We start from the raw sequence: 288,358 nt of genomic DNA, 5'->3' as shown, positions 1-288,358 counted from the left end.
CTTTACAGGCAAAGTTTGTAATTGATAACTACATGGAGAGGCAAACCAGTATAAACACTGCAATGAGAGCTTTGCTTGTTGACTGGCTGGTTGAAATACAAGAGAATTTTGAGCTTAACCATGAAACATTATACCTTGCTGTTAAGCTTACAGACATATATCTATCAAAGGTTACTGTATCAAAAGAAACTTTACAATTAGTTGGTGCAGCTGCCATCTTTATTGCCAGCAAATATGATGTGAGTATTATGCACATTTCGATCTATTTCATTTGAGAAATACATGTATTTATAAGAACTTGATGCTGACAGGAACGAATGGCCCCAATGCTCGAAGAAATGTTGTACGTATGTGATGGAGCTTATGACAAGAAGGAACTCATAAGGATGGAAATAAATATCTTGAATAAAGTGGGATTTGAATTGGGCATTCCACTCTCATACAGATTTCTTAGGAGATATGCAAGGGTATGTAAGCCATTACTTAAACATCTTTTCTAATATCTGTAGAATAATGTTAGTTTGATATTAGTTATAACTATCTTAGAGGGTCAGTAATAACATTCCTGCTGAAGAAAAGTCACATGTTGGTTTGTTAAAAGCTGATTTTTTAGTGATGCCTACTGAAAATAGTCAATTTCTTTGCAAAGTCATATTGGACATCAGGTGTATTTCAAACCCAGATTGAAGTACTTATATACTTCAGCTCCAGATACAGGCTCTGTATATACATAATTTTAAGGTGAATTGTGGCAGGAACACAGAAATGATATGGTCATAAAAGTATGAAACTTGATGTGTTTACACTGATGTGAGTAGGTCTGTTAGCTTGGGAATTGCTTGGTTAATTGAAAACTGCACGTTGCTACATGTTCCTGATATTTCTCCAGAACATTAACCCTGTTTGAATACTTCAGTTGTTAATCAAGTTTGCACTCCTTGATTTTCAGAATTATAACACTAGTGTGTATTAGTGTGTTTTTGCACTATCTGTTAAAGGTTTGACTTTTCCGTAGTAATATTGCAGAAATCATGAAAAGATCAACGTTGGGTTGTAGCTGTATGTTTGTCTAAATTTTTGACACAGTATGCTTACAGGATTGCAAAAGCAGTTAAAATTTAAGTTTTTGATGCAGAAACTGTGCTTTGGTACTGGTAGTTAATGTACACACACTTGTTTATAGGCCTTTTTTTCCTTATTTATTGGTAATATAACTTGATGTATTCTTAGTAAAATATATTTATCGTAAGTGAAAAGTCCCTGACTTGCTGTAGAATTGTTAGGTCAGGTCTTCGGTGTGATGGTTGCTCTAATTTTTTCATGTGGGTGACATCAGTGGTGTAGTAAAGGGAAAGTAAATGAGGCTTTTCAGTGATTTTGTAGAATGTCATGGAGATACTATACTGGAACAGACTGGGGAAAATTGCCACCCTTCAGGCTGAATTAGACAAAGCTAGGGAAGATCTGGACAAGTTAGAGGGAGAAGAGTAAGACCAGGTGGGAAGTGGACACATGAGGAACAGGCTCGGAACTACATCAGGCAGCTTCGTGGTGATTGTGAAAAATACGTTGGACCTGTTGCTTCAGTTACAAATTCAGGAACCTCAAACAGATGCGGGTGTAGAGCACAACAAACTAAATGCAAATTGAAAAGTAAGAATTTAGGGAAGTCAGTAAAGAAAAAGTTCTTTTACATAGTTCTCATGCTAGAGGTGTTGGCCAACCTTTGCAGGACAAACTATAATCATAATACCAGGTCACAATTTTTTAAACGTGAAGCTGGTCTGTAGCAGCTGACAAGCATTTTGGCTCACTTTGCACAGACTTCACAAAGGAAGACATTGTGGGTATGGCGGGTGAATAGGGTAACAACATTCAGATATTCTACATACAGTACGTGGCGTTTTCTTTAGGCGTCTGATGACTGCTGTATTTAGCTAGTGTGACAATATTTTGACTGTTTGTAGACATATTACTCCCTGCAGCTACATCTAACACTGCTGCCTTAACATTCCATTAGATGTATAGATATTCAGCCTTGCATCTCATGATTTACCTCAGGGTCCAGCTATGCTATGTCCTGTTCTTCCTCGGCACCAAACTTTCTTCCATGCAGATTTCTAAAAGTGCCTATAAAAGAAAACATTGCCTCTACTTAGTGTAGATTGCATCCAATGAACTATGTATATTGTCACAGCCTTTCACCAAAGGCTACACATTTTGCAGGAACCAACTAAGATTACCATCTTGTTACCATTCTGTGTGAGAATAGTATATAATGACAATTGTGTATGTACATCGTATTCATCTTCCTTGGTGTAGGAAATCTTCCATGGACCAGAGCTTTTTTCTCCTTGCTTTATGGAGATTACAGATTCTCTCCAGCAGGTTCTCTGCACCTGTTGGGTAATCGTTTCCCCAGTGTGTGGCCCGATGTTAACAAACCAATTGCAATCAAGCACATCTTTAATCTAACTTCTATATTTGATGGTTGATACATGCCTGTCAACGAATGGCATGTATCACTACATATGAAGTGTTACCTGGCAAAGATTGCATTAGCAGAGACATATCAATGTTAAGTTTGTATCTTCTCTCAGGTGCCATGACAGACCTCATTTGAACTCTTCAATTGGGAAAGTTAATTTGGAGTTGGAATGGCTGCATATATCACTTACTCATGTGGTTCCTGTTTCCCCTCGGTAATATTATACATGGCCTTCACCTTAACAGGAAGCTGAAGGGTAAATGGGCTGGGCCCCCCAGGGGGCTCACCACTCTTTGGCGGGTTTGTGCTTGGCTACTACAGGCCCCAGCCTTTGCAGCACTTTTTCCCTTCTGTGGTGTCTATCGTCTTGCTATTTTTTTCCTCTCCCTTGAGAACATGTGTGGGGTATTATTAGGAATGTTCTGCATTCTGTTGCTGACCTGCGAACAGTCTCAACTTTCTTTTTGGCTCCCTTTTCCTTCTTTCGTTGCCCTTCTCTCATTCCTCCACTTCAGCGTTTGAGAATCCTCTTTCCTTCTTCCTCCCAGTGCGCTCCTGAAGGCCGGCACATGCATCTGATATGTAAAAGGTGACTAGGTAATGCGTAATTACCAGCTCCAGGACGACAGGTAAGGTTCACTCGTACCCCCTGGTGCAGGCCAGGCCCAGGGAGGGGTGATTGCCTGAGCTGTAACCTTCCCAAAATGCTTATTGGTCCCTCTGTCGGGTGTTCGGGAGGTGTGACCTGAGGTGTGAACAATCGTCTAAGGCGGGTGTGCACTCTTGTGAAGGGGTCCCCCAGTTTGAAGGACCGCGCCATTAGAGGTGCTGGCAACCATCGATTTCCTCTCGATGAGTCAATCGCCCTCTCCATTGACGTTGACAAAACATAAATGTAATGAGGCTACTGATTAGGAGACCCTTCCTGCCGCATTGTGGTTCCCTGTGGTATCACATACTGAAGACGGTCAGTCCTTTGCCATAGTCAATTCATTTATTATTCAGAAAGGTGCTTATGCCATTGCTGGCCCTGTTAAATCCTGCTCTTGTTTACGGAATGGCACTTTGCTTCAGATTGTCAAGCACAACTGCTACTTGCTGCCTCGCTTCTCCACAGCTACCCTGTTCATGTCGAGGCATATAGGACTTCGAATTCTCCCTGTGGTGTAATTTCCACCAGGCTGCTTGACTGTCTAACCAAGGCTGAAATACTCTTACCTCTCTGATCAGGGTATAATTGCCATTAATCATGTAATGGAAAAAAGTTAAATTCCTCCTTGGTGTCCACCCGTGCTCTTTTCCTCACCTTTGACAGGGTGATGCTGCCATCAATGATTAAAACAGGCTTTGATATCATCACAGTCCGACCGCACATTCCAAATCCGATGCACTGCTACCAGTGTCATCGGTTCAATCACACTAGAACATCTTGTCGACACCCAGCCAAATGCGTAACCTGTGGCAGGGATGTACACAGGGGAGAACGTCTACCACCTCCTCTCCGCTGTATCAACTGCAATGGCCGCCACACCACCTTCTCCCAGGATTGTTCTGCGTATCTAGATGAGTGGACTGTACAAGAGATTCGTGTAAAGCAAAAAATGCCTTACCCAGTAGCTCGCAAGTTACTGGCTTGTTGCAAACCCTGTGGTCTCCCCTTTGGCACCTATAGTTAAGTGCTTATTACCCCTCGCTATATGAAGGACCTGGCCTTGCAGACAAGCAACCCCAAATTCGACTGTGAGGTTGTGAAGTCGCCCAGTGTCAAGGTAGCATCGCCGCCCCACTATGCTATAAACCGTCAAACTCCCGTCTAAAGGGGTGAAGCTACCCACTACACAACCAGCAGGAGGAAAGGACAGAAAGAGAACTCCTGACAAGACTTCCTCCGTCCCTCCAGCCAAACAACATCCAAGTCTTCCTCTAACCACAAGGGCTCGAAGTTTGCTATAGACAAACAGTCCTTTCCTTCACCAACTCAAAGATCCTGCTTGACGGTGTTGCCATGTGGTCACTTAGCCTGGCTGGCCTCTGATTTGCTGGTGCGCAGCACCAATTGTCCTTCAGTGTTGGAAGCACGTCGATGCTTCTGTGGACCCCATGGAGCAGGAGCCAGGACCCTCCTGCTTCTGTGCCCTGTAATAGCGACTCTCCATCAGCTGTCCCTTTACGGTGACAGTTGATACCCCTACATTTCATCATGACTGTTCTCCAGTGGATTATTATTATTTTTTTTTTTTTTTTGCAGCCTTCGGTCCCACAGAGATTCACGCCTGTTTATAACAGCACAGCATCCCCTTGTACTCTTTCAGGAAACAAAATTATGCCCTCAGGACCAATTTGGGCTTGCACGTTACTTAACGATTCATTTTGGCCATCCCCCTGAGGTCTGCATGACATCTAATTCGGGTGTCAAGCTGCTCGTAAGGAATGACCTTTATTCAACCCATCTTACTGACTACCCGTCTACAAGCTGTTGCCGTTAACTTCTTCATTCCCCACCTGACTTTCTCCCTCTGCATCATTTGTCACTCCATCATTCGATGTCACCAGGGCAGACATCCTTCAGCTTATTGGGCAGCTACCTCCTGTTTTTGCTACTTGGTGACTTAAATGCGCATCATCCCCTTTCTGGTTCTCCCAGGACCTGCCAGAGAGGTGCCCTCCTGGCCGACCTTCTTAACTGAACCTCTGGTGACTTAACACTAGAGCACCCACTTTCCTTTCCAACTCCTCACACACTTATTCCCATTTGGACCTATCCTTTTGTACTGCCCAGCTTGCCCATAGTCTTGAGTAGTCCGTTCTGATGTCTACTCGAGTGACCATTTCCAGTGTGCTATCTGTTTGCTGACTCCTACCTCATCCACATGCATGCCCAAATGGCAGCTTACTAAGGCTGACCGGCAGCTTTACTCCTCCCTGGCGACCTTTGCAGAACAAGATTCCCTCAGTTGTGATGACCAGGTGGACTACCTTACCAACGTTATCCTTACTGCTGCAGAATGTTCTGTTCCTCGCCCTTCCTCCTTTACTACGTCAGTGTCCCAGTCCTTCGGTGGACTGAGGCAAGCTGTGATGCAATTCACAAACGGAGAAGTGCTCTCCACGTTCTTAACCATGACACTACACTGGAAAACTGCATTCATTGTAGACAGACAGTTGCAAAGTGTCGAGTTCTTTGGGATCACAAAAGAGCTAGTTGGATTTCATTCTCTTTTAACAGTTCCACACCTTTTGTCATGTGGGCCAATCTCTGACAGATCTCTAGAACAAAGATCCATTCACCATTTCCAGCCTGACAATAGGTGCCGATGTCATCGTAGATCCTTTTGCTATATCTATCACCTTGGGCTGCCATTTTGCGGAAGTTTTGAACTCTTCCCAATATCACCCTGCCTTCATCCATTGGAAACAAGTGGAGGCGGCTTGGGCGATACCCTTCTCTTCTCTGGATAGTGCTACAATGCTGCCTTCACTATTAGGGAGCTACATCATGCTCTCAGTTCATCCCGGACCACCACCCCAGGGCCAGATGCTATAAACATTCAGATGTTGCTGCACCTCTCTTGCGGGCAAGCACTTCCTGCTTAACACATACAACTGCATCTGGGCTGAGGGCTCATGTCCTGGACAATGCTGTGAAGCCAGTCACACCCATACCTAAGCCTGGTAAGGACAAAATCTTCCTTCTAGCTACTGTCCCATCTCTTACCAGTAGCATTTGCAAGATGGTGGAACGTATGATTCATGCCCAGCTGGTGTGGTGGCTAGAGTCTCGCATTTACTCACAAATTCACAGTGTGGGTTTAAAGTGCGGCATTCTGCAGTTAACCATCTTGTTACTTTTTCCACCCATGTCATGAAGGGTTTTCTTCGGAAATCCCAGACTGGCCGTGTTTTTCGATTTGGAGAAGGCCTAAGACACCTGCTGAAGAACTGGTATCCTCCGTACTTTTCACACTTGGTGCTTCTGTTTTCTTTCGGCATTTTTACGAGACTAAGTTTCCAAGGTGCATGTGGGTTCTGCCTTGTTGGACATCTTTATCCAGAATAACACTATGCCTCAGGGTTCGGTCCTGAGTGTCGTCCTCTTTGCTATCGCCATAATGGCCGGTCTCACGTTGAGCATATCCAGCTCCCTTTTTGTTGAGGATTTTGCCATCTATTGCAGTTCTCCACAGACCTGTCAGTGGTGTCGTCAGTGCGGTCTTGATAGTCTCCACTCCTGGAGCATCTCCATTGGCTTTCGCTTTTTCCACTGACAAAGCCGTCTGTGTGAATTTCTGGTGGCACTAATGGCTTCTCTCACCATCTCTACATCTTGGACCTGTTGCCCTTCAGTTCATTGACGCTAAGGAATTTCTGGGCTCATGGTTGATAGGAAACCCTCTTGGTCCTCCTGTGTCTTACCTGGCAGCCCGCTGTACAGTCCCTCAATGTCCTGTGTGTCCTCAATAGTACTTCTTGGGGTGCCGATCGAACCACTCTCCTCAATTTGTACTGGTCCCTTGTCCATTCTAAACTCTACTATGGGTACTTTGTGTGTCTGCATGCCCATCCCTCTTACACTATCTCAACACTATCCACCATTGTGGCATCCATTTGGCCATGGATGCCTTTTACACTAGCCTGGTTGTCTGTATACTGAAGCTGCTGAACTACCACTGTCCTACTGCTGTAACTTTCTCCTCAGCAGATATGCATGCCATTTGTGTGCCATGTGTAGCCACCCATCCTATGCCTCCTTTGATTCCTTCGATCACCAGTATGGGATGTCCCCCTCTTGTTACCTCCTGGAGTCTGCTTCCACTACTTGCAACTTTCCCAGTGGGTGTGAACCCTTCGCCACCTTGGCATTGTGAAGTGACAATGTTTAATCTTTACCTTCATTTTCTTCCTAAGGACACTACTCCAGCTTTGATCTATCGTTGTCAGTTTCATGACCTTCGCGTGGAACTTCATGAAAGTGCCTTTGTATACACTGATGGCTCTGACTGTGGGATTGGGTGTGCCTTCGTCATTGGAACCCGTGTTTTTCGATATCAGCTTCCAGCACATGCCTCGGTATTTACAGCTAAGCTTTTCGCCTTGTATTGGGGCCACGGAGTACATCTGGCGACACAGCCCCCAATTGTCCTCTGCTCAGACTCTGTGCTCTCCAAAGTATCTGTGTGCTGTACACTGCTCATCCCTTAGTGCAGCAGGTCCAGGAAGACTCACTTGCTCACTCTTGGTGGAGTCAGTCATGCTTCTGTGGTTCCCTGGTCATGTTAGTCTGCCAGGAAAAAAGGCTACGGTTCTCATACCACAGCCCGTGAGTATATCTATTCCTTGCGATGCTATCTGCATTGCCATCTGTAAAGAGGTGACGTCTCTTTGGTGTCGCCAATGGTTCTCCCTTCAAGGGAATAAGCTATTACTTAAGCCTCTCCTGGCGCCTTGGACAACCTCTGCCTGGAGGAGATTATTTAAACTTCGCTGCGTATTGGGCACTGCCTTTCTAGCAAGTCATTTGCTCAGTGGTGTTGCCCCACCACTTCCTGCTGGAATGCCCTTTTTTTTTACGTTCGAGCTTGGGTTTGCTATCTGATTTATCAGCCGTTTTAGCGAATGACGCACGGGCTGTCAATTGCGTTTTACTTTTTATATGCCAAAGCAATATGGTGAAGGCCATTAAATTTTAGTTTTAAACCCTCATATTTGTATGGTGGGTTTTTAAGACCTTTTTCCATGTGCTTTTTTAGCTGTCTCCTTTTCTGTCCATTGGGGCTGACATATATTTTCCCCTCATCTGTGTTCTATAGTTTTTATTTGGGCACATATGACCTCCAGTTGTTTTTGCACCCCAAAACAAGCTGCCTGGGCTAATAGTAGAAAATTAGTGATAAAATGCCAGTGGCTACAGGGTTGGTAAAATCATCTTTAGAGTGAAAGGGGGAGGGGGTGGCGGCCAGGAACACAGTTTTAAGACACGTTATGAATGAAACCTTATCGGTGTGAGGAAGAAATGAAGTGTAATTCTGCTTATTGTATCAGCACGAACAGCTGTTTGTTAAAAACTTGCAACAGAAATCGTATTTCAACTCAGTGGGGAATGTCAGTAGTCCTCACTGCATCAGAATATTCTAGGACTAAAAAGTAAAATTAATAAACTAATCTGCATTGATGAATTAGTCGTCAAACCCAGTTGACGTAACCCACCTCTCTTGAACATGTGTTAAGTGCTACATGATTTAGGTTAGCATCTCACTTTTGTAGAACAGATATGGGAATAATGGCTTGTCATAAATTTAAGAACAAATATTCATAAATATTACCTGGAGCAGCATATAGGAGCATGTGTAACAAAAGTAGAATTTCATAATAGTGTCTATTGAGCACCTACTGGTAATTCCAATCGTTTCATAAACTGTGAAACTGTTCTGACCTAATAAACATAAAAACAAAGAAATAGTGGTTACTGGTGACTTAAATGTAGTCTATCAGACCAGACAGTACAGGTAACTTCACTATTATGAATACGACCATCACTCACCAAGCAGAGGTAATCCCGTTATAAAATCTTTAACATCAAAAGATTCTAGTAAAGATAAAATATCAACAATTTAGTGTGCTTCTTAGTTTCATAACATGCTAAGCTATCTGTGTAAAAAGTCATTTATTAGTGGACCATTACCTGAATGGTTGAAATATGCTGAAATTAAGCCATTGTTTAAGAGTGTCAAATTTCCATCCCATTTCACTTTTGCCAGTAGTCACAAAGTTCTAGAAAAAGCAGTCAGCTTCTTAACCATCTGATAACAAATATATTACCAAAGTCTCAGTTCAGATTTCTAGAGTTCTAATACACATACAGTAAAAATGTACTAAATATGTTAAATTACAGTCTACTGTTGTTCTATGTCAAAGACATTTGACTGTAAATCACAATACCCTTCTAAGTAAATCAGATTATAATCGAGTAACAAGAATTGTTGCAAAATTGTCCAATTCCTGTATCTGACAGGACACAGAGGGTGTCATTAGGAAAGAAATGAATTAAGCTATCACGCATCACAGATAACTAATAAATGAGGTGAGGTGTCCCACAAGGTGTTCCATCTTAGGCCTCTTGCTCTTTTCGTGTGTATCAATGATCATTCATCAGTACCATTGCCAGATGCCGAGTTTTTGTTTGCAGCTGACATGGACATTGCAATCAGTAACAAATCAAATGTAGTCGTAGGAAGATAGGTTAATAAAATTTTCATGAGCATTAGTAAATGGTTCTTAGCTGATGTTTTGTCACTCAACTTTGGAAATGCCCTACTTGCAGTTCGGAGCTTGTGAAAGGTTATCTGCCATATTTGCCTAAGAAGACAAACAGGAGTGAAAGGAGCACACCACAGAACTGCTAAAGTGTGTAAACAAACTTATATTTGCAATGTTGAGTGTTGTCATAGATATAAAAATGAAAAGGCCCACTATCATTCCATAATGTCATATGGGATTATTTTTTGGGGTAACTCAAAGCCAAACTAAGCCTTCCCAAGTGCAAAAACCTGTATTAAGAACTGAGCATGAACTAAAACAGACTGCAGAGGCCTGTGTAAGGAAATAAGGATGCTAACTACTGCTTTTCACTAGATTTATTCCTCGATCACTTTTTAAAAATCTTCCTCACACAAACAGCTAAGGTCATGGAATTAATACTAGAAATCAGAATAATCTTCAAAAATACTTGAACATTTCAGTCCAAAAAATATCCATTATTCAGAAATACAAATTTTCAGTAGTATGCCAGCAGCCACAAAAAGTTTTACTACTAAAAAAGTTCAGTTAAAGAAGAGCCTAAATCAGTTCTTGGTGAAAAACTACTCCTATATGGGAGGCACATCAGCATACTTCTATTTCTCATTGTTTGCTTTTCATTTTAAATATTTGTGTAGTGTTCTTCTGACACATTCAACAACCTGGAGGATCTCCTCACGATGCATAAATTGGAATGAAAAGTACATCTAATTCTATCAAAAACAGTTTAAATGATTCCCACATGGGAGTTAATTTCCATTGTTAATCTGATAAAATTTGAATTCTGTTACAAAGTTCAAAAGTGATGTGAAGCATTATTCTTGGTAGTACATAAAATCAGTACATAAATTGTGGGTCTGGTAGTCTAGATTGTCATGATAATGCAGCAAGTAATTGTATGACTTGCTGTTAAGTAGTAATACATTTTTCAGTTACATATTCACAATTGTGTGCTTATTATTGCTTAAAATTTGTTGCAGTGTTCCAAAGTAACTCTACCAGTCCTCACATTGGCACGTTACATCCTTGAACTCTCCCTTATGGAATACACATTTGTGTCTGAATCGGATTCAAAGTTGGCTGCAGCTGCTTTATTACTTGCTTTAAAAATGAAAGAAATATCTGGGTGGACAAAAACTCTTCAGTATTATTCTGGTGAGTCAGTTGTACAATTAAGATACACAGATGGTTATTGAATACGGTGATAATACTGGTTTCTTTCACAGGTTATAGTCTTGAAGAAATCAAGGATCTGGTTTTGAAGTTGAATGACATGCTGAAGATGAAACCAAAGGAAGCATTGTCCACAGTAAGAAACAAATATTCCCACAAGTAAGTGTGTAATCCATTACATTAACTATTCTTCATTGAAAAACACACTGCTTAGAATCCTCTGCAGTACTGAAAAAATTACTGTATTTACCTGATTCCAAAGTAAGGTTCCTAGATTTGTTATTTGAAAGTGTCGCCATGTTTGCAGATTTAAAGCTTTGGAAACTGATATTGTGTAGATTTACCTTTAAAAAAATTCATAAGGGAGAAAAGTGATGCTATCCTTGCTGAGAATGAGTATGAATTCAGGGAGAGAAGTGATGATTGAGCAGCATATTTGGTAGTGCTGCCAACCATGAGAATGTGTACCACATATCTTAGTTTCTTATGAATATCTACCATGTTCAAACTGCAGTTTGTTGGAATCGATTGACTTCAAAACTGTTAAAATATTAAATATACATTACTGCAAGAGAGTGAAAGTATAGGGAAGAGACAGTGGCATACTTCCATGTGTCAAGCAGCTGTGTTCTCAGCTCTCACTATTAGATACAATGGAAATAAAAAGGAATAGATAAGTGGCTGGTTCTACACAGCCAGTAGACAGACAATGTTGAGAAGTAAGAGGTAAAATCTCGTGTCAGAATGGATGTGAAATCATTGTGACAACCATGTCGGAAACAATATATTCGAAAGAAACAGCCAGATATTTGTGACAACAAAGGTTATTCACATGCAGCAATTTCACATTTTTACTATTAATACTATTGTACACTAAAAAGTGAAGATAAAATTAATGTAAACCATCATAGAAGGTTTAGCCAAGAGCTAAACATAAATTTGAAAGATTACACCCCGTTGGATTTATATCCACATATGCTACAGTTACATTACCATCGTCCTCACAAGTACAAGTAGTACCACACTGTGTGCCGTGAGCTGTGGGCCATCTGGGGCAAACACAGTTGCCGAGCACTTATCTGAGCACTATGCTCAAGCCTCTGTGTCTGGGAATTATCCCCCAGTATCTTGCATCCTCAAATGGTGGATGGAAAGGAAAGCCGCCTGCTTCACTGAACATTACAGTGAACCCTGTAATGCTCCATTTACAGAGTGGGAGCTCCTCATTGTCCTTGCATATTGCCCAGACACAGCTCCTAGGCCATATTGGATCCAGTCAATGATCAAACATCTCTTGTGTGGCTAAAAGCGACATTTCCTAGTCATCTTCGACCGGATCTGATGGGATGGTCTCTTCCATAATAATGGCGAGAGCACTATCATTCCAGTGCTCAAACCTGGCAAATACCCACTTGATGTGGATAGCTATCGGCCCATTAGCCTCACCAATGTTCTTTGTAAGCTGTTAGAATGTATGGCAAGTCAACAGTTATGTTGGGTCCAGGAGTCATGTGGCCTACTCACTCCATGCCAAGACAGTTTCCGCCAGGGTCGCTCTACCACTCATAATCTAGTTTCCCTAGAGACTGCCATCCGAACAGCCTTTTCCAGACAATCTCTTTTGATTTATGACGACCTGGGGACATCAAATCCTTGCCACATTGAGTGGGGGCTCAAGGCCCACTCCTGATTTTTTTTTTTTTTTTTTTTTCCCCCAAAATTTACTATTGCTCCATACTTCTAGTGTCCGTGTTGGTGTCTCCCATATTCCCTCCTTCCCCATATTCAGGAGAATGCGGTCCCACAAGGCTCAATACAGTGTCCGTTTTTAGTGGCCATTAATGGTCTAGCAGCAGCTGTCGGGCCATCTGTCCCACTTTCTCTGTATTCAGATTATTTCTACATATCGTACTGCTCCTCCAGTACTGATGTTCCTGAGCGGCACCTACAGGAAGCCATCCACAAGTCACTGTCTTGGGCTTTAGCCCACAGCTTCAATTCTCAGCTGCGAAGTTGTCTTGCATGCACTTCTGTTAGTGGAGCACCATTCATCCGGAACCAGAGCTTTACCTTAATGATGATCCACTTACTGTAGTGGAGACATATCGATTCATAGGGCTGGTTGTCAAGTTGAAGAGGAATTGCTGACAGCACCTCAGTGCCCTCCACTGCTTGAGAAACACTAACGGGGTGCAGATTGCTCTACGCTGCTGCAGCTCCACAGAGCCCTGGTTAAATCCCACCTTGACTATGGGAGTCTGGTTTATGGCTCTGTGGTGCCCCCAGTGTTCCCCCAGGGGGCTAACGGTTCTTTCGTGAGTACGTGTGTGGCGAGCACGGGGCCCTGAGCTATTGCAGCCTTCCTTCTTTCCAGGGCTGCATTTCCTTGCCCCTGCCCTTGCCCTTCCCCCTCCTTTCCTCTCCTTGTTCCTTCCCTTTGCCCCCTCTCCTCCCCCTCTTGGTGTCCTTGTTTATGTTGGCCCTGCTATCCTCCTGGTTCTGTTGGTTTTGCAATTTGGTTTTGTTGTGTAATCACCTAATCCTTTTGGCATTCCGTGGTCCCTATTTAGGGTTTGACCTCCATTACTAAATTTCTGTTTCGTAGTGAGAGCCATGTAAGGAAGAGCAGCTTACCTAGTCTCTCAGATATTGCCCTCCTAGTCCATTCCACCTTTTCTTGCACGTTATGATGGTAGGCTGCATAGCCAGCACGCTAGCCAGCCCGTGTGGCGGGTCACTATGTACCATCCCCCTGCGGGTCCGGGGTAAGAATAGGCCCGAGGTATTCCTGCCTGTCGTACGAGGCGACTAAAAGGAGTTTCAACTGTTTCGGCATTCCATGTGATGGTCCCCCTTGGGGTTTGACCTCCATTTTTCTAAATTTCTACAGAAGTACGAGCCTTTTGGGGAAGGACACCTTACGTGGTGTACCACTGGTCCTAAGTGCACTCAGACCTTGGCACTCAGTATTGCACCGGCGTTGTAACCATACCCACTATTACTCAAATTGGGCCTAAACGCCTTTTGGGTTGTCAAAGTTACGCCCATAGTGCGTCTCCATCTGCACCAGCGATCATGATGGACTTTCCATGGCACCAGAAATCCAGCACGGTAGCCAGCCCGTTGTGGTGGGGTCGTCGTGTACCCTCTAGGTTGTAGCCCCCTGACAACACAGGGATCGTACTGCAGATACCTGAGCTGCACCCTCCCCACGTCGGCCAAGGAGTAGATGCCCGTCTCCTTGGGGCATCAGGACTCCCGGCAATGGTCATCCTGCCAGGTGGCCCTTGCTGCGGCTGGGTGGCGCCCGTGGGGAGAGCCCCTGGTCGGAGTGGGTGGTATCGGGGCGGACGTTTCGCAGATGAAACGTCACCACGTATCGGGTCGCTCTGCGGCAGAGTCTTTCAAAAGAAAAGGTACGGTTTCTAGTTCTGGTTCTCCTGCCCCTTCCCCCTTGGCCACTCCATGGGAGGAGGGACAAGCCCGCCGGCTTGGAGCGAAGTACTTCCCCCGCTATTTGGTCTGTTCTCGAACCGATGGGGGGACATTCGCCACCTCCAAGCCCATGTTCTTTGTTCAGCACATTGAGGACATCTTCGGGGAAATCGAGGCTCTCAGCAAGATGCGTTCAGGGTCTGTTCTTATCAAGACCACCTCCGCTACACAGTCGGCGGCGCTCCAGGCGTGCGACCGCCTAGGGGACATCCCAGTCTCCATTGTCCCGCATCTGGCACTCAATAGGACGCAGGGGGTTATTTTTCATCGTGACCTCCTGCTACAATCTGATGAGCTCAGGGCCAACCTGGAGCGCCGAGGCGTGCACTTCGTCCGGCGAGTCCAGCGCGGCCCCAAAGACCGTCGCATCGACACCGGGGCCTTTATCCTCGCCTTCGAGGGGGACGTTCTCCCGGAGAAGGTAAAGGTAATGTGCTACCGGTGTGATGTGCGACCCTACGTTCCGCCTCCTATGCGCTGTTTTAGGTGTTTGCGCTTTGGGCACATGTCGTCACGGTGTGAGGCTGAGCCCCTCTGTGGCGATTGTGGACGTCCTCTTCGTGAGGAACATACATGCACCCCACCACCTCGGTGCGTTAATTGTCCTGGCGTCCACTCGCCTAGATCCTCAGACTGCCCCGCATATCAGAAGGAGAAGAAGATACAAGAAATCAAAACTTTGGATCGGCTGTCTTATTCTGAGACCAGGAAGAAGTACGACCGCCTCCATCCCGTGCCATTGACCACTTCGTTTGCCTCAGTTGTGTCCACTCCTTCCGCGGTATCCTCACCCCTCTCCTGTCCCTCCTCCGCCCATCAGGGGGCTCTGCCTCCGCCTCCCAAATCCCTCCCTTCCAAATCCTCCTCCCCCGTGCCCCCCACCCCCTCTGCCCCAGGGGCCACCCGTCCTCCTCCTCCCCACACGCCACCTGAGAAGCGATCCTCTTCTCAGGCGTCCATCGGGGAAACGTTCCGGACCCCGGCTTCCAAGGTCCGGCGTTCCAAAACGGACCCCGTGCGTGAGGACCTTCTTCGGGTCCAGCCCACCATCCCTGTGCCTCCTCGGCCTTCCAAGAAGGCCTCCAAGAAGAAGTCTCTATCCCCCTCTCCCCCCCGGCGCATTTCGACTGACGCTCCATCCGTGAGTCGCTGCTCCCGGCCGTCCTCAGTTTCGCCGGGACGCTCTGCTGCCAGGCGCTCAGCTGGCCTTTCGTCGGCAAATGATGCTGCCCCTCCTACACAACCAGGGACATCGGCCGCAGCTGGCGACCAGTCGATGGAACCGGATCCGCCTCCCGTCGGTTGTAGCATTGTTCCCTCGCAACCTGGCCCTCCGCGGCCGTCGAGGTGACCAGCTCTTCCCCCGTCTCGTTCCCCCAACTTTTTGACTAGCGATGGCGTTGTTTCATTGGAACATAAGAGGTATTCGATCTCATCGGGAGGAATTACAGCTGCTCCTCCGCCTGCACTGTCCGCTCGTCCTTGGACTCCAGGAAACCAAGTTGCGCCCGACTGACCGTATTGCCTTTACCCACTATACCTCGGAGCGGTATGACCTCACCCCTGTGGACGGTGTCCCCGCTCATGGTGGGGTCATGTTGCTCATTCGGGACGACGTCTATTACCATCCCATCCCATTGACCACCCCATTCCAAGCAATAGCTGTCCGCATTACTCTTTCTGCTTTTACTTTTTCAGTTTGTACCATCTACACTCCACCGTCGTCTGCTGTTAGTCGGGCTGACATGATGCACCTGATCGTTCAGCTTCCCCCGCCATTTTTATTGTTTGGCGACTTAAATGCCCATCATCCCCTTTGGGGCTCTCCTGCATCCTGTCCAAGAGGCTCACTCTTGGCAGATGTCTTCAACCATCTCAATCTTGTCTGCCTCAATACCGGCGCCCCGACTTTCCTCTCCGACTCCACTCATACCTACTCCCACTTGGACCTCTCGATATGTTCTACCACTCTTGCCCGTCGGTTCGAGTGGTATGTCCTTTCTGACACCTGTTCGAGCGACCACTTCCCCTGTGTCGTTCGTCTCCTGCACCACACCCCATCCCCACGTCCTTCGAGCTGGAACATACTGAAAGCTGACTGGGGACTTTACTCATCCCTGGCGCCCTTTCCAGACCACGATTTTCCCAGTTGTGACAGTCAGGTTGAATACCTCACGGCTGTTATCATCCATGCTGCCGAACGTTCCATTCCTCGTACTACTTCTTCACGTCGCGTTTCCGTCCCCTGGTGGAACGAGGCTTGTAGGGACGCTATCCGTGCTCGACGACGTGCTTTACGCACCTTTCGCCGCCATCCTACGTTGGCGAATTGTATTGAATACAAACGACTCAGAGCGCAATGCCGTAGTCATCAAAGACAGCAAAAAAGCTTGTTGGGCCTCTTTCACCGGCTCCTTTAACAGTTTTACTCCCTCTTCCGTCGTTTGGGGTAGCCTGCGCCGGCTGTCGGGCATTAAGGCCCACTCCTCGGTACCTGGCCTGACCTCAGGTAATGCGGTCCTTGTTGATCCGGTGGCTGTCTCCAACGCCTTTGGCCACTTTTTCAAGGAGGTTTCAAGCTCCGCCCATTACCATCCTGCCTTCCTTCCCAGGAAAGAGGCAGAAGAGGCTCGGCGACCTTCCTTCCACTCGCTGAATCTGGAAACCTATAATGCCCCCTTTACTATGCGGGAACTCGAACGTGCGCTTGCACTGTCCCGGTCCTCTGCTCCGGGGCCAGATGCCATTCACGTTCAGATGCTGGCACACCTTTCTCTGGCGGGCAAAAGCCTCCTTCTCCGTACCTACAATCGCGTCTGGACCGAAGGTCAAGTCCCCATGCGTTGGCGTGACGCCGTTGTTGTTCCTATACCCAAACCCGGGAAGGATAGACACCTTCCTTCTAGTTACCGCCCCATTTCTCTTACAAGCTGTGTCTGTAAGGTGATGGAGCGCATGGTTAATGCTCGGTTAGTCTGGATTCTTGAATCTCGACGGCTACTTACTAATGTCCAATGCGGCTTTCGTCGCCGCCGCTCCGCTGTTGACCACCTCGTGACCTTGTCGACATTCATCATGAACAACTTTTTGCGAAGGCGCCAAACGGTAGCCGTGTTCTTCGACCTGGAGAAGGCTTATGACACCTGTTGGAGAGGAGGTATCCTCCGCACTATGCACAGGTGGGGCCTACGCGGTCGCCTGCCCCTTTTTATTGATTCCTTTTTAACGGATCGAACGTTTAGGGTATGTGTGGGCTCCGTATTGTCCGACGTCTTCCTCCAGGAGAACGGAGTGCCTCAGGGCTCCGTCTTGAGCGTAGCCCTTTTCGCCATCGCGATCAATCCAATTATGGATTGCATTCCACCTAATGTCTCAGGCTCTCTCTTTGTCGATGACTTCGCGATCTACTGCAGTGCCCAGAGAACATGCCTCCTGGAGTGCTGCCTTCAGCGTTGTCTAGACAGCCTCTACTCATGGAGCGTGGCAAATGGCTTCCGGTTCTCTGGAGAAAAGACGGTTTGTATCAACTTTTGGCGATATAAAGCGTTCCTTCCGCCATCCTTACATCTCGGTCCCGTTGTTCTCCCATTCGTGGACACAACTAAGTTTCTAGGGCTCACGTTGGACAGGAAACTGTGTTGGTCTCCACATGTCTCTTATTTGGCGGCCCGTTGTACACGTTCCCTTAATGTCCTCAGAGTTCTTAGCGGTTCATCTTGGGGAGCGGATCGCACTGTCCTGCTTCGCTTGTATCGGTCCATAGTCCGATCGAAGCTGGATTATGGGAGCTTCGTCTACTCGTCCGCTCGGCCGTCCCTCTTACGCCGGCTCAACTCCATCCACCATCGGGGGATACGTCTTGCGACCGGAGCCTTCTACACTAGTCCTGTCGAGAGTCTTTATGCTGAAGCTGCCGAGTTACCGTTGACCTACCGGCGCGACGTACTGCTGTGTCGGTATGCCTGCCGGCTGTCGTCTATGCCCGACCACCCCTCTTAAAAGTCCTTCTTCGCCGATTCTCTCGACCGTCAGTACGGGTTGTATGTGTCTGCCCTGCTACCCCCCGGAGTCAGCTTCCGACGCCTGCTTCGACAATTGGATTTTGCCCTCCCTACCACCTTCAGAGAGGGTGAGAGCCCGACACCACCTTGGCTCCAGGCTCCGGTTAATATTTATCTCGACCTCAGCTTACTCCCGAAGGATGGTACTCCGGCTGCAGTGTATTGCTCACGGTTTGCCGAACTTCGTGCTCGACTTGCCGGTCACACCTTTATTTACACCGATGGCTCCAAAACTGACGACGGTGTCGGCTGTGCCTTTGTCGTCGGGGCCGCCACATTTAAATACCGGCTCCTCGACCAATGTTCCAGCTTTACGGCCGAGCTTTTTGCTCTCCATCAGGCCGTTCAGTATGCCCGCCGCCACCACCATTCATCATATGTACTCTGCTCTGACTCACTCAGTGCTCTTCAGAGCCTTGGAGCTCCCTATCCGGTCCATCCCTTGATTCAACAGATAAAGCAGTCCCTCCATTCTTTCGCTGATAACGGTGGTTCTGTCAGCTTTCTGTGGGTTCCCGGACATGTAGGAGTGCCTGGGAATGAGGCTGCGGATGCTGCAGCCAAGGCTGCAGTCCTCCTGCCTCGGCCAGCCTCCCATTGTGTCCCGTCATCCGACGTTCGTGGGGATATATGTAAGAGGCTTGTGTCGTTGTGGTGGGATGCTTGGTCATCCCTCCAACGAAACAAGCTCCGGGCAGTAAAACCACTACCAACTGCTTGGACAACATCCTCCCGACCCTCTCGGCGCGAGGAGGTCCTTCTGACCAGGTTGCGGATTGGGCATTGCCGGTTTAGCCACCGCTACCTGCTTTCCGGTGACCCAGCCCCGCAGTGCACTTGTGGTCAGGCATTAACAGTGCGCCATGTTTTATTGTTGTGTCCCCGTTTTAGTCAATTTCGTGTTGTCCTGTCCCTGCCATCTACTTTACCGGATGTTTTAGCTGATGACGCTCGAGCAGCTGCTCGTATTCTGCGTTTTATAACTTTAACTGGCTTGTCCAAAGACATTTAATCTTTTTACTTCTTTTGTCTGCATCTTTGTCGGGTCCTTCTGGTGTCCCCTCCATCCCCTTGAGTTTTACCAGCTTCCATGTGCTCTAACAACAGTGACTGGGCGCTAATGACCTCAGCAGTTGAGCGCCCTTAAACCCAACCAAAAAAAAACTATGTACCATTCTGGTTAACCCCCCTGAACACACAGGTATCACACTTCTGATACCTGAGCTGTGACCACCTACAATTAGCCTAGGAGTGGTTGCTTGTCATCCTGGAGCATCGGAGCTCCCAGCAATGGCCGTTGCGCCATATAGCCCTTGCTGTGGCTGGGTGGTGCTAGTGGGGAGGGCCCCTGATCAGAGTGGGTGGTATCAGGGTAAACACTATGCAAATGAAACGCGTACTGGGTCCAGAACTCTGGCCATTCTTCTGTGGCTGTCTCTGTGTGGAACTGACTCTCCTAGTGCTACTTCTCCAGCCCTTTCGGCCTTCCCTTCCCTTCCATGGTTACCCCTCTGGGAGGAGGGTCAGGCCCGTTGGCTTGGGGCGAAACCTTTCCCCCCACTATATGGTTTGCACCAGGACTGATGGGGATACTTTCACCAATACCGAAGCTTTATTTTTTGTGGAACATGTTGAAGACAAGTTTGGCAAAGTAGACTCTCTGCAAGATGCGGTTGGGTTCGTTGTTGATCAAAACTGCTTCAGCTGCAGAGTCTGTGACTCTTCGTGCCTGTAACCATCTTGGCGAAATTCCTGTGTCCATTACCCCCACCAGTCTCAAAATATGGTTCAAGGCATGATTTTTCACAGGGACGTCATCCTTCAAACTGATGAGGAACTTCGGGACAATCTCGGACGGCGGGGTGTTCACATTGTACGGTGTGTTCAGAAGGGTCCGAAGGACAATCACATTGATACTGGCGCCTTTATCATGGCCTTTGAAGGGGATAACCCCCCCCCCCCCCAGAGAAAGTAAAGATTATGGTTTATCGATGTGACGTGAAGCCATACATCCGACCACCTAAGAGGTGTTTTAAGTGCTTGTGTTTTGGACACGTCTTCTCGCTGTTCCCAGGCTCCCTGTCTATGGTGACTGGACATCCTCTCCATCTCAAACAGAAAAGAAACAAGTCCTAGGACAAGGAGCCTCTGGTGTTACCAGAGGTCCCATCCCCAGTTTTCCATCCTGATTCTGACATATTGTTCATGGATGTCGCCCACTCTCAGTGAAGGGTGGTGACCTAGTGGCATGACTGGCCTTAGCCTGTTCATCCCCCATTTGAATCATTGTTCTGTGGTTATCCAATGGATTTGTAATGGATATAACCATCACCTTCCAGAGTTGAAAACCCTCATTTAGCTTACTCTGCAGCTTGTGTGGTTCTACAGGAATCTCATTTTACTGATCACTCACCGACCCTCTGTGGGTTCCGTGTCTTCTGTTGATATCGGGTCAGGCCCCCTGCCGGCCCTCTGGTGGCATTTGTACGTTGGTCCGTACAGGTGTTGCTAGCATGTGGATTCCTCTTCAAACTACATTGGAAGCGGTTGCTGTTAGTATCCACCTCGACTCTGAGGTCACAGTTAGCAATCTTCCTCCCTCCTGACAGGACTCTTACAATTGCTGCCCTAACTGCCCTTCTTCAGCAACCTCCTCCTCCTCCTCAGGAATTTTAATGCTCATCATACATTGTGGGGCACCGCATTTCCATATAGACGAGGTCTTCTCATAGAAAAGTTTCTTGCAGACCATGACTTGTGCCTATTTCATGATGGATTCCCTACTCATTTCAGTGCCAGTCATGGTACCTTTTCTTCCATTCATCTTTTTCTCCCGCCCTCCTCCCTTCATTACACTGGTCGCCACACGACGCCCTTTGTTACTGTGACCATTTCCCACTGATTCTCTCACTCCCTTTCCACTCCCCGATGGACAGGTTACCATGTTGGACTTCCCAATGTGCCGATTGGCCTCTATGTACTGCACAGGTCATTTTTTCTCCCTCTTTGTTGGGTTGTATTGATGACATCCTACGTGACGTGTCTGACATAATTGTTCACACTGCTAGCCTTGCTGTACTGTGCTCATGTGGAATATTTCGTCGCCAAAAAGTCTCGTGGTGTAGAGGCACCCATTCGTTGCCAACCTTATTACCTTTAAATGCCTTCACACTAAAGCTCCGTTATTTAATCAGAGGAAACAGTGGTGTCAGGAAAGCTTGGTTTCTTCTCAAGGTTCTACTGTCCCTGTCATGGGTATGGGCTACAGTTCGCTCTCTCCAAGGTTGCCATCGGCAGTCCACCCTCACGGGCCTTCACCTCCTGCATTGCCTTTGCATGGACTTGTTGATTCTCGCGGAACGTCTTGCAACCCATTTTGCAACATCAGCCTCCTATCTGGCTGCTTTCCTTCACCAGAAACAGCAGGCCGAAGCTTCCGCCTTATGTTTTACTTTTTGTCAGTAAGAATCTTAAAACAAACCTTTTACTGAATGGGAACTTCTTTCCACACTTTCTTATTCTCATGATACGGCCCCTGGCCCAGACTCCATTCATAACAAACTGCCTCAACATCTCAGTGATAAACAACTGCAACATCTTCACCCGGTGTTTAACCGTATTTGGCTCCAGGGTGACTTCCCTTCTCAGTGGTGGGATAGCATCATGGTTCCTGTCCTTAAGCTGGTAAGAACCCGCTATTTGTTGAAAGCTATTGGCCAATTAGTCTGACAAATGTTGTTTGCAAGTTACTTGAACGGATGGTAGCCCGTCGGCTCAATTGGGTCCTCGAATCTCGGCATCTATTGTCTCCTTACCAGTGTGGCTTCCGAGAGGGACGTTCTCCGATCGATTATTTACTTCGCTTGGATTCCGCAGTTCGGCAGGCTTTTTCCCAGCACTGCAATTTGGTTGCAGTATTTTTCGGCCTTAGCAAGGCTTAGGACATGACTTGGCGCCATCACATATTATTCCCACTTCATGAGAGGTATCTTCGCGACCCACTTCAGATTTTTATCCGCCAGTTCCTGTTCCATCGGTCATTCAGGGTTCATGTTGGTACTGTTTTCAGTTCTCCACGGACCCAGAAGAATGGCATCCCACAGGGTTCTGTATTGTGTACTTTGTTTCCTCATTGCTATCGATGGACTAGTGGCCACTGTCGGTCCTTCGGTCACCCCCTGCTCTGTATGTGGATGATTTCTGCATTTGGGTTAGTTCCTCCTCGATGGCCTGTGCAGAGTAGCAGCTCCAGGGAGCTATATTGCATGCATCTGCATGGACCCTCTCACATGGGTTTGTTGTCTCCTTTAAAATTGTGGGTGGTCCACTTCTGTTGCTGTACTACAATCTGCCTGATCTGGAGCTCTATCTCGATGCATGAAGATTACGTGTGGTCCCACAGTTTCGTTTCCGGGTCGTCTTTTTGACAAGCAGCTCTTGTGGCAGCCTAATATCAGACTTCTGAAAGTAGGGGAGGTGCGGACTGCTCCAGCCTTCTCTGCCTTTATCGGGCATTAGTGCTGTCTTGCTTGGACTATAGTTGTCAAGTTCATGGTTCAGCTGCCCCTTCCCCACTGCACCTCCTGGATCTTGTCCATCATTGTGGATCAGTTTGGCCACTGGTGCCTTCCGTACTAGCCCTGCTGATAGTCTCCTGGTTGAAGCTGGGACCCACCCACCCCCCTTTCTGTTCGGCAGTCCCAGCTTCCGGTTTCTTATGCTGTCTCTGTCCATTCCTCTCCCACTCATCCTTCCTATTCTATCCTGTTCCCAGACCATGGACATCGCCCACCTGATTCCCACTCTCGGGCGGGTTTACCAGTTGGGCTCCACCTTCCGTCTCTTCACCGTGATTTTCAGCTTCCTTCTTCGTCCTGTCTTCCATGCTCCCTCCCACCACCGGTTAGTTCCTCGGCCCCGAATTCTGATGGATCTCTGCCGAGGTTCGAAAGATTCCATTCCCTGATACTATTCTGTTGTTTCTTCTGCCAAATTTTATGGGAGTTTTGGGATGCTGTTGTTTTTTACACCGATGGCTCTAAATCTGCTTATCGAGTGGAATATGCCTTCACATCCTGTGTTGGAATGGAAACTCATTTAACATAAAATCATCTCCTGCCACCTACATGTGAGGTGTTTACTGCGGAATTGATGGCAATATCCCAGGCCCCTACCTTTATTAAACAGTCCCAACTCAACCACGTTTTGTTATGTACGGACTCAATGAGTGGCCTCCTGGCTATTGACTGGTGTTTTTTTTCCCCCACCATCCCTTGGTCTGGACCATCTCCCTGATCTTCACTGTGCTGCTTGTTCCGTTTACTTCCTTTGGGTCCCTGGCCATGAGGGTAAACCACGTAATGAGCTTGCTGATCATTTGGTTGGGGGAGCACTTTCTTACCCCCCCCCCCCCCCCCAACTGTAACCCCTCCTGCAGCAGATTTACAGCTTCACATCAAATCCCACTTCGCACAATCGTGGGCCAACTCTTGGGAGGCTATGTCCCTGTCTAATAAACTTCATGCGATTAAGGTGACACCAGTCGTGTGGCGTTTTTCCTTCCACCTCTCCCGAAAGGCTTCAGCCACCCTGTGTCGTCTCTGCATCGGCCATACCAGGCTGACCCATGGTTTTCTTTTGTGTAATGAGCCAACCCCATTTTGTTGTTGTGGAGCCTTCCCATCAGTAGCCCACATTTTGGTGGAATGCCCCTTCTTTTGGTTCTATGTACTAATTACAGACTTCGCTGCACTTTACCTTTAATGTTTGCTGATGATTCCTGGATGGTCACACTGGTTCTCAGTTTCCTCTGTTGTACCTTGAGCTTTGGTTGCATCAAGAAAAAGGGATTGATGACTCTGACCCTGTAGATTGGTCCCTTTATACCCCAGACCAAGTAATCCAAAGCTCAGACATTTGGTGGACCACACAAATTTGTTCATTAAGGCACCACCCATTTTGTGGGACTTTGAAAAGAAAAGTGTATCTTGGCCACAGGCATGCTGGTTAGCTTCAACGTGAGGTCTTTATTCACGAATGTAACAGTACAAGATGCAATGAATGTCTTAGAGAAATGTATAGCACCCGATATGTGATCTAGTGTGCCACTGTTTAACAACCACCTATTTCAGGTTGAAAGGGGAATTATATGAATAGACAGATGGTGTAGCTATGGGTACCCCTCTCTTGCCTATTGCAGCAGACATCTTTATGGAAGCAATAGAAGAAACAGCACTCCAATCTGCACCATTACACCCAGAATGTTGGCTTAGATATTTTGACGGTACATGCAACATGGAGAGGAAGGGCTATGAAATTTCCACCAACACCTTAACTAACAGCACGGCAGAATCCAATTCACTATGGTGATAGAATAGAATAGGGTGCTGTCTTTCCTTGATGTGGAAGTTCTCTGAAAGCCTGATGGTAAACTGGGCCATGGAGTCTATAGGATGCCAACCAGTATTGACAGGTACCTGCATGAATTGTCCCATCACGCTATGCAGAAGAAATTTGCCTTGCATATTTAAGCAAGAGGGCTGACAGGGTCAGTGATAAGGGACATCTAAAGAGTGAACTACTAAACCTAAAGTCCATTTTTTGTGCCAGTTGTTATGGGATGAAAGTAGCAGATAAAACTATGGTGACAAAGAATAAAGGTAAGAGGTGAGCTAAAGATAGCACAAAACATCGCTCTATTACCATATGTTAAAGGTGTCACTGAACAGGTGGGCAAAATTCTCCACCAAGCAGGCATCAAGCCAGTTTTCTGAAGCAGCAACAGAATAAAAGATGTTATTCACGCAACGAAAGACAGTTGACAAACTACATGCTGCTGGAGTTTACGAAATCAGATGCGAATGTGGATTCGTGTATGTAGGAGAGATGGAGCGACCAATCAGCACAAGGATATGTGAACACGAAAGATAAATCTGACTGGGACAGCCCACCAGTTCAGAGGTGGCAGAGCACCAGGATGTGTGTGGCAAACATTGATTTTGGTGAAGCTCGCATACTGACGAAACAGCCTCTTAGTTTCAGCAGGAAGATTAGACATTTCTATTGTCTCTCTAAACGATCGTCCATCGTGCACAGAGAATGGGTACAGATTTCTGATGACTTGGCTGCCAGCAATAACAGTGCGAAGGGGTGATAGCTCACATGAAGCAACACATACAGGCATGCGGGAGAATGCAGTGGCCGCAGGTATATAGAGTAGTGGCGCACCTCAGCAAATGCTAGACAGCAGGAAAAAGCTGTCACAGTTGCTGCCTGGTTTTCCATTCGCCAATTTCAGCCAATCACAGGCAGTAAGCAGACACCAATCAAAATGTCGGGTTAACACCAATGAAAAGCCATAATAAAAACACCAATCAAGACTTCTAACATCCCTCCCCTTCATCCTAAACAGCCTATCAGAATTAGATAACTGCTATGTCTGCAGGTTAGTTTTCTCATTCAGCAGTAAACAAAAACACCTTGAAGGAGGTCACTTGCAACAGGGACTGAAATGTTGCTTAGGTTTATATATATTGACAATGCAGTCACAAACCCAGAAAAATTTTGTTGAATGGGTTGATGGCTTTGGAAGCCTACATTTACATTTTTTATTTTATCTCCTTGTGATACCAAAATCTAAAAATTGATAAATGCCATAAATTTAAAATAGATATAACTTTCTAGAAACATTTTTATGCCAATAAAACTTAATTTTCATTAGTCAAAATGTTAAATTTTCCTCAAATACCCCTTTAAAAAAAGGGGGTTAATTTTATACTGAACTTAACACTATAAGTTGATTTACTAAGATTAAAAGTTAAACAAAGTAGTTGGTAAGGAGAAGCTTTCCTTTCCTCTCTGTGTGTGTGTGTGTGTGTGTGTGTGTGTGTGTGTGTGTGTGTGTGTGTGTGTGTGTGTCACTAATTTTTTTTCTTCTTTGCTCAGAATATTTTTTGAAGTTGCCAAAGAACCAGTATTAGCAGAAGTCAACCTGTGATGAACACAAATGCCATTCTGGAGGTGCACTGCAGTAATCATTGTTGTTCAATTCTTCATTATTTACTGTTTTTTCTGCCAGTATATTTTGTACAAAGTCTGTTATTTATAGACCTTTACTGAGGTTTTATACAATTCGAGGTTGATACTTCCAGTGTAAAAACATTTTTATATTCTTTACTATTAATCTATACATACTTTTAGATGTACATATTTAAGTGCTGTATTTTAAGTCTTTTGAAAATAAAATTTTTGACGTGAATGTGAATTGGTCATGTGTATACTTCAGTCGTTTTTGTATTGTCAGCATAGCACTGCCAACCGTCTTCCTTAAAATTACAAATCTGCTACTTTGCAGCAGTACTCAGCATCACTGCTGTTTATATTGTACAAACTTATAATTTTATGTATTTATGACAACTGACTGTAAGTCTGTAAATAGTGTAAAAAATAAATTTTCTTTTTGATAATTCATTGTCTTTGAGAATGACTTAAAAACCTAAGATGAAGGCAAAGTCCCATGTGGAAAATCACATGACCTGAGCCACAGATACTGCTGAAACAACTAATCATGCTTGCTTTATTTCCATGTTTTCCAGAAGTTAGATTCTAATTTATCAGTTGAGCCAAATTGTGAAATATCTTAGTCTTTGTCAGGTGTCTAAAAGACTGTTTAACTTCACTTTAGATGCAAACAGCTAAATCTCTGTTGTTGATGATATGCATAAACGTGAAATCATTCTTGTTAACTTTGGTTTGTATCAATAGTATCACAATTCACATGTAACTGTGATTCAGGTCACATTTGCAGGTAATGTGCTAAATCTGTCAGCTGAGTAGGGATGGGAAATGAATGCATGTCTCGCTGCTAGATAATGTCTACATGCTTTGTTACTCATGGACAGTAAAAATGCTTATGTCATGATTCTGTGAAGAAATTAATTTTGTTCAGATATCATCATTCATTTGGCTTGAATAAAACAGTTGTAATACATCCAGTACTTGTACTATGTATGGATAGTAGTGAAGAGGAAATCACAAGCTTAAATATTCCATATATTCCTGAAAATAGTGTAGTGTCAAATTTGTTCCTGTTACACTGCTTTTCAAGTACGGTATGTTAATTGTGCCTTTTTTCTATGGTGAAAGCTTTACATTAGGTATAAAAATTCAGTTGTTGGTGCAAATGTAACTTGTGCAGAAGATCAGTTTTCTGAGGTAGCCTTAAAGCAGACTAGGCTAATAAATTTAACATATCACGTGCATAACAAGATGACACATTGTTAACTGTGTGTACCACAGATTAGATGTACCTATTCAGATATTTCCTTTAATAGTTCCTGTGGTCAATCTTTGCGTTGAGATTGAATATATTTGGGAACTTCTGGCACAAAAGCAAATTAACATTGGCTATGTAGGGATGAATTATTGTAACAGTATCAATGTACCTAGAAGGCTGTAAATCTGAAACTGGCTTTTATTTACAAAAGCACAGAAAACTGAAAATAAAGCACCATTGTAAACAGATGTTTCCTGTGAATGTGCTCTGTCATTTGTTTCCTCAGCCTGTGCTTCAGCTGCTATAATTTTGCCCCAGGCTTTTTGAATTAGTTTCATCATCACTTATTTGCACTAGCACTAATTTTACAGCAGGATTCTGAGATCGCACACAAATTTTAAACATAAATCAGGATACTGGAGAGTCCCAAACAAGTGAGAACTTAGGAGCACATGAATAATTCTGCAGAGAATTTTGAGTTTGAACTTTTTGTTACACAATTCAATGATGGAGTACAGTAGTGAGAAGATGGGGTTTGTGGTTTATGAAAGACAAGGTGGTGGTTAAGTGAAAAACACGATTCTTGGAAATCTGTCAAGAGGTATTGCAGAAATATCTTAATCCCCAAGTAAATGTTATCACATCTACCATGCAGGAATTGCTATACTTGCTAAAAGAAATTCAGTGATCACAAACCTGAATGATCAGTCACCAGAAAGTGAAACTGAAGAGTCAGATGTTTATATTCCTGGGTGTGAAGTTGTTGGAGCATTGAAGGTTCGCATTTCTGTTGTAGCCCCTCTATTGTATGCCCCCTTAAATGTCCAGGGAAGATAAGCAGCACAAGAAAACAGTATGTACAAAGTGGAAGAACTTAGTTTTACACAAACTTTGTAATTTAAGTGCACTACCTGAAGTCACATGTATGCCCAATGTGATGTTTCAAAACATAAATACTATCTCAGCAGCCACCTTTACTGACACCAATACCAAATAGCTACTTCAAGCAGCAGATATCTGCTGCTTGAAATACGTACCCACTTCCTCACATCTAATTTCAAAAGCTTGTAAAATAAAGAATGCAAAAGGTATTTGGGTATGTCTAGATTCCTACTGTGTGGGTATTTGTTGAAAGATGATATTCTTAACATTGCTCTGAAATGTTACGCAAGTGATGACAGACTGAAGCAGGCAAAGTTCTAAATGGGCTGATTATCTCTTAGTGAAAAAGGTAAGAAGATAAAAGATCAGTAAGAGAAGCATATCTCCTAATGAAAAAGGAGAATCCAGATTTAAAAATTGGTTTCATAAAATTCCACTAACTATGACCAAAATGGGTAAAATGCCAACCACTGAAGGAAGTATGTACATGTATTTACTGCACTAATTTGAAACTTGTTTCATAAGTAGTGTCGCAGGGAATAAGTACACAAAGATTGATTTAATACTTTTTTTTTGTGCATGTCAAGAACTGAGAGACCAAAGTTGGTTGCAGGTGTGTGCAATGTGTCCTGGTGCTGACTGTATGACCATTAAAGAATTACACCTTCAGGATACTGACAATGATGTAACCTATACATTGTGGGAGGAAGGAGTGTTTAAGATTGGAGCAGGGGAAGTTTTACAGAGGTTAGGCATTGGGTCATGAAAGAGGTAGGTCACCGTATCCAAAGGATTCAGACAGACCATAGCAGAAATAAAATCGGCCACATCCAGAATACTGACAAATTAGTTTTTCATTTAGACTTCATTGAGAACTAGCGTGTTGCTTTGCAGAACAAAGTTCAAAGCTACCACTGGCACACATCCAAAGTGTCAATATTCAAATATGTTGCTCACTTCTGTGAAATGTTAAGTTTGCTATTTATCATCTTTCATGACAGTGCACATGCATGCTATACTGCCAGCATAATTGGTGTCGTAGCATCTAGAGGCCACACATTTCCTAAACGTTCGATGGTGCAGCATCTAATTAAAAAAAAAAAATCAGCTTTATGTGCTTGGAAGAGACTGTACAGGAATTAACAGAAAAATGGGTATTTTCAGCAACAGGTTGTGGAAATACTGAATGTGATGGGGTAGGACAGCTCTGTAAATATCTTGGAACAAGATTTAATTTCCAGATGAAGCTCTGAAGATTCTATTGGATTTCTGCAGACCATATCAAAATTACAAAATGTGGAACTCTTACTCTAAATGAAAGTACATTAGTGGCATTCTGCTTAAAAAATGAGTGGCCTGCTACGAAGCCAGTGGCAGGTATTCAATAAAGTCACAGCTGGGTTGCATTCTGGAGTGGCATATACATTGCAAGAACAGTTCTCCACGAAATGCAGCCTGTTGTTGTGTAATAAATGCTGAGACCTCAGTATTTTAGACTTAGTTGTGATCACCATTTCTTGTGTATATGACAGTGGCACGTTGGACAAATGACTCTCGTGAGCTGAGCTGCAAATTCTTTCAACTGGCCATCAGCGCGCGCGCGCACACACACACACACACACACACACACACACACACACCTGTTTTCTATATTTTTCTTATAAATTGTTTGAACAAAGTGAACAGTTGCTTTCCTACTCACTCGTGAGGCTGTAAAATAATTATTTTGACTTAATATATACCAATTTTGCATTAAATTTACTCAACATCAGCAATTAGTTTAAAGTTTCAAGTGCCCAGGATTTTTTGACCTTGAGCTACTTGCCAAATTTTGCACCACGAAATATTACCCACTGTGTACCTTCAATAAGTATAATGACCAACTAACATACCATGTAATGTACAAATGCATTCTTTTGCGGCAATATCCACTTTAATGAAATATTTTCAAGTCTCGGGCTGCATCAAGTGCTTAACTGCCCACAAGCTTTCAGCAGAGATCTATCTCCTCTGGCATGGTCAAGTGGTTCACTGTTGTCTGAACGCCACTGCTGTGCTTATATAGCAGTCACCGATGGCGACACGGGCACAGCAGCAGCATTCAGACCACAGTCAACCACTTGACAATGCCGGAGATCTCTGTTGAAAGCTCTAACCACTTGACATGGCTTGAAACCTGAGAATATTTTATTTATACCATGCAATTTTTAGAATATGCAGGGTGGGAGTCTGATTTATAAGAATCAAATTTAAGATTCTTTCTCCTTTGTATAGAAATGTTTTGATAGTTAAAGAATTTTAGGTATTCATGTCATAGCTGACAGTTGAGCCTTTCCACTTTATCATTTCTCAAGACATTTAACATACTGTGACTACTCACATTTTCAAAACATAATTCTGAATTTGCTAAAAGTAGCAAATTTTTGTAGTTTTTTTCCAAATTAAAGATGGAAAAAAAGCTCAGAAGTGTGTGTGTGTGTTAATCCTGTCTGATACTATTGTAAAAATGGCTTTTATTGAAAACAATTTCAGATTTCTATCACTTGTTTCTTATTACATTTTTAATTTTCTCTTTTGTTATGACATTTTCATGAATATTCTCATTTAGACAGGTATATACAATGTTTTAACAAATCTAAAAAACAAAATGGTTTTAGTTTTTGAGATGCGTCTTTTGGATCTTCAAAAAAAACACACACACACACACACACACACACACACACACACACACACACACACACACACACACACTCTATATATATATAATGATGGGACACATTAAATCTTTGCCCTGTACGATTTCTTTAGTCTCAACGCATCCACACGGTTGCAATATATTAAAGCTTCTGTCAGTGTGTCCGAGATGAAAGTTGAGGCATTGTTACAATCTTGTAAATTCCTGATTTTACCTTCAAAGGTCTAAGCTGTTGGTTTTGTTGCTGACTTCTATGTTATGCTATGCTATATGGTGTTTGTCTGGAAATTTATTTGAGCAACCGTCCTTCAGAGAAAATTTGCAGCTTGGTATAAGACTGTGCCTAAGAAAAGAATCCATGCAAATATTTTCTTCTCCCGTGGAGGTGGTGTATTTACTGGCGGTAGTTTTTATTTGTGGCTTATATCCGTTGTTTTAATAATAGTTATTTCTTTATCTTCAGCAGATGTGCTAAGGTTATGTAGCCAGTGTAACATGGCTCCGAAATAGGCCATTTTGTGCCATATAGGGCAGCACATCTGTGGTGGTGGGATATAAATACAAATTTTGATTTCAAACGCTTGACTTTGGGTCAACATTTTTTTATTTAGGGTAAGGTAACTGACAATCATGTCTAATGTTCAACAGCGAATGTGATATACATTGTAAATGAGCAACTCAGGCTACCTAATAAAAAAATTTCTTCGTAATTTTGAACAATTCACACAAATTAAACTTAACGTGGAAACCAACAGTCAGAAACCTAAAAAGGAGTATCCTCATTGCAATAAACTAACCCTTTCACCACATAGCCTCATAAAAACTGCTAAGAGAAGTGTAGACCTAAATCAGTACATTACTCAAACAGATGTCTTACATTTTCCAAAACTTTCTATTTTTAACATGTTGCACCTTTCACATCATTACTTTGCTTAGTTTAGTTCTTTGTTCAATAAGAGATCAACAATATCTTATGTCTTTGCTTCGGCGATGCACTTTGCTTTGTAAATACAAATGTGCCAAAGAAACTGGTATAGGTGTGTGTATTCAAATACAGATACATGTAAACTGGTAGAATACAGCACTGCAGTCGGCAATGCCTAGAAAAGCCAAGTGTCTGGTGCAGTTGTTAGATCAGTTACCGCTGCTACAATGGCAGGCTTACAAGATTTAAGCGACTTTGAACGTGCTGTTATAGTTGGCACATGAGCGATGGGACTCAGCATCTCTGAGGTAGCGATGAAATAGGGGTTCTCCCATATGACCTATTCATGAGTGTACTGTGAATATCAGGAATCCTGTAAAACATCAAATCTCCGACATCACTGCAGCCGAAAAAGGTCCTGCAAGAAGGGGACCAACGATGACTGAAAAGAATCGTCATGACGGAAGTGCAATCCTTCCGCAAATTGCTGCAGATTTCAGTGCTGGGCCATCAACAAGTGTCAGTCTGCAAAGCATTCAACAGAACATCATCGATATGGGCTTTTGGAGCGAAAGGCCCACTCGTGTACCCTGGGTAACTGCACGACACAAAGCTTTATGCCTCGCATGGGCCCGTCAGCACCAACATAGGACTGTTGATGATGACTGGAAACATTTTGCCTGGTCAGACGAGTCTCATTTCAAATTGTATTGAGCAGATGGACATGTACGGGTATGGAGACAACTTCATGAATCCAAGAACCCTGCATTTTAGCAGAGGACTTTTCAACCTGGTGGAGGCTCTGTAATGGTGCGCAGTGTTTACAGTTGGAGTGATATGGGACCCCTGATACATCCAGATACGACTCTGACAGCTGACACGTACGTAAGCATCCTGTCAGAATGCCTGCATCCCTTCATGTTCCTTATGTATTCCAAGAGACTTTGGCAATTTCAGCAGGACAATGCGACACCCCACACATCAAAAATTGCTACAGAGTGGCCCCAGGAACACATTTCTGAGTTGAAACACTTCCTCTGGCCACCAGACTCTCCAAACATAAACATTATTGAGCATATTGGGAGGCCTTGCAAATGGTTGTTCAGAAAAGATCTCTATCCCCTCGTACTCTTACGGATTTATGGACAACCCTGCAGTTTTTGAGGTGTCAGTTCCCTCCAGCAGTACTTCAGACATTAGTTGAGTCCATGCCACGTTGTGTTGTGGCACTTCTGCGTACTCACGGTGGCCCTACAAGATATTAGGCAGGTGTATCACTTTCTGTGACTCTTTAGTGTAAAAACAAAGTGTGAAGCCCAGACTGACACAATGAATATTTTGAAGTGTTTTACTTGCCACTATATGCTTAAAATAAGTGTGCCAATTACAACACAACACTTATACATTATTCTCTTTATAGAGACCGGAGAAAGACAGTCCTGTCCACAGTTGGATATGTAGCTAAGTGTGTACAAATCTTTTGCTTTAAAATAAATGCAGGCATGTTAGCATGTTTTTTTACCATTAAAGCATAAAAGTAGCCCTAAATATTCAAACGTTTTTACACAGTGCTGAAGCTGACAACACACTGCTGTTGAAAATAGTTACTGTATGTACATGGAAATATTAGCCATCTGAAGATGGGCATGAATGCCTGAAACTAGTTATTGCTCTGAAATAAAAGCATTTGTGGCTGATTACATTATTTTCCAACATTCGTTAACATCTGTGGAGTTCATGAGATCCAGCGCGGATAATATAACATAAATTGTTTCAAGGCGCAGATCACGAGCCTTGGTCTGGTTCAGATGTTACATAAAAATGGCAGTGTCTAAATGAAATTAACCATTCTTCATATGGCAACTTGTACAAATGTATATATTCTGTTTTCATAATACAGGGAGCTCTATACTGTGCATTAATTATTTAGTAATTAAAAGGTTAGAGTTAAGCAAATCATATAATAACAGGAAAGGGAAATAATAACTGTTAATCTTAAAAGATAGGTATTTGTTGCGCTTGTTCTCTGCACTTAACATGTACTTGCAGAGGTTACTTCATTAATATTAACTGTTATGTACCATGCCATTCATATTTGGAATTTTGGACCATATACAACAAAGGCAGCACAACAGCTTCCTGTATATTTACATACATGAAGTAATTCCCATAATTATCAGTGTGGAGTAAATTAGCATAAACTTTAGTTTGATTTTAGTAGCCTCCTCTGACTGTTAGATGTATAATTTGACAGGTTTCACATCCGTGAGGGCACTCTAAATTTAATCTTATTCATGCCATATTTGTTAATGTCACCAACTTATTCTCATCAAGATACTTCTCCATCCATGCAGGAGGAATGCCAAGTACAATTTTATGAGCTACACAACCAAAGTCCTTGGCAAGATCACAGAAAATGCCAACAGAGTAATGTTTTGTGTAATGTTTTGTGTTTGATTTACAACAACTGATTTCATATGGTTATATATTGCTTTCTCGGGGGAGAAGCAGAACTGAGACAATTAAAATATTACGCTCTAAGTGGTTGTTCAGTTTTCTGTTGTAAACTACCTTCTCAAATATTTTGGGTCTATAGAGCCCATTTGCTTATCTCCTCTTTATAAATGGATATTTTGCTTCAGCCTTTCATGATATGCAATTTTACTCATTGGTTACAATGGTAACTCTAAGGGGCCCATTTTAAGCCAGCACAAAATTTGAATACTTTGTTTGAAATATCATCATAGCCAAGAGTATTATTCCTTTGATTACTTCTGTGATATGTCAAACACGTTTGGTAATGCCTCAGTAAGTAATCTAGTAGATGCATTTAAAATACTCATTGTTTTCAAGTACTGTTAGGAATAATTCTTGACATTAGCTAATGATTTGAATTTAACGTAAGAAACCTCAATGCTACTGTCAGGGACAGACTAGTCAGCACATTGTGCACCATTCTGAGCCCCCAGACTTTGTCAGCACAACTTTTATACAGCCACTTGCCAGCCTGTGGCGCTGGGCTGCATCAACCTATTTTATTGCACCACACTGGGTGGGCTGCATTACTTACATCACCATGCATGTACCACCGGTATGGGCATATCATTCAACCATGAGGACGCATAAGCCTCATCGCATTATTCATTTACTATTCAGCATGTGGGTTCTGTTGTCACCTGCTCAGTTTTCATAAATAACTTTACCAAAAGGGTGACACAAGTATGAAATAAAGCCCCTGCTATTCAGTAATAATTTACATGTAAGTAGTTTTATTTCACATCAGTAAATCAAAAGTAATTTAAAAAATATATGTAAATAAAACATAAACAACAAATGCGTGCAATGAATGAAATTTTTCTCGTAAGTACAAACAAAGCAAAATTAAAACTGCTGTGCAAAAATAGTTTAAGCATTCTTTCTCACTCATTTGTCTCTGATAGTAGAGTTCCTATGAATAAGAAGAGTACCAACGTTGTCTGGGGGTAAAAGTGAATGTCTCATTGAGAGCGAAACTAGTCAAACTAAAATTTCTTTCAGAAGCTGAGCTAGCTGCTGGTTTCCACAATATTGTGAATAGTTTGAAATTTTTGCATTTCACTGGCAGCAGAATTTGATGGAAGAATATCTTCACAGCACATACATGCCTTCTTCTTTATAAAGCTTTTTATGTGACTGGAAAAGAACGGACTTCTAAATATCTGTTTCACACATTTGTGCCAAAATGAGTCGTATAGAGAACATGAAAATGCTTTCAAAAACAAAACCTAATGGTCTTTTCTTGAATATGTTTGAACTCTTTCATGGAATTTCGGGGCTCCACCAATGTCATTACCAGATTTGACCTCTTGATCTGTTAAAAGTATTCCCACATTCAGCCATTCCTTTAGGTGAAGAAACCCTCTGAGGCATACAACCACTTTTGTGACTGACTTGGTTGCAAATGACAATCAGCAGTCCCCTTTGGAACTTTTGCTCTTGAGAGGGGCCCCCATGAAAAACAAAAGATCATACGTTAATGAGATTTTGTGAAAACATTTATAACGAATAAACCATTGAAAGAAATACATTTTAATTTCCACATGATAGTGTAACATTTGGTAATTTTGTACCATCTTATATTACAGATCACAAATATTGTTCATTGTGATGACCACTGCATCAACAACAACATGGATCCACTCTACAGATCCCCACAGCCTGGAATCGCATGGGTTCAAATCTAGTGATCTTGGTGGCCATGCACTTTGGAACCATCAGCTAATGGTCTGATTTTCTCCAGATATGTTGTGGAGTAACAGAGTGACCTCTCTACTCATGAAGAACAGTACACTCAGTGTAGCAGCGGCCACTGAGCCGAGAGGATGCACAGCAGTGACGTTGGGGCACCTGTGATGAGACCCGTGACACCTTTGATGCCACTGGAATCCCCTTGTGACCTGGACATTGCTGCGGCTTCTGATACACAACATCTGACTGGTCCGTCCTCACTCCAGAGTGGGTGGCAGACAGTGATGGCATGTCATTGGGTAGAAGGCGAAATAGGGATTAGGCCATGCGGCTGGATCCCTACGTCTTAGCAAGAGGTACGAGGTGCTACCGAGTATTGATGATAACTCTGAGTCAGCACAAGATGCCTCTCCTATAGGTCCAGCTGTCGATTTTCCCACCCAGTCCAGACAAGTACAGAGTGTGCGTATGCTTATCATTGGTAATTCCAATGTTAGGCAGGTGATGGAGCCTATCACATAGATAGCAGGCAATGCGGGAAAGAATTCCAGTGTGCTTTCGGTATGTTTGCCAGGAGGTCTCATCTGTGATGTGGAGGAGGCCCTGCTGGCGGCTATCAAGCGCACTGGGTGCAACCGGTTGCATGTAGTGGCAAATGTCGGCACGAATGATGTCTGCTGCTTGGGTTCTGAGGCCATCCTCGACTCCTTTTGGCGGCTGGCTGATTTGGTGAAGACAACTAGCAATGTACGCGGGGTGCAAGCTTACCTGTCTATTTTTAGCATTGTACTCAGGATTGATCGCGGTCCTCTGGTTTAGAGCAGAGTGGAAGGTTTAAACCAGAGGCTCAGGCGATACTGTGACAGTATCAGATGCGAATTTCACGACCCCTGCTATCGGGTGCAGAATGTAGAGTTCCCCTTAATAGCAATACCTCAGAGAATCTTGGTCCTCGCAGATCAGAGACAGAAGAGATCAATGTGATTTTAGTAAACTGCAGGAACATCTAAGGAAACGTCCCAGAATTAGTATCGCTTACTGAAGGTTATAATGTACAGACAGTATTGGGAACAGAAATCTGATTGAAACAAGGTGTCAATGACGATGAAATCCTAAGTTCAGATTGGAATGTTTATTGTAAGTATAGGTTAGTCACCAATGGTGGTGACATGTTTATTGCAGTAAAAAATTCGATAAAATCTAGTGAGGTTATCACGGATTCCAAATGTGAATTAATCTGGGTGAAACTGAGTATCAAAGAATTTTCCTGATCATGCCGCTGTAAAAGGGGGCGACATCAACTTACCAGGTATAGATTGGGAGTGTTATGCCATCAAACCATCAAAATGGTGCCAGAGACAGGGATTCATGTGGCATTGTTCTGCATGTCTTGTCCGAAAATTACCTTCAGCAGATAGTTAGCGAAGCAACTCATGAAGGTAATGTCTTAGACCTCCTGGCAACAAACAGACCAGAACTTATCGAACCAGTTAATGAGTGTAGAGGAAGGTATCAGTGATCATAAGGCTGTGACCGCATCTATCACAACAGGTCCTACAAAGAATGTTAAGAAAGGTAGGAAGATATATTTGCTCTGCAAGGGTGACAGGATACAAATTTCAGAAGACCTCAGCAGCTAGCATCAAATATTTGGTGCTGGAAAAAATTCAAGGCATTGTTCAGTATGCCCTAGGCAAGTATGTCACAAGTGAGGTTTTAATGGTTAGGAAAGATCCACCATGGTTTAATAGCCATGTTAGAAAAGTGCTACGTAAACAAAAAGCAGAAAATCTGAATGAAATGAAAATGAGTGTAAGGGGAGCAATGAGAGAAGCGTTCAATGATTTTAAAAACAAGATATTGTCAACTGACCTTTCCTAAGAGATTTTGGTCATATGTAAAACCATTCTCTCAGTGACCACACTGGTACCGAAACAGAAGACAACAGAGAGAAGGCCGAAATACTGAATTCGGTCTTCCAAAGTTGTTTCACTGTGGAAGATCACAACGCTATCCATCCTTTCAACCATCATACGAACGTTGAAATGGCAGATACTGAAATAACGAATTGTGGATTTGAAAAGCAGCTACAATCGCTTAGTAGTGGAAAGGCATCTGGACCAGATGAGATATCTCTAAGATTCTATAAAGATTATTTGAAAGAACTTGCTCCCCTTCTAGCAGTAATTTATCGTAGATCGCTTGAGCAACGAAAGGTACCTAATGATTGGAAAAAACTGCAGGTCATTCCCGTTTTTAAGAAAGACCCTAAGACAGATCCACACACTTATAGACCTATATCGTTGACATCACTATGTTGTAGAATTATGGAACATGTTTTATGCTCAATGATTATGACATTTTTGGAAAATGAGCATCTCCTCTATAAAAATCAACGCAAACAGAGATCCTGCGAAACTCAACTCGCTCTGTTCCTCTATGTGATCCACAGCACAGTGGACAACAGCACCCAGGGTGATGCCATGTTCCTTGATTTCAGTAAGGCATTATACACCGTCCCACATTGCCATTTAATGAAAAAAATACGAGCTTAGAAAGAATCATAGCAGACTTGCGATTGGATTCAAGACTTCCTTGCAGATAAAACTCAGCATGTCACTCTTAACGGAACAATATCCAGAGTACCACAGGGAGTGTGATAGGACAGTTGCTGTTTGCAATATATGTAAATGATCTAGTAGAAAGCATCGGATGCTTTTTAAGGCTATTCTCAGATGATGCAGTTGTCTATACCAAAGTAGCAACGCCAGAAGATGGTAAGAATTTGCAGAACGACCTGCAGAAAATTGATGAATGGTGCAGACTCTGGCGGTTGACCCTCAACATAAATAAATGTAACATATTGTGCATACATAGGGAAAGAAATCCACTACTGTACAGCTACAGTATTGACAACAAACAGCTGGAGACAGTGTCTGCTGTAAAATATCTAGGCGTAACTATCCAGTGGGACCTTAAGTGGAATGACCACAAAAAACAGATAGTGGGAAAAGCAGATACCAGACAGATTCAAAGGAAGAATCTTAAGGAAATGTAACTCATCCATGAAAGAAATAGCTTATAAAGCACTTGTTCACCCACTTCTTGAGTACTGTTCATCTATCTGGGATCCCTATGAGGTAGGACTGATAAAGAAGATCGAACGAAGAGCGGCGCCTTTCATCACGGGATTGTTCAGCTGGTAAGAGTGTGTTATGGAGATGCTAAACAAACTCCATTGGCAGATGTTACAAGAGAGGCATTGTACATCACAGAGAGATTTACTATTGAATTTTTGGGACAGCACTTTTCAGGAGTCTGACAACATATTACTCCCCCCTCCACATACATCTCGTGTATTGACCATGAGGAGAAAATTCGAGAAATTAGAGCCAATATAGAGGCTTGTTGACAAGCATTCTTCCCATGCACTATTTGTGAGTGGTACAGTGTTGGAGGGATCTGATAGTGGTACCGAAAGTACCCTCCGCCACACACCATTAGGTGGCTTGCGGAATATGATGCAGATGTAGATGTATTGCCATTTTCGATAAAACAGCTTTACAAGTAAAGCCCTTCTCACCTTTATGAGACCAATTTTGATTGCAGCTGTAATGCACACTGAAGCTTGTTACAACCCTGTGTCACCACACCCCAATACCGACTCCTTATGGTGGTAACTCATGATATTAATACTACTAACAAAAATCTGCTGCACACAGTCTGAACATCATTCCTGTAAAGGTGTATACGAAGTGGCAAAAGCTTAGTTATAACCATCCTGTATACATATAATCTGGATTGATTTCTAGCAAATTTGGTGCATAAACAGAAAACTTCAAAAGTATCTGCACTGTGGGTTTGTAACCCCCTGTGTAGCTCCAGTAGGGGTGGAGTTACAGGCAAAGACGTGTTTTTTTCCAGCCCCTGCCATGTAAGTTGCCATTCATGACAAGTGTGTTGTGTGGGAGTAGTAGTGGCCTGCCTTATCGACCTGCTTTGCAAGGCAGCCTACACATCAAGGGCAAGAAATGGATTTTGCAGCCCCAGATGTGTGGGCTACCCTGCATGGCAGGCTTGTCATGGGAGTACTATCAGCCTGTTTTATCTTTCATTTTAGGGGCTACATGTGTGGATGGGCACAGCTGGTTGAAGGAGATGAATGGGGAGAGGTGAGGAGGTTGAGGTGGATAGAGGGGGGGGGCAGAGGCAGGAAGAGTTGGACTGGAGGAGATGGGGCAACAGAAGACGGAGGAGGAGGAGGAGATCGATTGAGAGGTAAAAATGATGAACAGAGAGAGGGGAAGGTGGAAATGGACAGAGATAGGAGAAGATTGGCAAATAGTGGGGGAAGAGGAGACGGACAGTGAGGGGGAGGTGGAAATGGACAGGGATAGGAGAGGATGGGCAAATAGTGGGGGAAGAGGAGATGGATAGTGAGGAGGAAATGAACAGAGAGAGTAGGAGGAGGAGAAGACAAAGACTTATCCTCAGATATTTCTACATGATAAAATGGCAGCTGGGGAAAAGTTGCTAGCTATGTTACCTCTGAACAATTAACTTTTCTTCTATGTATAATTTGAGACATTTACGCAAAAGTCCTATTTCAGAGACTATGCAGAAGCATCTAACTCGAGTGCTATAATAGTATCATCTTCAACTGAAACAGAAGGTTGGGCCTGCAATAATTTAAATGCTAATGTATACAGAGTACATATATTAACAGAACAGCATGCATACTGTGAGAAAAGAAATTGGTTTGTTCATCAGCATGGTATCAATTCCCTCAGTCTGACTTATTTTTCCCTTCTCAGAGAACTTTTCGCATAAGGCCAAATATTGCTTTTGTACTGGTTCTAAAATAGTCAGTCATGTATACGAATGAGAATCAATGGATAATGTTTTGCCATGAGCATCAAGAAGACCATTTTTCTTTGTGTAAGAGACAAGTTCTTCCGCAGCACTCAAAATCATGAACGACAGACTAATACTCCGCATTAAAAACATTTTGTACAACTGTATTTAGCATATGGTAGGAACAAGGCAGTCATCAATGATCACTCAATGCGGTGACATTGTTGCCATAGACATTGTTGCCACAATCAGTTACCTCAGGCATAATTATTTTAAGCATTTTCTGCCATGAGACATGACACTTGTGGGATGAGGTATAATGGCCTTTTCCATAACTGCACTCCAGTATCAAATAAGGTGTAAGATTAAACCTTCACCTCCAATAGTTTCTTGTGACTATAAGTATCACACATACATAGCCACACATTTATCAATAGCCACCTCCTGAGTAGATTCAGGAAGGTGTTTCTTGTCAGATGAAGATCGTTGTTGATTGGACAGAAATGGGTCGTAAGAAATATGCTGAGTGTCACTTAACCACTAACATGAGTTTAAATTTCACTGCAAACTGAAAAACAAACAAAACTGAAACTTTCCCCATTCCCATCAGTTATAGGCTTACACACTGCTTTTAGGATTTGTATCACACTATGTAGTTTTATATTGACTATTAATTAGTTTGTCTCTTACTCCCCATTTGCTTGACATGCTCTCCTTACTTTGCAAACCACCCTTATTTTTTCCATAATAAAAAAGAAATAAAAAAAGTCGGTGACTGAAAAATTACCCACACATTCGACTGTACCACTACACTAAGCACTGCTCTACTCACCATTCATATACTGTAGCATGCAGTTCTGGTAAGTGCTACCACCAGTCAGCAGTGCGGTGGTCACTGAGCACTGTGCTGTGTAGCCTTTGCAGTAATGTCACTTGCTCACTCTGTCTGAGACTGTTGTAGCCCAGAGTAGAGCAGTGTGGCCAGCAGCTCTGTGCACAATTCTGGTCAGGGAGTTGTACACCATTTGCCTTACCAGGTTTATTCATATTGTACCTAACAATGCTCCAAAATGGTGTTGCATTTTTCGCAGAATTGTTTACTTGGTTCAGTAATGAAATTTACAATACTGCTTGTAGTTCCACTTTAACTCCTGATTACATTGCTTTAAATAGAGGTTCCTCTTCCTGGTATATGATACTGTGAGCTTGGATTTACAAACCCTATCTCTTTTTTGGCACTGCATTTGATACTGACCAACTGTAAAGGAAAACTGGATTCATAGCGTTGTAAGAATTTCTAAGAAAATAATTGAATTTATCATTTACTGCCTCTGGTAAACTTCTTCCGATCATTTATCTTGTAAATGCTCTATGAATAACGCAAGAGAGCCACCACACAATTTTTCTACTAAATCTTATTAGTACCCTTTCCAGTTACATGCAATTTTAAGCAAGAAAATACAGATACTACAACTGATGCCAACCTTTTTTCTGTGCTGGATCACATCGCAGTCATGGGGCACAATTATTCCCATGGAATCAAACTTGATAAATATATTATGATTGTTACACCCTATGCTGTCCAAGCTGCTGTTGCAGCTGATTATTTTTATTATCATTATTATTACTGTTATTTATTTCAGCCACAGCTCACTCAAAAAATGTTGCAGTGACATGAAAAAAAATGATAAATACATCAAGTTTCTTGTTTGGGCCAACAGAGAAATAGAGATTTAAAGTAATGCATGCCCTGATACCAATAGGGCGAGTGCAGATAAAGTTGCACAAAGAAAGCAAGCCAGTGTGCTTTTATTGATAATAATGAAGATGGGTCAAACTGTGTGTTTAATAATTCATTCAACAGCAAGTTGAAGAAAAGTGAGTGTTTTCAGAGAGACACACAGTATTAAAAATAGTACAGTTTTCACTCAAAAGATTAAAGAAGTTGAAATTTGGTCAGGAGCTACTTTAGCTACCCTTGTCGTGGTCAGTTTAATTACAAACATACCAAGAGACAAAGCTTATAAATACGTCAACAATACAGTCATATAGTGGGACGGTATCACAGACAAATTACGTCTATCACAAAGTTAAATGCATTTCATCCTAAAACTGAATTCACTTTATAAACAGAGAAAAATAACAGCTTCGGTGGTGTTTTTTTTTTTTTTGTGTGTGTGGGGGGGGGGTCACCTTACAGTTCCGCGTCCACTGTTAACCCGACCTGTTCAGATGCTGTCATTAATCAGAAGTTAATGCATTCTCAAAAACATAAATGGCTGTGTTTCCAATCTATAGTACACAGTCTTCCTCTAAATCAGGACACAGAGAATCATAGATTTGATATATTAAAACAAGTAGCTGCAACTAACTGTTATAAAGTGGACTTTTACTGCTGGTATTCACTGCTGGAGAGTACTTAACCAGGGTATCAATTCCACGAATGTGATCTGTCAGAGGTATGTTCATAATTACCTTTACCATTAAATCTTCTCTTTCTGCACTCATGTTGCTCCTTCAAGTTGTGGTCCTGTTATGCAGTGCCACTCAAAGCTACACCAAACTCCTTCACCAGCTGCTTGAAAGCGTCATGATAATGATAGATGATGTTCGCTGCCTACTAGTTACAATATCATATAACCACATCTTTTCAAATTCCTTTGGCATTTAACGGTCCGCATGACATTTTCAACATATCAATTAAACACTCACATTTAAGTTCTTAATAACCAAACTCATTGACCGACAGATTGTTAGTATCCCAAAGTCAAAAAGTAAGTAACTAATTACTTAAGTAATCCATATAATCTTCTTTTGTTTTTCTTTTTGGAACAGCAGCCACTATCATCCTGACCTATTCTCCTTTTGCATCCATAGCACCCCATAAGTCACAATGACAAAGTGTAAATGTCTCCTTCCCCACCAGTAAAACACTCTCCCTCTGTCACGTCTTGTGCGTGTACTGTGCTTACATTTGTGTTTCGTATCTGCATATAAATAAAAAATGAACGCACAGTATGCAGTCTTTCCTCTGCTGTTACTACCATAAATTAAGATTTCCATGTGACCATCTACGACTGGCGCAGTAGAAAGGAAATGGTACATGTTGCTACCCTAAATAGCAACATGTATCACCACAAAAACAAAGGACATTATCTTGCACAAGAAATTAATTATGAAATAGATGACCAGTATAGATGATAAACATTAAACACAAGAAAATAAACTGCTGTAATTGTTGAGAGATAAGCACAGCTACTGCTGTACTAGTTCATACCTGTTTCCAAAGAAGCTGCCTCACAGCAGCTTGCTTGAAAATTGCACAGGCAGTATTCACGCTGCCAACTATTTCTATCTATTCTACAGCAGTTTCCACATTCACACATTACGACAAAGTTTATTTGAGACATACTGTTCAAAGAAAAATTATAGTTATGGGAGTTTTTACTGTTTTGTCTAACCAAATAACAGCTGATCTAAGATAGATGATAAGTGACACACACATATATGATTCATGAATGTTACTTTGTCATAATCTGGATGATAAGTATAATTCAGTGGAAAATATTTACTGTGTGTGATTTAGTAAGTGGCACTACTGCAGATATTGAATTCAGTTTGTATTCCCTACATAGCTGTAAAGAGAACAAAAAGTTTAAAGTACAACAAAGCAGTGCAATTAGTTATATTGTAACATGTTAATCGATGAAAAATTCCTAAACATTCTGTATAAAATATTGATTACACTTTTCTTTGTTATCCTTGATAATGTTACTGAGGGGTCATTGTGTAGGAGTTTTAGTGTGCAAACTCTTTGACTCTGAAGATGCAAGAAATATGAAGATGGATTATGTTGCTCTTCTCTTCAATAAATGAAGAAAAAGGAAAAATAATAACACAAAACAGTAATAAAAATAGAAGGCACCCAGGAAATAGAAGATAAGGACTTAATGGAAGACAGAGATCACAAAGAGGCATTTCAAAAAAATATTTAGCCATTTCATGATTTTTTACTGATGCTGGACAGTAATGTGCAGAGAGTTACTGCACTGGAAAGTAATAGGTATGTGAAAAGAGTTACATGTAACTACAAAATGTTATGCCACAGCATTCAGTAAATACATTCTAACACGTAAAGAAAACAGAGATGTTTTCAGGAGTATTTAATGTGGATAGTGATGAGAAAATGTAATACTTTCCAGTCGTACTAGTCAGCCAAAGCAATTGTTCAAAATACTATTCCATAATACGTTGTTGTGCTATAGATTCGAATTTCTGTTGGGTTTGTCGGTCATACATTGTTGTGCTACAGATCTGAAGTTCTGTTGGGTTTGGTAAACTCATTTATATTATGTTTATCCCCCCCATGAACCATGGAACTTGCCGTTGGTGGGGAGGCTTGCGTGCCTCAGCGATACAGATAGCCGTACCGAAGGTACAACCACAACGGAGGGGTATCTGTTGAGAGGCCAGACAAATGTGTGGTTCCTGAAGAGGGGCAGCTGCCTTTTCAGTAGTTGCAAGGGCAACAGTCTGGATGATTGACTGATCTGGCCTTGTAACAATAACCAAAACGGCCTTGCTGTGCTGGTACTGCGAACGGCTGAAAGCAAGGGGAAACTACGGCCGTAATTTTTCCCGAGGGCATGCAGGTTTACTGTATGATTAAATGATGATGGCGTCCTCTTGGGTAAAATATTCCGGAGCTAAAATAGTCCCCCATTCGGATCTTCGGGCGGGGACTACTCAAGAGGATGTTGTTATCAGCAGAAAGAAAACTGGCGTTCTACGGATCGGAGCGTGGAATGTCAGATCCCTTAATCGGGCAGGTAGGTTAGAAAATTTAAAAAGGGAAATGGATAGGTTAAAGTTAGATATAGTGGGAATTAGTTAAGTTCGGTGGCAGGAGGAACAAGACTTCTGGTCAGGTGACTACAGGGTTATAAACACAAAGTCAAATAGGGGTAATGCAGGAGTAGGTTTAATAATGAATAGGAAAATAGGAATGCGGGTAAGCTACTACAAACAGCATAGTGAACGCATTATTGTGGCCAAGATAGATACGAAGCCCACACCTACTACAGTAGTACAAGTTTATATGCCAACTAGCTCTGCAGATGACGAAGAAATTGAAGAAATGTATGATGAAATAAAAGAAATTATGCAGACAGTGAAGGGAGACGAAAATTTGATAGTCATTGCTGACTGGAATTCGAGTGTAGGAAAAGGGAGAGAAGTAAACGTAGTAGGTGAATATGGATTGGGGCTAAGAAATGAAAGAGGAAGCCGCCTGGTAGAATTTTGCACAGAGCACAACTTAATCATAGCTAACACTTGGTTTAAGAATCATGATAGAAGGTTATATACATGGAAGAACCCTGGAGACACTAAAAGGTATCAGATAGATTATATAATGGTAAGACAGAGATTTAGGAACCAGGTTTTAAATTGTAAGACATTTCCAGGGGTAGATGTGGACTCTGACCACAATCTATTGGTTATGACCTGTAGATTAAAACTGAAGAAACTGCAAAAAGGTGGGAACTTAAGGAGATGGGACCTGGATAAACTGAAAGAACCAGAGGTTGTACAGAGATTCAGGGAGAGCATAAGGGAACAATTGACAGGAATGGGGGAAAGAAATACAGTAGAAGAAGAATGGGTAGCTTTGAGGGATGAAGTAGTGAAGGCAGCAGAGGATCAAGTAGGTAAAAAGACGAGGGCTAGTAGAAATCCTTGGGTAACAGAAGAAATATTGAATTTAATTGATGAAAGAAGAAAATATAAAAATGCAGTAAATGAAGCAGGCAAAAAGGAATACAAACGTCTCAAAAATGAGATCGACAGGAAGTGCAAAATGGCTAAGCAGGGATGGCTAGAGGACAAATGTAAGGATGTAGAGGCATATCTCACTAGGGGTAAGATAGATACTGCCTACAGGAAAATTAAAGAGACTTTTGGAGATAAGAGAACCACTTGTATGAACATCAAGAGCTCAGATGGAAACCCAGTTCTAAGCAAAGAAGGGAAAGCAGAAAGGTGGAAGGAGTATATAGAGGGTCTATACAAGGGCGATGCACTTGAGGACAATATTATGGAAATGGAAGAGGATGTAGATGAAGATGAAATGGGAGATACGATACTGCGTGAAGAGTTTGACAGAGCACTGAAAGCCCTGAGTCGAAACAAGGCCCCCGGAGTAGACAACATTCCATTGTAACTACTGACGGCCTTGGGAGAGCCAGTCCTGACAAAACTCTACCATCTGGTGAGCAAGATGTATGAAACAGGCGAAATACCCTCAGACTTCAAGAAGAATATAATAATTCCAATCCCAAAGAAAGCAGGTGTTGACAGATGTGAAAATTACTGAACAATCAGTTTAATAAGCCACAGCTGCAAAATACTAACACGAATTCTTTACAGACGAATGGAAAAACTAGTAGAAGCCGACCTCGGGGAAGATCAGTTTGGATTCCGTAGAAATACTGGAACACGTGTGGCAATACTGACCTTACGACTTATCTTAGAAGAAAGATTAAGGAAAGGCAAACCTACGTTTCTAGCATTTGTAGACTTAGAGAAAGCTTTTGACAATGTTGACTGGAATACTCTCTTTCAAATTCTAAAGGTGGCAGGGGTAAAATACAGGGAGCGAAAGGCTATTTACAATTTGTACAGAAACCAGATGGCAGTTATAAGAGTCGAGGGACATGAAAGGGAAGCAGTGGTTGGGAAAGGAGTAAGACAGGGTTGTAGCCTCTCCCCGATGTTATTCAATCTGTATATTGAGCAAGCAGTAAAGGAAACAAAAGAAAAATTCGGGGTAGGTATTAAAATCCATGGAGAAGAAATAAAAACTTTGAGGTTCGCCGATGATATTGTAATTCTGTCAGAGACAGCAAAGGACTTGGAAGAGCAGTTGAACGGAATGGATGGTGTCTTGAATGGAGGATATAAGATGAACATCAACAAAAACAAAACGAGAATAATGGAATGTAGTCGAATTAAATTGGGTGATGTTGAGGGTATTAGATTAGGAAATGAGACACTTAACGTAGTAAAGGAGTTTTGCTATTTGGGGAGCAAAATAACTGATGATGGTCGAAGTAGAGAGGATATAAAATGTAGACTGGCAATAGCAAGGAAAGCGTTTCTGAAGAAGAGAAATTTGTTAACATCGAGTATAGATTTAAGTGTCAGGAAGTCATTTCTGAAAGTATTTGTATGGAGTGTAGCCATGTATGGAAGTGAAACATGGACGGTAAATAGTTTGGACAAGAAGAGAATAGAAGCTTTCGAAATGTGGTGCTACAGAAGAATGCTGAAGATTAGATGGGTAGATCACATAACTAATGAGGAAGTATTGAATAGGATTGGGGAGAAGAGAAGTTTGTGGCACAACTTGACCAGAAGAAGGGATCTTTTGGTAGGACATGTTCTGAGGCATCAAGGGATCACCAATTTAGTATTGGAGGGCAGCGTGGAGGGTAAAAATCGTAGGGGGAGACCCAGAGATGAAAACACTAAGCAGATTCAGAAGGATGAAGGTTGCAGTAGGTACTGGGAGATGAAGAAGCTTGCACAGGATAGAGTAGCATGGAGAGCTGCATCAAACCAGTCTCGGGACTGAAGACCACAACAACAACACAACTACAACATTATGTTTATATTTTTGTGTCAAATGTACTGCAAAAATTATATATTCAAATGTACACTAATAAGGCTGCACTGAATTAAGAATGCGCATTGCACATGTATGCACTATGCCACCCAAGTTTATGCGCCTCTGTAATTTCTATGCCAATAAAGGCAGAGGTCATTACATGTGGAACATAACCTCAATTGGAAAAGGATGAGTTAGTAAAACTGTCCATGTCCTTGAAGGAGCTATCCCACAGTCTGCCTTTATCGATTAAGAGGAATCATAGAAAACTTAAACCAGGCAGGACAGGGAGAGATTTGAATTCTCCTCCTCCCAAGGTCTTAATCTATGTGTGCTACTTTACTCACTGAAATATGGGCAACTCTAATATCATCACAAAAAGCATAATATGCATCATTTTTGTGTGTGATAAAACTGGTGTCAATGCAGCCATATAAATTAAAAACAGAGCATATAATAAAACTAATTAATATTTTATTTACGTTCTGCTCTGTCATGAGTTACTGTACATAAACACACTGGTTGCAAAAACATTTCTGATAATGTCTGAGAATTCAGTTCCTTCTTCTCTTAGTAACAGGTCCTGATTGCTTTCCTTTACGTTTGCGTTTCCATTTCTTGTTCTGCTGCATCCACATATCTCTCTTTGCCTCCCATTTCAGTTGTTTAACATCTGCAATTAAAAAATGAAAATTAGGGGAAAAGATTATGCTTTCTTAATATTAAAATACGTGCAAATGGACACACTGAAGTCCTAATTTCTATATCTAAATCTACATTTACACATTGCAAGGCATATTACAGTGTATAGCAGATAGTTCGCCATGTATCACTAACATTCTCTCACCCTGGTCACTGTTGTTTCATCTGCAAATGAGTGTTGGTAAGCTTGAATTTCTCTAAATTTACCACCAAAGACATTTTTTGATAAACATGCGGTAGGAAGTAAAATGTTGATTGAGTCTCCTTGGAACATGTATGCACAGAATTTAATTGTATGCCTTCCTATAATGAATAACACCTCTCTTACAACATATGTGACTGAAGCACGGCAACTCCATGTCACACTTGTCCTGATTAAATGTACAATGAGTAAATGCACAGTTCCTCTTTTCATTTTCTTCATTGATCTTACATGGTAAACATCTACCGTATTTACTCGAATCTAAGCCACACTCGAATCTAAGCCGCACCTGAAAAATGAGACTCGAAATCAAGGAAAAAAATTTTTCCCGAATCTAAGCCGCACCTGAAATTTGAGACTCGAAATTCAAGGGGAGAGAAAAGCTTTACGCCGCACCTCCAAATCGAAACAAAGTTGGTCCATTGTAATACGAGACACAATTTAGGTCGAATGAATGACGATACAGCTACAGTAGTTTGGTTCGAGTCGTAAGCTTAGCAGTTAAGCTTTACCAGGTAGCCATTGCTATGCGTCAGGCGCTCCGTCCGTATTTATGGGGTACCCTTCCTTTTTCACGTGCTTCGTCTGGTTTGAAATGATTGCTTATTTTCTTTGATCTGATAAGTGCCGTTCTCTTTGTTATAGATGTTTACGTCACTCTAAGCTGAAAATGCATTACTGTACTGTGTCATGCATTGTTTGTCACATTCTCATAATGTGTGTTTACAGCCTGTCGCCGCTCACGGCATGGCTTTGTTTTTGTGCGTGCTACCACCGCTTTATAAAAAAAAAAAAGGAGTCATCTCATTAGTGAAACAATGGCAAGAGACTGCTATTTGTTGTTACTTACACTGCTGCTTTCTTTTATAATGATCAACAAGAACCAAATAATAGACTGTGTATGATAGAAGATGTTCTGAACAAGAGTTTAGCAAAAATTTTTCTCCGTTTGAAAATCTCTGCAGGCGCCTCTTTAGTACATTACATTCTGCACAAAAATTAGAGTCATCTTAGATTTAAAAATCTAGGCAATTGCCGTGTCTACCAACATTTTTCAGTACTTCCGTTTTCTTTGCACTCGATTCTAAGCCGCAGGCGGTTTTTTGGATTACAAAAACTGGAAAAAAAAAAGTGTGGCTTAGATTCGAGTAAATACGGTAATACTGAGCAACATCCACAAACTGGTCAAATGAAGGTCTTCTAAACTGTTTTCTAACATATCACTCCTGGCCTCACCATAGGGTCATCCTCTCAGTTGGGACACCAAAGCCAGTTTCTGGCATATTGTGGAAGGGGGACTTTTTTCAGCCTATAGATGATTGGTCAGTATTTATGTAACCCATCTTAGTGGTTTGTAGTCAGAGTCTACTACGCTGGGTTAAGGACTAGTGACTTTTCCATGAAGGAAGGTGTTTTATAGCAGGTGTTGGAAATACACTTGGCTGGATGTCTTCCCAGATATAGGAAGCAAGTTGTATGCTCTGGAGGTGGTTCTTATACTATTTCTGAAATTGAAAGTAAGTGATCCTTCACGGTCAACAAAGTTCTTTTCCAATAAGGAAGGCTTATAAGAATTAATTTCCAGGTGTGACCATGGAATTCAGATTAGTTGCCTTTCAATCTGCTAGGCAAGTACTGTAGTTTAATGAGTGGGCATGCACTCAATAGGAAGAGACCTCATCATCAACATGTGGAGTGACTAGCTACCTGTAGGCAGCATAAATTATAAGTAACAGGCTTGGCGACGTCTAACTGAAGCCAATAAATTATATCTGCTCCTGTAGAAACTTGGAGTGCAGTTTTATGGTGTGTGGTCTGCTTCCTACTGACTTTAAACTGGTATCCTGTTTTGTTCTCAAGAAGATTATCAGCTCAAGTTGCTAGGAGCTGACTGGAAGCAGCATACTTACTGTTAGTGGTGTAGGGTTTCCAGTCCTGTAGTCACAGTCTAGATCCTGGAATTATGCTAAAAGCAGGTAAATAGCTATCCAACATTAATTATTGGTTTTGGAATAGAGACTAGTATAACTCTGTTTTCACATGGATGTGAGGGGTTTCTTTAGTACACACATTTTTTGAGCAATAGATAAGACTGTGAAGTTTTAGTACAAATCAGCACACACAAATTCCATAAATTAATGATACAATCATAATTAATGAAAATCTATGATAGAGCTCTATTCAAACTGATTATACTCGTATACTTTTCAGTCAGCACGTGTACACCCTAAGTCTGCACTACAAGTAGATGACTGATTTTGAGATGTGGATACAAGGTTGTGTTTCTGAACCTATTGAAGGTGTTCCACAACACAGAAGAGAAAACACTGTGCAGGATAATAAGTGTACATCTGACGGATCAGACAGTGAAATCGCAGGATTGCGGCATCTGGCTAAATTGCTGTTCGAGCACAAAATAAGTGAGTACATGGTCATTAGCACCTCATGGGAGTGAAATGACAGTCAGTACACAAAAATTAATGAGATAGGAACATAAACAAATAAAAGTGATACAAAAGCGAATATCAGAGAAGGAAAGTTGCTACTCACCATATAGCGGAGATGCTGAGTCGCGATAGGCACAACAAAAACACACACACAATTATAACATTCAGCCCTTAAGGCCTTTGTCAACAAGACACACACACGCATATACACACTCACGCAAATGCAACTCACACACACGTCTGCAATCTCAGGCAACTGAAACCACACTCATTTGCCTGAGACTGCAGACGTATGTGCGAGTTGCATTTGCGTGAGTGTGTGTGTATGTGTGTCTATTGTTGACAAAGGCCTGAATGGCCGAAAGCTAAATTTGTGTGAATCTTTTTGTTGTGCCTATCGTGACTCAGCATCTTCGCTATATGGTGAGTAACAACTTTTCTTCTCTAATATTGTTACATTCCATCCTAGATTTTCCATTGTTTGATACAAAAGAGAAGTACACAAAATCATTAAAAAGTCAAAATACACCCATAACAGGAGAGCTGGTTTGCTATCACTCTCAATACCGGCCCCATTATATATACAAAGCTGTAGAAACCAGACAAATTTAGCCATATTCAGATGAATGCTATTTTGTCATTCGTTAACAAATTCTAACCAATAAGGCACCACTTTAGAACTACTTTCTTCTACTTTTACATTCTTCTAAAATAATTATTTTTCAGTAAATAGGTTTCAGGATAACCACATAATCCGTACAACACCATTTTTGAAAATTTGAAAAAATTGTATATTAGAAAAAATTACACACAATGTATACCTTAAAATATAAGTAAGTTTTTCTTCACACTAATGATGTGGCTAATTACAGTTTTCATAGAGAATCATATTGTTTCTTTGTATGGTAGATCTTGACACAAGGTTCCATATACAAAGCAACACCACATTGCTCACACTGGTACCAGGCCTCTTTCTGAGAAGCTTTTCCACTTTCTTTTTTGCACCTGAAAATATATACATGGCATATACAAGCAGCATACTTCTTGCTTGTGGGTGGTATCCACTACAGCAAATACCACTGTGTTCCACTTTGCACAGCAGTATCAGTAACATGTTGCACATCATCTTCAATTAGCTCAGCTGCAAGTCTCGTGATGGAGTCAGTCATTTTCACTCCCTCCTGGTGCTCTGAATTACACAGATAAAATATTTTTCACACTCCCATGTCATACGAATGTACAACTTCCTCCATGATTTGATTGTTCCGTACTGAAACCACACCGTACTACAAGATCTGCACGATCATCACATGTCTTTTTCACAATGTAATCTAATATTGTAAGTGGTTTCATCATAAGTGTTTTATTCTTTTTGGTATGTGATACAAATGATGTTACATACACACACCTCTTTATGTTTCCATTTTATCACCTACAAATTGTTCACATTGCACCCTTTCCCTGTTTAGTTGCAGCTAAATCTTTGGACACTGTTTGTCATGTTTTGCTTACTGTACCACAGCACCAATTCCTTCCTAACCCAACTGCTCCAAGATTTCTGGGCTGGAGTAAAATTTGTCTAAGTAAGCAGTGTGGTCTGTTTTGCAATGTAAGCCTCAAAATTAATTACATAAAGATTGTTTGCTTCAGCAACAGTATATAACTTCAAACCACATTTGTGTGGTTTATTCTGAATATACACATGAACACTCACATGAACAAAAAATGAACACACTCCCTGATCTATCATAAGTTTCTCAGGCAGACAATATGCCCTAGTATAAGGCTCTTTGAGACTGTTGTATTAACGAATAACTCTGAAGACTGGATGATACTACTTCTCTTGGTCTCTGTTGCTTGGAATTGTCAACAAGATTGCAAACAGAGTAAACCTTAAGTGACTCATTACTTGCGCACAAAAATTCACCCAATCATTGGATTAGTGTTCCAATCCTGAGTCATCCTGAAACATACATATGAAAAACTATGGTCAAGAAACACCTATTTTTACTGAGTGTCAGTAGCTTCCACAAACTTAGTACTGAATGAGGTTTCAGTTCCTTTTTACTGTTTCTTTGCTACTACCTGAGATGAACATACATGTGTATGAGCTTTAGATTCTCTGGTGTCTTCATTGGTTAGAAAAACATTTGAACAATGGCTATCTCATGTAATCAATCTTCATGAGAACTTTTTGTGGTGCTGTGTTAAGAGGTAAATACAGCTGAGTGTCAGCTGTAGTCTACACACCAATGGCCACAACAGACTTTTATGCAGTGCATTCTGATGTTCACTATTTGTTTCATTCTCTTGCAATAAATGGCTTTCATTCAGTTAATCTGTTGGAATGAACAATGCACTGCTAATACAGTCAAACAGAAATGACCACAGAAAACACATTTTTTGTACATAGTAACAGCGACATATTATTATTTAACAGTCAGTCTCTTGCTTTCAAATGTGTCGCTTTCTCCAAAATCATCTTTTTCACTACTTCAATCATCTACACTCCTGGAAATTGAAATAAGAACACCGTGAATTCATTGTCCCAGGAAGGGGAAACTTTATTGACACATTCCTGGGGTCAGATACATCACATGATCACACTGACAGAACCACAGGCACATAGACACAGGCAACAGAGCATGCACAATGTCGGCACTAGTACAGTGTATATCCACCTTTCGCAGCAATGCAGGCTGCTATTCTCCCATGGAGACGATCGTAGAGATGCTGGATGTAGTCCTGTGGAACGGCTTGCCATGCCATTTCCACCTGGCGCCTCAGTTGGACCAGCGTTCGTGCTGGACGTGCAGACCGCGTGAGACGACGCTTCATCCAGTCCCAAACATGCTCAATGGGGGACAGATCCGGAGATCTTGCTGGCCAGGGTAGTTGACTTACACCTTCTAGAGCACGTTGGGTGGCACGGGATACATGCGGACGTGCATTGTCCTGTTGGAACAGCAAGTTCCCTTGCCGGTCTAGGAATGGTAGAACGATGGGTTCGATGACGGTTTGGATGTACCGTGCACTATTCAGTGTCCCCTCGACGATCACCAGTGGTGTACGGCCAGTGTAGGAGATCGCTCCCCACACCATGATGCCGGGTGTTGGCCCTGTGTGCCTCGGTCGTATGCAGTCCTGATTGTGGCGCTCACCTGCACGGCGCCAAACACGCATACGACCATCACTGGCACCAAGGCAGAAGCGACTCTCATCGCTGAAGACGACACATCTCCATTCGTTCCTCCATTCACGCCTGTCGCGACACCACTGGAGGCGGGCTGCACGATGTTGGGGCGTGAGCGGAAGACGGCCCAACGGTGTGCGGGACCGTAGCCCAGCTTCATGGAGACGGTTGCGAATGGTCCTCGCCGATACCCCAGGAGCAACAGTGTCCCTAATTTGCTGGGAAGTGGCGGTGCGGTCCCCTACGGCACTGCGTAGGATCCTACGGTCTTGGCGTGCATCCGTGCGTCGCTGCGGTCCTGTCCCAGGTCGACGGGCACGTGCACCTTCCGCCGACCACTGGCGACAACATCGATGTACTGTGGAGACCTCACGCCCCACGTGTTGAGCAATTCGGCGGTACGTCCACCCGGCTTCCCGCATGCCCACTATACGCCCTCGCTCAAAGTCCGTCAACTGCACATACGGTTCACGTCCACGCTGTCGCGGCATGCTACCAGTGTTAAAGACTGCGATGGAGCTCCGTATGCCACGGCAAACTGGCTGACACTGACGGCGGCGGTGCACAAATGCTGCGCAGCTAGCGCCATTCGACGGCCAACACCGCGGTTCCTGGTGTGTCCGCTGTGCCGTGCGTGTGATCATTGCTTGTACAGCCCTCTCGCAGTGTTCGGAGCAAGTATGGTGGGTCTGACACACCGGTGTCAATGTGTTCTTTTTTCCATTTCCAGGAGTGTAGAATATCTTCAGCAGTAAGTGGAATGGTGATTTCCTGGCCAAATAAAGTTTGACATGTTATACTGAACGAAAATTACAGCTCATAATGAGTAGCAAGCAGAAGGTGCAGACAAATCTTTCTTTTCATCTGTGAATGTAAACTGTGAGTAAGACTGCTGGATGCAACATCTAAGATATAAAATACATGAAGCCAACACTGCAATCCATAGTTTTTATGAGCTTGATGATTTTTGGACAGCATGTTGCCCACAAATTCTATGGTCTTGGCACTAAGAATGTTAAATTAACTTGGAGAACAAGTTAATTGTTACCGTGCAAACTTTTCTCAAACTGTTGTATAAGTGAAAAAATATTGTAGTAGAAGTTTCAAACTATGTTTGTTGTAACCCGAAATAGAGGGTTAGCACCCAGCAAAATTATCAACTGACCTTTTAGGTGCAGGATACAATGTGCTGCATGGCAGTGGTCAAACACAAAGCTTCTCCAACCTCAGCTTGTTGTCCTACACCCCCCGTCACTCGTCCCTCAATCACATATGACCCTGCCCGTAGTAGTCTCTAACGATGTGCAAGACTGAACAACATGCAAAACTTTTTGGTAGCTGCATCTGCCAGTTCACAGCTCCAAATTTCCATGTACCCAGTACAATATCACTGCCTTCCACTTCTTTTATCAGTAAATAAAACTGTTCTGTACTGAGTGGACTGGTTTCTCTGTTGAACACATGTACTGGGTGTCTTGCAATGTACTCTGTGAATCAGAGGAAATGGGGAATTCTGTAGCTAAAATACATCCAGCCTGGCCCAATGCCCTCAAGACTGCAAGTAACACAGCAGCACAGAAAGTAAATTTCCTATTCACGTCATGGGAACACCGCATAAACTACAGAGCAATAAAGGTAATCCCTTCCTTAGACCCATTGTTGTATATTGCCAAATAGTTGGCATATAGGTATAAAATGTTTATAGATGAATCCCAGAACACTGTACTTATATTCAAGAAGAGTCAAAATATTGTTGCGGTTTCTGTGAGTACAGAAAGGAAAGGAAGATCAAGATTTTATGTCCCTTCCATAATTAGGCCATTAGACAAAGAGCACAAGGAAGGATAGGGAAAGATTCCAAACATATTCTTTTCAAAGGAACCATCCTGGCATTTACACTGAAGAGCCAAAGAAACTGGTACACCTGCCTAACATCGCGTAGGGCCCCCGCAAGCGCACAGAAGTGCCGCAACACGATGTGGTATGGACTCGACTAATGTGTGAAGTAATGCTGAAGGGAACTGACACCATGAATCCTGCAGGTCTGTCCATAAATCCATAAGAGTACAAAGGGATGGAGATCTCTTTTGAACAGCATGCTGCAAGGAATCCCAGTATGCTCAATAATGTTCATGTTTGGGGAGTTTGGTGGCCAGCAGAAGTGTTTCAACTCAGAAGAGTGTTCCTGGAGCCACTCTGTAGCATTTCTGGATGTATGGGGTGTAGCATTGTCCTGCTGGAATTGCCAAAGGCTGTTGGAATACACAAGGGACATGAAGGGACGCAGGCAATCAGACAGGATGCTTACATAAATGTCAGATGTCGGAGTCGTATCTAGATGTATCAGGGCTCCCATTATCACGCCAACTGCACGCACACCTCACCATTACAGAGGCTCCACCAGCTTGAGCAGTCCCCTGCTGACATGCAGGGTTCTTAGATTCATGAGGTTGTCTCACGTCCGCCGCTCAATACAATTTGAAATGAGACTCGTCCGATCAGATAACATGTTTCCAGTCAAAAACAGTCCAATGTCAGTGTTGACGGGCCCAGGTGATGCGTAAAGCTTTGTGTTGTGGAGACGTCAAGGGTACACAAATGGGCCTCCGACTCCAAAAGCCCATATCGATGAAGTTTTGTTGAATGGTTGGCACGCTGACACTTGCTGGTGGCCCAGCACTGAAATCTGCAGCAATATGTGGAAGGATTGCACTTCTGTCACATTGAACAATTCTTTTCAGTTGGCATTGGTCCCGTCCTTGCAGGACCTTTTTCCGGCTGCAGCAATGTCGAAGATTTGATGTTTTACTGGATTCTTGATATTCATGGTACACTCGGTGATGCTGAGTCCCATCACTCGTGCACCTACTATAACACTACATCCAAATTCACTTAAATCTTGATAATCTGCCATTGTACCGGCAACAACCAATCTAACAACTGCGCCATACACTTGATGTCCTAAATAGGCGTTGCTGACCACAACGCTGTATTCCATGTGTTTACATTTCTCTGTATTTGAATACGCTTGCGTCTACCATTTTCTTTTGTACTTCAGTATATCTTGGGCAATTTAAGAAAACTATGAAAAACCTGTAGCTGAATGGCCAAATGTGGATTTAAAATGCCATCCACCCAAATTTGGGTCCAGTGTCTTAACCACTGTGGCATTCTGCTAGGTTCCAGTCCAGAGTGGCAGCCAGCTCCACCAATGGAAACTGATAAACATTATAAGTCACTAGGTCAGCTTCTGCACGAATCCCAAACAAAACTGTCACTTGTAGGCCATCTGAAGATGCCATTTCCACAAATGAGCACATATGCTTGTCATACTAAGGGAAGTTACACTGGCTGAATAGTTGTAGCTCACCAACCTCAGCACAGAGGCTGGCTATGGTGCTGAACTAGTAGACACCCTTGGTCATCCTTGTCCCTACATGGCAGATAGCATCTATGATGCACGGGTATCACCAATCCACACAAGTGGCCCTGTAATCCAACCAGAAATGCAAGAAAGCCTTATAAAACTGTAACAGGCATACACTGTCTGTTCCCCAGGATTTACTCTAAGTTCACAAGTACAATCTATTAATTGTAGTTTGCTACTGACCAACCACAGTTACAGGGTTGGAAAAAGAATGAAATATAGCAAAATCATCCATTGGTCTGCCTTGACACACATCATTCTACTTTACAAACAAAGCACAATGACTTCCTTAACAACATTTAACAGAAATGATAGAAGATGAAGGACAACATGAATATGGTAGAAATGCCCAGACACCCTATTAATGTGGGCTGTACTATGATATCATGCCTTCAAGTGGTGTTGTAGGCTTTCTCAATATCAAAAAGACATCAACGACATGTTGCTTGCTTGTTGAATCAGGGTTGCCACAAGTTACCCCAAGTCAAATTCCCTGATACTTCCCTGATTTCCAGACATATTTTAGCATTTTTCGCTGAAAAATTTTGAGATCGATTGATTAATTGAGTGGGTTTATGGGGCCAAATGGTGAGATTATCAGTCCTGTGATTCCTAACTTACTCACAGATGAAAGAGGGTCAGCTATGGATGGATCCAGTGTGGAGTCAAACACACACAATGGAAGATATAAAAGGTTAGACTAAATCTAAAAACTGGAAAACAGAGTGCTCTTTCCATGGGGGAGTGGTCATGGGGTCCCAGACTGAGAAAACATGAAGAGAGACCCAAACACAGCCAACCTGCCTCTGCACCAGGAGTAAAGCAAAACCTTATATCAGGAAATAACCACTTTCACAGAGGAAACTGAGGACCAATTCAACCATCCATGAATTGTCTGCTAACATTAATATTAAAGAAGACTATATTTAGCATGAAGGGGACTAGCCAAACAGTCAGTCCGTTCATTCTCTGGGTTAACCACATGACTTGGGACTCAGAGAAAGACAACTGAGCAGGCAGCACACACCAGGAAGGAGAAAAGACCATGGACACCAGAGATCAAAGGATGACAAGAGTAGCATGCTGCTCAATGAGTTGGTACACATTAAAACACTATGGAGGAAGGCCTGAGTAACAAAATGGGGGCTGTGGTAATGGCTAGCAGCTCTGTTCTGTACACACTACATGATTTCTGCAATAAATGGTGTTCTAAGCCAGTAGGAGACGTGAAAATGTATCCTGCTTTGGTGTTCCAAGCCAATAGGAGACGTGGAAATGTATCCTGCTTTATCTATCATCTTAGAACCATCAGTGTATAAGATTGTAGTACCCTGAAACACTGCAAGGATGGAATGTACAAGGGAGACCATAGGGGCAACAGAGACCTGGAATAGGTTGGTCCTAATCTGTGGTCTAGGCACCATCCAGGATGGAGGGGGGGGGGGGGGGGGGGGGGTAGAGGAAATACATGATGGAGATCCTGACAGAGGGGAGTGAGACGCATTCCAACCGACAATCCCACCCGAGGGTAGTGCTCAGGAGGGAGATGTCCCTCGTTTTCAAAGAGGACAGGGTACATGGGATGGTCAGGGAATCTGTGAATGGCAATTGCATACAAAACCAGAAATTGGCTTCGTCGTATTTGTAGAGGGGGAACCCTCACTTCTGTGAGAAGACTGTCATTGGGAGTAGTGTGATAGGCATCAACAGCCAGGCTCATCCCACAATGGTGAACAGGCTTGAGTATTTTCAGAGTGGAAGGAGCCACTGGCCCTTAAACTAGACTTCCATAATCTAGTATGGACAAGGCCAGAGCACTGGTAAGATGGAGAAGAATAGCATGGTCTGCACACCAAGATGTGTGGGCCAGGAGGCGGAGAGCATTAAGCTTCCGCATGCATATAGTCTTCAGGTGGCAAATATGGGACAGCCACGTCAGCTTTACATAAACAAAAGGTCCAAGAAACGGGACTGTGCTGTAACATCTAGGAGCTGGTCACCTAAATAAAGTTCTGGGTCAGGGTGTACTATAAATTGACAACAAAAATGCATAACCTGCATTTTGGAGAGAGGAAACTGGAAGCCATGGGAGACAGCCCACGCAGAGGTTCGCTGGGTGGCCTCTTGGAGCTGGCACTTAGCAGATGCTACCGAGTGCGAGCTGCACCAGATGCAACAATTGTCGACATACAATGCCGGGGTAACCAACAGATATTACAAGCCCACTAATGACTGTGAGGAAGAGTGTAACACTTAATACAGAATCCTGTGGGATACCATTCTCCTGAATCCAAGGAGTGCTGAGGAAGTGCCAACTGGAACCCAGAAGAGGTGGTGGGATAAAAAATTGTGAATAAAAATCGGAAGGGGGCCGTGAAAGCCCCTGTCACTGAGGCTAACTAAAATGTGAAATGTGCTGACATTTAGTTGAAGCCAGCCAGATTGCAGTTTCGAATCTGAGTAAATAGTCAGTTGGAGATCATCCTTCCTGGAAGCCACACTGATACGGGGACAAAAGGCCATGAGATTCGAGTACCCAACATAATCGGAAGCTGACCATCCTTTCAAGCAGTTTACAAAGTGTGTTCGTCAGTAGCTGTTGAGAGACGTTGGGTTCTTCCCAGGCTTAAGGACATGGATAACTATACTGTCTCGCCACTGTGAGGGGAAGGCACCCATGAGCCAAATGTCGTTCAAGACCCTGAGCAGATATTGCCTCTGTGTAATGTCCAAGTGTTGGATCCTCTGGTTGTGGATGGAATCTGGGCCTGGGGCTTACATGAAGAGGTAAGAGCCTACAAGATTTCCCATTCATTGAAGGGTTCATTATAGCTTTCAGCTTGGTGAGGGTTGAAACAGAAGGCGGGTCTGTCCAACTCTGTGTTTCTGCCGGAGACAGGTGGCAGGATAGGAAGAGGATGCCGAGGCTGTCGCAAAGTGTGTCGCGAGGTGTTCTGCAAAGACCAATGGATCAGTAGACAGAGCACCTTGGAGGATAAGCCCCTTTACAGTTGACTGTCACTGGTGGCCCAGAAGGCTGCAGAGCTTGAACCAAACGTGTGATGAAGAGCCGTACCTCCACAGGAAACACAGTGCTGCCAACATTCCTATTTACTCCACTTAATAGGGTAACGACCCCTAGCACAGAGACACTTAAAAGCGAGGAGGTTGGTCTGAGAAGGGTGTCATTTAAATTGTAGCAGTGCCCGTCAGTGGTCCTGGACAGCGACTGCTACATCCTTGGTCCACCATGGTACTGGCTGATGATGAGGGGGACCTGTGGATAGGGGGACAGCAGTACCAGCAGCATGAAGAATAGTGGCAGAAATACCCTGCATGACCGCATCAATGCAGTTTGAGAGAGAAGTGTCGAAGTGCACAGCAGACATATATAAAGTCCAGCTGGCCCTGCAGAATGCCCAACGTGGGGGCCTGTGTGCCTGGCAGTGGCAGGGGAATAACAGAAACTCTGGCAAGTGATCACTGTCACAAAGATCATCACATGGGGTGACCAATATAGGCAAGCCACGAGAGCAGGAGAGGAGACTGTGAGATAGAGAGCAGTGAAGGCTCCATGAGCAGCACTGAAGTGAGTAGGGGAACTGTCATTGAGCAGACACAAATCAAAGTCTGTAGTAAGCCGGTCAAATAGGAGACCCCTATCCAACAAAGTGGCACTCTCCCACCGGGGTGGTGTGCACTGAAGTCCTCAAGGAGGAGATACGGGGGTATGAATTGCTGTATTAAGGTATACAGTTCATTACAAGAAACTGGTCTACCTGGAAGGCGGTAGACATTACAAATGGTGATTGCTGCAGTTGCCCGCCCTCTAACTGCTATCACTTCCAAGTTGATATGAAGGAGGATCCAGTCACTAATGACATCGATGCAAACCAAAGTGCAGACCCCTCCAGACACTATCCCATGGCCAGCACAGTTCCAACAGAATGCTCAATAACAAAAAACTTTAGAATGTGGTCATCATGCAAGTGAGTTTCTTGAAGAGCAAGACAGAATGAAGAGTAGGAGGAAACAAGGTGTTGTATTTCTGGGAGGTGGCAATAATATTCGTTGCAATTCCACTGGATTATTATGTGGTGAGATGAGACATAAAGAAGCTGAGGGGAGGTCAAGTCACTTGGTTGGTGAGCTTCACCAATGAGGATGGGATGACATCCATAAAAACTGGGTCTCATTTGGGATGAGGTGGAAGGGTAAAGCCCTCCGGGATGCCGGGGAAGCTTTGTCCTTTGACTTGCGTGGCTTCTTGTTCTCCCTCAGAGGGTGGGAGGAGGTGTTCTCAGCAAGGAATTAGATGGCAATGATTACAGTATAGGACAGAGAGTGACTGGTTTTGGGACCCTTGGAGCACTGGACTCTCCCCTGGCCCAAGTGTGCATGCTTTCTGTACTGATAATGCCAGAAAGGGGTGTTCCGAAATGGAGCCCCAACCCTTGCATGAGCCAGAGAAGAGGATGTTTTCCCTGGCTGAGGAGGAGGAGGACGAGTGGTTCCTGGAGGGGAAGGGATGGGAGCCGCCAAGGGTGAGAAAATGGAAGGGGGGCAGGATGGAGGTAATGGTGAAGGGTGAGGATGGGAGGGCATAACTGAGGCATAGGTAGAGGAGAGATTTACAGGGTGAAGTCTGTCAAATTTCTTCCGGGCTTCAAAGTAGCTGAGATGGTCAAGGGTCTTTATTTCCTTCATGTAAACTGGATATTCCGATGAGTGGGGAGAATGGAGACCAGAGCATTTTACACAGTTAGGCGGTGGGGTGCAAGGGCTCCCCAAATGAAGAGGGTGGCCACAGTCACCACAGAAGGGAATGGCACCACAGTGCAAGGACATGTGGTTGAACTTGAGGCAATGGAAGCAATGCGTGGGAGGTGGAATGTATGGTTTCACATCACATCTGTACACCATTACCTTGAACTTCTCAGGCAGGGTATCCTTATCAAATGCCATGACGAAAGTGCCAGTGTCTACACAATGGTCCTTAGAGCCTTTCTGGACACACCGGACGAAATGAACGCCATGTTGTTCCAGATTAGCCCTAAGTTCATCATCAAGGAGAAGTTCCCTATGGAAAATTACATCCCATGTCATACTGTGTGACTTGTGAGGAGTCCCGGCAGGCTGTGGCCGAGTGGTTCTAGGCGCTTCAGTCTGGAACCGTGCTGCTGCTACGGTCGCAGGTTCAAATCCTGCCTCGGGCATAGATGTGTGTGATGTCATTAGGTTAGTTAGGATTAAGTAGTTCTAAGTCTAGGGGACTGAAGACCTCAGATGTTAAGTCCCATAATGCTTAGAGGCATTTGAACCATTTTTGTGAGGAGCAATAGTCATGGGAATGTCTCCTAAATGGTTGCAGGCACAGAGGGAGGCTGGCTGACTGGCGGAAGTTGTCTTTATAAGGAGAGAGCCAGAGCTCATCTTGCTTACAGACTCATTCACCGAACTTGTCCTCAGTATGCTCGTCAAAGAAAAGGGGTTTGGTTGTGGCAAAAGACTTCCTGTCAGTCCTGGTACAGACCAGGAACTGTGGAAAGTGTCTCGCCCCAAGCCGGCACATCCAGCCCTCCTCCCAGGGTGTATCCAAGGAGCGTAAGCCTGGAAAGGCAGAAACAGGAACTGAGACAGAACTACGTTAAGCAAGAGACACAGTCGCAGTAGAGCAGCCAGAGAGTTTAATATATTTCATGTGCCAAACGTACGCCCCGGTACCACCCACTCTGAACAGGGGCTCGCCTTGTAGGCACCACCCACCCACACCAATGGCCGCCTGGCAGGACGGTCGTTGCTGGGAGTACTGATGTCCCAAAACGATGGGCAACTACTCCTAGGCTTCCACAAGGCATTCACAGCACAGGTACCACCAGAGTGGTCCCTGTGGGATCAGGGTACTCAGCCAGATGGGTATGTAACAGCCCCACCACATGGACTGGCTACCGAGCTGGTGACCTAGCAAGGAGGCAAAACGGCTTTGGCGGGGAGGGAGGGAAAAGCAGAAAGGGAGAGGGAGAGGAATCCACACCAAAGACGCTAGGGAGGGAGTTCTTCCCCAACTGGTCCGCACTACAGATTTCAAATTTACAGATGGAGGTCAAACACCTGAGGGAGGACAAAAAAAGAAAAGGCAAAAAGGAGGAGGAAAAGCAACCAACCACACCTGCAAGATGAAGCAGCCGACATAAAGAAGAACACCAAGCGAAGGAATGGAAGGGGCAAAGGGAAAGGAAGAAGGAAAGGGAAAGGAAGAAGGACAGGGAAGGAGAAGGAAGGGGAGGGGAAAGCAGCCCCTGAAAAGAATAAAGGCTGCAATAGATCAGGGACCTGTCCGCACCACACATGTACCCACCAAAGAGCTGTTGGCCCCCTGGGGGGACAAATTTTGAGATCTCAAGGGTAAGTAAAGACATAAATTGACAAAAAATGTAAGGACTTCTGTATTTCTAAACATGTGAGTAAAAATCTTAAGTACTACCATCAATATCTTTTGCAATGAACTGTTTTTAGATGGACAAAGCAAGTCAAATGTTATATATAGTTTCATCAAGACCACAGATTTCATTTTATTTCAATAAAACGAAACACATTTGGTGACAAAAATGTGTATTTCATTGGAATCGCAAGACAGATTTAAAATATCTTCACTGATTGCAAAAATAATCTCAGAAAACAGTAGACCTCTTAAAAGAAGTGTATTAGGCAGGGAAGAGTTGTGTGAACAGACACTATAGGCAACTGCCAATAAAATGTTGGGCCTACTATGTTTGTTATTGTCAGTTATTACCCACTGTGTTATGACTATTATTTTATGGGTATTGTGTGGTTTTTCTTTCATGAAATATGTGAGTAAACAGTGTAAAAACTGCCAGTGACTGTCACTATTTTCTTCCTCTTATCAACCATACTTTCTAATATATAAACTACTTTCAAAGTGCCAAAATGTACTAGGATAAATAAAATGTCATAAAATGCCACACTGTACAAGGTTCTTGCAGTGAGAAAATTGCAGTTCCTGAAATCCATTGCCCGTAGCCTCTGGCCTGCCGAGGAGCTCTGCAATTCTGAGTTCATGGATAAACCACAAACATCTGTTGCATTACACCACACACAAACAGACTTAGCCTGCAGGCAGATCGGTGAGACCAGATCCGATGGGCAGGGCCTGCACATTAGTGGGAAATTATGGGCTTCAGATTGGCAGGACCGATCTGTTAACCCACAAAAATGGCCTGCAGTTTTGGCCCATCATGGAAGGCCACTGGTGTGGCCAGCTATTTACATATGTCGCAGACACCACGTTGATGAAATGAGACCACGTTGAACAATCCAAGGGAAAGATAACTTGCAAGAATGCTATGAAAATCAATACTAATGACAATAGGTAGCAATTCACAGTAAAGATGATCACTGAGCTGCAGACAGGCACATAGAAAAGACAATCACACTCTCACAACTAAAGTTTTGGCCATAGCCTTTGTCAGAAAACAAGAGCACACACACATTCACACAATCATTCAGACACAACTCATGCACACATGACAGCTATCTCTGGCCGCTGCATCAACAGTTTCTGAGAATCAAATCCAAACAAACCTCTCCTGTGCCCCCCCTGCCTCTCATTGGCAGCTGCTAGGCTAACAGGAAGAAGTGGTGGCAGCACTGACTGAAAGCTGAGGGGAGCAGCAGAAAGGGGAGAAGCAATACGAATGAGGGAGTAGGGAAGCGACTCACGTACTCAGCTGCACCCAGCCAGCAACGATGCATAAGATCTCAGTAAACAAACCATTTCATCTACTGAGACAAAAACTAGATTTTTCCAGAATTTTTTCAAATTTCCCTGATATTTCCCTGACACGTTTGAAATTCTCTGATATTCCCTGATTTCCAGAACTTGTGGCAACCCTATGAACAGTCACCGTGTCCAGGTTGTCAATCATAGAATTATAGCACCCTAGCCAAAACTAAAAACTGAACTCCAGAAATAGGCAAAGTGGCTATTTAACATTTACTCCAAGCCTTTACAAGCATGTAGTGAGGGGGAGCTCTGTGATAACAACCTGGACAAGCACAGACCTTAACTTACTTCAAGAAGCATATTATAATATTATATACATCCAAGAGTTACGGAAGTCTACTGCTTCATAAATGTGGTGGAACAGGGACAGGGTAAGGACTTCTTCGGCTGCTTCTGTGAGATGCCACAACATGGTGTAATGCATTTTGTCTCATCAGTTGTGTCACGAACTCACTCCCACCTGGGGAAGTGACAATTACAAGGTTTCCAATCCTTGAAACTGTCTTGCTCAGTGATGGCTCCATGGTGATAAATTATCTTGGCTAGTGGTCGGTACACGATAATATTTTGTCAAAGGAGGTCCAGTGTCACACATAGATAGTAGGTGCTCCACTCAATTCATTTTCATGAAGAGTGAATCCATTTACATGTCACTGTAAAACTGCAGCCATTTTAGAAATGAGGTTCCTCAATGAGATCCTTTTTGTTTCCATCCAGTACTCCTCACAGTCCATACAGATAACTGTTGATCACCTTATGGTGTAACAGACAGAACCAATGTGATGTGTATTGATCAAGGGTTTTTTCCCCTTAGATTTGTGGCTTTCACCTGACTTTATCTTCCAAGGACAAAAGTGGCAACTTTCATGCCAGTCAATTTTTCCGTTTCTGTCTTTAGGGCCAATTCATTTGACTTGAAGCTACTGTTATCTAGTGTAATCATAGATGCCTGTCAAGAAACTATCAATTTTGTTGCAATTACAGTAACATTTCTAGTTACAGTTATTTTCCAATTTCTATAGATAAGACTGAAGACTACTTCATACTGACTAGTTTTTGGTGACAGATTACTATGACGACATGAATTCTAGATGTTTAATAGCTTAATATATTTTCTTTCTGTTGTGTACCAAGCAAGAGGTACACAACATATACCATGTGACACTGCCATCACACAGGCACAACCATTCACCTGATATCTCTAGCTCCAGTACAGCAGTCTGCAGGTGGCACTGACAGACACAGTGCCTCACTAATTGCTTGGAAAGGACATTGAAGAAAATGGTGAACAGCCACTTTGCCTAGGTTATGGAGTTCAGTCGATTAAGTTCTCAGTTTTGACTGGGGTGCTTCCATGCCACTTCCACCAGCACATCCTGTAAGTCCACTGATAGTGTGCTAAAGCCGATAGGGAATGCTGTCAACAGCAAACCACATTGCTTCCATCTTGTACAGCAGACTTGGATATTCTTCTGCTGACAGGTTCAAAACACAACATAGCACGGGCACTAACACAGTTATGAACCATCAGTCAGACAGTTCACTTAAGTGCCTGCAGTTAGCTCAGTACAGTACTCTGAGGACTTCCCTCTGACTTAACAGACAGTATTTACGGAGAAGCATGGCAAGTAACAGATTGTCTGCAAACATTACTATCAGCGATACTTTCCATCTCATAGACTGCCATGAGACAGTAGAGTAGTTAGATGCCATGCATCAATTTGTACCCAAGTGAAATACAATTTTGTAACATACTCTTAATAAATGTTATTTTATTATTTCTTATTGTGTTCCCACATTTCTGTTTTAGTACACCTTATCAAGCAAGTGTTAATTAGTTAGTGTACAAACCAGCTGAACCATAGCAAGGAAACAGTTTTCTGCTGTCATGGGTGTTTGGGCTGAGTTAATGATAGTATTGATTTATTATATTCATAAAGTTTTGCAGCTGGAGGATAACTTTAAGAACTGCAAACAATTTTCACCAGTCATGATTTGGGCAATGTGGAAAAACTCATCATTTGACAACATGAAAAACTGGAAATAGTTGACCACAAGACAGTGCAAACCCACAAAACTTTCATCAACATTGGATGACGAACAACACGAAACACTACTGGACAAAAGGGGAAAAATTACTAAGCAGGACAAACTTTATGCTTCAGTAATTTCATGTTTTCTGTGGCAGCAGCGCATGACTGCCAAGAGACAGTAAAGCTAGTTTGGTGACATGCATTAGATTGTATCCAAGTTAGGTAAGCCAAAGTATACATCACCCCTGAATTTCACTGTATATCAGCGCAAATTAAATATGCATTCTGGAGAATTTTTGGAAGCTACCATTGTCTTTTGCATAATTTACTAGCAATCTGTAAAAAACCAGGGTTCATGATTTCTTTAGCAAAGCAGATTTTCTAAGTGACATTTTGTGTTACATCTAGTTCTCCTTTAGAAAGCAGTATCCCTATATATTATCTGCATTTATCATAAAATAACTCAGTTTTTGAGTTTGCTGACAACTAAAATTAAAATCAAAACATTTTAGGAAATTAGTAATTTTTATCACAGGTTTTTGTATTGCCTTGATAAAAATCTCATTTTGTGTATCTGCTTCAATTCTTATAGGGAATTAGCAACTTTTTAGCTCAACAGATTAAAAGATAATCAGCAGGTTTAATTTAAAGTCCTTTGTCCGCTGCCTTGTAACACACTGCACCAGCCAAAAAGCAGCCCCACTGTGAATGCTGCTCTCAAACACGGGATGAGTTGGCTGACATTCATAAGCAATTGGAAATCGCCCTGACTACTGTCAAACGATTGACAGCTGCTCCAAATCGATGTGTCAGAAGAGCTCCTAAGAGCTGTGTACCTGTGATACCTGTACCAGAGGTACCTCAAGTACTATCCTCTCCTGTAGATCCTGTCTCCTCTGCAGAAAGTACAGGATCTGTCATTACACATACACTTGACTGTGAGTGGCATGTCAATGGTACAGCTAGGCATCCTGTACAGGGTGGATGGGGACCAGGGACAACTCAGGGTGTTGTATCAATCCCCTTAACCAATAAGTTTGAGGTGCTGTCTTTCACTGAAACTGAAACTGACCCAGTGGGACTTGCTTCACCTGTATGGGAGAAACCTGTTTTGTCTGGTGTCAGGAGGAGGCAAACACAAAAGTGAAGGGGCCCATTAATCATTGGCAGTTCAAATATATGGCAAATGATGGCACCCCCTAGGAAAATGGCAGCAAGGGACAGGAAAGGACACCAGGTGCATTCAGTGTGTATGCCTGGGGGCCTCATTCAACATGTTGAAGAGGATATTCCAGCAACCATAGAGTGAACAGGGTGTAACCAATTGCAGATTGTGGTGCACCTTGGAGCAAATGATGCCTGTTGTCTGGCTCCAAGGTCATTCTAGGGTCATTCCAGTGACTGGCAGAGTAGGGTGAGAAGACCAGCCTTGCGTGCAGAGTTTCAATGAAGCTCATAATTTGCAGCATTGTCCACGGAACTGATCATGGTCCTTTGGTACTGAGTTGAGTGGAAGGACTGAACCTGAGACTTCGAAAGTTCTGTGAAAAGCTATGCTGCAACTTACTGGACTTGTGCCATAAGGTTGAGAACTGTAGGGTCGCTCTAAATCGGTCAAGTGTGCACTACACATCAGAGGCTGCTACTCAAAATCCTAATGATAAACTGCTGAAGCATTCACAATGAAGTGCCAGAGTTTGAAGCACTCATGAAAAGCAGTAAAGCTCACATAATACTAGGTACAGAAAGCTGGTTGAAACTTGAAATTGATAACAGTGGGATTTCTGTGGAACTTTTAAGGGTATATCGAAAGGATAGACAAATGGGAAATGGGGGTGGTGTATTTGTTGGAGAAGACAAACCACTTAAATCCACCAAGATAGAAATGAAAGCTGCATGTGAGATTGTCTGGGCAAGACTGAGTATCAGGGGTGGCCATAAAATGATAATTGGATTCTCCTATCACCCACCTGACTCATGATGTAACCAAGAGCTTCAGAGAAAACCTCAGTTCATGTGTACATAAGTTCCCCAGTCATACTGTGATCATTGGTGGATACATTAATCATCCAACAATTAATTGGAAAAATTACAATTTTGTTAGTGGTGGGCATGAGAAGACATCCTGCGAAACTTTACTAAATGCCTTCTCAGAAAACTACCTAGAACAGATGGTTAGGAACCCCACTCATGATGGAAATATACTAGATCTAATGGCAACAAACAGACACGACCTCTCTGAGAAAGGCCACATCGAAACTGGTATCAGTGACCATGATGCTATTGTTGCAATAATGATTAACAAAGTACAAAGGACATCTAAAACAAGCAGAAAGATATACATGGTCAGTAAACTACATTAAAAAAATCTGCAATGTCATATCTAAACAAGAAACGTGAAACTTTTAGCACAGGTCAAGAACAAACAGAGGAACTCTGGCTAAAGTTTAAAAGAATCGTTGACCAAGCACTGGATAATTGCGTTCCCAGCAGGCTGCTGGTGGCATAAAAGTTAGTGTCCTGTCACTAGTGAATGAGACATAAACTGAAATTGAGGGTAGCAAATCAAAAGCTGAAATGCTTAACTCAGTTTTCAAATGTTCCTTTACAAAGGAAAACCCAGGAGAATTGCCCAATTTAATCCTAGTATCAGTGAAAAGATGAATGAAATAAGTATTAGTGTCAGTGGTGATGAGAAACAGCTGAAATCGTGAAAATTGAGCAAAGCTCCAGGTCCTGATCGAACCCCTGTCAGATTCTGTACTGAATTTGTGGCCAAATTAGCCTCTCTTCTAACTATAATCTATTGTAGATCCCTGTGCCCAGTTCTTGAAAAAAGGCATAGGTCACACCCATCTACTAAAAGGGTGGTAGAAATGATCCACGCAACTACTGTCCAATATCCTTGACACAGATTTGTTTTAGAATCTTAGAATACATTCTGAGTTCAAAATAAGATGAGGTATCCTGAAAAGAATGACCTCCTCAATGCCAATCAGCATGGTTTTTGAAAACATCTATCTTGCGAAATCCAATTTGTACTTTTCTCACATGACATACTGCAAGCTTTAGATCAAGGCAACCAGGCAAACGCAGTGTTTCTTGATTTCCAAAAAGCAACTAACTCAGTACGATAGATGTAGAAGTAACTTCAGGTGTGCCCCAGGGAAGTGTGTTGGGACCTTTGCTGTTCATGTTGTATACTAATGACCTTACAGACAATATTAAGAGTAAAATCAGGTTTTTTGAAGATGACGTGGTTATCTATAATAAAGTACTATATGAGAGAAGAGCTTGATAAGATTTCAGTGTGGTGCAGAGATTGGCAACTTGCTCTAAATGTTCATAAATGCAAAATCATGCACTTCACAAAACGAAATGTGTCACTGTTGGAAGCAGCCAACACTTTGTAGGGTGTAACACTTTGTAGGGCTATGAAATGGAGTGATCACCTAGGTTCAGTCATGGGTAAAGCAGGTGGTAGACTTTGTTATTGACAGAATACTGGGGAAGTGCAATCAGTCTACAAAAGATATTGTGGGACAAGTACCAGTTAGGACTAACAGGGGATACTGAACATACACTATGTGATCAAGCCCTCCATTGGTAATGCTGGAATTCAATACTGTGTTGGCCCACCCTTACCTTGACGACAGCTTCCACTGTCATGGGCATGTGTTAAGTCAGGTGCTGGAAGGTTTCTTGGGGAATCACAGCCCATTCTTCATGGAGTGTTGCACTGAGGAGAGGCATCAATGCCGGTCAGTGAGGTCTGGCACAAAGTTGGCATTCCAAAACATCCCAAAGGTGTTCTGTAGGATTCAGGTCAGGATTTTGTACAGACCAATCAATTACAGGGATGTTATTGTCGTGTAACCACTCCACCACAGGGTGTGTAATATGAACAGGTGCTCGATCGTGTTGAAAGATGCAATCACCATCCTCAAATTGCTCTTCAACAGTGGGAAGCATGAAGGTGCTTAAAACATCAATGTAGACCTGTGCAGTTATAGTGCCATGCAAAACAACAAGGGGTGCAGGCTCCCTCCATGAAAAACATGACCACACCATAACACCACCATCTCCGAATTTTACTGTTGGTACTACACACACACGCTGGCAGATCACATTCACCGGGCACTAGCCATACCCACACCCTGCCATCGGATCGCCACATTCGGTACCATGATTCATACTCTAAAAAACGTTTTTCCACTGTTCAATCACCCAATATTCACACTCCTTACACCAAGCGAGGCATCGTTTGGCATTTACCGGCGTGATGTGTGGCTTATGTGCAGCTGCTTGACCCATAAAATCCAAGTTTTCTCACCTCCCGCCTAACTGTCATAGTACTTGCAGAGGTTCTGATGCAGTTTGGAATTCCTGTGTGATAGTCTGGATAGATGTCTGTCTATTACACATTACGACCCTCTTCAACTGTCGGCAGTCTCTGTCAGTCAACAGACGAGGTCGGCCTGTACGCTTTTGTGCTGTATGTGTCCCTACGTTTCCACTTCACTATCACATAGGAAACTGTAGACCTAGGGACGTTTAGGAGTGTGGAAATCTCACATACAGACATATGACACACGTTACACCCAATTACCTGACCACATTAGAAGTCCGTGAGTTCCGCGGAGCACCCCATTCTATTCTCTCACAATGTCTAATGAGTACTGAGGTAGCTGATATGGAGTACCTGGCAGTAGATGGCAATACAATGCACCAAATATGAAAAATGTATGTTTTTGGGGGTGTCGGATACTTTTGGTCACATAATGTATGTAGAGAAGGGCGGCAAAAATGGTCACAGGTGAGTTTAATCCATGGGTGAGTGTCACAGAGATACTGCAGGAACTGAAATGGCAGATTCACGAAGACAGACATTGCAACATATTTCGGCTCACAAGTTCATGTTTCTTCTGCCAGACATTGATTTTTCATGGTTTAAGAAGTCAAAACAAAGCTATTGCTAGCTCAGAAATCACAGGACTAATTGACTGAAATTGTCAGTAAACAAGTTTAGAAAATTATAAAGAGTGGATTACTCAACTGCAGGGCCTGACTCAGGACATCAATTTCATTGTGAAAATGATCAATGTAAGAAATTTTATGCAGACTCACTATTTTGTGAATGCTTTTCCTGCACTCCCCTGACAGAAATTAGAGGAGGACTTGGAAATCTAAAAAACCCAATTTACAAGACTGTTTGCCTCTGATTTCAGCATACGAACAAACATGTGTACCTGCTGAAGCAATACAGAGCGAAAATGCTGTTCACGACATATCAACAGCCAACACAGCCAAGTAAACAGTACTGTTAGGCCCAGAAATCACAGGACTAATTGACTGAAACAGTCAGTAAACAAATTTAGAAATTCTAAATTAAGATCCTGTTCACGCTGTGGTGTAAACCACAAAATACAATGTGTGTTGTGATTATTGTAAAAAATCTGGCCATATAGCTCAGGTGCGCAAAATGAATCACAGTCGACAAAAATCACAGACACTCAAGTATATGCAATGATTAATGGTAAAAAGTTAAATATTGTTCATAATGGACATGTGCAAATTCAACAACTTTTGCGGAGACTAGATGTCGCATGAATGCTATTTTTTCGAGGAATAACAAGTTGTTAACTGTACCTCTTCGAGTTAATAAAGTGCCAATCAATTTTCAGATTGACACAGGGTTGTCAATTTCAATCACTAACCTGCAGGCATACCAAAGGTTGAGAATGCCAAACTTAATAGAGTTCCAATGTTTGCTGTTCAGTTACATCAATCAGGAAATTCGAGTGAAAGGACAATTTTTCAACATATCTTACATTTAAACAATTTAAACAGCAGGCTACACTCGCAGTTGTAAATTTAACTGAAGCAACAAATTTTGCTGGGACTGAATGTCTTCAGTGCTTTGGGCTTCACCACACATGAGAAACAAATCAAGTTCAAATTGACATTCTAAATTAAAAGTTAAATCAGCTACTGCAAAAAATATAATGATATTTTTTCCAAGGCATCTAGCAATATTAAAGGTTACGATGCATAAATTATGCTGAAGCCGAATTCGGTGCAGAAATTTTGCAAAGCACGCAATATTCCTTTTAGGCTGGAAGATAAAGTAAAGCAGGAGTTCAGCTGTCTCGAATAGCACACAGTTACCAAAGCTGTAATCAGTAGCCAATGGGCAACACAGATCTTAGTTGGACAACCAAATGGTTTTCTTCGCATCTGTGGAGATTTCAAAGTGAGAATAAATTCTCAATTTAATGATTCATATCCTATTTACAACCCAGAAGAACTGATGTCAAAATTAGCTAGTGGTGTATACTTTGCCAAGCTGTATCTTAAAGAAACATACACTCCTGGAAATGGAAAAAAGAACACATTGACACCGGTGTGTCAGACCCACCATACTTGCTCCGGACACTGCGAGAGGGCTGTACAAGCAATGATCACACGCACGGCACAGCGGACACACCAGGAACCGCGGTGTTGGCCGTCAAATGGCGCTAGCTGCGCAGCATTTGTGCACCGCCGCCGTCAGTGTCAGCCAGTTTGCCGTGGCATACGGAGCTCCATCGCAGTCTTTAACACTGGTAGCATGCCGCGACAGCGTGGACGTGAACCGTATGTGCAGTTGACGGACTTTGAGCGAGGGCGTATAGTGGGCATGCGGGAGGCCGGGTGGACGTACCGCCGAATTGCTCAACACGTGGGGCGTGAGGTCTCCACAGTACATCGATGTTGTCGCCAGTGGTCGGCGGAAGGTGCATGTGCCCGTCGACCTGGGACCGAACCGCAGCGACGCACGGATGCACACCAAGACCGTAGGATCCTACGCAGTGCCGTAGGGGACCGCACCGCCACTTCCCAGCAAATTAGGGACACTGTTGCTCCTGGGGTATCGGCGAGGACCATTCGCAACCATCTCCATGAAGCTGGGCTACAGTCCCGCACACCGTTAGGCCGTCTTCCGCTCACGCCCCAACATCGTGCAGCCCGCCTCCAGTGGTGTCGCGACAGGCGTGAATGGAGGGATGAATGGAGACGTGTCGTCTTCAGCGATGAGAGTCGCTTCTGCCTTGGTGCCAATGATGGTCGTATGCGTGTTTGGCGCCGTGCAGGTGAGCGCCACAATCAGGACTGCATACGACCGAGGCACACAGGGCCAACACCCGGCATCATGGTGTGGGGAGCGATCTCCTACACTGGCCGTACACCACTGGTGATTGTCGAGGGGACACTGAATAGTGCACGGTACATCCAAACCGTCATCGAACCCATCGTTCTACCATTCCTAGACCGGCAAGGGAACTTGCTGTTCCAACAGGACAATGCACGTCCGCATGTATCCCGTGCCACCCAACGTGCTCTAGAAGGTGTAAGTCAACTACCCTGGCCAGCAAGATCTCTGGATCTGTCCCCCATTGAGCATGTTTGGAACTGGATGAAGCGTCGTCTCACGCGGTCTGTACGTCCAGCATGAACGCTGGTCCAACTGAGGCGCCAGGTGGAAATGGCATGGGAAGCCGTTCCACAGGACTACATCCAGCATCTCTACGATCGTCTCCATGGGAGAATAGCAGCCTGCATTGCTGCGAAAGGTGGATATACACTGTACTAGTGCCGACATTGTGCATGCTCTGTTGCCTGTCTCTATGTGCCTGTGGTTCTGTCAGTGTGATCATGTGATGTATCTGACCCCAGGAATGTGTCAATAAAGTTTCCCCTTCCTGGGACAATGAATTCACGGTGTTCTTATTTCAATTTCCAGGAGTGTATCTGTAAATCCCTTTGGATTGAGACACACAAAAATTTATGGTTACAAATAATCCATTTGCTCTCTATCATTGCAAAGGCCAGTGATATTTCGAGCAATTAATTCTGAAAGCTCGGAACGCTGTGGATTACCTTGATAACATAAATGTCTCACACACAACTCTACAGGAACTCTTACAGAATTTCGAGCTGTTCTCAAAATTCTACAAGTAGCAAATATGAAATGCAACAAAGACAAGTGCATCTACTTTCAATGAAAAGTGCAATATGTAGGATACATACAGTCTGCACACACTTCAAACTGATGCCACAAGACACTGACACTATTAAGCACCCTCTGGCTCCCATGGATATCAAGCAATTACATTCTGTATTGTGACACACAAATTATTATCAGAAGTTCCTCCTTCACACAGTTTTATTCAGTGGAGGAGGAGGAGATTAGTGTTTAACGTCCCGTCGACAACGAGGTCATTAGAGACGGAGCGCAAGCTCGGGTGAGGGAAGTTTGGGGAAGGAAATCGGCCGTGCCCTTTCAGAGGAACCATCTCGGCTTTATTCAGTGAACCACTGCACAAGTTGTCACGAAAAGCAACTAAAAGAAAATGGAACAGTGAATGCCAACGTGCTTTTAACATATTAAAACAATATTTGATTGACACCAAATGTCTTAGGATGTATAATCTGAGCAAAATGCTCACAATTGCTGAAGATGCCTCCATCACATCAATATCATGGTTTCGAATGACCAACTGTGTTCGTTTCAAAGACTCTGACAGTGCACACAGAAATTGCAGTCAGAGCGAGGAGAAGGCTCTTGCAATTATATTGCTAGTCAAGAAATTTCATGATTATTTTTATGAATGTACTTTCATCTTCCTCACCAACAACAAACCTTTAGTGGCTATACTTGGACCAAACAATACCATTCCTACACGCAGAGCTCAATGTTTTCAGCACTAGGCATTTCTTCTGCTGTATTTATAATCAGGTCCACAGTACAACATGCAAATGCAGATTTCCGTTGACATTTGACACTAGGGCAACACAAAAAGACTGACTTATTAGATGATTTTTGTTTTTCAATAGTTGTCAATAGGCAAGCCCAATGGCCTTGCCACAGTGGTGTCACCAGTCCCTGTCAGATCACCGAAGTTAAGCACTGTTGCGTTGGGCTAGCCTTGGACGGGTAGCCATCCGGTCCGCCGAGCGCTGTTGGCAAGCGGGGTGCACACAGCCCTTGTGAGGCAAAACTGAGGAGCTACTTGATTGAGAAGTAGCGGCTCCGGTTTCGGAAACTGATATACAGCCGGACGAGCGGTGTGCTGACCACATGTCCCTCCATATTTGCATCCAGTGATGCCTGTGGACTGAGGATGACATGGCAGCCGGTCAGTACCATTGGGCCTTCCTGGCCTGTTCAAGAGGAGTTTAGTTTAGTTCAATAGTCAAGACACTGTGGGAAATTTTCCCAGTAAACTATAATTTAATTGCCAAATTTGTGCCTACAGATCCATTTTTGCCTAAGCTCAAACAGTATGTTCAAATGGAATGGCCTAATTATAAGAACTTAATTAATCAATGGAACATGAGGCAAGCAAGTACAAGGTAGAAAGGTGTCATTGCGGTACATTCAGAATCAAAACAAGAGTGGTTATTCCTGTGGAGCTTAAATCTAAGGTCTACAGATGCTACATTAATTTCATTGGGGCATAGTTCATATGCAGTGCATTGCTTCAGAGCACTACTTCTGGAAAAAATATTGACAAAGACAATGAAATGATGTCAGCTAAATGACTCTTATGTCAAAAATACCAGTCAGCACCACCTCGACAATATTTTCTGTGGCCACAGACAGCAGAACCCAGGTCATGTCTGCAAACTTATTTTGCAGGACCATCTCTCGGAAGCTACTGTTCCACCCTCACTGGTGCTTCCTTCAAACTTGCATTTGTGGTGCAGATGTCACTGATATCTTCCACAAAGGCTTTGTCTAAGGTCTTCTCTATTGAAGGATGGCCAAAATACATTGTCACTGACAATGTCAAATAATTTTATTCTCGGGAATTTAAATTATTTTGTGTAACCAACAGCATTTCACACTGCAGGATGTCACCATTTCATCCTGAGGCCAATTTTCAAGTACCACATGATGAAGCTCGTTTAACAGTACAATAAAGACTATCCTTAATTTATCTTCCTCCTCACGGTACAGTGCCACTTCACATGATGCACAATCTCCAGCAGAGAGACTCCATGGAAGACCCACTTAACATTAACATGAATTTTAAAGCTCCTGTGCATCCATGTGCCAGGACTCAATAACAGTCAAAACACAAAAATTTTAAGGTGAATGATCTGGTACACTTTTCAATGTACATCATCATCATCATCATCATCATCATCATTAGTGTTCTGCCAAAGGGCAGGTTTTCACATGATAGTCCTCTAGGCTGTCCGGTCTTCTGCCATCCTCTTCAGGTCCGCATGATTTCCTCTTCCCTTCATGTCATCTATCATCTTGTATCTCCTTCTTCCTCCCAGTCTTCTCCCACAAACAATGTACAAGTATGGGAAAAAGACATGTGTACCAGGAATATTCATAGATCAGCTCAGCAATGCCATGTTTATGAATAAATATTTACATGGCATCACAACACACCACAAAAATCAAATCAGGACCACTGCACTCACATACACATAGGCAGCCAGCTGTCTGAGGGACCTTCTTATGCAGTCGGCAGCAGCCTATGCCAGTGCCTCCAGCAGCATGCTCCAACTGCATCCATCACCTCACTGTGGTTCTGCATGGGTTTCCTGCAGTGGTGCAAGCGAATGCCATGGGAAGCAACATGTGCACCTACCAAATATGCACGCCAGCAAACACAGGAGGAGGACATTTACCGTGAGCGGCCGCCACCACACAGATACAACAACTCACCTGGTGTCTCTCAGCTCCATGCAGCAGCCTCCAGATGGTACTCACAAACAACATCCTCTTGCTATTTCTGCACCACTTTCAGAATGACTTGCATGTCAACTGGTAGTGTAAACAGCCAATGAAAAATCCTGTCAAACACAGGCTACATTGCTACCATCATGTATGGCCAGACAAGGATATTCTTCCACCAACAGGCTCAAGACATGATGCGTCACACTCACTCACACAGTTACAAACCAGCAGTCAAGATTGTTCACTTCAGTTAACTCAGTAGACTACTCCAAAGACCACCCTCCAACTTAGCAGTCCCTACTTACAGAGAACTACAACCATAACAGAATGTCTGCAACAATCACTATTAGCGATATCTATAGTATCATGCCAAGAAACAGCAAAATTAGTAAGATATCAGTATATTAGGTTTAGGAGATCAAATGCAGAATTTCTGTTTTAGTGCACCCTATCAAACAAGCGTCCCCTAGCAAGTGTACAAGCCAACCGTCATTATGGAACAATAAAAGGGAAACACTATTTTCTGCTACTGTTGATGTTTGGGCTGAATTAATAGTAGCAATCAGGTACTACATTCACAACGCCTAGTTCATTCTCTGCTTTGAATTTTGGGTACTTTTGACTCCATGTGGCAAGGTTAGTAGAACAGTTTATTCAGGCTAGAGGTGATGAACAGTGTCCCTGGTTCACGTGCACCTTTGCCATAAGCCACTTGGCCCTAATAGGGCACAGTAAGACACCACTACTGCTGGCATTGTAGCGTCTCATTGGTTGGATACCCAGCATTGCACTTTCAATCAAAAGAAACCACTGGTCCAGTAAGGTAAAGTTATTGCAAATATAGCTGTCATTTTAAGCTACTCATTAACCATTTTCAAGGCACATCTTACCTAAGTCACTATTTGCCTGTCCATTCCATTACATCTCTCCCATAATTATGCTAAAACTTGGGGCAGTGCAAAACTGCATTATGATGGGTTATTTCAGCACTTTGACCTTTCAAAGTGAGCCTTGCAGAGAAATTAACTGCTTCATTAAAAACTGTCGTTCTTGAGGGTCTACCCTATAAGTGTCATTGCAACAGGAGTATGCAGTTGACTGGAAAGTATCTTCTGAATAAATGATTTGAGTATTTGGAGATACTTGGCAACATAGTTCACAAATATGTCCTCCTATCAGATACAAGTCAGTACTTCAATGAAATCTATTGAAATGGAAAAACTGAATGATGTTAAACCTAATAAGTGTAACCCATATACTTGTATCTAGTTTCATGCCTTAATGTACTGCAGTTAGTCCCCTCCCCTCCCTAAACAAACGCATATAAAATTTCTTTCTCACACCGCAGTTGGTTTGTTAGTTATGATGTAGTTCAATTCCATTAGTATCAGAAAGACAGCTGTCATGTATTACACTTACCAGCATTATCTTTGGTAGACACTGCTGATATGCTTCCTACATTGTGATCAGATGTTCCAGTATCTTCCAATATTTCAGCAAACTCTTCAGCAGGGACGAAAGTCTCTTCATCAAGACCTTTCTTCTGTAGGATTCTTCCTTTCTTTTTGTTTGCCTGCCAACAGCACATAGAGCTATAGTACACATTTAGTTTATAGCATCTGATCAAAAGTTATCAGTTTAAGGAAGAAGCAACAGGACAATATCAGACAGAAAAGCAACACAAATCATAACAACGAATTAAAGGGATGAAATGAGTTTATTCCAAATTCTAATCAACAATAAACACAAAGGAAGGATTGTTTTACTGTCCATGTCATTACACCCTCCCTTCCCCCCCTCCCCCCCCCTTTCCCGTCAAACTACAAAATACACACACAAATCCAGTTCACAGGATAACTATCATTGGTTTATTAGCAACATTACAGCTGCTATTCTTGCTATGGAAGTGCTAAAAATGCTGGCTGGCAGTGAGTTTACAGAGACAGGCAAGAACGCATTATCACTTAGTTCTAGCTCTCACCTCTACACTGAGATTCTGTATATTCTCATAAACACTAAGCCAGTGACAGAAGTAATTGTGAGGCTCTAACAGAATACTGAACACATCCTGACTGAAATAACAATGGTGTTGACTCTGGCCTCTCCAGTGCTGTACCAATATAGCATATGACAGCATGTTGTTGTTGTTGTTGTTGTTGTTGTCTTCAGTCCTGAGACTGGTTTGATGCAGCTCTCCATGCTACCCTATCCTGTGCAAGCTTCTACATCTCCCAGTACTTACTGCAACCCACCTCCTTCTGAATATGCTTAGTGTATTCATCTCTTGGTCTCCCTCTACGATTTTTACTCTCCACGCTGCCCTCCAATGCTAAATTTGTAATCCCTTGATGCCTCAGAACATGTCCTACCAACCAGACCCTTCTTCTTGTCAAGTTGTGCCACAAACTCCTCTTCTCCCCAATTCTATTCAATACCTCCTCATTAGTTATGTGATCTACCCATCTAATCTTCAGCATTCTTCTGTAGCACCATATTTCGAAAGCTTCTATTCTCTTCTTGTCCAAACTATTTATCGTCCATGTTTCACTTCCATACATGGCTATACTCCATACAAATACTTTCAGAAATGACTTCCTGACTCTTAAAATCTATACTCGATGTTAACAAATTTCTCTTCTTCAGAAACGCTTTCCTTGCCACTGCCAGTCTACATTTTGTATTCTCTCTACTTCGACCATCATCAGTTATTTTGCTCCCTAAATAGCAAAACTCCTTTACTACTTTAAGTGTCTCATTTCCTAATCTAATTACCTCAGCATCACCCGACTTAATTTGACTACATTCCATTATCCTCATTTTGCTTTTGTTGATTTTCATCTTATATCCTCCTTTCAAGACACTGTCCATTGCGTTCAACTGCTCTTCCAAGTCCTTTGCTGTCTCTGACAGAATTACATTGTCATCGGCGAACCTGAAGTTTTTATTTCTTCTCCATGGATTTTATTACCTACTCCGAATTTTTCTTTTGTTTCCTTTACTGCTTGCTCAATATACAGATTGAATAACATCGGGGAGAGGCTACAACCCTGTCTCACTCCCTTCCCAACCACTGCTTCCCTTTCATGCCCCTCAACTCTTATAACTGCCATCTGGTTTCTGTACAAATTGTAAATAGCCTTTTGCTCCCTGTATTTTACCCCTAGTAAATCTACTGTGTACTAAGCATATATAGCTTATTTCATATGATGGTACATTTAAAAAATCTTGCACTCCTGTATCCAATGCTTGTGGACTTCGACAATTTGTATTCTTCTGTCTCTAAAAACTTTTATCACCACCATGACATTAAATCCTTGTCTTCTTCATATTTCTTTGTATGCCAAATAGCATGTTTACTGAGTTATAGCAATAATTCTTGGCCCCTCACAGGTACAAAGAAACACAACACAGGGTAACTTTTCATTCCGAGTCATGCAGTATAGTTATTTCAACCTATATGTCATTTACAGGCTGGCAGTGAAACACTTTACATGCACCACAACACAATAGATACTATTCTGCTTGGTGGAAATGACTATCACACTTTCTTCCTCAAAATATGGCACAGCTTCAGTCTATGGACTGCAGTTTCATTTTGATTGCAGACTCATTGCAGTGTTACCACCAACGAAGATATTATTCATGATGCTCCTGTAATCCTGTTCATCATGCTGAGCCTCTAAGGTTGAACAGTTATGCCTCTATTGACTACACACTACTCAGAAAGTATTCGAGCCCATAGCGTGGCCATCAGTATACCATTTCAATATGCCACAAGTATACATAAATACACTGAAGAGCCAAAGAAACTGGTACACTTGCCTAATATCGTATAGAGCCCCTGCGGCAACACAGAAGTGCTGCAACACGATGTGGCATGGACTTGACTAATGTCTGAAGTAGTGCTGGAGTGAGTTGACACCATGAATCCTGCAGAGCTGTCCATAAATCCGTAAGAGTACAAGGGGGTGGAGGTCTCTTCTGAACAGCATGTAGCAAGGCAACCCAGATATGCTCAATAATGTTCATGTCTGGAGAGTCTGATGGCCAGCAGAAGTGTTTAAACTCAGAAGAATGTTCCTGGAGCTACTCTGTCACAATTCTGGACATGTGGGATGTCGCATTGCCCTGTAATTGCCCAAGTACATCGGAATGCACAATGGACATTGCTGCAGTCACCACAGAAGCTTACTGCAGCGGCAACACAGCAGACAGACCAGCAATGCAGGTTGCTGACTCCACTGCAATGTCTGGGCGACGCAAGCGTTTACAAGCAAATACCACAGTCGACAACAAACACGTAATGGCAGCCAATGTCCATCACAGGGCATCAACCAGGAGCAGAGGAAGGGGGCGCAACTATCAACAAACAATTACCTGGCGATCACATGTGTTTCAAGGCCTATCATTGACTCTTACCTTATCCCGAAGGTCGATGATATACTGTCCAAGTTGGCGGGTGGATAGATCTTCACCAAGATTGATCTTAGGGAAGCATACTTCCAGCTGCCACTCAATGCTCCCTCTCAAGGGGTTCTCGTCATCAATACTCCCTTCAGACTCTTCCAGTACAACCACCTGCCCTTTGGGATCGCCAGCACTCCAGCCATCTTTCAACTCTTTCTGGAGTTGGTGACTAAAGAGGTCCCCAGCACTGCCAATTACTTAGACAACATCTTAGTTGCAGGGATCTCAGTCCCAGACTTAGCGTGGAATCTTGGCGGCTTTTCGAAGTTCTGCAGGCTGCGGGGCTGCAGTGCAACAGGATCAAATGGCAATTTTTTGTGCTGCAAATGACCTATATCTGTCATGTCTTTGAGTGCTACAGGTATTCTCCCCACGTCGCAATACCTCGAGGCTATTCAGCGACTCCTGAACCAACAAACGTCTCCCAGCTCAAATCCATCTTGGGTCAACTCAACTATTATCGGTGTTACATCCTACATGCTGCAGCTCTGGCAGAGCCTCTGCATCGCCTCCTTCGCAAGAATGTTCCCTGAATCTGGTCGCCAGAATGTGATCAGGCTTTCCAGCATCTAAAATCTACTCTTCTCGCTCCACCATGCCTCGTCCTGTATGACCCCGCCAAGACTCTTATTTTGGGCGCTGATGTGTCAGATTATGGGCTGGGGGCTGTGTTGTCTCATATTATTGACGCTGTTGAGCATCCAGTGGCTTTCGCCTTGAAAACCCTATCAGATGCACAGCGCAACTATAGCCACATCAAGAAGGAGGCCTTAGCCATTGTATTAGGATTTAAGAATTTTCACGACTTCATCTATGGCCGCCAGTTCGCACTCTACATGGACCACAAGCCCTTGGTCTCCGTCTTCAGCACCACATCAATCATCCCTACCCAAACTGCTTGCCACTTGCAGCCCTGGGTGTTGTTTCTTGCAGGATAAACCTACGACATCTGTTACCAGGACACGGCTCTCCATGCCAACACTGATCTTCTTTCTCAACTTCCAGTGGGGACAGATTCTGACTTTGATTCTGGTTGCTTGATTTTATCTGGATGGTGCGGCCTCCTCCACCATCGCTGCTTGCCACTGGATGCCCAGCACGCGACACACCACACAGCCTCGGACCCTGTTCTCTGGACGATTCTACGCCACATTCAACCTGGGTCACCCTCTGATCATCGTCAGGTGTTGGACCCGGAGGTTTGGGCTTACTGGCCTCGCCGCAATGACTTTTCTGTCCACGATGGGGTTCTTCTTCTCTTAGGGGATACTTATCATTGGCACGTCGTGATACCATCCTCCCTCTGTCAGCGTGTCCTTGCACTCCTGCATGTCATGCACTGGGGGATCGTCCTGACGAAGCACCTCGCCCTCCAACATGTATATTGGTGGGGTATGGATGGCAACATCACCCACACGGTGGGTTCCTGCACCTCCTGTCACCATCAGCAGTCGGTGCGGCCACAACACCTGCTTCTGTGGCCTCCAACCACTGCCTCACGGTCCGCAGCTCCATCTGGATTTTGCAGGTCCATTCCTAGGTCCTAGTGGCTCATTTTGGTGGATGCCGGCAGTGGTTTTCCGTACATTGCACACATGTTCTCAACAACTGCCCCTCACACCATTCAAGCCCTCTCTCACATTTTTGCCATCGAGGATCTACCGAAGGCGATTGTGATAGACAACGGCCCGCAATTCACACCGGCAGTTTACTTCCTTCTGTGGTACGTTGGGCATCCAGCTGCTCCATATGGCGCCATTCCATCCTGCATCCAATGGCTTGGCTGAAATGTTTGCCCACGCATTTAAATTGCAGATGGCCAAACTGTGTCAGTATCACACCAGGCAACTGCCCTCGACCTCTTTCGGTGTACATATTGTTCTTCTGGGCCAGCAGGGTCTTCTCCGGCAGAAAAGTTGCATGGCCACACTCATCAGAATCCCTTGTCACTCCTGTTTCCTGCTTCCCCTCATCCGACTGCTCCTGTCTCAGTGTGGCTGTGGTTCTTTCCATAGGATCCAGTGTGGGCATTGGTGTTTCCCTGTTGGGTTCCTGCCAAGGCCTCCATGCTTTTCGGCCACACCATAGCAACTGTTGTTCTCAATGCATTAGAGGGCACCCTCTGTTGGAAGCACTTCAACCAGCTACAGCACCATTGTGGGCCAAGCCTGGCGCTGCCACTGTCTCTGGCGCCACACCTTCGGTCTGGAGTCTTCCGCGAGGCTGCAGCCATTGCCGGCTTTCGCAGAGCCCCCATGGGCAGGTCCATCACCTGTGGATGTCGATGTGGCACCCCCGTCACCAGCACCTCTGTCGCCAACCCCCGTGGTCTCGTTCCATCAGTGGAACCTGGGTCCAACATCGAGATGTGCCTTCGCCTCGCCCCTGGAGGGGGGCGAAGGACTGCTGCAGTCACCACAGATGCATACTGAAGAGACAACACAGTAGACTGGCCACTGATGTAGGTCGCCGACTCCGCTGTGAAGTCTGGCCAATGCAAGAGTGTTTACAAGCAAGTACCACACTTGAGAACTAACACATAGGTGTGGCCAACATCTATTAGAGGGCATCAACCAGCAGCAGACGAAGGGGGTGCTACGGTTAATGAACTATTTCCCAGTGATCATGTGTGTGCAAATATTCCCGGCAATATCCTTTTGCCAAGGGCTAGATAAGCCGGTGTCCACCCATTCAGTGAGCAGTTCTCAACTCGCCGAGTGCGGAGAACATTGGCCGTCTAACAGTGTGGCACCTGGACCATCCTCTCTGCCCCAACGATTGTGCTACATTGCTTCCACCGTGGTATACTATCTACCAGCTGCTAACAGCAGACTTCGACATGGAACAGTTGTACAGGTACAGAATCAAAGGGCAGGAATTAGTAGTTATTTGCTTGATCCGCAGAAGGGGTCCTTATTGTTTCGATTGTTTTGAAGAGTGTGTTACTGTTGGTGGTTTATTGCAGTTTCCATAATAAATAAGTTGGCGAAACAAGTTGGTTCTTGCTCTGTAGATTTAGCAGACATGAATGGATGCAAGTGATCAGACACAATGCTTGCACCTGACAGTCGTATCTAGACATATCAGGGGCCCATATCACTCCAACTGTACATGCACAATTTGGAATGTGACTCATCCAAGCAGGCAACATATTTCCAGTCATCCAGTTTGACAGTCCCAGGCGAGGCGTAAAGCTTTGTGTCATGCTGTCATCAAGGGTAAACGAGTGGGCCTTTGGCTCCAAAAGCACACATCGATGATCTTTCGTTGAATGGTTTGCACGATGACACTCGTTGATGGCCCAGCATTGAAATCTGCAGCAATTTGCGGAAGGGTTGCACTTCTGTCATGCTGAATGATTCTCTTCAATTCTAATTATTAACTGTATTCATTTCTGTGGTGCGTTGGAACTTGCACTTAGAGGACAGGATGAGACTGAATCATCTTCCAGTCCCGGTGTTTTTCGTTCCTTGATTAATTAGAATTAGACTCGATATTAAAATTGCATTTAGAGAAAGCTACAGTTTTCAAAGGAACCTCAAAAACCAACCAGAATGAACTCCTTCAGTGCATGCTTCAAGTCTGCCAAGAGGAAATTAGAAAGGAAATTTTGGGACTTCATAGCACCAGAAAAGCCTTTGGCAACATCCATCATCGAACAGATAAATAATCATTTGGGGAATTGTCCACACAAGCCAATAGCGCAAACATATGATGGTGTAGCAGTCATGAGTGGTTCGTCACATGGGGTGCAGGCTCTCGTTAAGGAAAAGTTTCCCAATGTTTCATACATTCATTGCTATGGCCACCAGTTGAATCTCATTATGCTTAAAGCTGCTTCCATTAATAAAAATGTGTGAATATTCTTCACTAAACTTCAGGGACTTTGCAGCTTCTTTTCAGCATCTCCTCTCAAAGAACAGCAGTTCTCGACGAAATAGTACGAAAACAACTGCCACGTTCAGTGCCTACTCGTTGGAATTTTCAGTCAAGGAGCGTCAATACCATTTTAGAATGCAGGGAAGATATTATCACGTGCATGAATAATATTAGCCGGGGGAAAAACTGTGTAATGAGAACAAGATCCTGCAAGCCTGTGGCTTAGTAACAATTTTGGAGGATGAAAAGTTCATTTTTTGGCTTTTATTTTTTCATAAAATCATGATCCATGTGGATATTTTGTATAACCAGCTACAAAAAAGGCATATTGACCCAACTTACTCACACAGTCAGCTGACAGCTTTTGAGCATGACATTGCGAACATTAGGGAAGGACTGAGTGAAAATTCTACAGATTTACAGGATTACCATAAAAGAGGGAGAACTGAAGATGGCGCAGCGATGTGTAATCTACTGCGGGAGTTAAAAGAAGTATGTGACGTCGTAAGTTATGAGGCAAAAGAAAGATTCAAGTTCACTGGACACCTAGTTGCAGCGTCTCTCTTCCTACCAGAGAAATTCGCTACTTGCTCTTCCAGTTTTCCAGAAACCTATTTCAGAGCTGCTACTGAATGCTACTCTTTTTTGGAAGCAAAGAAACTTTGATCAGAACTCTCTGTTATTTATGGAAGATAGGAGTTCAAAATCATGTGTGGAGCTTTGAGCTTTCTGGATTACATAACAGACAGTAATCTTTGTGATGCACTGATTGAATCTGTGAAGCTCCTGAAAGTGATAATTACAATTCCAATGACCACATCAGAAGCAGAACATTGTTTTTCTTCACGGAAACGCATCAAAATCTTCTTGCGGAACACTAAAGACCAAGAAAGACTATCAGCACCCGCGATTGCAGACTTCAATCAAAGAGTGATTGAAAGATTTGCAAATATGACGGAAAGAAGAATAGAGTTCCTGTACAAGTGATCACCACCACATCCAAGTTCAGAGATATAATCGAATGGCGTTAACATCAGTCCTGCTGTACTATCCACTAATTGTAGCTCATATTTGTAAAACATGAACAGCAACAAACCTAATTAAAGTGCCCTGGGGCACACGAGATATCACTTCTGTGTCTAGAGATGATTATCTATTCAGGATAATATATATAGCAAACTACCTGTCATAAAATTTTCAATCCAGTCACAAATCAGTTTAGATATGCCATAGGAATATATTTTCATTAGAAAGAAATCACTGACGTACTGAATCAAAAACTTTCTGAAAGTTTTGAAACATAGAACCAACTTAGTTTGCTCTATCAATGTCACTGAGGATACCATGTGAGAAGATGGACAGTTGAGTTTCACATGATCAGTGTTTTCAGGGCTCATGCTGATTGCTGTGGAAAAGATTCAAGGTAGGCCATACTTTTTAAATAAGAATATGTTAGATGAGACAGAGCTGGCTCCACGGATTTTGCTGCCTAGTGCTAAAATGTCAAGTGCCAGCCAACCCCCCCACCCCTGCCCCTCCTCTCCCAGAGCTTGCATTTTCAAACATACTCAACCTTTCCAGAAAGTTATTCATCCATAAAATTTCATGTATAACTCTTACTCATATGTCATTTTGTCGTAAATACTCCTTGAAGGCTAGTGCCAGGTATGGGGGCCCAGTCAGTGGAACAGAAGTGAAACATTTACAGTGTAATACATCCTGCGTTACAAATCCAAAATTAATGATATCAACCAAAATTAAGTTATGTCACTAGCAGAGTACATAACTAAGATCTGTTCACTTTTTCTTGTTTCCTGAGGAACAGTGTGAGACCTGTAGCGATCAGAATAGCTGAGTACTGCATTGTCGGCGGTATCGCTGGAGCTTCTGCTATACAAAGCAGAAAATCATAGGATAGTGAGTGACTTACATATAAATGTTTTATTTGTTGGAAAAAGTGTATAAACAGCCAGTGCCTATTTAGTGTGTCTATAGTACATAAAGAAAAACAGCTGTGTTTTGATGCCGACAAGGTGTGTTTTCCGACATGCCATGATCACAATTTGTGCCTCAAACAAGCAGTTTTGAAAGCACTTTAATTTACTATCATAAATCCCTAAACACAGTTATTGAAATGAGAACAGTGTGAAATTTGATGAAACAGGATAAATAGTTCATGGGGTGCAGTTTAGTTGCTTTAGCTCCTAAATATGGTTTATGATACCTTTTATTCACACAAACTTAACATCTAGTGATTATGGCTCCATCACAGAGAAAGAAAAGAGAAAGAGGAAAATTTTAAAACAAGTTACAGAGAAAGTAAAAAAAAAAAAAAATTATTTAGAGGAGTGTGGCAAGAAGAAAAGGGTGTAAATAGTATTAATGGCAGATTCAACAGGGAGGGGGTTGTGGAGGAAGAACTCCATGCATTTTTCCACATGTAAATACTGCTTAATCATAATGTCTGGTTTCAAAGTGCTATGACATGTGACAAGCAGTGCATATTTTACTTATTTTTTATTTATTTACTAGCGCAGAATTCCAGCATTGCCCAGGTATTTATTTATAGCTGTGCATCCACGTGCATACCACACAGCATGTGGCCTTGTGCTTAATGTTTATAACATCATATTTCCAGACCTGTGTGTCGCACATTGTTATCATTTTGTAGGTACATTCAGTAGTATATGTGGATACTGTGTGCAATTGTGTAGCAAATGGAGTTAGCAGTAATGAAGTAATAAATTTAAATGTCAGGCACAATGTGACAGTTTTTGATGCATCTCATTGGTTTTGACATCATATCTCCTGAACTATTAGTTGTACAATGGTGTAATATTGTAGGCACATCCAGCAGAATATGTGGATACTGACCATGACATTTCCTGTGAACAGACTTAGTAGCAAATAAGTAATAAACTTAAGTGTCAAGCACGTGATGTGGCAGTTTTCACACATCTCACTTACTGTGATGTCATATCTTATGAACTTTTGTGTCATACAATGGCATAATTTTGCACTTACGTTCAGTGGTACGTGTGCATGCTGTCTCATGAATACAGAGAGAAGTAAAAAAGTAATAAATTAGAATGTTATGTCTTGGGAAGTATTTTTACTGTATGAAAAGTGGAAAAGTACTAAGCAACAAACATATTCCTTTCTTCATTTTGCAGGGGGTCGTAAATGAGAAAAAAATTCATAAAAGTTTGAAATTTTTCATGCCCATCCCGTTCCTTTTTATAGTTAGGTGGTTCTTAACCCCACAGCGATTGTCGCCTGACAGTAAGGTATATGTGTACCCTATTTGGATGAAATCAATCCAGTGGTTTAGAAGGAGATGTGGAAAATACACACACACACTCTCTCTCACACACACACACACACACAAATATATACACACTACTAAATATCATGATGGTACAACAAGAAAAATCTCATTACCCCGGGCCCCAGTCAATAGACAGGGATCGTCGAGAGCATTGGATTCCGGGGGCTCACGGACATCTTGAGAAGAATCAGAGCTTCCCTCAAGACCAAACTCAAACACTACATTGGTACACTCAACATGAACACACTGATGAAGACAGGAAAGATGAAACAACTCACAGACACTCTCAAAAAATTTCCAATCAAAATATATGCACTGCAAGAAACATGATTCAATGACAAAGACCATTTCAACACAGAGAACTTTAGAATATACAAAGGAAAACCATCAAGACAACTGATAAACCTACAGCTTTTTGGTACAGGAATTGCAGTACACAGGTCCATCACGGTCAGCATAATTGACTTTTCGTCACCAAACAAAAGAATCAGCTCCACCACAGTGAAATCAGCCAACAAATCCTACACAATAATCAACACACATGCACCGACTAATGACTAAAACAGGAAAAACCTGGACGAAATTGATGACTTCTGGACGACAGTGGAAGAAACTATCAGGAAAATTCCTGCACATAGAGTCAAAATAATACTGGGAGACTTCAACGCTAAACTCGGAAAAGAAAAATACCGTATTTACTCGAATCTAAGCCGCACTTTTTTTCTGGTTTTTGTAATCCAAAAAACCGCCTGCGGCTTAGAATCGGCTGCAAAGTACGCGGAAGTTCTGAAAAATGTTGGTAGGTGCCGCCACAACTGATTTCCGTCGTCGAATATATGTAGAGCTGCACAGGCATGCTTTGCCGGCACAAAGATAAATACTAGCGCCAAAACCTCCGCGTCAGTAAATAAATTAAAAAAAAAAAGGGTGGAAGACGAGCCTTCTTCTCCGCCCCGAGTTTCGATCACTGCATTTTATACATTATCCACGAAGTAAATACAAATTCCGTATTGTTCATCTTCGAATGTAGCAGCATTTCAATGTTGAATGTACTATGAAAATCCGACTGGCAAGACTGCGATGATTTGTCAATATGGTCAACCCTACGTTCTGAATTTTTTCCTACCTGTGAGAAGAGATGGTTGCTAATAGGAACTTTTATGAATTGTGAATCACATACAGTATTCTCTTCGCCATAAGAATAATATGAATATAAATATTTTGCCGTGTATTCTTTCGTGTTTGCTGCTATCTCATTTAAATCCTGTCTGCCTAATAAACTACGAAACTAGGGTGAGACAACAGCAAACGCGGAAGAATATACATATCATGTCATGTTTATATTCGTATTATTCTTATGCCTAATAGTGATACAGTCAGAAATGAAGCACGGCAATTGCCTAGATTTTTAAATCTAAGATGACTAATTTCTGTGCAGAATGTAATGTACTAAAGAGGCGTCTGCAAAGATTTTCAAACGGAGAAAAATTTTCGCTAAACTCTCGTTCAGAACGCCTTCTATCAAAAGCAGTCTATTATTTGGTTTTTGTTGATCATTATCAAAGAAAGCAGCAGTGTAAGTAACAACAAATAGCAGTCTCTTGCCATTATTTCGCTAATGAGACAATTCCTCTCTTTTTTTTTTTTTTTATTGTAATCGGTGTTAGCGCACACAAAAGCAAGCCATGCCGCGAGCGGCGACAGACCGTTAACACGCACTATCAGAATGCGACAAACAACTCATGATACAGTACAGTAATGTATTTTCAGCTTAGATTGACGTAAACACCTACAACAAAGAGAACGGCACTTACCAGATCAAAGCAAAATAAGCAATCAATTCAAACCAGACGAAGCACGTGAAAAAGGAAACGTACCCGTATAAATACGGACGGAGCGCGTGACGCATAGCAATGGCTACCTAGTAAAGCTTAACTGCTAAGCTTACGACTCGAACCTACTGTAGCTGTATCGTCATTCATTCGACCTAAATAGTGTCTCGTATTACAATGGACCAACTTTGTTTCGATTTGGAGGTGTGGCCTAAAACTTTTCTCTCCCCTTGAATTTTGAGTCTCAAATTTCAGGTGCGGTTTAGATTCGGGAAATTTTTTTTCTTGATTTCGAGTCTCATTTTTCAGGTGCGGCTTAGATTCGAGTGCGGCTTAGATTCGAGTAAATACGGTATACAGACATACCACAGGAAAACATATTCCACACAAGGACACAAACAAAAATAGAAAATACCTGATAGACTTTTGCAAAAGCCACAACCTCGCCATTATGTCAACAAAATTCAAGAAATCAACACGGAAACTTACCACATGGAAATTCCCCAGCGGAAAGCAAGAACTACAAATCGATCGCGTAACAGTCCAAAAAGACTCACAAAAATAAATTTTGAATATAGACAATGTGAAGGCTACTTCGACTCAGACCACCACCTACTACAGATCAGGATTTGTCTTTTGCCCAAGAAAAAGCTCCAGAAGAACAAAATTGTTAGACCAGATCCAGAATACCTTGCTTTAAACCAGACACAAATGGAAAACAACAACAAGTTGAGGTTAAGGCTAGAAAAGTTGTGGAACTGATAGATGTGTTGGAATTTTAAATTCTGCAGTACATCAGTATGCTCTGGAACTCAGCAGGCCAACAACAGTTTGGCTGTTATTCTTTGTAAAGATGCACAGTTGGCTTGTTGTCATTGCCTCATACAGATCTACACAGCAGTTACTGCAAAGCCAGTACATGACGTGGCTGCATTTATCAATGGTCCAGCATCTGATATGGTAAGATACACCCGTCATGCAACTAATTAAGCAGGAAGCTTATGGATGCACGAAATAGGGCATGCAACTGTGAACCTGGAACTTTTCCAAGAATGATATGCATGGGCCAAGCAACTGAACATATGTTCCTCACTGTAGAGAGTGATGGAGAGTATTCAAAGCCTAAGCAGAGAATGTGATTTGGTTTTTCTGGTCTAGGGTGACAGTCTGTAATAACAGTAATAGAGACTTGATTCTTTGGACTTCTTAGTGAATTTGTTTTTCTGATCATATTTTACCATAGATTCCTTGGCAAATATATGTTCCCAAGAATTGTGGAAGAAAAAAAGTTTTACTGATTCACAGAATTCCTATCATACCCGGGCTGGCTCTAGGGAGGGGTGAACCATGCCACTGTCCAGTGTGGCACGTTTTTGGGGGTAACAAAATCTTAATTTTTGATATGGTTAGAGAAGGATAAATTAAACAAGACAATGGATACTGCACAAATGAAGAATTGTGGGAATAAGGTGGAAATATAAATCATTCATAAAATCAAGTGTTTTATTGGAAATTGTCTACAATATTGTGAATCAGATGGCAAATGAAGTGCTGGAGGTGGTCATTACGGGTGCGTCTTTCAAAATAGCAAAAGTTGCTTGTGGCAATGTTGCCAACTCACTTTCTACCATGCATGTACACAACAGTTTAAAAGTACCTACATCAGCTTGCAAGCCCCTAAGAAGTGGAAATATTTATAATAAATAAATAAAGAAAAATGTCAGCATGTGGTGGCCTACACATACAGCAGTCTTGAATGTCTATAGCAGTGCTGCTTTATATATTATTATTATTATTATTATTAGTGGTGTTGTGCCCTTAAAGAGTGCAGTTGGACTAAACTACAATGCTAATTCCTTTTGCTGTCTTCCTCGCTGCCCAAACTTCCCTCATTCGCTCGCTGTGTTTCTGTTTCCGGTCCTCTGTCCATGCTTCTTGTGGGCTTTGTGTCTTCGGCTTCTTCTTGATTGCCTTTTTGGTTGCCCATATTTCTTTCATCTTCTGGCTGTGATCTTGCTTGCATTCTTCGGCCCATTTATGCCTGTTCTTTTGCCACAGTGCATCTCGTGTAGTTTACTTTTCTTAATGGTGTTTCTGAATTTTATTCTGTCATTTATTGTGTCTGCAGTGATGTTTAGTTGCTTCAGGTCGTTTTTTACCTCTGACACCCATTTGTTGTTTCTAGTGGTTACTCAGTCAAAGATCTGTTTGGTCAGTCTGTGTGATGGCATTCTGTATAGGTATCCATAGAATTTTAGTCTGCATTTTCTAATTTTTTCTGTGATTGTCTCCGTATGTTTGTGTAGTTCCTCAGTAGGTTTCTTGATCCATATTCCATTGTTGTTGGTTGTGCCCAATATTTTCCTAAGTATTTTCCATTCTACTTTTTATAGTTGTCTGATACGTGTATACCCTAGGATTAGTGAGGTCTCTGCTGCATATAGTGCCTCGGGGAGCACCACCGTGTCGTAGTGGCGTAATTTGGCTTTTTGTGAGTTAGACTTCTTGTTGTAATGATTCCACACTACTTTGTATGCCTTGTCCAGTTTAGTTTTTCTTTCTTCGTTTGAGTCTCTGTTATGTCCTTTCATTTGTAGTGTTTCACCGAGGTATTTAAAGTTTGATATTTTGTAAATTGTAACGTACTTTGTGTTCAGAGATGAGAGTTTCTTTGTGCTCATAAACTGTGTCTTATCATAAGATATCTGTAGTCCAGTTTTGGAAGCGATTTCATGTAAGTTTTTCAATAGCGTCTTTTGTTTTGTATATACCTTTTGTGACAATCGACAAATCGTCTGCAAAAGCCAGGCATTTAATCTGTAGGTTTCCTAAGGTTATCCCCTGTTGTGATATTTCCCATTCTTTTATTACCTTATATAACACTAGATTGAAAAGGAGAGGTGAGAGGCCACCGTCTTGTCGGACACATGTGCAAATTTGAAAGGGCTCTGATAGGTCACCACAGAACTTTACTTTGGAGGTCGTGTTGGTCAAGGTTTGCTCTATGATATTCCGTGTTTTGTTGTCTACTTCGTATTCAGCTAGAATTTTGAAGAGAGTTTTCCGGTTGATAGAGTCATACGCCTTTTTTAAGTCGACAAACGTAATGATCTGGTTCTGTTTATGTTGTAAAATCACTTTCAGGTTACAAATTTGTTCCACACAAGACCGCTCTTTACGGAAACCTGCTTGGTATTCTCCAATCAAATGGTCAGTCTGGCATTCTAGTCTGTCAAGTAAAGCTTTAGAGAGTATCTTGTATGTGACCGGTAGTAGGGATATTCCTCTGTAGTTGTTCGGGTCAGTCTTGTCACCTTTTTTGTGTAGTGGATGTATCAGAGCAGTTTTCCAGTCATCAGGAATTTTCATGGTCTCCCAGATATCTTCCAAGATCCTGTGGATGTGTTTGGTGAGTTCTGGGTCTTGTAACTTCCAGATTACCGCGATGATGCCGTCTTCTCCTGGTGCTCTACAATTCTTGAGTGACTTGATTATTTCTTTAACTTCTTCTAGAGTTGGAGGTACGTGCTCGTTTCTGTCATCATTTCTACCATAGGGGGGTCCATGTTGAAAAGTTTTTCGAAGTCCTTTGCCAGACTGTCACAACTGTTTTTGATATTGGTTTCTAGGGTTCCATCCAGTCTTCTGAAGCACAAGTTGGATGGTTGATATCCAGTCATATTTTCTCTGAACGTTCTGTAGAAGTTTCTTGTATTGTTCTTCGTGAAGTCCGATTCGATCTCCATCAGTTGCCATTTATCATACTGTTGTTTTTCACTGCGAATGATTTTGCTTGATTGTTTCTGTGTTTTCAGGATGTTCATCCAATTCTCTGGGGATTTATGGGTACTAAATTTTTTCCAGGCACTGATTCGTTGGTCAATAGCTTGGTCACATGTTTAGTTCCACCAACGGTGTTTCCTTGTGTGTGGTGCTTGTGCTAGTTTCATGGCCTCTCGGATTCTTCCTGAAAGTGTGTCCAGTCTTATACAACATATTTATGATTCAGTTCAGTATCCCTGTTGTTGTTATGGTCTTCAGTGCTATGACTGGTTTGATGCGACTCTCCTCACTTGTCTATCTCTTCAACATGACATAAGAATTGTACCCACCTGCTTACTACAGTTAGACCTGGAGCTCACTCTACAATTTCTCTTTTTCACAAAACTTTTTCTTCTTATCACTAGTTTGTATTTTATAATCTCCTGACCTTGGCAGTTATCAGTTATTTTGCTGCCCAAATACCAAAACTCATTTACTGCTATTAGTGTCTCATCTCCTGATCAAATTCCCTCAGCCTTGCCTGATTTGGCAGGTGTACATTACAATAACCCAGTTTTACTTTTATTGATGCCCACCTTGTGACTTCTTTTCAAGACACTGTCCATTCCATTCAACTGTTCTCCAAGTTCTTTGACATAACTACAATGTCGCTGGCAACTCTCAAAGATTTTATGTCTTATACTTTCCCTTTTCACATTTCTCCTTGATTTGATTCACTGCTTTCTCGATGTACAGATTAAATAAAATCTGGGATACATTACAACCCTTCCTTATTTCCTTCTCAACCACTGCATCCCTTTCACTTTCTTTGACTCCTATAACTACAGTCCAGTTTCTGTACAGGTTACAGACATTCTATTGGGCCTTCAACATTGTGAAATCCTAAATCTACAAATCCGATAAACGTAGATTTGCCATTCTTCACTTAGTTTTCTAAGCCACAGGGACAATATTCTACTTCTATGTTACACACATACTCCACAAGGCACCATATGTTGCATGGCTGAGGTTGTCTTGTACCACTATTAGTCATTTCCTCTCCTGTTCCACTCACAGGTGAAGTGATGGGAAGACAACTGCCTACGTGCCTCTATATGAGCCCTAATTTCTGTTGTCTTAATTTGAACTGTAAATTCCACAGTTTCTGATGATAGTCTTCTTAAACTGAATGCAACTGGTCAATAAAAAATATTGAGTGTGACTTGTGGCTGTCCTGAAAAAATTATTTTCTCAATAGTATTTTGTGAAAGGAATTTTGTCTTACCTCCAGAGATTTCCATTTGAGTTCATGGAGCATCTCCATAATACAAACGGCCTTCGAAAAAGTTTTGCACAGTTGTCTCAAATTTTTTTTTATTTTTTGCAGGAGGAGAGAGAAATTTTTTGTGAACATACTTGGAACATTTAGCTATAAGTTGGCATATAAAAGTATTTTCTTTTATTTAAAGGTGAGCCATAATGGACCATGAAGAAGACGTCAGGTTGTGACAACGGTCAGTGATGGAGTTCCTCTTCAAGACCGGCGATGACTCTGTCAATCGATTTGCATGAAGTTGCTCCCTGTTTATGGGGAGGGCACAGTGCATTGCAACAGTATCCTGCGGTGGTTGCAGAGGTTTAAAGAAGGTGATTTCTCTCTACTGGACAATCCACGATGAGGTAGACCATTGACGGCAGTGAGTGATGTGAATAAGGAGACCACTGATCAAATCACACAAAATGACAGATTGCTGAAATGACTCGTTTAGTCATTGGGTAGTGTGGTATCACTGGTACAGTCATAGGGTACAGAAAAATCTGTGCACTTTAGGTGGCTAGATTATTGACAAAAGAAATTAAAATGATGAGGAAGAATGTATGCGAGGGTCTCATGAAAACCTTTACTGAAGAGTGGAAACAGTGTTTTGATGGCATCATTACCCAGGATAAAACATGGTTGTTTTTGTCCAAAACTGAGAGCAAAACCCAATCCACTGACTGGCGTCATATGGGTTCCCCTCAAAATAAGAAACCAAGACTTTCACAAACAGCAGTCTGAAAGGTGATGGCCTTCTTCTTCTGGGATCGGTGAGGTGTCATTTTCATTGACTTTTTGGAACCTGGCTCCACAATGAATCAGGACCATTACTGTTTGTCACTGGACAACCTGTGATGTGCCATCAAGACCCACAGACCACAGCTTCAGGGTCAGCTCATCAGACTATGCCATGACAATGACAAACCCCATACAACCCTTTTGACGCAGGAGAAAATCAGTAAAATGGGTTGGAAAATTGTTCCTCATCCTCCCTACAGTCTGGACTTGGTTCTGTCTGATTTTTACCTCTTTGGTCGTCTGAAGGCCCACCTGCATGGTAAAACATTTGATAGTGAGAAAGACCTTATTTCCTGTGTCAAGTGATGGTGTAAAATCAATCCCCAGAATTTTACCTAAGTGCATTTACATCACGGAAAGACCATTGGGACAGATGCATCACAGCTGATGGATGATACATTGAATAGAGTCAATGTATAGCTAAATGTTTCAAGTATGTTCACAAAAAATTTCATTCTCCTGCAAAAAATAAAAAAATTAGAGACAGCTGTTCAAAACTTTCTGAACATCCATTGTACTTGTTTGTAGATCGAACCTGCTGGTAACGAATCTAGTAGCATGCCTCTGAACTGCTTCAAGACTCCCTTTCAGCCGACATGCTGGTGGTTCCAAACGCATGAAAAATGCTCAAGAATGTATCACGCTGGTGTTTTATACATGGTCTCCTCCACAGATGAGCTACAAATTCTTCCAATACACCAAAATCAACCATTCATCTTCTCTACTACTAACCTTACATCATCCATGCAAAAAGTTCCAAGACTTATTTTATTCCTGATGTATAAGCAATGTTAGTGTAGCAACTATGGGGACAGCTTGAACTAACGATTGTAAACACAAATGTCCATGCGACCAGTCAGTTGTGAGCACACAGTGTTAAGAAGTGTCAAAAGAGTAAAATATCCAAATCAAGTATTCAAGAAATTCTCTAGAATGTTTTGAAGAACAGAACAGTGTGTAGAAAGTTTGTCCTGCACACGTTGGCTCCTGAACAGAAACAACACACTAGGTCGCCTGCCATGACATGACTAAAATGAAAAGCACAGACAGTTCTTTCCTGGAAAAAATAATCAACGGTGACAAGACTCAGTGTTATCAATATAAACCTAGCATTAAATAACACCATGCTGAAATTCACATAAAAGGTCAACACTTTGAGAGCATAACAAATAAGCAAGTCAATGTGGTGCACGAGCTGAACAACATCCCACATAAGTATCTTTCTGACAGTTTCATATGGTTGTATGAAAGTTCTGTATGTTGCACACAAGTGACTGGGGAGTGGAGGGGGAGGGGGGGGGGGGGGGGGTGAGACTATGTAGAATTCCTGGAGCCCTATAACTGCCAGCTTAACTTTAGTCTATTTTTGATTTTTCATTAATCCAGATAGACTCAAAACTTTTTAGTGTGACAGGATATGAGTTTGTTCCATTTCATATTAGCTCAAGTGTTCATACATTTTTCTGGAATCCAAACTGACCTCCTCCCAGTTTGACTTCTACTAACTGTTCCATTCTTCTATGGCTAATTCATGTTATTCCTTTGCAAACATGATTTATTAAACTAATAGTTCAGTAATAATCACTCCTCCTTTCTTGAGGTCAATAGGTATTTCCAATGTCTAATACATTCTGCATACCACTGCCTTGTTTCAACTTAAGCCTTTCATCGGGCTGTAAAATTCTTCTCCCTTTTCTGTATTCACCATCTCATTTCGCGTTCATCCACTTTTTCTTTCCTTTCTGTAATTATGTCTTCAGGTTTCTTTGCTTTATATAGTTCTTCTACAAATTCCTTCCACATTTCAGCCTTACTTTCTTTTATTATTTGGCAAGGTGTGTTGCTCTGTACAAAATTACAGTGGTAAGTATTACAACGTATCCTGAGACATTGAAAGACTAATCAAGACCTTGTGTCTTGATCGCAGAAACTGTTTTCATGGATTTTCATGAAGAATTACACACAGCATCAATTATTGTTGCAGCTATGTACCACTGCTGATTTATCTACATTCTGAATAGCCAGTTCAGGTACACATTATAGGTAAATTGAAACTTCTCGGCAGATTAAAACCTTGTGTCAGATCGGGACAGGAACCTTGCCTTTTGCAAGCTGTGATCTTACCAACTGAGATAATAGTAAGTTGTATGGCGCAACAGCCTGGTGCTATTCTTTCAACTGGACACCACTTCAACAACTTGCTTGAACCTGAGTCAATGGTACCCAATTTTTCCATTTGGTCACCCATCAATGTACTAACTGGGCCCGACATTTGCTTAACTCCAGTGATCAAGGAAGATCCAGCGAATCAAAGGTTGTAAAGTCATTGGGACCAACTGAACAATCCAGGTACAACTCACAACTTTCCCTCACAGCTCTCTCTCTATCAGCACCCCTTTCAAGACAGCGCACACACTGCAGCAGAGTAGAAGATTCATTCTGATGACCAATCCATTTTCTGAAACTTCCTGGCAGATTAAAACTGTGGGTTCGAGTCTCGGTCCAGCACACAGTTTTAATCTGCCAGGAAGTTTCATATCAGCGCACACTCCGTTGCTGAGTGAAAATCTCATTCTGAATCCATTTTCTAATTAAAACCTTGTAAAAAAAATAGACATAATAAAACATCAATATGGTTACAGAATGAGATACTAAACATGTACATTAATATAAAAAGTAAATGTACAACAGTAATATAAAGACTATCAAAAAATCAATGTGAGGTCCCCGTATGACAACAATGACACAAAGTAAAGATTAGAACACAAATAAAAATACATTGACTATCAGACATAAACGTTTGAGATAACATCTGTTGTCACTTCAAAGTGCTATTGTTAGGAACAGTTTTGCCCGTACAGGTGACCGAGAGCTGATAAAGTTCCCTGCCACATACAGGGTTTGTATAAAAAGTAATGAGACTGATTTTTTGCTGACACGACTGTACTTCACAGTGCACGCTCCCCTGGGGGGGGTCTGGTGGTGGGGGGGTGTCTGGCCGAAAACATGTGGCATGCCAGTCACCTGCAGACTCTTGTCTCGGCAGCACCGTGCATTGAGTGGACACGTCACAAAGTTGGCGATTGTGGTGCAACATGCAGCAAACGATCGAGCAACGTTATGCCATCAAGTTTTGTGTGAAACTAGGGAAATCAGATACGGAAAGGTTGGATATATGTTGGCAAGCCTACAGTGATGATTGTCTGTCAAAAGCCCAGGTTTTTAGGTTGTGAAGAGCTTTAAAGAGGGCCAGGAAAGCACTGAGGACGAGGACTGCTCCCGATGCCCGTCAACCAGCAAAACTGCTGAAAACATCACCTGTGTGCATATTTTATTGAACACTGACTGTTGGATGAGTGTCAAGATGATAGCACATGACCTCAGATTTGATAAAATGACAGTGCATATCATCACCAAAGAATTGTCGATGAGGAAGACCTGCGCCAAGACGGTTCTGAATATTTCGTCAGATGTTCAAAAGCAAGCACATGTGAACGCCTGCCAACACAATCTCCAGAGCCTTGAAGTTGATTCTGAATTTTTAGATAACATTAGCACCAAAGATGAAACCTGCATGTTTCAGTATGACCCGGAGACGAAGGGTATGAGTGCCGAATGGCACATCACAACATCCCCACGTCCAAAAAAGGTTTGCATGAGCAAATCAAAGGTGAAAGCCAAGCTGATTGTGTTTTTCGATGTCATGGGCATGGTTCATCATGAGTTTGTGCCCCAAGGCCAAACTGTCAATGGTGCTTTTAACTGTGAAGTGATCAAGAGACTGAAAGCCAGTATCCATCACTTGAAGCCAGCCATCACCGATGATTGGAAGCTGCATCATGACAATGCGCTGAGTCACACCTCCTTCATGATGGCCAGCTACCTGGACAAGAAAGGGATTCCAACGATTCCCCAGCTCCCCTACAGTCCCAATGTGGCCCCACCAGACTCTTTTTTGTTCCCCAAACTAAAAACTTCCCTGAAAAGACACCATCATGGGACCCTGGAGGAGGTCCAAGCTGTCACGATGAGGGCTTTGAAGGCCATCCCAGACTCAGCGTTCGCGGCAGCGTTTGAAGAATGGAAATATCGCATGCAGCACATTTTTGACTCTCAAGAGTCATATGTTGAGGAGTACTAAGTGGTTGTAGCGATATCTACAATAAATTTTGATTCACACGCTCAGTATCATAACTTTTTATACAAATCCTGTACTCTCCATTGTCAAGTACAAAGGACCACAGGGATGATGATGTTATAGAGCAATCTGTACGGATAGTTTGGGTTTCAGCTTGAGTAGGGTTTGAGGTTTTGGTCATATTTTTATGAAACACTGAGGGATGACACTGGAAATAAGAAATTCTTAGAATGTTGGAAGAAGATGATTTTGGGGGAAGCAGAAGAGGGCACTTTGGGTATTTGGGTCAGAACTACCATAGACAGGGTTCGACACCCATTCTGTTGGTTGTGGGTTGAGACTGGATGGTGAAGTGATATTTCTAGTTGTATTTATGAGTGAATGAGAGGAAATCTTTTGACTAGGACAGTGTGAATGAATTTAAAGATGGGTTAGGAATTAGAAAAGAATGAATGTATCAGGATCAGAGGTTTAGTACTGAATGGTGGTCGAGATGACACAGTGTCGGTGTTTGATTATGGTTATGGCTGTGCTTGTGTGGGAGGTGTGTCATGATATGGGGCCAGGCTGGGCTTGTTGGCTAGATGTTATTGGAGATGGTGTTGTGAATGGTATTTGTGGGAGAGGTGGAGAGGGGCACCACTGTTGGGCCATAAGGTAAATGAATTTAAATAGAGATAGGAACTGTCAGAATTGGTGACTGGCAGAGGCAATGTACAGATCAAGGACATGGTGGGTAAGGGCTAAGAATGGATAGATCAAGGACATGGTGGGTAAGGGCTAAGAATGGATAAGTCTGTGATTTATGTAGGGACTGTTGGAAAGATGGATTGCAGACAGAAGTGGGAACTTCAATACCGAACGTTAAGCACAACTGGAGGAAAAATATATGGGAATTTAGTTTGGCTACAGTGAAAACATGCTTGCAAAAGGAGTGTAGGTATCAAGGTCTATGGTTAGGGGGCATGAAGATATGAGAGGGGGGGGAGGGGGGGGGAAGCAGATCTAACTTAGACTGGGGAAGGTAACATCATGAAATATACACAAGTCTAAATCAAGGTGAAGAGCTTCTGTACACAGGCAAATTGGCCACTGGGACAATGTGTAGAAAATATTAGACAGTCAAAATAACTTTACAATGAGGTATAGTCATTCAATGCTCTGTAGGGTTACTAAAAAGAAAATAAGACAGAAGAAAATCACTAAATTGAGAAAAACAGTAGCCAAGCAATAAAACTAGCGGGAAAACAATTGCCACACAAATATGGAATATTGTTCAACAATGAGAGTAGACTGCCAAACAATGAGTGATCACTACTACTGAGTAAGGAAGAATGAATACAGAGAAACGATCACCAAAAAAAGAAATGAGATCGCTAAACAGATAGAAAAGAATCACCATACAAGGAAAAATCATTGTGGAAGGAAAATGAAATGAAAAAAAATTATTGTACAGCATTTTTGACCAGGAGGCCCCATCTGTGGTTGTCAGGCTGCCTATTATAAGTCTTTTTATTTGATGTCACTTCAGTGACTTTGCTTCGATAATGACAACACAACTTCCAGTCCCTAAGTGGACAAAATCTCCAACCTGGCCAAGAATCTGACATGGTTCTCACATACGGAAGTCAGCCACACTGACCATTCAGCAACAGAGGCAGATGTAGAAGGAAAAAGGACCACTCAACATAGATCAATGTACACAGAAAGGAGATGACCAAATCACAAAAAAGAATAAAAATGCCAGAAAGAGGATTAATTGTATCAACAGAGAAGTTCACTTGAGGGAATTAAGAAAGTACAAGGATCCATAATGACTGGGCAGTACTTATCTCTAGGAGTTATAGGTCTAAATACAGCTGAGAGATACATATAACAAAGTATCCTAGGTTTCAGAGATGTTGATTCCTTCCTGGGGAAGGAAACAGGTATAGATTGGAGAAGGCTGCAGGTCACTTAAGACTCTGAGATCAGATAGACCCATCAGTTATAATGACAATTACACTGAAAAATTATTAGTTGCCACAGTATATCAATGCTAGTTTATACCTTCAACGAAAACTTTTTCCTCCTTATGTCCTCCCGAATGCTATTTATATCAACTTCTTCATCAGACATATCATCAAATACTAATTCCTCTTCATCATCATCCTCTGCATCAAAATCATCTCTTCCAGTGCTACTGCCAATATCATCATCATCATCATCATCATCATCATCATCATCAAAATTACCATCATCAATATCTTCATCAAGATCCTCATCAACATCAAGATCATCATCAAACACATCATCCATATCTTGATCAGCATCACTTCCATCAGAGTCATCGTCACTGTCTGTGTCTGTAACAATAAATTTTTTTAATGGTTGTAGCAGATTTCTGTGAACAAACAGATAAGATATCATAATTAGAATTGTGCCAGGAGCACATGTAGCTTACAGTAAATTGCTGAATGCTATATGTGCCCTGATTTATACTTGACAACAATATTAGCAAAAGGATAAGACAGCTACTCACGATAAAGATGACCTGGTGTGCAGGCAGGCACAACAAAATGACTGTTACACATTATACCTTTTGGCAAAAGCCTTCTTCAGGAAAAAAAACAGACATTAATACAAGCAAGCACACCTCATGCATATAAGACTGCTACTGCTGACAGCCATGATCAGAATGCAACTGTCACATGATTAGCAATCTAGAGTAGGATGGGGAAGTGGGAGGGGTAGTTAGGGTACAGGTGGGGGAGAGAAGAGTGCTGTCTGGTGGGGCATGAAGGAGCTAGATGGTGGCCTGATGTGAGAGCCACCCCTCCTAAAATGGTGTTCTGTCATCCACACAAACTCCCCAAAGTCCTAGTCCACATCCCTGTGGAAGACCCAGGTCTATTCCTGCCAATTCCATCTATCCAACACTTTCTATTCTAGCCCTGTCACAGGCTTATCTTACCCCATCAAAGGTAGCCATGTCAAATAACAGGTCTGTTGCAACCACTGCACAGCATTTTATATTGGTATGACTACTAACCAGCTGTCCACCAGATTGAACGGCCAGTGCCAAGCTGTGGCTAAGAGCAAAGTAGACCACCCTGTGGCATAACATGCAGCTGAATATAATATGCTTGATTTCAATGGCGGCTTCAGAACCCTGGCCATCTGGATTCTCCCCTTCACCACCAGCTTTTCTGAACTGCAGAGATGGAAGTTATCCTTAAAACACACTCACCACTCCCAAAATTAACCCGGGTTCACTCCACAGTAACCTACTGTGCCCACACCCCCCACCCAACAGTTTCTGCCCCACTGTCCCATCGCCTCCTCCATTATCATGTCCCTTCACCCGAGCTGTGTGCTGCCCTCTGCCAATGCACCCGCTTGTCCTTCTGCCTTCCCAGCTCCTCTCCTTTTCCACTTTCCATATTTTCCCACCACACTCCACCTCCCGACCCTGCAACTGGCTGTCACGTCATTCCGCCATCTAGTCCCTGCATGCCCCACCAGACAGCACTCTTCTCCCCCCACCTGTACCCTAATATTCTGCCCCCATTCCCACCCTTCTCCAAGTTGCTTTTCATGTGACAGTCACATTTTGGTCAGAGCTGTCAGGGGTAGTGGTCCTGTGTGCATGATGGGCACTTGCTTGTGTGAATGTGTGTGTGTGTGTGTGTGTGTGTGTGTGTGTTTTCTTTGATGGAGAAGGCTTTGGCCAAAAGCTATAATGTGTAACAGTTTTTTTTTTTGTCTGCAACACAACAAGCCATCTTTATGGTGAGAAGTAATCTATCCTTTCCCTAATACTGTTATTATTCCAATCTGGAGAATCCATTGTCTGGTTTATAGTTGAAGCAGATGTTGGTCCATAACATTATGCTTGATGGTGGTTAAAGGTTATCAATTATCTGATTATGATGTCACATTACGCCCAAAGAGGGTCTGTTTATGAATGAAACAGGCATAATGTGGATCGAGGGGGGGGGGGGGGGGATGCACATAAGAAATACTTACAGTACATTGTGAATACCATCTCTCTGTGAACGTGTGTGTGTGTGTGTGTGTGTGTGTGTGTGTGTGTGTGTGTGTGTGTGTGTGTGTTTTGTACATGCATGTATATATTTTTAATCCATACCATACAGCTTAAAATTAATATTTCATATACAATTTGCACCACTGATTCCCAAATTAAAGTTTTTCATTTGCAGAAATCTATAAATACTATAAATGTAATGAAAATGGATAAAAAAGATTCTACTTATAATAAAACAGAACTATTTTACTGGCCAGAATAAGTTTCAGGAGTACAGTAATAAGTACTTGCTTATTGAAAACTCTTTGCACATATATAAACAACTAGTGACCATAACAAAAATCTAAGCCCAGAGGGGGAAAGCCTCCTAGCTTACACGATGAGATTCATGTTCATTGATCCTATTGTGATGTAACTAAATATGTTCTAAATTTAGAGAAACTGTCCAAATGTAAGGAACAGGTCACATTGCCATATACAAAAATCATAGGTTATTATGACCATCAGAAACTAGGATATCAGCTAATGAATAATGATGCAACAGAAGAAAGAAATTTTATTATTTAGAGAAAAACCTGAAGACGGAAAAATAAGGAAAATGTAGAAGCAAAAATATACTACCTAGGAAAATAAATATACTGGTGTTTAACATTGACCTGTAATGAACTCAACAAATAGAGCTGTATGGAAGTGAAGTATGAAACTGAAAAACAAGGAAGTAGGAAACTGCAAGAACTTAAAGTATTTTAGAAAATGGAAAAAATGGATTTTCAGATCATGGAATGGGTTATTTTTCAGCAAATTTCATGACCTATCTTGGCACAAAATGCAGAAAGAAGCAGAGCAAATTGTCAATGTAAGTGATGAGCCAAACCATTATTAGGATTAAAACAAAAGTGATAGTAATACGAATCAATGAATGCGACAAATCTTGATACATCTGGCAGTTGTTAAGAGATGTCTGCAAAGATAAAGAAATAAAAGTACCACAGGAAGAGATGATGGGTTACAACACAGCATAACAATGAATGTGCACCCACCATGAACAACAACCCGCATCCCTATTAAAAACTAAATGAATAAGTAAATAAATTAAATCACTCAAAGTGGTGAGATTTGTCATGTTATCAGAATTTTAACAATAAACCACACCATGTTGCAAAATGCCAGTCTTGTTGCACCTGCCACTGGAGTTGAGTAAGCACCTCCATACACTTTCCCACTTACTAGATGAACATGGGACAAATGTGCTGTTCTTCTTTGATTCTTCTCTATTTCCTCTATCGGTCCCACTTGTTATGGACCCTAGACTGATGAGAACTATTCAAATATTAGCCAAATGAAGGTTTTGTACACTAACTCTCTTGTGGGTGGACTACACTTCCTGAAGACTCTTCTAATGAATCTGTCTGGCAACTAACTTACTAATTATTAATTTTACATGGTCATTCCACACATTCCATACTCGTACTCCAAGATATTTATGAACACGACTGCTTCTAGTGATTGTAAAGGGTCTGCCTGCCTATTTATGCATGACACATTGCATTTTTTTATGTTAAGGTTAAACTGCCAATGCCAGCACCAAATGTCAATGTTCTTCAGGTCTTCCTGCATTTTACTACATTATTTTAGCTTTGTGACTGCTCTAGATAAAACATTGTCATCCACAGAAAGCCTCATGGAACTCCTGACATTATTCACTAGGTCACTAATATATACTGTAATAAATACTCACTCTATAGCACACTCTTGGAGTACATCTTAAGTTACTTATATGTCTGAAGATTTCCGTTTGTCAATAATGACACACTGTGCTCTGCTATGAACTCTTCGGTTTAGTCACCCAGCTGGTTGATATTTCATATGCTCGTAGTTTATTCTTAGGCTACAGTGATTAACTGTGTTGAATACTATCTGGAAGTCAAAGCACAATGGATCAACCTGGGTGCTGGTATCTACTACCTTCTAGGTCTCATAGATGAACAGAGCGAGTGAGCTGATTATGGCTTGTGGTATACATGTTGATTACCACAGAGAATTGCAGTCCCTAAAAATGTCATAATACATGAGCATAAAATCTGTTCAATAAACCTTCTTGTAAATGGGAATGACCTGTGTGTTTTTCTTACTAATGGGAATGATTCGCTCCTCTAGTGACCTACCATTCAATGCTGCTAAAAGAGGGCAAGTTCTTTCACACAATCTATGTAGAATTGCATAGGTATCCTATCAGGCCCAACTGTCTTTCCTCTGTTGAGCAATTTTAGTTCATTTTCTATCCTGTGGGCAATTATTTCTTTATCTGTTATTTTGACATTTGTGTAATGATTTAATGGAGGAATTTTAGTATGATATTCTTCAGTAAGATAAATTAGAAAAAGGAATTTAGTATTTTGACCTTCTCTCTGTCATCCTTCAAGGACCGATGACCTAAGCAGCTTGGTCCCATAAGATCTTACCACAAATTTACAAAAATAGTCTAGTTGTTTCAAACATGAATACCTTGTCGAGATTTATGGAGTGTTTTAAGATAACATAGCACATCAATATAGACATTATGGAGAAGTAAGAGGAAGTAGATGAATACGAGCTAGGAGATAAACTGGAATTTCAAAGAGGAGTGGCAGACCTATGTCAATATAAAGCCCCTGTAGTAGACAACATTCTCTCATCAGAATTATTGAGATCCTTGGCAGAAAATACGATGGCGAAACTGTTCCACTACGTCTGCAAGACATATGAGGCACACGAAACACCTTTAACTTCATGGAGGATGAAATAATTCCAATTACAAAGAAGGATGATGCTAACAGGTGTGAACAGTACTGAACCATCAGTTTAATAAGTCATGGTTGCATAACAAACACAAATTATACAGAAGAACGGAATGACATAGATGCTAACCTTGGAGAAAATCATTTTGGCTCCCTGAGAAACATGAGAAAATACTGCCTCTGTGACTTTACAAGGTAGACTAAAGAAAGCCAAACCTGCATTCATAGCACCTGCAGATTTTGACAAAGTTTTTGACAATGTTGACTGGAATACAACCTTTGACATTCTGAAGGAAGCAGGGTGTATGATCCCTTTTTGTACTATCCCTTTTTATATTGTGTCTTTTGAATACTATAAATAATGTTTAATAATGTTATGCCAAGCATGAACAGCAAACCAGTAATAATGTATACACACAGTGATACAGCTGGGTGCCTTCTGGACTATGACAGCATTATTCTATTAAGTTATGTTACACAAAAAAGGAAAGGATAATACTTTTGTTCTAGACTTTGAGAGAATGGCTGCAAGAATTTTTTTATGTAACATTTGCCAATGTTGTAGTCACCATTAAAGGAAAGGATTTGAATGTCAAAACTATGTCCATATGTGGATGGGATTTCAACTGCAATTCACATCATGGGATAGGTAAATTATATAAATATTATTGGAGAATATAATTATAATTTCAAGATATGTTTGAGATTGTTATTCCAGTATTTATTTTCCTTGATATCATCATTTATTATTATTGGCAGTTTATGGATTGTAGGGATAGGTGTAGGACAGACAAGTAATATGAACCTGCATCATGGTCACTACCATGCTTGGGGAAATTATTATTCCACTGATTTTCAATTTCGATACAATAATAACAGCTGCCACCCACTCTCCACTTAAAGTGTTACATCAATGTAGGTGTGGACTTCCTGCTGCCCATAAACATGAGAATGATTCGACAAACAAATTTTCTAGGTCAAAGAAATAATGTTCTCTGTATAAGTCATTTCAGATACTTCGCTGAAAACGAACTGGAGTTATGTAAGATCCATGCCTACAAGAGCTACTGAAGTTTCTTCCCTCTTCTGTAAATACATACTCCTGCGACCTTTTTTTATTTTTTCTTATTTCTAGTGCAAATATCTTAAATTTTGATTAGAATACAATCATTGAAATTCTGAAGTAAGCAGGGATAAAATGTAAGGAACAAAAGATTACATCAAACTTGCAGATACCAAACTATAATCATAAGAGTTGAAGAACACCGAAGACAAGCAGCAGCTGAGAAAGTAAAGAGACACAGTTATAGCCTATAACTAATATTGTTCACTCTGTAAACTGAGCATACAATAAAGGAAACCAAGAAGAAATACAGAAAGGACATTAAAGCTAAATAAAAAGAGGTTATGTGATGAAAATCAACAAAACAAATGAAGGGTATTGGAATGTAGACAAATTAGTTCAGTCAGAGCTGAGGGAATTAGATCAGAAAATGAGACACTAAAAGTAGTACATGAGTTTTCCTACTTGGGCAGCAAAATGACTGATAATGGCCAAAACAGGGAGGATATAAAATGCAGACTAGTTATAGCAAGAAAAAAATTTTTGAAAAAGAGGAATTTGTTAGCATCTAATATAAATTTCAGTGTTAGGAAATCTGTTCTGAAGGCATTTATTTTGAGAGTAGCCTTATACAGAAGTGATACCAAGATGGTGAGTGGCATAGACAGAAAGAAAATACAAGCTTCTGAAATATGATGCTAGAGAAGAATGCTGTAGATTAGGTGGGTATGTTGGATAACTAATCAAGAGGTACCAAACGAAATTGAAGAGAAAATAGTATTATGACACATCTTGACTAAAAGAAGGGATTGGTTGATAGGACAGATTCTGAGGCACCAAGGAATTTTCAATCTAATGATGGAGAGTAGTGTAGGGAATAAAAAATGTAGAGGGAGACCAAGGCTTCAGTAATGTAAGCAGGTCCAATGGCTGGAGTTTGGAGAAGTTACAGCAGAGGAGAAGAGGCTTGCACAGTGTTCACTAGTGTGAGTTTTACATGAAACCAATCTTCATAACAGAGAACATAACAACTACACTAGAAGTCACTAATACATTTTCTCCCAATCCTGTCTTGATTATTATTTCTATTTTAGGGATCTGTGGAATGCCACAGATGTGTCAACAAAATTTTGTGGGAGACTCAAAAACATATGCAATATCCATCACAGTAAGTTTATTCTTAGAATCGAAGGAGCCTGCCTTCTGAGAGGTGATTAGGAGCATATTACTACCTTGCACATAATAAGCATGATTGTAAAATTATAGAGAAATAGGCTCATGTTGAGATCTAAATGCCACCATTCCTTTCGCTCTTAATGCCTGAAAGGTAATGATACAATAAGCATTCCCTCAACTGCAATGAGTTATACAACAGCAGATTTAAAAATATTGCAAAGCATGTCATATAAGATCATTTCATAAAACACCATTTTACAATATATGAAATAAATAAAAATCATTCCCACTAGACACTCTAAGGGCTGACAGTATAAACATTGCTGATTGGATACTAATTTGACATTACATCAGAAATAGAACTATATTCAGGACTCAGCTCTATTGTGTAATGCTACATTTGGATCCACCGAAGCAGGTTACCAACACCCCCCACATACATGGTCTCTCTGCTGCTGAACATTTCCTCAGTCAGTGCCCACCAGGTTCCAAACCTATGACATCCTTCTTGCTCACCTTAATCAAATTTATATTTACCTACTATGACTTCACTTTTGAGGGGCAGACATAAAAACAAATCTACCAACTATTTCATGGGTCACTTGGAGAGGGCTTTCCTGGGACCCATAAACCTCCAGCCAATGGTTTTGTTTCAATATATTGGTGACATCTTTGCCATATGGACTTGTAGTGAGGCTGACCTGTTAAAATTCCTGGAATCTCTAAATGCCTTCACCCACTTAAATTTCACATGGTCCTATTCTAAATCCCATGCCACTTTCTTTGATGTTAATCTCATTCTTGCCAAAGGACAGCTACACATTCCTGTCCACATTAAACCTACAAACAAACAGCAGTACTTACATTCTGACAGTTGCCATCCCTTTCATGTCAAATGTCCACTCCCACACAGCCTTGGCATTCAAGGCAAATGTATTTGTCTGGATGCAGACTTTTTACAGCAATATAGCACCACTTCACCTCAGCCTTTCTCGACATAATTACCCCATCAGCCTAGTTCAAAAGCAGATTTCCCTGGCCATCACGTCCAACCCTGGTACTGATGACCTCTCCAAAAAACAACTGCGGAGCACACCACTTATCCCTCAGTATTATCCTGGTCTTGAAATTATTAATCAGCTACTTCAACAAGACAATGGCTTCCTAAAATCATCCCCTGAAATGAGGTCCATTCTGACTGAGATTTTGCCCATCACACTAGAATAGCTTTTCATCGCCCTCCCAATCTCCACAACATCCTTGTCAGACTCTATGCTCCTTCTGCACCCGTCTCCCTACCCTATGGTTCCTACTCCCTATGCAGCCTCCTACCACAACCTACACCAACCCTGTAACTGGCAAAACATATACTATCGAGAGGAGAGCCACCTGTGAAACGACACACGTCATAGACCAGCTGTTACTTAAACACCGTTTGGTCGTTTACATCAACATGACAACCACTCAATTATCAGTCAGCATGAACGGGCATAGGCAGAGGACGTGTACCAACATCGCATGCTCTACAACATGACAGTCATGACATTGGTGCCTGTTTCATCACAAGTTCTCCATCTGGAGTTTTCCCACAGACACCAGTTTCTCAGAACTCCGCAGGTGGGAACTAGCGCTACAACATGTCCTTGGTTTTCATCACCCACCTGGTCTTAATTTACATGAATTTCTTTGTCCCAGCATTTCTTCACAGTAACTACTCTCTTCTTCACTTCATTTTAGTTTTCTACATCTTTCATTTTCTGACCAGTCTATTTTTTGCCATCTCCACCCCTCCCCAATCTCTGATACATACAATGCACTTAGTTCACTCCTAATTAACTTGTGCAAGATGTTTTAGTAGTAATCTCTGTCTTGGATATTACCCTGTCTTCCACCTTTAAGCTGTCAGGTTTTCAAATCTCATCCAGTGCAGTCCCCAACAATCAGTCTTTCCTTCTCATCCCATATGGTAAGTCTCCCCTGACGTGGGGTTCTGGATGACTTTTCAAAACTGTATCCCCTTTACCTAAACTTCTCCAGTCCTTTTCCTTCACCCGTCTTCCTTCCCCTCCAACTCTTCTGCTGGAAAGAGGAGCCACTGGCCCCAGAAGCTTGCATAAGTTAAACCTTTTTGTGTTTGTGTCTCCTGTTGCCAACTGGCAAGTAGAATTGTAAAATAAAGTTAATACATGTTGTCAACGCACCACGCTTGTAATGAGGGTGCTGCAGATTGGTATGACATATACTGAAATCTGCAGTGTTGTAACTGTCAACAGTGGCCTCTGTGTGAACTCAACTTTTGGCATGAATAGTCCAGTTGGGACTATGTGTTAACAGTGTGGTTACAAACAGTCTGAGAAACTTGTGAGGGTGTTGCAGGGTAGATTGTGGTGAGCAATAACTGTCAAAACATCCCACCACTTCAGAGTTAATTAGCACTGAAACAGCCAATCAGGCCATTATGCATGCAAATTCAAGCAGCCCACCAGAGACAGCATTCTTGACATGGGACGGTAGTAGGGATTGAGCCCGAGCCACAGGCTGAGGAGTCTCGTGTGCAATTATCCACAGTATGAGAACACTCAACACTAATTGTATCTGGCAAGCTGTTTGAACCTGTGAGTGCAACAGCCTGATTGGCTACCTTCACTGCTTATTAACTCTAAAATACCACAACATGTCAAATTTCTTTCTTTGCAATCACTTCTCAGCACAACCTACCCTGCAGCACCCTTACAAGTTTTTCAGACTGTTTCTGATCACCATGTATAAATGGTTTTAAATACTTTAACTTACATTTCCTTCTATGTATTTAAGACTGACTCACATTGAAAGCTTATACAACAGTACATTTACAGGGTGGAGTCTCATAAATATGACCACTGCCTATGTTCTACGTCAACATGCAGTGGCAGGAGGCTGCACTAGCAGTGGAGGGTACATAACGCATGTTGAGGGGGGGGGGGGGGGGGTTGAGGTACACAAACAGTGTAGTCATTGTTGTAATGTGAAAATGAAGTGATTTATCTGATGACCAAAAAGGTATGACCACTGGCTTCTGGACCAAGGGTGGAAACATTTCTGAAACAGCTAAGTTTGTGACATGTTCACATGCTACCATGATTAAAGTATATCCAAACCAGCACCGAGGCAACTGTGGTGCGCCACAGGCCATAGATGACAGACTTGAACAACGACTGTGTAGATGTGTACATGCAAATAGACATGCTACTGTTGAGCAGATGCCTGGCTCATGCACCCATGCTGACAGCTGTTCATAAGCAACAAAGACTGGAATTTGCAAGCAAATACCGCCAACTGAACATCCACTGAGTCGTGACATGTGCCCTTTCAGATGCTCCATCAAGCAGATGACCGTTGGTGTGTAGGGCATGAAAGATCCAAAAGCAAACACCTTGCTACGATCTCTGGGAGGGTCCCAGCCAGAAGAGGGAGCATTATGATCTGGGGAGTGGTTTTGTGGCATTCTCTGGGGGATCTCGTCACTCTGGAAGGCACAATGGATCAACACAAGTATGCATCTATCCGTGAGACCATGTCCACCCCCACATGCAGTTTGCTTTTCTGCAGCACAACAGCATCTACCAGTAATGTGTCAAACAACTCACAGTATATGTGCATGGTTCAAAGAGCACCAGGATGAGTTCAGCATACTCTCCTGGCCATCCAACTCCCCGGGTTTAAAACCAATTGAGAGTCTGTGGGAACACCTCTATCGGGTAGCACAGCTGGCTGCAGCACTGAGCTCAGCATGGCTCCACACCCCTGTCAGTACTTTCTAGAACCTCACTGACTCTTCCTGTGTCTCATAGTTGTGCAAAATGCAAAAAGTTGTTATTCAAACTTTGGCAGGTGGTCACATTAATGTGACTTGACAGTGTAATAAGGCATGCATATTACCTTATTGTAACTGGTTCTTTATGTCTTTTAGCACTGAAGATGGCCACACAGTGACCAAAACCTGGATATGCAATAAATGTTATTTGTAACCGATTGCTGTACCCTTTACTACTTGCGATAAACTATGTTCAAACAATGAATAATGTCCTATACGAATTGGGATGGACTGAGGGGACAGACTCATCCTTCCAGTAGAACAGATGAAAGAGTTGTACAAAAAGAGACCAGCATGATTTAAAGAAGCACCAAAAGTCCTCCAGTACTCAACATCAGTCGAAAATTTTCACAAACGATGGCAGGATTTTTTCCTACTTTTTCTTCATGGTTTTCATCTGCTGTTGCTTAATGTATAGAATTTCTTTATTCACATCAAAAATATTTTCAGATTGTTGATCATTTTCACAGGCAATTTCCATACTGTATAACACAAAATTATGATAATATTTCCACTGAAGACTGAAATTTACTGTGCTACTACTGACCTTTTTTTTCTGATGATGTAAGTTTACCAGCAATCTCATTAGCGAAGTCAATATCACCCTTCTTTACACCCATCATACCATCAATCATCTCTTCAAATTCCTCACTTGCTACACTTTCAATGTCACTTTCAGTGTCCTTGGGAACTGTATCTTTTCTTTTCTTTTTCAGGTACCTAAAAAAGTTGAAGTGTTAGACAAAAAGAAGGAGCATTATAAAGAAACAAATATTCAGTTTGTTACCATTGCAGTATGCAATACTGTAGAATGAGATTTTCACTCTGCAGCGGAGTGTGCGCTGATATGAAACTTCCTGGCAGGAGAGCTTCATTAAAGTTTGGAAGGTAGGAGACGAGGTACTGGCAGAAGTAAAGCTGTGAGTACTGGGCGTGAGATGTGCTTCGGTAGCTCAGATGGTAGAGCACTTGCCTGCGAAAGGCAAAGGTCCCGAGTTCGAGTCTCGATCGGGCACACAGTTTTAATCTGCCAGGAAGTTTCATATCAGCGCACACTCCACTGCAGAGTGAAAATCTCATTCTGGAAACATCCCCTAGGCTGTGGCTAAGCCATGTCTCCGCAATATCCTTTCTTTCAGGAGTGCTAGTTCTACAAGGTTCGCAGGAGAGCTTCTGTAAAGTTTGGAAGGTAGGAGATGACGTACTGGCAGAAGTGAAGCTGAGAGTACCGGGCGTGAGTCGTGCTTCGTAGCTCAGATGGTAGAGCACTTGCCTGCGAAAGGCAAAGGTCCCGAGTTTGAGTCTCAGTTGGGCACACAGTTTTAATCTCCCGGGAAGTTTCATGCAATATAGTAGTTTATTTTCATACAGCATAAGCAAACATGGAAATTCTGACAAAAATGAATTACTAAGGAACTGATGCACTCTGTACAGCTGAAACATAAGGAAAACAAGAAACTCAAAAGATGTATACCGGTATATCAAAAGGAGAATTCATTTGAGAAAATGATAAAATTATTAGGAGACAGTAAGGCCGGGCAATAATTACCTTCAAGAGGCAATCCCAGGATGTGAAACTGAGGAAAGAGGTCTGAGTGATGTCCCCCTTCTTCCCAGCTTCTGAAATCCATCCCATTTTCCTCCATTATGAGGGACACCTGTTTTGTAGGTTAGGGATACATTTATTCTACTGTTAATGTGTCTATGGCCAGTACTTGAATTTCATTTCTCGGAGGTAAGTAATGACCAACCATCCTGGGACACACACACACACACACACACACACACACACACACACACACACAAAATGAACTGACAACATTTACAGTCTATGATTCAAATGCCTCTTTTCATGTAAATGAGAAAGAGGGAGAGAGAATTTTTTGTTTCTCTTTGTAATATACTAAAAAATGATACTATATTACTTAGTAAAAGTAGAGCTTTGTTCCATCTGAAGGTTTGTTTGAACAACACAACATTTTACTAAGCACAGTCCTATTGTAGGTGGTATGCCTTCACCTTCCTACAACCTGACTTACCCAGCCAGTTGTATGGGAACCTACTGTTTAACATGGTAGTAGACACAAGTGTCCTAGTTGCTGCCATACACCTTGACATCTGGAATGCATTCAATACAGCTCCTCAATGTTCCCTAATGAACAAAAAAGTGTGCTTACAAATATCAGATCAGCTTTTTTATTGGATTAACGAGCTCCTTGCAAACAGAACACATACTGTCACTCCTGATGGAGAGAAATCTTTCACTGTAAAAATAATTTCACACGTAGCCCAAGGAATTGTCAGAGAAGTATTACTGTCACAGTATATATAAATCACCTAGTGGATAATATTGGAAGCTCTCTGAAACTGTTCACAGATGACAGTTTCGTATGGGGAAGCTTCAATACTAAAAATTGCAGTGAAATGCAAGAAGATCTGCAGAAAACTGACCGATGGCAGTTGAAACTCCACATACTTAAATGTAACATACCGTGTATGACCCATAAAGACTTGTTATTGTATGACTACATGATCACAGAACAGTCAATGGAAGCAGTCACATACATTAAATATCTGGAAGAAACATATACAGCGATTTAAAGTGGAACAACCACATACAAGTAATTGTAGGAAAGGCAGAGGCTAGACTGATATTCACTGAAAGAATCCTTAGGATATGTAGTTCACCCATAACAAAGGAGGCACCTTACAAATCCAAAGTTGACGTATTAGAGTACTTCTCATTAGTCTGGGACAACCATATAGCATCATATGGGCAATAGAAAAAAATCAAAAGAAGAAGATCATGTTTCATCAAATGTTTGTTTATTAAGCAGAAAAACATCACAGAGATTTTCACACATCTCCAGTGACATATGTTTCAAGAGAGGTATTGTTGACCATATGGTGGTTTGTTGTTAAAATTCTAATAGCATACAATCCTAGAAGAACCAACCAATATATTGCTTCCTCTTACATATATTTCACAAAAATACCAGAAAAGTAGGATTAGCAAGATTCAGGCTTGCACAGAGGCTATCGGGTGGAGAAATGTAGGGTCCCCCTGAATAGGTCAGGCGTGCACTACACGCCGGAAGCGGCTACAAGGGTAGCGGAGTACGTGTGGAGTGCACATGGGGGTTTTTTAGGTTAGAGAATCCCCTCCTTAGGCCCGACAAGACGCCTCCTGAGACGCGGCAAGGTAGGAGTAGGCAAAATGCAACAGGAAATAACAATATTAATGTGCTAATAGTAAACTGCAGGAGCGTCTATAGAAAGGTCCCAGAACTGCTCTCATTAATAAACGATCACAACGCCCATATAGTACTAGGGACAGAAAGTTGGCTGAAACCAGACGTAAACAGTAATGAAATCCTAAACTCAGATTGGAATGTATACCGCAGAGACAGGCTGAGCAGTGAAGGAGGAGGCGTGTTTATAGCGATAAGAAGTGCAATAGTATCGAAGGAAATTGACGGAGATCCGAAATGTGAAATGATTTGGGTGAAGGTCGCGGTTAAAGCAGGCTCAGACATGGTAATTGGATGTCTCTATAGGCCCCCTGGCTCAGCAGCTGTTGTGGCTGAGCACCTGAAGGATAATTTGGAAAATATTTCGAGTATATTTCCCCGCCATGTTATAGTTCTGGGTGGAGATTTTAATTTGCCGGATATAGACTGGGAGACACAAACGTTCATAACGGGTGGCAGGGACAAAGAATCCAGTGAAATTTTTTTAAGTGCTTTATCTGAAAACTACCTTGAGCAGTTAAACAGAGAACCGACTCGTGGCGATAACATATTAGACCTTCTGGTGACAAACAGACCCGACCTATTTGAAAAAGTTAACGCAGAACAGGGAATCAGCCGTAAATAGGAATATTAAAAAGGGTAGGAAGATTTTTCTGTTTAGCAAAAGTGACAAAAAGCAGATTTCAGAGTACCTGTTGGCTCAACACAAAAGTTTTGTCTCAAGTACAGATAGTGTTGAGGATCAGTGGACAAAGTTCAAAACCGTCGTACATTATGCGTTAGATGAGTATGTGCCAAGCAAGATCGTAAGAGAGAGAAAAGAGCCACCGTGGTACAACAACCGAGTTAGAAAACTGCTGCGGAAGCAAAGGGAACTTCACAGCAAACATAAACATAGCCAAAGCCTTGCAGACAAACAAAAATTACGCGAAGCGAAATGTAGTGTGAGGAGGGCTATGCGAGAGGCGTTCAATGAATTCAAAAGTAAAGTTCTATGTACTGACTTGGCAGAAAATCCTAAGAAATTTTGGTCTTATGTCAAAGCGGTAGGTGGAGCAAAACAAAATGTCCAGACACTCTGTGACCAAAATGGTACTGAAACAGAGGATGACAGACTAAAGGCCGAAATACTAAATGTCTTTTTCCAAAGTTGTTTCACAGAGGAAGATTGCACTGTAGTTCCTTCTCTAGATTGTCGCACAGATGACAAAATGGTAGGTATCGAAATAGACGACAGAGGGATAGAGAAACAATTAAAATCGCTCAAAAGAGGAAAGGCCTCTGGACCTGATGGGATACCAGTTCAATTTTACACAGAGTACGCGAAGGAACTTGCCCCCCTTCTTGCAGCGGTGTACCGTAGGTCTCTAGAAGAGCGTAGCGTTCCAAAGGATTGGAAAAGGGCACAGGTCATCCCCGTTTTCAAGAAGGGACGTCGAACAGATGTGCAGAACTATAGACCTATATCTCTAACGTCGATCAGTTGTAGAATTTTGGAACACGTATTGTGTTCGAGTATAATGATTTTTTTCTGGAGACGAGAAATCTACTCTGTAGGAATCAGCATGGGTTTCGAAAAAGACGGTCATGTGAAGCCCAGCTCGTGCTATTCGTCCACGAGACTCACAGGGCCATAGACACGGGTTCACAGGTAGATGCCGTGTTTCTTGACTTCCGCAAAGCGTTCGATACAGTTCCCCACAGTCGTTTAATGAACAAAGTAAGAGCATATGGACTATCAGACCAATTGTGTGATTGGATTGAAGAGTTCCTAGATAACAGGACGCAGCATGTTTTTCTCAATGGAGAGAAGTCTTCCGAAGTAAGAGTGATTTCAGGTGTGCCGCAGGGGAGTGTCATAGGACCGTTGCTATTCACAATATACATAAATGACCTGGTGGATGACATCGGAAGTTCACTGAGGCTTTTTGCAGATGATGCTGTGGTGTATCGAGAGGTTGTAAAAATTGAAAATTGTACTGAAATGCAGGAGGATCTGCAGCGAATTGACGCATGGTGCAGGGAATGGCAATTGAATCTCAATGTAGACAAGTGTAATGTGCTGCGAATACACAGAAAGATAGATCCTTTATCATTTAGCTACAAAATAGCAGGTCAGCAACTGGAAGCAGTTAATACCATAAATTATCTGGGAGTACGCATTAGGAGTGATTTAAAATGGAATGATCATATAAAGTTGATTGTCGGTAAAGCAGATGCCAGACTGAGATTCATTGGAAGAATCCTAAGGAAATGCAATCCGAAAACAAAGGAATTAGGTTACAGTACGCTTGTTCGCCCACTGCTTGAATACTGCTCAGCAGTGTGGGATCCGTACCAGATAGGGTTGATACAAGACATAGAGAAGATCCAACGGAGAGCAGCGCGCTTCGTTACAGGATCATTTAGTAATCGCGAAAGCGTTACGGAGATGATAGATAAACTCCAGTGGAAGACTCTGCAGGAGAGACGCTCAGTAGCTCGGTACGGGCTTTTGTCAAAGTTTCGAGAACATACCTTCACCGAAGAGTCTAGCAGTATATTGCTCCCTCCTATGTATATCTCGCGAAGAGACCACGAGGATAAAATCAGAGAGATTAGAGCCCACACAGAGGCATACCGACAATCCTTCTTTCCACGAACAATACGAGACTGGAATAGAAGGGAGAACCGATAGAGGTACTGAAGGTACCCTCCGCCACACACCGTCAGGTGGCTTGCGGAGTATGGATGTAGATGTAGATGTAGAGGCTTACAAATAATCATTCTCATTGCACACCACTCATTATTGGAACAGAAAAGAGGAAGTGATGGTTGTTCACATAGTTTCTTCCGTCACACACCATAATATAGTGTGACTGATAGGTTGGCTGGTTGGTTGGGGGTCAAGGTCTAAACCACAAGGTCATTAACGCCCTTAGTCAAGAGATATTTCATCTGGAGTTACTGATATCAGGCCGAAATTTGATCAAATTATGGAGGTATGCAGGAATGGTAAAATCTGTGCTGAAAGCAATACTGGTGCTAGAGTTAAGAAATAATTTAAAGAGAAATAAAATTATTTGAGTTGGGTTAGTACACAAGTTAGAGAGCAGATGAGGGTTCTCCCAGTGTGCATCTGTGGCAAGAGAAACCTCACCAGCCAGTTCCATTACGGGAGAAGACAGTTGTAGAGAAAAGACTGGCTCTTAGTGGGGACATTCATAATAATAAAAGTGAGGACTCATCCCTCCCACAGCTGTCCCACCAATCCATTATAGCCAAAGTGTTAAAGAATGAAACAACACCCATTATTCATCAGAGTGCTATCCCTAAAACAGAAAACAATATATGGCAAAAAAAGGGTGACAGCAATTAAAATAGTGTAAAAGAGGGATGGGAAAGGCAGCTGGTAAAGGGAGCAGGGCTGAGTGCAACCCAGATCCAGTATGCAGCACTAGGTGCCCCAACATCGTGAAGCACCATCCTCCTGTCCTGAAAAAGTTTAAAACATTTTGTCTGTGAATAAAAACCACCTTCACAGAGAAAGCAGAGAACCAACAGAACTGTCCATGAGTTGTCCGCTGATATTAGATGCAAAGAATCTGAAAAATCATGCTTAGCACACAGAATCAGCGGGGAGGGGCATTCTGCCAGAATGTGATCTACTGTCTGCAATGTTTCACATCCACAACTTGGAGGTGGCTCATTACACTGAATGAAACTGTGTGTTAATTTGGTATGACCAATAGAAGCAACACATAGTAGTGGATTCCTTCCAGAAAGGGTAGCAGGAGATGCACCAAACAGTAGTAGTCCCCTTGATAGTGTGGAATTTTATAAAGGGCACAGTAGTCCACGAAGTGTTGTTACGTTGTTCCATCTTTAAGTGAGGAGATGTCATATTTGCATCTGGGATCATCAAAGTGAATGTTGGGTGAGTAATCGCTTCTCTAGTCAAATGGTGGTCAATTCATTACCTGGGACACCACATGACTTGAGAGACAGAGAAAGACAAGTGTGCAGGCAATATGACTAAGCTCAGACAGAGCATCATGAATAGCAGATATCACAAGATGAGAAGAGTAGCACCAATCAACAGTGTGGAAACTCTCATTGAGTCACTAAAAATTAAAATGCAGTCCAGGGAGGTCTGTTTAATAAAATACTGGACTCTGATAAAGGCTATCAGCTCTGTCATAAAAATACGACAGATTCCCAGCAACAAATGTGCCTCCTGACCGGTGGGAGATGTAAAAGCTTACATATCATTTCCTATTCATGGTTTTTTGAGTGTTAGTGTTAATGATATCCTGATACTCCTGAAGAACAGAGAGGAAAGATGCCAAAAGGTAATTGGGAGAACTGCAACTTTAGGTCCTTGAAATAGATTGATCGTAATTTGTGGTCTGTGTACTAACCAGGGAGGAGTTTACTATCAGTGAAAGGTTCATTGTATAACTTGGTGTGATGGGAGATAAAGGATAGGGTGATGTTTTCAACTTGCCTTTTATGCATTTAAAAGCTAGCCAGGTAAGAATAGGATACTGATGCTGTCACAAAGTGTTCAGCAAGAACTGACACATCAGTAGAAATACCACCAAGAAGGAATACACACAGAGCAGTTGCTGATCTTCGATGGGCCAGAAGAATACAGAGCTTAGCTTGGGATTAAGAGGCATATGTTCCAAAGAAGAAGACATAGCACTCCCAACATTCCTTCTTACTGTGTTTAACTAGATAGCAAGCCTTAGTGCAAAGCTGCTTAAAAGTGATAAGGGTTGTCTATGAAGGATGTCACATGAGATGTTGCTGAATAGCTTTTGTAACAACTTTGATTTACCATGCTACCAACTGGTGGTGAAGGGGGTCTATAGCAAGAGGAGCAGCAGTTCCAGTGGCACAAGTGACCGAGTGAGGTAGTGCACAGGTTAGCACACTGGACTCGAATTTGGGAGGATGACAGTTCAAGCTTGCAGCCGGTCATCCTGATTTAGGCTTCCCATGATTTCCCCAAATTGCTTGCAAATAGTGGGATGGTTACTTTGAAAGGGCATAGCTGACTTCTTTCCTCTCCTCTAATCCAATGGGACCAATAACCTTGCTGTTTGGTCCCCTCCCTCGAATCGATAAACCAACCAACCAACATGGATGGATGTGTCAGAAAAGTCTCTCACAAACCCACTGATGCAATCTCACAGAGAGGGGATGATGTTGACAGCAGAGGTATACAACTGCCAGTGGCTCTTCAAGGAGCCCAGCATGGCAATCATCCCATTGGGTAGTGACAAGGAAGTGACAGATTGCCAGAAAGTGGTCACTACTATGAAGGTCGTTGTGTAGGGGCCACTTTAGCAAAGCCACATGATTAGGGATAGAGACTTTATAGCTGATAGCTAGAAAAGCACAGCAGGTGCAATTGGGGTGAGAACAAGTACAGTCAGTGGGGAGACACAGATCAAGGTCAGAAAGACACTAGTCAACCGGACAATCCCCACAGGGAGTGAGGTGCAATGATATCCCAGAGTGGGAGAAAACTGGGCGGGGAGGGGGGAGGGGAGGAGGGAGTTGCTGGATTCAGGTGGTCATCTCATTGTATATAACTGACATCCTGCCTGGAGCTAAATAAAGCTTACAACTGTTGATCACTTGGGTAGGGGAGGGGGGAGTTGCTGGATTCAGGTGGTCATCTCATTGTATATAACTGACATCCTGCCTGGAGCTAAATAAAGCTTACAACTGTTGATCACTTGGGTGTTTCACAACTGCATTGCTATTGCTTCCAGTTTGGTATGGAGATGACACCACTCACTGATGATTATCTGTGCGAACTAATGCACAGACCGCTCCAGATGCTCTCTTAGGGCCAGTATTGTTCTGACAGAACACAAATTAGATGGTGGTGCAGCTACCATGAGAGGGAAGACCCTATCATCCCCACTGTCTAATTTAGTTGAGTGACTCTCAGAAGGCAGTGTTGAAGGAGTAACTAATCAAGTTACTGTGAACAATTTAATCACAGTAGTGGCAAAGGTTGGTATCACTGAGACAGGATATAAACAATCAGATTTTTTCAAACTTCAAAATAGGAGAATCAGTTGGAGACATTCAGGTCACAGATTTTGCCTTTTTTAATTAGAACTGCGCACTTCAAGGATCGGGGAGTGTGGTCGTTTCCACTACTGATACAGACAGATGGAAGTGCACAACGTGAGCTTTCGTGAAATGATCCACCACCACCACCATACATCATTATGTCAAAAGACAATGTCTTTTCCCTTGCTGTTTCCTTCAGTCCTTGCTGAAATTCCTTTCCTGTGCAGGGAGTGTGATGCTTGAAACACTAGTACACAGGGGAACATCTCAAATACAGAGAGTCCCCCCCTGGAAAAGGAACAACTCATAAAAGCATTCCAAAAAACGTTTACATGCAATGGCAGAGTTGCCATGCTCTGCACCCTACCACTAGAGTGTAACATGTGGAGACAGGTGAAGTTATGGAGAAAGAGACTAGGTTCTTAAACATGCCACCTAAATACTTTGCTAGGGGCTATCTTATCATCTGGAACTGCAGCTATAATCTTAGAAAGGCTTGGGAACCAGTTCTGGGTGTAATTAAGAAGACACTCAGCAAACACAGTGAGCTGTCAGCTGGAGTGGGCGGATTGCCTACACCCATGCTGCCACACCAGGTCACCCCACTGGCAGTGCCAGAAATGCTGATGCAATCACCTATTCAGCTGTGGATGTACACTCTCAGGCATAGACAACATATGGAACACCCCACAAAGGGGAAGTGATACACGTTGGTCACGTAATCCTCATCTTCCCTATTCCCTCCCCAACATCAGCAAAGCACACCTGACAGTCACGACAAGTCTGATCACTGAAATTCTGAGCCCACTGCACACTATGAACTGGCAGTACACATGTGACTGTTCAATAACTCTTTTCTTAAATTCTGCCCAAGCCAGAGCTCTTCCCTTTTTCTGGCATACCTCAGGGGATTCTTGTTTCCTTAGCCTTCCATATACTTCATCATTCATTAATCTCTCTGCCTATTTAATTTTATTCATTTTTCCCTAAAGGTAGATTTTCAAGTTTCTAAATTTTTTCCTGTTCGTTCATTAATGTGCAGGTTTCTGATCCATAAATAACTACACTCCGAATGAAGAATTCTGTAAATATCTTTCCTCTCAAGAAAGTGAAGGGGTTAACTTCTTGAGTTTCAAACATTTGCAGCTTCCTTCATCACGGCAAAAAAAAAGTACAACCCGCATCTGGATTTAACTTTTTATGGTACTAGGCGCAGAACCTCTCATCTGTGAGTGTATGCTGATACACTATTTTAATATATGGAAAGTTATGGTTGAGAATAATGAATTATTTAGGAATAAAGGAGATGACTCACCGATAGGCAGAAGTGCTGTGTCATTGACAGGTACACAAACAAAAGTTACAGAGCTTTGCTTTGCTAGCTTTCGGAATGAAATTCCTGTCTCAAGCTGTAGGAGAAACTTGCAAACATACATATACACATACACACACTTACATACACATGCCTGCCTCCCTACTTTATGCTCAGGTAACTGTCGGCTCTTTCCTTGCCCACAGTGAGTGTACTGGGGTGAGGTCTGGCTGCAGAGTAGGGTGGGGTGAGGGATGGAGAGAGGTGGGAGGCAGGGAGGGGGTTAGGGAGGAGTGTCTAACAGCTCGTGAGAAAGTGGGGAGCCATCTGTCAGCTAGCAAGGGGTGCAGGTAGAAGAGGCAGATGTGTGGGTATGCAATTTCACAGACTACGGCATGAGATGGCAGCACAAAACTACACTATGTGATCAAAAGTATCTGGACACCTGGCTGAAAATGGCTTAAAAGTTCATGGCGACCCTCCATCGGTAATGCCGGAATTCAATATGGTGTTGGCCCACCCTTAGCCTTGATGACAGCTTCCATTCTCAGAGGCATACATTCAATCAGGTGCTGGAAGGTTTCTTGGGGAAGGGCAGCCCATTCTTCATGGAGTGCTGCACTGAGGAGAGGTATCAATGTCGGTCAGTGAGATTTGGCACAAAGTTGGCGTTCCAAAACATCCCAAAGTTGTTCTATAGGATTCAGGTCAGGACTCTGTGCAGGCCAGTCCATTACAGTGATGTTATTGTTGTGTAATCACTCCGCCACAGGATGTGCATTATGAACAGGTGCTCGATCGTGCTGAAAGCTGCAATCGCCATCCCCGAATTGCTCTTCAACAGTGGGAAGCAAGAAGGTGCTTAAAACATCAATGTAGGCCTATACTGTGATATTGCCACACAAAACAACAAGAGTTGATAGCCCCCCCCCCCCCCCCCCTCCTTGAAAAAGACGACCACACCATAATACCATCGCCTCCAAATTTTACTGTTGACAGTACACAGGTTGGCAAATGATATCCATCGGGCATTCGCCATACCCACACCCAGCCATCGAATCACCCAATTGTGTACCGTAATTTGTCACTCCACACAACGTTTTTACACCGTTCAATCGTCCAATGTTTACACTTCTTACATCAAGCGAGACAGTGTTTGGCATTTACCAGTGGGATGTGTGGCTTATGAGTAGCCACTCGATCACGAAATTCAAGTTTTCTCACCCCCCACCTAACTGTCACAGTACTTGCAGTGGATCCTGATGCAGTTTGGAATTCCTGTGTCATGGTCTGGATAGATGTCTGCCTATTACACGTTACGACCCTCTACAACTGTCGGCGGTCTGTCAGTCAACAGACAAAGTCGGCCTGTATGCTTTTGTGCTGTACATGTCCCTTCACATTTCCAGTTCAGTATCACATTGGAAACTGTGGACCTGGGGATGTTTAGGAGTGTGTAAATCTCATGAACAGACATATGACACAAATGACACCCTATCACTTGGCCACATTCGAAGTGCCTCATTGTACTCTCTCACGAGGTCAAATGACTACTGAGGTCACTGATATGGAGTACCTGGCAGTAGGTGGCAGCACAATGCAGCTAATACGAAAAAGTATGTTTTTGGGAGTGTCCGGATACTTATGATCACATAGTGTAGCTTACACATGTTGGGCAGGGGTATTGAGACAAGGGATGGACATTTGTTGCAATTTTAGTGGCCAGCAGTGGAACTCTGTACAATAATGTTTGTAAGAAAAACATTATAGCTCAAACAATGAAAATTCAGGATGGAATGATACAAATATTATGAAAAGAACAAACTGATATTCCTCATCCAATGAAGAGGTTGAGTTAAAGACAGGCACAACAAAATGACTGCTAAACAAGTAAGCTTTTGCCCCCCCCCCCCCCACCCCTCACTCATACACACACACACACACACACACACACACACACACACACACACACACACACACTACTGGGGGGTTGTGGGTGTTGGGGGTGGGGGTGGGTGGACGGTGGGACAGTGACTTACCTTAAGTTTAGGCCAGGGAGGTTACAAGAGTGAAGGATGTGTTATAAGCATAACTCCCATCTGTGCAGTTCAGAGAAGCTGGTGGTGGAGGGGAGAATCCAGATGGCTCGGGTAGGGAAGCAACCATTGAAATCAAGTGTGTTCAGCTAACCACAAATAAGTGGCCCCCTTGTCACCAAATACCACCTGGGACTGGAATAACTGAAGCACATCCTTTGTTAGGGGTTTGATAATCCATCATCGTGCCCTGAAAAGAGGAACATCCTCCCCAAGTTATTTCCTTCCACTCTCAAAGTGGTGCTCTGCCACCCACCCAACCTCCACAACATCCTAGTGACCTAGTCCATCCCTAAACCACTCCCACCCCTAATCCCCTGTCATAGGGGTCAATCATACCCTTGTGGAAGACACAGATGCAAGACCTGCCCTATCCATCTACCCAACACCTCCTACTCCAGTCCCATCACAGGCTTGTCCCACCCCATCTGTGAAAGCAGCCATGTTATATACCAGCTCTGCTCCAACCACTGCGCAGCATTTATACTGGTGTGACAACCTGTTATATCCTAGCCAGTAATCCAACCGAGCCCGCTGCCAAAAGGTTGGCAGCATCAAAGTCCGGACGCCGTCCGCATAAGCAGCGCCAGCGATACAGGAAATCGCCGCAAGTCTGTGCGCGCCACCGCTGGCTTCTGGCTTCTTAAGCGCTGGAGTCGCGAGCGCTAGGACAATTCTGTATTCGCCGCTCAGTTGTATACTCGCCACCGATTTGTATACTTGCTAGTCAGTTGTGTGTTCATCGCAGCAGAGTTGTTGTTTTGTCGTCAGCCGACGCTGACCTAGCCGCTCCGACTCGAACTAGACAGATTTCTGTAGACACGGAGTTCACTACTGTGTTTCTGTATCTTCGTTAATAAAGATAAGTACCGACTTTTATTTAAGTGTTTGGGTTTTCATCTTTCTGTTCACTGTTCCAGCGGACCGGTCGGCCCACTATTAAAAGTGTGGCGGTGACTTCGTAAGCCGTTTCTACAGGGAAGTGTTTGTCGCTACGAACGCCGCCACAAAACAACCAACCAGCTGTCAACCAGAATGAATGGGCACTGCCACACTGTTGCCAAAGCAAGGTGGATCACCCAGTGGCACAACATGCAGCAGAGCACAACATGCGAGATTTCAATGGTTGCTTCACAAACTGTGCCATCTGGATCCTCACCATCACCACCAGCTTTCCTGAGCTGCACAGATGGGAGCTACCCTTACAGCAAATCCTTCGCTCTCGTAACCTCCCTGGCCTAAACTTAAGGTAACTCGCTGCCCTCCCCCCCCCCTCCCCCCCCCCCAAAAAAAAACTTAAAGATAACTCGCAGTCCCCTTTATCCCCCAATCAATAGTGCAGGTGTGTACACACACACACACACACACACACCATACCTTGTCCCAGTACCCCTGCAAAAACATGTCAGCTAGTTGTGTGCTGCCATCTCACACCTTAGTCTGAGAAATTGCGTCCCCAGCTATCTGCCAGGTGCCTCCTCTACCAGCACCCCTAGCTAGCCAACAGACAGCTCCCAATTTTCCCTTGAGCCGCTGGATGCTTCCCTCCAGCCCCCTCCCTGTCTCCCGCCTCTCTCCACCACTCATCCCACCCCACCTTGCACCTCGCCCCAGTACACTCAGCATGGGCCAAGAAAGAGCTGCCAGTCGACTGAACACAATGTAGTGCATATGAGTGAAAGGTGTGTGTGTGTGTGTGTGTGTGTGTGTGTGTGTGTGTGTGTTTCTCCTACAGTTTGAGAAAGGAATTTCATTCAAAAAGCTAGCAAAGCAAAGCACTGTACATTTTGTTTGTGCACATTTCAGCGACGCAGCACTTCTCCCTTTTGGGGAGTTGTCTCCTTTATTTACTCCTAAATAATTTGTTATTCTGAGACACTATTTGATAGGGACATGGAGTCATGTCATTACAAGCTAACCATTATGTACTGACAGATGAAAGCAGGTAATGTAATTTATTGTGTGATGCTGCAGGACAATGCCTGAGGAGGCAAAATTAGACAGCAGCTAATGAAATAAAATGTTTATTCTAAATAAAAATAGCTTGATGCAGAAAACTGATTTCTCCCAAGAAATATGTTTTGACATTCTTACATTTGTTCCTATAATTCATTTTTTCTGTCAGCTCTTTTGTGATCCATTCCTTCATAGCCTCTTCTTCTAAAGTTTTCAGCATTGCTGTTTTCATTTCTGTCCTTTCCTTATTTGCTTACTAACATTCTTCCATTCGAGCAATATTTGCACCGTGTTAGAAGATGAAGTTTGCGCTTTCTGCTTGCAGCTAAGAACTGCTCCAATTACACTTTGTCTTTACTTTGCACATAATGTGCTTCAGTCTTGCCCTGAAAGAGTGTAACCATTTCTAATGAACTCATCATTGATTGAATGTTGAACCCTACTATATATTTCACCACACACTTTCTGGAGCACTGAAAATTGTCATATAAGCGTGAACGTGGTGAGATTTGTGTTCAAAGGACTCATGATGGTTACTGTATACTCTTTTAGGTCTGAAATCACAGAGGTCGAGTTTTTTTTTTAGTGATACATTATGATGATTATTGCTTTGTGAAAGCAGATGGCTCACAATTGATTAAATGAAAATTTTAAAACAGTAGGAGTTCCTTTTCCTCTCATCCCTCTTCCTTCTCCTTCAATCCTTCTGTCAGAAGAAGGAGCCACTGGTTCTGAAAGCTTGTATAAGTAAAACCTCTTTTTTGTGTGTGTTTTTTTCCTGTCACTGCTTGGTGAGTAGATTTTTTTATGTACCCAATTACATTATATTGTCATAAGTAGGAAAGCTATGTCAGATGGCTGAAATTTGATGTTAGAAAGAAATTGATGGAAATACAGTAACTTAGTACTGGTGTGGTGAGGGTATAATATTGGTAAACAACTTGTTTGTGAATCTTTTCAGTAGTAGTTCAATCAATGAGCCTGAATAAACAGTTCAACTCTGCCAGTCAATAAACACCACACGTGCTTACAGGATACAAACTACATTTATGACTAGCTTCAGGACTTCTTACCAATACATAATTCTCCCTGGCGAGGCTATAAGGAATAAAAACATCAAATGTGATAACACTATTACAAGTTACAGTATATATAAATGGAACAGTAAGTAACACCACTAGCTCTCAGAGATGTGTTTATGGATGACAGTATTACATCTTACACTCCAAACAGCCACTGACAAGGTTCTGGAATCCTTCAGTGTGTATCGCTGTACCCCTAGGATTTTTTCCTCCTTGTGCACACCATGGGAGGAAAGCAAAACCAAGTGGCTTGCACAAACTTACTCCGCTCACTTCCTGGTTTGCATTTGGACAGATGTGGGGTCCTTTCTCCCTCCTAAGTCAATGTTTTTTTGTGAAGAACAGTGAAAATGTATTTGGGGAAAAACTTCCTTTAGTCAATTGTGAAGTGGTTCCATCTTAATTGGGATTGGAGTGGCTGTGAGGAATAAAAGTGATCAGGAGACAAAAGCCCATTTGAACCTGAGCAGTTTTTTTATATGCACAAGGCACATGTGCCTACTGCATTGAGAGCAAGGATCAAAGATGCACACACAATGGTGCAAAGTCATGCAGACATTGAATATGTACTCATAGTTGGTTGGGTCTCTCTATCCTGCAAATTGATACAGTGGTGATCACATGTTTCTGTTGAAAAATGCAGTTTCTTCCTCACACAATGAAATTTGATTTTGTTTTAGCAGTATAGCTGAGTAGTTCAATAACAAAGTGGATCTGATAAAAACTTAGTGTACATTTTACTGTTTGTTATTGGTTGATTCCATGAACTACAAATACAAACTGAAATGAAACAAGTGCCTCTGTTCCTCAAAAATAATGACAGACAAAAGCAATCCTGAACAAAATATATAGCTTTTGTTCATACTTCTGATGAAAAGCAAATCTGGGACCAGTGAATTGCCACACTGCCTGGTTCTGTGTGTGTTTCTTTCCTTGTGGAGGAGTACAGATCTGGGAGAGAAACTTAACACAATTACACCAAACAATAAGGTTAGTTGCCAGCATTGCAGAGCTACAACGCCACCATGTGATGCCTAACCAGTCTTTTTCTAGAAATTGGAAGTAAACAAATGGTTCACTGACCATAAACATAACCCTTCAACCAAGTGTTCCTTTTTTTTTTTTTTTTTAAGAAATGTTACATTCTCCCCCTCAATGCAGTTTTCAGATTTTTTAAGAAAACCTGGCAATTTTTTGGGCCGGTGATTATATCAATACTGAAGCTACCTCACTCTATATCATCAAACAGGAGTAATTGTCTGTGGCAGCAGATACTTGAAATGGCAGAACCAATCTTGTCATTACTGGTTGGTTGGGGAAGGAGACCAGACAGTGTGGTCATCGGTCTCATCGGATTAGGGGAGGAAGTCGGCCGTGTCCTTTCAGAGGAACCATCCCGGCATTTGCCTGGAATGATTTAGGGAAATCACGGAAAACCTAAATCAGGATGGCCGGACGTGGGATTGAACCGTCGTCCTCCCGAATGCGAGTCCAGTGTCTAACCACTGCGCCACCTCGCTCGGTTGTCATTACTGCTTGACTGGTTGACTGATAGGGGGGAAGGGACCAAACAGCAAGGTCATCAATCCCATCGGATTAGGGAAAGCATTCGACCATGCCCCTTCAAAGTAATCATCACAGCATTTACCTGGAGCGATTTAGGGAAAGCAAGGAAACTTAAATCAGGTTGGCTCGACATGGGTTTGAACCATCATCCTCCCGAATGTGAATCCAGTGTGCTAACCAGTCATTACTGGCATAGTGTCTCTGTATTTCATATTACTATTCATTATCAACTTACCAACAAGATGGAGTATTATTTCAAAATCATTCACCAACAGAGGAGTAAAGTTTTTAAGAAGCACCAACTACAATATGCAGAAATTTTGTGTAGTGAAGATGATGGGAAAGAAGTAAGAAAGGAAAAAAGTTGTTAAATCTTCAAATTTAACACATATTTCGGACAACACAACAACACATATAAGTCACTGAGTAAGTTGACCTGTGTACAAGTCGGCATTCGATTAAACACTGAGTCTCAGTCTAGCGGCCGCTGCTCGGCTGGCCGCTTAGATGGCGCAGCTGCTGCATGGCTGGCAGACAGCGCCGCACGTAGAGGACGTGCGTAATTGCGCGGCGGCACTTTGAATAAGCGGCAAGTCACAACACTTTTCCCCCCTTTGAAATTGTTGCACTGGTCTTGATGGAGGTGTCCTGGAGATGGCTAACGTCCATAGGCGTTGTTTGACTCGCCGTAAAGCCTCGAAGAGGAGGCTTCACATACGGACGGAAGTGTCCCCGATGATAACGGGTCAAGATGACAGGAGACATAGGGGTCGAATCTGCTGGGGCCCCCTGCACCAATCTGCCCGTTGCGGCAAGTCCAGTTGATATGACAGGAGACATGGGCGATGTGTCGGCGTCCGTTGGAGGAGGAGGCGAGTAGATGTACTCTGGCAGAGGATGGTCCTCCGGTTACTGCATGGGCACGTCTCCTGGTGGCGTCCGTTCTGGTGCTGGCATCACGATGACGGTGAGAGGGCTGCGTTATGAGTATTGAGAGATGCCAAGATCCTGAGCATCAGGTAGAGCCAACGGTGGTGTGGCAGCAGCTGGTCCGAATGACGCACTGCAACACCCGTGTCCATCTGGATTTCATACAGGCGTCTGCCACGGTGTCATAAGATGCGGCCCGGGCTCCATTTTGGCCGCCTGCCATATCCCCGTACCAAGACGAGGTCGTCGGCAGTGAACCGGCCAAGTGAAGGCACCCGCGGCCGTGAGGTGGGAGGCCGCAGAAGATGAAGTAGCATGCGGGGCTGTCAGCCATGTAAGGAGGAGGAGGAGGAGATTAGTGTTTAACGTCCCGTCGACAACGAGGTCATTAGAGACGGAGCGCAAGCTCGGGTGAGGGAAGGATGGGGAAGGAAATCGGCCGTGCCCTATCAAAGGAACCATCCCGGCATTTGCCTGAAGCGATTTAGGGAAATCACGGAAAACCTAAATCAGGATGGCTGGAGACGGGATTGAACTGTCGTCCTCCCGAATGCGAGTCCAGTGTGCTAACCACTGCGCCACCTCGCTCGGTGTCAGCCATGTAAGAGCTCAGCCAGGCTGTGATCGCCCATGGGGGTGAAACGGTAAGACGCCAGGAACTGGAGAAGCGCGTCATCAGCAGCAGAAGAAGTCAGAAGTTTCCGCATCTGAGCCTTAAATGTGCGGACCAGTCGTTCAGCCTCACCGTTGGATTGTGGATGGAATGGCGGGGCCGTGACATGCGTAACGCCGTGACGAGCACAAAAATCCGCAAAGTCGGAAGAGGCAAATTGCGGACGATTATCAGTAACAAGAGTAGAGGGGAGGCCTTCCAAAGACAAAATGTGGGCGAGAGCACTGGTGGTTGCCGCGGTGGTAGGTGACGTGCAACGGACAATTAAAGGAAAGTTAGAATAGGCGTCAATTATGAGGAGCCAATAAGTACCTAAAAAGAGTCCCGCAAAGTCAGCATGAATGCGCTCCCAGGGCTTCTCAGGCGAAGGCCACGGTGGCAAAGATGACTTCGGGGCAGAGGCCTGTGACGCACAAGGGCCGCAGGCAGCGACCATGTGTGCGATTTCAGAGTCGATGCCAGGCCAGTACACATGACGGCGTGCCAGAGATTTTGTGCGAGACACACCCCAGAGCCCCTGGTGAAGGGGGCGCAAGACCGAAGCACACAATGACGCAGGTACCGCAACACGCGGCGAAGAATTGTCAGTGGAGAGGAGGATAACACCATCCCTAGCCGTGAGGAGGTAGCGCAAAGTGTAGTAGTTCCGCAACGGATCAGAAGTCTTAGTGGACGGGCGATCTGGCCAACCCTTCTGAATACAGCGTAAAACCCGGGAGAGGGTAGGATCAGAACCCATAGCAGCCGCCAGCCTGTCCCCAGTGATGGGGAACCCGTCCACAACCCGCTGCTCGGCAACATCCAGGTGGAAACACAAAAGTTCGTCCCTATCGAATGCCTGATCAGGACCCATGGGAAGGCGAGACAAAGCATCAGCATTCGCATGTTGAGCCGTTGGCTGGAAATGAATCTCATAATTGAAACGGGACAAGTAAAGAGCCCAACGCTGGAGGCGGTGTGCAGCCTTGTCGGGAAGTGACGTTGATGGATGAAACAAGGAAACAAGTGGTTTGTGATCCGTAACAAGATGAAATTTTGAGCCATAGAGAAAAACACCAAACTTATGAAGAGCATAAATGATGGCCAAAGCTTCTTTCTCAACTTGAGAATACTTCTGTTGGGCATCCGTGAGCGTTTTGGAGAAATAAGCGATGGGTTGTTCCGAACCGTCAGAAAAACGGTGCGCAAGGACTGCACCGACCCCGTATTGAGAGGCGTCTGTGGCAAGAACAAGATGTTGGCCAGGTCGATAAGTAGCCAGGCATGGGGCCTGTTTCAGCATAGTCTTTAATTTCCGGAAAGCCGCGTCACATGACGCGGACCAGTGAAAAGACACGTTTTTATGCAACAGGCGATGCAACGGCTGAGCCACTGACGCCGCCGACGGTAAAAACTTGTGATAGTATGCTATTTTCCCCAAGAAGGCCTGCAGTTCCTTAACAGATGTAGGGCGAGGAAGGGCATCGATTGCAGCAACAGTGTGTTGAAGCGGACGAATACCATCCCGAGAGAGTTGAAACCCCAAGTACGTGATAGATGCCTGAAAAAATTGTGATTTCTGAAGATTACACTTAAGACCGGCAGTCTGTAAGACATTAAATAGTGTGCGGAGATTTTGAAGATGTTCTTCAGTGGTGGAGCCAGTGACAACAATGTCGTCCATGTAATTGATACACCCCGGGACAGGGAGCAATAATTGTTCCAAGAATCGCTGAAAGAGAGCAGGGGCACTAGCAACCCTGAATGGCAAGCATTGGTATTGATAGAGGCCGAAAGGCGTGTTAAGGACCAGAAACTGCCAGGAAGCAGCGTCGAGAGGAAGTTGATGATAAGCTTCCGACAGGTCAATTTTAGAAAAATACTGTCCTCCAGCGAGTTTAGTGAACAGTTCTTCAGGACGGGGCATAGGGTAAGTGTCGATGAGGCATTGAGCATTTACAGTGGCTTTGAAATCGCCACAGAGACGAATATCACCATTGGGCTTAGCAACTACAATGACAGGAGAGGACCACTCACTGGAAGTGACAGGAAGCAAGACCCCTGAAGCAGTGAGACAATCCAATTCCCATTTTACCCGATCATGAAGGGCCACAGGAATGTGCTGAGCCCGAAAAAACTTAGGCCGAGCAGTGGGTTTGAGCGTGATATGAGCTTCAAAGTCGTTTGCACGGCCTAACCCAGGAGAAAAAAAGAGACGAAAATGTCGTCGACAAGGAATCCAGTTGAGCATAAGGAATAGCGTCAGAGACAATATTGACAGAGTCATCTATGGAGAACCCAAAAACGCGAAAGGCATCGAAACCAAAAAGATTTTATGCGTTGCTCTGTTCGACCACAAATATGGGAACAGTGCGAACGATAGATTTGTAAGATACCTCAGCATTAAACTGTCCCAAGAGAGAAATCTTCTGTTTATTGTACGTCCGTAATTGCCGAGTGACAGGGGACAGGAGTGGAGAACCCAGCTGAAGATACGTCTGAGAATTAATTATAGTGGCAGCAGAACCGTTATCCACTTGCATGCGAACATCTCGACCAAGGATTTGGACAGTGAGGAATAACTTCCCTGAAAGGGAAGAAGTGCAATTGACAGACAACACAGAATCAGAATCAGCGTCATGTTCATGAACATCGTGTATGCAGTCGGATTTACAAATGGAAGACACATGACCTTTCTTTTTGCGATTGTGACACACAGCCCAACGTTGGGGACAATCCTCGCGTGAATGTTTCGTAAAACACCGCGGACATGAAGGAAGTTGCCGGGGATTTTGCTGCAGTTTCTTAGTAGGTTGTTTACGACTAGGCCGAGGCTGTGCGTGGGAGCGTACTGCGGCCACGTCGGCCGGCGGGGACGCACCGCACGCGTCGTCAACAGTGCACAGAGGTTGTATTTCCCCGACATCACCCCACGCTTCTATTTGCACCCCAGTGGGGCGAGAAATTTCAAAAGACTGCGCAATGGAGAGAACTTCATCTAGAGTCGGATTCGCCAACTGAAGGGCACATTGCCGAACTTCTTTGTCGGGCGCCAACCAATAGCATCCCGTACCATGGAATCGGCATAGGATTCTTTGTGAACGTCAGTAACAAATTGACACTTTTGACTGAGGCCGTGAAGTTCAGCAGCCCAAGCGCGATAGGACTGATTTGGTTGTTTTTGACAACAATAAAAGGCAACACGAGAGGCTACCACATGCATTTGCTTTTGAAAATAGACAGACAGAAGGGAGCACATTTCAGCAAAGGACAAAGACGCAGGATCCTTCAAAGGAGCCAATTGCGACAACAACCGATACATTTGAGGTGAAATCCAGGAAAGGAACAGAGACTTACATGGTTGTTCGTCCGTGACATGAAATGCCAAGAAGTGCTGTCGAAGACGTTTTTCGTAATCAGACCAGTCTTCCGCCGTCTCGTCGTAAGGTGGAAAAGGAGGTACAGCCAACGACAAGAAATGCCCCGCATTTGACGCCGCGACGAAATCGCGAATCGCCGCTGTTAGAAGCGTTTGCTGTTCAAGGAGATTTTGCAAGAGCTGCTCGACAGTAGCCATGGAACCCTGTGAGTCAACGGTGAAAAGGAAAAATCTCATCCTCGTCGCCAATTGTTAAATCTTCAAATTTAACACATATTTCGGACAACACAACAACACATATAAGTCACTGAGTAAGTTGACCTGTGTACAAGTCGGCAATCGATTAAACACTGAGTCTCAGTCTAGCGGCCGCTGCTTGGCTGGCCGCTTAGGTGGCGCAGCTGCTGCATGGCTGGCAGACAGCGCCGCACGTAGAGGACGTGCGTAATTGCGCGGCGGCACTTTGAATAATTGGCGAGTCACAACAAAAGTATAAGGATGGAACAACAATGTAAGATGTAGAAAAAATGGTTGGAGGATACAATAAGTCACTTTCAACTTATTAATTCTCAAAATACTCACCTATACAGAAAGAGTTCATCAACAGGTATTTTCGATTCATCTGTGTTGAGATAGCTGTCACTAGTAACAGCAAGTGACTTTACTCCAGTAGGAGTATACTGAACTTTGTGTACCACTGCATCAGAGTTCTCAGAGCTCTTCTTTGGGTTTTTGAAAACAAATCTGTCCAAAAACCTTGACAAAGTGAAGTCTTGAAGTGGATCTCCAGAATAAATTATTTTTTCTCCTGGCACAAAGAAAATTTAAGTAAATGCAGGTAGAGAAATTCATCATGAAATATGAACTGAACACTTCAGTGTGTACATGTGAGATAAAAAAACAAATACAGGCAGAAAAAATTAAGAAAACATGTACAGCTCACCTTGGAGAATTTTCTGTGCAAACAGAGACACAGTAGGGTGATAATGGCTGTTTAGGGGTCGCAGTTCAGTACATACACTATATTCCCCACCAGCAAACAGAGGATTCCTTTGGAAAGCATCATATGCACCTGTCTTTTTAAGACCCTTGTGCCTTTCATTTTGACAGTGAAACCATGTTCCCTTAACTTCTTCATTTTTTATTTTATTGTTTATTGCATTATTGGTAGAAGCTTCAGATGCCTTATCCTGTGGAAGTGCAGTAAAATAATTAACAATGATATACAACACAAATTCAAAAAATCCAATAACAAAGAATAGCACAGGAGGATACATAGCAAACCTACAAATAGGGTACTCCATACTATGTAATTGATCTTCAAATCATGATACAATGGTCTTTGCTTTCAGGACAGGACCATTATTGTGTTGACACATAAAAGTACAATTTCAAACCGTTAAGATGTAGGAAGCTTGCTAATGTTTAATATGTTATCGTGAACCTCTGCACTGACACTGATCTTAACTAGTTTAAAGGTGTATGCCTGCTAGCAACTAAACTTCTGCTGCAAGTCACTTGATAATGAAAACGTGAAGTGTTGGGGTGCTCCCTGCCGCCGTTGGATAAGCAACTGCCAGCAGCAAGTCGTATACTCTTAGCCCACTTATTTGTTATATAGTTTTATTCTTAATTTCTTTGCGTGTTTTGGTACTTGCATTGTTTAATTCATAAATTTCGGGCGTATTATAGTATTTGAGAGTTGTAGCATCACGTATTAGTACCTGAATAGTGTAAATTCGCGTAGTCGTCTGTCTTCTGTTTTTATTTTGAAAGGCCAGTGTCGGTTGGTCACAGCCAGTGTGCTCCCTGCCGCCGTTGGATAAGCAGCTGCCAGCAGCAAGTCGTATACTCCTAGCTCACTTATTTGTTACATAGTTTAATTCTTAATTTATTTGCGTGTTTTTGGTTCTTGCATTGTTTAATTCATAAATTTCAGGCATATTATAGTATTTGAGAGTTGTAGCATCGCGTTTTAGTACCTGAATAGTCTCGAGGTGTGGCAGGGGGCGAAAGACATTCCGGAGGGCTGAATGGAAGGCCTTTCCAGTTTGTCTGACAAACCGGTTTCAGGCTCTGTCTCCGGCTGACACTGATCTTCGGCTGGACATGGCTGCTTGTCCTGTTCCAGAGGTTGCCCCTCAGTCTGCAAGATCTGGGCGTTCACAGAGGGTGGGCTTACTGGTAGTTGGGAGCTCCAACGTCAGGTGCGTAATGGGACCCCTTAGGGATATGGCAGCAAGAGAGGGGAAGAAAACCAATGTGCACTCCGTGTGCATACCGGGGGGAGTCATTCCAGATGTGGAAAGGGTCCTTCCGAATGCCATGAAGGGTACAGGGTGCACCCATCTGCAGGTGGTTGCTCATGTCAGCACCAATGATGTGTGTCACTATGGATCGGAGGAAATCCTCTCTGGCTTCCGGCGGCTATCTGATTTGGTGAAGACTGCCAGTCTCGCTAGCGGGATGAAAGCAGAGCTCACCATCTGCAGCATCGTCGACAGGACTGACTGCGGATCTTTGGTACAGAGCCGAGTGGAGGGTCTGAATCAGAGGATAAGACAGTTCTGCGACCGTGTGGGCTGCAGATTCCTCGACTTGCGCCATAGGGTGGTGGGGTTTCAGGTTCTGCTGGATAGGTCAGGAGTCCACTACACACAGCAGGCAGCTACACGGGTAGCAGGGGTTGTGTGGCATGGACTGGGCGATTTTTTAGGTTAGATGGCCTCGGGCAAGTACAGAAAAGGCAACAGCCTCAAAGGGTGCGGGGCAAAGTCAGGACATGCAGGGATCAAGCAGTAATCGGTATTGTAATTGTAAACTGTCGAAGCTGCATTGGTAAAGTACCGGAACTTCAAGCGCTGATAGAAAGCACCGAAACTGAAATCGTTATAGGTACAGAAAGCTGGCTGAAGCCAGAGATAAATTCTGCTGAAATTTTTACAAAGGCATAGACGGTGTTTATAACGGATAGATTGCACGCAACCAGTGGTGGCGTGTTTCACAGAGGAAGAGCGCACTGCAGTTGCAAATCCTCGCACAAACGAAAAAATGGCTGACATCGAAATAAGTGTCCAAGGAATAGAAAATCAACTGCAATCACTCAACAGAGGGAAGTCCACTGGACTTGACGGAATACCAATTCGATTCTACAGAGTACGCGAAAGATCTTGCCCCCCTTCTAACAGCCGTGTACCGCAAGTCCCTAGAGGAACGGAAGGTTCCAAATGATTGGAAAAGAGCACAGGTAGTCCCAGTCTTCAAGAAGGGTCGTCGAGCAGATGCGCAAAACTATAGGCTTATATCTCTGACATAGATCTGTTGTAGAATTTTAGAACATGTTTTTTGCTCGCATATCATGTCATTTCTGGAAACCCAGAATCTACTCTGTAGGAACCAACATGGATTCCGGAAACAGCGATCGTGTGAGACCCAACTCGCTTTATTTGTTCATGAGACACAGAAAATATTAGATACAGGCTCCCAGGAAGATGCTATTTTCCTTGACTTCCGGAAGGCGTTCGATACAATTCCGCACTGTCGCCTGATAAACAAAGTAAGAGCCAACGTAATATCAGACTAGCTGAGTGACTGGATTGAAGAGTTTTTAGCAAACAGAACACAGCATGTTGTTATTAATGGAGAGACATCTACAGATGTTAAAGTAACCTCTGGCGTGCCACAGGGGAGTGTTATGGGACCATTGCTTTTCACAATACATATAAATGACCTAGTAGATAGTGTCGGAAGTTCCATGCGGCTTTTTGCGGATGATGCTGTAGTATACAGAGAAGTTGCAGCATTAGAAAATTGTAGCGAAATGCAGGAAGATCTGCAGCGGATAGGCACTTGGTGCAGGGAGTGACAACTGACCCTTAACACAGACAAATGTAATGTATTGTGAATACATAGAAAGAACGATCCTTTATTGTATGATTATATGATAGTGGAACAAACACTGGTAGCAGTTACTTCTGTAAAATATCTGGGAGTATGCATGCGAAACGATTTGAAGTGGAATGATCATATAAAATTAATTGTTGGTAAGGCGGGTACCAGGTTGAGTTTCATTGGGAGAGTCCTTAGAAAATGTAGTCCATCAACAAAAGAGGTGGCTTACAAAACACTCGTTCGACCTACACTTGAGTATTGCTCATCAGTGTGGGATCCGTACCAGATCGGGTTGACGGAGGAGATAGAGAAGGTCCAAAGAAGAGCGGCACGTTTCATCACAGGGTTATTTGGTAACCGTGATAGCATTACGGAGATGTTTAGCAAACTCAAGTGGCAGACTCTGCAAGAGAGGTGCTCTGCATCGCAGTGTAGCTTGCTTGCCAGGTTTTGAGGGGGTGCGTTTCTGGATGAGGTATCAAATATATTGCTTCCCCCTACTTATACCTCCCAAGGAGATCACAAATGTAAAATTAGAGAGATTCGAGCGTGCACAGAGGCTTTCAGACAGTCGTTCTTCCCGCGAACCATACGCGACTGGAACAGAAAAGGGACGTAATGACAGTGGCACGTAAAGTGCCCTCCGCCACACACCGTTGGGTGGCTTGCGGAGTATAAATGTAGATGTAGACTTTCTGAGAGTAATAAGTGATGATACTCATCTTTGATATGCAGCCAGATACTGCAGTCATCTTGACACAATATTTCAATGGACCAATTGACTGCCATTTTCAGGTGAAAATGCTGATGTACAATCTCAACAGAGCAGAGTTTCCAACAGAATTGGCAGCTCTTTTATACACTGTGGTCGGCTCATTGCGTATACATAAGCAGTGGCACTGCTGCTCTCAAGCGCAAGTGAACTGGTAGCGAACTGGTAGAAGAAACAGGCAAAACGATAAGTCACTAGCAGACATTAGCTACAAGAATCCGATAGTCAAAATAAAGACTATTGTTGTTTAATATCAGATAAAATTGGATTTCACATCTTACGTAAAGCGAAACCCTTTCCCTATTATTAATATTATCAGATAACTGAATTTCAATAGATTCCTTTACAGCACAATGCCAACAGCAGGAATCAAGAGCAATCATTCACATCTCATTATACAAAATTTTATGTCCTTCATTAAGCCAGTGTTCTGGCAATGAGGATTTCTCTGACTGAAACAAACAAGTGTGATGAAGGTGTTCTACACACTGGTCCTGAATAATAAAGATATTTTTGGAAAATATAAGCCATTTCATAGTGACATGGAATCTTGTATACTCCGGGTTTCATCAGTCCCAAATCATCCCTTACTGGTCCAAGAAGGACTCTTAATCTTAGCTTCTAATATTCTTGAAATTTTCAAGGATATGCTCCTAGCAAAAGGTAAAAAGCAACAGATTTACAAGCATCCTCTAATGGTTCACCTGGTGGTCCTAATTAAACAGCATGACATACTTGGACAGTATAACCATTCTGTTCAAAAACAACTTTAAGATGATCCAGTTCCTGTATCAAATTTTCTGTGTTGGAAACGGCATAAGCTTCCTTCACCAAAGTCTGCAAGAAGCCTGAATTGCAGTGGTGGGTGAACTTTTTGGAGATACGATGATGGCACTTTTTAAAGTTTTGGCTCATGGAACTGATGTGTTGAATTGTTTTATAAATCATTCTAATTATCTTCATCCTAGTATCAAATTCATGGTGGAGGTTGAAAGGGAAGGCAAACTTTCTTTTCTTGACTTTTGGCTCACTGAAATGACAATGGGATTTTGGGCACTGGTATATCGTGAATCCACGCATACTGATCATTGTCTTCTTGCAAACAGTTGTCACCCACCACACCAATGCAAGTGGGTCTTGCGGTCTTTCGTGAAAAGAGTTTATGCTATTTATGATGCAGAAAATTAGATACAAGAACTGGATCATCTGAAAGTCGTTTTTAAGCACAATTGTTATACTGATCAAAAAATATGTTGGGATTTTCAGTTTGGACTGCCGGATGAACCATTAGAGGATTATTGTAAATCTGCTGCTTTTTTACTTTTTGATGGGAGTATATCTTCAAAAATTTCACGAATATTAAAAATATATGACATTACAAGTACATTTGTGCCACAAGATAGGATTAGAGCCCTTCTGGGATAAGTTAAGGATGATGTGGGACTGAGGAAACCCAGAGTATCCAAAATTCCATGTCACTGTGGGATGACTTATACTGGCCGAGCTATCCGTACCATTCAGGACTGGTGAGCAGATTATCATCATCACACTTGTTTGTTCCAGCCCGAGAAATCCGTAGTGGTAGAACACTGGCTTAGTAAGGTACTTTAGATATTGTATAATGAGATGCAAATGATCGCTCCTGCTTCCCATCACTGGGATTGTGTTCTAAAAGAGTCTATTGAAATTCGATTATCTGATAATATTATTAATAGGGATGAGGGTTTCCCTTGAAGTAAGACAAGGAATCTGATTTTGTCTAATATTTAACAACAGTCTTTATTTCGACCGGAAAATTCTTTTGCTAGGGCTATATTGTTTTGGCTATCTCTTCCACCAGTGTGCTACAATTCACTTGCACTTGAGGACAGCAGTGCTGGTGCTTGCACATGCATAGCTGGTGCACCGGGATGTATAAAGGAGTCACCAATGCTGCCAGAAACTCAGTTCCAGTGGGATCGTGCAACAGCATACTTACCTGAAGATGGCAGCCGCTAGTCCAGTGAAATACTGTGTCAAGATCACTACATTATCTAGCTTTATAACTGAGAAGAACATCGTCAAGAAGTGGAGTGTTTTTCTGTATAGTGTAATAAGAAACATGCAGATTTCAAGAATAAAGTAGAGGAGTAGAACATACTGGAAAACATTGTGGCAGATTTTGAGACAACAAATGCCAAAATACTGAAAAAAAAAATAACCACAAATTATGAGAAGAAATTACTAAAGTGTTTCCACAAAACTTAAAAATGGCTTCATTTTTTCAAGCAGAAACAATTCTGTCACACTTTTTCTTTAATAATAATAATAATAATAATAATAATAATAATAATAATTGCTTTTATGGCCTCATTGGACCACTTTAGTCAATCATTTCATGGTCCTCTTCTTCAGTAAGCGCACATTTCGTTCTTTCTTAACTGCCCAGTATCTTTTCATTCGTTCTGACCTTTCCTGTCTTTCTTCATCTGTAAATACCCTTTTCATTGTGTGTCGTTTGTCTACTTTTGGTTTAAATCTTATTTTCTTGTCTTGCAGTTTCTTGAGATTTTCTGTCTTGTTTTGCAGATTGTACAAGGTTATATCTAGTTTTCCCATATCCTCTTTAATTTCCTTGATCCATCCTACTTGTTGCTTCAGATTCCACAGTTTCTGCATAATTTTTCTTGCCAATCTGGTTTGTGGTGTCCTCATTGTGTGACCAACGAAAGAAATCCACTTTTTACATATAGTATCTGTGATTGTCTCCAGTTCCCTGTACACTACTTCATTCGGCACTATCCGCCACCGTCCTTCCTTCTGGTATTTTTTATTTATGCATGTGCCAGCTGTTCTTTTCTCTACTTTTAGTGTTTTGTCGACTCTGTTTCTCTGAGTGACTATAAAAAAGAGAGTCTCGCTTGTGTTTGTTACATCTGGCTGAACCACCATCTTGTAGTGTTTTAATTCTGTTTGATTTGAAAGACATTTCTTATTGTATGTAGACCATGTTAATTTTTGAGCTTTTATCACTTTATTGGTTATTTCTTGCCAAGCATGTTTTACATCCAAGTTGTGTCTTATAATCTCTCAAAGATATTTAACACTTACATGTGGCTGCCGTAACATTACATCGCGGACGGAAATGAAGAAAATGTGGCCGCCGTAATATTACGTCCCGCTGCATTCCACATTGTTTTAGTGTTTCAAACGCATTGTTAGCATTCCCGCTACAACCTGTAGGTTCTGTAATGCTTGTAGTTCATCATATTAGTGCTAGATCGCAGCACCTAGTGAGGTAATGCGATATATCCATATATATTTCCGAACGAATTCACGTGTGTTTTTCACGCATATGTTACGTGTTCTGTGGTGTCCTGTCATTTGTTTACCATTGATTTTGGCGCTAGCATTTTGGTTTTAGCTTGTTTATCTTCTTTTTACTCACAATGGTGAGTGATGAGGATGCAAAATTTCGAAAAATGATTGAAGAAGTACTTGCTGAACCTACTGATGATGATTTTTCGGATTTCGATAGTGACAGTGATTACGAAATGTCGGAAAATAACGATAGTCCAGGTAGGTCTAACATCTTACTAAATCGATGCAGAAAAAGACAGTTCATGTTGCGATTTGTTCTGTTACGCTCTGTATTATTTCAGACACAGATTTGTCGTCAGATGAAGGTGAGCCACCGCCTGTGTCCCCCCCCACCCCCCCACCCACCCACCCCCACCCCCACTCATCATCGAAAGAGGCCGAAATTGAGTGAAATTTCACAGGATGACTGGACTATAGTGGATCAAACATCAAACATTTTGTTATTTACAGGGTCTCATGGTGTGCTAAATAACGTAGGACTCAGTCAGTCTAGTGAATATTTAGATTTTTTTTCTCATTTTATAAATGACAGGGTTATTTCATTTATGAAGGAACAAACAAACCTATATGCTAGACAGAAGCTGGCCACACTGAGAGCACAAAACAAATTAGGGTCCAATTCTAGATTCAAGCAGTGGAGGGCGCTAACAATTGCTGAAACAAAGACGTTTCTGGCTATTAGCCTCCACATGTCAATCAGTGAGAGGCCAAGTATGGCCAGTCACTGGTGTAGTGATCCAGTGGTTAGCTGCAATTTTGCCCCATTATTATGCCAAGGGACAGATTTCTGAATATTTTGTCTATGTTCCACATAAATGACAATTCAAAGCAAAAAAAAAAAAAAAGAAAGGTGAAGTAGACTTTGATGCCCTTCATAAGGTCAGGCCTCTTCTGGATGATTTGGTAAGGAATTTCAAAGTAAGTTATCAGCCAGGTGATTGATGAAGGTACGTGTCCTTCCAGAGGGCGTGTAGGTTTCAAATTTTATATGGCTAATAAGCCAAGCAAATATGGCATGAAGCTATACATTCTTGCAGAATCCAAAACTGGGTACACATACAACTTTGAAGTTTACCACGGAAGGGATGATAAACTGGACAACAGTGCCTCTGCAGTGGTAAAGCGATTGCTCGGCTCACTCCAAGGTAAGGGCCACACTGTATATGTTGACTGATTTTACACCAGTGTTCAGCTAGCCGAAGAACTGGCTAGAGCCAACACTGGTCTTGTAGGGACTGTAATGCCAAACAGAAAAGGATTGCCCAAGGCTCTCAAAGAGGGTAAACTCAAAAAGGGTGAACAAATATTTCGCCGGAAGAACGATGTGCTAGCATTGCGATGGAAAGACAAGAGGAATGTGTGGATGATAAGTACCAGGCACACATCCTCAGTGTTGCCTGTTGCTACAAGAGAAGGCAATGAGAAGTTGAATCCAGTGGCAGTGCTGGATTACAACAAACATAAAGCTGGTGTAGACCTTTTTGATCAGCGTCTTTCATATGGAGCACTTGATCACAAAACAGTGAAGTGTTGGAGAAAGCTTGCCTTCCACTGTATAATTATGGCAGTTTCCAATAGTTGTATTTTGCACAATTGCATCAATGAGAAGAAACTAAGCACTCCTAAGTTGATACGGAGGTCTGCACTGCGTTAGTGTTACAGAGAGGAGAGAGAATTGAGGATTCTCATGGATCTGCAACGATTGCTCGATTGTCGCAGAAACATTTTCCGAACCATGTGGAAATGGCAGAAGGGAAGAAGAAAGCACAAAGACATTGTGTAGTGTGTAGTGGAAAACTAAAGAACATTACTGGGAAAGCTGGGAGGAAAGATACTTCTTATGAGTGCAGTGAGTGTAATGTAGGTTTGTGTGTCAGCCCGTGCTTCAAGCTTTATCACACTGTGGTTCACTATGCAAAATAGCTTATGTGTATGTAGCTATGCTTTATGTGCAAATGGTATAACAATTGTCTTATTAGTGTAAAATGATCACTTTCCAAAATTTATTTCTTCTTTAAATTGAATAAAGTAGTAAAAATAAATTTTTGACAAAAATTTATTTTCGCCAAATCGAGGAGAGATCCGCATCACTTCTTGGAAACAGTATATGCCCCATACACATGGCTGTTAACCCCTGTAAAGTTGAAACCTTAAAGTTTTAAACCATACCTGTAGTTTTTATGTATCTCTAACTAAACGTCCTTTACAGCTATTTAAAGTCTGTTGAAAACAGAAAAAATCAGCCAGCACACAGGGAGTGGCATGCAGTTAAGGGCTTAGCATGGTAAGTGTTAAATTGCTTCACTATTTTAATTTTTCTGTTGTCTACTGTTACATGGTCTACTACTAGCAGGTCTGTTACCTTCATCTTGGTCTTTTCAAAAGATATCTGGAGTCCTACTTTTTGCACTATATTTTGCAGGCTCATTATTTGATTTCTAGCTTCTTGTACATTATTAGCTAGTAATGCCAAGTCATCTGCAAATTTCACACAATTTAGGTTTATATCATCTTTCTTGGTTCCAATTGTTATGTTTTTAGGATTCTCTTTGTACCATTCTCTCATCAAGTATTCAAGAGCACAGTTGAAGAGCAGTGGTGACAGATCATCTCCTTGTCTTAACCCTGTTTTAATTGTACATGACTCAGACAGTTCTCTGAATTTTACTTGGGCTTGGTGTTTGTAAGGGTTAATTTGATCATTTTTATTAATTTGGGATGAAGTCTAAAATTTCTTAATACGTCCAGCATAGAAGATCTGTGGATGCAATCATAAGCTTTTTTGAAGTCTACAAAGGTTACGACTAGTTGCTTCTGTCTCCTTTTGTAGGTATCTATCATTAATTTTAATGTGATTATCTGTTCTGGGCAGCTTCTCCAGGGCCTAAATCCTCCTTGATATTCTCCTAGCTCCTTTTCAAGATGATCTTTATAGCGATTGTAGAGAATTCTTGATAATATTTCATATGTGCAATCCAATAAGGAAATCCCTCTGTAGCTGTCTCTATTTGATTTTTCTCCTTTTTTGTGTAATGCGTGTATTATAGCTGTAGTCCAATGTTCTGATAGCTCTTCTCCAATCCAGATTTTAACTAGGCATTGATGATGATATCTTCACGGGTTCTACTGCATATTTCCAGAGTTCTGCAAATGCTTGAACTTCTCCATTTGCTTTGTAGTTCTTGAGCTTGCTCAAAGCTTTGATGACTTCCTGAATTGTTGGTGGGTTTATATTTTCTGGTGGGGTTTTTATTGGAGATTCTGTGTTTATTTCAAGAAGCTCAGGAGTATCCTTGCAATTTAGTAGTTCGTTAGATGTTTCTGCTAAAATTTCTGAATTTCTTTTATTCTATTCTTCTGTTTTTTTACTCTGATACCTTAACCAGGTGTGGTGCCTATCACCCACTGTTTTATCACATTCGTCATTCCACCACTGGTGTTTTTTTTCCCTAGGATTTATTGGGGCTACTTGTTCAGCTATTTGTTTCAATTGGGGAATTATATCATACAGATCATCTGATTTTTTTTTTAATTCCTAGTTTGTTCTTCACATTCCTTGTTATTTGTCAATTTATGAGGGTCATAGGTTCTCTTCTTTTTTGGGTAGGACTTTCTTTCTCAGTGGGGTGAATTTAATTTTTATTTTTATCAAGCAATGATCTGATCCAGTGTCAGTTCCTCTTAGGACTTTCACATTGTAGATTTATTCGTGGTTCTTATCCATGCAGACAAGATCCAACTGCCATTATCCTTTTGTCCAGTCTGGGTGTTTCCAGGCTTTAAGTTCTTGAGGACAATATTATGGAAATGGAAGAGAATGCAGATGAAGATGAAATGGGAGATTTGATACTGCATGAAGAGTTTGACAGAGTACTGAAAGACCTTAGTTGAAACAAGGCGCCGGGAGTAGACAACATTCCATTAGAACTACTGACGGCCTTGGGAGTCCTGACAAAACTCTACCATCTGGTGAGCAAGGTGTATGAGACAGGCGAAATACCCTCAGACTTCAAGAAGAATATAATAATTCCAATCCCAAAGAAAGCAGGTGTTGACAGATGTGAAAATTACTGAACTATCAGTTTAATAAGTCACGGCTGCATAATACTAACGCGAATTATTTACAGACGAATGGAAAAACTAGTAGAAGCCGACCTTGGGGAAGATCAGTTTGGATTCCATAGAAATATTGGAACATGTGAGGCAATACTGACCCTACGACTTATCTTAGAAGCTAGATTAAGGAAAGGCAAACCTAGTTTCTAGCATTTGTAGACTTAGAGAAAGCTTTTGACAATGTTGACTGGTATACCCTTTTTCAAATTCTGAAGGTGGCAAGGGTAAAATATAGGGAGCAAAAGGCTATTTACAATTTGTATAGAAACCAAATGGCAGTTATAAGAGTTGAGGGGCATGAAAGGGAAGCAGTGGTTGGGAAGGGAGTGAGACAGGGTTGTAGCCTCTCCCCAATGTTATTCAATCTGTATATTGAGCAAGCAGTAAAGGAAATGAAAGAAAAATTCGGAGTAGGTATTAAAATCCATGGAGAAGAAATAAAAACTTTGAGGTTCGCCGATGACATTGTAATTCTCTCAGAGACAGCAAAGGACTTGGAAGAGCAGTTGAATGGAATGGATGGTGTCTCGAAGGGAGGATATAAGATGAACATCAACAAAAGCAAAATGAGGATAATGGAATGTAGTCGAATTAAGTCGGGTGATGTTGAAGGTATTAGATTAGGAAATGAGACACTTAAAGTAGTAAAGGAGTTTTGCTATTTGGGGAGCAAAATAACTGATGATGGTCGAAGTAGAGAGGATATAAAATGTAGACTGGCAATGGCAAGCAAAGTGTTTCTGAAGAAGAGAAATTTGTTAACATCGAGTATACATTTAAGAGTCACGAAGTCGTTTCTGAAAGTATTTGTATGGAGTGTAGCCATGTACAGAAGTGAAACATGGACGATAAATAGTTTAGACAAGAAGAGAATAGAAGCTTTTGAAATGTGGTGCTACAGAAGAATGCTGAAGATTAGATGGGTAGATCACATAACTAATGAGGAGGTATTGAATAGTATTGGGGAGAAGAGAAGTTTGTGGCACAACTTGACTAGAAGAAGGGATCGGTTGGTAGGACATGTTCTGAGGCATCAAGGGATCACTAATTTAGTATTGGAGGGCAGCGTGGAGGGTAAAAATCGTAGAGGGAGACCAAGAGATGAATACACCAAGCAGATTCAGAAGGATGTAGGTTGCAGTAGGTACTGGGAGATGAAGAAGCTTGCACAGGATAGAGTAGCATGGAGAGCTGCATCAAACCAGTCTCAGGACTGAAGACCACAACAACAACAAGTTTAATTGGTCTTCTCACAAAGTATGATGATTTTGAGATCATGTCGTGGTTTCTACAGAATTCCACCAATCTCATGCCATTCTGATTTCTTCTTCGTTGTGATGGCCAGTTCCCTATTACGTCTCTGTATCTCAGCATTGAAGTCTCCAATTAAAATTTTGATGTGATTTTTGTTGATGTTTCTTGCTGTCTGATCCAGAAGCTCCAAATATTCATCCACGTCTTCTCTGTGGTCCTTTCCTTTATTTTTGTCATTAGTTGGGGCATGGGCATTTATTATTGTGTATGTTCTATTTGCCGCTTTTATAGTTAATGTTGAGAGCTTAGAAGATTCTGCTTTCAATGCTCTTATGGAATCTATCATTTTGAGGTTGACCACGAACCCTGTTCCAAATTGCAGGCATTGCTTCATTGCTCTTTTCCCTGGTATTCCCTTGTAAATTTTATATCCTTGTGATTCCATTGGTTCTTGATCAGTGTTTCTCATTTCATGAAGTTCGGTTATCAGAATGCCTTGTCGATCCATTTCATCTGTCAAAATTTTGAGTTTACCTGGTTGGATGAGAGAATTTATATTGTGTGTTGCTATGTTACTTATCTGTCCTGTCTTGACTCTAAGTTTCAGTCTGCTGTCAGTCTTGGGTATTTTCAGATGCTCTGACTCATCTATGTTATCTTTTAAGTGACTGCCCACCATATCCGAATGCAGTCTTCCCTGGCTGTGGGATTTTCCTTAAAGATTTCTTTCCATGGTTCACTGTCAAAGGTGTTCAACCTTGTGTAGAGCAAGCTCCAAGTTACAACTACAGTTGTGAACCATAGAGTGGCCCAGTTCTTCAGGGTTGAAGAGTACGCATTTCCTTCATACCTTACAAATAATAATAATAATAATAATAATAATAAAAGAAAAGAATAGGCCTCCGGTATATTCTGCCAGTCATAAAAGGCCATGAAAAGAACAAACCACTAATAGGGCTAACCCCCTTTTAGTGTGATTAGTTGGTTCAGGACAGAACTAATGAAGCCTCGGTCAAGTGCTGCCATGGTCGGGGACGACGCTTGAACCCTATGCCCGTCCACAATGGTAATGACACTGCTAGCCACACGGAAAATGATTTAAATCCTAATAGAGGTGTTTTGCAGGATATGCTTCCTGCAACCACTCTAGTAGGAAAACAAAGACAGAGGTCAGATGAAGTTAACTGACACCTCATGTTCTGTTATTACCAAGCAACAAACTTAGGAACCAACACAACTGGATACAGATCACAAGTATACACAACATTTATTACCAGATACCCAGAATTAAAATTTTTAACAGAACGACTAGCTGATCAGATCCGTGTAATAATAAAAAATAACAGGATACCCCAGTCAGAATAAGAAAACATCAAACAACAAGTACAACAAATACTGGAGCAAAATAATGTGCAATCAGAGGAAGAAGAAAATACAGTAATGGACTCAAACATCCCAGAGCAAACAAACAAAGAACAACACACATCAATTAAACAATCAGAGGAAAACGAAATCTTAAGACAGCCACCAGAACAAGCACAATTAGAACACGAAGTGACACACATGTTAGATATAGAAGAAAAATTTCAGCTGGCATATATAGAATACAAAGACACAAATACAGACATTAGACCATTCTTGCACAGACCCCTGAATAAAGCACAAGTCGAAACAACAATAACAACTATCAACACAATCATACACAACAAAATAAGTGAAAATACAACTATGGAAGAGTTACAACTTCTGGTTTATATAGCAGCACTCACTACACTAAATATACACTCTAGGGAGAGATCAGAACCAACCAACACACAGAAGAAACCCACAAAACCAGCATGGCAACACAGGCTACAGATCAGAATAGAAAAACTGAGAAAAGACATCGGACAGCTAACACAATTTATAAGAAATGAAATATCAGAGAAAAAATGAAAAAGATTAGGTAAAAATCTCACAACAAGAAGCGATAGAGCAAATAGATGAAAAGAAGCAGAAATTACAAGCATTGGCCAAACAACTTAGAAGATACAAAAAAAGTGAAAATAGAAGGAAACTAAACCGAACATTCAACAGAAACCAAAAGTAATTTTATCAGACAATAGATAACACACACATTAAAATAAACAATCCACCAGACATAACAGACATGGAACACTTTTGGAGCAACATATGGTCAAACCCGGTACAACATAACAGACATGCACGGTGGATACAAGCAGAAACAGACACATACAAGATGATACCACAAATGCCTGAAGTGATAATTTTGCAACATGAAGTCACCCAAGCAATTAATTCTACTCACAATTGGAAAGCCCCTGGAAAAGATAAAATAGCAAATTTCTGGCTAAAGAAGTTCACCTCAACACGTTCACATCCTACTAAATTATTTAACAGTTCCATTGCAGACCCATACACAGTCCCTGATACACTTACACAAGGAATAACGTATCTGAAACCTAAAGATCAAGCAGACACAGCAAACCCAGCAAAATATCGCCCCATAACATGCCTACCAACAATATACAAAATATTAACTTTAGTCACTACACAGAAATTAATGACACATACAACACAGAACAAAATTATAAATGAAGAACAAAAAGGCTGCTGCAAAAGAGCATGGGGATGTAAAGAGCAACTGATAATAGATGCAGAGGTGACATATCAAGCTAAAACTAAACAAAGGTCGCTACACTACGCATACATTGATTACCAAAAAGCTTTTGATAGTGTACTCCGCTCATGGTTACTACAAATATTGGAAATATACAAAGTAGATCCTAAATTGATACAATTCCTAAACATAGTAATGAAAAATTGGAAAACCACACTTAATATCCAAATAAACTCAAATAATATCACATCACAGCCAATACAGATTAAGCGTGGAATATACCAAGGAGACTAATTAAGTCCTTTCTGGTTCTGCCTAGCTCTGAACCCATTGTCCAACATGCTAAATAATACAAATTATGGATATAATATTACTGGAACATACCAACACAAAATCACACATTTGCTATACATGGATGATCTAAAACTACTGGCAGCAACGAATCAAAAACTCAACCAATTACTAAAATAACAGAAGCATTCAGCAATGATATAAATATGGCTTTCGGAACAGACAAATGTAAGAAAAATAGCATAGTCAAGGGAAAACACACTAAACAAGAAGATTACTTACTGGATAACCACAGCAACTGCAGAGAAGCGATGGAAAAAAACAGATGCCTATAAATATCTAGGATACAGACAAAAAATAGGAATAGATAATACAAATATTAAAGAATAACTAAAAGAAAAATATAGACAAAGACTAACAAAAATACTGAAAACAGAATTGACAGCAAGAAACAAGACAAAAGCTATAAATACTTACACTATACCAATATTGACCTATTCATTTGGAGTAGTGAAATAGAGTCACACAGACCTAGAAGCACTCAATACACTTACACGATCACAATGCCACAAATATAGAATACATCACATACATTCAGCAACAGAAAGATTCACATTAAGTAGAAAGGAAGGAGGAAGGGGATTTATCGACATAAAAAACCTACATTATGGACAGGTAGACAATTTAAGAAAATTCTTTATAGAACGAGCAGAAACTAGCAAAATACACAAAGCAATCACTCATATAAATACATCGGCTACATCATTGCAATTTCATAACCACTTCTACAACCCTTTAGATCACATAACATCAACAGATACAAAGAAAGTAAATTGGAAAAAGAAAACACTACATGGCAAGCACCCGTATCATCTAACACAGCCACACATCCAACACATGGCTCAGAAAAGGCAATATATACAGTGAGACGGAAGGATTCATGATTGCAATACAGGATCAAACAATAAACACCATATATTACAGCAAGCATATTATTAAAGATCCCAATACCACAACAGATAAACGCAGACTTTGCAAACAACAAATAGAAACAGTAGATCACATCACAAGCGGATGTACAATACTAGCAAATACAGAATACACCAGAAGACATGACAATGTAGCAAAGATAATACATCAACAACTTGCCATACAACATGAACTAATAAAACAACACGTTCCCACATACAAGTATGCACCACAAAATGTACTGGAGAATGATGAATACAAATTATACTGGAACAGAACCATTATAACAGATAAAGCAACACCACATAACAAACCTCACATCATACTCACCAATAAAAAGAAGAAATTAACACAACTAATCGAAATATCCATACCCAATACAAAAGATATACAGAAGAAAACAGGATAAAAAATTGAAAATACATCCAACTGGCTGAGGAAGTCAAGGACATGTGGCATCAGGATAAAGTTGACATTATACCAATTATACTATCAACTACAGGAGCCATACCACACAATATCCACCAGTACATAAACGCAATACAGCTACATCCAAACGTATATATACAACTACAGAAATCTGTAATTATTGATACATGTTCAATTTCTCGAAAGTTCCTAAATGCAATGTAACATATACCATACAGTTAAAAGGAAGTCACGCTTGATCAAGGTCCGTGTCACTTTCCATTTTTAACCGGACATAACGTCTGAGAAAGGAAAGAAATAATAATACTGATGTGAAACTTCCTGGCAGTTTAAGGCAGCATGCCGGAGGCTCGAACTCGAGACCTTTGCCTTTCGCAGGTAAGTGCTCTACCATCCGAGCTACACAAGCACGACTCATGACCTGTCCTCACAGATTCAATTCTTTCTACAAGTACCTCGTCTTCTACCTTCCACACTTCACAGAAGCTCTTCTGCGAACCTTGCAGAACTATCATCCCTGAAAAGGATATTGCAGGGATATGGCTTAGTCACATCCTGGAGGATGTTTCCAGAATGAAATTTACACACTGCAGCAGAGTGTGCACGGATATGAAACTTCCTGACAGATAAAAACTGTATGCTGGACTGAGATTCGAACACGGGACCTTTGCTTTTCGCGGGCAAGTGCTCTACCATATGAACTACCCAAGCACGACTCACAAACCATCCTCTACCAGTACCTCGTCTCCTACCTTCCAAAATTCACAGAAGCTTTTCTGCAAACCTTGCAGAACTAGCACTCCTGGAAGAAAGGATACTGTGGAGACATGGCTTAGCCACAGCCTGGGGTATGTTTCCAGAATGAGGTTTTCACTCTGCAGTAGATAGTGCACTGTTATGAAACTTCCTGGCAGATTAAAACTGTGTGCCGGACCGAGACTCAATCTCAGGACCTTTGCCTTTCGTGGGCAAGTGCTCTACCATTTGAACTACCCAAGCACGACTCATGACTCATCCTCAAAGCTTCAATTCTGCCAGTACCTTGTCTCCCACCTTTCAAACTTCACAGAAGCTCTTCTGCAAACCTTGCAGAACTAGCACTCTTCGAAGAAAGAATATCGCAGAGACATGGCTTAAGCCTGTATTACACAATGCGCCTAAACCGTACACCTATGCACCGGTGCCCCTAACGTGCACACCTGTAACTACAGACTGGTTCACTTCTGACCTATTACACGCAGGATATACCTAGCGCGCATGCGCAGCAGCAGACAATTAGCGCGAGCAGCAGGCGATACGTGCGAAAAGGAAATAGAACTGTTGATGTCTTGTAAAGTCGTTCGTTCTACTGCACGCAACTCAAGGACGGCTGTATGATATACTGGAGTGTCACACGTTCAAATTATTTCTGTGAGCTCAAAATTCTTACTTAATAAGAAATTGTTTTTTACATTATTTATTACATAATTGTTTTCTCTTATGTTCTGAATTACAGACTCAACAGTTTTATATTATGACACTTGGTTACACAGGTATATGTATATTGAAATTTACATTTATACGGCATATTGCACATGGAAGATCCACTTGTTTTTGGAGCTATTGCCCTGTCAGTGACAGTAAATCTTCGGATTAGGGCAGAATGGCGACAAAAACGAAAAGTCATATGTTGTTGGGTTCGATTATGTCTGAAAAGAAGGGATGAAGGTAGGGGAATATATTCACAGTTAATGTAAGAACTGAGGCCTGAAGACCGTCAAGAATTTCAGAACTTCCTTACGATGGACATGACCCATTTTGAGAAGCTGCTGTTTATGATAGTAGACGGATTTGGCAAGTGTAACTCAGTCATGAGGGAGGTTACCTCACATTCTCAAAAGTAAGAATTAAATCATATGTTTATACATTTTGTGATCATACCAGCCTAGACCACTGATAAAATACCAGTAAACACCCTGTTATGTTGCAAGCTGGTTGCAACATTACATTTTTTGGCGAATGGGGAATCTTTCAAGACTCCGGATTTTAGCCACAGAATAGCACAGCTCACCACATCAAAAGTTGTTGTGGATGTATGCGCTGCAATTTGCAGCACTTGAAAGGACCAATACTTAAAGGTGTACTTGTGTTATTTGTCCAAGTTTTGAATATACAGTGTATAAGTGCCACTCAGAGTTTTTCAGTCTCCGTCTATAGCACTGGGCGATACTGCATGTTCTTCATCACCTATCACCACTAGTTTCTCTTTTCTGGCATGCTGAAATAAACAAGAGATGCAATCACAAAAAACACGAACTTTCGTAAGCTAAGGCATTACGATATGAATCGAAAATCACCGTGTGGCGTTATATGCATATTACTCAGAAAGAAACGATTGCCGACATATCGTATTATGGTACAGCGAGTCACACATACCATTTTCCCTACTGTATGCCTGAATTAAGACACTTAAGGCCTCTTTGCTCCATTTCATTTCTAGAATATGCAGTAATCAATAAAAATAATGCTTTCACAAAGAGCTAGCATAAAAGAAAGTCTACAGGCAAACAAAATTTTTCTCTGCATTTATGAAAACCTACTTACTGAGGGGGAAAAACATGCGGAAAATCCCCAACATGAAAATCTGAAATGAGCTACTAACCACCAATCAGTAAGCAAATAACAAGCAGAAAACACTGCAGTAGCCCCTTGCGGATGCGAGCATTTTTGCTGCCTAGTGCGCATGCACGGATTGACTGTAGTATAGAACTGCTCTCTATTCTGGTGCACAGATAATGTGTCTACTAATTTTCATAGTTTCACCCTTTCTACCGCTAGATGGCTGTCATGGTAGACCAGTACCATTCACGGTGGATCGTCGTTTAATACCCGCTTTAGCCACAGTCTGGAGGATGTTTCCAGAATGACATTTACACTCTGCAGTGGAGTGTGTGCTGATATGCAGAGTGAAAATCTCATTCTGGAAACATACCCCAGGCTGCGGCTAAGCCTTGTCTCCACAATATCCTTTCTTCCAGAAGTGCTAGTTCTGCAAGGTTTGCAGATGAGCTTCTGTGAAGTTTGTATGGTAGGAGATGAGGAAGTGGTAGAAATGAAGCTGTGAAGACAGGTCATGCTTGGGTAGCTCATATGGTAGAGCACTTGCCCATGAAAGACAAAGGTCCCAAGTTCGAGTCTCGGTCCGGCACACGGTTTTAATCTGCCAAGAAGTTTCAATAATACTGATGATGATGATGATGATGATGATGATGATGATGATACAACAGTGGCAGCTGCTCTGAGTTTTAAGCATGACATTGTAAACTTCCACTTGCCTATATCAAGATGCGACTCTAGGGGAAACACTTCTGCAAGTACTTGCAGCAAGTGCTTGAAATTAACTTGCCAAAGCAACTTGCAGAAGTTAATATTAACACCTCAACAAGTACTTGCAGAAGTTACTTAACAGTGGACACATACCTTAATAAGTATAAACGAGGAAAAACAGATCCTTACCATCAGAATATCACAAACAAATTTCACTGCCACATCAATACATTCACAAGGAGAGATCCACAGGGGCGGGGCTGAGTTTTTGAAACCACCTATACGGTGGTATAGGTTACGGTCCATGTATGACACCACCTTGCAGTCATCTATCAATGTGGACCCTCGTTTGTGATTAATTGACAAAAAGAATTTCGCATGATGCACTAAAGCAGTGGTCATATAACATTTTTGCTCAAGAGCAGATCATGATATTGTGGGGTGGCACCTCAGATCAAACATTTGTGTGTATTGTGTATTGAACTGGGGACGTAGAAACGACGGAGGGGCTTCATCCCTGCCATAGCCCTCAGTGGTTCACAACCCCACAACAAGCTACAGCAGTCTACTCACCCCACTGCTGCCCCAGACTGAACCCAGGGTTATTGTGCTGTTCGGCCCCCAGTGGACACCCCCTCCCCTCCCCCCCACAGTGCCTCATATCAGATGAGTGTAACTCCAAATGTTTGCATGGTAGAGTAACTATGGTGTATGTGTATGTGGAGACAGTGTTCGTGCACCAATCGCCGACAGTGTAACTGAGGCGGAATAAGGGGAACCAGCCCGCATTCACCAAGGCAGATGGAAAACCACCTTAAAAACCATCCACACACTGGCCGGCACACCAGACCACAACACTAATCTACCACGTGGATTCGTGCTGGGGACCAGCATGACTTCCCGCTTGGGAAGCAGCGCGTTAGACTGCATAGCTAGCTAGGCAGGCGATCACACATTTACTACTCTTATTATTAATTAGTGACATATATAAATCAGTAGGCTATGAGTTCACAGTAGACTAGTTATAGTAAGACCATGATAAGCTGGTTGCCAGCCCTCAAATTTTATCACTAAAAGTGTCAACACCATTTGGAACACTTCAGGTCGATTGTTCATTGACATGTTCCCACCCAGGAGGATTCCCTCTTTTATGGGTCTATGGAATGAATAATTAATCTACTCTAATCTAATCTATTCTCTGTTTCAAATTGCTGCCACCCTCAGCTACCTCAAAGTTATGACACCATAACTGCCTGATGAAATGTTGTTGTGTTGTTTATAATAGCAAATGATTGATTAAAAACAGTAATTGTCCTTATTTTTAAGTGCATTATGTAATATGAGGCACAGGGTTGGGAAGAATTTGTGGTCCATTATTTAGAGACCATGAACAAAGACATTCAAAATTATTAAACAGTTTAACACAGTGAGATAAATGAGAATGTGAAAGTGAATCCCATTCCTTTACCTAAATGGCTGAAGAAGTTCCAAGAGCTATAGTCACAACCATCAGAGCCTCCTAGAATCCAACTCTCAGGCAAATACTCAAGAAAAACCAACTGTAAGTGTGAGCTTACTAGCATATTAAACAAATTGAAAAATAATAATGCCCCATGAGATAATTAAGTCTAGCTAGAGCTGTTTAAACATGCAAGCAAGTCATTTATGGACAGAGTCCTAAACTTCTTACAATATGATCTGGTCAGGCGATCATATAGGTGAGAGCTGGACTAAATCAATTGTCACTCCTATCTTCAAAAAATGAGACTAGAAAAACTGTGATAACTATCAAGAAATAAGCTTATATTCCCATCATCATCAAAAATAAATTGTACAGAAACTACAAACCGATCTTGAGTGAGGAGCAAAATGACTTTCAAAAAGGAATATCATGCTATAATGGATATTTTTCATTGAAATCACTAATAGAAAAAAATACAGAATTCAATCTAGAAACAAATATTGCCTTTATCCACTTCAAAAAAGCTCTCGATAACATCAACAGAAAAAAATTATTACAGATTCTGGCAAATCATTGTGTTTCCCAGCAACTTATACAAAATTTACATAACATATTTAATCTGTGTCAAGAAATAGTGGGGCAGAATACATGCAGGAGTGTGACAGGGACGTGGACTTCCACCACTCTTGTTTATTACAGAGCCCAGTCACAGTAATGCGACCATCTATCAAAATCATGATTAACCACCTTTTGCACTGTGGATTTACAAGAAGACAGTCACCGAGGTTCTAGAAGATACCAACAGGGATGTGGAGCAACACCAACTTCAGTGCCGTGGCTAGCTCTGATAGAGTTCTAGGTTGTGGATCCTTGGCCCGAACAGCCTGACTGAGGTGGTTCCGAAGATTCTTGATTGGATTTAAATTCGAGGAGTTTCGTGGTCATGGGTGTATGGTAAACTCATCCTGGTGCTCTTCAGAACACATACGTACAACGTGAGGTGTATGAGATACTGAATTGTCCTCCGGGTAGATGTCATTGTGCTAAGGAGAAAATAAACTGCATGTAGCAGCGGACAGGGCCCCAAGGATAGATGCGTACTTGTGTTGATCCACTGCGCCTTCCAGAATGACAAGATCACCCAGAGAATGCCATGAAAGGATTCCACAGGCCATGATACTCCCATCTCTGGCCTGGAGCTTTCCAACAATTGTTGCATGACCGTACACAGCAATGGTCATCTGTACGATGGAACACAAAATGTGATTTATCTGAACAGGCCACCTGTCACCATTCAGTTGCGGTACCGGCATGCAAATTACAACATGTTTTAATTTTTATAATACACTTGTGTCTTTATCTATTTTCATACCTAGGTGCCTATGGCTCTGGTATTACTTTGGTATAGACGGGTTCAACTCGCTATCATCATTTATTTCTTGTTGTTTAGATATGCACCTGATATTGTGGCTATAAGATGTGAAACCTGAAGCACCTTAATAAAACGGGTTCAAGATACAGCTGTTTGCAGAGTTTTTGCTATATATAGTCACCAATTAGTTCTTCAGTTACTGGGATCACTCTGTTTAATAGACATGTCGCTAGAATTTTATAAGCGACATCTAGTAAAGCAATTCCTCTGTAGTTAACGCATACAAAGGGATCTTTCTTCTTAAATATAGGGCACATAACTTCAGTTCTCCAGTCTGCAGATATGATTTCTGCCTTCCAAATTGTTCTATTAAAGACAGTAGTTCCACTTCCAGTTGTGGTCCTCCATACTTTAATACCCCAGCAAATATCTGGTCTTCACATACCATATTATTCTTCAATTTCTTTATTTCTTGCTATGTTTCATTTATTGTTAGTGTGGTGACTTGTATATCATTCAAATTTAAAGTAACACTGTGGATCATTACATTTCAGTAGCTGTGAAAAGTATGTCTTCTATCTTTTTTGCATGTCACTCTTGTTGGTCAGTATTTTCCCATGCTGATCCTTTATAAACTGTTCCCTTTAAGTAAATTTACAAAAGATTTTTTATATTTTGGTACATCTGGCTTGCCCAGTGATGCCTGAAATCAACCTCTGATCCTCTTATTATTTTGCTGTAGTAATCCCTTTTGTCTTGTCTTACTTTTAACTACACTTGAAGCCACTGCCGTTGAAGTTCGTTTAATCAAACTTATGAAAAGATTATCAATAAGTAACTATTTGTTATGTAAAAGACTTTCTTTGACATATGTATTATATTTGTTCTTCTGGACTAGTGGCTGGAAGTCACAATGTGGTAAGGGGAGAGATGTGAGAGTTGGTTTTGTATTGCACACATCTGTGTTGTGTCCATAACTGTTTATATGCAGCACAATCATTTGGAGAACATGAAATAAGTAATTTTACAGTGAATTTGAACATCTATAATTTTTATTATTTATATTAATACTGGTAAATTCAATAAAAGGGAACAGTTTATAAAGGATCAGTATGGGAAAATATTGACCAACAAAAGTGACATACAAAACAGATGGAAGACATACTTTTCACAACTTCTCAATTGCAATGACCCACACTCTTACTTTAAATTGGAAGAACCTGATTCAACTGATACAGCTGATACAGTTACTATCCCATCAGTAAATGAAATACAGCAAGCAATAAAGAAATTAAAGAATAACAAGGCTTGTGGCGAGGACACGATATACACTGAGTTATTAAAGAATGGAGGCCCACAACTGGAATTAGAAATACAGGCATTAAAAAAACAATTTGGGAGACAGAAACCATTCCTGCAGATTGGAAAACTGCAATTGTGTGCCCCATATTTAAGAAGAATGATCCACTAGTTTGTGATAACTAAAGAGGAATTGCCTTACTGGATATCACCTACAAAATCTTATCGAGCTGCCTATTAAACAGGCTGATACCAATAACAGAAGAACTGATTGGGGACTACCAATGCGGTTTCCGCAGAAACAGATCCACATTAGATCACTTATTCACCCTAAGACAAGTAACTGAGAAGGCGTGGGAATTCAATGCAGATGTCCACATATTATTCTTAGATTTTAAAAAGGCCTATGATAGCATACACCAACAGACACTCCTAAATATAATGAAGGAATTTAAAATACCATCAACATTAACTTGATGTCGCATAAAGACACTGGTAGGAGAAACTGAAGATTTTAAGGTGTACACTGGACTGAGACAAGGGGATGCCATTTCACCTACTTTATTTAACCTTGTCCTAGAGAAGATCGATAGAGAATTTTCTAAAACCAGTCCACAAGGGATCCAGCTACAGGATGTGAACATTACAAGACTTGCCTATGCAGATGATGTAGTACTAATAAGTAGTTCCAAAAGAGAATTAATCAGAATGATGCAAAATTACTACAAAATTGCTGAGAAAACAGGATTACATGTTAATGAAGAAAAGACAGAATACCTGCCCATAAGTACGAAAACCAGAAAAGATGCACCTCTGACTGTAGATGGATTCAATTTCAAGAATGTTGACCACTTCAGCTACCTAGGAAAGTCTTTTTAGTAATAACAACATAACAGATATAGAAATAGATGCCTGTTTATCAACAGCAAACAAGACACTTTTTAGTTTCATCAAAATTCTAAGAAAAAGATCACTTAGCAGTAACTTCAAAATCCACTTATATCAATCGACCATTATACCTGTGATGTTATATGGATGTGAAACATTAATATTTAGAAAGAAAGATGAAGAAAAACTGTTGATATTAGAAACAAAAGTACTAAGGAAAATTTTTGGATCTGTATATGACAAAAATAACATGGAATGGAGAATAAGAAGAAATGAAGAATTAAGAGGGCTGTACAAACACCGTAACATCATCGAAGTGCTCAAGAAAGAGAAGGTTGAATTGGGCAGGCCATATAGCAGAAATGACAGAGCATACACTACCTAGAATGGCATTCAGCAGAACAATAGATGGAACAAGAGGAAGAGGGAGACCCAGAATCAGATGGCGAGATAACATTCGAGAGGACACAACTAGGATGAACAGCAACAGCAACTCGACAAACAGCGCATTGGACAGGCAGAAGTGGAAGAGGCTCATAGAGCAGGCATATGGTCGATAAGGCCCTTGTCACATGTAAAGTAAAAGTAAGTAAAGTAATATTAATACTGAACATTGGATGAGCCCAATATCTTTCTACACCAATCAGGTATATTATATACCTCAAGAGTGCCATGCCAACAATATTACGAAAATGTAATGAACTTCAAGAAACAAGATAAGTCAAACTAATTACTTTCAATTTCCACATTGGAAATGAGCTGCAGTAATATTCATTTATAAAAGTGTAGATTAGTAAGAGGGCCTCTCATTAAAGATCACTATCCCCCCTCCCTCCCCTTTTCCCGTGTTCTCACAAATCTTTGACTTGCTTAAAACAGAATAATGAACCACTCTTCAGACAATAACATTTTAACACCACCACAGCTTTGCTTCTGTAAAGGCTTTTCTACCAAGAAAGCAATACATGCTCTCACAAATTTAGTTCTATTGGAACCAGACAAGAAAAAAATGTCTTATAGGATTTTCTATGACCTTTTCAAGGCCTTCAATCATGTACTTCAGAAAATTAGTCTAGGGAATCACAAACAGTTAAGGTACTTAGCAGTGCATAAATAAGATTGAAAACAATGCCAAGCTTTAAGATACTGTCTCTCTTCAGAATTAGCTAATATGGAAAAACACACACACACACACACACACACACACACACACACACACACACACACACACTTTGACAGCTCCCCTTAAACTTTGTCTCGTCTTGTCTTCATAATATGTAGGTCTCTCTCAACATGTGGTCTGAATTACACATCCTTCCTTTCTAAACTTGCCAAATACATCCCTTTTTCCTTCCTGAGAAAGTCCTGAAAGCCAACATAGTTTTTTCTACTTTTACATAATATGACTGTTGGCAGTACTTAGAATTTCACCTCCTCAAGGTAAGGAAGGTCCTGTCACTCTGTCTCCTTGTACTGTAATAATTTCCATAATTGAATTTTTCTTCTGATATAATAAGGAAATGATAACAACAGAAAGTAAAGTAAAGTACTGGTCTTCAATGGAAAAATGCACATAAGAAGCAAAATCTGTAAGCACAGTTCCACAATATAGTAAATGATTATTTTACATAAACAACTTATCTATTGAGGATTTGTGCATGGTACATAGAAACACACGATAGAAAACTATTAACACTAGCTTTTGAGCTCTTGCTGTTTTTTTTTTTTTTTCCTACTAACAGTAAACACATTCACACACATAAGCACACTAACACCTGAACGTATATGCTCACGGTAGTAGTAAAACAGTATACTGAATATCGATTATCAGCGGTAGTTGCCTGGGTAGATGGAGGTGAGAAAGGGCGCACAAAGCAATGAGGAGGGGATAACAGGAAAGTGTGAGGCAGGTCTTTATCAGATGACTCAGCAGCTGCACAACAAGATGAAAAGAGTTCAGAGGGCACAGCATTTTAGGAACAGAGAGGGGAAGGGGATGGGAGGGTGAAGAGAGAGACCAAATGGGGGGAGAGGGAGGAAGAGTGGTCAGAGAGGGCAGTACACAAACTGGATGGAGGCAGAGTGGTGTGGGCAGAAGAGAGAAGGTGAAAGGTAAGGTGAGGCATTGGAAAACATGTTGAAGATTCAGGACAGGGCATTGCAACAGTGCAGGATATGCTGGAGAGGCATTTCCCATCTGGATAGTTCAGATAAACTTGCACTGGAAGGGAATATCCAAATGTCCCACGTAGTGAAACAGTGTTGAAGTCATTAGTGTTGTTGTGTGCAGCATATTCAGCAACTGGATGGTCAAGCTTGCAGTTTGCCACAGCTTGACAATGGCCATTCATGAGAGTTAACAGTTGCTTACTTGTCATGCCCACATACAATGTCATCCAGCAATTGCAACATAGCTGGTATGTAACATGGCTGCTTTCACACATGGGCCAGCCTTTTGTTGGGTAGGAGGTGCCTATGACTGGACTGTGGTAGGGGGCAGTGGGTGGTTGTATGGGACAGGTGTTGCACTGCAAGGGAATGACCCACAGGGAGCAGGATTGGCATAGAGATGGACAAGGATACTCTGTAGATTGGGTGGGTGGCAGGACACTACTTTGGGTGATGATGGGAGAATTTTGGGTCAGTTATCCCTCATGTGGTTGGCCATTTCAAGGCCATTATGATACTGGATGATTAAAAAAGTGCTGGTCAGTCGCTGGTTAACAGGTTTACTGGTGTCAGAGGAGGAGATGGCATGGGAGATCTGCTTATGAATGAGCTGGACAGGATATTATCTGTCAATACAGGCTCTTGCAAGGCTACCAGTATATTTTAACAACTCCTGCTCTCCACTGGATATGTGGCATCTATGGGTGGCAAGGCTGCATGGAAGAGACTTTTTGTATCTCAAAATACACAAGCACAAGTTTTTCCGAACTACACAGGTGGGCATTGTCTCTCCAGCATACCTTCACTCTTGCAGTCTCCTGGCCTAAACCTCAGCTGACCCATTTCCCAATGCCTTACCTTATCTTTTCCCTCCTCTCTTCTGTCCGCACCACTCCGTCCCCATCCAGATCATGTTTTGCCTTCTCATACCACTTTTACTCCCGCCTCCCCCCCCTCACTTTATTCACCCCTCTCCCTCATTCATTCCCCTCCCTGTGTCTCTCTTCACCATCTGCTGCCTCTCCTTTCCTCTCCACCCCTATTTCTCCCCATCCCTTATACACTCTACCCTCTAAAGTCCTTTCGTCTTATTGTGCACCCACTGAGTCATCTGGCGAAAGTCCTGTCTCACATGACACTCCACCCCCTCATGTGTCCTTCCCTCTCCCCTCCACACCTCCATAATTTCCCCAGGTAACTGCTGTTGATAATCAAAATTATGTCATTAGTTTCACTGCTAGTGTAAGTGTGTATGATTGGGTGTCTATGTGGTTGTGTGTGTGAACGTATATACTCTTACTAGAAAAATAGCAAGGGCTCGAAAGCTAGCGTTAACGGTTTTCTATTATGTGTTTCTATGCACCATACACCAATGCTCTATAGGTAAGTTGTTGCATAGCCCTTACTTTATGTAGATAACTATTTTAAATACTAATGCTGGGCAGGTCTTACATACATGATCCAGATAACAATAATCTTGTGAAAGGGATAGACTGCTATTCACCACACAGAGGTGGTTTTCAGTCACAGACAGGCACATTTACGCTTTCAGATAAAAAAGCCATTCATCGGAAACTGAAAACACACACTTATTCACACAAGCACAAATCTCACACACACATGGCCACTGTCTCCAGCCGATTCCACAAAGAGCACTCAAAATCATTAATAAAGTCTTCAAGGCAACAAATGCCAAGAAATGGACAAGATTAACAACTTATGAACATTTGGGTATTATCAACCATCTGTTAAGGAAATGAAACACATCCTTTTTGAAATAAAGGTAAGAAACACTAAAGCCATTGAAATGAAATTCTGAGGAAACAGGCTCATTATAGTCTTCTAGATAGTATGAAAGTCATTGGGATGCGGTGAAGTTTGAAGGCCGGCAGATGAATATCAACTGTGGCCTGAACTAAAATACTGTATAGTTTGCAGCAACAGACACCCCTTCTTTCTGAATGGCTTAGAATAGTCCAAACTGAGATTAAAAAATCAGAGGAAAAGTAGGGCATAATAAAGTTACAAATGGTAATAGGAGAGAGGTAGAATACTGACAAATATCATTCTGCTAGGGTGTCATTTGGAAGTGCAGACACAAGATATTCCAATATCAAAAACGTAAACAATTCTTAAATATGATTGTGTGGTATCGCTGTTGCCTCAGTTGGGCAGCAGTGGGGAGGATGTGCTACTGTTCAGGAGAATGCGCTGGAGCCTGGAGCGCACAGACATTTTGTGCGAGGTGGTTCCACAGTTACAGCAAAATATGCTATATCTTTGCACATATTACATAAATAAAGTCTTTGCAAATTAAGTCACATAGGAAGTGACTTTGTTTGGCGATAACAAGTGTTTTGATTGGTGGCAAATTCACAAACGTAAACGCTGTCAGCCCGTGCACAAAGTTTATGCCAATTGTGATGCCATTCGTATGATGCATGTAGGTAAGTTGGGTGTCTTTATTATTCCAATATGTACTGCATCAATGTTGTGACTATCATCACTGATGCCCATTGGGTTGTGAAAGGGAGATAATTCAGTTATTCTGTGTTTGCTGAGAAAACTCCAGCATTTCCTAAAAAATACTGGTGGTGTGGCAGCAAGATCCACATGGCAGGTACAGGTTTCAAACACAGTAGAAACGTGGGAGATTTTTATTGTACATTCTGGTGCAAGTAACTTTATCTTGCTTACCGGTAGCATTGGGATGAGAGGCAAAAGTTACATCTGCAAAAGCACTGTGAATTCTGATCAAACCATGTGGAACCTGGTGCAATTGTAACAAATGTACACCTACTGGGCCTTGACAACATATTAAGCTTTTACCAGATTTTTCTGTGATTTATTTACAGGTGTAACAACTTCCTAGAATGCTATTTTCATAGTACATTCATTCTCAGAATCCATATGCCAGCTTGCAACATGCTGTTAGCTGTCCTGTAGGTAAGATCACATAGTTTGACAGGTGTGAATAGAATGATTGATCTGCTATGAGAGAGAGAGAGAGAGAGAGAGAGAGAGAGAGAGAGAGAGAGAGTCTAGGTCAAGAAGGCCAGATCAGAATTTACACTCTCTATTAAGTTAACGGTAGATCACTACTAATCACTTCTTGGTGCTTATTAAATATTATAATAAAGTAGTACACAGTCATCAATCTTAAAAAACAAACCTCTTCTAGCACATCATCATAGTGTTCTTCTTCATCACTTCCATCATTTTCAAATTTAGGTGTATGTTTCATCTCAAAGGATAAAATATTTGCATGTTTGATTAAAAGTTGTGAAATCATGTACAGGACACCACATACCAGAGGAACTGGCCACACCAAACAAAGCTGAAACAAAAGAAAGAAATTTGTGTGTCCCAAATAACTGAATTTCTTACATGTAATTCTGGCACAATAATGGAGATTAGATATGATAAAGCCCTGGGAAATACATAAGTAGACACAAATAATGTGGACATCTCTTTCTTTATAAACACTGGCGTGTACTTCAAAATAAAGAAAAAAAAGAATATTTTCATGGCATCCACTTAAAAAGGTTGTAAGAAGTGAAATATTAATGTTACGATACTGCAAATTAGTGGTTAACCTGGCCTACATGTATAATGATTTTATACATGGTGAGCCAAAACATTATGAAAATGGGTCACTTCATCAAATGAATCAAGTTTCTTGTTACACTGGGTCGATGTTTGTGACCGGAGTCACCATCATCTAGGTGAATGTTCAAAACATGCACCATGTCATGAGCACAGACTGGAGGGGGCAATATTTGACTATACAGGACATTTACCTGGGCATCCCTGGGATGTACAGTAGTAACCAAAGGCGTTATGACAGCTGTGGACTATGTGAACATTACTGCAGACCGCACTTGATGTCTTTCCCAATGGCAATGATTTATTCTAGCACAATAACTGTCCATGTCAAATACCAGAATAATGCTAGAGCATTTTGAGAAGCATTATAGCAAACTCATGCACATTGATATTCTGCTACCAAATATGCCTGATCTGAAAGCATGGAAGACATCCTGGATGCTATAAGACACCAGCTCTGCACACACAAACCACCGAACCAAAACTTACAGGAACTGTGCGGCCTGTGCATAGACATCTGGTGCCACATGCAACCGAAACTCATGTCAAGCAGAATCACTACTGCACTATCTTCCAAGTAGGATCAGCATGCTGCTAAGCAAATGGTTATAATGGTTCAGCTCATCAGGGTATATCCTCCAACTGGGAATTGTCATTTAAAGATAATGTTACAAAAGTAGCAAGCACAAAAGCTCATTGCGTAGAAAAGAAATTATAGATCATCAAGTAATACACTTAATAACTGCGAACATGACGAGATTCCAGTGAAAGCGCACTGTATAACAATAAAATTCAAAACAACCAAATCTGTGCATTTGAACATATTATTACTACTAAAAATACCGATCCGAGAAGAGAATGGATTCAAATTCCTCTGACTTTTTCCACAATTATCATTTCATAATATTTATATTGGAGGATGTAATATGTTGCATGACTCTCCCTGAAAAGTGTGCTTATGGAATTTTAACAGTAAATCCCTCCATGATGCACAAGGCCTCTCTATCGGCATCTGTTCCTAGAGTATGATGAGCATCAATGTGCTGCTTTCATACTTAATAAATGAACATAAGAAAACACACCACTCTTCTTTGGATTTCTCTATCTACTCTATTACTCTTAACTGATAATAATCCCAGACAGACAAGCACTACTCAAGAATGGGTCTAATGAGGGTTTTGTATGGCAACTCTTTCTTTGACAAATTAAATTTACTTAGGATTCTTCCAATGAGTCTCAGCCAGATATATGCTTTTCCAACAACTAATTTATGTATTTGTTATTCATTAGGCCACTATGGAGTATAGTCATAGATGTTTTACAGTCACTACTGCTCTCAATGACTGATTTCTAATTATGTAACCAAATATAATGTGTCTTTCTGCCTATTTACGTGCAGTGTGTCATATTTATTGAGTGCCACTTGCTGATCATCCCAGCATCAAACTCAATTCTTTGCAGATCCTCCTGCTTTTTGCCACAGTTGTCTGGGGTCACACCTTTTCTATGTACAACAAAATCATCCACATACACCCCACAGAGCTTCCGATGTTATCCACCAGGTCATTTATTAATATTTATTTATATTGTAATAACACTATAACACACCCTTGGAGTATGCTTGAGGTTATTTTAATCTGATGATTTCACCTTGTTAAGAATTATGCATTGAGTTCTATCTGCTAGACAGTTTACTACCTTATCACAAAATTTGTCCTCTAGTCCATATGTCCATATTCTGTTCACTATGCAACAATGTGAAGCAGTATTAAAAATTTTCCACTATACGTCACAACTCCGACTGGCACAATGAAATCTGTCCCTATCACAAGAGAATGATCAGAAAATTACATACAATTTTCTCCAAATTATCTCTGAAAAATTGTAGCACAACAGGTCCTGAGGCACGGTGTCAATTAAAGGATACAACAGTTTGTCCCATTTCAGACACTAGCCTTCTTCCAGATTATTTAGTTTACTCCAGTGACTTTTCCTTTTCAGTTAAAGAACAAATTCTCAGCCACATTTAGAAGCACTAACATGGGGGACTTGAACAAATAACGTGGGCCTCGGGTAGAAAAATATGTGTTGTTATCCCCTCCTATTACGATTCAGAATGCTTTTAGCAACATGCTACAGCGCAACACTTGTACTGCTTCTTCTTAGGAGGACAGTGACTGAAACAAAACTGCTTCTTGATCTGCTTTAGCCTCCAAAAACAAGGCTGTGTAGATTATGCTTAAATGTGTTCATATAAATTAATGAAATATGAAAGTAAGTTCGTTATTTATGTGCAGTTTTGATGCTATAGTTGAAAGTTCTAGCAGTGTATGAACTGTGATTTCTCATCTTGGTCCACAACACAGTTTTAATCTGCCAGGAAGTTTCACACGTTTCGCAGAAGAGCTTTTGTGAAGTTTAGAAGGTAGGAGATGAGGTACCAGCAGAAGAAAAACTCTGAGGAGGAACCATAAGCCATACTTGGTTAGCTCAAACACTAGAGCACTTAAAAATTAAAATCTTCTGAGTTGTTAGACTACGTCATATTTCCTCAAAAATAATCAGTGTTTCGACCCCTCTGCTGGGATCTTCTTCAGGATCTTCCAGTATCCACTATTGTCCAGTGTTCTAGCAATAGTGGAGTTTGAGTTCAGTCCGGCACACAGTTTTAATCTGACACGAAGTTTCAGCTGTAGTCAGTATTGAAGAGCGCAGTTTGGCCACACACAGGAAATCTGACAATACATTGACCACTAACAGCAACATGCTCCCCCATAGCATGACTTGCAAAATCGATGTGTGCTCCGTCCCGAGGATGGTCCAGAATTGGCCAAAGGAAAAACTGATGCAGTGGTGCAGCCTTGTACTGGGCATAGGCTGTGCAAGCCTGCACAACATTTCCAAAACCATAATCGATTGCCAGCCAGCAGATGTGACGCATACAGCAACTGGAATATGTGGGGATGCAACATCAGAACAATGTTGACTGGACAGCTTTGTTCCTCTGTGGCCAGCATGAGAGAAACATTGAACTGATCCAACAACAGAAAAGATGCCACACCGAATCTTCTCCAGAAAGAGTGCTTGAGCCATCCTACCTGAAATGCTCAAATGATTTTCCAGAAAAGCAAGTCAGCGGCATAGGTGGCAACAATCTCCCACATTTGCAAAGAAAAATCCAGCAATGTCTGCTGCGAGATATCATCCAATGTGAAAACTAGAATCCCCTGTCAATCGAACTATGGACCACAACTGCGCATCTGCATTTGCATGTTGGGTGGTGGGCTGGTAACGAATGTAATAGCAATAATTACTGAAAAAGAGGCCCCTCCTCTGCAACTGGTGGGCAATCCAATCTGGTATATCAGAGTGAGGTATGAATAAGGAAGCTTGAGGACTGTGGTCTATAATGAGCAGGAATTTTTGGTCCCTATAAAAAAAACATGAAATCTTTTAGTGCCAAAAGTGACAGCCACCACCTCCTTTTTTACTTGCACTGCAGAATGCATCTTTGATGCGAAAGCAATGGGCTGCTTCATGATACCTGGGTTCTGATGCAATACAACAGCAAGGGGCATACTGGAAAGCATCAGCGGGTAGGGTTACTGGTTTACACGGAGTAAAGGAAGCCAAACAAGGAGCAGAGCACAAACACTGCTTGAGGGACTGAAAAGTCCATTAACAGCCCCCAAATCACATGAATTTGATGCCCTTTTGGTGAAGCCAGTTGAGAGGATGGCATATGGGCATGGCATGGGGATGAACTTAGTATAATAAGAAATTTCACCCAAAAGAGACTGGAGTTCCTTTAGATTCTTGGGCACTAGCAAGTTGACAATGGCTTTGATGCGCTTGTCTGTAGGGGCAAGGCCATGTTTGATAAGCACGTCTCAAAAAATGCACCTTTGGGAAAAAAACCTACATCTTTCGAGTATGATGAAGGTTGTTCATCACAGGGCATTGAAAAATCACCTGCAGATTTCATAAATACTCCTATAGCGTGGAACCCATGACCCAGATATCACTGACATAGTTTACGCAATAGAGGATGTCCTGAATCAACTGCTCCAAATATTGATAATAAATTCCACACATCGATTGGCAACCACAGATGTGTGTCTAGCAAGTCAATGGGTGAAAAATACTGGCCCCTTGACAACTTCATCAACAACTCATGTGGCTACAGAGTTGGATACGAGTCCACAACACATTGGACAGTGAAGGTCTGTTTAAAGATGCCACAAAGGTGCACGGTGCCGACTGGTTTAAATAGGAGAAATGACACTGATGTCCAGCCAATGCTTCAACTCAGACTTGACCTTGCCGAACATGGCAAAGGGAATGGGGCGAGGAGTGACAAAATTTAGGTGTTGCTGATGGCTTAAGGCAAACAAGTGCCTCAAAATTTTCAGATGGACCCAGGGTATTCTCAAATAGCTGGCTGTACAATCTTAGTACAGATTTCAAGTCTTCAACGAGAACTGCCTGAGACATCAAATGTATCCTGTCAACTATCTGGAAACCAAAACCAAAAAGGAGTGTCTAACCTAAAAATATATTGTGCCAACAGTTTATTAAGCACTGACAATGCTAGTTGCTGTTCCACATTCTTATAATGTGCAAAGACAGAAAATTTCTCCCTCAAAGCAATATACAACTTACTATAAAATACAACTGCAGATAGTGGCCACTGCAACACAGGACAACCCAACAGCCTGAATCTATCCAACATAATTAGGCTGAGTGTCACTCTCATGCCTAACTGAAGCTCATCCATTATGGGCATAAGCAGAATTCACTGGTGCAATGCTTGAGACAGCCTCTGAGCCGAGGGAAAGCACCGGGGCCTCTGATAAACATCCTGCATCTCTCGACTGTCACAAACTGCTCCCAAATGGCCCATCTTGCGGCATACCACACATGTGGCATCTATTTATGGGCAGTACCATCAAGTATGCACCAAATGACAATTGGGGCAGGATTACTGACTAGCCCTTTGAGCAGAAACAAGTGCAGAAGGAGAGCGATGTCGAGAACTCTGAAAACAGCGCAATCAGGGATTACAATGCTTTGATGGATTCGCTTCTACCAAGCCCAATGTGGGAAGAAATGGGCAGCACTGTGATGACACTGCACTTGAATGATGAACAGCATCAACACACCCAGCTGAGCAGGAGACAAGGCAATCTGGCTCAACCTACAGGGCACCAGGCTCTGTTTATCAGGCATGTCTAACTTTGCCACCTGCGAACAGTTGGACAGTATGATCTTAATGCTACTGTAACTTCATGTGATTTTGCAATTTTAGCAACTTTGGCTAAAGAAGGGTCAGACAATGCCAATGTCCTAGTTTGGATCTCGGGGTTGGGTGTTAACCAGATGATTATGTCCCTAATTAGTGAGTCTGCATACGAAGTGGCACATTGGGGACCTCAAACCAATACCTGAGCAAGAAACCTCGCATGTCGGTGATTGACGCTGCATATGACTGCTCTGGATGTTTGTGGTGCTAGTTAAATTGTAATCGTGCTGCCACCACATGGACTTGATAACCAAAATACCGCACAAGCAGCTGATATAGATCCTCAAAGTTAAGGCTTCTCAGGCTCAGAAGGAGATTTCAAATTCTGTATCATTTTGTACAATCCCATGAAATTTTGTACAATAACATGGCAACTGGATCAATTATACACCGTATCTGGCAGTGTAGCAAGACCCAGTGCACGTAATTGTCCCACCTTTCCACAGACTCAGAAAGCCAGTGAATGGCTTTGGGGGTAGTGGGAGAGAAGGCTTCTCAGCTGGTGATGGCTCACCACCAGTGCGGTGTGAGTATGGTGCATTTGAGCAGTTTCTGCATCTGCTTTTGCTGCATCTTTTGTTGATGCTCCTGGAGGCACAATTGCTCCCCTCAACACTGCTAAAACACTGGTTCCACAGTGGCTACAATTAAACATTTTGAAAAAGAAAAGCGTGACACCCATAAGAACATCCTACATCACCACTTTTGTATCTGCACAGGCACGACAATACCAAGAAACCATCACTGTCAGCACAAGATATTACTACACTAGCCAGCTGTGGCTCAACTACAAGTCTGGCTAGCTGAAACCGTGTCCAAACACCATGTACAGATGAGCCCAGAGCAACACAATGCTACCACAACGAGTGACTGAATAAACTAGGCATACAGAAAACAAAATGCAGTGTGAGGCAAAGGCTAGGTCCAAGGTAGTTAATGTCCATGTAGGAACTGCCAGCCCAGGCCTACTGCTGCCAGCAGGTAAACATCTGAGGCAGTGACTCTGCCTTTGCAATGCCCCATGCACGTGACAGTGTTCTGCACTATTCCACTGCAATACTCATACCAACTGATCTAGATATATCTCGATGTCTTCTAGCGGGGATACCAAAAAGAGGCTAAACCAACCCAATTATTGATATTAGAGCAAGATCTAACAAGTCAAATCTATTACAGCTGCACAACTACTGCTCACCACGTTCCACTACTGATCTGAATCTTATCCAATTCCTTCCCCCCTCCCACCAAGCCCTCATGTAGACTGCTAAACTACTTATAGTTGCTGTACAAAAATAATGTGTATCTTTCACTTCCACATCTGCAGTATATTGTACACAATTTGCTCAGAGATCCCATTTGGAACTTCCAGTACAGCTTTGCCATTATGCAATAAACATATGTCATGGAAACTTCTACACGTAGAAACGTCTACCTATGACAGCTCAGAGAAGGCAGCAAGAACTTTATCATTTCATAACTTTCTACCATACAGAGACTACTTAGTAAATAGCAAACTTTCCTTGATTATTACACTAAAAGAGGCCAGATAAAAATTTGGTTTAGCTGGCACACTGATGAGCAATTCAATTTCAATACCATCCAGCCTACTTATTATGGTGAAAATGGCTCAACATTTTGAAAGCCCAATAAAATATTGCTACATAATGAAACCTAACCATATTTCTTCTCCAGCTAAAGATAACTTCAATAGTGAAAATCTATATTATAGTCTCAAATTAAACATTTTACACACAGCGGGATATAAAATGAGGTTACGGATAAAACAAGGTTGAAAATAGTAAATGCCAAGTTATTTGCCTGGTGACTTATTTCGCTACATGCACACACTAAAATCATTGTAGATGGGTTGTTAGTCCCTCCTCTTTCCTTTCTTCCATCATTTTCTAAACAAATAAAAGAATGAGTAAACTGGATAATACAGGTAATATAAAATTAGAAAAACATAAAATAGTTTTTATGTATGTTATTTGTTTCCGTTCAAAAGCTCAATTTAAAAAAAAAAAAACACTTAAATTACAGAGAGACAGAATGGCTAGCCAGTACTTATCTTCAGCAGGCAAAAATCCTAGCACAGGCAACAGAGACATTTAGAAGCAGGAAATACTATTCCTAGCTTTCAGCACAAGTATGTATCTTCCTGTGGGAGAAAGAGGAATTGGATGGTGAAGGCTGGAATGTAGACTCTAGGTTGAGAGGAACTCACCTGTATTTACGAAGATGAGAGGAGACAAAGATGAAGGAGAAGGTGCCATGTGGTCAAAGATAGTTTGCAAACACTGTGTTAGCTTCAGTTCATGGATGACAATAGGGGAAGAATAGGAAGATATATGAAAAGTGAAATAAAAAATGCAACTAAAAATAGGAAAAAGGGGGAGAAAAAGGAAAGAGGGGAAAACCAATTAGAGAGAGAAAAATCATTAGGGGGAGAGACAGAGAGAGAGAGAGAGAGGGGGGGGAGATGGGGGGAGAAAATAAATTAGATAATGTGGAAATAATGAAATTCTGTGAGTGGGAGAAAGAGGAGAAGGGGGTTGTTCACAGAGTTTAAATTCAGGAGGGCAGTGGAATTTAAGGATATTACGGAGACTTATTTTCCATCTCTGAAGTTCAGGGAAACTGATATTGGATGGGGGGTTCAAATGATCCACGTGATAAGCAGTACAATGTTGTTGAGCATGCTCTACCTACAATACGACTCAATGGACCTGAATGCCTGCAACACAACAAAGGCCACTTGAAGCAGCCTATCCAATATGAATTTCCTCCAATCTGGAGACAAGAAATTGCTCTCCAACATGTCCTCACGTCTTGCCACTCTTCTGTACTCCATTGAAAATCACCCTGCCCCATCCCCTTTGCCCCAATGGTAGAATTTTGAGTGGTCCCTTCTCCTTTCCAACCATCCTCAATCAAGCCAAGTTCTGAAAGATAGGAGTAGTAGCTTCTATTTTTAATTATTTCCATCAGCACTGCCTCAAATGATCCCTCCAAAAGGTAAATATCAGCAAGCCATTCTATATCCTCAAGCTTTGAAGTTTACATATGTTACATATGACATACCTGCAGTAGACGTTTGATGAATGCGCATACTCGCGGAGTGCTAGTATCCTTTTGTAAGGAACGGAATAAGAGGTTCACAAAGGCAGCCTGGTGTGAAGAGCATCCAATTTGTGGATCCACCAGTTTCTTATACAGGGCAGAGTAATACCTTGGAGACAACAGTCAAAAAACACCAAATATTCAAATAAAGTCACACCACCTTTGGGAGAAAGAGACAAATAGCTATGAGGACTGCTGCTGCATTAAAGCTTTCATTTACTCATTGCTTATTTAGCCTGACAAGATTATGGCCTTATGCAGTCGTATGTGTATGTGTGTGTGTGTGTGTGTGTGTGTGTGTGTGTGTGCGTGTGTTTTCGACAATGGACTTGTTGGCCAAAAACTTATGTGTGACAGTCTCTTTGTTGTGCCTATCTGTGACTCAGCATCTCCGCTATATGGTGAGTAGCAACTTCCCTTTTCATAATATTATTGCATTTCGTCCCGGATATTCCATGTTGTTGTTGTGGTCTTCAGTCCTGAGACTGGTTTGATGCAGCTCTCCATGCTACTCTATCCTGTGCAAGCTTCTTCATCTCCCAGTATCTACTGCAACCTACATCCTTCTGAATCTGCTTAGTGTATTCATCTCTTGGTCTCCCTCTACGATTTTTACCCTCCACACTGCCCTCCAATGCTAAATTTGTGATCCCTTGATGCCTCAAAACACGTCCTACCAACCGATCCCTTCTTCTAGTTAAGTTGTGCCACAAACTTCTCTTCTCCCCAATCCTATTCAATACCTCCTCATTAGTTACGTGATCTACCCACCTTATCTTCAGCATTCTTCTGTAGCACCACATTTCGAAAGCTTCTATTCTCTTCTTGTCCAAACTAGTTATCGCCCATGTTTCACTTCCATACATGGCTACACTCCATACAAATACTTTCAGAAACGACTTCCTGACACTTAAATCTATACTCAATGTTAACAAATTCCTCTTCTTGAGAAACGCTTTCCTTGCCATTGCCAGTCTACATTTTATATCCTCTCTACTTTGACCATCATCGGTTATTTTACTCCCTAAATAGCAAAACTCCTTTACTACTTTAAGTGTCTCATTTCCTAATCTAATTCCCTCAGCATCACCCGACTTAATTCCACTACATTCCATTATCCTCATTTTGCTTTTGTTGATTTTCATCTTATATCCTCCTTTCAAGACACTGACCATTCCGTTCAACTGCTCTTCCAAGTCCTTTGCTGTCTGTGACAGAATTACAATGTCATCGGCGAACCTCAAAGTTTTTACTTCTTCTCCATGAATTTTAATACCTACTCCAAATTTTTCTTTTGTTTCCTTTACTGCTTCCTCAATATACAGATTGAATAACATTGGGGAGAGGCTACAACCCTGTCTTACTCCTTTCCCAACCACTGCTTCCCTTTCATGCCCCTCGACTCTTATAACTGCCATCTGGTTTCTGTACAAACTGTAAATAGCCTTTCGCTCCCTGTACTTTACCCCTGCCACCTTTAGAATTTGAAAGAGAGTATTCCAGTTAACATTGTCAAAAGCTTTCTCTAAGTCTACAAATGCTAGAAACGTAGGTTTGCCTTTTCTTAATCTTTCTTCTAAGATAAGTTGTAAGGTCAGTATTGCCTCACGTGTTCCAACATTTCTACGGAATCCAAACTGATCTTCCCCGAGGTCGGCTTCTACCAGTTTTTCCATTCACCTGTAAAGAATTCGTGTTAGTATTTTGCAGCTGTGACTTATTAAACTGATAGTTCGGTAATTTTCACATCTGTCAACACCTGCTTTCTTTGGGATTGGAATTATTATATTCTTCTTGAAGTCTGAGGGTATTTCGCCTGTCTCATACATCGTGCTCACCAGATGGTAGAGTTTTGTCATGACTGGCTCTCCCGAGGCCATTAGTAGTTCCAATGGAATGTTGTCTACTCCCGGGCCTTGTTTCGACTCAGGTCTTTCAGTGCTTTGTGAAACTCTTCACACAGTATCTTATCTCCCATTTCGTCTTCATCTACATCCTCTTCCATTTCCATAATATTGTCCTCAAGTACATCGCCCTTGTATAAACCCTCTATATACTCCTTCCACCTTTCTGCCTTCCCTTCTTTGCTTAGAACTGGGTTGCCATCTGAGCTCTTGATATTCATATAAGCGGTTCTCTTCTCTCCAAAGGTCTCTTTAATTTTCCTGTAGGCAGTATCTATCTTACCCCTAGTGAGACAAGCCTCTACATCCTTACATTTGTCCTCTAGCCATCCCTGCTTAGCCATTTTGCACTTCCTGTCGATATCATTTTTGAGACGTTTGTATTCCTTTTTGCCTGCTTCATTTACTGCATTTTTATATTTTCTCCTTTCATCAATTAAATTCAATATTTCTTCTGTTACCCAAGGATTTCTATTAGCCCTCGTCTTTTTACCTACTTGATCCTCTGCTGCCTTCACTACTTCATCCCTCAGAGCTACCTATTCTTCTTCTACTGTATTTCTTTCCCCCATTCCTGTCAATTGTTCCCTTATGCTCTCCCTGAAACTCTCTACAACCTCTGGTTCTTTCAGTTTATCCAGGTCCCATCTCCTTAAATTCCCACCTTTTTGCAGTTTCTTTAGTTTCAATCTGCAGTTCATAACCAATAGATTGTGGTCAGAGTCCACATCTGCCCCAGGAAATGTCTTACAATTTAAAACCAGGTTCCTAAATCTCTGTCTTACCATAATATAATCTATCTGATACCTTTTAGTATCTCCAGGATTCTTCCAGGTATACAACCTTCTTTTATGATTCTTGAACCAAGTGTTGGCTATGATTAAGTTATGCTCTGTGCAAAATTCTACAAGGTGGCTTCCTCTTTCATTCCTTCCCCCCAATCCATATTCACCTACTATGTTTCCTTCTCTCCCTTTTCCTACTGACGAATTCCAATCACCCATGACTATTAAATTTTCGTCTCCCTTCACTACCTGAATAATTTCTTTTATCTCGTCATACATTTCATCTATTTCTTCATCATCTGCAGAGGTAGTTGGCATATAAACTTGTACTACTGTAGTAGGCATGGGCTTTGTGTCTATCTTGGCCACAATAATGCGTTCACTATGCTGTTTGTAGTATCTTACCCGCACTCCTATTTTTTTTATTCATTATTAAACCTACTTCTGCATTACCCCTATTTGATTTTGTATTTATAACCCTGTAATCACCTGACCAAAAGTCTTGTTCCTCCTGCCACCGAACTTCACTAATTCCCACTATATCTAACTTTAACCTATCCATTTCCCTTTTTAAAGTTTCTAACCTACCTGCCCGATTAAGGGATCTGACATTCCACGCTCCGATCCGTAGAACGCCAGTTTTCTTTCTCCTGATAACGACGTCCTCCTGAGTAGTCCCCGCCCGGAGATCCGAATGGGTGACTATTTTACCTCCGGAATATTTTACCCAAGAGGATGCCATCATCATTTAATCATACAGTAGAGCTGCATGTCCTCGGGAAAAATTACGGCTGTAGTTTCCCCTTGCTTTCAGCCGTTCACAGTACCAGCACAGCAAGGACATTTTGGTTAATGTTACAAGGCCAGATCAGTCAATCATCCAGACTGTTGCCCCTGCAACTACTGAAAAGGCTGCTGCCCCTCTTCAGGAACCACATATTTGTCTGGCCTCTCAACAGATACCCCTCCGTTGTGGTTGCACCTACGGTACGGCCATCTGTATCGCTGAGGCACGCAAGCCTCCCCACCAACGGCAAGGTCCATGGTTCATGGGGGGGGGATATTCCATTGGTTGATAAAAATTTATGTTATTAATAAAAATAATAAGTGGCAATCATAATAATAATAATAATAATAATAATAATAATAATAATAATAATAATAACACTAACACTAACAATGATGATAAACTAATGGAGGTATTAAGAATGATGTTAATTAATTCTTACATAACAAATTCAATAATAACAATACTTGCAGTTTTCATGCAATAATAATAATTCTAACTGCAATAAAATAATGGAGGCATTAAGAATGATACTGATTAGTTTAGCACTTCTGAAGCCTTGTTTGGTTCTAGAAGTGGAAGGGGTAATGAAAGAGGAGAAGACAGAAATGAAAGAGGCAATGGTTGCTATGAAAGAAGAGAATTTCAATGGAAAATTCTGCAGACATGGGGAGGGAAAAGTTGTGGGGGAGGGAGGATTGACGAGAGAGCTGCAAGAAGAGAATAACTATTGTGATAGAAGGTGAAGGTTGAAAGGTTTTTCATTTTGCTAGTATTTTGGGGAAGGTTTTCCAAAGTTAAGTTCCTGACACAGACTGTATGAACGTATTAGTGTTGTGTAGTGATCCAGAGAGAAGGGTGCAAAAAAGGGCAGCTCGTTTTGTATTATCACGTAATAGGGGAGAGAGTGTGGCAGATATGATACGCGAGCTGGGATGGAAGTCATTAAAGCAAAGACGTTTTTCGTCGCGGCGAGATCTATTTACGAAGTTTCAGTCACCAACTTTCTCTTCCAAATGCGAAAATATTTTGTTGAGCCCAACCTACATAGGTAGGAATGATCATCAAAATAAAATAAGAGAAATCAGAGCTCGAACAGAAAGGTTTAGATGTTCGTTTTTCCCACGCGCTGTTCGGGAGTGGAATGGTAGAGAGATAGTATGATCGTGGTTCGATGAACCCTCTGCCAAGCACTTAAATGTGAATTGCGGAGTAGACATGTAGATGTAGATGTAGATGTTGGAAATAAGAATTTCTGCTATATTGTTCTGATAGTAGTGTAAGGATTGAAGATATAGGAAGGAGTGCAATGACTGAGAAGATGATCCAGCAAACACAGGGTATTAAAATCTCTACTTATTGTCATGTAGACAAAATAATTGTTCATAAGCAGGAGCGACATGGTCGAAATAGCATATATCACAAATGTATCACACTTGAGTGTTCATCACCAGTTCCAGCCAAGGTGAGCTCTCATACAAAACTCTTTGGAGAATACGAACACCATAAGCAAGGATACGGAGTATAAGTGATTCTATGTGTTTCTTTTCAAGCTCAACAGGAAATACTTTTTTTATATTTCTGTAATAAATGAAGTAATACTGACATCTTCTAACAGACTGTAATTGTGTGCTCTTTTAATTAAGAACAATATTATCAGGCTTATTTTCATATAGGGTAGAGGTGATCAACAATATCAGTAATAATTAATAGCATTGAAAAAGTTTTAATTAAAATTATCGATATATAATCTCTCATCAGAATAACACCTGCAGCAAAGTAGCGCTTCAGGGAAATCAAAGAGGGTTTAATGTGGCTACTTTCGTTTCTGAATTCTACTATATAAACCCTGCAAGGTGATTGTTAGTTCTTTCATCTAGTTTTCCCCGCTCTGAATAAGTCTACGTAGTTGTGACATGCAATATAGCAGGCATTTCCATGTGATATGCTATGGAAGGGATCAGGGCACTTTTGTTAAACTGCAAGATAATTCACTATAATTAATTTATACGGGACAGACTTTTGCCATACTGCCACAGACTAAGAATATCTGAGGAATTGTGTGCGCGAGAAAAAGTAGCACTCAGTATTAAATTCTATTACATGCCGAATAACTGTTAGTAGGATCTGTAGACTATATCAAGGGACATTAAATTGAATATAAGAACAGAACTGGACACTTAGCTTTGTATAAATAAAAGTGTATGAAGTTTGAATGACTGTACTGAAGTAGTGTAATGGACCAAAGACATTTCTATAATATCTTTGTGTGGCGAACTATAAAAAATCACGGACATTTTAGTTGCCGTAATTGCTGAAAGTAATTGTAGGATCAACCCTCTTTTTCCCTCTATACAAAACACAATCATTCATGATCATTTAATTATTATTGAATGTTGTTCTTATTAAAAAATCTAAAGTGATTTCTATAGTTACATGTAATTAGTAACTAGTAAGTAACATCTTCGGTACAAATGAAGGGTGATCGACTGAGCAAAAAGTTAACATTAATTATCAGGAAAACCTGAAATTTAGTTGCTGTTATAGTGAAGATGTTTGTGGCTGCTCCATCTGAGGTACAGATATAACGATCAGTGAGACACATACAGTAGATAACAACATAAACATCATACGTCAGAGAAGTCAACGACAGCAGACAGACGGAGGGTGACTACATCCAGAATTATCCCAAATTCTTTGCAGAAGAAGAAAGGGTGATTTCTGTGTTGTTTAGGACTAAGGGCGCAAGAGATTCTCTGAACTGAAGTGTAATAAGCCTCTTGTGAACGTCAAAGCTTCCTTATGTTTCAGATGGGTTAGTTTCAGACCTATGTTATGCCCCCATTTTGATAAAGCAAGTAAGTCAGCATTTATCTTCTGGATGGGTGAGTGCAGTTTTGTTGGGATTGCTGAAGATCATCAGCGTATAAATAATGTTTGCAAAGGGGGATAATAGTTGACACATCATTAACATAAAATGAGAAAATTAATGGGAGCAGTACTGATCCTTGTGGGACACCTGATACTATAGTCTTCCACTGTGACCTCTTTGTTCTGATCATCAAACACTGTTGGCAGTATATAAAGTATGAGTGGATCCACTGGACAGTACTCGAAGAAAAGATTTGACTTTTGAGTTTGGCAAGTAGACTGTTAAGGTTGACAGTGTTGAAAGCTTTGCTGAAATCCAAGAAGCACATAAAAGTCGCCTCTTGTTTGTCCACAGCTTGTTTTAGTTCATCAGTAACTTTGATGAGAGCAATCACCATGCTGCGATTTTTCCGGAAGCCAGATTGGTATTCATCCAAATGGTTACTTGAGGTTAACTAACTGGTAAGCTGACTGTCAATTATGTATTGTAAAGCCTTAGACAATTCTGGTAGAATGCAAATGGGCCTATAATCAGATGGTTCTCTGGCAGATGCCTTTTTGAGTATAGGTTCATCAAGTCCCTTTCTCCAAGCCACTAGGAAGATGAATGGTCAAAAAGATACATTATTATCGACAGTAATGAATTAATGAGGAAACTGGTCATTTGTATTGCAATATTGTCATGTCCTACAGCAGCAGAATGAATTTGTGCAATTGACTTCCTAAGCTGCAGAAAAAATTTTTCATTTTTACTGACTGCAGATGCTTCACGGAATTCAATGTCTGCGTCCTTTTGCACTGGTCAAGAAGAGATGTTGGTGTGCAAAATACTCACTCACAAGGAGAGGTCCCCAGTGATGCAATTTACTTTTTGCAACCACCTACATAGTAGTGTAGGTATCACACCCTGAAGCCATTCACCCTGCTGGGCCCTCGTTTACCAGTAAAAGCCGAAAAATAATTTAGCCTGTTCCTTTGCAACATTAATTTAACACCAGGTTTTCAACTACCATTGCAGCTGATGGACAGCGCAAACGAGCAGCAAACAGAATGTGACAGGTTCGATTCCTGTCAAGTTCCTGTAGCTTTTTACTATTTTTATTTTTCTTCAGTTATTGTCTTCAAAAGTAATATTTTTAAATTTTCTATTCCTTTGCCAAGTCATTTTAACCATTGTATTAACCAGTGGCGTAGCGTGAGGGGAGACTTTGAGACTTAGTCTCCCCTGTATTCGTGCTTAAAAAAGATGCAATAGTAATTCATAACAAAAATATAAACAACTTTCTACTGAGAGCACTAAATGTGCAAAGACACCAGTTTTGTAGCCCGCGCCACCGCACCCTGAGTATTGGTGTGTCTGCCTGCTTGAGAGTCGCCTGCTCTCAGTCTCTGCCTCCCTTCCCTTACCTGGCTGTGTGCGCCTGAGCGTTAGTGGCGTTCTCGGCTCCCCACCACTTCCCCTCTTTCACGAAGGCCAGTGCGCTGCACTTGCTAGCAGGTATCAAGACTAGTCTCTGCCGCTTCTATGCTGGCTTTTAACAAGGAAGTGAACAGTCGCGCGGTTTGTGTTCGTAGTCATTCTTGCTTGATTTTCAAATAGCTCTGAGCACTATGGGACTTAACATCTATGGTCATCAGTCTGTTTGATTTTAGTGCATATTTTCGTTGTGTTGCCAACATAAGTGAGCCAGTAACTGAACACCTTACTGAATTTTTATTAAAATCTCCTTTTTCTACATTAACGAACAAAAAAAGTGGGAATTGAAGGACAAACGACCTACTCCTATACTTAGTGTAGTTTTAAGTGAAGCCAAAAAAAAAAAAAAAAATAAATAAATAAAAAAACCACTTTTCAGACAGCCTGATACGAAAAGTATGCTAGGTTGACGGCGAATGCAGTCAATAACAGATTATATTGTTATATGTGTCTTCTGTTTGATGGTGAAAAGGAATGGTGCAATGAGGGCATTTGTACAATAAAGAACTTTGACAGGAAAGCACAAAAGCATTAGATATCAAAAACTCACCTGCAGAACAAAGAATCATTTCAGTTATTGGGCAAATCTGAATTGAGCACACCCTTTCTGAAGCCGCTCGTCTGACAGCAATAAAATACAACAAACAAGTTGCATCCAGCAGGAGAGTATTGGAGAGACAAGTACACATGTTAGTAAGTGATCTTACTGTATTCCATTTGTTTTTTAGCAAATCATCAAAACGAACCATATTGCTGACTGAGAAAGGCTTTAAACTGCCACATGCAAGCAACTTTCATTCCAGGGTTATATATTTCATGATACATACTCTCAGTGGGATCCAGAATCTTTGAGCTGTGCTGTGGGAATGAAACAACGGATGGATGATCCTACGTTTGTCTACTTCCTTTGCTTCTACCGAGGGTGTTTTGTTTATGTTGATCATCTCTTTAATGTTCTTCAGTCAAAATCTGCCAGTATAACTGCTTGCCACGACGAAATAAGAAATGTTTTGAGAAACTTACAACAGTTACGAATGGAAACATTCGTCGATGAATGCAATAAATGCAGCTTGTGTTTGAATGGCAACTTATCATTCTGTGACAGTCAAAAGGCATCTCTCAGGGCATTAACTTACGAGATACTGGATTTGCAAATTGTTCAGATGGAAAGAAGGTTTCAAGACTTTTCCCAAATGCGGTTTGTTGAACCTTTGAACGAAAAGTATTCGAAAAGTATTTCCCGAACTATCAAAAAGTATTTCCCGAACTATCAAAAAGAATTCCCAAAGTTGAAACTACTTCAATTATTAGAACAGTACCTTTTTTTTCAAACAAGAACTACTTGAAAATGAACTGTGTAACATAAACGCTGATGAGAAAAAACACTTATCTCCAAGAATCCTCTTAAAGTACACTGTCAACAATGATTTAGGCTCCGTTTATGAAGAAACAACGAAGTTCCTGCGTTTGGTTTTGACCCTACCCGCAATTACAGCAAGCAGTACACGAAGCATGACTGCTCTTGAACGAGTGAAGAATTATTTAAGGAATTCAATGTCCAACATCCGGCTGTCGTGTTTGAGCATGTTAGCAACAGAAGAGACACTACTTGGAGAGCTATCCAGTAATCAGATCTTTATAGACCAAGTTATAGACTTATTCGTGGAAAGAAAAGACATGCGCATTACACTTTTGTAAAAGAAAATATAAGTGCTTCTTCTCTGGCTGCTGGAGTTCTACAAATTTGTCATCGTTTCTTGAACAAGTTAGTTATTATTATTATTATTATTATTATTAGTGGCAGTGGCAGTGGTAGTGGTAGTGGTAATGGTGGTGGTGGTGGTGGTGGTGGTGGTGGTAGTAGTAGTAGTAGTAGTAGTAGCTGTTGTTGTTTTATTTGAAGCATTTTGTTTCATTTGTTTAAATTATTGTTTATTGTAATATTTTGTCTCCCTATAATAACTACAGAGTCTCCCCAACCTTTAAAACCACGCTACGCCACTGGTATTAACTTCCTTTTTTGTTCCTATTTCTCCACCAGGCTCAACATCATTGGTGGATTTGCACTTTCTAATTACAAATCAATTCTTTCCTGCTAATTTTTTTGTGCTTCCCTCTTGCATTTGTTTTGTGAGTGTGCGGCATTTGAAATGAGCGGCAACGCAAATTCACCAACCAGCAAATTTCATTACAAAGAATGGAGGAATTTGATGAAGAAATAAGGAGAACTTTCTCGAATGCATTACGTTATGCATTGTTTATTTACGAGGAGAGATCTCGCCTTTCTGAAAATGCTCCCAATTTTATAAATGCAAATGCAATATGATGGGCAAATGAATCGCAGACGAAACAATTCGATTTGTGATGGAGAGTGTTACTGTTCTTGAAGATGATCCCATTTTAAACAGCAAGACTGGTGAAGAGGGTTTGTATGATGAAGTTTGCCTTCCCATATTACTGCTATTAATTTTTGGATTTCCTCGCCCACTATTAACATGGAAAATTTGTTCTTTGCTGTCTACTTTCAATGATGAAGGCATAGATGAATGTTTTAACCCATCCAATTGCCAGGCACCTCCACAGACAAACATTGCATTAAAATACAAAGCAGTTGCCTTTGCTGAAGCCAATCCCTATTACTCATTGAAAAGTATACAACAAAGTACTTTCTCTCCTTCACGCATGAAAAGGATACTTGAGAAAATGGAAACAAGATGTGAAAGAAGGAGGAACTAAATTCCATAAGCTGTGTCTATTTGATACTGAAACATTTGAAAAATTTAAGGATGCTCGGATGTGCTACAAACAAGTGAACACGCGTACACTGCAACAATGGGCAATGGTTATCTGTATCTATAGGAAAACTTACCATTCTCTGCAAGTGGGAAGTGAGCAAACAATTTTAAAATAAAACACGAAATACGTCAGAGAAAAGAGACTAAATTCATTAGTGCAAATGACATCGCAACACTTGAAACTGCAGCAGCAGCAGCAGCAGCAGAACGATGCAGAAAATGAACAGTGCTCATAGTAGGAAACTATAGTCCAAACCTTGTTATTAATACCGATCAAATGGGTTGCAATTATAAATCAACATATCATCAATCACTGGAATTTCGAGGACCAAAAATAGTTTTGGTACAAAAGAGAAATTTGGTGAAAGCCTTCACATTCATACACAGTGTAATATTCCTTGACATTTGCCAGTGAATTGCTACCATGCATTCTTATTTTTACAGGAGGTTGGAAATAAATTCAGACCTATGGTTGCCAAAGAAATTGAACTTTGGAGTAAGAATATGGAAATGTGGTCATCACCTGCTCAAATTCAGGAAAATTAGCGAAAGAGCTATACGCGCAATATTTGCTATCTGTAATGAAACCATACACAAAGAAAATGAGTTTTTGTTACTTGCTGATTCATGGAGAGGTCAGATTGCACACAACACATTATATGACGAAATATTTGTGAACAGCACTGGGAAAGCTACGTGCACTTTGAAAATTATTCCTCCAAAGTGTACTCTACCTTGCCAGCCATGTGACGTATATTTTTATCGCCAGATGTAAAATACTATTAAAAAGCTTCAGAGCGCACCTGAATTATTACAAGATAAACACAAAATTGCTACGCGTGAAGATGTTATCAAAATACATTAAATTGTTCTATGCATTATGTGCGCACCAGCCTTTCAAAACATGATAAGGCATACCTGGTATGGATCAAAGTTAGGTAATGAAAAGACAATATTTCATAGTGTGAATGAAGTGTGCTTCCCATTGAATTTGATAAAGAAAGTATGTAAATGTAGACAGATAGCTTTAATAGTTTTTCCATTGTGTGAAAACAATTTGTGTTTCAAATGTTTGTATGACAATTACCACCCAAAAAACTGTGTATCTCGCAATGAAAAATAAATTTTTGTGCTGTTGCACGATTTACATGAATACTAATAACTAGTTTGATTTTTAGTCACTTGATTGGTATTTTCAAATGTTATATATATATATACCTAAAAACAAAGATGATGTGACTTACCAAATGAAAGTGCTGGCAGGTCGACAGACACACAAACGAACACAAACATACACACAAAATTCAAGCTTTCGCAACAGACTGTTGCCTCATCAGGAAAGAGGGAAGGAGAGGGAAAGACGAAAGGATGTGGGTTTTAAGGGAGAGGGTAAGGAGTCATTCCAGTCCCGGGAGCGGAAAGACTTACCTTAGGGGGAAAAAAGGACGGGTATACACTCGCACACACACACATATCCATCCACACGTATATGTGTGGATGGATATGTGTGTGTGTGCGAGTGTATACCCGTCCTTTTTTCCCCCTAAGGTAAGTCTTTCCGCTCCCGGGACTGGAATGACTCCTTACCCTCTCCCTTAAAACCCACATCCTTTCGTCTTTCCCTCTCCTTCCCTCTTTCCTGATGAGGCAACAGTCTGTTGCGAAAGCTTGAATTTTGTGTGTATGTTTGTGTTCGTTTGTGTGTCTGTCGACCTGCCAGCACTTTCATTTGGTAAGTCACATCATCTTTGTTTTTAGGTATATATATATATATATATATATATATTTAAAAACAAAGATGATGTGACTTACCAAATGAAAGTGCTGGCAGGTCGACAGACACACAAACAAACACAAACATACACACAAAATCCAAGCTTTCGCAACCAACGGTCTACTATACAATTTTAGTTATTGTCGCCTTTGCATTTCGAAATCTTTCCTGTCGTCTTATTTCTCTTTTTTCTCTTTATTTTCTCTTTCTGTTTTTACCAGTAGTCTCACTTTGTATTCACCCCCATTTTACCGTAATCTACTATACAATTTTATATATATATATATATATATATATATATATATATATATACACACACACTCCTGGAAATGGAAAAAAGAACACATTGACACCGGTGTGTCAGACCCACCATACTTGCTCCGGACACTGCGAGAGGGCTGTACAAGCAATGATCACACGCACGGCACAGCGGACACACCAGGAACCGCGGTGTTGGCCGTCGAATGGCGCTAGCTGTGCAGCATTTGTGCACCGCCACCATCAGTGTCAGCCAGTTTGCCGTGGCATACGGAGCTCCATCGCAGTCTTTAACCCTGGTAGCATGCCGCGACAGCGTGGACGTGAACCGTATGTGCAGTTGACGGACTTTGAGCGAGGGTGTATAGTGGGCATGCGGGAGGCCGGGTGGATGTACCGCCGAATTGCTCAACACGTGGGGCATGAGGTTTCCACAGTACATCGATGTTGTCGCCAGTGGTCGGCGGAAGGTGCTCGTGCCCGTCGACCTGGGACCGGACCGCAGCGACGCACGGATGCACGCCAAGACCGTAGGATCCTACGCAGTGCCGTAGGGGACCGCACCGCCACTTCCCAGCAAATTAGGGACACTGTTGCTCCTGGGGTATCGGCGAGGACCATTCGCAACCGTCTCCATGAAGCTGGGCTACGGTCCCGTAAACCGTTACGCCGTCTTCCGCTCACGCCCCAACATCGTGCAGCCCGCCTCCAGTGGTGTCGCGACAGGCGTGAATGAAGGGACGAATGGAGACGTGTCGTCTTCAGCGATGAGAGTCGCTTCTGCCTTGGTGCCAATGATGGTCGTATGCGTGTTTGGAGCCGTGCAGGTGAGCGCCACAATCAGGACTGCATACGACCGAGGCACACAGGGCCAACACCTGGCATCATGGTGTGGGGAGCGATCTCCTACACTGGCCGTACACCACTGGTGATCGTCGAGGGGACACTGAATAGTGCACAGTACATCCAAACCGTCATCGAACCCATCGTTCTACCTTTCCTAGACCGGCAAGGGAACTTGCTGTTCCAACAGGACAATGCACGTCCGCATGTATCCCGTGCCACCCAACGTGCTCTAGAATGTGTAAGTCAACTACCCTGGCCAGCAAGATCTCCGGATCTGTCCCCCATTGAGCATGTTTGGGACTGGATGAAGCGTCGTCTCACGCGGTCTGCACGTCCAGCACGAACGCTGGTCCAACTGAGGCGCCAGGTGGAAATGGCATGGCAAGCCGTTCCACAGGACTACATCCAGCATCTCTACGATCGTCTCCATGGGAGAATAGCAGCCTGCATTGCTGCGAAAGGTGGATATACACTGTACTAGTGCCGACATTGTGCATGCTCTGTTGCCTGTGTCTATGTGCCTGTGGTTCTGTCAGTGTGATCATGTGATGTATCTGACCCCAGGAATGTGTCAATAAAGTTTCCCCTTCCTGGGACAATGAATTCACGGTGTTCTTATTTCAATTTCCAGGAGTATATATATATATATATATATATATATATATATATATATATAGAGAGAGAGAGAGAGAGAGAGAGAGAGAGAGAGAGAGAGACACACACACACACACACACACACAAATATTCCGCATGTCCAGGGCCTCGCAGCGATGGAGCACTTCGTTTCACGCCCATCACCTGCCACCCTACCTAAAACCTCTTTCCTCATTACCTTAGCCAGCTTCATCCTGACCCACAACTTCTTCACTTTCGAAGGCCAGACATACCAACAATTAAAGGGAACAGCCATGGGTACCAGGATGGCCCCCTCGTACGCCAACCTATTCATGGGTCGCTTAGAGGAAGCCTTCTTGGTTACCCAGGCCTGCCAACCCAAAGTTTGGTACAGATTTATTGATGACATTTTCATGATCTGGACTCACAGTGAAGAAGAACTCCAGAATTTCCTCTCCAACCTCAACTCCTTTGGTTCCATCAGATTCACCTGGTCCTACTCTAAATTCCTTGACGTTGACCTCCACCTGTGCAATGGCCAGCTTCAAACGTCCGTCCACATCAAACCCACCAACAAGCAACAGTACCTCCATTATGACTGCTGCCACCCCTTCCACATCAAACGGTCCCTTCCCTACAGCCTAGGTCTTCATGGCAAACGAATCTGCTCCAGTCCGGAATCCTTGAACCATTACATCAACAACCTGAAAAAAGCTTTCGGATCCCGTAACTACCCTCCCGACCTGCTACAGAAGCAAATAACCAGAGCCACTTCCTCATCTCCTCAAACCCGGAACCTCCCACAGAAGAACCCCGAAAGTGCCCCACTTGTGACAGGATACTTTCCGGGACTGGATCAGACTCTGAATGTGGCTCTCCAGCAGGGATACAACTTCCTCAAATTCTGCCCTGAAATGAGATCCATCCTTCATGAAATCCTCCCCACTCCACCAAGAGTGTCTTCCCGCCGTCCACCTAACCTTCGTAACCTCTTAGTTCATCCCTATGAAATCCCCAAACCACCTTCCCTACCCTCTGGCTCCTACCCTTGTAACTGCCCCCAGTGTAAAACCTGTCCCATGCACCCTCCCACCACCACCTACTCCAGTCCTGTAACCCGGAAGGTGTACACGATTAAAGGCAGAGCCACGTGTGAAAGCACCCACGTGATTTACCAACTGACCTGCCTACACTGTGAAGCTTTCCATGTGGGAATGACCAGCAACAAACTGTCCATTCGCATGAATGGACACAGGCAGACAGTGTTTGTTGGTAATGAGTATCACCCTGTGGCTAAACATGCCTTGGTGCACAGCCAGCACATCTTGGCACAGTGTTACACCGTCCGGGTTATCTGGATACTTCCCACTAACACCAACCAGTCAGAACTCCGGAGATGGGAACTTGCCCTTCAGCATATCCTCTTTTCTCGCTATCCGCCAGGCCTCAATCTCTGCTAATTTCTAATTTCAATTTGCCGCCGCTCATACCTCACCTGTCTTTCAACAACATCTTTGCCTCTGTACTTCCGCCTCGACTGACATCTCTGCCCAAACTCTTTGCCTTTACAAATGTCTGCTTGTGTCTGTGTATATGCGGATGGATATGTGTGTGTGTGCGAGTGTATACCTCTCCTTTTTTCCCCCTAAGGTAAGTCTTTCCGCTCCCGGGATTGGAATGACCCCTTACCCTCTCCCTTAAAACCCAAATCCTTTTGTCTTTCCCTCTCCTTCCCTCTTTCCTGACGAGGCAACCGTTGGTTGCGAAAGCTAGAATTTTGTGTGTATGTTTGTGTTTGTTTGTGTGTCTATCGACCTGCCAGCGCTTTTGTTTGGTAAGTCTCATCATCTTTCTTTCTAGATATATTTTTCCCATGTGGAATGTTTCCCTCTATTATATATACATATATAAAGAATTAAAACCATATGGACAAAAATTCCAAATGAAAAAGGAATGACAGGAAAACAATATGAGAGGAAATTTAAAACATTAATACAATAATTAAAATGACTAGGGAAAGGATTAGACAATTTAAAAATATTACATTTGAAGCAAATAACCGAACAAAAATAAAAAAAAAAACAATAGGAATTTGACAGGAATTGAACCCACCACCTTCTGTTTGCTACTGATTTACGCTATCCATTACACTACGTCGCAGTTGAAGTCTGACATTAATTTAATGTTGTAGAAGAACAGGCTAAATTGTTTTTCGGCTATTACTTGCAAACGAGGGCCCACCAGGGTGAATGGGTTTAGGGTGTGATGCCTGGGTTCTTAATCTGCACCACATATAAGTGGTTGCAAAAAGTCGATTGCACCACTGGGGTCCTCTCCTTGTTAAATTCTCAATAGGAATGAAAGGTTCAGCTGTCCTTGTTCTTGTAGATTTCCCCACAAGGCGGAAGTCCAGTGAAAGTTCTCAGTTACTGAGTTGGTGTACCTGAGTTTTGCATTTCTAACTGACTGGCTAACGTGGTTGTGAATTCACTTGTATGTGAGATTATTCTCGGAGGTAGGATGCTTTTTTGTGTGTGTGTGTGTGTGTGTGTGTGTGTGTGTGTGTGTGTGTGTGTGTGTGTGTGTGTGTGCTGTATCTCTGATACTCATAAAGCATTTGAGTTGACCAGTAAGCTGTGGTGCAGATTTTCTGCTGATTCTTACAGTTTTTATCAGGATGTGTTTATCATATGACTTATTGAGTATCTCAGTGAAATTAGATGCTCCATAACCTATGTCAAAGTTATTTCCTGTCACTCCCCACCAAGAGGTGTCATAGGCATCAGCTGTAAGCTCAGACATAATTGCTTGAAGTCTCTAAAAGTGGCCAGTTGCAGTTTGTTCTTTGGACTTGCAACAAATAATTCATGAATATTACATGACGAGCAGGTAAGCCAGGTGAAGAAATTTGATCAGTGTGAATAGCTCTGTTTGGAGACTTTGTTGCAAAAATATTGACAGAGGTGCGAGTGTCTGCAGTATGTTGAGTTGGCCCAAGTGGGCGCAGTATACGATTTGAGTAGGAAAGTAGGTGTTTGAATTTTGAAACTGCAAGACAGTTGCTTATAAAATTTATGTTCACATCTCCAGCTACAATTATATGTTCATACAAAGATTCAAGACCTGAGAGTGTGGATTTAAAGCTAAAGAGATGTCTAGCTTTGAGTGGATTGTATATCACACAGAGCCAGAAGGGATACTTGGCTAAAGCCACATCTCCAACAGTAGCATGACATGAAAGCTGATGTCCTGAAATATACATCTGAATTCAGTCAAGTGGGCTGGTAATGACTCCGTGTTTGCATGCGCGAGATGTAGTGTACAGTCATTGTGAATAGCTCCCACTATAATGCTGAAAGTAGGGACAGCAGCTGCCCTCGACTCTGGCATAGCCAGCGCCTTGCAGTATGTGGGATGAGTAGGAGGGGGAGGGGCCCATGGGCGATTAGAGGGTGTGGAGAATGCAACGAGTTCAAGGTCAGTTACTCTTCCCTAGCACAAAGCGCAAAGGTTGGTGCGAATACGGAGAAGTGGGTAGCAGAGATTATTCCTTGCGAGGGAATGCGACTGAGAACAGCAATGACTGTAAAAACAACAAACCTTCCATATTAAAGGTAATTAGAGTACTGTGTAGCTCAGGTTGGGAGGAAAAAGCAGATGATTTACAACACCAATGCTGCCAACAAAGAAAAATAGTTTTAATAACTAAAAGATTAACACAGAACGCTAACAATTAAATTAGGAAATACCAGAGTAATATTGATTCTGATTTTGTTGTAGGCCATTTAAACCAAGTTACTATTATATACAAGACAGAAAATTCTCAGGCAAATAGTGATAACAGTACATAAAATAAAATAAAGTAATACTACAGTTAATGGTACTATAAAGGTAATAAGTGAAGGAGCTATTACAAGAACAACTACAGAGTTACAATTACAAAAACAATAGGTGAAGGCGCAGATACAAAGATAGCTATAAAGTTGACACAATTTCAAGATAATATTTAGAGTACAAGGGATGTTACACCAGATTAGTGTTTAACCAAGGTGAAATGTGTTAAGTTTTTACTTTGGCTTACGTAGTTTCACTTAATGATATTCAGTTTTGTCATGTTTGTAACTGCCTTCTTCCAGCTGTGGTCTTGATAATTTCACTTTCTGTATCTACATCTGCATTTACATGGATACTCTGCAAATCTCACGTAAGTGCTTGGCAGAGGGTTCATTGAACCAACTTCACAATTATTCTCTATTATTCCAAACTTGTACAGCGCGTGGGAGAAACAAAAACTTGTATCTCTCCAGGCGAGATCTGATTTCTCTTATTTTATTATGATGATCATTTCTCCCTATGTAAGTTGGCACCAACATTTTCACGTTCAGAGTAGAAAGTTGGTGACTGAAATTTCATGAGAAGAGTCCGCAGCAACAAAAAAAAACTTTTGTTTTATGATGACCACCCCAAATCTTGTATCATGTTAGTGACACATTCTCCCCCATTTCTCAATAATACAAAATATGCTCCTCTTCTTTCAACTCCTCGACCTACTCTGTTAATCCTATCTGGTAAGGATTCCACGCTGCAGAGAAGTACTCCAAAAGGGGACAGACAAACATAGTGTAGACAGTCTGTTTAGTAGATCTGCTGCACCTTCTAAGCATTCTGTATATAAATTGCAGTCTTTGGTTTGCCTTCCCCACAACATTTTCTGTGTGTTCTTTCCAATTTAAGTTGTTCTTAATTGAAATTCCTAGGTATTCATGTGAATTTACAGCCTTTAAATTTGACTGACTTATCATGGAAACCAAGTTTAACAGATTCCTTTTAAAACTCATGTGAATGACCTCATACTTTTCATTATTTAGGGTCAATTGCCAATTTTTGCACTATATAGAAATATTTTATAAATCACTTTGCTATCTGTTTTCATCTTCTGATGACTTTACAATAAATGATAGCATCATCTGCAAACAATCTAAGAAGGCAGCTCAGATTGTCTCCTAAATCGTTTATATGGATAAGGAACAGCAGGGGGTCCATAACACTACCTTGGGGAATGCCAGAAATCACTTCTGTTTCACTCAATAACTTTCCGTCTATTACTACTAACTGCGACCTCTGTGTGACAGGAAATCATGAATCCAGTCGCATAACTGAAATGATATTCCATTAGCAAGCAATTTGATTACAAGCTGCTTGTGAGGAAAGTGGCAAAAACTTTCTGGAAATCTAGAAACAGAATCAATTTGAAAGCCCTTGTCAATAGCACTCAACACTTTGTGTGAGTAAAGAGCTAGGCATCAGACAATGGAAACTCCACGTAGGAATATCAACAACATAGGAAAAGGTAGATTGCTACTTACTGTAAAGAAGACATGTCAAGTTGCACACAGGCACAGTTAAAAGACACACATAGTTTTCGGCCACAATCTTTGTCAGTAAAGACACACACACACACACACACACACACACACACACACACACACAAAAGTAAGCACATCTCACATACACACGACTGCCAAATCCGTCATCTCAAGATCTCAAGCTGGAATGCAACATCATGTGGTATGTAAGTAGCAATCTAGAGGGGTTGGGGAAGGGAAAGGGATAGTAGTGAATGGATGGGGAGAGAGACAACACTGTCTGGTGGAGTGTGCAGGGGCTGGACTGCCAACAGGTGCAGCATCAGGAGGTTATGGAGCAGGGAGGTGGGGAAAAGAAGAAACAAAAAGGTGAGTAATGGGGAAAGATGGGTAGATGCATTGGCAGAGGGCTGGAAATAAACCGAGTGGGAAATGAGAATGGGGAGGAGACAGTAGGACAAAGGGGATGGAAACTGTTGGGTCGAGGATGTGAGGACAGTATGTTACCATAGGTTGAGGCCGGAATAATTATGAGGGCAGAGAATGTATTGTAAGAATATCTCCCATCTGCACAGTTAAGAAGAACTAGTGGTGGAGGGAAGGATCCAGATGGCTCGGGTAGCGGAGCAGCCACTGAAATCAAGTGTGTAATGTTCAGCTGCATGTTGTGCCACAGGATAGTCTACTTTGCTCTTGGCTACTGTTTGGAGGTGGCCTTTCATCCTGATGGACAGCTGGTTGGTAGTCGTACCAATATAATAAGCTGTGCAATGATTGTAGCAAAGCTGGTAAATGACATGGCTCTTTTCACAGGTGGCCTGGCCTCTGATGGGGTAAGATAAACTTGTGACAGGACTGGAATAGGAAGTGCTGGGGTGGGTGTACTGGGCAGGTTTTGCTCCTGGGCAATGGGTTGGGATTGGGAGTGGCACAGAGATGGACTAGGATAATGTGAAGGTTGGGTGGCAATGGAACACTACTTTAGGAGTGCTAGGAAGTGCTTTGGGTAGGATGTCCCTCATTTCAAGGCACAATGACACGATGATAGGTAATCAAAGCCCTGGCAAAGGATGTGGTTCAGTTGTTCCCGGATTTGGAACAGTTGGGACAGAAGGGTCATGTGGATGCCCATGGCTGTGTCATGGATTTATTTATATACCTTCCCTTCAAATGAGAAGTAGTTGTGTGTTAGGATAAAGTTAGTAATGTGTATGAGGAATGAGGTAGTGGGTTTGGAGTCTGAAGGACATTGAGAAAGGTAGTGTTCAATAGCAGTAAGACCATGGGCATGAGGGATGATGGTGTGCAGGGAGGTGGCATCAACAGTTATGAGCTGGATCCAAGAGGTACAAGGATGGGGATGGTGGAGAGTCGGTGAAGGAAGTGGTTGGGGTCATTAATGTAGGAGGCCAGATTACGGGCAATTGGTTGGAGGCATTGGTCATAGAGTGCCGTAATTCTTTCAGTGGGGCCGCAGTAACCAGCCACAATGGGGTGTCCAGGACTGTTGGGTTTGTGGATTTTGGGGGACAATTAGAAGGTGAGTGTACAGGGTGTAACAGGGGCGAGGAGAGAAATGGATTCAGGGGAGATGTTCTGACAAGGGCCTACGGCTTTAAGCAGGGATTGGAGTTTGTAATCCACTTCTGGGATAGGATCACTCTGGCTAGGTTTATAGGTGGAGGAGTCAAGACAATTGGTGGAGGCCTTCTGCCAGGTAGTCACTGCGATTCATAACAACAGTGGTGGAACCTCTATCTGCAGAATGCTGGACTTGTCAAAGACCTACTCTCCTTCTCCTGATCCCTGCAATGGAAGCACTTCTTCATATCGTTGTGGAAGACCCATGTGCAAAACCTCTCCAATCTACCCACCCACCACTTCTTATTCCAGTCCTGTTACAGGTTTATCATACCCCATCAGGGGCTAGGCTACCTGTGAAAGCAGCTACATCATTTACCAGCTCTGCTGTAATCTTTGCACAGCTTTTTATATTGATATGACTACCAACCAACTGTCCACAAGGATGAAAGGCCACCACCAAACTGTGGCCAAGAGCAAAGTAGACGACCCTGTGGCACAACATGCAGCTGAACATAACACACTTGATTTCAGTGGCTGCTTCACAACCCGAGCCATCTGACCATCTGGATCCTTCTCCCCAACACCCCACCTTGATCCTTCCCTCCATCACCAGTTTTATTCCGGCCTTAACCTATGGTAACATACAGTCCCCACACCCTCCAGCCAACATTATCCACCCCCTCTGTCCTATCATCTCCTCCTCAATCTCATCTCCCGCCCTGTTTATTTGCAGCCATCTGCCAATGCATCTGCTTGTCTTTCCCTATTCCTCTCATTTTTGTTCCATTTTTCCCCCATCTCCCTGCCCCACAACCTCCTGATGCTGCACCTGATGGCAGTCTAGTCACCGCACCTCCACCAGACAGTATTCATCTCTCTGCCCATCCATACACTACTATCCCTTTCCCTTACCCACCCCCTCCAGATTGCTAATTGCATCCCACATGATGTTGCAATCCGAGCCAATATGGTGGAGTTGGCAGTCTTGTGTATGTGAGGTGTGCTTTCTTGTGTGTGTGTGTGTGTGTGTGTGTGTGTGTGTGTGTGTGTGTGTGTGTGCGCGTGTGTGTGTGTTTACTGATGAAGGCTGTGGCCGAAAATTATGTGTGAGTGTCTTTTAATCATGCCTGTCTACAACTTAACAATCTTCTTTACAGTAAGTATCAATCTATCTTTTTGTACATTGTTAAAGAGCTACTTGTGTTTCAAAAGAACAATGTTTTCTAAATCTGTGTTGACTGTGTGTCAACAGACTATTCTCTTTGAGAACATTTATAATGTTCGAACACAATATATGTTCCATAATCCTGCTGCAAATCGACATTAATGATATGGGTCTGTAATTTAGTGGATTACTCTTACTGCCTTTGTAGAATATTGGTGTGACTTGTGCAACCTTCCAGTCTTTGAGTATGGATCTTTCGTAGAGTGAGCAGTTGTATATGATTGTTAAGTATGGAGCTACTGCATCAGCATACTCTGAAAGGAACTTTATTGGTATACTGTTTGGACCAGTAGACTTCCTTATTGAGAGATTTAAGTTTTTAAGTTGCTTAACTACACTGAGGATACCCATATTGGTAACTGTTCTCGATTCAAATTCTGGAATATTTACTTTGTCCTCTTTGGTGATGAAATTTTGGAAGGCTGTATTTAGTAACTCTGCTTTAGCAGCACTGTCATCAATAGTGTTTCCACTGCTATAGCACAGAGAAGCCATTGTCTTGCCACTAGCATACTTTACATGTGACCACAATCTCTTTGGATTTTCTGCCAGGTTTCAAGGCAAAGTTTGGGCATGGAAACTATTATACACATCTCGCATTGAAGTCCGCACTAAATTTTGAGCTTCTGCAAAAGATCGCCAATCTCGAAGATTTTGCATTTGTTTAAAGTTGACTTGCTCTTTTCGTTGTTTCTGCAACAGTGTTCTGACCTGTTTTGTATACCAAGGAGCACCAGCTCCATTTTTTGTTAATTTATTTTGCATAAACCTCTCAATTGCTGTCAATGCTATTTCTCTGAATTCAAGCCACATCTGGTCTACATTTACCATACAAGGGGTGTTTGAAAAGTCCATGCGAACACCGAGAGATGGCACCACCGGCACATATTGAGGTCATGTTTAGTTAGTAGCATCTTTGGAAATAATATTGGTCTATTTATTTGTGATTGGCATTTGTGTGAATTGTGGAAGTCAAGTGATTGTCAAAAAATGGACGAAAAAGAATATCGTGTGGTGATTAAACATTACTTTATGAAAGTCAAAAAGCCTCAGGAGACTAAAGAGAAGCTTGATAAACATTACGGTGACTCTGCACCTTCGATTAGAACAGTTTATAAGTGGTTTCAAAATTTTTTGGAGTGGCCATATGGCCACAAGTGATACTGAACGTCCTGGATGCCCTGTGGAGGTTATGACCCCAGAAATCATTGATAAAATCCATGACATGGTGATGGATGACAGAAGAGTAGAGGTGCGTGAGATTGCCAGTGCTGTGGGCATCTCGAATGAACGGGTACATAATATTTTGCATAAACATTTGGACATGAGAAAGCTACCCCCAAGATGTGTTCTGCGACTGCTCACGCTTGACCAAAAATGGAATTGTGTGAAGTGTTGCAAGGGTGGTTTGCAGCTGTTCAGGAAGAATCCACAGGACTTTAAGCATTGTTTCGTCATTGTGGATGAAACATGGATACATTACTATACTCCTAATACCGAACAACAATCTAAACAATGGGTTACCGAGGGAATATTTGCACCAATAAAGGCGAAGACCATTCCTTCGGCTGGAAAAGTTATGGCGACTGTCTTTTGGGATTCACAAGGGATAATCCTTATCGACTATCTGGAAAAAGAGTAAAACTATTACAAGCGAATATTATTCATCATTATTGGACCGTTTGAAAACCGTGCTGCAAGAAAAACGCCGGCGATTGAACCGCAAAAAAGTCCTTTTCTATCACAACACTGCACCAGCACACGCCTCAGCAGTTGTGGTTGCAAAATTAATGGAAATAGGATTCATGGAAATAGGATTCCAACAAGTTTCACATCCCGCCTATTATCCAGACTTGGCTCCCTCGGACTACTATTTGTTCCCCAATTTGAAAAAATGGCTGGCGGGACAAAGATTTCATTCAAACCAGGAGGTGATTGCAGCAACTAATAGCTATTTTTCAGACTTGGACAATTCCTATCATTCGGAAGGGATCAACAAATTAGAACAGCATTGGACAAAGTGTGTAAGTCTAAAAGGAGACAAAGTCGAAAAATAAAAAAGGTCTACCTGAAACACATAAGTAGTTTTTATTTTTGCAGGGACTTTTCAAACGCCCCTCGTACATTATTAATTTGGAAAGAGTGGAGATTGTCTCTCAGGAAGGCGTCAAGTAAACTTTTATCTGCTTTTTTGAATAGGTATATTTTTCGTTTCCTTTTGAAGGATTTGGGAGTTACAACATTCAGTGTCGCTATGACTACCCTGTCTTCACTACTCCCGGTATTCACTTTGATGGTCATTAGTAGCTCAAGACTATTTGTTGCTAATAGGTCAAGTGTGTTTTCACAACTGTTTACTGTTTGATTGCGCTCATGAACTAATTACTTGAAATAATTTTCAGAGAATGCATTTAGTACAATCTCAGATGATGTTTTACTCATACCTCCAGATTTAAATATGTATTCTTGCCAACATATTGAGGGTAAATTGAAGTCACCACCAACTATGATTGTATAAGTTGGGTATGTGTTTGAAATTAGACTCAAGTTTTCTTTGAACCTTTCAGCAATTGAATCATCTGAGTTGTAAGGTCAGTAAAAGGATCTACTTATTATTTTATTTCAGTTTCCAGGAATGACTTCTACCCTTACTAACTCACAGGAACTACCCACTTCAATTCTGGTTCAAGATGAACTACTTCTGACAGCAACTTCTACTATAGTAAATAGAAAAACTGTATTTGGGGACAAGTGCATCTCACAATTTTAGTATGCTACACAAACTTTAATTGCAGGAAGATTCATCATCTACAAAAACTCATTCACAGAACTGCACCTGATAGACATTGATATAAATTATGAGAAATTAAAACCAAATTTAAAAACTTGTGAGTATAAGGCAAAATAGTTTATAGTAAATAATGTTGTTGCTCCATACAATCCATTTCATAATGAAATGATAAATGTTTAATGCTAAAATTGTTCACAATGCATCATCTGCTTAAATTAAAAGTGGGAAATAAAAAACTAACAGTGACTGGAAATGAACAAGAAAAGATATTACTATGAATTAGAGATAAAATCAAGCAGTTTTTCTGCTAATTTATTTTTATCTTGCCTTAAGAATATACTATTTTTGTGGCCCATTTTGTGCCTTGTTGCATGTATAAGGAATGGAGAAATAAAAGAAAGAAGAACAAATAACACAAGCCTATAAACAACAGGAAAATCCTCAAATGACTTCTCAAGTAGAAAGACAAGTAACTATAATAGATTATCAAATATTACATCTTCACACAATATTACCTGTCAGCTGATGTATTTTCTTGGTCAGTGATATGGAACAGCAGGCACAAGGCATGTAGACTGACATTGAAGGATGCTATATGCACAACTTTGTACAGTGTATCAATATGTTCCATAATAGTGTTAATTTCATTTCGAGCAAATGGGAATGCCCGATTGACTCCTGTGAATAATGCGCTCATCAGCCTTGAATCAATCTCTCCCTACAGAATTAAAAATATGCTTTATATAGTTATATTTCAAATGATTATTTAGTTAAAAATATTTTTTAAAACAACAGATCATCATCTACTTCATTCATAATAAATGAATGAATGAAAAACAGTACTAGATTTGTAAATTGCCTTGGCAGTCAGGTTTATTACTTTGTGCTGCAAGTTTAACACTTATTATCTCAGCCTATGTTCACGTTTATACATAAACACTAACATGTTCTGTGTACTATGGAATTATCTATTGGGATAAGGCAACTTTAGTCAATAAAATATTTATTCTGAAAAAAGTGCAATGAGAGCACAGTTTAAAGTATTTAACTGCAAATCTCTTCAGAGATATTGGAATTCTTGCACTGATTGGGACGTTTCTTTTGCAATGGTTTTTGTGGCTAACCTTATAAATATGTTCCAGATGAAATGTAACGTACACAATTACAATAGGAGAAACAAAAAACATCTTCATCTAAAAGTTGCAGCTTGTCTGGGTTTCAGAGTGGTAATCAACACCCTAGTGCAAAGATCCTATCAAGCCATATACAGGCATAAGTAAATAAATTGGGAACCCCAGCATCCAGAGAATTAAACTGACAGTATAATTCATTTAGCACTTCGCTCCTCCTATAAATTATGTGATTATCTAGATTTGGGATTGGAAATCTCCAGTCATACAGTATTTACATGTAACTGATGTTTTTTTATAGTTATCACTCTATTTCTGGAAATATTAAGCAACCATTAGTAGAACAACAACAGCTGTGCAGTGTAACCTGAAAAACAGCACTCTTTTCAAAGATGTGGTTTTCCTGTAAAGTACCTAAGATGTTCATTTATAGATGTACAAACAGGAAAGGCTGATGCAAGGTTGACAGACACACAAACTAAGAGGCAGGTGACTTTTGAAAATATTTCACTGTGGTAAACATGGAGAGCAAGAAAAGAGATGCATAAATTATAAAAACTCACTCGCAGCAGCATTTCTGATACACACTGATGTAAATTCGGGGAAATTAAATTCAAAATTTAGTAACTTGAGAGTACAAGGCAGATACTGAAGGGAAGAAGAAGTTAATTTGACTTCTTGATCATAATTTCATCTTTTTTATATCCTGTCTTTCACCTTAATTTAAGGTCTCAAGTGAACTTTTCTTTCATACAGCACAAGTATATATCCTTTACTTTTCCTTTACTGCTATCTTCATCCTGATGAAAATATGTTAGAAACATAAAAATGTTAGAGAGCCATTTGCTATCTGCCACATCTGTTCCAGGTGGCCTTTTTTGATGGTTGGTATGCAGAATAAGTTGACAATCCCATTCTGATACTATTATAATTAGTTTCATGTTTAATAAGTGCATCTGCTGCATTTTTATGTACCAACAGAGTGTAACAGATTATCTTTAATAATTTTTAAATGTTAATATGTTCTACAAATATAGTTTGTGATAGGCAAGTCATTAAGTTCATGGACACAATGATTAATACCCTTGATTGAGATTCTCTTTCATAATGTGAGTTGGCTAGATAATGTATGGATGAATAGGGAATGCCACCACTTACTGATTAGGCACAATTATACACAGCAAAAGAAACAATACTCAGTGCTGATATATTAATATTATAGTGTAAAGTATGTATATGAAACCCTATGGAAGTACATGTAGTGTTTCAGTACCTGATTCCAGTTACTGAATCTACTTACAAATATTCTTTAGGTATAAAATACGGTTTATTTTACAGTCAAATGTCTACACACAAATATATACTTCCCAAATTTTCAATCATAATAAATACAGAGTCAATAAATATTTTCATGCAAATAGAGATCTCTTTAGTGTACAAAATTAACAAAAAAGGATTTAATTGTTACACAAACCAACTAGAAAAGAACTTTGAATTCTTTCAGATAAATTATGCAGATATCAGTTACTAGATAAAATGCTGGGTGCAAGCTTGGTGGCACTTCGATTACATTATGTTTTTTACTCAAATTTACACAGAATGGGCCCTGGATCAAAGGAAATTTGTCCCCAGATTGGATGAATATAATTTTTGTTACATCAAATCAATGGACATGTCCAGTTACGCCACAATCCAGGCAAAAGACTCTTGCGAACATGCGCCACCCAACAGCTAGTGGGGGTGGTATTATGCTACAGTGCACATCAACTTGTGGTTCTGCAGAACCTGTGGCAGTAATCAGAGGTGCCATGACAGCCCTGGTCTATGAGAACAATACTGTTGACCACATATATCCCTGCAAATGTGAAGTCTTTCCCAATAGTGATCGTTTCTTCCAGGAGGATAGCTGTCCATGTTATTAGGCCAGAATTGTCTCACAGTGTGGTCTGAGGAGCATTATGGTGAGATCATGTTGATTTCTTGGTGTCTTAGTTTGTGTCATCTGAACCCAATGGAATACATATGAGATTCAACTGGGTGCCAGTTCTGTACCAAAATGCCACTTGCTCACAATTTATGGGAATTGTGTGTGTGTGTGTGTGTGTGTGTGTGTGTGTGTGTGTGTGTGTGTAGACATCTGGCAGCACACACCAGCTGGAACCTATCAAGGGCTTGCTGACTCCATAGATCACAGAATTGCTACTGTATTCTATTTCAAAACTGGACCAGAACATTATTACGCAGGTGGTCCTAAGGTTTTGGCTTGTTAGTTCAATAACCAGTGTCAGGAAAACAGCAAACCTCTGATCCATAATATCATTACACTTTTTCCTTGTAGCATTGAATAGTGTGAGAATCCTTTCCTGCATGTCTTGGTTGCTTTCATGAGTGCATCTAAAGATTAATGATAATTGTTTTGCAACTCCAGTTCAGTGTCTTCCCATTCAAATTTATTGCCACATCACATATAAAATTACAATGAAACACTACTCTAGTGAGAGATGATTATTTAAAACCAACTCACCTTAATACCAATAATATACACAGTTTGCCCCAGTCAAAAATAAATAAACAAATAAAATAAAAACAGTAAACTGAAAGAAACTTGAAGTTCCAGTTAACGTCAACAATCTTTACAAGTTATTTGGTGTTTATCACATGGAACTGCACTGGCACACTGCCACTGTAGAAGCAGTTCAGCAATGGTTTGTTTGATGTCTATGGCAATTTAGTGAGCAGAAGAAAATTAATACCTTTGAAGAGTACATATTTATGTGAGAGATATTCACAGAGACTTCAACAAACTAGCAGAATGCTTTGATGTAAGAGAAAGGCTATTGAAAATTATATACAACCTTATGTTATGGTGTGTACAGTACGTGAAAATCTTTGATGAAATAATAAAGCTGGGGTACAGTAAAAGTTCTGGTGATTCGATTTTGGTGCAAAAACATCACAGTAATCTGTTTGCTACAAATCTTGCACAGCAGTTATTGACATTTGCACATGTTGACATCAATCAAGATATTTTCTGATGGAGAAAACAAAAATGATAATTTCCTCAAGAACGTAACAAGGAGATAAAACTGCTGCTGAGATTATGCAAATTTAGCTCACACAGTAAGAGAAGAGTGGCTAATTAATTTATTTACATAAGACTATTCATGATTAGGCTTATAAAGGATGTTTTTATCATTAAAAAATGTTAGGTATTTAATCTTCCAATAGGAGGTGCATATTATCGTACAAGCATCTACTAACTATATAACATAAGGAATTATGATTCACCACAAACACTCTTAAAGAAAATTAAATCATTGGTGCAGTTGTTGGTAGCTGCTCATCAATAAACAAAAATATCATATATTTGATTAACCAGTAAACACACTCGTTATGAATTCAGAGTAGGGTAAGCAAATATTATGTGGAAATTTAAGAGAATAATATGAGAAGTATAAACTCAACTGAGCGGGAAGTTACTTACACAGCTGGTGCCAGGACTGCAATGTTATTCACAAACTGCTTCCATAAATGCTAATTCAGAAAATATATACACAAATGTAGCCAATTTTATTACTACAAATAAATATAACATTAACTTATGGCAAAAACTGACAGAAAATGTGAAGATAATTACGGTAGTTTTAAAATATTAGTCTTCGTGAGCCAATCTTGCAGCAGCCCAATGTGTAGGGACCCAAAAAATTTGCAATTTGTGGTAAATGTGAATATAAATGCAAATTCTGCCTCAAGATGCAATGAAATTTCTAATAAATGCTACTTCTTAGCAAATTGTATCCAAATGAACCATTTTATCAGAAATAGTTTGAAATTCTTCATTTTCTGCATATAAATACTTAAAATGTACTCAATTCCTGGAACCAAAAATCATCTTTCCCACTCAGTGCTCTGGTGTCTGGTGTGAGCAGATGAATGGTTAGTACAAGATACATTCTACATAATCCAACACAGGACTCAACCATGGGACCTATCAACTTAGAACAAAGAAAAATATACATAAAGTTCAACAATTGGTATAATACGGACACTTAAACGTGGCAGTTTTAGGTTGCAGGTGTTTTGAATTGTGATTGCATGAAGTGCTGGTAGAGATCTGGCGTGCACTACCTTGTTTACAACACTGCTAATATCAACAAGCAATTTTGTGGTAACCACTACTGAATGCTTTGAGTGGTGTGTTCCTCGTTTTCTTTTCTTATTTTGAACTGTGTGAAGAAACTAATTCTGATTCATCATGGAGTTTGATTACTACCATCAAAGCACCAGAAAGGACCAATGACCTCTACAACCATGTGTCAAGTTCTGCTTTCGCAGAAACAAAGAACATAGGTGTAGACTGCCTGCCCTGCGAGACAGCTTGTTTTCCTGCACTGTTCCTTTCCCCTTTGGCAGCCAAGATTCTAGTTTGTTTATGCTCATGGCCGACTGCTGATTTATAACCTTCACTCTCTGCACTACAGTGCAACCAAAAAACAAAACCCTTTAATTCATTTCAACCATGCCGAAAGTCTCCCCCAACATGCGAACAGAGTTATTTTTGGTTCCACTTCTATACTAAATACCTTCTAGAGTTGACGAGTATGAGTCACACAGCTATAAATGCCCACAAAAGGTTGAAATCAATACTCTACAGATTCTTTAATTATTTGATTGGGCAGGAAAAGAAAAATAACATCGGGAAATGCCTCAAATCAAAGACATAAAAATAGTGCTGCTTCTCAACAGAAATAACCATTTGTTGAAAGCATAAAGTAAAGGCCATTTTGGAATAAAGCTTTTGAAATTTTAGCAAAAGCAAACATTGTAGCCAAAAAGCTCCCAACTCACCATTTTTTTAAAGGTCAATTTGAAAGTACTATGGGTTCACTTTCAGGCAAGTCAATGTGACAACACTCTAAATTTGAAGGTCTAATCATTTATAAACAAAAAAATTGGATGCAAATTTCACAAAAAAAGATCAAAATTTTGCCAAAAACAGATGCAAATTTTGCCATAAATTTTCAGTTGTGTGTTCATGAATGTTGGTAACAGGCCTTATAGCGTTCAGACAGCTAGTATAACACCCAAGTACTGGCCTGCAGATTGCAACCCTTTGAAGTAACCATACATGCAGTCACCTGAATGTATGTGAGGTATTGTCTCCACAAGATATAGAGTACTGCTCATCTGTCTGAGATCTATACTGATAAAAAGACACTAAATAGGATTCAAAACCCATCATGGGCTTGTTTATTCAGATTAAAAATATCCTATAACAACCAACAAATTACAGTGGGAGATACTGCATGGAAACAACAGAATACAATTTTTCTTGAAATTCAAAATAACTTCAATGAGGCAACACAGAATGTATAATCATCCACTACCTTTATATTAACAAAGCCATATATGCAGCATACAGGCATAGGATAAATTGAGTAGAAAAAAGATCATCATAAATGAAAAACACATTCAAGCTATTCTTATTAATTGTAAGTGCAATAGTCTGGTAGTTGCAGGTAATACAAAAAGAAGGATAGGATCCTCATTAGAAATCCATCATGTGCTACAAATTTTTCTCAGACATGAATGCATCATGTTTTTTATAACACTATACTACAACAAAGAAATGCAATTTGTAACCAATTCTACATTTACCTTTTTAACACAGGCTTTGAAGAAGGAAAAATATAACTTAATTAATGTAACTGCCAGAGACGCTTCATCTTTAGTGAACAACAGCTGTGTCAAAAAACACAGGCCATAATACTGAGCTCTTTGTTTTATATTAGGCCTAAAACAGAGAAACAACAAATCAATAAAAGTAATTCACTGTTACAAATATACAATATTACTATGATTTATTAGGTTCCCACCTGAACAGAAGTTTCTCAATTTCTTCAGTCACAACACCTTTCATGTTTGGATGTACATGAAGTAACTGAGTCAGGCAATACATTACTTTTGAAACAACCTTCTGACTTGGATCACCCAATTTGTTAACAAGATTTGAAAGCAATACCTGTAAGGAAAATAGATGAGACACATTAATCTGTTACACATACAAGTATATTACAACACAGTAACACAAGCAGATAAATAGGTTCTCACTCAGCCAATAATCAAGCTTATCACATTTTTAGCCAATTTTTCTTTAAATCATTAAGTAGGCAATAAAAGGTACACTGTATAGGATGGGAGCAAAAACATGTATTGGAGGTAACTTAAATTTTACAAGACTAGTATTCAGACATAAAATGGTTTCAGCTCTGCTTTTGACATCTTTAAAATTACTACAAATCAGGTTCAAGGATATCACAGGAGCTTACAAAGTCTACACATTAACTTCTTCTCATCTTACCAAGAAACTATACTGTAACAAAATAACCTAAGTTATGAAAAATGATAAGACAGTAAAATTAATTCTTATAAAAATGTATTCAGTTGAATAATTAAATTCAGCGCACTCTGTATGCGTCCTTAAGTTCTGGAAATCAAAGCTGCATGCAAACCAGTTCACATGAAGTACTAGTTTCTAAGAAAAATTAAGGGTGAAAGTAAAATCCGAATTCCTCATAGCAAGTTGTGTAGCTTGTTCCTGAGGCAAGAAGGGCATGCAACACTAATGTCGAAATGTAATACACACAGTAAAAATGCAATAATAAATGCTGTTACCAGTCTAAAAGCTGAGGCCTGAAACATTTGACCTACACAATTATAGCAGAATCAACATTTCAAGGCCGTCATTTTCAATTTTTCTTACATATCTGTTCAAGCATCTATGTAGTGACCCTTAAGAAGATATTTAAGATAAATTCACAGAGATAAAAATTAAGTTGACACAATATCAAAATGCTGAGCAATACGCTTCATGCACTTCCCTGAAGAAGCTAAGAAAGACAAAATTCATGTCAGTACTGTTTATTCCATAAAAACACGGCAGAACTGCCGGATATCAGTAACGTCCTGCCACGATATTTCGGTGCAGAGTCTTCTGGCCATCTTCAGGTGAGTGCCACTGTAGTAGTATTGGCGAGCACGCGCTGAGCTCCGCTATTTAAAGCCATACTGAGGTGACATTGCACATGCGCTGCTCAGCATGCGCATTCATAACGGCTCCGTGCGCTGCGCCTCGCGCCCTCCACTGTGAAAGCCTGGTGTATCAGTTGTTGTTGTTGTGGTCTTCAGTCCTGAGACTGGTTTGATGCAGCTCTCCATGCTACTCTATCCTGTGCAAGCTGCTTCATCCCCCAGTACCTACTGCAACCTACATCCTTCTGCATCTCTTTAGTGTATTCATCTTTTGGTCTCCCTCTACAATTTTTATCCTCCACGCTGCCCTCCAATACTAAATTGGTGATCCCTTGATGCCTCACAACATGTCTTACCAACCGATCCCTTCTTCTGGTCAAGTTGTGCCACAACCTTCTCTTCTCCCCAATCCTATTCAATCCTTCCTCATTAGTTATGTGATCTACCCATCTAATCTTCAGCATTCTTCTATAGCACCACATTTCTAAAGTTTCTATTCTCTTCTTGTCCAAACTATTTATCGTCCATGTTTCGCTTCCATACATGGCTACACTCCATACAAATACTCTCAGAAACGACTTCCTGAAAAATCAATACTCGATGTTAACAAATTTCTCTTCTTCAGAAACGCTTTCCTTGCCATTGCCAGTCTACATTGTATATCCTCTCTACTTTGACCATCGTCAGTTATTTTGCTCCCCAAGTAGCAAAACTCCTTGACTACTTTAAGCGTCTCATTTTCTAATCTAATACCCTCAGCATCACCCGACTTAATTCGGCTACATTCCATTATCCTTGTTTTGCTTTTGTTGATGTTACTCTTATATCCTCCTTTCAAGACACCATCCATTCCATTCAACTGCTCTTCCAAGTCCTTTGCTGTCTCTGACAGAATTACAATGTCATCGGCGAACCTCAAAGTTTTTATTTCTTCTCCATGGATTTTAATACCTACTCCGAATTTATCTTTTGTTTCCTTTGTGAAAATTACCGAACAATCAGTTTAATAAGCCACAGCTGCAAAATACTAACATGAATTCTTTACAGACGAATGGAAAAACTAGTAGAAGCCGACCTCGGGGAAGATCAGTTTGGATTCCGTAGAAATACTGGAACACGTGAGGCAATACTGACCTTACGACTTATTTTAGAAGAAAGATTAAGGAAAGGCAAACCTATGTTTCTAGCATTTGTAGACTTGGAGAAAGCTTTCGACAATGTTGACTGGAATACCCTCTTTCAAATTCTAAAGGTGGCAGTCGAGGGACATGAAAGGGAAGCAGTGGTTGGGAAGGGAGTAAGACAGGTTTGTAGCCTCTCCACGATGTTATTCAATCTGTATATTGAGCAAGCAGTAAAGGAAACAAAAGAAAAGTTCGGAGTAGGCATTAAAATCCATGGAGAAGAAATAAAAACTTTGAGGTTCACCGATGACATTGTAATTCTGTCAGAGACAGCAAAGGACTTAGAAGAGCAATTGAACGGAATGGACGATGTCTTGAAGGGAGGATATAAGATGAACACCAACAAAAGCAAAATGAGGATAATGGAATGTAGTCAAATTAAGTCGGGTGATGTTGAGGGTATTAGATTAGCAAATGAGACACTTAAAGCAGTAAAGGAGTTTTGCTATTTGGGGAGCAAAATAACTGATGATGGTCGAAGTAGAGAGGATATAAAATGTAGACTGACAATGGCAAGGAAAGCATTTCTGAAGAAGAGAAATTTGTTAACATCGAGTATAGATTTAAGTGTCAGGAAGTCGTTTCTGAAAGTATTTGTATGGAGTGTAGCCATGTATGGAAGTGAAACATGGACCATAAATAGTTTGGACAAGAAGAGAATAGAAGCTTTCGAAATGTGGTGCTACAGAAGAATGCTGAAGATTAGATGGGTAGATCACATAACTAATGAGGAAATATTGAATAGGATTGGGGAGAAGAGAAGTTTGTGGCACAACTTGACCAGAAGAAGGGCTCGGTTGGTAGGACATGTTCTGAGGCATCAAGGGATCACCAATTTAGTATTGGAGGGCAGCGTGGAAGGTAAAAATTGTAGAGGGAGATCAAGAGATGAATACACTAAGCAGATTCAGAAGGATGTAGGTTGCAGTAGGTACTGGGAGATGAAGAAGCTTGCACAGGATAGAGTAGCATGGAGAGCTGCATCAAACCAGTCTCAGGACTGAAGACCACAACAACAACAACTCCTTTACTGCTTGCTCAATATACAGATTGAACAACATCGGGGAGAGGCTACAACCCTGTCTCACTCCCTTCCCAACCACTGCTTCCCTTTCATGTCCCTCGACTCTTATAACTGCCATCTGGTTTCTGTACAAATTGTAAGTAGCTTTTCGCTCCCTGTATTTTACCCCTGCCACCTTCAGAATTTGAAAGAGAGTATTCCAGTCAACATTGTCAAAAGCTTTCTCTAAGTCTACAAATGCTAGGAACGTAGGTTTGTATTTCCTTAATCTAGCTTCTAAGATCAGTCGTAGGGTCAGTATTGCCTCACGTGTTCCAGTATTTCTACGGAATCCAAACTGATCTTCCCCAAGGTTGGCTTCTACTAGTTTTTCCATTCGTCTGTAAAGAATTCGTGTTAGTATTTTGCAGCTGTGACTTATTAAACTGATAGTTCGGTAATTTTCACATCTGTCAACACCTGCTTTCTTTGGGATTGGAATTATTATATTCTTCTTGAAGTCTGAGGGTATTTCGCCTGTCTCATACATCTTGCTCACCAGATGATAGAGTTTTGTCAGGACTGGCTCTTCCAAGGCTGTCAGTAGTTCTAATGTAATGTTGTCTACTCCCAGCACCTTGTTTCAACTATGGTCTTTCAGTGCTATGTCAAACTCTTCACACAGTATCATATCTCCCATTTCATCTTCATCTGCATTCTCTTCCATTTCCATAATATTGTCCTCAAGAACATCGCCCTTGTATAGACCCTCTATATACTCCTTCCACCTTTCTGCTTTCCCTTCTTTGCTTAGAACTGGGTTTCCATCTGAGCTCTTAATATTCATACAAGTGGTTCTCTTTTCTCCATAGGTCTCTTTAATTTTCCTGTAGGCAGTATCTATCTTACCCCTCGTGAAATAAGCCTCTACATCCTTACATTTGTCCTCTAGCCATCCCTGCTTAGCCATTTTGCACTTCCTGTCGATCTCATTTTTGAGACGTTTGTATTCCTTTTTGCCTGCTTCATTTACTGCATTTTTATATTTTCTCCTTTCATCAATTAAATTCAATATTTCTTCTGTTACCCAAGGATTTCTACTAGCCCTCGTCTTTTTACCTACTTGCTCCTCTGCTGCCTTCACCACTTCATCCCTCAAAGCTACCCATTCTTCTTCTACTGTATTTCTTTCCCCCATTCCTGTCAACTGTTCCCTTATGCTCTCCCTGAAACTCTGTACCTCTGGTTCTTTCAGTTTATGCAGGTCCCATCTCCTTAAATTCCTGCCTTTTTGCAGTTTCTTCAGTTTTAATCTACAGCTCATAACCAATAGATTGTGGTCAGAGTCCACATCTGCCCCTGGAAATGTCTTACAATTTAAAACCTGGTTCCTAAATCTCTGTCTTACCATTATATAATCTATCTGAAACCTGTCAGTATCTCCAGGCTTCTTCCATGTATACAATCTTCTTTTATGATTCTTGAACCAAGTGTTAGCTATGATTAGGTTGTGCTCTGTGTAAAATTCTACCACGCGGCTTCCTCTTTCGTTTCTTACCCCCAATCCATATTCACCTACTACGTTTCGTTCTCTCCCTTTTCCTACTGACGAATTCCAGTCACCCATAACTATTAAATTTTCATCTCCCTTCACTATCTGAATAATTTCTTTTATTTCATCATACATTTCTTCAATTTCTTCGTCATCTGCAGAGCTAGTTGGCATATAAACTTGTACTACTGTGGTAGGCGTGGGCTTCGTATCTATCTTGGCCACAATAATGCGTTCACTATGCTGTTTGTAGTAGCTTACCTGCATTCCTATTTTCCTATTCATTATTAAACCTACTCCTGCATTACCCTTATTTGACTTTGTGTTTATAACCCTGTAGTCACCTGACCAGAAGTCTTGTTCCTCCTGCCACCGAACTTCACTAATTCCCACTATATCTAACTTTAACCTATCCATTTCCCTTTTTAAATTTTCTAACCTACCTGCCCAATTAAGGGATCTGACATTCCACGCTCCGGTCCGTAGAACGCCAGTTTTCTTTCTCCTGATAACGACGTCCTCTCGAGTAGTCCCCGCCCGGAGATCCGAATGGGGGACTATTTTACCTCCGGAATGTTTTACCCAAGAGGATGCCATCATCATTTAACCATACAGTAAAGCTGCATGCCCTTGGGAAAAATTACAGCTGTAGTTTCCCCTTGCTTTCAGCTGTTCGCAGTACCAGAACAGCAAGGCCGTTTCGGTTAGTGTTACAAGGCCAGATCAGTCAATCATCCAGACTGTTGCCCCTGCAACTACTGAAAAGGCTGCTGCCCCTCTTCAGGAACCACACGTTTGTCTGGCCTCTCAACAGATACCCCTCCGTTGTGGTTGTACCTACGGTACGGCTATCTGTATCGCTGAGGCACGCAAGCCTCCCCACCAACGGCAGTGGTGGGGGCGTACCAGTATCAGGTCGATTTCCATCTTTACGCAGATAACTACGTCGACTACAAAGTTTCTCTATAACAGGATTCCAAGCAGAGTTTAGCTGATAACCTTTATCTCGATTGATGAGAGTCTCGTTGTCAGACAATCTTATTTCCACAGATTCATTGATAATCGAGCTCGAAAAGTTTGATGTATGGGTCAAAATTTTTGTGTCGTTGTAATTCATGGAATGATATGTGGAAATACAATGTTCAGCAATTGAGGACTTGGTGGGTTGGAGAAGGCGAGTATGCCATTGGTGTTCCACAATGCGTTCCTGCACAGATTGTGTTGTTTGCCCTATATATGATTTGCCGCATTCACACGGAATTTTGTAATCACCTGGTTTACACAGGCCCAGGTCATCTTTAACGGATCCCACGAGTGACGAAATTTTGGAAGGAGGGCGAAAGATGACTCTCACTTGATACTTTCTCAATATTCTGCCTATCTGTGAAGAAATATTCCCAATAAATGCTATATAAACAGTCGACCTGAAGGCCTCTTCCTCTTCCTTGTTCCGTCATTTGTAGGTCTTCATCACTCTGTTCACTTGCCTAGGTGAAAAGCCATTCTTCAAAAATACTTTTTTCAGGTGTTCCAGTTCCGCTTGAAGACTGTCGGCATCAGAGATAGTATGGGCACGGTGGATCAAGGTTTTGAGAACGCCCATTGTTTGTGCTGGATGGTGGCAACTAGTAGCTTGTAGATACAGGTCTGTATGAGTGGGCCTTCTGTACACCGAGTGACCAAGTGTGCCATCACTCTTCCGTCGCACCAAGACGTCTAAAAATGGCAGACAACAATCCAAAATGGCACCAAATGGCTCTGAGCGCTATGGGACTTGACATCTATGGTCATCAGTCCCCTAGAACTTAGAACTACTTAAACCTAACTAACCTAAGGACATCACACAACACCCAGTCATCACGAGGCAGAGAAAATCCCTGATCCCGCCGGGAATCGAACCCGGGCGCGGGAAGCGAGAACGCTACCGCACGACCACGAGCTGCGGACAGGCAGACAACAATCTTTCTCTATCTCCACTGTAAACTTTATGTTTTCATGTATGGAGTTCATGTGACGTAAAAATTCTTGGAGATGGTCCAGACCATGAGGTCACACTACAAAAGTGTCATCAACATACTGCCAAAATACGGTCGGTATCGACCTGATACCGATACGCCAGGCTTTCACAGTGGAGGGCGCAAGGCGCAGCGCATGAAGCCGTTATGAACGCGCACACTGGGCAGCGCATGCGCAATGTCACTTCAGTACGGCTTTAAATAGCGGAGCTCAGTGCGTACTTGCCAGTACTACTACAGTGGCACTCACCTGAAGATGGCCAGAAGACTCTGCGCCGAAATATCATGGCAGGACGTTACTGATATCCGGGAGTTCTCCCGTGTTTTTATGGAACAATCAGTACGCCGGGAAAGCTTTAAACATCACATGTCAGTACTGTATCATATCCACCTCATAATGCACATTTAGCACTCTGTGATCCTCTTTAGTGAACATCACTATAACATAAATGATTTAATTCATACAACAATAAGGAATTGGTTGTAAAAACATAAAATGTAGCTCTCCAATGTTTCTATCATTACATTCACGATATACAGGTAGACATACCACAAGCACAACCACGTCAGAGTGGCATCTATGAAGTGGCTAGGCTAAGAGGGGTGGCAACCTTTCTCGTAGTTGCAGAGGTGACAGTCTGGATAACTGACTGATCTGGCCTTGTAACATTAGCCAACATGGCCTTGCTATTTTGGTGCAGTGGCATGGCTAATGAAAAGGGGAAAAAAGTTACAGATATTACATTCCTTAAGGACATACATTTCTACGTATCTGGTTTAATGATAATGGCATCTACTTGGTTAAAATATTCCAGATGAAACATAGTCTCCCATTTGGATCTACAGGATTATTCTGGAGGATGTTGTCAATGGGAAAAAGAAATATTGTGTACTATGGATCTGAATGTGGAGTGCTAGACTCTTAATTGGGTAGTAGGTTAGAGAATTTGGAAAATGGATGTTAATAGGTTTAAGTTGGAGATAATGGGAATTAGTGAAGTGTGGTAGCAGGAAGACCAGGATTTCTCGTCAGGTGAGCACAGGGTCATCAATACGCAATCAGATAGGTGCAATGGAGGAATTAGAGTAATAGTGAGTGAGAAAACAGGAATACAAGTAAGATATTACAACAGAGTAGTGAAGGTTTTAGTGTAACCAAGACTGACAAGAAGCCTGAACCAAACACAGTCGTACAAGTGTAAAGCTCAGCAGATGATGAAAAGAACAAGAGTAGGAATGATGAATAAAAGAAATTATTCTGATAGTTACAGCAGACAAAAATTTAATTTTGAATGGGGGGCTGGAATTCAATGGTAGGAACACTAACAGAAGAAAAAAACAGATGGAGAACATGGACTGGGAGGAAAACATGAAAGAGGAAGCCATATGGTAGAGTTTTGCAAAGTTCACAATAAAATCATTACTAACAATGAGTTTAATAATTATCAAAATAGGTTGTATAAATGGAAGACACCTGGAGATAATAAAAGTTTTCTGATATACAGGGTGGTCAGAAACAATCTGTAAAGCTTGTAAGGAAGTTACGAAATAGGTTGTGCTGAAAGATAATTGTTAAAAAAAATCAATACATTGTGTCATTTTTGACATAATCAGCATTGAAGTTAGCCAATCAGACTGTTGCATGCATGAATTCCAGTACCCCACCAGAGACGGTGATGCCAAATGTGTTAATTTGGTTTCCTAAAACCGAACATGAGAGTGACCCACAAACTAGACGTGGGATGGTAGTAAGATCGAACTTGAGCCAAAGGCTGAACAGTCTCGTATGCTGTCACCTATAGCACGAGCATAACTGACACTAACAGCATCTAGTGGTTCACTTGAATCTGCAAATGTAATGGCTCAGTTGGCTAACTTCAATGCTAATTAACTTAGAAACTGTGCAACATAACAAAATTTTTCTTAACAATTAGTACCTTCCAATACCCTTACAAGCTTTTCAGACTGTTTCTGATGACCCTGTATAATAGAACTAGGGACCCGCCCTAGCTTCACGGGGGTACCATTAACTGTCTAAGGACGGATGACTTTACTGGCATAGCGATAATTTTGTTTACGGAGCAATGAATAGTTATGATGAAAATTCAGAGAACAATGATATGTAACTGAATAACATCACTTTCATTTAACTGAAATGATATGGGAAGTGCTCACCAGGAAAGTTCTCAAAAGGCACAAACATTGCCGGCCACCAAATTGCAGTGCGCGTATGATGTGGTCCACCCAATCGCAACGCAGTTTGGCCCAAGCAATGGCCACTTGCTGGCCAACTGACCCAGTGCCAGTCTACATCTATATCTACATTTATACTCCGCAAGCCACCCAACGGTGTGTGGCGGAGGGCACTTTACGTGCCACTGTCATTACCTCCCTTTCCTGTTCCAGTCGCGTATGGTTCGTGGGAAGAACGACTGCCGGAAGGCCTCTGTGCGCGCTCGAACCTCTCTAATTTTACATTCGTGATCTCCTCAGGAGGTATAAGTAGGGGGAAGCAACATATTCGATACCTCATCCAGAAACGCACCCTCTCAAAACCTGGACAGCAAGCTACACCGTGATGCAGAGCACCTCTCTTGCAGAGTCTGCCACTTGAGTTTGCTAAACATCTCCGTAACACTATCACGCTTACCAAATAACCCTGTGATGAAACACACCACTCTTCTTTGGATCTTCTCTATCTCCTCTGTCAACCCGACCTGGTATGGTTACCACACTGACGAGCAATACTTAAGTATAGGTCAAACGAGTGTTTTGTAAGCCACCTCCTTTGTTGATGGACTACATTTTCCAGGGACTCTCCCAATGAATCTCAACCAGGCTCCCGCCTTACCAACAATTAATTTTATATGATCATTCCACTTCAAATCGTTCTGCACGCATACTCCCAGATATCTTACAGAAGTAACTGCTACCAGTGTTTGTTCCGCTATCATATAATCATACAACTAAGGATCCTTATTTCTATGTATTCGTAATACATTACATTTGTCTATGTTAAGGGTCAGTTGTCACTCCCTGCACCAAGTGCCTATCTGTTGCAGATCTTCCTGCATTTCGCTGCAATTTTCTAATGCTGCAACTTCTCTGTACACCACAGCATCATCCGCAAAAAGCCGCATGGAACTTCTGACACTATCTACTAGGTCATTTATATATATTGCAAAAAGCAGTGGTCCCATAACACTCCCCTGTGACACACCAGATGTTACTTTAACATCTGTAGACGTGTCTCCATTGAGAACAACATGCTGTGTTCTGTTTGCTAAAAACTCTTGAATCCAGCCACACAGCTAGTCTGATATTCCATAAGCTCTTACTTTGTTTATCAGGCGACAATGTGGCACTGTATCGAACGCCTTCCGGAAGTCAAGGAAAATAGCATCTTCCTGGGAGCCTGTATCTAATATTTTCTGTGTCTCATGAACAAATAAAGCGAGTTGGGTCTCACACGATCGCTCTTTCCAGAATCCATGTTGGTTCCTACAGAGTAGATTCTGGGTTTCCAGAAATGACATGATACGCGAGCAAAAAACATGTTCTAAAATTCTACAACAGATCGATGTCAGAGATACAAGCCTATAGTTTTGCGCATCTGCTCGACGACCCTTCTTGAAAACTGGAACTACCTGTGCTCTTTTCCAATCATTTGGAACCTTCTGTTCCTCTAGAGACTTGTGGTACACGGCTGTTAGAAGGGAGGCAAGTTCTTTCGCATACTCTGTGTAGAATCGAATTGGTATCCCGTCAGGTCCAGTGGACTTTCCTCTGTTGAGTGATTTCAGTTGCTTTTCTATTCCTTGGACACTTGTTTCGATGTCAGCCATTTTTTCGTTCATGTGAGGATTTAGAGAAGGAACTGCAGTGCGATCTTCCTCTGTGAAACAGCTTTGGAAAAAGGTGTTTAGTATTTCAGCTTTATGTGTGTCATCCTCTGTTTCAATGCCATTATCATCCCAGAGTCTCTGGATATGCTGTTTCGATCCACTTACTGATTTAATGTAAGAGCAGAACTTCCTACGATTTTCTGTCAAGTCGGTACATAGAATTTTACTTTCAAATTCACTGAACGCTTCACGCATAGCCCTCCTTATGCTAACTTTTACATCATTTAGCTTCTGTTTGTCTGAGAGGTTTTGGCTGCATTTAAATTTGCAGTGAAGCTCTCTTTGCTTTTGCAGTAGTTTCCTAACTTTGTTATTGAACCAAGGTGGGTTTTTCTCATCCCTCACAGTTTTACTTGGCACATACCTGTCTGAAACACATTTTATGATTGCCTTGAACTTTTTCCATAAACACTCAACATTGTCAGTGTCGGAACAGAAATTTTCGTTTTGATCTGTTAGGTAGTTTAAAATCTGCCTCCTATTACTTTTCATAAACAGGGAAACCTTTCTCCCTTTTTTTATATTCCTATTTACTTCCATATTCAGGGATGCTGCAATGGCCTTATGATCACCGATTCCCTGTTCTGCACTTACAGAGTTGAAAAGTTAGGGTCTGTTTGTTATCAGTAGGTCTGTTTAATTGCTCTAGGTAATTTTCGCAAAGTGCACTCAGTATAATGTCACTCAATGCTATGTCCCTACCACCCGTCCTAAACATCTGAGTGTCCCAGTCTACATCTGGTAAATTTAAATCTCCACCTAAGACTATCACATGCTGAGGAAATTTATGTGAAATGTACTCCAGATTTTCTCTCAGTTGTTCTGCCACTAATGCTGCTGAGTCGGGAGGTCGGTAAAAGGAGCCGATTATTAACCTAGCTCGATTGTTGAGTATAACCTCCACCCATAATAATTCACAGGAACTATCCACTTCTATTTCACTACAGGATAAACTACTACTAACAGCAACAAACACGCCACCACCGGTAGCATGCAATCTATCCTTTCTAAACACCGTCTGTGCCTCTGTAAAAATTTCAGCAGAATTTATCTCTGGCTTCAGCCAGCTTTCCATACCTATAACGATTTCAGCTGCGGTGTTTTCTATCAGCGCTTGAAGTTCTGATACTTTACCAACGCAGCTTCGACAGTTAACAATTACAATACCGACTGCTGCTTGGTCCCTGCATGTCCTGACTTTGTCCCGCACCCTTTAAGGCTGTTGCCCTTTCTGTACTTGCCCGAGGCCATCTAACCTAAAAAAACTGCCCAGTCCATGCCACATAACCCCTGCTACCTCTGTAGCTGCCTGCTGTGTGCAATGGACTCCTGACCCATCCAGCAGAACCTGAAACCCCACCATTCTATGGCGCATGAGGAATCTGCAGCCCACACAGTTGCAGAACCATCTCGGCCTCCGATTCAGACCCTCCACTCGGCTCTGTACCAAAAGTCCACAGTCAGTCCTGTCGACGATGCTGCAGATGGTAAGCTCTGCTTTTATCCTGCTAGCGAGACTGGCAGTCTTCACCAAATCAGATAGCCACCGGAAGCCAGAGAGGATTTCCTCCGATCCATAGCAACACACATCATTGGTGACGACATGAGCGACCACCTGCAGATGGGTGCACCCTGTACCCTTCATGGCATCCGGAAGGACCCTTTCCACATCTGGAATGACTCCCCCTGGTATGCACACGGAGTGCACATTGGTTTTCTTCCCCTCCCTTGCAGCCATATCTCTAAGCGGCCCCATAACGCACCTGACGTTGGAGCTCCCAACTACCAGTAAGTCCACCCTCTGCGACCGCCCGGATCTTGCAGACTGAGGGGTAACCTCTGGAACAGGACAAGCAGCCATATCCGGCAGAAGATCAGTATCAGCCGGAGACAGAGCCTGAAACCGGTTCGTCAGACAAACTGGAAAGGCCTTCCATTCAGCCCTCCAGAATGTCTTTCGCTCCCTGCCACACCTCAAGACGACCTCCCACTCTACCATGGGTGAGGGGTCAGCCTCAATGTGGGCAGTATCCCGGGCAGGCACAGCCGTAGTCCAATCGGGGAATGCGTGGGGCGAGCTGGTCATCCCCAACAAACCCCCGTCCGGACCCCCACAGTGATGCCCATTGGCAACAGCCTCAAGCTGTGTGACCGAAGCCAACACTGCCTGAAGCTGGGAGCGAAGGGATGCCAATTCAGCCCGCATCTGAACACAGTAGTCGCAGTCCCTATCCATGCTAAATACTGTTGTGCAAAGAACATCTGAACTAATCTACAGAGAGCACAAACAATTCAACACAAAATTTAAACAGTTATTAAAATACAAGACTGCCTAGCAAATGCAGTAATGCTGCTACTTGCGCACTGCTGACACACTGCTCAGCGGCAGAAGGCTAACTGTACTGTCAGTAGAGTACAAAGACTATCTGAAAGAAATAAACAAATGACAGACGACTATGTGACTTTACATATCACAGATATTAAAATGCAAATCTGCCCCTGCTAAATACGAAACTACACAATGATTTGGCGGATTTAACTAAACAAGTTCGCTAAGAACACTCAAACAAATTTTCAACTTGACTACTACACTTCTATGAGCGCTAAGTAAGCCACTTGCTGCTACTTGCGCACTGATGACACACTGCTCGGCGACAGTCCAACACAAGCTACATTTTGTGTGTGACTTTTCCCACATTTCCTTTGCACCCCTTATATATTAACTCTGCATCAAAAATCCTGCTCTTATCAGCTTACGCCCTGCACCACAGGTCAGTTAGGAAGTCAGTAGTAGCTGGCACTGGCCTCTGGATAAGAGTAGCTTTTGCCAGCCTGGGGCTGCAGTCTCATATGGCCTTATGTGATTCCATGTTCTGCCACTCACCACTAGATGGCAATGACACCATTTTCACAGTGGCAGGGGACTTCTTTATAGCTGGGTCAATTTGTATGAAATATTTTGAATTTATGTCTGCACAAACCTTCCTCCATGAATCAGTCTACCGTATTATAATCCCAGCAGTCGTTCCTGAGATTAGCCTGAATGCACAGACAGAAATAGTGGCAGGGGACTTTAATTTATATGTGTATACAAAAAGATAGATAAATAGAAGGGGAAGACAGATGACAAGACAGACACTTCCAAACCAGATTCTACTGCAAAACATTTGGAGCAGGAGGTGTGAACACAAAACATAAATGTATGAAATCATGGGAATGGGACCGAAATCATGGGATGGGACCTGGATAAGTTGAAAGAGCCATAGGTTGTTGAGAGTTTCAAAGAGAGTTCGCATTAGGCAACTGTTGTTTGAAACAGAGGAAAAGAACGTAATAAAGATTAATGAGCAGTTCTGAAATATGAATTACTGAATGTAGCAGAGGACTGAATAGGCAAAAACACATCCCCAGCAGTAATCCTTGATTAAAGTATGAGATATAGAATTTAACCGACCAAAGGAGAGAATGTAAGAATGACAAAGACTGTAGAAAGACAAGACAATATGGACGTTTAAAAATGATACTGATACCAGAAATGCAAAGCTGTAGAAATCTTTACTACTATGGGAAAGATAAGTACTGTATACAAGGAAATCAAAGAATCCTTTTCGGAAATGAAAGCAGCTGTATGAATATCAAGAGCTCAGATGGAAAGCCAGTACTGAACAAAGAATGAAAGGCTGGAAAGTGAAATTTATATACAGAAAAGCTAAAAACAGATAGAAACTTGAAGATGTTGTGGAAAGACAAGAGGATCTAGATGAACATGTGATGGTAGGCATCATATTGTGAGAGGAATTTGACAGAGGACTGAAAGATCTAAGTAAAAAGAAGGCACCAGAAGTAGAAACATTCCCTCAGAACTATTTAGATCTTTCTGGGGAACCAACAATGAAAAAAAGTATTCCACCTGGTGTACAAGATATATGAGACTGGTGAAGTACCCTTAGGCTTCAAGAAGAAAGCAATAATCCCACTTCAAAAAAAAAAGCTGGTACTAACATGGGCAAATGTTACTGAATTGTCAGTATAATAAGCCATGGTTGTCAAACACTAATACAAATAATTCGCAGAAGACTGGAAAAGTGTAGCAGCCAAATTGGGGGGGGGGGGGGGGGGGATCAGTTTGATTAGCAAAGAAATGTACAAACATCATAGGGAAAACTCACCCTATGACTTATCTACAATGACAGAATGAAGAAAGACAAAGCCACATTTACAAAACCTGTAGATTCAGAGAAAGCTTTTGGCAATATTGACTGGAATACACTCTTTGACATTCAGAAAGTAGCAGTGATAAAGTATAAGGAACCAAAGGTTAACTAAAACTAATAAAGAAACCTGACAATTATTATTAGAGTCAAAGGATATGACAGGGAGATGGAAGTTGAGAAAAGAGGCTATCCCCCCTCATTTTTCAATCTACCCACTGAACGCACTGTAAATAAAACCAAAGAATGATTGGTAAAAATGAACTGAATTTTTTAGAGAAGAAAACAAATTTTATGGTTTGCCAGTGGCAATGTAATTCAGTCAGAGTCAGAAAATGACTTGGAAGATAAGATGAACTGATTGGAGAGTATGACAGAATGAAGAAAGACAAAGCCACATTTACAGAATCTGTAGATTCAGAGAAAGCTTTTGGCAATATTGACTGGAATACACTCTTTGAAATTCAGAAAGTAGCAGTGATAAAGTATAAGGAACCAAAGGTTAACTAAAACTAATAAAGAAACCTGACAATTATTATTAGAGTCAAAGGATATGACAGGGAGATGGAAGTTGAGAAAAGAGGCTATCCCCCCTCATTTTTCAATCTACCCACTGAACGCACTGTAAATAAAACCAAAGAATGATTGGTAAAAATGAACTGAATTTTTTAGAGAAGAAAACAAATTTTATGGTTTGCCAGTGGCAATGTAATTCAGTCAGAGTCAGAAAATGACTTGGAAGATAAGATGAACTGATTGGATAGTATCTTAAAAAGAGGTAATAAAATGATCATCATCAAAAATAAAACAAGAGTAATACAATGTAGTTGATTTCAATTTGGCGATTCTGCAGGTGTCAGATTACAAAATGAACACTAAAAGTAGTAGAGTTGTGGTATTTAGGTAGCAAAATAACTATCAATGGCTGAAGTACAGACTTGCAACAGCAGGAAAAGCATTTATGAAACAGAATTTTTTAATGGAAGTGAACTGTGGACAATAAACAGTTCAGATAAGAAGAGAACAGAAACTTCTGAAATTCGATGCTACAGAGGAAAGGTGAAGGCTTGATGGATAAATCAGGTACGTATTGAAGAGGTTCTTAACTGAAGCAAGGAGAAAAGAAGTTTATAGCACAACTTGGCAGGATACATCCTGAAGCATTAAGGTATCCTCAATTTGGTAATGGATGGAAGTTTGTGGGATAAAAAATTGTAGAGTGAGACCAAAGCTTGACTACATTAAGAAGCTCCAAGTAGATACAGGTTACAGCAGTTGCGTAAATATGAAAAGGCTTGCACGGGATAAACTAGTGTGGCTAGTTGCATCAAATGAGGCCTCACACTGAACACCCCAAAACAACAATAATGATGTAATGATCTGTGGTTAAACAGTCACTTGTTTCAGTCATTCTAAATGATAACATAATTTGGTTTCCAACTGATATCAGTGTTTTGAACCTTTTTTCTGTTATGATACTTTGTGCCAATATCAATGATTTGTCATTTTATTTAGGATTCATAAAGTGGACCCAAATTTAATTTCCAGTGGTAATGATGTAGAGAAAAAATTCATCTTCTGCCATGTAACAAAACAGAAGCAATTAGTAAATTTTCAGTCCTGGGAGTCACTGCAAGCACAAACAGTCAAGTTAAACAGTGAGAACAAAAATCAGTTTGACCCACACGTTCTTAAATTTCTATAGAGGAGGGAACTTTTGGTTGTCTGATGGATCAAGTCTCCTCAACAGTTTTAAAGTCCTCAGTAGCAGCAGAACAATCTGAGTGTAGCAACCTTCACCTCTTGAGCTGCTGTCACGCATTTTTCACATTAATACTCTTATTACCATACGAAACTTTTGTTTACCTGTTAGTATCCACTATATCAACATCTTCCACTTATAACAGCTTCTATTGAATACTGCTTGAATCAAACAGAAAACTTACTGAACACCCTTTCACTATGATAGCTTGCAATAAATGCAGTTCTTCGAAGAGGCTTCACACAAAATGTTTTAGTTTGTTTCATAGTTTGATTTTAACTGGTTCTGGCGATTGGTGTGTTATTTCCGTGGAGACACTACTTAGCAATTAACCTTCATACATACTGCATATGTGCATATTATGAAGGTGAGTAAATTTTGTTTTGTCCATAATACTGTTATCACTTTGAATATTAATGATACTAAGGTAAAGATCAATAAATATTAAGTGCCACGAATGGTCACATTTGAAACTTACACTTTCTAGTTCAGGATTCCCTGCAAGCAGTTTATAGAAAGCTGTTATAGCTTTCTCTTTATTCTTGTCCACAGAATCATGGGAGACAGACTGTAGTGACTGTACAAATGTCATGTACAATTCCTTGAGTTGATCTTCAAAAAACCAGTACATGAGGTACTTTTGTCTCTTGGCTTTATTTCCTTCACTTAACCCCTGCAAGATGACATGAGGCCTGGATTCAAAAGTTTTCAGCTTTCGGTGTGGAGGAAGTAGATCAGCCATAAAAAGTTCTGTCAGAGTGTCTGTTAAAGAAACACTTTATGTTAGTGTTATATTACATACTGAATTAGGCAAAACAACCAAAGCTACTACAAATTCATTTGCAATTCTGTTCACTGACTGCACTGTCTTCTAAAACATTAAATTTACTTGATACGTTGAAAAAGAGAAGAGCCTAAACCAGATAAAATAATATTTATACTTTGCACAAAATAACAAAGTAATAGGGCAATACCAATTAAATCATTAACTTGCACCAAACAAATCTACAGAATACAATTTGCGATCTCTCTCTCTCTCTCTCTCTCTCTCTCTCTCTCTCTGTGTGTGTGTGTGTGTGTGTGTGTGTGTGTGTGTGTGTGTGTGTTTCTTTTTTCAGCCAGCTGTAAGTTTAACAATGTGTACTGTCATATAGAAAATTTTCTGCTGCGTGATTTTGCTGAACTGTTACTACACTATCACCAGCCAAATTTTAATTGTACTGTGAAGCATGTTGATACAGAACTGACAAAACCTGACTTATTTCTTATTTTGTAGGTAGCTGTTCATTACAGTCGACAGAGTTTCACTAAGCACAACCTATACCTAAATAGGACCAGGAAAAATATAAGTTGAGCTAAACGTGACAATATAGGGAATGGATTCAGGTTGGTGAAGATGACAATTAAGCTTTAAGAATAAAGGCATCAGCAGCAACACAAACAACATTGGCATCACCACACCCAACATCAACAGAAGAAAGAGAAGACCATGTAAGTCATCATTTCTGAAAGATTTTTAATAACCAAATAACACAAGAGAATGCTGTGATACAACTGCAACAAGATGTAGGTCCATGTACAAGGACGACCAGGATTTTAACTGCCACATGCAAGGGAAAGGTAACACCTAAAGGTAAGTGATGGTTGGTTGGTTGATTTAGGGGATGAGACCAAATAGAGAGGTCATCAGTTCAATCAGATTAGGGAACGATGCGTAAGGAATTCAGCCGTGCCCTTTCACAGGAACCATCTTGGAATTCACCTGAAGTGGTTTAAGGAAATCATGCAAACCTAAATCAGGATGGCTGGATGTGGGTTTGAACCATCCCCCCCCCCCCCCCAGTCCCCTCCCCTCCCAAATGCGAGTCCAGTGTCCAGTGTGCTAACTACTGCGCCACCTCATTTGGTGAAGGTAAGTGAAGTAAAGTTTTCCTCAACTTAAATGTAGTCTGAACACCACAGTGTTTTACTAGACATGTTCCTATAGTATTCAGTGCAATGTGCCATTGCATTTCTCCGTTTTGAACGGACATACTGAGATACAAGTGTGGTGTGAAAAGTTCTTGGAATGGAACAGAAAAAAAAGTATTTACAGCGCTGAAACTTTTTTTTATTTTTCAATGTAGTCTCCTTATAGATTAATGCACTTGGTCCAACAATATTCCAGTGCCTTGATCCCACCTCGCAAATGCGTTTCCTCCAGGCCTGCAAAATAGTTGTCAACTCCAGCTATCAATTCTTCGTTTGAAGTGAATCTTCGTCCACCAAGAAACATTTTCAGTTCTGGGAAGAGATGGAAGTCTGACAGAGCCATATCAGGTGAACAAGGCGGGAGTGGCAACATTCATACCTTAGTTTGTGTAATTGTGCCATGGCGATGGCACATGTGTGCGGGCGCGCATTGTCTTGATGGAAGATGACTTTCTTCCTTGCTAAACCTGGCAATTTGTCCAGGACGTTAGCATAGCATTCTCCAGTAATTGTTTGCCCAGTGGGGAGATAATCTACAAACAGAATCCCCTTCACATCCCAGAACACTGCTGCCATGACCTTTCCCGCCGAAGGAATTATCTTTGCTTTCTTTGGTGGCAGAGAATCAGCATGTTTCCACTGCTTTGACTGTTGTTTTGTCTCTGGGGTATAGTAGTGCACCGAAGTTTCATCTGTGGTCACAAAGTGGCACGAAAAATCTTGTTTGTTTCTCCTAAAATAGGTCAAACATTGTTGCAATATGTCCATTCTCATGTGTTTTTGATACAGCGTCAAGAGTTGCAGCAGCCATTGTGCAGATAATTTGATGACAGGCAGTGCTGCCTGTCATCACCCGCGGTGAGCTTGGCAGGTACAAGTATGCTGAAGAGTCATAATCACTGCCTGTGACATTTGTCAGACTCTAGGTGCCATTCTCCTCCTGCATCTGTTTCCACTCAAGGGGCAAGTCAGCAGTCCTGTTGTTATTTGGTGCATACTAGATAGGACTGCCCATACGCAGTCATGTGTGGGGTATGCCAAAATGTCGGCCATTTGGCAACAGTTTATGACAAGTGGTGAGCTGCAAGACTATCATCAGAGGCCCCAGTGTTTTCTCTGGACTCAGAGGCTGTATTCGCCACCCCATAAACATCAGCTCAATGTATTTTGCTAATGATGGTTGTGATGGGTGACCAATAGAGTTTCAGGTAGACATGGGAACAACCATCAGTCTAATTAACTTAAGACTGTTGTGCTGTGTTGCAACAACTCTAAATCAAGTATTACACTAGGTGATCAAAAGTATCCAGACACCCCCAAAAACATACCTTTTCATACACTCCTGGAAATTGAAATAAGAACACCATGAATTCATTGTCCCAGGAAGGGGAAACTTTATTGACACATTCCTGGGGTCAGATACATCACATGATCACACTGACAGAACCACAGGCACATAGACACAGGCAACAGAGCATGCACAATGTCAGCACTAGTACAGTGTATATCCACGTTTCGCAGCAATGCAGGCTGCTATTCTCCCACGGAGACGATCTTAGAGATGCTGGATGTAGTCCTGTGGAATGGCTTGCCATGCCATTTCCACCTGGCGCCTCAGTTGGACCAGCGTTCGTGCTGGACGTGCAGACCGCGTGAGACGACGCTTCATCCAGTCCCAAACATGCTCAATGGGGGACAGATCCGGAGATCTTGCTGGCCAGGGTAGTTGACTTACACCTTCTAGAGCACGTTTGGTGGCACGGGATACATGCGGACGTGCATTGTCCTGTTGGAACAGCAAGTTCCCTTGCCGGTCTAGGAATGGTAGAACGATGGGTTCGATGACGGTTTGGATGTACCGTGCACTATTCAGTGTCCCCTCGACGATCACCAGTGGTGTACGGCAGTGTAGGAGATCGCTCCCCACACCATGATGCCGGGTGTTGGCCCTGTGAGCCTCGGTCGTATGCAGTCCTGATTGTGGCGCTCACCTGCACGGCGCCAAACACGCATATGACCATCATTGGCACCAAGGCAGAAGCGACTCTCATCGCTGAAGACGACACGTCTCCATTCGTCCCTCCATTCATGCCTGTCGCGACACCACTGGAGGCGGGCTGCACGATGTTGGGGTGTGAGCGGAAGACGGCCTAACGGTGTGCGGGACCATAGCCCAGCTTCATGGAGACGGTTGCGAATGGTCCTCGCCGATACCCCAGGAGCAACAGTGTCCCTAATTTGCTGGGAAGTGGCGGTGCGGTCCCCTACGGCACTGCGTAGGATCCTACGGTCTTGGCGTGCATCCGTGCGTCGTTGCGGTCCGGTCCCAAGTCGACGGGCACGTGCACCTTCCGCCGACCACTGGCGACAACATCGATGTACTGTGGAGACCTCACGCCCCACGTGTGGAGCAATTCGGCGGTACGTCCACCCGGTCTCCCGCATGCCCACTATACGCCCTCGCTCAAAGTCCGTCAACTGCACATACGGTTCACGTCCACGCTGTCGCGGCATGCTACCAGTGTTAAAGACTGCGATGGAGCTCCGTATGCCACGGCAAACTGGCTGACACTGACGGCGGCGGTGCACAAATGCTGCGCAGCTAGCGCCATTCAACGGCCAACACCGCGGTTCCTGGTGTGTCCGCTGTGCCGTGCGTGTGATCATTGCTTGTACAGCCCTCTCGCAGTGTCCGGAGCAAGTATGGTGGGTCTGACACCGGTGTCAATGTGTTCTTTTTTCCATTTCCAGGAGTGTATTATGCGCATTGTACTGCCACAATATTGCCAGGTACTCCATATCAGTGACCTCAGTAGTCTTTAGACATCGTGAGAGAGCAGAATGGGGCACTCCGTGGAACTCATGGACTTCAAACGTACTCAGGTGATTGGGTGTAACGTGTGTCATATGTCTGTAAGGAGATTTCCACACTCCTAAACATCTCTAGGTCCATTGTTTCCAATGTGATAGTGAAGTGGAAACATGAAGGGACATGTACAGCACAAAACCATACAGACCGACCTCATCTGTTGACTGACAGAGACCGCCAACAGTTGAAGAAGGTCGTAATGCGTAATAGGCAGACACCTATCCAGACCATAACACAGGAATTCCAAACTGCATCAGAAGCCACTAAAAGTACTATGACAGTTAGGCAGGAGGTGAGAAAATTTGGATTTCATGGTTGAGTAGCTGCTCAAAAGCCACACATCATGCCAGTAAAAATCAAATGACACTTCGCTTGGTGTAAGGAGCGGAAACATTGGTTAATTGAACAGTGGAAAAACATTTGCATGGAGTGACGAATCACAGTACACCACGTGGCGATCCGGTGGCAGGGTGTGGATATGATGAATACTTGGTGAACGTCATCTGCCAGCGTGTGTAATGCCAACAGTAAAATTTGGGGGACAGTGGTGTTATGGTGTGGTCATGTTTTTATGAAGGGGCCTTGCACGCCTTGTTGTTTTGCATGGCACTATCACAGCACAGGCCTAAATTGATGTTTTAAGCACCTTCTTGCTTCCCACTGTCGAAGAGAAATTCGGGTATGGCGATTACAGCTTTCAACATGATCAAGCACCTATTGATAACACGCAGCCTGTGGCAGAGTGGTTACACGACAATAACATCCCTGTAATGGACTGGCCTGCACAGAGTCCTGACCTCAGTCCTACAGAACACCTTTGGGAAGTTTTGGAACACCTACTTCATGCCAGGCCTCTCCGACCAACATTGATACCTCTCCTCAGTGCAGCACTCCATGAAGAATGGGCTGCCATTCCCCAAGAAACCTTTCAGCACCTGATTGAATGTATGCCTTCGAGAGTGGAAGCTGTCATCAAGGCTAAGGGTGAGCCAACACCATATTGAATTCCAGCATTACCGATGGAGGTCGCCACAAACTTGTAAGCCATTTTCAGCCAGGTGTTCGGGTACTTTTGATCACAAAGTGTACCTTACAGTAAACAGTACATTCCACTGTGGGGCAATTCGCCATCTCAATGTACTATAAGAAAGTAGAACAGTATCTTACATTGTTAGTGGTAAATTCACCATTAGCACAAAATACTTTTGGGCTGAAGCCTTGTCTGTTTTTGGATTACAGGTCATTGACAGGAGCTCATTTAGTGACCCAATAGGTCCAGTTTCAAGATTTGGACTCTCTATTGTGATTGTATGTCCAAATGTTTGAGAATACCTTGGCTTGGACAGAAAATTTTGAGTCTCATGTGTCCCTTAACCCGTCAGCAACATCAAATTTTGTTGCCTCCACCCTATTTGCATGACCAAGTGCAGCAAGGTCACGGTCAAGGTCAAGGTCAAGGTCAAACTGCAGCATAGGCAGAGACTCTGTCATTTTTCCCCATTTTGTCTAGTCAGCGGGCCACCCCTTTGGTGATAATTAAGCAACCAAATGGCACCATGTGCCTTTGCAGCAATTTTAAACTAACAGTCAAAGCTCAATGTGTCATGGATTGTATCCCATTTCATGTCCGGAGGAATTTTTGGTGAAGTTATCAGGTCCCTAGTATTTTTTACACATCAACTTGTGCAACACTCACCAGCAGTTGCCACTGGATGCCACATCTCGGCATTCCTTCCTGTTCCACACCCTGTTTGTGCTTTACCACTTTAATCACTTGCCCTTTGGTATTTCATGTGCCCTGAGAATTTATCAGAGATATTTGGAGCATTACCTGTTGTGTCAACTACCTCGATGACATCTGTGTCACAGGCTCCCGTGAGAGAAAAATTTACACAATCTGCATGTGATTTTCCAACACCTTCTGGAGAATGGCCTTTGTTGCAAATTGGAAAAATGTAGTAGTTTTGCTCCAAACATGCATTTTTGGGTTACATGCTTAGCCAAGATGGCCTTACCACTATGGATGAGAACATCAAAGCCACCATCAACCAGTCGCTAACCACAACCCTGAAGAAGCTCCAGTCCTTTTTGGGCAAGATTTCTTATTATGCTAAGTTCATTCTCTAGGCTGCATACATCTGCCATCCTCTTAACTGGGTTTACCAAAAGGGCATCAAATTCATGTGGTCTGCAGACTGTCAATGGGCTTTCCAGTCCCTCAAGTAGTGTTTGTGCTCCACTCTGATTGATTTCTTTTATGCCGGGTAAGTCACTAATCCTGGTCACCAATGCAACCAAGTATAGCATTGGTGCAGTCCTGTCTCACTGGAACCCAGATGGTACCAGGTAGCCCATTGCTATACATGTTGAATATGCTCTCAATGACACAGAGTAACTATTCACTAATGGGAAAGAAGGCACTGGCTATCATTTTCAGCATCAAAAACTTTCAGTGGAATTGGGTGGGCTCTTTCTCTTAAATTATTACTATTACACTCATGACACTGGCTCATGCACAGGTCGTCAGCTGCAGAGGTTCACTGTTAGCAGTGTTCAGTGCACTGTACTGTGTATCAGACACACTAGTACTCGGTCCAGCATTAAAGTCTGATGTTAGTTCCGTCACAGTCTGCCACCTGTTTTGTTTTACCAGTCTGCCCAGCCTACAACATCCAACATCTGTAATGAGGAGTGGCCACCCAACCCCACAATGCCTGGGCATGGTTTCACCACACACTGACACTAATGACCGTAGCAGTTTTGTCCTCTAAAACCATACCATACCATCACCACACACTGAAGACACTCCCCATAGCAGTCCTTGAACACTGTTGTGCAGTTTCCAAAATGCTCATGCTGAGCCTCTGGGCTGCCTTGGTCAAACTTATATAGATTGTGAGGCTTCCCCATTCTACAGATGGACAGCACACACACTGATACTGCATGTACCATGCATGACTCTGACTAATAGTCATTCTTTGCCAGGTGATGCTGCTACCGCCTGGATGGGTTTATATCAATAGTAGGTCATTGGGCTATTTCTTTCATTTTTCCAGGCTGAAGCATTGTCCTCAGATTCCATGATGCTACTATCAGATCCTTTGTCCGTTTCCTTTGCCAGAGTCATGATACATGTTTTCGATCCAGTTTCCAAGGCTTCTCTTGACATTCCATATTATTATTATTATTATTATTATTATTATTATTATTATTTTCAGTATGGGGTTATTGGCCCAACCTCCAATCTGGAGGACCGGGATTTGTATTAGGTTTACTCCTCTAAGGAAGCTGGCTTCACTATGCCTCTAGAGCCCTCCATGACCTACATTGTGGGACACACGTCGTCTGGCTCCTCAGTCAAGACCAATCCGGCTTGGGTGACCCTCCCAGTAACTATGCTACCGCCAGCATAGCTCTCAACTTCAAAAAAGTACACAAACCCTCCCGCCCGACACTCGGATAAAAGGTAGTTGTAGCTCCCAATTAGGATGTACACTGCCACCCGATATCACAGTAAAGAAGCAGCAGAACATTGCGTCCTCAATAAATTTGTTTTCAACCATTTAAAAATCTTGCATTCAGTGAACATCATTTAATTAGGCAACTACTACAATAAAAACAAAAATATGGACACATATTAAAATGTTCATAAGACACAGCAAGCTATATTACATCAATAAATGGTTGACATCCACTATATGGTGGAATGACATTACCTATAACCATCAAACACTCATTCTTCTTTCCAACTTTGACAAGGCTGATCAAGTTCTTTAGAGTTGGCACATTATGAACAGGTGAATCTTGAATAAGAATTGTGTTTGCAGCAACTTTATCAGAGGCTGTTCCCTTGTTGACAACAGTTCGCATCCATGAGTAGTCGAACTGTCTGCCACCTTTTGATAATTCTGGACGGAAAAGCAAAATGATTTCAAGAGTGAAAAATGTCACAAAAGAAAAACAATTTGAATGAAATAAATTCAAAATATAAAATTCAGTTTATCATAAATAACATAAACAAGTATATTTAAAGACAAAAATGAACTATTTCAAGCTAAATGGTTGACTGCTGTAGGCTATTTCATATTCATAAAAAATATATTCCATGCTGTACATACTGTTTGTATATGAACAAGTCTCATCATTTAGTAGTTTCTTTGCTTCTAATTTTAAATGTTCTATTTCTGCATCTGACACTTTTGAGAATTCCTCTGGATCATCTGGAACCTAAATACAAAAATATATGAAAAATAATAGCATAAGGGCAATCTAATTAAATCACAGGCTTAAATGACATGTTAAGTCTAAATTAAACAGGCCTTTCCTTAATAATGAGAGCAATTATAGTAAATTATCTACTTTCAGTGACTATATTTGGAAGATAGCTAATTGCAGTGCATCCAGTAGAAACATTGGGGCTTTATTCACTTAATTTAAATCATCACAGGACTGTAGAATACTCTTTGTGAAAAATAAATGACATGAAGATTATGGTTCAAGAAAGTATAGTTTAATTATCTTTAAAGACTGTACACAACTACAATTCCTATTAGTAATAACTAAAATAAAAAAATCAGTATCCTATTGTGCTTGCTTCTATGATAATGAAGCATTCAAATATTTCCCATTGGACCCTCATAGACAAAGTGAACAATAATAAGACTGACAAACCGCAGGGACAGATTCCTGACTCGAAATGGAGGGAAAAAGGTCCTATGAATAAGTGTCCACAAATGCATCGTTGCCACAATAGATGGCACTGACAAATGACAGTTCCTGACCAAGTACCATGTGTTCTTTGTATGTTGCAGGCTGTGTGACTGACGCAGCATACTGAAAGCAGCAGAACAATCTGATATTCCTGCCGAGAACAAGCAGAGATGGTGTTTGTGTACAGATAAGCAGATGGAAAAGGTCAAGGGGCAGCATGGTTATACCAAAACAAGTATGCTCACAGACACCAACCACATAATAAAACATTTCAAGCCCTTTTTGTATGTTTACATGATCATGGTTCCCTTCAGACAGATGAATATGCATGGAGGCTGCGGACTGTGCATATATGAGATATGGGGGACCAGGTTCTACAGGATATTGGGACAAACCGTAGTACAAGGTCCAGGCAAGTGGCTCACCAACAATGTGCAAGAGACAGTACGATTAGGTGTATCCTGCATGACAATCACTACTATCACTATCACCTGCAGTCACATGGAGGACACATTGAACATCTGTTGTAAAGTGGATGCGATACAGCTCTGTACTGGATTCAGGGATGATTTATTGTCGTTGCACGCACATCGTCTATTTCCCGATACATGTTCATAGGACCCTTTTCCCTCCATTTCCAATCAGGAATTCAACCCTGCAGTTTGTTTTATTAATGTTCACCCTGTATATTATCATCAATATGTAGTGTTATCACTCCATTGGTCACAGAAAAGTTTATGCTGTTCAGATATTTCACACAATATTTTTTATACGTCACATGCAATGAAGGATATTGCTTGGAATAAAATTATACACACTTCACAAACTGCTTTCACTGTGGAGTGGAATCAATCTGGACCACAGCTCCATACAACACAGTGTGACTATATGTCCAATAGGCAATTAAATATGAGGATATAAGAGAGCTAAGAACCCTCCTCCCCCCTCCCACCTCTCTCTCTCTCTCTCTCTCTCTCTCTCTCTCATACACACACGCACATGCGTGCACACACATACCCAACCAAGAATCAGGAGAGATGAGGATACAAGAAATGATTGGTTCTAGATGTGGAAATGATGAGAGTTAAAACCAAGAGAAATTAACATGAAAGATATCTACCCGGTTAATATGTGAAAGGTAAATGCTTCATTTGCAGGTAAGAAATAGGTAAGAAATTGGAAAGAGTTAGAAACTAGAAATTTGAATAAACTAGAATGAAATATAAAAAAAGAAAGGTTGATGAAAGCAAAAAGGGATAAGACAATGGTACACATGAATAAGAATAAAAGGACAAAGCAGAGGAGAAACTGAAGGAAGGAGAAAGTGACAGAAAAGACAAAATACAGCAAAATAAAATAACAAGATAAATAGAACCACAAAGATAGGAAGAGAAAAGTAATGCTCAAAGTAACGGAAAGTGGGTGGAAATGATACTGTGGAGGAGAGACCTGTTGTGAATATAGTAGTGTACACTAAAAACAAGAGTGTGGCAAAAGTCTATATCCTAAAGAACCAGTTAGTATCTGTAGTGTATAAGTGCTGGTGCTGGGAGAAAAGACGCAGATAATCTCTGCTCTTGTATTCCCCAACCTGCTCACCAAAAAATTCATTTTTTTTACAAATCAGTTTATTTTTGGGTACACTCCTATTCTCAAGTTTATTGTAGTAAGCTTTGTTTACAAGTTCTGAATCTCTGTTGATTAATAAATGGGAACCTATCCATTTCACGGAAAAGAAATGAACAAAGCAAAATACATATCTTTACAACAATAGTGAATATACTCGTACTCTTGCAAAACCTCTCACTGCACGCCAACAGTAAGTGTCTTAACTTTTATGCATACGTCCGAGAGAAACGTAAATAACATATAGTATACACTCTACAGGATACATTTCTTTATAAATGGTAATAATGAAGATGTTAACACACAGCACAACATTTTTATAGCAGTGGTGATGTCCCTTGATATCATTCATGTGATCAGTTCTGAAGTGTTCAATACTAACTCCCATTGTGTCAACCAGTGCACTTGAGGTATCAGGCTACTATAAACAATTCACTACTTTTCAAAACTCTGTGTTTTCCAAAGTATTAGATGTACAAATGTGATTGTAACATAAACAGAACCACAAACTCACCACGTTTGCATTTCACATGCTAAAAATGTTCTATGAATGCCTCTCTGGCCACATGACACATGTCCAAGTGTTAGTCAAGTTTGTTCCATACTGTAAGTAGCAACAACCTGTCAATAGTCATCACAACAGCACTGATGCTTTCTCTGGGTTTTTCCAGTGTTCTTGGCATTGAGTGCATGTAAACATGGTCCTTAATGTACCACCAGAGGACACAGTCACAATGTGTTTGGTCAGTCAACCTGTGGGGCAAAGGGGACAAAGCACATCACCTACAACACTATGCCCAGTTCAGCGATGTGGAAGTTTGTCATTTAGATAGTGATGTACATTGATGATTCAATGACAGGGTGCTCCATCCTGTCTGGAGATGAAATTCTCAGAATCGATAGTCAGTCATGGAAATAACCAGAATTGCAACGTATCAAGACAACATGTACTCATCATAGTCTTTCCAAAGAAAAAAAACGGCCCACACAGCTTCCTCTGTAACATTCATCAACCAGTACTCTACTGTTTACAGAGAAAATCAGTGTCCCTATACTCCTGATACTAACACATAATGCTCTGTTCATGTGACGGTTCTTTTTCATAATTCCTTTTGAATGCAAGGGTGCACTGTTCTAACAGATAAACATCTCGCATTTTCCAACAGACAAAAGCTCTTTTCTGGCTTTATAGCCATTCTGTCAAGGCACTGCACTCGTAACACCAACTGGTGGGCACAATGCAAACTTCATGAGTTTACGGTTTTATTTACACATTAATCAGATTTGTAGATGTAATGATTAAAAAAAAAAAAAAGAACTTTGAATAATTCATAATAGCACTGTTCATTGAGCAAATAAGTACACTGTAAAAAAGATTTGTTCTTTGGATTTTTCTTCTAACTTTGTTCATTTTTCTTTAGATACATACACAAATGCTCAATGTGCAAGGATTCATAAGTGACTCAAGTTTTATTTCAGAACTTCTCCATAATTCTTCAGGAGTAACAGTCTGAACAGCTTTTGTTGGAGATTGATTCTTCAGACAGACCGCAGTGTGAATGGCTTAAGCTCAAAATTGTTGCATCCTGCATCAGTAAACATCGATCTTGCCTTTTTAATGATTGTCGGATTCAGAAATTCTGTATCTCTGTGTTGGTCTTGTGTGTAAATAATTGCTGTCTCACACTGAATTCAATTTGTCTTTTAAGGATGACTTCATATGCTGACTTACAAACTCAATTCCATTATCTGTTCAAAGTATTTAAATTTTTTTGACTACTTTCCTTTTCTACTTTTTCTTTGAACTCAATGAAAGTACAGCACTCTGCTTTTGTTGATTTTAGCGTATAACCAAATGGCTTCCTTGACATATCACCCATAAAAAGTGAGTATATAATGTGCTCCTGAATATGAAGTTATGCCCATTAGTCCACAAACATTGGAATGTACTATATCATGTAGATCTTTTGCTCTTCTAATTGACGTTTCAGGAAAAGGTTATCAACAGTTTGTATTAGAAATTCCTCCAAGATACTTTAATTTTGCAGTCGTTAACATAAGCATTGCATTATTATACAGCACCTTACTATCACAGATACAAAAAGATACACACAGGAATTCATCTTGTTCAAAAAAAGTTGTTCAATGACAAAATAATATGAATGCAGTAAATAAAAGCATATTATTATGGGATGCCATAAAGCATAAAACTGGAAAGTACAGTAACATGCAAATCGAAGGAGTGGAGCAACAGAAAATCCTGAGGAATGGGCAAATTTTGTGAATGATTATTTCCCCGGTATTGTGGAGAAGTTGCAATAAAATCTCTCCAAACACGTCAATTACATGCAATGAATTATACTGCAAGAACAAATACATTGTTCGCCATAGGAAAGTTTGAGGTCAGGAAGAAAATAAAGAAATTAAAAAATAAGAAATCAGCAGGCATACATGAGGTTCTAGTCTCTGTTCCGAAGGCATGCATACAACATATGAACCCCCTTAACAAACATAGTGAACGAGTCTTTTAAACCAGGTGTTTTTCCAGAACACTTAAAGCACATGCTTATTAAACAAAGATAATGCAGAGAGTATGGAAAACGACATGTCATTTTCAGTATTGTAATAACAGAACCAAATCTTGAAAGGTAGACTAATGAGTTGCATAAATAGGTACAGGCTTTTTAATGGAATAATTTGATTTCTGATGTGGGAGAAGTACAATATTGGCTTTAACAAAATTCACAAAAGTGGTAGTTAAAGCTCTTGACAAGTGCCTCTGTTTGCACAGCTTCCAGGAGAGAACAAATTAAGTCAACTTGTTCATTTATTTTGAGACAAGCGAAAATGCGACAGCAGCAAAGATGAAATTGCTCTAATAAATGCCTAAAGGATGATATATGACAAAAACAATAACCGACACTACAAAGTTAAACAGTGAGAGTTATGTTGCAGATCATTTTTAAACCACAGAAACGAGCCATATGAATAATAACTAAAAGTATTGGTTGGGCTCAGTGTGAAGAACTAATTAAAATAAACAGGTATCCTTACTGAACAAAGTGAACACATCTACCAATCTGCTGCACATATCAGTGAAAACATTAGTAAGCATTTCACTAAAAGTTTTACAAATAATTATGGAATAAGAGCCATATAGTGCCTGACAATAACGTCTCATTCTCCTGAGCTCAACAACTCACTCATCGGGTGGGGGGGATACTGACTTGGTTTTCCAGATGGATTGAAGGGGGACATGCATATATATATGTTCGTGGTCCTGCAGTCACCAGTGTGTGTCCAGTGGGTAGAGTGGCACAGTGCATAGTTATGTTTTATATTATATTTGATACAAACTGTGTATGATCAAAAGAACATTATATAACAGAGACCAACCAAATGTGGCAATGCAGTTATTATGATAATGACTCAGGAGACTGGAGTTTGAGCTGTCTGGTATCCTAATTTTTTTATTTATTCATTTATTTTGTTATTAGTATTTATTATTGTTAATTTTTATTTATATATTATTTAACCTGATCTGATTAGAGCCATCGGGCCCTCTCTCGCATCGGACCAGAGTGTCACACATACAGTACCTTTTTTACATTGCAGTTACCTAAAAAATAACAATTATAACATGACAAATAATATTAAACTATTTGAGTGTCTATAGTGACAATTCAAGTAAATAATTCTAAGAACTACTAAAGATAATTTTGATAGTACTACTACTACTAAAAAAGATAATTTTGACAGTACTACTACTACTACTACTACTACTACTATTCCTGATGCTGCTGCTGCTGCTGCTGATGATGATGATGATGAAGATGATGATAATATATGTTATAGCTGTCTTCTGAAGCTAGAGACATTATACAGTTCTCTAATATAATGCAGGAGGTTATTCCAGAGTAAGGTCCCTGTTACTGAGAAGGATTTCGAGAAAGTAACTGAATGATGGAGGAGAACAGAAGGTTTTGCTCTGCTGGGAAGGGGTGTTTCTGCCATGTTGTTCACACAAGAGCTTTAAGATCAAGGAGACATATGACAGACAAGTGTATGTTGCTTATATAGTATAGAAGGCAGAGGGTATGGAAATCTCTGCACACCTTGCCTGCACATGGCTGGGGAAGCTGTGCATATCATGGTGACATACGGACATCAGAGATATAATAAACAAAGGCATTTGCGACCACTTCCAGGTGCCGAATTAGAAGTATGAATGTTTGTACAAGTTTCTTTTTCAGATCAAGAGGGTACAGCTTTTTATATTTTTGTACAGCGTGGAGAGATATTGATGCCTTCTTGCCCATTGCTGTTTTGAGCTGAGCCCAGTTTAGATTTTCAATTGTTGTTATTACTCCTAGACTCTTTGCTGAGGGAGAGAAGTTGTTTTCTATCCCATTCAGGGTTAAAGATGGCAGGGATTACCTATATTTTGGGCTAATGAGCCTAGAATGACCAACCAGTACCATTTGGCTTTTGGATGAGTTCAGCATAACCCTATATCCTGCATCCATTCTGATATGCACACAGGTCAGGTATTGAGATTCATGATAGCCCTCTTCAGGTTTTCCTTGGTTTTCCTAAATAATTTCAGACTTCAGTATGGCCACAACTGACCACTTGTCCTTTCCTCATAAAACATACATATGTATTATGCGTGTGTATATTGGAGCTACCTATTTGCAATGTACTATGATAATGACAAATCCCATATCACTGTGAGATTGTCCCTGGAGAAATAAATAAACGAGTAATTCAGAATCTTTCCTAATAAGATCCAAGATCCAGCTAAAATTTTACTGGAAATGGTAATGAATTATAATAACGGGTTGCTTGTGCCCGGCAAAAAGAAGCAGACATCCCAGTGTGAGTGAAGTGAATGTGGAGCGCGTATGAGAGACATTCATAACGAGTCCAAAGAAATCGGTGCATCATGCAGCAATGACTGATGCCTCAAATGCAATCGGACTCTCCGTTCATCTTTCAGCAGGATGGGGCTCCACCCCATTTTCATTGTGAACTTTATGGGTACCTGAACATGGAGCTGCTGCATCGATGGATCGGCTGTGCTACAGAAGGGGACAACAGTTTCATGAAATGGCCTCCCCGATCACCAGATCTCACTCCGTGTGACTTTTTTCTGTGGGGATACATTAAAGATCTTGTGTATGTACTGCCTCTGCCATGTGATTTAGCAGAGCTCTGGGAGAGAATACGGGAAGCGAATGCCACAGTCGATGATGCCATAGTGGGATGGGTACTGCAAGAATTCAATTACTACACTGACGTCTGCCGAGTCACTCATGGTTCGCATGTCGAATGTTTGTAAAAAAAGCTTTCAGAGTTTCTCTTCAAAATGCAATATGTATGACATCTGCACAATATGTAGTTCTTGTACAATAAATAATTGAAAGTGTTCTGGACTTTATGTACACCCTGTATTGTGATTCAACGGATACAGACATACAGTTGTAGAAGAAGTGGATAAAAATTGAGTTATTTATTATTAAACTGAAAGGAAACTAGACTAATTTTGTTAATGAATATTGCTTCAAATGCATCATATGATATATTTCTAAATAACTTAAAGTGTACATTTATATAACATATAATCTACAAAGATTATGCCAAAAATTCAAAGTATTAAAAAAATCCTAACTGCAATGAATACCTGTTTGTACCATTTTCCCATCTCATGTGTTCCAACATCGTCTTCTATTTCATGAAAAGTTGACACCACACTTTTCTTTTTTTTAGAGCTAAAACGTTTGGGTTCTGATTTCACTGTATCAACTTTCATGTTACTAGTCTACAGCTACCTGAAAATGTAAGTAAATGCTGATAACAATACGAATATATACTGTGTCACAACAATACATGCACTTCTGCATTAATCTGTCATCATGGACTGCATTAAAAAACAGCATAATTATTTCTGAAAATGTTTGACAAACTTGAGAAATCACTGAACAGTTTCTACATTGCAGCATGCAAACTACCGAAAATCAAAATAAAATAAATGTTAAACAAGAAAACAAACAGTTCTATAAAATAATTAAATGAGTTCAACAACAAAGTAAAAACAACAACACAAAAAGGTCACATTTTAAAACTAATTCATCACATACATTCACGAAATTAAGACTACATTCAAATTTATACAAATACACTAGTTGAAGACTACCCCAACACAGACAGTTGTAAATGAAGGTTCTAATGAGACTAGCACCACAAGAGAAGAGACTAAATTATTGGGCAAGACATAAGAACATCATATAACTCTAAAAAAAGGAACATTGGTCTATAAAATGGCATAACAACACACCCACATACGTGGAAAATGTTTGCTGAAGACAACAAAAATCAGTTCACATCTAGTGCAATACTCATTATTCAGAAGTCTGGGACCTAATTTTTTATACTTTGATCCTTGCCAAAAATATATTTAAATTACTTTTCAGCTTTTTATTATGCATGGTACTGCCCTTTTTCAAAAATCACAAAAATACTACATTCATCTGCAATGATCGCTATTATTCATAAAACACACACATAATTCAAAGCAGAAAGCATACCTATGACCTACGAAAGACCTTGATGGAACTGATCTTAAAACAACACTACAATGTATAGTTGAAACAAGTGAATAAATAGTGACTGTAGAAGAGAGGTGGGCAAGTTGAATACCATAGTGTTTCAACACAAATATTGTTTTCTGTGCGCACTATACTTTGGAGAGAGTTCAGTACAGCTTATCACGATATTGCATTACACACTCCTTGTTTTTAGTATCAGGATGTAAAATGAAGGTTACTCCTAACGTCCACAGACTTGCTTAATCCTTTATAAGAGTTTTTGAAGTGCATTCATACGAGACTGTTTTCAACCAGGTTTGATCTTGTTAGTAAACAACGCCTGAAACGTTGTGATAACATATTACAAAGCTACCAGTTCTTACAATGGGTGGTTTCTCATAGGCAGTTGCATTCCAGAAAAATTACACCTACACCTACACCTTCACTTCACCTACACTTACATCCACAACTATACTCTGCAAACCACTGTGAGGTGCGTGGCAGAAAGTACCTTCCATTGTACCAGTTATTAGAGTTTCATCCTGCTCCATGTGTAGAATGTAGGAAGAATGATTACTTGAATGCCTCTATGCATGCAGTAATTATTCTAATCTTATCCTCGTGATCCCTATGTGAGCGATACGTAGGGGTTGTAGTACATCCCTTGAGTAATCAGTTGAAGTCAGGATGTTTAAATTTTGTTAATACACCTTCTCAGGACAGTTTACATCCATCTTCAAGAGTCTTCTGCTTCAATTCTTTCAGTATCTCTGTGACACTCTCCCACTGATTAAATAGACCTGTGACCATTCATGCTGCCCTTCTCTGTATACGTTCAGTATAACCATTTAGTCCTATCTGGTACAGTTCCCATACACGTGAGCAATATTCTAGAGCTGGTCACATGATTGATTTGTAAGCAATCTCTTTTGTAGACTAACAGTCTACCAATAAACTGAAGTCTACCACCTGCTTTACCCACAACTGAACCTCTGTTGTCATTCCATTTCATATGCCTACAAACTGTTACAGCTAGTTATTTGTACAAAATGGCCAATTCCAAAATGACTCATTGATATTATAGTCATAGGATACTATGTTCCCCCCCCCCCCCCCCTGAAGTGCACAACTCTGAACACTTGGAGCAAGTCTCCAATCTCATCAAGATCTGACTGAATACTTATGCAGCTTCTATCAGATAGAACTTCATTATAGATAACTGCATCATATGCAAAAAAACCTGATTTTACTATTAATATTCTCTGCAAGTTCTTTAATATACAAGATGAACAACGAGGTCCCAAACACTTCCCTAGGGCACACCTGAATTATTTCTACATTATTTATTTATTTATTTACTTACATGTCAAGTTCCGTAGGACCAAATTGAGGAGCAAACCTCCAAGGTCTTGGAACATGTCAGTACATGAAATTACAACATAAAAGTAATAACAGATAAAAATAAAATGTTTATGAACCCAAAAAAGTCAAGCCAATAAGGTTCAGTAAATGCAGTCAACAATATAACATAAGAATCAGCTTAATTTTTCAAGGAACTCCTTGACAGAATAGAAGGAGTGACCCATGAGGAAACTCTTCAGTTTTAATTTGAAAGCGCATGGATAACTGCTAAGATTTTTGAATTCAAGTGGCAGCTTATTGAAAATGGATGCAGCAGTGTACTGCACACCTTTCTGCACAAGAGTTAAGGAATTCACATCCAAATGCAGGTTTGATTTCTGCCGAGTATTAACTAAGTGATAGCTGCTTATTCTTGGGGATAAGCTGATATTGTTAACAAGTTTTGAAAGGCCAATGTCAAAATACCCAGACTAGAGAACAGGAGTCGACAAGAGGTTCACGAACTTACACCACTTATTGCCCGAACTGCCTGTTTCCGGTCCAAAAATATTGATTTAGAATAGGAAGAGTTACCCACAAATATAATACCATATGACATAAGTGAATGAAAATAAGCAAAGTAGGCTAATTTTTGTGTCAAATGATCACTTACTTTAGATACCATTCGAATAATAAAAATGGCAGCATTAAGTCTTCGAACAAGATCCTGAATGTGGGCTTTCCGCAACAGAATAATATCAACCTGAACACCTACAAATTTTAACTGTTCAGTTTCACTGATCATATGCCCATTCTGTGAAACTGAAATGTTGGGTTTTGTTGAATTATGTGTTAGAAACTGTAAAAACTGAGTCTTACTGTGATTTAGCATTGGGTGACTTAGCAAGTCACCAGCCAATAAGAGTTTACTAGCCGGAAATGGGTGACGTTTCCTCGATTATGACTGCCCATCCAAGATAACATGCTGCGTCCTCCCTACCAAAAAGTCCTCAATCCAGCCAAAAATGTCACTTGATACCCCACATAATTGTACTTTTGGCAACAAGCGTAGGAGCAGTGCATCCCATTGTACCAGTTCTCAAGAAACACTGCATCCACCTGGTTGTCCACCGGGGACCTGGAGCTTTGTTCAATTTTAAATATTTAAGTTGTTTCTCAACACCACTGACACTAATACTTATTTCACTCATCTTTCCAGTGGTTCGAGGACTAAACTGGGGCAATTCTCCTGGGTTTTCCTTTGTAAACGAACATTTGAAAACGGAGTTAAGCATTTCAGCTTTTGCTTTGCTACCCTCAGTTTCAGTTCCCATCTCATTTGCTAACAGCTTTTATGTACGAACAGAATTTCTTTGGATTTTGTGAAATGTCATTTGAAAAACTTCTGTGACTGTATACATTGAATTGCTCCCTTGATGGCCAAATGTATTTCATTCTCCACCTCTCTATCTACAGCCCTACACTTTGTTTTACATCTACTATGCAGTAATCTCTGTTTTTTTAGAAGTTTTTTTACAGTGACTGTATACCACGGACGTTCCCTCCCATTATGAACTACTATACTTGGTACATATCTATTATCCAGTGAGTGGTCAACTACTCTTTTAAACTTGTTCCAGAGTTCCTCTACATCAGTGTTTCCCAATCTTCCTTAGACCATCACCCCAGAGTGCAATTAGATATTAGTTAGTACCTCCACTTACCCCCCCCCCCCCCTCCCCCCTCCTCAACCCTGCTGTCTGTTGTTGAGTTTACTTCCTCAACTGACATTGCAAGCTTATTAGAAACTGGCTAAGTGAATTTCTGTACACTGTGTAAAATGTAAATTTGAAGAAACCAATCTTTACAATCTACGGTACAGTGTGGTGTGGTGCAAAGTATATACACGAATAGTGTACATAGTTGTTGCAACAGTATCATGTCAGATTTGAAGAGGAAAGACTTTAAAGTGTGCTATTGCAAGAAACCTTGTTCTATTTCCGTGTGACATCTCTGACATAGCATATCATCTGCATGAAAAGTACAAGGGTCACTCCAAAAAATTGCACACTATCTTTTTTTAAATCCATCTTTTATTCTACATGTTTGAAAGTTTTACAGTGTGTAGATACATCCTTTAGGAACAATATTTTAATTTCTCCACATGATTTCCATCCCTCTCAACTGCCTTACGCCATCTTGGAATCAGTGCCTGTATACCTGCACAATAAAATTCTGGGCCAACCTGTTGGAGCCACTGTTTGGCAGCGTGCACAAGGGAGTCATCATCTTCAAACCTTGTTCCATGAAAAGAGTCTTTCAGTTTCCCATAGAGGTGATAGTCGCATAGAGCCAGGTGAGGACTGTAAGGTGGGTGTTTCAGTGTTGTCCATCTGAGTCTTGTGATCACTTCCATGGTTTTTTGACTGACATGAGGCTGTGCATTGTCGTGCAACAGCAAAACATCCTGCTTTTGCCAATTTGGTCGAACACGACTCAGTCGAGCTTGAAGTTTCTTCAGTGTCATCACATATGCATCAAAATTTATGGTGGTTCCACTTGGCATGATGTCCACAAGCAAGAGTCCTTTGGAATCGAGAAACACCATAGCCATAACTTTTCCAGCAGAAGGTGTGGTTTAGATTTTTTTTTTTTTTTTCCTTGGGTGAATTTGCATGATGCCACTCCATTGATTTCCTCTTCGTCTCTGGTGAAAAATGATGGAGCCATGTTTCATCACCTGTCACAATTCTTCCAAAAAGTTCATCTCCACCACTCTCGTACTGTTCCAAAAGTTTGCTGCACACCGTTTTTCTTGTTTCTTTGTGAGCCACTGTCAACATCTTGGGAACCCACCTGGCACAAACCTTTTTAACGCCAACACTTTCAGTAATCTGCAAACACTTCCTTCCCCTTTCCCAACATAGCGTGACAATTCGTTCACTGTAATACATCTGTCAGCAGTCACCAATTCGTTAACTCTCTGCGAAGACAATCCTCAATATTGCCGTGCCTGCTTTCATCACGTAACCTGCTTGCCCACCGACTAACTGTAATGCGATCGACAGAAGCATCTCCATACACCTTTTTCAACCAATTGTGGATGTTTCCCACTGTCTTGTTTTCACAGCACAGGAATTCTATGACAGCATGTTGCTTCTGACGAGCATCAAGTGTAGCAGCCATCTTGAAGACATGCTGTGACGGCACCATCCAAGGGGACAGGTTGAACTAAGTTTGAAAACAAGCAGGAAGGATGTATCAACACACTTTCACACAGGCAGAATGAAAACTGTATTTTTACAAAAATAGTGTGCATTTCTTCTGGAATGACCCTCATATATTTTCAGCACTTCACAAAATGTTTTCACCCATACCTGCACTACCATCGCTGAAGAGCCACTACCCTTCTCCACACATCCAGTAGGTGAGCTCTTTTTATATGTTTAGTGTGGTGTGATGGCTGCGCTGACTATTGGGTGACTTAACAAGTCGCCTGACAATTAGAGTTTACTAGAAGGAAATGGGTGATGTTTCCTTGATTATGACTGAGCATGTTCTTTGAGACTCAATGTTTGAATTTAAAAAGTTGATGATTGATAATGTTGTTGAATACAGTACATTGAAAATACATGCAAAAAGATGAGACTGAGTTATAAGTGGCTAAAGAAAAGGTGGTGGTTGGGCCCCTTTTCACATATTGGCTCAGTCCAGAACACTTAGTGTTGACTGTTTTGCTTTTCCATTACTGCTGCAACCTAGCAGTAGTTGTATCACAGCTGCTTGGTAAAGCTAAGGGTTGCAAATTGTTTGGCAAACACCAATTGTGGATTACATTAGCATTTCGTCTCTTATATTTCCCCTCTCCACAATGGCCTAAAATATTCCCTTAATTCTGCCACCACCTGTGATGCAAATCATCTGTCTTTTGAGCCACTTATAACTTGTTTAGTCTTTCATATGTCAACAGGACGAAGTCAAGCAAGAAATTAGAATCAGGGTAAACGTTACTAGGAAGAAATGAAAAACCAGCGAATTTTTAGCACTGATCTTATGGGTTTTTCACAGGCACTAAGAATTTATGGTGTAGAATCATGAAAAACGTAAAATTGGAGGACATAAAATCAAAGTTTCACTGTATCCACATTGAAGCAGACACTTGTTACAAAACACACTTCTCCTGCAGTATTCCTCTGCATTGTGGCACTTTGTGACCTGCAAACTGCAACCCCATTTAAAATCAACCAAGTTAAAGTGTGTGCACTGTACTTATAGTTCGTAAATCACTTGATTGTGGCGTTCTTTACTTCTGAACTGGCAGAAATTGGAAGACTTCAGGCTGGAAACGCTTTGTTTCTCACCAGTCACTAAGAGTAGCAATAATAATAATAATACATTATATACATTATAGTAGCCCTTATGTTGTTACTGCTGTGTCATGCTGTCAATAAATTCATTTATATGTTTTGAAGTGAGTAATGAAGAAATTTCTGGACTACTGCAGGTAGTACCTACAACCTGCAGAGGACATTTCCTGCTGTAATTTCCGCTGCATTAATGCTACTAATTGAGAAAAAGTAATCACTGATAAATTATATAATCAATATTATAGTCTTAAAAAACTGTGATAATAGTAATGATCTTTACAAAATAATTTAGTTTTGTGACCGAAAGAGAATCAAATCATTTAGTTTGTACCCCTCAGAAAATTTCATTTTATTACACCCAGGTTGGGAAGCACTGCTTTACATGCTGTTGATCTGTGCTGAAAATTTCAAGTTCTTTGTTGAGATATGACACTACTGATTTTTTATCTAGTTTACTGAACATATATATCTCTCTGTTTGTTTTAGTTGTCATTTGTGCTTTGGTAATCATTGTTGTCACAACCGCATTATGGTCACTGATATCAGTTTTGTTGTGGACATCCTCAAAGACGTCAGGTCTAGTTGTTGCCATCAGACCCAATATATTCCCATCATGAGTGGGATTCCTAGCTATCTGTTCTAGGTAGTTTTCAGAGAAGGCATTTAGTAAAGCTTCACAGGGTATCTTATAATGCCCACCACTAACAAAACTGTTATTTTCCCAATTAATTGTTGGATGATTTAAGTCTCCACCAGTGATTACAGTCTGGTTCTCTCAGTGAATTGGTTGCTGAACAATGATGTTTTTTTTTTCCAATATGGGGTTGTTAGCCACATGATGGTAGAAGGAGGAGAGGACAACCATGTGTGAGATGGCTGGAAGATGCAGAAGCCGACCTGAGAGCAGTGGGAGTGAGGAGGTGGCGCAGGCGTGCTGAAGATCAAGACGATTTGAAATCTGTGATTGAGGAGGCCAAGGTCCTCAGAGCACCATAGTGTCATGGAATCAGTCTGTCAGCCAGCCAGTCAATGATTACAGTATGATTGTGGAATTTACAAACACGTGGACTGAGGTTTTCTTTAGGTTTTCAGTTACTTCAGGAGATGAGTCTGGGGGGGCAATAGAAGGATCCGATTATCATTTTATGCCCACTCCTGATACTGAGTCTTCCTCCAACAATCTCACATGCAGCTTCAATTTCTATCTCTGTGGATTTGTGTTTCTTGTCTACTGTGAAAAATACACCATCTCCATTTCCCATTTGCCTATAGTTTCGATATACACTAAAATTTTCCACAAAATCTCACTACTATCAAGTTCAGGTTTCAACCAGCTTTCAATACCTACTATTGTATGAGCTTCACTGCTTTTCTTGAGCACTTCAATCTCTGGCACTTTGTTGCGAATGCTTTGGCAGTTTACCTTTAGGATTTCAATAACCTCACCCGCAGGAGGCAGTTCTTTCGAACTTACACTGCTACTTCTGGGTTTCCTACAGCTACCGGTATCTGGATTGGATGGAGAGTCGCTTAATCTAAAAACCCTTATGTGCCCCCCCCCCACACACACACACAGTCAGCTACCTGAGAAGTAGCCTCTGATGTGTAGTACCCATCTGACTTATTTAGGGGGACCCTACAGTTTTCAACCCAATGGCGCAAGTCCAGGAAATCACAGACAAGCTTGTCACAGAAATGATCAGTTCTGGGGACAATGCTGCAATTTGTGAGCTTTGTTGAAACTCCACGCATTATGCTGGTCTTCTCAACCTTCTCTGCCAGTTGCTGGCATAACCCAAGCATGACTTCGGAGCCCACACAAGAGGCATCATTTGTTCCAATGTGCACCACAATCTGCAGCTGGTTGCAACCTTTTCCCTCAATGGCTGCCCACCAGGCACACACTGAGTGCACCTGGTGTCCTTTCCTGACCCTTGCTGCCATTTCCCTAAGAGGTACCGTCTTTGCCTTACATTTGAACTGCCAACGATTAATAGACCCTACCCTTTTTTTTTTTGCCTATTCCTGATGCCACTCAGTTTCAGTCTTCTCAGTAATGTATCACATTGTTGTTGTTGGCATTCATACTAAACTGGAATCTGTTGTTAAGCAGAAATAATAGTTAACAGAAAAAATGTAGGTGTGTGATTGTAGTAATATCAAGGTCCTTGGATAATGTGTGTATAGTAGAAGATAGATTATTGACTTTCACAGTATTCTTAAAACCTATTTTTTGAAGATCAAATCCTTTACGAATCATTTTGCACTGCCTCTGCAAGAGCCCTGGACGACAGCAAGAAATCGAAGTGTGCAACATATGTTAGCATGTTCATCTGCAGGTCACCACAAACTTCATAACAGGCTAAGACCTTTTTTACACAGTCGAAATTTTAATTCAATTTTCTACATGTATAAATATATTTCTATTTCTAATTTGTCAATCAAACTACATATAATTTTTATGTGTGAAGTAGTAATATTTTGTTTCACTAATCCTTGAAGGGTGGTCACTGAATCTTAAGACTGATCTTAGTCATCAGGCACACTACCTTCATTTCAGTATCTGATGAACATATCTGTGAATTCTTGCTCTGTTCATGACAAATTTTGACAAATCACACTGTTTTTCATTTAATCTTATCTGTTGCAATGAGGTGTTGCCGATGGGCAAAAGCCGACCAGATAGCAGGCTCCAGGTGGACTGAGTTATCCACCATAGAGCGGTCACAGCGAAAACCACCTTGAGTCAATATCAAACTGTTGAGGGACTCAAGGATCCAAAACAGCCTCAATTCCTGCAACCTCGGTGGGAGGACGATGGCCAAAAATTCGCATGAGTTTTGCCCAGAGTTGTGAAGAGGGGGTGTGCGGTACTATGGCAGCCACATATCATTCCCAGCAAATCCGTTTCTGAAATTTGATTACGTAATGGGCACGAGTGCAGAATCATTTGAAGACCAGCAGGAGAGCAATAGAAGGGTGTCACTTGAAGTGTTGAAGAGGTCAGCGGCGGTCTTTTATGACCGCAGCAATTTCCTGAGTCCACCAAGGGACCAACTTCCAATGGGAGGAACCCAAGGAAGAAGGGATGGCTAAAACAGCTGCGGAAATAATGGCGGCAGTAAAAGTCTGTGTAGACTCACCGATACTACTGTGTGGTAGTACAGGGGGGATGGTAGCAGAGGAGACGGCACACCAATCAGCTTTAGAGAAGGTGCACCTGGGAGGGTGACGGAGCGAGATGTACTGAAGGAAGATCAAAACAATCGGGTAACAATCGCTGTCACATAAGTCATCGTGGACACCCCTCTGAATGGAGGGAAGAAGGCTGGGACTGTAGATGGAGAGGTCAATGGCAGAGAAAGTGCCATGTGCCACACTAAAGTGTGTGGGAGCACCGGTGTTTAGAAGACAGAGGTCAAGCCTGCCAGAACAGCTTCAACTGTCCTGCCAAAGAGGGTTTTGGGCATTAAAGTCCTCTAGAAGCAGGAAGGAGAAGGGAGTTGTTGAAGAAGGGTGGTTAGGGCAAGGGATGTGGGCGGCCTGTCAGGTGGGAGGCAGAGATTACAGATTGTGATTGGACTAGCCAGATGGACCCTGACAGCAAAGGCTTCCAGAGTGGCATGGAGGGGTTCCCATTTACTAATAACGTCCATGCGGATCAAGGTGCAAACACCACCAGAGGCCCACAAGGGGCAAATTCGGTTTCGACAGAAAGCGTGGAACCCATGAAGGGTGGTGAGTAAGAATTGATAAAATGGATCTCCTGGAAAGCAATGCAAGCAGCAGAGGAGGAGGAAAGAAGGGGCTGCAACTCTGGGAGGTGACACAAATAGCCATTACAATTACACTGGAGGATTGTCAAGCTGGAGTCCAAATGGAAAGTGAACAGACCGCAGCCGGTCACGCCGCCGAGTTGCCATCCGTCACCGATGGACATTAACCCATCCTTAGATGCGGTAATGTCTATATAGGTGGGGTCAGACTCTGTTAGTTCATTGGCTGGAGGAGGGGAAGGCCCCCCTCAGGGGGTACCGGAGGGGCTTTGCCCTTGTTCTTGTGTTTCTGTTTCTTCTCTTGTGAAGGAAGAGAAGGGCAGACTGCAGCGAGGTCAGTCACGGAATTACACCTGGCAATCTTGGCACCAACTGGCCATGGATCGCACGGCCACTGTGGAGCTGCAGATCGCCTTTCAGGGTGCGTGGGAGGGGGGGGGGGGGGTGTTGCCGGGAAGAGGAGTGCTGGGAGGGAGCTCCAGTAACAGCGGCTGCTGAAGAAAGGAGTGCTTCTCTGGCAGGAGAGGGGGAGCACCACCCAAAGGGTACTGACGGGGAGGGGGAGGGGGAGGAGGAGTGGGAGAGTGAGGGCAAGGTGGAAGGTGTGGGGCAAATGAGGGAGGGCTGGGAAGAGGAGGGGGTAGGAGGGAAGAATGGACATAACTGAAGCAAAAGTAGAAGTTATAGGCATGGGATGGAGCCGGTCATACTTTCGACAAGCCTCAGTGTAGGTAAGTCGATCTAAGGTCTTGTATTCTTGAATCTGTCGTTCTTTCACATATACCAGGCATGCTGGTGAGCGTGGAGGATGCTGCACGTTACAATTTACGCACACTGGCAGGGGAACACAGGCACTCCCCTCATAGAGGGGCCTCAGAATATGGTGCTGTGAGCAGCAATGCCTATATAAGACAACAAGTGTCTGACACAATTGTTCGATCGGTTACTGCTGTTACAATGGCAGATTATCAAGATTTAAGTGAGTTTGGACATGGTGTTATAGTCAGCACACGAGCAGTAGGACACAGCATCTCTGAAGTAGCGATGAAATGGGGAGTTTCCTGTACAACCATTTCACGAGTTTACCATGAATATTTTGCGCAGATCATAACTTAATCATAGCTAACACTTGGTTCAAGAATCATGAAAGAAGGTTGTATACGTGGAAGAACCCTGGAGATACTAAAAGGTATCAGATAGATTATATAATGGTAAGACAGAGATTTAGGAACCAGGTTTTAAATTGTAAGACATTTCCAGGGGCAGATGTGGACTCTGACCACAATCTATTGGTTATGAACTGTAGATTAAAACTGAAGAAACTGCTAAAAGGTGGGAATTTAAGGAGATGGGACCTGGATAAACTGAAAGAACCAGAGGTTGTACAGGGTTTCAGGGAGAGCATAAGGGAACAATTCACAGGAATGGGGGAAAGAAATACAGTAGAAGAAGAATGGGTAGCTTTGAGGGATGAAATAGTGAAGGCAGCACAGAATCAAATAGGTATAAAAACAAGGCTAGTAGAAACCATTGGGTAACAGAAGAAATATTGAATTTAATTGATCAAAGGAGAAAATATAAAAATGCAGTAAACGAAGCAGGCAAAAAGGGATACAAACATCTCAAAAATGAGATTGACAGGAAGCACAAAATAGCTAAGCAGGGATGGCTAGAGGACTAATGTAAGGATGTAGAGGCTTATCTCACTAGGGGTAAGATAGGAAAATTAAAGAGACCTTTGGAGAAAGGAGAACCACTTGCATGAATATCAAGAGCTTTGATGGAAACCCAGTTCTAAGCAAAGAAGGGAAAGCAGAAAGGTGGAAGGAGTATATAGAGGGTCTATACAAGGGCGATGTACTTGAGGACAATATTATGGAAATAGAAGAAGATGTAGATGAAGATGAAATGGGAGATATGATACTGCGTTAAGAGTTTGACAGAGCACTGAAAGACCTGAGTCGAAACAAGGACCCAGGAGTAGACATAATTCCATGAGAACTACTGACAGCCTTGGGAGAGCTGGTCCTGACAAAACTCTACCATCTGGTGAGCAAGATGTATGAGACAGGCGTAATACCCTCAGACTTCAAGAAGAATATAATAATTCCAATCTCAAAGAAAGGAGGTGTTGACAGATGTGAAAATTACCAAACTATCAGTTTAATAAGTCACAGCTGCAAAATACTAATGCAAATTCTTTACAGACGAATGGAAAAACTGATAGAAGCCGACCTCGGGGAAGATCAGTTTCGATTCTGGAGAAATGTTGGAACACGTGAGGCAATACTGACCCTACGTCTTATCTTAGAAGAAAGATTAAGGAAAGGCAAACCCATGTTTCTAGCATTTGTAGACTTAAAGAAAGCTTTTGACAATGTTGACTGGAATACTCTCTTTCAAATACTGAAGGTGGCAGGGGTAAAATACAGGGAGCGAAAGGCTATTTACAATTGGTACAGAAACAAGATGGCAGTTATTAGAGTCGAGGGACATGAAAGGGAAGTAGTGGTTGGGAAGGGAGTGAGACAGGGTTGTAACCTATCCCCGATGTTATTCAATATGTATATTGAGCAAGCAGTATAGCAAACAAAAGAAAAATTTGGAGTAGGAATTAAAATCCACAGAGAAGAAATAAAAACTTTGAGGTTCGCCGATGACATTGTAATTCTGTCAGAGACAGCAAAGGACCTGGTAGAGCAGTTGAACTGAATGGACAAGGTCTTGAAAGGAGCGTATAAGATGAACATCAACATAAGCAAAACGAGGATAATGGAATGTAGTCGAATTAAGTCGGGTGACAGTGAGGAAATTAGATTGGCAAATGAGACACTTAAAGTAGTAAAGGAGTTTTGCTATTTGGGGAGCAAAATAACTGATGACGGTTGAAGTAGAGAGGATATAAAATGTAGACTGGCAATGGCAAGGAAAGCGTTTCAGAAGAGGAAAAATTTGTTAACATCAAGTATAGATTTAAATGTCAGGAAGTCATTTCTGAAAGTATTTGTATGGAGTGTAGCCATGTATGGAAGTGAAACGTGGATGATAAATAGTTTAGACAAGAAGAGAATAGAAGCTTTCGAAATGTGGTGCTACAGAAGAATGCTGATGATTACATGGGTAGATCACATAACTAATGAGGAGGTATTGAATAGAATTTGGGAGAAGAGATGTTTGTGGCACAACTTGACTAGAAGAAGGGATCGGTTGGTAGGACATGTTCTGAGACATCAAGGGATCACCAATTTAGTATTGGAGGGCAGCGTGTAGGGTAAAAATCGTAGAGGGAGACCAAGAGATGACACTAAGCGGATTCAGAAGGATGTAGGCTGCAGTAGGTACTGGGAGATGAAGTTGCAAAGGATAGAGTATCATGGAGAGCTGCATCAAACCAGTCTCAGGATTGAAGGCAACAACAACAACAACAACAACAACAATAACAACCGCGAATATCAGGAATCTGGTAAAACATCAAGTATCTGACATCGCTGCACCCAGGATAAGATCCATCAGGAATGAGACTAATGATTAATGAAGAGAATTGTTCAATGTGACGGAAGTGCAACCCTTCGCAAATTGCTGCAAATTTCAATGTTGAGCTATCAACAAATTTCAGCATGTGAACCATTCAACGAAACATCATTGATATGGGATTTTATAGCCGAAGGCCCACTTGTGTACTCTTGACGACTGCATGACACAGAGCTTTATGTCTCATCTGGACCCGTCAACACCGACATACGACTGTTGATGACTGATTGTATGAGTCTTGTTTCAAATTGTATTGAGCAGATCGATGTGTACAGGTATGGAAACCACCTCACGAATCGATTCCCTGCATGTCAGCAGGGGACTGTTCAAATTGGTGGAGGCTCTGTTATGGTGTTGGGTGTGTGCAGCTGGCGTGATATGGCTCCCCAATATGTCTAGATATGACTCTGACAAGTGACACATGCATAAGCATCCTGCCTGATCATCTGCATCCATTCATGTCCATTGTGAATTCCAACACACTTAGTGAATTCCAGCAGGACATGCGACACCCCACATGTCCAGAATTGCTACAGAGCAGCTCCAGGAACACTATTCTGAGTTTAAACACTTCCGCTGGCCACCAAACTCCCCAGACAGGAACATTATTGAACATATCTGGGATACCTTGCAACGTGCTGTTCAGAAGAGATCTCCACCATCTCGTACTCTTACAGATTTATGGACAGCCCTGCAGAATTCACGGTGTCAGTTCCCTCCAGCACTACACCAGACATTAGTCGAGTCCATGCCACATCGTGTTACAGCACTTTTGTGGTCTTGCGGGATCCCTACACAATATTAGGCAGGTGTGCCAGTTTTTTTGGCTCTTCAGTGTTTTTTGGAAATTCTCCCCTTTTTTTAATAAAAAAAAGAAACAAAAGAGGTGTAACACATTGCCAACACCCAAATGTCACAAAGTGCCACTAATGGTTGCCTATGCGACTGTCGCCAACACCAAAGTAGGTATCCCTTCCCCACAGCCCCTCTCATGACTACTGTGAAAGTTCCAAAACAAGATGTTTGCTCACACACATGGCCAAGGACTGCAACTCGCTGCACATTGCACAAAGATTTCCACGAAACATCTGTCGCAACAACAACTCAACTACGCCAAAGCTGGCATGGCCATCAGAAGCTGTCAGTTAGTTTGTTATCCTGATGCAGGTTAGTGAGAGCAACGTTATGAAAGCTACTCAAACATGTTTAGTACTTTCCAGGCTTAAGAGGGAGAATTAAAACAGTTTCCTTCTATGAACCCAGAAATTGCATGTCTCCAAAATTACACTACTGGCCATTAAAATTGCTACACCACAAAGATGAGGTGCTACAGATGCGAAATATAACTGACAGGAAGAAGATGCTGTGATATGCAAATGATCAGCTTTTCAGAGCATTAACACAAGGTTGGCGCCAGTGGCGACACCTACAACGTGCTGACATGAGGAAAGTTTCCAACCAATTTCTCATACACAAACAGCAATTGACTGCCATCGCCTGGTGAAAAGTTGTTGTGATGCCTCAAGTAAGGAGGAGAAATGTGTACCATCACGTTTCCGACTTTGATCAAGATCGGATTGTAGCCTATCGCAATTGTAGTTTATCGTATCGCGACATTGCTGCTCGCGTTGGTCGAGATCCAATTACTGTTAGCAGAATATGGATTTGGTGGGTTCAGGAGGGTAATACGGAACACCGTGCTGGATCCCAACGGCCTCGTATCACTAGCAGTCGAGATGACAGGCATCTTATCCACATGGCTGTAACGAATCGTGCAGCCATGTCTCAATCCCTGAGTCAACAGATGAGGACGTTTGCAAGACAACCACCATCTGCACGAACAGTTTGACGACGTTTGCAGTAGCATGGACTGTCAGCTCGGAAGCCGTGGCTGCGGTTACCCTTGACGCGCATCACAGACAGGAGCGCCTGCGATGGTGTACTCAATGATGAACCTGGGTGCACGAATGGTAAAACGTCATTTTTTTGGATGAATCCAGGTTCTGTTTACAGTATCATGATGGTCGCATCCGTGTTTGGCGACATCGCGGTGAACGCACATTGGAAGCATGTATTCATCATCGCCATATTGGCGTATCACCCGGCGTGATGGTATGGGGTGCCATTGGTTACACGTCTCGGTGACCTCTTGTTTGCATTGACGGCACTTTGAACAGCGGACGTTACATTTCAGATGTGTTATGACCTGTGGCTCTACCCTTCATTCAATCCCTGCAAGACCCTACATTTTAGCAGGATAATGCACGACTGCATGTTGCAGGTCCTGTACTGGCCTTTCTGGATACAGAAAACGTTCAACTGCTGCCCTGACCAGCACATTCTCCAGATCTCTCACCACTTGAAAATGTCTGGTCAATAGTGGCCAAGCAACCGGCTCCTCACAATACGCCAGTAACTACTCTTGATGAACTGTGGTATCATGTTGAAGCTGCATGGGCAGCTGTACCTGTACACGCCGTCCAAGCTCTGTTTGACTCAATGCCCAGGCATATCAAGGCTGTTATTGTGGCCAGAGGTGGTTGTTCTGGGTGTTGATTTCTCAGAATCTATGCACCCAAATTGCGTGAAAATGTAATCACATGTCAGTTCTAGTATAATATATCTGTCCAATGAATACCCGCTTATCATCTGCATTTCTTCTTGGTGTAGCAATTTTAATGGCCAGTAGTGTAAGTTACAAAGTTCAAGAAAGATACCCTTGGCATTCTTGATGTTTACTGCAGCATATTGTTTGAGCTGGTGCAATAATACATAGCAAAGGCAAAGCCAAATACAGCTGCCACATGGCAAATGGACAGTTACAAATTTCATTAAAGGCTGGACTCAAGTCCCCTTTGCCCCTCCCAGCAACTGTTTGGTGCTGATGGGAAGCAAGTTCATCAGTTGCAATTCCAGCGAGGCAGTTTGAGCAAAATGTATTGCCAGGGTGGTAAATAACTGCTACACCAATCTAAGGACTTTGATTTCACATTCCAGCATTAAAGTGGAACATTATGTCTCTCCCAGATATTCTAACAAAGCCTTCTCACACTTGCACTGGTCAGGTGGAATGTTTTACAGTATTCAACAATACGGTCATGATCTCTTCTTGATAATACTGCAAGACATGGTCCTCTTCATCTGAAAGTCTTTCATGATCTTGACAGTTGGTCAGTTCTTGAACTTACACAGAGCCACTCAGTTGAGGAATGGTGCTCATGACTCCATCAATGGAGAGGCAGTCTGGTAAAAGCATTTACATAAGCACCAGTCAAGTACTTATGTATTTCATGCAGCAATATTGCAAGTGCATACTTTGAGGTATGATGGGATGCAAAGACTGTCTAATGCTGAGTCTACACAGCTGATAAGAGAGCAGTGGACATATGACATGTTTTGAAGGAATATAATCACATTCTCATGTCACTGTATCACAGCTCAGAAACTGTAACACATTTGGAAGAAAGACGCAAATATTCTAACAATTAGGATTATTAATTTAATTCAAGCTGTGCTATTACGACATATTCTAATCACAACCTCGATAATTTATGGAGTATACAGAAGAAACAAATATATGTGACAACAAATATTATCAATTTAATTTTCACGAGTAAAACTGTTGTATTCCAAATCAACTTAATCCTCGGGCTACGCTACAGATCAGTCTGTCACCACAATCAGGTTTTTTTAAATTTCACATACATTGGGTTTGCCAATTCATGACTAAACTAACACATTCCAGTCTAACTACTATCTTGTAATTTGTGACATACTCAAAATAAAAAGCATTCAAATATCTGTGATGACCAATATTAGATTATGAATTTAACTGCTGCTCATTTCACTCATAGCAATTTAAGCTATCAAGTCCCAACCTAACTACAACAGTCAAATATTCATAACAACAGCAAATAAGAGAATGGTTCCTATTTTGATTATACAAATTCATTTTCTTGCTTTTCATTGATTATGTGACAGTATCATCTGGCGACTATAGGAAACTGACATACTGCCAAATCGCTGACTGCCACTTGCCCTGATCTATGCTTTAGCTAACAATCTTCACTATTCGCCCGAATGAAGTAGACCCTCATTTAACCAAATTTAAAATGACTGAAAAGAAGCCAGTTTGGTTTCATGAAGTCTGAATTAATGAGTTTTTTTTATGAAAATATATGATTGTTGAGTTCACTTTTTCTCTTGTTATGGGTAACAACAAATGAGGGTGCTCTATTCCTTGACCTCTAAGAAAAACCAAAAGAAACAAAGTTATATATGTATAATAGCATTCCTGGCATTTGTTTAACTGAGAAAGTATATGTACATATTGTCAAATGTTTGTCACTATTTTTTTTATCAAACAGTACAATTACATATGTACTGTGGAACCATACTGTACCCAAAGAAATAGTGTGTCACATAATACAACAAATGATAATCTTAAGAAACACTTTAATGTACTGTTCTTTAATACACCAAGTTTTAATCAGAACCTGTTTTTGTTCACAACAATTCTTATCCATTAAATATTTTATTTCTACACATTATTTTGAAAAAAAATCTTTGATTGCTGTTTGTCAGACAGTTGGTCATAATATTACGACACTCTCTTTAGGTACCACATTCAGAGCAGTCTGAAAAGCCACAGAGACATCAGTATTGGTAGCAAATCTTCCAAGAAAAGCAATTGCAGCTGTAACTTCAATGCGGGGTGGCAGTTTCATACAGTATCTTCATGATCCTCCTCAAAAGATGACAGTAAAGCATTATCATTCTTTTCAGCATCATCAGCAAAACTGATGACTGATTCTTCAGCAGCACAGGTGTTACCATCTGCCTGCATCCGTTTTTCCATATTGATGGTACAAGAAGGCATCAACCAGCTGTAAGCCTGAAGAAGAGCAGCATCAGAATTCAAAGTAGTATCCGCATTATGAATAATTTCACATGTTGTATCACTGGTTTCCTCTTCACATTCCAGTGGCAATATTAGTTGCTGACCATGCCTTCTTAAAACAGTTAGTTATGATGTCTGTAGTAACTTCATCCCCTCCAACAGATGTATCATGGATAGCTTGCAGTACATTCTAATGTGGAACTGTTTCTTGTAGTTTCATTGCACTGATGGTAGCCTTAATAAGTCAGAGTCTGTAACTACACCTCACCAAGTTGATTATTCCTTGATCCAATGGCTGAAGATGGCTCATGGTGTTACCAGTTCAGAAGACAACTTCAATGTTCGCAAATTACAGATCATCGAACTGATGTTAGCAAAATATATTTTTTCCTCACAGCCAGTTGTTGTTGAACCTTCAATAATCGGCTTTAGAAGAGAAATTTGGCTGTCCAAGCTTTATTGTTATTCTCATAGTGGCATGACAGATTGAATAGGTTGACATTTTTAAAGCAACGTATGTTCCAATCACTAATGGTCTGAGCTTCTCAGAACCATCTGAATTACAAGACCACCATCAGTCTCTCGCTGCTGTGTTCTCCTCCAAGACATTTTTCGCCCTTGGCAAGTATTGTTATTTTCAGGAACCAAGTTATAGAAAATACCAGCTTTGACCATATTATACACATCTCTTCGGTGATACAAATGACAGAGCTTAGACTGAAATTCCCACATTCACTCACTGGCATCTTCCTCATTTACTCTGTGCACTTTCCACAGTCACTGACAGCAATGATTTTATGCCTCTTCTGAGAAAGCCACAGCTAGCCCTCAGAACACAAAAACCTAGAAATTTCCTTCTTCTAGGCAATTCCCATGAGCCTCTCCTTGAAGCAAAGGACTATACAACAGAATTTGCTTTGAGCTCATGTGTTGGAACCATTCAAACAGCCAATCCTCCACTACTTCATGTTTGGCTGGCCTCATGCGCTCACTATTGCTGCTAAATGAATAGCTTGCCATATTTGCCTCTATCTGCTGACTTATTATTGATGAGAGAGTATGCTTCAGGATCAGAAAGTGTTTTGCACCCTGTGTTTTAGTCTTCTCTCCACCATCAATCATATGCAGAATTTGCTGCTTTTGTTTTAACATCAGGGAATTATGAGCTCCAGAATGAAATTTTCACTCTGCAATGGAGTGTCACTGATATGAAACTCAGTGGCAGATTAAAACTGTGTGCCAGACTGACACTAAAACTCAGGACCTTTGCCCTTCATGGGCAAAGTGCTCTACTGGCTGACCTACCCAAGCATGACTCACAACTTGTCCTCACAGCTTCACTTCTGCCAGTGCCTCATCCCTTAACTTCCAAACTTCACAGAAGCTATCTTGAGAAACTTGCACGATTAGCAATCCTCGAAGAAAGGATATAGCAGAGACATGGATTAGCCACAGGCTGGGAGATGTCTCCAGAATGCAATTTTCAATCTGCAGCAGAATGTGTGCTGATATGAAACTTCCTGGTAGATTAAAATGATGTGCCAAATGGAGACTCAAACTTGGGACCAATTCCCCGCAAAAAACAAAGGTTCCGAGGAGTCTGAGTCTCGATCAGGCACACAGTTTCAATCTGTCAGATAGTTTGACTATGAGCTCGGTTCTGTTCCAGCTGCTTTTTGCAAGTGATGGAGCGAAAGGAAAAACACATTCACCGTTTGCAAACAAACACACAGAGCTCTCTGGATTGTTGAGTGTCGTTCACTGTGAACAATCTGTTGACCGACGCTTCTCTTTCCCCGCCCTTGTGTCTGATGCTGTGGACATGATACATGAGCAGTAATCAAGTGGTCTGACCACTGCTATGAAATTTCAGTAAGTACATTATCAAGAATAATTACATGAAATGCATAATAGAAAATACCATAATGCACAGCACTACATATGTACGTACTTATCTGGTCTAGACAAAGAATAAGATATGGAATATGTACAGTGGAGACCAAATTTTAGCTTTTAGTATGAATTATTTGAAATTCATTTAAAGTGGTAGATTTTTTTATGTAATTTGTCAGGGACCAAACAGCTAGTTCTGGTTAACAACATTTTTGGTTTATCTGATTTCGAAATAACTAGGACCTATTGTACCGTGGAATAGATATTTCAGAAACATGACTGTTGAAGTTGGTAATTTGATTCACCCACTCATGGATGCTGTCTGAATGTTCAGACAAAACAAGCTGGCTGTAGCATTTAGTTTGTCTTGCTCAGTAACCATCTTGGTGGCTTTCAGTCACTGCTCTATATGGCAGACATTCATATTGGGATGTGGTCATGGCAGTTCAAATCTTTGAATACTGACCCCTGAGCAGTGGGCGCAAAGATAAAAGAGCAAATGAAAAGATAAATGATGGAGAACTTCATTTACGGGTCATCTAGGCCGTTATACCTAAAAGTTTTAGTTACAGTCTACTTTAAGATCATTGGGGTGGCCACAGTGTCATTTAGGACTAGTCTCATTTCCTTCCACTATGCCGAGGGTTGTGAGCTGCCACTTCAGATTAGGTGCTAAATCCTCTTAGTGTAACAAACAAACTAAATGTATTCTATACTCTAGGCACAAGCATAACATATCAAAGCCCTCCCACCCATGGAGTAACTTTCAGTAGTCAGGTTGCCACAAGTTTCCCCAGGTGAAACCCCCTGATATTTCCTTGCTTTCCAGACAAGTTTTAGCATTTTTCCCTGATAAATTTTGAGATCTAAAAAGTAGTACTAACATCACACCTTTTGTAATGAATTGTTTTTAGATGGAGAAGCAAGCCAAATGGTATACATGTTTCATTAAAACCAATATTATTATTATTATTATTATTATTGTATTTCAATAAAACAAAGTACAATTGGTGACAAAAACACACATTTCCTTGGAGTTGCAAGAAAGACTTAAAATACATTCACTGATTTCAGAAATAACCTCAGAAAAAATTAGGCCTCTTGAAAGTAGTGTATAAGGCAGGGAAGAGTTGTGTAAACCAACACTATAGGTGACCACCAATAAAATGATGGTTCTATGTTCATTATTGTCAATTATTAGCCACTGTGTTATGTCTATTACTTTACCGGTATTGTGTGATATTTCTTTCGAGAAATATATGAGTACAAACCACCAGCGACTGCCACAATTTTCTTCTTCTTTTTGTCCATACTTTCTGATATATATAAACTATTTTCGAAGTACCAAAATGTACTAGAATAAATAAAATGTCTATAAAATGCCACACTGTACAATGGACTTGTGGTGAGACAGTCGCAATTCCTGAAATCCATCACCCGTGGGATCTGGCCTGCCGAGGAGCACAGCAGTTCTGGGTCCATCGATAAATTATGAAAATCCACCGCATTATCCACACACAAACAAACCCAGCCTGCAGGCAGATCAGTGAGACTAGATCCAATGGGCAGGGCTTGCACATTAGTGGGAAACAATGTGCTGCAGATCGGTAGGCCCAATCCATTAGAGATACCCGCAGAAATGGCCTGCGGTTTTGGCCTGTCATGGTAGACCACTCATGTGGCCAGTTACTCATATGTCACAGACATCATGCTGATGAAAGGAGACTGCGGTGATCAATACATAGACCAGATATTTTGGTGCAAATACTCTGAGAAGCAACACTAATTAGAATAGGCAGCAACTCATTGTAAAGATGATCACTGAGCCGCAGACAGGCACGTAGAAAAGACAATCACACTCTCGCAACTAAATTTTCGGCCATACACTTTGTCAGGAAATGAAAGCACAAGCCTTTGTCAGGAAGAGAGAGCACATACACGTTCACAGTAACTCAGACAACTCATGCACACAGCCACTGTCTCTAGACGCTGCATCAACAATCTCTGACAATCAGATCCAAATAAACCATTCCCCACGCCTCGCTGCCTCTCGTCGGCAGCTGCTAGGCTACTGGCAAGAAATGGTGGCAGCACTGATTGTAAACTGAGGGGAATGGTAGGAAGGGGAGAAGCAGTAAGAATGAGGGATTAGGTAAGCAGCGCACATACTCAGCTGTGCCAAGCCTGCAATGGTGCATGACATCTCAGTAAACAACCATTTCATCTACTGAGAAAGGAGATTTTTGCAGTGTTTTTCTCAAATTTCCCTGACATGTCTGAAATTCCCTGATTTCTCTTATTTCCAGAATTTGTGGCAACCCTGGTAGTCATCCATGAGAAACAAGATCTTTTGGAATTTATACAAAGAGTTGTCGTTTAAAAATGAGTGTAGCAAATATTCTATATCAAGCTAATAATAAATCTCATACTTAAGTTTCCTCTGAAGCATATAATTGTTTAAATTTGGCTTATTTAAAAAAAATACTTCAGTTTGATTTCAAGATCCTTGAATCATAAAGTTTTAAATGAACAACATAATGTGTGAAGATCAAAACACAAAAAGTCTCTTTGCAATCAACTAGTGACATACTTCCGCACCTAAAATGCCAAGTTCCAAGCAGCTCTCAGAGCACTGGAGCAGTGAAGTTGTGACCAAAGGAAAAAGTTTCTCATTGTATCCAATTTACTTCAGCAAATGTCCCTGCCCAAAAAATTGTTCATAACACACAAGATTTCATTCTCCCACTACAGTATCAAGTGAATAAGGTTGCTTTCCGCTGGGTTTAAGCCAACGCAGAAATAAAAGGATACAATCAAGTTGGTGCAGCACCTGAGAGAGAGCCTACAAGAGTGATACAGCTGCACATCGAACAATTACCTTGTGGGCTGCTGTATAATTATTGAACCTGAAGGTCAAACACTAGTGGAAGAAAAAATAGATTAGGTGAAAGACAAGAAGCTGTGGATGGCAATATTAATTATCTTGGCAGGGCATTTCTTATTCCAGTCGGAGACACACAATGCAGTCACATTTCTCTAGCTCAGACAATTCCCCCTACATATGGCTTTCTACTGTCTACAGTCTGTTTCATGTGCAGTTTGGTGTGGCACATTTTAATGGAGTGTATATTCTTTACATTCTGATAAGAGAGTGGCAATAATTTTACTTCAACCAATGATAAGGCCAATGCATGAGAGGTTTCGCAGTTTTATACATTTTTTTTAAAAAACAGCCTAAGCTTTTTGGTTGGGTATTAAATGAAACTTAAATTGTCGCACGATGAAGAGGTGTTACAAACTCAGTGCTACATAACATTAAATGATTGTATATTATCAAATTTCACAGTCAGCTGAACTGTGTCTTCAAAAGTTACTAGGTGAAGAACAATTGAGGGGGGGGGGGGGGGGGGGGGAGAGACAGGTTCCCCAAACAGTTTTTGATTGACCTTAAGTCACTGCCTGGCACCTAGTTGTTACTAGAATATTCTATTTGCACATTGTGGCTTAAACACCTACCGAGTAGCATACAGGCAGTTTTTGCAGCACACACCTTTAAGCATGCTGGAAGATAATGCTGATGCCATTGCAAACACCCTGTAAAACAGTGTTTCCAGTGCAGCAGCAAATGGCAACATAGCAAGCAGACCCATAATGCCCATGATTAAGAAGCATCAGCCCACCGGGCCAAGAACACACACGCCTACAGAAGCACACACAGCAACACAGGATCAACAGACAACCAGCATGCATGAGCTGAATGTACTGTTAGCAGCTCCAAATAAAAACAGTTGCAAGAAGCAACACCAAGAGCACCCTGCAGGTGGTGTGGCAAATCTTCACCACAGAATCACAATGACAAGGAACCAGAAGAATTTAATAATTGGTCTGCTATGATCAGAAAAAAAAGTGTAGCACCTTTTCGGCATTCATATGCCACAGATGGCCATTAATGTATGCCTTTGACAATCACCAGCACCAAAGTAGTTGTCTCTGCCCTTCATTATAACCCCCTTCTGGGGGGGGGGGGGGGCGTGACTATCATGACAGTTTTAAAGGAGACATTCGTTCATACATACGGCCGCAGAGTGCAACTGGTTGGACCATGCATGAATATGTCCACGAAACATCCTTCACAACAGCCACTCACCTATACCCAAGCCGTCTTGGCAGAAGACACAGCTACCCCATCAGCCACATAACTGCATATGGCAAACAATTCACAGTTAGTCAGTGTCACACACCAATTTTTTTGTGGCTGACAACATATCAAGTTCTTCTAAGCAAATTCCTGGTGGACACAGGGTCAGACCTCACTGTATTGCCTTAACATAGGCATAGGCAGAGAATACACTGACAGCACACATAATGACAGCACCTAACAACTCATCTATTCACATATATGGAAGGAAGTACATGGTACTGGACCTCAGTATGCACAAGATATTTTCGTGACACTTCATACATTCACTGACATCATGGAGCTAATTCTAGGTGCTGACTTTCTCTGTAAGTTCCACCTCTCAACTAATCTCAACAACACGTGGCTTGTGCCGCTAGTGGAGGTGGTTCCACTGCATGGAGGCCTTTCTTTTCACATATTTCATAAGACTTCCCAGAACAAACATTGTCATCAACAGCAATGAGAACATGCAAACACAAAGTACCTTCTGGCTACAATAGTCTGTGCGGTTGTGGTGCCCACTGTGTCCCAATGGCATAGTGGTCATTGTATCCACCTAGTAAGCAGGAGACCTGGATTCGAATCCCAGTCTGGTACCAATTTTCAACTTGTACCCCAATGATATAAATGAATGCCGAATGGCAGCTAATGTCTTTAATTCCCTTGTGTCTTGGCCATTAGACATCATAGAAACATCAACAGCTTATTTTAAACACGTTTGTCTGTGGAGCTGGTAGAGCCCCTACCAATCTTGAGCCAACATAGGCACTTGCTGCAATAGTGATGGCCAGATGCAATTACCATCACAGACAATTTGGGCAAGGCAGTATCCAGAGTCTTTATCATTAGCTGGATTTCAAGATTTGCAGTTTTTCAAACAATAACAACTGAAAGCAGGAGGCAATTACAGTCTCAGTTATTCCACAAACTTCAACACCAATGTAGCTGAAACCACCTCAGAACCACTGGCCACTATCCCATGAATATCAGGATGGTAGAAAGGTACCACAAATCCATCAAAATAGCTCTAATGTGTAATGACAGCCAGTAAACCAATTCACTACCATTAATGCTGTTAGGGCTACAGACAGCAGTACAAGAGGACCTGCATTGCTCAACAGCATGGCTAGTGATTCGAGAACTACTGCGACTTCCCACCATGTTTGTCTCCACTAAGCCACAGCACCTTCCAACCCTGAAGGCCATGACGGAGTTCAATCAACTGCTACAGAATAGGATGGCACAAGTATGTCCCACTGAGTCACAGAACTAAGGGGACAAAAAGTCTTTGTACTTAAAGAGTTGATATCACAAATCTGGCTAGAGGTGATTGTGTACGACCTCACTTGCAGCCAATATACACAAGGCCCTACAAGGTTCTCCAGAGGGGTGGACACACATTGAAAATAGAGTGAAACAACAGTTGTCACACAGGCTGGCAGAACCTCCATTCCCGGTGCTCCCAATTTCAAAAATGGAGAAGCAGCTGTAGCGGCCTTAGCAGTTGACACATAAACCATGAACATGACAAAGTAATCAATGCAATATCATGTATGTGAGCTGTAAAGATTGGTTATCTTATATACACTGTACAAAGAGTATCTAGGAAGAGTTAAACAAATGTCTGGTTTTGATTTATTCTCCAATCATATCTGCGTGGAAATTATGGTGTACCTATTACTATAGTCAAATACGATCAGCAAATCAGAGATTTCTACTCTACTATTTTAGACTTTCCCTGATGGCAACTGTTCTTATCCTACATATATCTGATAGCTGACACAGGATATGCTTTTGTGCTTGGTGTACCTGTGTGTACTATTTGTCCAATATTTGTTGTTTGCATGACTTCCTAGTTACAAATTGGTAGAACTCTGAAGGCTAAGTGGCCATCAGTATGTTCTGTCCAGCCACTGTCAACAACACTGTTTCTTCAGCTGTCGCATCTTAAATGATGTTCTATGTCAAATGTCAAGAAGGTGGACGAGGCAAAGTTTGCAAAATAATATAAGTGCTGGTGTCACTATAGGTCTCTACTATCCCGCAAACTTATAAATAGATGTCACACTTCAAACTGCATGTATATATGATAAGGAGTTATTACGTGACACATGTATGTAAAAGGGTGACACACATCTGATGATTCACATAAACCGTATAAATCACTGGTTAGTATTTCGTGACCGTAAAAACCATGTTTTGCTATTTTAAAAGTTGATGCCATTAAAACTAATTAACACATTTCAGGAAACATAGTTCACTACAGGTACAAACAATGTGAGATTAATACATAATCGCAAATTCAAATAATACTTGCAAAAACTTTTTATTTAACTCCTCTTCTTTCTGATTTCATATGAAATAAAAACATAAACAACCCCACATGTGTTTCCAACTTCTTGATGTAAACTACTCAAAGATCTTAAATTAGTAGAGACTCCAAAACGTATTAGCACTTCAAGACAGACAGGCTTTGTACCCTGGTCTACCGAAGGGACCGATAGATGTCTCTTCGTCAGAGTGTCGTTAAAATTGCAGGGCTTTGACAAAACTGTGGAAAAACAGCGAAAAATGCACGCCTGAACGTTAATCAAGATGCTAACCAGACCTTCTGATGAACTGTTGCATCTGACCACCAACGTATTTCGAACAGTGTTCTGTTCAGGTGTAGTGAATTTATAGCGGAGCTAAATGAGTTCCAAGTGGGAAAATTTTTGGTGAACATCTGATGGGTGTTTCCATAACCAAGAAAGCCGAAGGCTTTGGTGCTTCAAGAGCCCTCACATCGATGATTTATACCGCATACAGGAAAAGTGGAAGTTCATTATCCTCTAAGTCACAGTACGGATGTTGGGAGGTCGTGACATACAAACATAAAAGAGGACTCTGGCGAAAAATAAGAGGGTGATAGCTTCAAAAGTAAATGCAGAAGTGAACCTCGCGCTCACAAACTCTTTCGGCATGAAAGCAACATGAAGGGAGTTCCATGTTCTGGGAATTGCAGGACGCTGGAATTACTGAACCAAATATTATTGATGCAAAATCCAGCAACAGGAAAACGTGGTGCCGAAGCCTTTAAACCTGAACTACGGACCAGTGTCATTTCTTTTTTCATGCTGTTTTCAACTTCTGCAGGAGCTTATGTCCCAAGAATGAAACGCCATAGTTTCTCTACACGGTCACATTACTTCCATGGGTCTAGAGATCATTTTGGTTGCTCAGGTCCATCCCATGGCACAATTTTTGTTCCCCAGTAGTGATGCAGTGTTGTAAAACGACAATGCCCTTGTTCATATAGCTCTCTTCGTCCTGGACTGATTTTTTAAGTACAAGAATTAGCTCTCACATCTGCAGCGGCAAAAACAGTCACCAGATCTCAATGTTATTGAGTCTTTGTGGTCTGGTTTGGAGAGAAGGGTGCATGATCGCTACCCACCTCCATCATCATTATCTGAACTTGCCACTATGAATGAGGAATGGTATGATACGCCCCTTGGACCAAACAGGACCTGTATTTATCCATTCAGAGACGATTGGAAGGTGTTTTGAATATCAGCGGGTTGCGTACGCCATATTACACATGGTAATGTGTTCAGACATGTCAAAAAAAAAGATGCCACATACATAATTAAAGCGAAGCTGGCAAATGATCTCTTCAGTGCAGATGCACGCCATGTTCGCACTCTTAGGGGAATCGTCGAAACGACGTGAGTAATAAGAATAATAGGCAGGGGCATTACATCAGTATTGTGACGGTAAGTTGAGAATCTGTATATAACGAGATGCTTGCAGTTGCGATGAGCACTGTGTACAGATGGATTAGTGGTCAAAGCATCTCGCTAGTGACCAGGAGACCCGAGTTTGAATTCCAGTCTGGCACAAATTTTCAGTTTCCCCATATATGAAACAATTCAGACCTGCAAATATCATTGTGGAACTTAATTTAAAAATCCTCAGTTATATTTTAGGCGTCAAGTGTAAGTTACATAGTAACTGGACTTTTGCAGTATCTGGCAGACTGTTTTAGCTGACATGTGCTTTATAGAATAATAATACAAAACTTGATGTTTGGGAATAGCATTTTAGCACTTAATCTAAGACTCAGCAGGCATATATTGGGCGCCAAGTATGAGTTACATAATAACTGCACTCTTGCAGTAGGTAACAAGATATTTTCGATAACATATATTTTAGAGAATCATATTACAGACATTTCAGAGATGGTACTAATACTGAACCAAAAATTGTGTGTGTGTGTGTGTGTGTGTGTGTGTGTGTGTGTGTGTGTGAATGTGCAAACTTACATATTTGTGACAGATACTTTGTTGTTGTTGTGGTCTTCAGTCCTGAGACTGGTTTGATGCAGCTCTCCATGCTACTCTATCGTGTGCAAGCTGCTTCGTCTCCCAGTACGTACTGCAGCCTACGTCCTTCTGAATCTGCTTAGTGTATTCATCTCTTGGTCGAAAGTTTCTATTCTCTTCTTGTCCAAACTATTTATCGTCCATGTTTCACTTCCATACATGCCTACACTCCATACAAATACTTTCAGAAATGACTTCCTGACATTTAAAACTATACTCGTTGTTAACAAATTTCTCTTCTTCAGAAACGCTTTCCTTGCCATTGCCAGTCTACTTTTTATATCCTCTCTACTTCGACCATCATCAGTTATTTTTCTCCCGAAATAGCAACACTCCTTTACTACTTTAAGTGTCTCATTTCCCAATCTAATTCCCTCAGCATCACCAGAGTGAACTCGACTATATTCCATTATCCTCGTTTTGCTTTTGTCAAAGTTCATCTTATATCCTCCTTTCAAGACACTGTCCACTCTTTTCAACTGGTCTTCCAAGTCCTCTGCTGTCTCTGACAGAATTACAATGTCATCGGCGAATCTTAAAGTTTTTATTTCTTCTCCATGGATTTTAATACCTATCTAAATTTTTCTTTTGTTTCCTTTACTGCTTGCTCAATATACAGATTGAATAACATTGGAGAGAGGCGACAACCCTGTCTCACTTCCTTCCCAACCACTGCTTCCCTTTCATGTTCGTCGACTCTAGTAACTGCCATCTGGTTTCTGCACAAATTGTAAATAGCCTTTCGCTCCCGGTATTTTACCTCTGCCACGTTCAGAATTTGCAGTGAAAATGCTTTAAGTTACATTGATATTATCAATTTTTTTACATATTTTTGTTAAATAATACAGATACTTCGTATGCTTTCCAACAGTGCACCAATTTATCCTATCTTATATTTTTTAGTTTCCCACTATGTATTCCATCATCTTGGACATTTATTTCTCACACTTCTCTGTTGCATTATGGTGTTCATAGTTTTCATATGCTGGTACTCTATCTATAAAAGGCAATTCACACCATGGCATCATCACATCAGGGTGAATTCATACTATCTGTCAAGTCATGTCATTTCACTCAGTCCAGTACAGAACGGTAAAAGTGAGGTTATAATACAAAAAATTGTGGTGGAGTGTTGGAATTGGGGAACTAACACTGACAGAAATTTTTATTGACCAAAGGAAACTTCACAACATGTTTTCTTGATACGTTTTGTGTAATTAAGTGCTGAGAAATGAAACAACACTTAAAACATCAACATTTATTTGCCAGCGAAAGTATGTCTATAGAAACACATCAGAAATATTTATAATGGAGTAAATGTAGTCTAGGTACTTTATCCATTATGTTTTCTTTTCTCACAGAACTTATAACGTCATAAACAACTGTATTTTTCTCCTTCATTAGACTTGGAATTATCAGTAAAAAATTTATTTAATGGAAATTGCAACAAATTACATTCTTATTCATGTACAATGTGGGAATCAGCTCTGATATACTGTTATGAAACCAAAATAATTTTTCACTTTCAAATACCTAACTCCACTTGTGTAAGAACACTCAATGGAAAAAATACCCAAATCCTCATGAAACGTTTGCAGTGTGTCACGACAACAATGCAAAATTATAAGGTAAAGATTGAAAATAAACAATAGAATGGAATCCTCTTTTATAATACTATTGAGTGCGGTGACAATAGGTTAATTTCAGACGTTAACAGACTATGACACCATCAAAATTTTCTACCCAAGAACCTTTAAAGTGACGTGGCGCCACGTGATGTGATATAATGGACCGTTGATGGCCTGTGTGAATTGCACCATTTGAAATGAATTGTATAAAGTTTTGAAGTGACGTGACTTGATATAATGCATTGGCCAGTATGAACAGACATTAAACATGAGAAAAGTGTGCTGAAGTCACTACAGCCTTATTACAGCCCATTATTTAAGTAACTACATATATATCTGACTCAGGACATCTCCATAGTGGAATCGATTTTTGACTGAATTAGTAACCAACAGACAAATTATCTAAGACATCAAAATGGAATAAAATGAGCGGGCTCACCACAATTACATTGTAAGTATATCAGATCCAGTTATCACCGTTATTTCAAGAATTACAAGAGCAGAAGCATGATGTCAGAAATGGTGGCAAGAAGTGCGGATTCTACGTAAAAAGCGCTAATAACTGGTGGACTGATAATGTAGTTGGCATATGGAATTATGAGAAGACTGAATGAACCATTTCATGAAACAAACTGAGGATGAGTGGCAGCTGGTTGAAAGACTTGGTTCACAATAAAGCCCATAGCAGCAAACAGAAACACATTCTTCTTCATCTATGGAGATCAAAGTTCACTGCCAATGCCTTATCAAAACGAATCTGACGAAATAGAGGATAAACAGGTTAATTACTTAGCAGGAAGGATTTTAACAGTCACACCAACAACAGAGCCAGAATTGGCATCCGTCACGGAATTCAAAGGCATAGCGCAGTGACTTCGACAATGCAAAACATTGGGGTACTCATAAGGTGACAAACCAACAGTAGAAACATCTACCAAGAAAACAGTTGCTCCTATTGATGAAAATTTACAACAGTTGCTTACAGACTGTACACATTCCGAAAAAATAAATTCTCACTTAAAGTTGTACCCATTCCAAATTCAAATAAAGACCTGACTCATACCATATATTATAGACCCATCAGTTTACTAGACTAAAATTCTTGAATGAAGTGGATCAAAGAACCATTGGTAACACATGTAATGGTTCGAACACAACAGGTGAAGTTCCAGAAAATGCTCTCAGCTGAGCTACCACAGCTCCAGGTAAGCTAGCACATATATAGAAAACTCAATTTGTTTAAATCCACAGCAGCAGTTTTCTTTGGTTGAAAGAAAGCCTGGTTTAAGGTGTGTAAAGGAAACATTATTATCAAACTCTGGCCGCTAACTATAGTCCCAAATTGTTGCGTAAACTGATTGCATCATCCATACAACAGTTAAGTTATGATGTAAATAGAGAGACAGAGTTCCAAACTGAAGATAATGTCTACTAGAATATCCCAGAGGGTCAGTTTTATTCCATGTCCCTTCATCATTTTCGGAAATTACGTCATACACAACATTATCAGAGAAGGATCATCCAAGTTACACAACAAATTATATGGTGCAAGTGTATCACAAAACATATCAGAGATATAGGTATCACATTCCCTGAAACAAGAAATCACTTTAACAAACCAAATTGTAAATGGAATTCATACCAATCACCTTTTTTACTTGTTCAGTTTCTTCTCTAATGTTTCCTATACTTTCATGAAAATGATTCGGCTGGACGTTTATCCGATTCCACATGTATGTTAGCCACTATCATTTGCTATTCCATACCTCTTTAGTAATGATAAATGTACATTCTTTAAATTATTTCCAAGTTTCAGTTTTAACTATGACTCACATATATCTTTTTTATTTGGATTTTAATTCGAGGTATTACACAGAGATTTTATTTCTTTAGTCATTTTTCTAAAGAGAGAGTAGTAGTTGTAATATAAAATCAATCCTACATCTCTGTTTATCCTGATTGTTTTATAATTTTTCATTTTTCTTGCATGTGGTGTTTTGAATCCTGTTGTAATCCAAGTCTTTTTCATTAGTGCCATACTTTAATGTTTTATTTGGAAAATAACTATTATAGATTGACAGAAATGCAACTATAAAAATATTAAATCTGAAACTGATAATTGACACATTACACAGATCCCTCCAGGCAACTTCCTATAGGGCTGCCTTACCTCTTTATTAAGTGCATTTTTTCCATTGCACCAAAGGCTTATCATGACTATAATTGGAGTCATGAGCAATGGTAAGCGATTGTTCTGTGAGCCTAAGTCACGCATCTCCAACAGCCAATGAATGTTCAGTTTTTGTTCTGAGCGATTGCTGTCAATGTTGTAGCCACTATAAGCATCAAACGTGAGCATAGCGAGTTATTTAGTGAAATTTTATTCTACTTTTTGCGAGTTGTAATCACTGGTGGTGACAGTAAACGACAAAATCTAGATAAGCAACTGAGAAACTTAATTTGCAGGATTTGCACTTCCTTCAGCTGCAAAGCACTTGCCGATGTGTGCCGCAACTGAGACGTCAATCCAGCAACAATGCAAACCCTGTCCATACCACGACCTGTATGAACCGATATCTTTCACGAATTAGACTACAATTGTACATAATTCCCAAAATCTCTATTTATTCCAGGATAAAAATGAATATCACCGAGTAAGTAATCATCTATTAAAAAAGTGTTGTCTATTAGTGTTCTACTTTCGTGTCTAATTCTAGTGGAAAATTTAGGACCACAACTCAGACTAAAAGTGTTAAGTAACATTTACAGATCGTTCTTTTCATCTCTTAGAAAATTAATATTTAAAGCTACAAATAGGTGGCTTAAAATTTATATAGGAAGCTTTAAAGACGTAATGAATTTACAATACATGAGTAAGACAAATTCACCTGCGTCACTGCACTACAACATAAATAACAAACACCCCATAGGCTTATACATTGCATGATTTTTTTTGTTGTTATCCTATGAACAGCGTTTTTAATGGTCTCTACAATGGAAGTACCTCTGCAGCAGTAATTTCTTTACACAAAACCAAATCTTCACATGTCTTTATGTGCTCGTGTTACAATACACTATTTCATATTATGCAGCCATAATATTAGACTTCTTGATATTCCCTAACACTATGTAGACAAACAAAATTTAAGCAGTGTTTCACTTTATTTCTAAACTCATGTACTCCAGACACTGAGACAACTTCTGGAACAGAATTTTAATAGCATTCAGTGTCCTTATCTATCAATTGCATTGACAGTTCACTGTCAGTTACTGAGCAAGGTGGCGCAGTGGCTAGCACACTGGACTTGCATTCGGGAGGACGACGGTTCAATCCCGCGTCCGGCCATCCTGATTTAGGTTTTCCGTGATTTCCCTAAATCGTTCCAGGCAAATGTCGGGATGGTTCCTTTGAAAGGGCACGGCCGACTTCCTTCCCCGTCCTTCCCTAATCCGATGAGACTGATGACCTCGCTGTCTGGTCTCCTTCCCAAACAACCCAACCCCACTGTCAGTGTGGTAGCAATTCTTTTTCCATCTATTATAGACATTTACAGAACTGTTTAAAATTGAGTGCAGTTTATTGTTATGAATATATTAAGTTTGATTCTTTAAATTGTCACCTGCAGCATTGTCTCAAGGCAACGCCAACAACACATCTGACAGCCTTCGTTTGTAGAATTAAGATTCTATGGATACGAAAATTTGCATCACAAAAACAACATTAGAAAATGATACATGTGTGGGAAGGTCAAAACATACTTTATGTGTCTCAGTATATTGCAGTGATAGTTTGCTACATCAGAAATACATTTGATTTTTGAGGAAGATTTTACTACATGTTGCTCCCATTTCATGTATTGGATTACAATGACTCCTAAGAAATTGTAGCCATCTCTTTTCTTGACAAATTCGTCGTCTCTGCCAGGTGGAATTCCTGTGTTGGTATGGAACCTCATGCATATTGTCTTACTGTCATTTATAAAAATGTTATTCTCACTGACGAATCTATCTGCATTTTATACATTGTATGGTATTTATTTTCTGAGTTCTTACACAATCCAGGTACTTGCCACAAATAATGTTTCAACTGCATACATAATTATCTAGTTTTTGCTGACAATGATGCTTGGTTTGTGCTTAAAATGAAGAGTAATGGGTCCTACATCGAATCCTGCAGCTCACTAAACTTAATATCTTGAGAGTCGGAGGAAATAGTAATAACTGTCTTAGCTGTTTCATGTTTTTCCCTTACACTACACTCTGTTTTCAAGAAATGATTTTAATGCATCTGTAAATGTAGCTATTGAAAATGAATTTAACAAGAGAATCTCTATTTCATTAGAAAGCACATAAAACAGAACCATTAATACTTACAAGGTACGTAACAGAATTTGAGTGCTCTTTCAAGACTCATTTAAGTTTTAACCAAATGTATTAATAAACAGGTTTGAGATTCTTTAGTTAAAAAAAACACACATGCGCACAGTAATAGACATTATAAATGATAAAGGATAAAGAAATCGAACATAATGTGCAGAAGACAGGCAGGGGTGGTGCCTACAAGATATGATCACAAATGGCGTTTCCGAAGACTGGTCTAGGTTCCCACCTAATACATCAATCAAAATAGGCACACACAAGGTCCTCTATGCCGCACAGGCACAGCCCAAAGCTGATGTTAGGAGCGAGATTATAATTTACTTCACTAATACATTAAAATTCTTTAACACACGTGAGAAAATCCGTATTACAACCACCCTTCTGAAAGTAATTTAAAAAAAGAAGTGCTACAAGAGAGATTGCAACTTTTAACAAATTCAAACATGAAATACCAAAGATGACTAAATTAGCCAAACATGCTTAAAAAATTACAGCAGGTATACTAGCCCAAACACGATAACATATTAAGCCCACTCAACAAGTGAACATAATAAAACAGACATGCTTGCCAGTACAATGCAAAAGCGAAAACACATTACATCCAAGAGGAAGGGTGATCATAGCGATGCTAGAACGACAAGAATACACCAAAGTTGCACTAATAGAACAGTAGGGGAATCTATCGAAATAAATAAATGTGTTGCTGCATAACAGGGCAAATAAGCAAGCTGCAGAAAAATATTCCAAGAACTGTGCTTAAGACTCCACCGCCCAGATCTGAAGAAAACCACCAATGCATGACGATAATTACAGCATCACCCAGTCTTAGTAACTCGAGGAGCAACAAGGCTTCGTCCTCCAGATAGATCAGCACCAACAGCGAGATCTGGAAAACAGATCACACATCTTCTAGTCATGGCACGACCCCAGTGTGGGAACGTCCTACTTGGGGTGTTTATGCTGTGTCTCCTTATTCACCCAGCGAGTTCCAAACAGACACCTTCACAGCGCCTTGAAGCCAAAACAGACTACTAGACTCTCCTTCACTGCCAAATGGAGGCCAAATAATCCACAACACAAAGCCTCAGTCCATACAGTATCTAGCGGTATTAATGCTACCTTGGGTGTTCGATGAAATCTTTCGACTAATTCTTTGCTTTCATGGTGGTAATTAATTGGCCTAATGTGTTCACATATAGACACCTGAAGAAGCTCTTATAACAAACAAGCCTCAAACGGTTTTCATTGATTGTAAGTGATGACATGGGAACTCCATAACAGGCAAACCAACCTGTGACGAGTGTTATAGAAACAGTGTTGACCTAAATGTTGTCTGTAGAAAATGATGCTGGCTAGCGTGAGAACGGATCCCCCACCGCGCAGTAGGCTTGACAAATGATCCTGAGGGAACATGCACATGTCGTCTGACTTCGCTTTTTCCTGCACTGTAAACAACAGTGAACCCAGTGCCAGCAATCCCATCTGATCCTGAGTCATATGACATATTTGGCTGGGAATTTAGCGGGAACTCTAATCCCCGTGTGTGCCAGATTATGGAAGGCACAAAAAACATACCATATGTGCCTCTGTGGAATGTATGGATAGTGCCTTTCCTACGATATGTTGCACCATACACTAACTTCCAATTCCTCCACCTTTGTTTGAGTCATCACATGAAGAAAAATCATTTTTTTCTTTCTCTCATCCTTTTCTTTATATATATATATATATATATATATATATATATATATATATATATATATATATATAAACAAAGATGATGTAACTTACCAAACGAAAGCGTTGGTTTGTTGATAGAGATACTAACAAACAGAAACACACACACAAAATTCAAGCTTTCGCAACCCACGGTTGCTTCATCAGGAAAGATGTGGGTTTTAAGGGAGAGGGTAAGGAGTCATTGCAATCCCGGGAGCGGAAAGAGTTACCCTAGGGGGAAAAAGGGGCAGGTATACGCTCGTACACACACACATATCCATCCACACATATACAGACACAAGCAGACATATGTCTAGAACCACTCGGGCACTCTGGTGGCACCTACTTGATCCTCTGCTGCCTTCACTACTTCATCCCTCAAAGCTACCCATTCTTATTCTACTGTATTTCTTTCCACCATCCCTGTCAATTGTTCCCTTATGCTCTCCCTGAAACTCTGTACAACCTCTGTTTTAGTCAGTTTATCCAGGTCCCATCTCCTTAAATTCCTGCCTTTTTGCAGTTTCTTCAGTTTTAAACTACAGTTCATAACCAATAGATTGTGGCCAGAGTCCACATCTGCTCCTGGAAATGTATTACAATTTAAAACCTGGTTCCTAAATCTCTGTCTTATCATTATATAATCTATCTGAAACCTGTCAGTATCTCCAGGCTTCTTCCATGTATACAACCTTCTTTTATGATTCTTGAACCAAGTGTTAGCTATGATTAAGTTATGCTCTGTGCAAAATTATACCAGGTGGCTTCCTCTTTCATTTCTTAGCCCCAATCCATATTCACCTACTATGTTTCCTTCTCTCCCTTTTCATACTCTCGAATTCCAGTCACCCATGACTATTACATTTTCGTCCCCCTTCACTATCTGAATAATTTCTTTTATTTCATCATACATTTCGTCAATTTCTTCGTCATCTGCAGAGCTAATTGTCATATAAACTTGTACTACTGTAGTAGGCATGGGCTTGGTGTCTATCTTGGCCACAATGATGCATTTCACTGTTTGTAGTAGCTTACCCGCAATCCTGTTTTTTATTCATTATTAAACCTACTCCTGCATTACCCCTATTTGATTTTGTATTTATAACTCTGTATTCGCCTGACCAAAAGTCTTGTTCCTCCTGTCACCGAACTTCGCTAATTCCCACTATATCTAACTTTAACCTACCCATTTCCCGTTTTAAATTTTCTAACCTACCTGCCGGATTAAGGGACCTGACATTCCACACTCCAATCCATAGAACACCAGTTTTCTTCCTCCAGATAACAACGTCCTCTTGAGTAGTCCCCACTCGGAGATCTGAATTGGGAACTATTTTACCTAGGGAATATTTTACCCGAGAGGACACCATCATCATTTAACCATAGAGTAAACCTGCATGCCCTCGGGAAAAATTACGGCTGTAGTTTCCCCTTGCTTTCAGCTGTTTGCAGTACCAGCACAGCAAGGCTGTTTTGATTAGTGTTACAAGGTCAGATCAGTCACTCATCCAGACTGTTGCCCCTGCAACTACTGAAAAGGCTCCTGCCCCTCTTCAAGAACCACATGTTTGTCTTTCCTCTAAACAGATACCCCTCCACTGTGGTTGCACCTACGGTATGGCTATCTGTATCGCTGAGGCACCAATGTGTACAACACTGAAATGTTCATCTGTTTCTACAAATTTTACCATTTGTGATTTTGTGTGGCGTGATCTTGGTTTTCTAGCAGCTAACACAGGATTTAGTCCATTGTCACACATCATTTTTTATGTTTAATCAAATAACTCTACTAATTATCAGTTTCACTATTGTCCTTATGGCCTGATGAGCTAAACCTTGAAAATGGAGAAATATTTGAAGACTATAAACTTGAGAAATGTGAGGTACGATGTTTGCAGTTGAAGTGTCACATCTCAATGTTTTTGCTGGTAGTAGTTGATACGACTTGAAATTTAAGGATTTGTTCCCTGTTTGGAGTTGCTGCAATTTGTGATCTTGCAATTGCTCTTGGCAGTTTCTTCAGAGTCCATTATTGTCGCTTCATCAACTCCAGATAAGGCATTTGCAACCATTTGTCAATCAAATGTGAGTGGCTTACGGTCAGTGAAGATTATGAAGTGCCTTCCAACATGTAAATACTTAAATTTTCTTTACAGAAAGCTAAATTCCCAACTAGTCTCGGTTGTAGGTACTGTAGACCATCTGTGATTGACTCACTTTTTGTGAAAAGAATGCACTCGGTTTTCAATTTACTTTCCAGTTGTTGGAGTACAGACCCATAGTAAAATCTGATGTGTCTGTGCATAGCGCTAGGCGTAAATCTGAGCATTTCTTGGACAATTTCTTTACTTCCACAGTCCACTGAATTTGCCTGTTATCCTTGCGTTTTGCTCTCTTAATATAGTCGTATAATACAACCTGAGTTTGCACCCCATCTTTAAGGCAATGACTCTAGTAGTTGACAATGCCAAGAAACTTGTACTGAAAAATTGCTTGCACTTTCTCAGGTAGCAGACAGGATCTCTCTGGAATGTTGATTCAAAGTCTATAACTAAACAATTGCTCTAGGATTCCTTTTAGGTGTGCTCGGTATTCAATACTTGATGAGGCGAGTAAATTGTAGTGGAGGTACAGAAACACAAAATCTAGTAAAAACAAAACCACGTTAATGAATCACTGGAACGTTGAAGATGAATGGCCAAGTGATGCCACTGTGCAACATGAATTTAAATTATTATTCTGCCACTCCCACACACTTTGGGTCTAACTGTCTTGGTTCAAATGGCTCTGAGCACTATGCGACTTAACTTCTGAGGTCATCAGTCGCCTAGAACTTAGAACTAATTAAACCAAACTAACCTAAGGACATCACACACATCCATGCCTGAGGCAGGATTTAAACCTGCGACTGTAGCGGTCGCTCAGTTCCAGACTGTAGCGCCTAGAATCACAGGGCCACTCCAGCCGGCTAACTGTCTTGCCTTAGAAAACATGGGTAGGGCTTCAGTGGTACTGCAGTGTTTGAGATCATGTTTAAACAGTTCTGTAAATCTTGAGTTTTGACTCATGGTACTTACAACTTTGGCAACTGAAGCTGACACAACTTTGCCCTCAAAACTGAGCTTGGTTACATTATCTGTTAATCTGTTATTATTAATATCTACCAATAATCCGAATCCATTCACAAAATTGGCTCCCATTATAGCTTTATTGATTTTCGCAACGATATACCACCACTCAAACTGATGTCGCAGTCCCAAATCGATGGTACAAACTTCGAGCTTGAATGTAAGAACTTCGGTACCATTAACAGCTCATAATTGATAGGGTGATTCAACATTAACTTTTGGGTTAGTTGGAATTTCAGAAACATTATCCCCAAAGTCAACTAAAAATTGCAGTCCTGTGTTTCTGTTCATTACAAATAGGCAGCTTTTGCGGCAGCTGGATTGGGCAGCAGAACTTGCTGCTAATTGATCTGCTGGGTTGTGTGCTTGATTGGACAAACTACATGGAGGCGCGCATTTTTCTGAGTTACAGTGCTGTCCACAGCGAAACTGATAATAACAATACTTTCCCAGATAACTGAATTTATTTTGAGACCTTTTGCGGCTGTTCTTACTTTGGCAGTTGAAGATCCTTTGGCGATACCTGCCTTTATAATTAGTTGAGAAAGCATATATTTGACTCTGGGCCTGAAAGTCTTGTAATTATGTCACTGATTGTTACTGGAACATCCTGTTGGTTACAAGCATCATTTTACATGATAAACAGTTCGTTACAGGGATTCATTTCTATTATTTTATCAGCCATTGTAGCCACTTTTTCCACTTTTTCTTGTCCCTCTTCACTGGGAAAATATTCCATATAAAATCAGGAAATATTTGTTGGCAAAATGTCTTAAGTACATTTTTCTACTCTTGTCAAGGCTTGCATCTTGCGTACAGCTGGCTAGGATTTTTGTCTCCCAAATCCATTCCCATGACTAATCACTTAATACGCTTATCTTAGTTGTCTTTGAATAACATATTCAGTAGTCGTTTTTTAGTCAACACATATTTATTCCTTGTGTGCTGAAAATAATATCTCAGATATTATCGGTGTATTTTGGTTCTAATTGTGACAGTAGATGGTTAAATTTGGTATTTTCTGTGACAATTTTGCAAATGATGAACTATACATATACTTGATAGAACCCAAAGTTCGGGTTATTTAATCCAAAATGTGGAAATCTTATACTAACCTTAATTGTTTCCAGTCGGTCCTCAGGCATATTTCCGGTTATTGCCATATTTTCTTCTTATCTTGTTGGCGTCACCAGTTGTAGCTGGTGTAGTATGGAACATTTACGAGAGCTCAGAAGAATTTTGCTTAACAATATTTATTTAACTGTTTCCAATATACATCACTAATTACACAATGTCACTTGCTTTTCGTTTTACAATACGGGAGAAGGTTAAAAAAATCGAAGATATTTGATGATATTATGAAACTGCATTTGAATAATAGCGAAAACTCAATTATTTTTCCTGTGTTTACAACGAACAGCTTTTCCGAAATTTCTGCCAGAATCACTGTTATTTCTCCACATGCAATTCTATTACACTTCCAGTCAGTTATTCTACCACAGGTGTAGTAGGTGAAATGCTTGTACCAGGATTGCACTTACTTTCTTCACTACTTATACCTTATTCAGGGCCTACAGCCATGCTTGTTTGTTGAACAATGCTGCAACCTTTATTCACGAAAACTATCAATGATAAATCAATATGTGCTGCCAAAACAGCGCTAATAGTCTGCAGAAGCTGTATAAGCCACAGTGAATGCAAGTAAGTCTCGAGCAACAAATCATTACCTGCAAGTGTTTTCAGTTCCGCTACAATCTACTTTGGCAACATTTTGCCCGATAGAGCTTTCCTATAACAGCTTATGCAATCTTTTTTCCAATGTCAAGGAATATTTTTTTTATTAATCCAGCGTTAGGAGCTTCGTAATTTTGCAAAGCTATCACCTCTTCAGCTTGCATGAATTAAGCTTCATCCAAGTGTGCTACAACAAAGTGAAACCTAACGATCGAAGACATAAAGCCCTACAGAGAAAAAGTGCTCTCTATATGCTGGAACTATGGATACCGTCTTTAACCCTAAAAGTAGTAAGTTTTACATTCCCGAAATTTCTGCTTTCAGTTGCAGGAATTTGGGAAGAGTTTGCCTACAAAATGAAATGGTTAATGCTCATTTCTCAACAAAGCGATCGATATTTTGTATGAAGTCATTTTTACGTTGCACACCATATCGACGACCGCATGACTGGCTCTCAACATGATCGGCTAACTATCATTAGCATTCGATAAGACTCCCTCGTAAGATTCCATGCGCGCATACTGAAGACTTACAAAAACACACCATTCTTGAAATGATTTATTGTAATTATTGCTATAATAAAATGTGACATTACGATTTATCAACGGTTAATATCTTCACATAAGAGCGCCTTCTTAGGAGTGAGTTATTATGGTGAATAATTTTCAAGTTAGGAATGAGACACAGTTGTTTTATAATTTGCAGTATGCCATTTCAATGTAACAGGACTTTGAAATTTTACACAAACACATCACCATTATCATTAAATGCCACTTATTAACGCATCAACGATACCTGTCTTCAAGATAGAATACTTCTTGTATTCTATTGTATTCTGATAACCAAGACTGGAGTTAAAGATTGTATGATCAAGTGCTCGTCGAAAGTTGTTGGTTCGCATCCCCTTGCATACAATTTTTCCATGTTAGCGTTGTCAACACGTTCTGTTACATTCTTATGAATGAGATACAAGTGTTGTTGTTGTTGTGGTCTTCAGTTCTGAGACTGGTTTGATGCAGCTCTCCACGCTACTCTATCCTGTGCAAGCTTCTTCATCTCCCAGTACCTACTGCAACCTACATCCTTCTGAATCTGCTTAGTGTATTCATCTCTTGGTCTCCCTCTACGATTTTTACCCTCCACGCTGCCCTCCAATACTAAATTGGTGATCCCTTGATGCCACAGAATATGTCCTACTAACCGATCCCTTCTTGTAGTCAAGTTGTGCCACAAACATCTCTTCTCCACAATCCTATTCAATACTTCCTCATTAGTTATGTGATCTACCCATCTAATCTTCAGCATTCTTCTGTAGCACCACATTTCAAAAGCTTCTATTCTCTTCTTGTCCAAACTATTTATCGTCCATGTTTCACTTCCATACATGGCTACACTCCATACAAATTCTTTCAGAAACAACTTCCTGACACTTAAACCTATACTCGATGTTAACAAATTTCTCTTCTTCAGAAATGCTTTCCTTGCCATTCCCAGTCTACATTTTATATCCTCTCTACTTCGACTACATTCCATTATCATTGTTTTGTTTTTGTTGATGTTCATCTTTTATCCTCCTTTCAAGACACTATCCATTCCATTCAACTGCTCTTCCAAGTCCTTTGCTGTCTCTGACAGAATTACAATGTCATCAGCAAACCTCAAAGTTTTTATTTCTTCTCCATGGATTTTAATGCCTACTCTGAATTTTTCTTTTGTTTCCTTCACTGCTTGCTCAATATACAGATTGAATAACATCGGGGAGAGGGTACATCCCTGTCTCACTCCCTTCCCAAACACTGCGTCTCTTTCATGTCCCTCGACTCTTATAACTGCCATCTGCTTTCTGTACAAACTGTAAATAGCTTTTCGCTCCCTGTATTTTGCCCCTGCCACCTTCAGAATTTGAAAGAGAGTATTCCAGTCAACATTGTCAAAAGCTTTCTCTAAGTCCACAAATGCTAGAAAAGTAGGTTTGCCTTTCCTTAATCTAGCTTCTAAGATAAGTCGTAGGGTCAGTATTGCCTCACGTGTTCCGATATTTCTATGTAATCCAAACTGATCTTCCCCGAAGCCGGCTTCTACTAGTTTTTCCATTCGTCTGTAAAGAATTCGCGTTAGTATTTTGCAGCCGTGACTTATTAAACGGATAGTTCGGTAATTTTCACATCTGTCAACACCTGCCTTCTTTGGGATTGTAAGTATGTTCTGCGATATTGGATGTTATTTACGTTCAGTCTGATATGAGAACGAGGGATGA

The 288,358-nt window shown here is 41.3% G+C and overlaps 2 protein-coding genes across 5 annotated transcripts in view; one reads left to right on the top strand and one right to left on the bottom strand.

Moving 5' to 3' along the window:
* Positions 1-26,975, top strand: part of LOC126162043 (G2/mitotic-specific cyclin-B3) — a 75,135-nt gene extending 48,160 nt beyond the window's left edge. For all 3 annotated transcript variants that reach the window (XM_049918277.1, XM_049918279.1, XM_049918276.1), the window contains exons 5-9: positions 9-239; positions 312-467; positions 10,762-10,936; positions 11,008-11,113; positions 26,455-26,975. In XM_049918277.1, coding sequence (XP_049774234.1) covers positions 9-239; positions 312-467; positions 10,762-10,936; positions 11,008-11,113; positions 26,455-26,506 — 720 coding nt within the window. In that variant the 3' untranslated portion in view covers positions 26,507-26,975. The remainder of the gene's footprint in view (positions 1-8; positions 240-311; positions 468-10,761; positions 10,937-11,007; positions 11,114-26,454) is intronic.
* A 22,512-nt stretch (positions 26,976-49,487) lies between these two features.
* Positions 49,488-271,574, bottom strand: LOC126162042 (CCAAT/enhancer-binding protein zeta). 2 transcript variants are annotated; one of them, XM_049918275.1, is made up of 16 exons: positions 271,462-271,574; positions 244,257-244,400; positions 236,356-236,464; positions 235,954-236,145; positions 227,876-228,159; positions 210,610-210,755; positions 210,392-210,527; positions 204,119-204,321; positions 178,487-178,634; positions 169,670-169,834; positions 139,243-139,489; positions 138,882-139,107; positions 116,548-116,720; positions 105,154-105,449; positions 81,002-81,155; positions 49,488-49,706 (listed from the first exon to the last, which is right to left on the bottom strand). In XM_049918275.1, exons 2-16 carry the CDS (start codon positions 244,383-244,385, stop codon positions 49,588-49,590), a joined length of 2,727 nt encoding a protein of 908 aa, XP_049774232.1. In that variant the 5' UTR covers positions 244,386-244,400; positions 271,462-271,574; the 3' UTR covers positions 49,488-49,587. The 2 variants fall into 2 exon arrangements, with proteins under 2 accessions (XP_049774232.1, XP_049774231.1); XM_049918274.1 differs by having other exon boundaries at positions 244,257-244,404; positions 271,462-271,560.
* Between the last annotated feature and the right edge of the window lie 16,784 nt (positions 271,575-288,358).

Source organism: Schistocerca cancellata, chromosome 2, assembly GCF_023864275.1.
Source record: "Schistocerca cancellata isolate TAMUIC-IGC-003103 chromosome 2, iqSchCanc2.1, whole genome shotgun sequence".
Classification (NCBI taxonomy): Eukaryota; Metazoa; Arthropoda; class Insecta; order Orthoptera; family Acrididae; genus Schistocerca; species Schistocerca cancellata.
The sequence above is the reverse complement of the archived record's forward strand: the minus strand, read 5'-3'. Positions and strand labels throughout refer to the sequence as shown.

What these genes read in the sequence shown, in the direction of transcription:
- LOC126162042 (XM_049918275.1), bottom strand. Translation starts at nt 244,385, where the DNA reads ATGAAAGTTGATACAGTGAAATCAGAACCCAAACGTTTTAGCTCTAAA. An exon ending in GACTTGTTCATATACAAACA is followed by an intron (nt 236,146 to 236,355) that starts GTATGTACAGCA and finishes TTTTCCGTCCAG; the next exon opens with AATTATCAAAAGGTGGCAGA. An exon ending in TCATCAAACGTCTACTGCAG is followed by an intron (nt 169,835 to 178,486) that starts GTATGTCATATG and finishes CTTTTGTTTCAG; the next exon opens with CTTTGTTTGGTGTGGCCAGT.